The following is a 281,404-nucleotide window of genomic DNA, read 5'->3' as shown; positions in this document are numbered from 1 at the left end:
TCGCAGCGGCTTCGTCGTCATCATCGATCGAGATTGTTGGGTGTGAGCAGACGGAGAACATAGATGATAATGACGACTTCATGCAATGGATTGAAGCCCTTGTGAAGTCCGATGACACCCCTACTGATTCGACTATGACCTGGTGGTTGGATCTGTAGCTTGCTTGTATGAAAGCTTATACGGAAAATGATGTTTGTTCATATATATCATAACAATGGAAGGGAAAGAAAATTTTATGTTCTTGTAAATATTGGCCATAACAAAGTTCAATTTTCATCTCATGTTTTGTTTGTTGTTTCCTTAATATGATGGCATCTATAAGAAATGGTATCAATGTTGTTTCGTCAAGTTCGAAGAGAAAGAGTGATCATATGATATCAACAGGTTCTCTCAACCTCAGACTTTGTTGGTTTGGACGACTGGTATCAGACCAATCATCTTTTGGAAACATGTTCCAACTTTTTTGTTTCCGAGTGAAGTCCACAACAACAACAGAAACAAATAACAAAGCTGCAAGTCAATCCATCGATAAAAACCTTTAATCACTGAATCGATAAAAAAATTCCATGGTTTTAAGCAATTGATAATGGCCAAAAAAATTCAACTGATGTGCAAAAGATTAAACACACATATCATGGAAGGAAATGCATTCTCTCCAGAAATCTTGTTGATATGATATCAACAACTAGTCCTGATAAGCCACCGTTAAGAAATACAAGACAATTGAGATAGAAGAACATACCATTCATCTTACGACTCGAAAAAATAGTCAAATTACATCTAAATTACATATTCAGAATTTTGAATGAATTTAAACAACCAATCTGAGTCTACTATTCCAGCTTTGGAAGTTACATATGAATTCAAATAATTAATATCAAGTCTACAAAACAGTAAAAATTTGTGGGAGTAACCACGTCGGTTTTCAAAACAAATGATAAGAACAAATAACACTCCTGAGAAGATTGGAAAAAACTAAGATATGGGCCTAAGGACTCCCAAATCCCAATCTTCCTTCATGTTAATCTATGACTAGTTCAAGCGCATAAATCAGAAGAACTTTGTCTTGTTACATGCCGGAAGCTTATGAAGAAGAAATGTAATCCTAATTCCTTTTGCAAAGGTTGTAGCATTCAAATTCTTCTGGAGTGTAACTCCTCTTCCTCCTTTGGGGCATGAATTGTAACATGATCTGGCAAAGGAGTCATGGTGCCCTGCTTTCTTTTAGGATCCTAGTCCAGCATGATCTTTACTTCGATATCGAGGACATCCTGACATGTTTAAAAGCAAAAGGTCAGTTAAAATGGATCATTAAGCACCTGAATATATATATATATATATATATATCTGTGTTTTTATTACTGTTTAGAAAGTCAATATATTCATCCATCTAAATTTCAGCACAAACAAGGTTAGTACAATAAAAAATTCGAAGCATTTAGGTACAGCCTACTAGACAAGCATTTCTAGTTGAAGTTGTCAATAGGCAAGTATCTATATGAGCATTGCGAGGAAACCAAGTTCTATTAAAGCAATCATGCCGCACTAGAGATGTAGAAAGAATTCAGGGGCAGAAGTATCAAATAGGAAGAATAAAAAGTCATCTCCTTTATCATGTGGCACTAGAGATGTAGAAATAAAGCAAAATAGAAGAAAAATAAAGATATTTTAAGTTTTTCCCTCTCCTCAAGCATTTAAACTTAGCCAAGCCAAATTATTCTTATTGCAGAGTTTAAGCTCATCAGCATCCATAGAGGTGATCAAGAAGGCAAGATACTTGAAAAGGAGAGTTTGGATTCAAACAATAAAAAAAGTTAAGAATACAGTTTGACTAAAATTGTTCTTGATGCTTTCAACATGTGTATGAGACAAATTCCTACTGCAGTCAACCATGCAGCAGTAACAAAATCATAATGCTTGAAGTTGCAGCAAAAACACACAGGCATTGGCGACCATTATAAATGAAGAAAAAACCAAGAATCCAATTGCAATGACTTAATGACTTCATCAAAATTTTGACTGTAACAATCATTTTGCTGCCGTCATCAGAATAGTTTCATTGAAAAATTTTCTACCATATACTACTTATCCCAGTTACCATCAGAAATTATCTTTGTTTGCTGTTCTTCCAAGATCAGTTATGCATGTCATTTCAAGCTTGAGTTGAACAGAATCAATCCATGATCTAAGAACTAGCATTTACTGGAATCTCTATGCATGTTACACACACAATAATCCACCTCATTCACAGAGTATGCCACGAATTCAAACTTGAGTTCAATAGAGAGTTGATGAAATTACAAATTTGAGAACCCAAAATTCATTGCGTTCCTGTAGTTGATATGGAAGAAAAGGAAGGCAAAAGGCTTGAGTTGCAAATAGGAAAACAGAATTGTAAGCTACATTATTTGGAGGTAGCAAACGAGAATCTAATGGAAAGAGGAAAAAGAAAATCTTGTTAGTTGGAATCAGAATGATCATTTTCTTCTAAAAGAGAATGTCTTGCCTAATTAACTCCATAAAGCAAAGTTCCTTTTGAGCAATCGAGTCTATTAGAGAAAACTATCACAGTTCTGAGGCCAACGTGATCAAAACCAATACTATGCTTGACACAGATATTTAAGAGACCATAAGCAAAGAAATGTCAGATGACATACTGAAAGATAAAACACTCGATCAATGTCTGCATTACAACTATCCATACCTTTCATAAAACACATTCTATACAAATTTGGATGTAGAAAGAAGCCCAAAAGTCATAGCAGAAGATCGGATAAAATATACAGGATTTTTCTACCAGGACTGTTAGACTAAATAATCAGACTATAGGAAGACAACTATAAAAAGCCTCCTTTTCATTTCAAGGTTATATACACTCATTACTATTAAATTTCCAATAAAATTTTATCACAGATCGCCTAGGTTTTAAGGGGAAGAAACTGAACAAAGATAAAATATCTCTAGCATGTAGGACCGAAGAGAAAAATGAACAGAACCTAACAGACAATTTACAGTCTTACTGGGAATCAATGAAGCGTCACTAAATATATGGGCTGCAGCTAATGCTCATTCAACATGCCCATACTTAGCTTTGTTGACCTAAAAACTTGACATCCGCATGCATCTTAACTCGAATGAAACACTAATGAAATGATAAGATACTGCATTAGATTTCAGATAGTGTCAATTGTTAAGACACAAAGGAGATGAAATCCATAACTAATACATCCACTAGATGATTCAAGTTCAAGATAGAAGGTAACAGCTTACATGGTACTACATAGAGCAAGATATGACAAAGTAGCATAAGCAGCAGTAGCAGCTGCCTCGAGCAGCTGTTTAACCTTGGTGAGGTAGTCACTCATAGCCTCCTCCTTTGGCTTCCTCCCTTGTCAATTTTACTAATATTAAATAAGAAATAAATTTTGTCCAACAAGTTATATATATTTATTTATATTTATATATATATATAAGATTTGTCAAGTGGATTTTGTAAACCTTCAACAGCCTTCCAAGCTTCCCAGGCTCTATCCCTCATATTGAATATACCAGGTCAGCTTACAAAGAGACAAAAGAAAAAAGTGTCAAAATTTTATTTGGCAAAAAATGAAAATCACGAATTAGAAGATATTAAGAAGCACATACTAGTATTTACTGGTCCAACAGTTGCTTGCTAGTAAAGCCCATACAGGATCAATTTGCTCTTGTTAGTAGTATTTACATGTAAAGTTTTAGCTTTTGCAGCATATTCTTCAAAATCGACCTGCAAAAGATTAGATATCATCATCTAGTTAAGTTTTCGCAGATAAAAGAAATATATTGACTCGGAATGTACTATGAGGCACAATAACCAATACTATCAAGACAGATTCTTAGAAGCAAACACGTATAAACATAAATCAGAAACTAGGAAGCAAATAAAGAAACAATCTTAATACTTATAGACTTCTTATAACAAAGGCCTTTCGCCAAGTAAAACTGAAAAAAAATGAATGACGGAACAGCCGCAATGACATAAATAAGAAGAAATGATAATTAATAATAATATCACAAAACATAAGCCCATCTTTTCAATTCAACTATTTGGAAGAAATGGGGAGCAGAAGATCAAGACTTCTTTTATTTTTTTTCTTTTCCTTTTCTGAGAAATGTATTTTCTTTCCCGTCCAAAAAATAAGTGTGCAATAGAGTATCATTTAGGAAAAGTTGTTTCTTCTCATGTGTGCACACATGCACACATAACATGAACATCAACCGAGGGAAATTGATAGCAGATTCTAGCAATTCTATTTATTACTTTAGGGCCACTAATTTCAGGCGTTATGGTTTTTCTTTCTCATTGTAGCAATTATTCGCAAACATTTGAAGAGTTTAAGCCTCGTTGTATCTGAAAAAAATTAAGATACCAATAAATATAACAAAAATGAAATTATGTCTCTATTTTTCATTGGATACCAAAGTTTAAAATTGAATGATGATGGATGCTGTTGCAAAGATGCTCCAACTATAATTATGATCCCAATGAAATATAAATTAATGAAAAGAATCTAAATTCGAGTTTCTCTTATGCATAAAGTTATGCAACTTCGAATTGGACCAATAAATGTTAGTAGAGTGCATTAGAAATTGTATTACTTACAAGAACCAAAACTAGATTAGGAGCGCATGAGATCTACCAATAGGTACAAAAGTAGAAGAACTGATAATAGACATTGAATGTATATCTTTGAGGGCGAGGCAAAGAGTTATACAGATCCATACAAGTTTGTTTTCCAAGCATCTAGAGTGTTGGAAGATTGTCTCTGAAGCTCACTAGATTTTTAATCATGTCTTTGATCCATCATATGTATAGATTTTCAAAACATGCATCTCTAGTGTATTGCACGATTTTAAACAGACGCATGCTTCCTCTGGTCTTTGTGAAATCAATCTCGTTCACCAGACTGAACACTAAAACTCCATCCTTCACGATATGGCTTCTTCAAGCTTTTGCAAGGATATATATATAATTTACCATCTAAAAAGATCACCTCTACTTATAAGAAAATGTCAAAGCAACCCCGATCTAATTATAAAATACAAATCATTTCCATTCACAAATACAAATCAAAGACTACTAATCACCCAAAATTAAAAACAAAAGTCCCCGATGCTTCAAATTTCACAAAGCTAAAATTTCAGCTACACATTCCAAAATGTGATAGAATTTAAGAGTGAGATCTATAGTTATGGTCAACAAAATACTCAATATCAGACGTCTCTTGGCCCATCAAAAGTCAAGCGGATCATTTCTTATGCAGTTCTGCATCATGTAATATGATCCATGCTTCTTACCTATCCTTCCATCACTATGTTCTTGCCTTCGTTATGAGGAGGCTTAGGCCATGGAAGAGTTCAAAAGGACTCAACCAACAATATCGACAAAAAATAATAATAGGGGTGACACATAAAGATTCTTTCGAGTCTCAAGAAGCTAATCAGTGTACAAATCGATCAGACAATAACCACTAAATCAACCCTTCACCAAATGATCAAGGAAGCCTCTGATCTTAATAGAAAAACGGGACTCATGCATGTATGCTCTCCACCTGAATGAATGATTAAGGACACAAATTTGCACAATTTGGCACTTTAAGATTTTAAAAGTCAACACAGTTCCGATTTCAGCAATCAATCGAACCACTACGACACCAATATATTGGATGGCACACTGGTCTATACCATCTAATACCACAGAAAATGTAATTAAAATTAAATATATACTAATTGGTACTAATTTATATAGTTCGATGTCAGATCGATATCAAACCGTGGTTGTGCAGTTGCAGGAATAAGTTTTTTCAAATTTAAATGCTGTATTTTGTAACTGCAAATCATGGAGTTTTATCAAATTTGTAACTCCAACACATATAGTTCAGCACAAATCAATGTAATTTGTGGAAATCATGTTTTTGTTGATGTAGGATACTACCATGGGCTTCCTATAATGGCACCACCTCAATATGCTGCTCCACCACCCAGGAGCAGTGGCTTTTTGGAAGGATGCTTAGAGTGTTCATGGCTTCTATTTTTTATGCTCTTAAAGTTTTGTTCTAATACTCTGTTCCTAAAAAAACTTCTGAATCACCCCTTCCTTCTGTTTCTGTGTTTGTCAGAACAAAATGAAAAATTGGAGTCTTTCTCTGTTTTTTGTGTGATTAAAGTATACAGCAGTAGAGGAATATGATATTTCACTGATGAACAAAGATTAAATAGAAATGTGAAAATTAAATAGCATATGCAATCATGATTTGATGCATTGTATGGCGTACCATTCAAAATAATATGAAACGAGCTGTACGTACTGGTCTGCCCACTGATTGGAAAGTGATAAGTCCGTTTCAGATGGTATACAAGAATCAGGTGAGGTATCAGCCAAGCATAGACGATATGTCGCTCGGTACCTTCAAAACTCATGTTGTATCGGTCAAAATTTGATTGATACCAATCCAAATCGGCTCAAGCGAAACCTGAATACTTAAATTAACCATTAAGGCCTCTTTTGGAACTTTAAATCTTCATGTGTCCCCCTTTTCACTCGGTATTACTCTCATTCTCATCCGCTTTCTCACTCTTTCTCACACTTTTCTTTGTGAAAGTTCATGATCGGTGATTAGTGGTAATCAAGATATTGATTTAAATAAAGGAGGGATTCGAACTCAACATATGATGGAATTTCACTCTAATTTGAGAGAGCATTTAGCTTTTATCTATGTTTTATCGTCATTTTGTACAAAGATTAAACGTGATTAAGGTCATTCTCTTATGTTTAGTCTCAACTAGGTTCTTTCTCTTACATTTAGACCTAAATTAGGGATACTTAGGGTCAAATTGGTGGTTATAAAAAGATAAATTCACTTTCTCATCTTTATAACCTGTTATTCCTATTCTTTCATGCCTCATAGACACTATATTCTTATTTAAATATAACAAGTTATCATTAATTAGGATTAAATACGTAAAAATTATCTTTTGTGAATTCCAATCATCATTGGCTTAAAAAAAAAAAAAATTGGGATGTACTAATATTCAGACATATGCTACATCAATACCGACTATACCAGACTGTTCATGGGCCAATACCACCGATCAACATGATACTGTGATTCATGATTGGATCATCCATTCTACATATTATTCTATATCTTAGCATGTATCCTATTTGTTCTTTTCTTATATTGAGCTTTTATGTGGAAGAGGAACTTGGATTTGTGAAACGTATTTGGAGAGGTTCCATGAAATGAAGTTGTAAAACAAACTTCAAATCACCTTCATTTTTCTTCAACAATAAGTTTTGAAAATTATGAGAAATTATTTTAATGTTGTTGCTGCTAAGATAAACTCATTTCTAGAGCTTCTTGCATTCTTTGCAAGTTTTCATTACTATGAATATTAGCTAAACACCAATTGCTGTTATTTTTCACATGCTCAGAATAGTGGACTCCTTGATGTTTATGTCATGGTATATGGTGTTCATATGCTTGCAAAATATTACAGATGACTTCAGAGATTTGGGGAAAAAAATAAATATTATTTTCTAATTATTTGTTAAGGTATAGCAAAAAATATATATATTTTTTCCATCACCGATCTTGCCATCACCAAAATTGATCTTACCAACAAAAGTTTTTATTGCCAAAACCCTTCAGCAAGAATTTGTTAAACATTTCAGTGAAAATTTTTATCCTCAATCAAAAAGTTTAATATAACGTGGAGGTAATTAAATTCTCATACTTGTTTAACAGGAAATAAAAAAAATATCAATTCACCTAAGGAGTATACTTTGGAAGAAAAACTCAATCCTCTCAAGAAATTAAAAGTAAAAAAATTTTCACTTTTTTTTTTTTTTTTGTTATCAGGGAGGAAAGGAAAAATACACCCACTGGTCTTGAAAAGGACAATCATTTCCCAGAATAGGTTCTTAAACAAGGCAAATTAAAATGAAATAAGATAAGATTCATCAATAATCCGCATGAAAAAGATGAGATCACAAAATGAATCAGCTACATTTATTTGATTTGTGAAATGAAGATCACTCGCTATTGTCTTGTGCTACTTTATCCTCTCACTAGATTGTTGTCCTATGCTGCTGCTATCTTATTGGTGAGTGTTGCTGTGGTCCATCCATCCTATGTTTTCTGCTGATAACTCTACTCAGTCTTGAAGTATTTGCTGCTTTCGAAAACCCTTGAGGTGTATGCTAAAAGGCTGTAATCAAAATTTCAAGCTTGTCACTGTGTTTCAGCACATAATCTTTATTGTAGAGAAACTTGTCCAAAATTTTGTTTCGCTGTGGTTGACACTCGGCGGTGGGAGTCCCAACCGAGAACATTGATAAGATGTTTCATGGATGTCAAGTAACCATTGTCAAAGATCATTCAGCTTCAATCCAGTCTGCTAGTTCATAGGATCTGATTACTTCTACTTATCATTTTTGCTACTCATATGTTGCTACACCAAATACGAACCTAAATGACAAACTATGAGTAAAGCCCAAAGCGACAATGTGGCAAGAATGGAAAGGAAATCAACATGCGACGGACCTTGTTGGCATACAGGGGCAAATGATCACCCTCCTCGTCCCTCTGATTGGTTCCGTCAGCTCCCACCCTCAAACCACAAGGCAATACTGGAGGAAGCAGCTCACATACCTCCTCCGTCTTCGCGATCATCGAACCGACCTGAAATCGATCGAAGAAAACTCAAAATCAGCCCTAAAATCCATGCATTACGCTGAAAAATGAGGTGTTTCGGACAAAATGCTCACCTCCGTTCCCGAGCAGAGATAGATCGAACGGGGCGAAGGGCTCGGTGGATTTGGAGATACAAAGAAGATGAGCACGTGCGAAAGTTAATTTCAAATTAAATATATAATACGACGCTAAAATCTTATAAATATAATTAATTTGGGGATTCGGAATCCAGAACAGGAAACACGCTTACATGGATTCGATTCAAGAATCACTCTGCGCGCCCATTGCCTACATATATATATCGCACGCCTCTCCCACTCTCACTCCGTCTTCTCGCCCCTGCGCCTCTCGCCTCTCCTCTGCTCCATTCTCCTCCACGTTGATTTCCTCTCCTCTCCTAGTCAAGAAACCGTCTTTGGTCGTCCATCCATGGAGCCCATCGATCTCGTACCGAGCGGCTACAGGTTCTTTCCCACGGCGGAGGAACTCTTGGTTGACTACCTCGCCAACTGGGTCGCCAGCGCACCCCTCCCTGGCCGCGCTGTCGCCTTCGCGGACGTCTACGGCACCGAGCCGTGGAATCTTCTAGGCAGCGATCGCCAGGAGGGCTATTTCTTTGCGGAGCGCAAGCCCAAGAACAGCGGCGGCTTGCGCGTCGATCGAAAGGCCGGCAGCGGTTCTTGGACTCTGTACAAAAAGCAAGAAACCGTTAAGTCCATGGTCGGCGGGCGCGAGATGGTGGTCGGGCGAAAGAGCTGCCTTTCTTTCAACGATGGTCGGCGGAAGAACTCCGGGTGGACGATGTACGAGTTCGAGATGTGTTCGTCCGGCGGCTTCGAGAGGCGAGTTCTCTGTCACGTCAAGAGAAGCTCGCATTGTGCCTACTCCGGCGGCACCACCATCAAAACGGTTGAGACCACCTTAACGGAGGCCGCGACAGACACGGTCACCGGCGACAGCTTCGTTGGGCTAAAGAGAAATAGAGACGAATCTTCTACTCTCTCGGCAAAAGCATCGACTCTCTCAAAGAAGCCATGCTGGGGGTTGGTTGCACATCCCGGCAGAGCATTGCAGTCGGACGTCTCACCGCATCCAACCGCGGTGGTGCAATCCGACGTCTCACCACCTCCAACCACGGTGGTGCAATCCGACGTCTCACCACCTCCAACCGCGGTGGTGCAACATCCCTCATTGGCTCCTGCTGTGACACCCCCACCCCCGGAGAGTCATCTTTCCTCTGTCGACTCCGTTGCACCGAACGAAGCCGGAGTCGCAGCCGCCTCTCCATCATCAATGGACGTTGGTGGAGGTGAGCTCCCGATAACTACGGAAGAACTGGAAGCATTCTTGGCTTCATCTTCGTCGTCGGTCGATCTTGGCGGTGAGCAGAACTGCACCGACGATGCGTTCTTCGCCGGAGAGCTTGAAGCCTTGCCGATGTCGGATGACACCGACACAGCCACGACTACCAACCCGAAGGCCTCACCGCCAGCCCTTGTAGATCTTCTCTCGATGTCCGATGACACTCGGATTGATTCGACCACGGTCGCAGATGTTTCCTCCTCATCGTCGTTGATAGACTTGGTTGCGTGTGAGCAGATGTACACTGATTCAACCACGGTCGCAGCGGCTTCGTCGTCATCATCGATCGACATTGTTGGGTGTGAGCAGACGGAGAACATAGATGATAATGACGACTTCATGCAATGGATTGATGCCCTTGTGAAGTCCGATGACACCCCTATTGATTCGACTATGACCTGGTGGTTGGATCTGTAGCTTGCTTGTATGAAAGCTTATACGGAAAATGATGTTTGTTCATGTATATCATAACAATGGAAGGGAAAGAAAATTTTATGTTCTTGTAAATATTGGCCATAACAAAGTTCAATTTTCATCTCATGTTTTGTTTGTTGTTTCCTTAATATGATGGCATCTATAAGAAATGGGATCAATGTTGTTTCGTCAAGTTCGAAGAGAAAGAGTGATCATATGATATCAACAGGTTCTCTCAACCTCAGACTTTGACGACTGGTATCAGAGGCAAGGCAGCAAATTTGATCAATCATCTTTTGGAAACATGTTCCAACTTTTTTTGTTTCCGAGTGAAGTCCACAACAACAACAACAGAAACAAATAACAAAGCTGCAAGTCAATCCATCGTTAAAAACCTTTAATCACTGAATCGATACTATCGAAAACAAAACCTTTAATCACTGAATCGATAAAAAAATTCCAAGGTTTGAAGCAATTGACAATGGCCAAAAAAATTCTAACTGATATGCAAAAGATTAAACACACACATCATAGTAGGAAATGCATTCTCTCCAGAAATGTGATTTCAATAGTGAGCGAGAACAACGTCTGCATCATGTTAAATTCATCTAGTATCAACAACTAGTCCTGATAAGCCACCGTTAAGAAATACAAGACAATTGAGATAGAAGACCATACCATTCATCTTACGACTCCAAAAAATTGTCAAATTACATCTAAATTACATATTCAGAATTTTGAATGAATTTAAACAACCAATCTGAGTCTACTATTCCAGCTTTGGAAGTTACATACGAATTCAAATAATTAATATCAAGTCTACAAAACAGTAAAAATTTGTGGGAGTAACCACGTCGGTTTTCAAAACAAATGATAAGAACAAATAACACTCCTGAGAAGATTGGAACAAACTAAGATATGGGCCCAAGGACTCCCAATCTTCCTTCATGTTAATCTATGACTAGTTCAAGCGCATAAATCAGAAGAACTTTGTCTTGTTACATGCCGAAAGCTTATGAAGAAGAAATGTAATCCTAATTCCTTTTGCAAAGGTTGTAGCATTCAAATTCTTCTGGAGTGTAACTCCTCTTCCTCCTTCGGGGCATGAATTGTAACATGATCTGGCAAAGGGGTCATGGTGCCCTGCTTTCTTTTAGGATCCTAGTCCAGCATGATCTTTACTTCGATATCGAGGACACCCTGACATGTTTTAAAGCAAAAGGTCAGTTAAAATTGATCATTAAGCACTTGAATATATATATATATTTCTCCAGGTATATCTGTGTTTTTATTACTGTTTAGAAAGTCAATAAATTTATCCATCTAAATTTCAGCACAAACAAGGTTAGTACAATAAAAAATTCGAAGCATTTAGGTACAACCGACCAGACAAGCATTTCTAGTTGAAGTTGTCAATAGGCAAGTATCTATATGAGCATTGCGAGGAAACCAAGCTCTATTAAAGTAATCATGCCGCACTATAGATGTAGAAAGAATTCAGGGACAGAAGTATCAAATAGGAAGAACAAAAAGTCATCTCCTTCATCATGTGGCACTAGTGATGTAGAAATAAAGCAAAATAGAAGAAAAAGAAAGATATTTTGAGTTTTTCCCTCTCCTCAAGCATTTAAACTTAGCCAAGACAAATTATTCTTATTGCAGAGTTTAAGCTCATCAGCATCCAGAGAGGTGATCAAGAAGGCAAGATACTTGAAAAAGAGAGTTTGGATTCAAACAAATAAAAAAGGTAAGAACACAGTTTGACTAAATTTGTTCTTGATGCTTTCAACATGTGTATGAGACAAATTCCTACTGCAGTCAACCAAGCAGCAGCAACAAAATCATAATGCTTGAAGTTGCAGCAAAAATACACAGGCATTGGCAATGGTTATAAATGAAGAAAAAACCAAGTATCCAATTGCAATGACTTAATGACTTCATCAAAATTTTGCTGCCGTCATCAGAATAGTTTCATTGAAAAATTTTCTACCATATACTACTCACCCCAGTTACCATCAGAAATTATGTTTGGTTGCTGTTCTTCCAAGATCAGTTATGCATGTCATTTCAAGCTTGAGTTGAACAGAATCATGCCATGATCCAAGAACTGACATTTACTGGAGTCTCTATGCATGTTACACACAAAATAATCCACCTCATTCAGAGAGTATGCCACGAATTCAAACTTGAGTCCAATAGAGAGTTGATGAAATTACAAATTTGAGAACCCAAAATTCATTGCGTTCCTGTAGTTGATATGGAAGAAAAGGAAGGCAAAAGGCTTGAGTTGCAAATAGGAAAACAGAATTGTAAGCTACATTATTTGGAGGTAGCAAACGAGAATCTAATGGAAAAAGGAAAAAGAAAATCTTGTTTGTTGGAATCTGACCATTTTCTTCTAAAAAAGAATGTCTTGCCTAATTAACTCCATAAAGCAAAGTTCCTTTTGAGCAATCGAGTGTATTAGAGAAAATTATCACAGTTCTGAGGCCAACGTGATCAAAACCAATACTATGCTTGACACAGATTTTTAAGAGACCATAAGCAAATAAATGTCGGATGGCATACTGAAAGATAAAACACTCGATCAATGTCTGCATTACAACTATCCATGCCTTTCACAAAACACATTCTATACAAATTTGGATGTAGAAAGAAGCCCAAAAGTCATAGCAGAATATCGGATAAAATTGACAGGATTTTTCTACCAGGACTGTTAGACTAAATAATCATACTATAGGAAGACAACTATAAAAAGCCTCCTTTTCAAAGATCAGCTAAGTTTCAAGGTTATATACACTCATTACTATTAAATTTTTATAAAATTTTATCACAGATTGCCTAGGTTTGAAGGGGAAGAAACTGAACAAAGATAAAAGATCTCTAGCCTGTAGTACCGAAGAGAAAAGTGAACAAAACCTAACAGACAATTTACAGTCTTACTGGGAATCAATAAAGCTTCACTAAATATATGGGCTGCAGGTAATGCTTATTCAACATGCCCACACTTAGCATTCCTGACCTAAAAACTCGACATCCGCATGCATCTTAATTCGAATGAAACACTAATGAAATAATAAGACACTACATTAGATTTAAGATACTGTCAATTGTTGAGACACAAAAGGAGATGAAATCCATAACAAAAACATCCACTGGATTCGAGTTGAAGATAGAAGGTAACAGCTTACATGGTACTACAAAGAGCAAGATGTGCAGCTGCCTTGAGCAGCTATTTAACCTTTGTGATGTAGTCACTCATAGCCACCTCCTTTGACTTCCTTCCCTGTCAATTTTACTAATATTAAATAAGAAATAAATTTTGTCCAACAAGTTTTATATATATATATATATAAGATTTGTCAAGTGGATTTTGTAAACCTTCAACAACCTTCCAAGCATCCCACTTGGCTCTGTCCCTCATATCGAATATACCAGGTCAGCCTACAAAGAGACAAAAGAAAAAAGTGTTATAATTTTGTTTGGCAAAGAATGAAAATCACAAATAAGAATATATTAAGGAGCACATACTAGTTTTCACTGGTCCAACATTTGCTTTTTTGCAAAGCCCATAGAGGATCAATTTGTTCCCGTTAGTAGTATTTTCAAGTAAAGTTTTAGCTTTTGCAGCATATTCTTCAAAATCTTCCTGCAAAAGATTAGATTATCATCATCCAGTTAAGTTTTCGAAGATAAAGAAACATATTGACTCAGAATGTACTATGAGGCACAATAACCAATAGCATCAAGACAGATTCTTAGAAGGAAACTCTTATAAACATAAATCAGAACCTAGGAAGCAGATAAAGATACAATCTTAAAACTTATATACTACTTATAACAAAGGCCATATGCTAAGTAAAACTGAAAAAAATGATTGACGGAACAGTCTCAATGATATAAATAAGAAAAAATGATAATTAATAACAAGAACACAAAAAAAAGCCATCTTTTCAATTCAACAATTTGGCAGAAATGGGGAGCAGAAGACCAAGTCTTTTTTGTTTTTACTTTTAACTCTTAAGAGACTTAAGTGTTTTTCCAAACTTAAGTGGGCAATAGAGTATCATTTAGGAAAAGTTGTTTCTTCTCCTATGTGGACACATGCACACATAACATGAACATCAAATGAGGGAAATAGATAGCAGATTCTAGCAATTATATTTATCACTTTTGGGCCACTAATTCCAGGCATTATGGTTTTTCTTGCTCATTGTACCAATTATTCACAAACATTTGACGAGTTTATGCCTCGCTGTAGCTGAAAAAATTAAGATACCAACTTCATATTTTTTTTCATAGATATAACATAAATGAAATTATGTCTCTATTTTTCATTGGATACCAAAATTTAAAATTGAATGATGATAGACGATGCTCTTGCAAAGATGCTCCAACTATTATTATGAATCCAATGAAATATAAATTGATGAAAAGGATCTACATTCCAGTTACTCTTATGCATCCAGATATGCAACTTGGAATTGGACCATTGAATGTTATCAGAGTTCTTTTAGAGTACATCAGAAATGGTATTACCTACAGGAACCAAAACTAGATTAGGAGTGCATGAGATCTACCAACGGGTACACAAGTAGAAGAACTGATAATAGACACATGAAACAGTCTCAAATAGATTTTTGAAGCAGGTTCAAAATAAGCTTTCCATGTTAAAGGTAATGTATATCTTTGAGGGTGAGGCAAAGAGTTATACAGATCCATACAAGTTTGTTTTCCAGGCATCAAGAGTGTTGGAAGATTGTCTCTGAAGCTCACTAGATTTTTAACCATGTCTGTGATCCATCATATTTATAGATTTTCAAAACATGCATCTCTAGTGTATCGCACGATTTTAAACAGGCACATGCTTCCTATGGTCTTTGTGAAATCAATCTCGTTCACTAGACTGAACACTAAAACTCCATCCTTTACGATATGGCTTCTTCAAGCTTTTGCAAGGATATATAATTTACCATGTAAAAAGATCAACTCTACTTATAAGAAATTGTCAAAGCAACCCCGATCTAATTATAAAATACAAATTATTTCCATTCACAAATACAAATCAAAGACTACTATTCACCCAAAATTAAAAACAAAAGTCCCTGATGCTTCAAATTTCACATAGATACAATTTTAGCTACACTTTCCAAATTGTGATAGAATTTAAGAGTGAGATCTATATTTATGGTTAACAAAATACTCAATATCAAGCGTATCTTGGCCCATCAATAGTCAAGCGGATCATTTCGGATGCAGTTCTACATCATGTAATATGATCAATGCTTCTTACCTATCCTTCCATCACCATGTTCTTGCCTTCATTATGAGGCTTAGGCCATGGAAGAGTTCAAAAGGAGTCAACCAACAATATCGACAAAGAAAATAAAGGGGCTGACACATAAAGATTCTTTCTAGTCTCAAGAAGCTAATCACTGTACAAATCGTTCAGACACTAACCACTAAATCAACCCTTCACCAAATGATCAAGGAAGCCTCTGATCTTAATAGAAAAAGGGGCCTCATGCATGCATGCTCTCCACCTGAATGAACGATTACGGACACAAATTTGTGCAATTTGACACTTTAAGATTTTAAAAGTCAACACAGTTCCGATTTCAGCAATCAATCGAACCACTACGGAACCAATATATTAGATGGCACACTGGTCTATACCATCTAATACCACGGAAAATGTAATAAAAATTAAATATATACTAATTGATACTAATTTATATAGTTCGATGTCAGATCGATATCAAACCGTGGTTGTGCAGTTGCAGGAATAAGTTTTATCAAACTTAAATGCTGTATTTTGTAACTCCAAATCACGGAGTTTTATCAAATTTGTAACTCCAACACATATAGTTCAGCACAAATCAATGTAATTTGTGGAAATCATGTTTTTGTTGATGTAGGATACTACCATGGGCTTCCTGTAATGGCACCACCTCAATATGCTGCTCCACCACCCAGGAGCAGTGGCTTTTTGGAAGGATGCTTAGAGTGTTCATGGCTTCTATTTTTTATGCTCTTAAAGTTCAATTTTTTATGCTCCACCACTTCAATATGCTGCTCCACCTCCCAAAAAACCTTCTGAATCACCCCTTCCTTCTGTTTCTGTGTTTGTCAGAGCAAAAGGAAAAATTGGAGTCTTTCTTTGTTTTTTGTGTGATTAAAGTATACAGCAGTAGAGGTATATGATACTTGATGAACAAAGATTAAATGGAAAAGTGAAAATTAAACAGTATATGCAATCATGATTTGATGCATTGTATGGCATACCATCCAAAATAATATGAAACGAGCTGTACATACTGGTCTGCCCACTGAATGGAAAGTGATAAGCTCGTTTCAGATGGTATGCAAGAATCAGGCGAGGTGTCGGACAAGTATGGATAATATGTTGCTCGGTACCTTCGAAACTCATTTTGTATCGATCGAAATTTGATCGATACCAATCCAAATCGGCTCAAGTGGAACCCGAATACTCAAATTAACCATTGAGGCCTCTTTTGGAACTTTAAATCCTCATGTGTCCCCCTTTTAACTCAGTATTACTCTCATTCGCTTTCTTACTCTTTCTCACACTTTTCTTTGTGAAAGTTCATGATCGGTGATTAGTAGTAATCAAGATATTGATTTAAATAAAGAAGGGATGCAAACTCAGGATATGATGGAATTTCACTCCAATTTGAGATAGCATTTACCTTTTTTCTATGTTATATCATCATTTTGTACAAAGATTAAACGTGATTACGGTCATTCTCTTATGTTTAGTCTCAACTAGGTTCTTTCTCTTACATTTAGAACTAAATTAGGGATACTTAGGGTCAAATTGGTGGTAATAAAAAGATAAATTCACTTTCTCGTCCTTAGAACCTGTTATTCCTATTCTTTCATGCCTCATATACACTATATTCTTATTTAAATATAATAAGTTATCATTAATTAAGATTAAATACTTAAAAATTATCTTTTGTGAATTCCAATCATCTTTTGGCTTTAAAAAAAAAAATTGGGATGTACTTCAGACATATGGTACATCGATACCGACTATACCGGACTGTTCATGGGCCAATACCACCGATCAACATGATACTGTGATCCATGATTGGATCATCCATTCTACATATTGTTCTATATCTTAGCATGTATCCTATTTGTTCTTTTCTTATATTGAGCTTTTATGTGGAAGAGGAACTTGGATTTGTGAAACGTATTTGGAGAGTTTCCATGAAATGAAGTTGTAAAACAAACTTCAAATCACCTTCATTTTTCTTCAACAATAAGTTTTGAAAATTGTGAGAAATTATTTTAATGTTGTTGCTGCTAAGATAAACTCATTTCTAGAGCTTCTTGCATTCTTTGCAAGTTTTCATTACTATGAATATAAGCTAAACACCAATTGCTGTTATTTTTCACATGCTCAGAATAGTGGACTCCTTGATGTTTATGCCATGGTATATGGTGTTCATATGCTTGCAAAATATTACCAAATGACTTCAGAGATTTGGGGAAAAAAATAAATATTATTTTCTGATTATTTGTTAAGATATAGCAAAAAATATATATATTTTTTCCATCACCGATCTTGCCATCACCAAAATTGATCTTACCAACAAAAGTTTTTAATGCCAAAACCCTTCAGCAAGAATTTGTTAAACATTTCAGTGAAAATTATTATCCTCAATCAAAAAGTTTAATATAGCGTGGAGGTAATTAAATTCTCATACTTGTTTAACAGGAAAAAAAAAAATACCAATTCACCTAAGGAGTATACTTTGGAAGAAAAACTCAATCCTCTCAAGAAATTAAAAGTAAAAAATTTTCCGCTTTTTTTTTTTTGTTATCAGGGAGGAAAGGGAAAATACACCCACTGGTCTTGAAAAGGACAATCATTTCCCAGAATAGGTTCTTAAACAAGGCAAATTAAAATAAAAGAAGATAAGATTAATCAATAGATCCGCATGAAAAAGATGAGATCACAAAATGAATCAGCTACATTTGTTTGATTTGTGAAATGGAGATCACTAGCTATTGTTTTGTGCTACTTTATCCTCTCACTAGATTGTTGTCCTATGCTGCTGCTATCTTATTGGTGAGTGTTGCTGTGGTCCATCCATCCTATGTTTTCTGCTGATAACTCTACTCAGTCTTGAAGTATTTGCTGCTTTTAAAAACCCTTGAGGTGTATGCTAAAAGGCTGTAATCAAAATTTCAAGCTTGTCACTGTGTTTCAGCATATAATCTTTATTGTAGAGAAACTTGTCCAAAATTTTGTTTCGCTGTGGTTGACACTCGGCGGTGGGAGTCCCAACCGAGAACGTTGATAAGATGTTTCATGGATGTCAAGTAACCATTGTCAAAGATCATTCTGCTTCAATCCAGTCTGCTAGTTCATAGGATCTGATTACTTCTACTTATCATTTTTGCTACTCATATGTTGCTACACCAAATACGAACCTAAATGACAAACTATGAGTAAAACCCAAAGCGACAATGTGGCAAGAATTGAAAGGAAATCAACATGCGACGGACCTCGTTGGCATACAGGGGCAAATGATCACCCTCCTCGTCCCTCTGATTGGTTCCGTCAGCTCCCACCCTCAAACCACAAGGCAATACTGGAGGAAGCAGCGCACATACCTCCTCCGTCTTCGCGATCATCGAACCAACCTGAAATCGATCGAAGAAAACTCAAAATCAGCCCTAAAATCCATGCATTACGCTGAAAAATGAGGTGTTTCGGACACAATGCTCACCTCCGTTCCCGAGCAGAGACAGATCGAACGGGGCGAAGGGCTCGGTGGATTTGGAGACACAAAGAAGATGAGCACGTGCGGAAGTTAATTTCAAATTAAATATATAATACGACACTAAAATCTTATTAATATAATTAATTTGGGGATTCGGAATCCAGAACAGGAAACACGCTTCAAGAATCACTCTGCGCGCCCGTTGCATACATATATATATCGCACGGTCTCCCACTCTCACTCCGTCTTCTCGCCCCTGCGCCTCTCGCCTCTCCTCTGCTCCATTCTCCTCCTCGTTGATTTCCTCTCCTCTCCTAGTCAAGAAACCATCTTTAGTCGTCCATCAATGGAGCCCATCGACCTCGTACCGAGCGGCTACAGGTTCCTTCCCACGGCGGAGGAACTCTTGGTTGACTACCTCGCCAACTGGGTCGCCGGCGCACCCCTCCCTGGCCGCGCTGTCGCCTTCGCGGACGTCTACGGCACCGAGCCGTGGAATCTTCTCGGCAGCGATCGGCAGGAGGGCTATTTCTTTGCGGAGCGCAAGCCCAAGAACAGCGGCGGCTCGCGCGTCGATCGAAAGGCCGGCAGCGGTTCTTGGACTCTGTACAAAAAGCAAGAAACCGTTAAGTCCATGGTCGGCGGGCGCGAGATGGTGGTCGGGCGAAAGAGCTGCCTTTCTTTCAACGATGGTCGGCGGAAGAACTCCGGGTGGACGATGTACGAGTTCGAGATGTGTTCGTCCGGCGGCTTCGAGAGGCGAGTTCTCTGTCACGTCAAGAGAAGCTCGCATTGTGCCTACTCCGGCAGCAAAACCATCAAAACGGTTGAGACCACCTCGGAGGCCGCGACAGACACGGTCACCGGCGACAGCTTCGTTGGGCTAAAGAGAAATAGAGACGAATCTTCTACTCTCTCGGCAAAAGCATCGACTCTCTCAAAGAAGCCATGCTGGGGGTTGGTTGCACATCCCGGCAGAGCATTGCAGTCGGACGTCTCACCACATCCAACCGCGGTGGTGCAATCCGACGTCTCACCACCTCCAACCACGGTGGTGCAATCCGACGTCTCACCACCTCCAACCGCGGTGGTGCAACATCCCTCGTTGGCTCCTGCTGTGACACCCCCGGAGACTCATCTTTCCTCGGTCGACTCCGTTGCACCGAACGAAGCCGGAGTCGCAGCCGCCTCTCCATCATCAACGGACGTTGGTGGAGGTGAGCTCCCGATAACTACGGAAGAACTGGAAGCATTCTGGGCTTCGTCTTCGTCGTCGGTCGATCTTGGCGGTGAGCAGAACTGCACCGACGATGCGTTCTTCGCCAGAGAGGTTGAAGCCTTCCTGATGTCGGATGACACCGACACAGCCACGACTACCATCCCGAAGGCCTCACCGCCGGGCCTTGTCGATCTTCTCTCGATGCCCGATGACACTCGGTTTGATTCGACCACGGTCGCAGAGGTTTCCTCCTCATCGTCGTCGATAGACTTGGTTGCGTGTGAGCAGATGTACAGCACCGACGATGACTTCTTCGCAGGCCTGGAACAGGTCCATGCCTTGTTGATGTCCGATGACATGATTCCAGCCTCGCTGATGTTTGGCACCAACACTGATTCAACCACGGTCGCAGCGGCTTCGTCGTCATCATCGATCGACATTGTTGGGTGTGAGCAGACGGAGAACATAGATGATAATGCCGACTTCATGCAATGGATTGAAGCCCTTGTGAAGTCCGATGACACCCCTATTGATTCGACTATGACCTGGTGGTTGGATCTGTAGCTTGCTTGTATGAAAGCTTATACGGAAAATGATGTTTGTTCATGTATATCATAACAATGGAAGGGAAAGAAAATTTTATGTTCTTGTAAATATTGGCCATAACAAAGTTCAATTTTCATACATTGATCATATGATATCAACAGGTTCTCTCAACCTCAGACTTTGCTGGTTTGGACGACAGGTATCAGAGGCAAGGCAGCAAATTTGATCAATCATCTTTTGGAAACATTTTCCAACTTTTTTGTTTCCGAGTGAAGTCCACAACAACAACAGAAACAAATAACAAAGCTGCTGTAAATCAATCCATCGTTAAAAACCTTTAATCACTGAATCGATACTATCGAAAACAAAACCTTTAATCACTGAATCGATAAAAAAATTCAATGGTTTGAAGCAATTGACAATGGCCAAAAAAATTCTTACTGATATGCAAAAGATTAAACACACATATCACAGTAGAGAATGAATATCATAGTATCAACAACTAGTCCTGATAAGCCATCGTTAAGAAATACAAGACAATTGAGATAGAAGAACATACCATTCATCTTACGACTCGAAAAAATGGTCAAATTACATATAAATTACATATTCAGAATTTTGAATGAATTTAAACAACCAATCTGAGTCTACTATTCCACCTTTGGAAGTTACATACGAATTCAAATAACTAATATCAAGTCTTCAAAACAATAAAAATTTGTGGGAGTAACCACGTCGGTTTTCAAAACAAATGATAAGAACAAATAACACTCCTGAGAAGATTGGAACAAACTAAGATATGGGCCTAAGGACTCCCAATCTTCCTTCATGTTAATCTACGACTAGTTCAAGCGAATAAATCAGAAGAACTTTGTCTTGTTACATGCCGAAAGCTTATGAAGAAGAAATGTAATCCTAATTCCTTTTGCAAAGGTTGTAGCATTCAAATTCTTCTGGAGTGTAACTCCTCTTCCTCCTTTGAGGCATGAATTGTAACATGATCTGGCAAAGGAGTCATGATGCCCTGCTTTCTTCTAGGATCCTAGTCCAGCATGATCTTTACTTCGATATCGAGGACACCCTGACATGTTTAAAAGCAAAAGGTCCGTTAAAATAGATCATTAAGCACTTGAATATATATATATATATATATATATATATATATATATATATATATATATTTCTCCAGGTATATCTGTGTTTTTATTACTGTTTAGAAAGTCAATATATTCAACCATCTAAATTTCAGCACAAACAAGGTTAGTACAATAAAAAATTCGAAGCATTTAGGTACAGCCTACCAGACAAGCATTTCTAGTTGAAGTTGTCAATAGGCAAGTATCTCTATGAGCATTGCGAGGAAACCAAGCTCTATTAAAGCAATCATGCCGCACTAGAGATGTAGAAAGAATTCAGGGACAGAAGTATCAAATAGGAAGAACAAAAAGTCATCTCCTTTATCATGTGGCACTAGAGATGTAGAAATAAAACAAAATAGAAGAAAAAGAAAGATATTTTGAGTTTTTCCATCTCCTCAAGCATTTAAACTTAGCCAAGCCAAATTATTCTTATTGCAGAGTTTAAGCTCATCAGCATCCAGAGAGGTGATCAAGAAGGCAAGATACTTGAAAAGGAGAGTTTGGATTCAAACAATAAAAAAAGTTAAGAACACAGTTTGACTAAAATTGTTCTTGATGCTTTCAACATATGTATGAGACAAATTCCTACTGCAGTCAACCATGCAGCAGCAACAAAATCATAATGCTTCAAGTTGCAGCAAAAAAACACAAGCATTGGCAAAGGTTATAAATGAAGACAAAACCAAGAATCCAATTGCAATTACTTAATGACTTCATCAAAATTTTGACTGTAACAATCATTTTGCTGCTGTCATCAGAATAGTTTCATTGAAAAATTTTCTACCATCTACTACTTATCCCAGTTACCATCAGAAATGATCTTTGTTTGCTGTTCTTCCAAGATCAGTTATGCATGTCATTTCAAGCTTGAGTTCAACAGAATCATGCCATGATCTAAGAACTGGCATTTACTGGAGTCTCTATGCATGTTACACACAAAATAATCCACCTCATTCAGAGAGTATGCCACGAATTCAAACTTGAGTTCAATAGAGAGTTGATGAAATTACAAATTTGAGAACCCAAAATTCATTGCGTTCCTGTAGTTGATATGGAAGAAAAGGATGGCAAAAGGCTTGAGTTGCAAATAAGAAAACAGAATTGTAAGCTACATTATTTGGAGTTAGCAAACGAGAATCTAATGGAAAGAGGAAAAAGAAAATCTTGTTAGTTGGAATCAGAATGATCATTTTCTTCTAAAAGAGAATGTCTTGCCTAATTAACTCCATAAAGCAAAGTTCCTTTTGAGCAATCGAGTCTATTAGAGAAAACTATCACAGTTTTGAGGCCAACGTGATCAAAACCAATACTATGCTTGACAGAGATATTTAAGAGACCATAAGCAAATAAATGTCAGATGGCATACCGAAAGATAAAACACTCGATCAATGTCTGCATTACAACTATCCAAGCCTTTCACAAAACACATTCTATACAAATTTGGATGTAGAAAGAAGCCCAAAAGTCATAGCAAAAGATCGGATAAAATATACAGGATTTTTCTACCACGACTGTTAGACTAAATAATCAAACTATAGGAAGACAACTATAAAAAGCCTCCTTTTCATTTCAAGGTAATATACACTCATCACTATTAAATTTCCAATAAAATTTTATCACAGATCGCCTAGGTTTTAAGGGGAAGAAACTGAACAAAGATAAAAGATCTCTAGCATGTAGTGCTGAAGAGAAAAATGAACAGAACCTAACAGACAATTTATAGTCTTACCGGGAATCAATAAAGCTTCACTAAATATATGGGCTGCAGGTAATGCTCATTCAACATGCCCACACTTAGCTTTGCTGACCTAAAAACTTGACATCCGCATGCATCTTAACTCGAATGAAACACTAATGAAATGATAAGATACTGCATTAGATTTCAGATAGTGTCAATTGTTAGACACAAAGGAGATGAAATCCATAACTAACACATCCACTAGAAGATTCAAGTTCAAGATAGAAGGTAACAGCTTACATGGTACTACATTGAGCAAGGCGTGACAAAGTAGCATAAGCAGCAGTAGCAGCTGCCTCGAGCAGCTGTTTAACCTTGGTGAGGTAGTCACTCATAGCCTCCTCCTTTGGCTTCCTCCCCTGTCAATTTTACTAATATTAAATAAGAAATAAATTTTGTCCAACAAGTTATATATATTTATTTATATTTATATATATAAGATTTGTCAAGTGGATTTTGTAAACCTTCAACAGCCTTCCAAGCTTCTCATTTGGCTCTATCCCTCGTATTGAATATACCAGGTCAACCTGCAAAGAGACAAAAGATAAAAGTGTCAAAATTTTGTTTGGCAAAGATTGAAAATCACAAATCAGAATATATTAAGGAGCACATTCTAGTATTCACTGGTCCGACAGTCGCTTGGTAGTAAAGCCCATACAGGAACAATTTGCTCTTCTTAGTAGTATTTACAGGTAACGTTTTAGCTTTTGCAGCATATTCTTCAAAATCTACCTGCAAAAGATTAGATATCATCATCTAGTTAAGTTTTCGCAGATAAAAGAAATATATTGACTCGAAATGTACTATGTGGCACAATAACCAATACTATCAAGACAGATTCTTAGAAGCAAACACTTATAAAAATAAATCAGAAACTAGGAAACAGATAAAGAAACAATCTTAATACTTATGGACTACATATAACAAAGGTCATATGCTAAGTAAAAATGGAAAAAAAAAAAGAATGACCGAACAGCCTCAATGACATAAATAAGAAGAAATGATAATTAATAACAATAACACAAAAATAAGCCCATCTTTTCAATTCAACTATTTGGAAGAAATGGGGAGCAGAAGACCAAGACTTCTTTTATTTGTTTTCTTTTCCTCTTCTGAGAAATGTTTTTTCTTTCGCGTCCAAAAATAAGTGTGCAATAGAGTATGATTTAGGAAAAGTTGTTTCTTCTCATGTGTGCACACATGCACACATAACAAGAACATCAACTGGGGAAAATTGATAGCAGATTCTAGCAATTATATTTATTACTTTAGGGCCACTAATTTCAGGCGTTATGGTTTTTCTTGCTCATTGTAGCAATTATTCACAAACATTTGAAGAGTTTAATCCTCGCTGTATCTGAAAAAGTTAAGATACCAATAAATATAACAAAAATGAAATTATGTCTCTATTTTTCATTGGATACCAAAGTTTAAAATTGAATGATAATGGATGCTCTTGCAAAGATGCTCCAACTATAATTATGATCCCAATGAAATATAAATTGATGAAAAGAAACTAAATTCGAGTTTCTCTTATGCATACAGATATGCAACTTCGAATTGGACTAATAAATGTTATTAGAGTTCTTGTAGAGTACATCAGAAATTGTATTACTTACAAGAACCAAAACTAGATTAGGAGCGCATGAGATCTACCAACAGGTACAAAAGTAGAAGAACTGATAATAGACATTGAATGTATATCTTTGAGGGTGAGGCAAAGAGTTATACAGATCCATACAAGTTTGTTTTCCAAGCATCTAGAGTGTTGGAAGATTGTCTCTGAAGCACACTAGATTTTTAACCATGTCTTTGATCCATCATATGTATAGATTTTCAAAACATGCATCTCTAGCGTATTGCACGATTTTAAACAGACGCATGCTTCCTCTGGTCTTTGTGAAATCTATCTCGTTCACCAGACTGAACACGAAAACTCCATCCTTTATGATATGGCTTCTTCAAGCTTTTGCAAGGATATATAATTTATCATCTAAAATGATCAACTCTACTTATAAGAAATTGTCAAAGCAACCCCGATCTAATTATAAAATACAAATCATTTCCATTCACAAATACAAATCAAAGACTACTAATCACCCAAAATTAAAAACAAAAGTCCCTGATGCTTCAAATTTCACATAGCTAAAATTTTAGCTACACATTCCAAATCGTGATAGAATTTAAGAGTGAGATCTATAGTTATGGTCAACAAAATAGGCAATATCAAACGTATCTTGGCCCGTCAAAAGTCAAGCGGATCATTTATGATGCAGTTCTGCATCATGTAATATGATCAACGCTTCTTACCTATCCTTCCATCACCATGTTCTTGCCTTCATTATGAGGCTTAGGCCATGGAAGAGTTCGAAAGGACTCAACCAACAATATCGACAGAGAAAATAAAGGGGGTGACACATAAAGATTCTTTCTAGTCTCAAGAAGCTAATCACTGTACAAATCGATCAGACACTAACTAATAAATCAACCCTTCACCAAATGATCAAGGAAGCATCTGATCTCAACTGAGAAAGGGGCCTCATGCATGCATGCTCTCCAGATCCATGAAACTACATGAATGTCAGCATATGGCTTCAAACAACAGCGTGAAAGGTTCAAATCCAAGAAAAACCAGCCAAAGAAGTGCAGATGTTCTAAGCAAAATCAGATCTTTACGACAAACATACACCCACGATCGGAACTCTAAGATTCGGTCACCATATCCCAAAAAAAAAAAAAAAAAAAAATCCGAAAAATTAGCAAAATAGAACACAACAACAGGAAAAGAGGGTCAGAAATCAAGTGGCGATGTTGTTCTCATCACCTGCAAACCCATCGCGCTCTGTATTCCTCCTCTTTCACCTCCGCTTCTTCGGATTCCCGTTCGGGTCGCCGGATCGCAGAGGACGGAGATATTATAATGAACGCGCACGTCATTATAGGCCTCGAAATTCAAAACAATTACAACAAACAACGCCTATGCAGTTGGACTTGCGATGGATCAAAGCGTTAGAGATCGAAATAAACGGACGTGATTCAACGTTGTGAGGAATACAACGGACGGCCAATTTACTAGGAAACAGCAAATCGGACCAATAATTAGCCGAATCGGTTAACTTCACAGTCAACGATCGAAGTGAACCGGCGTGATTGGACCAGCGGTCGATCAGGCTGTTGTCGCATAGACAATTGCGAAGAAAGACCGCCCTGCTGCCTTTCGTTTGGTTTACGTGTACACGCCGAGCAGCAAATTGGATGAAGCGTCTTTTGGCACGTGTCCACGTGAAGCGAAAAAGACAGGTACACAACTGCACAACATTGCCTGGTAGGAATAGAGAATCTCGGAGACACGGCGGATGGATACGGAGAGAGAGAGGGAATCTTGAGTTCGAAATAAATAAATATATATATCAAAGTAAACATATAAACCTTATTAATTAATTAATCTCGAGGATCTCAATCCAATATGAATTTTCTTTTGTGTCGAGGATAAGATATTTAAAAGCAATAGTTAAGTTAAAACGGATCATTAAGAACTTTTTAATTATTATTTAGGAAGTAAATAAATTTATCGATCCAAATTTCAGCACAAGCAAGATTACTGTGGTGAAAATTTTGAAGCATTTAGGCATAGTCTGTCAGATAAGCATTTTCTAGTTTGAAGTTGAGAAAACCAAATTCTATTAAAACAATCATGCCATATTCGACAGTAAATGCCAAGACAAAAGGATAAATGAATACTGATTAATATTACATGTTATAGTGTTATTGTGTGCAGTTATGTATAGTAACTTGTTGTTCGGATGACAGTATTCCATCTAAACCCCATGCATTGGACATATAGTGAGTGCTACTTTGGAAACTGGATGACAATTGTTAGTTCTTCTCTTAAAAGAAATCGTCTTTAGTCATCCGATCACCTTTCCCACCCTCGGTAGGCGTTCTCCGCTATTTTACAACTTCAATCCCACTCCAATGGGGACACTCTTTCGAAACTTAAAAATAACAAAAAGTAGTCCATCATGCTTAATGGTAATGCCCAGATTGGGAAGATGTCTCGACTAGTATATCCGGTCGGGTTGACCAGACTATTTTCTGTAACTTATGGACGTTATTATCATCACCTCATTGTCAAAGATATCTATCGGACTCACCTCTCCCACCCGGTAGGAGAATTAATATATATACGGAGAAAAATAAGTCAGAAAAAGAGAGAGATAGGGAATCTTGATTTCGAAATAAATAAATATATATATATATATATATATATATATATCAAATTAAACATATAAACATAATTAATTAATTAATTAATCTTGGGGCTTTAGGAAACACAGGATTTAGAATTGGATTCTGTTCAAGAAACGATCCAACAACTGTATCTATCATTACCTACATGTAAGTTCTTCACTCTCGCTCTGCTCTCCTCTCCTTTGCTCCCTTCTTTCTCTTCTCGTTCTCGTTCACCGTCACTCCTCTCTTTTCTCCATTCCATGTTGAGAAGGAATGACACTCAAATTCTTTAATTTATCAAGAAGAAATGTAATCTCAGTTCTTTTTTTGTAAAGGTGATAGATAGCATTCAAATTCTTCTGAACGGAAGGAAGGCTGGATTAACTCTTGTTTCTCCTTTGGGGCATGAATTGTGACATGATCATTAAGTCAGTTAAAACGAGATCATTAAGAACTAGAATATACATTCTGTGTTTTCATTACTGTTTAGGAAGTAAATAAATTGAAAAATTTTGAAGCATTTAGGTAGAGTCTGCCGGACAAGTGTTCCTAGTTTAAAGTAGCCAATAGGCAAGTTGCTATATGACCACACTGCGGAAACCTTAAAAACATGGCATACACTAGAATAAAAAATGTAAAATCATCACCTTCACACATCATTCTCATATGGCACTGGCTGATCTCACCTACTCTCGATAGGCGTTCGCCACGCTTTATCAAGGCTCCTCTGCCCTTCTTCCTCTAGCCAAGAAATCGTACTCCTCTGCTCCCTTCTTCCTCTAGCCAAGAAATCGTCTTTAGTCGTCCATGGAACCCATCGACGACGTTCCGAGAGGCTATAGGTTCCTTCCCACGGCGAAGGAATTGGTTGACTACCTCGTCAACCATGTCGCCGGCACACCCATCCCTTGCCGCGCTCTCGAATTCGCCGACGTCTATGGCACCGAGCCGTGGAATCTTCTCGGCAGCGATCGGCAGGAGGGCTATTTCTTTACGGAGCGCAAGCCCATGAACAGCCGTGACTGGCGCGTGAAACGAAAGGCTGGCAATGGTTATTGGCATGGGAATAAGAATGAAACACTCGGCGAGTTCATCGTCAACGGGCGCATAGCGAGTGTGCAAAAGAACTACCTTTCTTTCAGGAAAGTGGAAGGCCAGCGGAAGAAGAACTCCGGGTGGACGATGTGCGAATATGCGATGTGTTATTTCGACGGCGGCTTCGAGAGACGAGTTCTCTGTCACGTCAAGAAGAGCTCACAGAACTCGAATCAGGCCTCCGTACTGGCGGCTTCTGACGGTGGAGGTGACCTTGGGATAACCACGGAAATGATCGAAGCCGCAAGGATCTCGTCGTCGTCGGTCGATCATGGCGGTGAGCAGATGCACTGCCCCCTCGATCACTCGTTCAAGAAGAGCCTGGAAGAGCTCGAAACCTTCTTGATGTCCGATGACACCATCGCCCCCACCTCCTCAACCGAGGTCACGTGGGTGGCAGAGTACGAAGCCTCCTTGAGGTCCGTCTTGACTACGACTCCAAGGGCTGCGCTGTAATCGTCAAGCGGCCATGGTGCGGTGCAATGGAGTGCATGGACGACGCCGGCTTGATGTCTGATGGCACCGGCATCGAAAGACCACAGAAAAAATTTGCAAAAAATATGGGAATAGAGAGTATCCATATCGGGTATCAAAATAAATGATAAGAATAAATAAGAAATATGTGCCTAAAAACTCCCGATACTTCTTCTTGCTAAGAAATATAATCCCATTTCTTTTTTGAAAGGTTGTGGCGTTTAAATATGTAGAGACAAAACAGGAGGTTGGATTAACTCTTCTTCTTTCTTTGGGGCTAATCTGATCTGACAAAAGAGTCATGGTCTCTGCTTTCCTTTGGGATCCCAAACCAGTATGATCTTTACTTTGATGTCGAAAACACCCTGTAATATTTAAAAGCAAAAAGGTCAGTTAAAACGGATCATTAAACACTTGAATATACATGTCTTAATCGATATCTGTGTTTTCATTACTGTTTAGAAAGTAAACAAATCCAGCCATCTAAATTTCAACATAAACAAGATTAGTGTAACAAAAAATTTGAAGCATTTAGGTACAGCATACCAGACAAGCATTTCTAGTTTAAGTTGTCAATGGGCAAAGTATCTATATGAGCACTACAAAACAACCAAGCTCTATTGAATCAATCTTGTCGTACCCTCATAATATATACAAAAAAAAAAAAAAAAAGATAAATTAATACTGATTAATACATGTGCCATAGTGAAGTCGCACGACTTTATGATACCATGATTGCAGATCCCAAACTTTTCCTCTAATGTTGTGCTGCTAGGCATTGTAACTGCTCGTTAACATTACAGTTTTACAAACTAAATATATTTTACTAGAAGGAAAGCATCCCACTCCAGTGGTTACACTTTCAGCCAGCCAATGAGATAGCCTTTTCCATTTCGGATTTGCCAGTAAACAAACATGCACGATACTATGAGAAGTTCTTTATTAGAAAAGACAATAAGTAATCCAATGAAATGCTATGTTGACCTATCTGAGGAGAGCATGACTCACAGAAGGACCTATGTATTCATCGACAGGCTTTCCATTGATTTGACATGTTCTCCTCAGACAGGTTAACAACCTATTTGGTACTTTAAGATCGTAAAAGTCAACACAGTTCCAATTTCAGCAATCAATCGACAATACGACACCAATATATTGGATAGCACACTGGCATATGCCATTTAGTATCACAGAAAATGTAATGAAAATTAAATATATGCTGATTGGTACTAACTTATATAGTTCGATACCAACTCATGGTTGGACTAGTACATACTATTTGGCAATGATTTAAAAAGTTACTCGGGCTCTCGTGCGCCTCGCCTCGCCTGAATGCCTCATTTAACGATCAAGCAGCATGCTTCAATGAGGCACCGCTTGGGCGCTCGCCCGAGGGCAAGTGTCAGACGCTTCGAGTGACATTAGTACAATGTGATGGAATCCACTTATGTTGCAAGAAATGAATAATTATTGGCAACAAGTCACCTAATAAATGTATCAAATACCTAGAGAACAGACTATTAAACAGTCACAGGATTAGGGTCATGAGTCATGATGTCAGTGTGAGCAGCATGCAGAAATGAGAAACCTATTAGTAATTCAAATACATATGGTCAACCTTACTGCAGATGCGAACAAGATAAGCTAAAGAAGACTTTAATACTATAGGTGGGTATTAAGTCATGCAATCCACTATATTTTCCATGAAAATAACATCATATTAAAGCGTAAGAGTATAGCCCAAGCACCTTTAACACATAGTACAACACAATTATAAAAGAGGTGTACAATTGTATGTGAGTTGGTATCAGTGGACAAACCGAAACTGTAGTCAGTCATTTGTGGATCCATCCCTGTGGTTGTCTTACCACCGCTGACTGAATGGCTTTCATTTTATGCATTGTTACGAAAGACCCCACAATTAGAAGAGCAGAGGCCAAAAGAATACAACAAATGCAGAATAGGAATGGAAAGCTTACTTAATGTAAGTAATCACTTTACAACCAATTGCACGCAAATCATCTAGTTTCCGAAACCCATATTTAAACAAAGGCTATGCAAGGAAGAACCAGAATGTCCTCGTAGTTGTCAAACTGATTCCAGTGAAAAACTGCATAAATGTGGCACACTCACTTGTCAGTTCTTCCAAGCACCTCAGACAAACAATTCCAATGAAAAACCTCAATTTTTTCAAGCAAGATAGACAAAATCTAAATTAAACTGTCGCAGACAAAATGTCTAACGATGAGCTCACCTCCGAGAAGCTTGTTCCGGAAAGACAGCCTGAGCAATCGCACAAAGCCCTCTGTTGTTGACCTTCTCGGCGTAGAGCTCCACAGTATTTTCCAAAAAGTTGAATCTTTACTGGACCACAGAAGTCAACTCCAGCATCCTTCTCCCCTTCTCACCATACACAATTATGATACGAAGTCCAAATCAGGTGTACCACCGAGGCTTAACATAGATTGGAGATCGGTATCAAGTACGTTCAGGGTCCTGGCTCTAATAATGATCACCGATGCTGACTTCAACACTGGAGTACCCATCCACAGCTCAGTCGTAATTCTTATTCATTTGTCGATGAGAATCGAATTCTAAATCCCCAAGATGAATTAATTAATTAGGTTTATATATTTAATTTGATATACATATATATATATATATATATATATATATATATCAAATTCTAAATCCTCAGAGTTATCATTAATTAGGATTTAAATATATTTAAATATATTTTTTATTTAAATATAATAAGTTATCATTAATTAGGATTTAAAAAAAACTTAAGAAATATAATAATCTTTGGCCTAATTTAAATATAATAAGTCCTAACCATTCTAGAACGTTAATAAGAAGTGTCATGGTTGTCAGACATTTTAGAAGAGAATGACATCTGGTGAATCCTTTCGACCTTGTTCCGAAACCTCCGACTCGCTTGCTCTCCTCTCCCACTCGCGATGGGCGATCTCCGCTCTCAACTCCTCTGCTCCACTGGTTCGAACTGGTTGACTACCTCGCCCACTGGATCGCCGAAACACGGCACCGAGTTGGCTCTCTCCTCTCCCACTCTTTATCACGCCCATTGCCTATATATATCGCTGTCCTCTCCCACTCTCACTCATCTTCTCGCCCTCGCATCTCCTCTGCTCCATTCTCCTCCTCCTGATTTCCTCTCCTCTCCTAGTCAAGAAAGTCCAGTCCATCCATGGAGCCCGTCGACGACGTTCCGAGAGGCTACAGGTTCCTTCCCACGGCGGAGGAACTGGTTGACTACCTCGCCGACTGGGTCGCCGGCACACGCCTCACTGGCCGCGCTGTCGAATTCGCCGACGTCTACGGCACAGAGCCGTGGAATCTTCTCGTCGGCGATCGGCAGGAGGGCTATTTCTTTACGGAGCGCAAGCCCAAGAACAGCAGTGGCTCGCGCGTGGATCGAAAGGCCGGCAGCGGTTCTTGGATTCTGTACAAAAAGCAAGAACTCAAGTCCATCGTCGACGGGCGCAAGATGGTGGTGGGGCGAAGGAGCTGCCTTTGTTTCAAGAAAGGCCAAGGCCAGCGGAAGAACTCCGGGTGGACGATGTATGAGTATGCGATGTGTTCTTCCGACTTCCAGAAACAAGTTCTCTGTCACATAAAGAAGAGCTCACAGAGCTCGCATCAGGCCTCCGGCGGCACCTCCATCGAAACAGTCGGAGATGAGTCCACGTTACCACCTCCAACCGCGGTAGTGCAAAATCCCTTACTGGCTTCTGGTGTGGCATCCCCGAATAGGAATCTTTCCTTCGTCGACTCTCCTGCATCTAATGAAGCCCCCTCTGCAAAAATCCCAGCCTCATCGTCGTCGGTCGATCATGGCGATGAGCAGATGTTCTCTCCCATCCATCACTTAATCAAGAGCCTGCGAGAGTCCATGACGGACGATGACAACCCCGAAAGTACTGCAAGCCTCATTGATGTCTTATCGCACCGGCATTGATTGACCACAGGTAAAAATTCACAACTAATATCAATTCTGTAAAACAGTTAAAAATGTCAGAATAGAGAGTATCCCTGTTGGGTATCAAAACAAATTATAAGAACAAATAACACACCCTAAGCTTATCAATAAAAAATATAATCCCATTTCTTTTTCAGACAAAACAGGAGATTGGATTAACTCCTTTCTTCCTTTGGGGCATGAAATGTAATCTGATCTGACAAAGGAGTCATGGGGCCATGCTTTCCTTTAGGATCTCAATCCAGCATGATCTTTACTTTGATGCCGAGAACACCCTGTGATATTTAAAAGCAAAAGGTCAGTTAAAACGGATCATTAAGCACTTGAATATACATGTCTTAATGGATATCTGTGTTTTCATTACTGTTTAGAAAGTAAACAAATCCATCCATCTAGATTTCAACACAAACAAGGTTAGTGTAACAAAAAATTTGAAGCATTTAGGTACAGCATACCAGACAAGCATTTCTAGTTGAAGTTGTCAATAGGCAAAGTATCTATATGAGCACTACAAGATAACCAAGCTCTGTTAAAGCAATCATGCCATACCCTCATAATATGCACAAAAAAAAAAAAAATTAATACTGATTAATACATATACCATAGTGAAGTCGCACGACTTTATGATACCATGATTGCAGATCCCAAACTTTTCCTCTAATGTTGTGTTGCTAGGCATTGTAACTGCTCGTTCACATTACAGTTTTCCATCTAACTCCCATGCATTGAACATAGGGCTATGTTAGACAATAGATGGATTTACTAATGCTTCTAGCAGCAAAATCCAAAACAAAGATAAATTTCATGACATACAGCAAATTCTTGTCCCCGACAAGTGCATCACTCCACAGACATAATTAGGTGTAGAACTAACAATGCCAAGCTTCATGCAAGAATTAAAAAAAAAAAATTTAAAATATGTCTATAAGAATAAAAAAAACTAGAGACTTTAACTTCCTACAGCAAGGTTTCCCTGTTCCAAGTAAATTTACAAACTAAATATATTTTACTAGAAGGAAAGCATCCCACCCCAGTGGTTACACTTTCAGCCAATGAGACAACCTTTTCCAGTTCAGATTTGCCAGAAAACAAACATCCACGATACTATGAAAAGTTCTTTATTAGAAAAGAAAATAAGTAATCCAATGTACTCAATGAAATGCTATGTTGACCTATCTGAGGAGAGCATGCCTCACAGAAGAACCTATGTATTCATCGACAGGCTTTCCATTGATTTGGCATGTTCTCCTCAGACAGGTTAACAACCTATTTGGTACTTTAAGATCGTAAAAGTCAACACAGTTCCAATTTCAGCAATCAATCGACAATACAGCACCAATATATTGGATAGCACACTGGCATATGCCATTTAGTATCACAGAAAATGTAATGAAAATTAAATATATGCTGATTGGTACTAACTTATATAGTTCGATACCAACCCATGGTTGGACTAGTACATACTATTTGGCAGTGATTTAAAAAGCCACTCGGGCGCTCGCCTAAGCGCTCGGGCCTCGCCTCGCCCGAGTGCCTCATTTAACGGTCAGGTGGCATGCTTCAATGAGGCACCGCTTGGGCGCTTGCCCGAGGCCAAGTGTCAGGCGCTTCGAGTGACATCAGTACAATGTGATGGAATCCACTTATGTTGCAAGAAATGAATAATTATTGGTAACAAGTAACCTAATAAATGTATCAAATACCTAGAGAACAGGCTATTAAACAGTCACAGGATTAGGGTCATGAGTCATGATGTCAGTGTGAGCAGCATGCAGAAACCTATTAGTAATTCAAATACATATGGTCAACCTTACTGCAGATGCGAACAAGATAAGCTAAAGAAGACTTTAATACTATAGGTGGGTATTAAGTCATGCAATCCACTATATTTTCCATGAAAATAACATCATATTAAAGCGTAAGAGTATAGCCCAAGCACCTTTAACACATAGTACAACACAATTATAAAAGAGGTGTACAATTGTATGTGAGTTGGTATCAGTGGACAAACTGAAAAAACTGTAGTCAGTCATTTGTGGATCCATCCCTGTGGTTGTCTGACCATTGCCGACTGAATGGCTTTCATTTTATGCATTATTGTGAAAGACCCCACAATTAGAACAGTGGAGGCCAAAAGAATACAACAAATGCAGAATAAGAATGGAAAGCTTACTTAATGTAAGTAACCACTTTACAACCAATTGCACGCAAATCATCTAGTCTCCGAAACTCATATTTAAACAAAGGTTATGCAAGGAAGAACCAGAATGTCCTCGTAGTTGTCAAACTGATTCCAGTGAAAAACTACATAAATGTGGCACACTCACTTGTAAGTTCTTCCAAGCATCTCAGACAAACAATTCCAATGAAAAACCTCAATTTTTTCAAGCAAGATAGACAAAATCTAAATTAAACTGTCGCAGACAAAATGTCTAACGATGAGCTCACCTCCGAGAAGATTGTTCCAGAAAGACAACCTGAGCAATTGCACAAAGCCCTCTGTTGTTGACCTTCTCAGCGTAAAGCTCCACACTATTTTCCAAAAAGTTGAATCTTTACTGGACCACAGAAGTCAACTCCAGTATCCTTCTCCCCTTCTCACCATACACAATTCTTATACGAAGTCCAAATCGGGTATACCACCGAGGCTTAACATAGATTGGAGATCAATATCAAGTACGTTCAGGGTCCTGGTGGCTCTAATAATGATCACCGATGCTGACCTCAACATTGGAGTACCCATCCACAGCTCAGTGGTTCTTGTGAGGACCTCACTAAGCTCCGCAAAGAACACACCATCAGCAACAAACTAGAACATGGGAAAATAAAATCCACTAAGAAACAATCTAGGGAGATACTTAACGTTAGGGTTCGTGAAACTTTGTGTGAGTGAAGATTGGAGATCGCTTCGATGGCCATCTCAACGGTCGAGCATCGGAAAACGACATTAAAAAAAGGCACATCAAACTTTGACATATTAAATAAAAGATATTATTTAAAAATAAAAATATTATTATATAAATGGATCTTAGTTTATTATTTTATAATGTTTAAATCAATTTTTAACTAGTTATTTTGAAAATGTATAATTTTAATTATATATTAATAATGCTAATCTTTTTGTAATGTATAAAATTAAAATAATGAACAATTTAAGGGTTTCCACAAAATAAAAACCAAATAAAAAAAATTCAATTTCCGTCAATTAACCATTTAATGATAGTTTTCTCATTTATGAAAAATAAACAGAACTGCAAAAAAAAAAAAAATTTGAGATGCTCAATGCAAAAATATATAACATTGAGGATTATTCTAGGGAAATCTTACAATAAAATAAACATCTTTAGAGAAAAAGGGACTCACAAATTTTATTAATTTGACTTCGTAAAAAATATTTTTTAAAAACTAAAAAAAAATTATTTGAATATGATAAGGCATTTGATTTTAACCTTTAAAAATTATTTTTTTCTCATCTTTTTTAATAATATATATAAGCCCTCAATAATTTCATTCTATATCATGATAAAAATTTATCCAAAAATTAATCTGACTTAAATAAAACCAACTAAATCCATGATAATTAATAACTAAGTCAACTTCGATTTATATTTGTGTTGAAAAACACGTTAACCAACAATCTCTTTTTTTCCTCAAAGAATTCAGAGATAGAAGTATCAAATAGGAAGAACAAAAAGTCATCTCCTTTATCATGTGGCACTAGAGATGTAGAAATAAAGCAAAATAGAAGAAAAAGAAAGATATTTTGAGTTTTTCCCTCTCCTCAAGCATTTAAACTTAGCCAAGCCAAATTATTCTTATTGCAGAGATTAAGCTCATCAGCATCCAGAGATGTGATCAAGAAGGCAAGATACTTGAAAAGGAAAGTTTGGATTCAAACAATAAAAAAAGTTAAGAACACAGTTTGACTAAAATTGTTCTTGATGCTTTCAACATGTGTATGAGACAAATTCCTACTGCAGTCAACCATGCAGCAGCAACAAAATCATAATGCTTGAAGTTGCAGCAAAAACACACAGGCATTGGCAACCGTTATAAATGAAGAAAAAACCAAGAATCCAATTGCAATGACTTAATGACTTCATCAAAATTTTGACTGTAACAATCATTTTGCTGCCGTCATCAGAATAGTTTCATTGAAAAATTTTCTACCATAAACTACTTATCCCAGTTACCATCAGAAATTATCTTTGTTTGCTGTTCTTCCAAGATCAGTTATGCATGTCATTTCAAGCTTGAGTCGAACAGAATCATGCCATGATCTAAGAACTGGCATTTACTGGAGTCTCTATGCATGTTACACACAAAATAATCCACCTCATTCAGAGAGTATGCCACGAATTCAAACTTGAGTTCAATAGAGAGTTAGGAATAGAGAATCTCGGAGACACTATGGATGGAAGGATAGAGAAAAATAAGACAGGAGAGAAATAGGGAAACTTGATTTCGAAATAAATATATATATCAAATTAAACATATAAACCTAATTAATTAATTAATTAATTAATCTTGGGGCTTTAGGAAACACAGGATTTAGATTTAGATTCTGTTCAAGAAACGATCCAACAGCCGTATCTATCATTACCAACATATAAGCGCTTCACTCTCACTTTGCTCTCCTCTCCTATGCTCCCTTCTCCTCCATGTTAAGAAGGAATGACACTCCTGAGAACAAATAACAAATGATAAGGAACAAATAATAATACTTCTGGAAAGATTGGACTCCCAATCTTCAATCTACGACGAGTAGAAACATATAAATTAGAAAAACTTTGGCTTATCAAGAAGAAATGTAATCTCAATTCTTTTTTTTTTACAAAGGTTATAGCATTCAAATTCTTCTCGTCACTCTAAAATTTAAATCTCTAAAAGTAATAGGTCAGTTAAAATGGGATCATTAAGAACTTGAATATATATTTCTCCAGGGATATCTATGTTTTCATTGCTATTTAGGAAGTAAATAAATTCATCCATCTAAATTTCAGCACAAGCAATGTTACTGTAGTAAAAAATTTGAAGCATTTAGACACAGCAGACAAGTATTTCTAGTTTGAAGTTATCAATAGGCAAGTCGTTATATGAGCAATGCTAGAAAACCAAGTTCTATTAAAGCATTGTAAGGTGTACAACTATATCTGAGATGGTATTAATGAACAAACTGAAACTGTAGTCAAGTCATTTGTGGATCCATCCATGGTTGTCTGACCACTATCATCGACTGAATAGTTTTCATTTTATGCATTGTTGCTAAAGACCCCAAAAATAGAACAGCAGAGGCCAAAAGATTACAACCAACAAATGCATAATAAGAATGGAAAGCTTACTTAATGCAAGGAATCACTTTACAACCAATTGCACACAAATCATCTAGTCTCAAACCCATATTTAAACAAAGGCCATGCAAGGAAGAACCAGAATGTCCTCATAATTGTTAAACTGATTCCAATGAAAAACTGCATGAATGTGGCACACTCACTTGTAAGTTCTTTCAAGCATCTTAGACAAACAATTCCAATGAAAAACCTTAATTTTTTCAAGCAAGATAGACAAAATCTAAATTAAATTGCCACAGACAAAATGTCTAACGATGAGCTCACCTCCGAGAAGCTTGTACCAGAAAGATAGCCCAAGCAATTGCACAAAGCCCTTTGTCGTTGACCTTCGGTGTAGAGCTCCACACCATTTTCCAAAAAGTTTAATCTTTACTGGACCACAGAAGTCAACTCCAATATCCTTCTCCCCTTCTCACCATACACAATTATGATACGAAGTCCAAATCGGGTGTACCACCAAGGCTTAACATAGATTGGAGATCGATATCAAGTACGTTCAGGGTCCTGGCGGCTCTAATAATGATCACCGATGCTGACCTCAACACTGGAGTACCCGTCCACAGCTCAGTGGTTCTTGTGAGGACGTCACTAAGCTCCGCAAAGAACACACCATCACCAACAAACTAGAACATAGGAAAATAAAATCCACAAAGTGTTACAATAAGAAACAATCTAGGGAGATACTTAACGTTAGGGTTCGTGAAACTTTGTGTGAGTGAAGATTGGAGATCGCTTCGATTGCCATCTCAATGGTCGAGCATCGGATGACGACATTAAAAAAAGACACATCAAACTTTGACATATTAAATAAAAGATATTATTTAAAAATAAAAATATAATCATATAAATGGATCTTAGTTTATTATTTTATAATGTTTAAATCAATTTTTAACTAGTTATTTTGAAAATTTATAATTTTAATTATATATTAATAATGCTAATCATTTTGTAATGTATAAAATTAAAATAATGAACAATTTAAGGGTTTCAACTAAATAAAAACCAAATAAAAAAGAATTCAATTTCCATCAATTAATCATTTAATGATAGTTTTATCATTTATGAAAAATAAACTGAACTGCAAAAAAAAAAAAAAATGAGATGCTCAATGCAAAAATATATAACATTGAGGATTATTCTAGGGAAATCTTACAATAAAATAAACATCTTTAGAGAAAAAGGGGCTCAAAAATCTTATTAATTTAACTTCGTAAAAAATATTTTTTTTAAAACTAAAAAAAATAATTGAATATGATAAGGCATTTGATTTTAACCTTTAAAAATTATTTTTTTCTCATTTTTTTAATAATATATATGCATGACAAAGATTTTTAAGAGACCATAAGCAAATAAATGTCAGATGGCATACCGAAAGATAAAACACTCGATCAATGTCTGCATTACAACTATCCATGCCTTTCACAAAACACATTCTATACAAATTTGGATGTAGAAAGAAGCCCAAAAGCCATAGCAAAAGATCGGATAAAATATACAGGATTTTTCTACCACGACTGTTAGACTAAATAATCAAACTATAGGAAGACAACTATAAAAAGCCTCCTTTTCATTTCAAGGTAATATACACTCATCACTATTAAATTTCCAATAAAATTTTATCACAGATCGCCTAGGTTTTAAGGGGAAGAAACTGAACAAAGATAAAAGATCTCTAGCATGTAGTGCTGAAGAGAAAAATGAACAGAACCTAACAGACAATTTACAGTCTTACCGGGAATCAATAAAGCTTCACTAAATATATGGGCTGCAGGTAATGCTCATTCAACATGCCCACACTTAGCTTTGCTGACCTAAAAACTTGACATCCGCATGCATCTTAACTCGAATGAAACACTAATGAAATGATAAGATACTGCATTAGATTTCAGATAGTGTCAATTGTTAGACACAAAGGAGATGAAATCCATAACTAACACATCCACTAGAAGATTCAAGTTCAAGATAGAAGGTAACAGCTTACATGGTACTACATAGAGCAAGGTGTGACAAAGTAGCATAAGCAACAGTAGCAGCTGCCTCGAGCAGCTGTTTAACCTTGGTGAGGTAGTCACTCATAGCCTCCTCCTTTGGCTTCCTCCCCTGTCAATTTTACTAATATTAAATAAGAAATGAATTTTGTCCAACAAGTTATATTTATTTATTTATATTTATATATATAAGATTTGTCAAGTGGATTTTGTAAACCTTCAACAGCCTTCCAAGCTTCCCATTTGGCTCTATCCCTCATATTGAATATACCAGGTCAGCCTGCAAAGAGACAAAAGATAAAAGTGTCAAAATTTTGTTTGGCAAAGAGTGAAAATCACGAATCAGAATATATTAAGAAGCACATACTAGTATTCACAGGTCCGACAGTTGCTTGCTAGTAAAGCCCATACAGGATCAATTTGCTCTTGTTAGTAGTATTTACAGGTAAAGTTTTAGCTTTTGCAGGATATTCTTCAAAATCGACCTGCAAAAGATTAGATATCATCATCTAGTTAAGTTTTCGTAGATAAAAGAAATATATTGACTCGGAATGTACTATGAGGCACAATAACCAATACTATCAAGACAGATTCTTAGAAGCAAACACTTATAAACATAAATCAGAAACTAGGAAGCAGATAAAGAAACAATCTTAATACTTATAGACTACTTATAACAAATGTCATCTGCTAAGTAAAACTGAAAAAAATAAAAAGAATGACCGAACAGCCTCAATGACATAAATAAGAAGAAATGATAATTAATAACAATAACACAAAACATAAGCCCATCTTTTCAATTCAACTATTTGGAAGAAATGGTGAGCAGAAGACCAAGACTTCTTTTTTTTTTTTTTTCATTTCCTCTTCTGAGAAATGTTTTTTCTTTCCCGTCCAAAAATAAGTGTGCAATAGAGTATCATTTAGGAAAAGTTATTTCTTCTCATGTGTGCACACATGCACACATAACATGAACATCAACTGAGGAAAATTGATGGCAGATTCTAGCAATTATATTTATTACTTTAGGGCCACTAATTTCAGTCGTTATGGTTTTTCTTCCTCATTGTAGCAATTATTCACAAACATGTGAAGAGTTTAAGCCTCGCTGTATCTGATAAAATTAAGATACCGATAAATATAACAAAAATGAAATTATGTCTCTATTTTTCATTGGATATCAAAGTTTAAAATTGAATGATGATGGATGCTCTTGCAAAGATGCTCCAACTATAATTATGATCCCAATGAAATATAAATTGATGAAAAGAATCTAAATTCGAGTTTCTCTTATGCATACAGATATGCAACTTCGAATCGGACCAATAAATGTTATTAGAGTTCTTGTAGAGTACATCAGAAATTGTATTACTTACAAGAACCAAAACTAGATTAGGAGCGCATGAGATCTACCAACAGGTACACAAGTAGAAGAACTGATAATAGACATTGAAACATTATCAAATAGATTTTTGAAGCAGCTTCAAAATAAGCTCTCCATGTTAAAGGTAATGAATGTATATCTTTGAGGGTGTGGCAAAGAGTTATACAGATCCATACAAGTTTGTTTACCAAGCATCTAGAGTGTTGGAAGATCGTCTCTGAAGCTCACTAGATTTTTAACCATGTCTTTGATCCATCATATGTATAGATTTTCAAAACATGCATCTCTAGTGTATTGCACGATTTTAAACAGACGCAAGCTTCCTCTGGTCTTTGTGAAATCAATCTCGTTCACCAGACTGAACACTAAAACTCCATCCTTCACGATATGGCTTCTTCAAGCTTTTGCAAGGATATATAAGTTACCATCTAAAAAGATCAACTCTACTTATAAGAAATTGTCAAAGCAACCCCGATCTAATTATAAAATACAAATCATTTCCATTCACAAATACAAATCAAAGACTACTATTCACCCAAAATTAAAAACAAAAGTCCCTGATGCTTCAAATTTCACATAGCTACAATTTTAGCTACACTTTCCAAATTGTGATAGAATTTAAGAGTGAGATCTATAGTTATGGTCAACAAAATACTCAATATCAGACGTCTCTTGGCCCATCAAAAGTCAAACGGATCATTTCTGACGCACTTCTGCATCATGTAATATGATCAATGCATCTTACCTATCCTTCCATCGCCATGTTCTTGCCTTCATTATGAGGCTTAGGCCATGGAAGAGTTCAAAAGGACTCAACCAACAATATCGACAAAGAAAATAAAGGGGGTGACATAAAGATTCTTTCTAGTCTCAAGAAGCTAATCACTGTACAAATCGATCAGACACTAACTACTAAATCAACCCTTCACCAAATGATCAAGGAAGCCTCTGATCTTAACTGAGAAAGGGGCCTCATGCATTCATGCTCTCCAGATCCATGAAACTACATGAATGTCAGCATATGGCTCCATACAACAGCTTGAAAGGTTCAAATCGAAGAATAACCAGCCAAAGAACTGCAGATGTTCTAGGCAAAATAAGATCATTATGACTAACATACACGCACAGTCAGAGCTCTAAGATTAGGTCACCACATCCCCAAAAAAAAGGGAAAAATTAGCAAAATAGAACACAACAACAGGAAAAGAGGATCAGAAATCAAGTGCCGATGTTGTTCTCATCACCTGCAGACCCATCGCGCTCTCTATTCCTCCTCCTCCGCGTCTTTGGATTCCCGGTTGCGTCGCCGGGTCGCGAAGGACCGAGAGATTATTATGTACGCGCACGTCATTATAGGCCTCGGATTCAAAACAATATGCATTTGGATTTTCGATGGATCAATGCGTTCCAGATCGAAATCAACATGCGAAGGACCTCGTTGGCATACAGGGGCAAATGATCACCCTCCTCGTCCCTCTGATTGGTTCCGTCAGCTCCCACCCTCAAACCACAAGGCGCAATACTGGAGGAAGCAGCTCACATACCTCCTCCGTCTTCGCGATCATCGAACCAACCTGAAATCGATCGAAGAAAACTCAAAATCAGCCCTAAAATCCATGCATTACGCTGAAAAATGAGGTGTTTCGGACAAAATGCTCACCTCCGTTCCCGAGCAGAGACAGATCGAACGGGGCGAAGGGCTCGGTGGATTTGGAGCCACAAAGAAGATGAGCACGTGCGAAAGTTAATTTCAAATTAAATATATAATACGACACTAAAATCTTATAAATATAATTAATTTGGGGATTCGGAATCCAGAACAGGAAACACGCTTCAAGAATCACTCTGCGCGCCCGTTGCCTACATATATATATCGCACGCCTCTCCCACTCTCACTCCGTCTTCTCGCCCCTGCGCCTCTCGCCTCTCCTCTGCTCCATTCTCCTCCTCGTTGATTTCCTCTCCTCCCCTAGTCAAGAAACCGTCTTTGGTCGTCCATCCATGGAGCCCATCGACCTCGTACCGAGCGGCTACAGGTTCCTTCCCACGGCGGAGGAACTCTTGGTTGACTACCTCGCCAACTGGGTCGCCGGCGCACCGCTCCCTGGCCGCGCTGTCGCCTTCGCGGACGTCTACGGCACCGAGCCGTGGAATCTTCTCGGCAGCGATCGGCAGGAGGGCTATTTCTTTGCGGAGCGCAAGCCCAAGAACAGCGGCGGCTCGCGCGTCGATCGAAAGGCCGGCAGCGGTTCTTGGACTCTGTACAAAAAGCAAGAAACCGTTAAGTCCATGGTCGGCGGGCGCGAGATGGTAGTCGGGCGAAAGAGCTGCCTTTCTTTCAACGATGGTCGGCAGAAGAACTCCGGGTGGACGATGTACGAGTTCGAGATGTGTTCGTCCGGCGGCTTCGAGAGGCGAGTTCTCTGTCACGTCAAGAGAAGCTCGCATTGTGCCTACTCAGGCGGCAAAACAACCAAAACGGTTGAGACCACCTCGGAGGCCGCGACAGACACGGTCACCGGCGACAGCTTCGTTGGGCTAAAGAGAAATAGAGACGAATCTTCTACTCTCTCGGCAAAAGCATCGACTCTCTCAAAGAAGCCATGCTGGGGGTTGGTTGCACATCCCGGCAGAGCATTGCAGTCGGACGTCTCACCACATCCAACCGCGGTGGTGCAATCCGACGTCTCACCACCTCCAACCACGGTGGTGCAATCCGACGTCTCACCACCTCCAACCGCGGTGGTGCAACATCCCTCATTGGCTCCTGCTGTGACACCCCCACCCCCGGAGAGTCATCTTTCCTCTGTCGACTCCGTTGCACCGAACGAAGCCGGAGTCGCAGCCGCCTCTCCATCATCAACGGACGTTGGTGGAGGTGAGCTCCCGATAACTACGGAAGAACTGGAAGCATTCTTGGCTTCATCTTCGTCGTCGGTCGATCTTGGCGGTGTGCAGAACTGCACCGACGATGCGTTCTTCGCCGGAGAGCTTGAAGCCTTGCCGATGTCGGATGACACCGACACAGCCACGACTACCATCCCGAAGGCCTCACCGCCAGCCCTTGTCGATCTTCTCTCGATGTCCGATGACACTCGGATTGATTCGACCACGGTCGCAGATGTTTCCTCCTCATCGTCGTTGATAGACTTGGTTGCGGTTGAGCAGATGTACAGCACCGACGATGACTTCTTCGCGAGCCTGGAACAGGTCCATGCCTTGTTGATGTCCGATGACACGATTCCAGCCTCGGCGATGTTTGGCACCAACACTGATTCAACCACGGTCGCAGCGGCTTCGTCGTCGTCATCGATCGACATTGTTGGGTGTGAGCAGACGGAGATCATAGATGATAATGACGACTTCCCTATTGATTCGACTATGACCTGGTGGTTGGATATGTAGCTGCTTGTATGAAAACTTATACGGAAAATGATGTTTGTTCATGTATATCATAACATTGGAAGGGAAAGAAAATTTTATGTTCTTGTAAATATTGGCCATAACAAAGTTCAATTTTCATCTCATGTTTTGTTTGTTGTTTCCTTAATATGATGGCATCTATAAGAAATGGTATCAATGTTGTTTCGTCAAGTTCGAAGAGAAAGAGTGATCATATGATATCAACAGGTTCTCTCAACCTCAGACTTTGCTGGTTTGGACGACTGGTATCAGAGGCAAGGCAGCAAATTTGATCAATCATCTTTTGGAAACATGTTCCAACTTTTTTTGTTTCCGAGTGAAGTCCACAACAACAACAACAGAAACAAATAACAAAGCTGCAAGTCAATCCATCGTTAAAAACCTTTAATCACTGAATCGATACTATCGAAAACAAAACCTTTAATCACTGAATCGATAAAAAAATTCCAAGGTTTGAAGCAATTGACAATGGCCAAAAAAATTCTAACTGATATGCAAAAGATTAAACACACATATCATAGTAGGAAATGCATTCTCTCCAGAAATGTGATTTCAATAGTGAGCGAGAACAACGTCTGCATCATGTTAAATTCATCTAGTATCAACAACTAGTCCTGATAAGCCACCGTTAAGAAATACAAGACAATTGAGATAGAAGAACATACCATTCATCTTACGACTCCAAAAAATTGTCAAATTACATCTAAATTATATATTCAGAATTTTGAATGAATTTAAACAACCAATCTGAGTCTACTATTCCAGCTTTGGAAGTTACATACGAATTCAAATAACTAATATCAAGTCTACAAAATAGTAAAACTTTGTGGGAGTAACCACGTCGGTTTTCCAAACAAATGATAAGAACAAATAACACTCCTGAGAAGATTGGAACAAATTAAGATATGGGCCCAAGGACTCCCAATCTTCCTTCATGTTAATCTATGACTAGTTCAAGCGCATAAATCAGAAGAACTTTGTCTTGTTACATGCCGAAAGCTTATGAAGAAGAAATGTAATCCTAATACCTTTTGCAAAGGTTGTAGCATTCAAATTCTTCTGGAGTGTAACTCCTCTTCCTCCTTTGGGGCATGAATTGTAACATGATCTGGCAAAGGGGTCATGGTGCCCTGCTTTCTTTTAGGATCCTAGTCCAGCATGATCTTTACTTCGATATCGAGGACACCCTGACATGTTTAAAAGCAAAAGGTCAGTTAAAATGGATCATTAAGCCCTTGAATATATATATATCTCCAGGTATATCTGTGTTTTTATTACTGTTTAGAAAGTCAATATATTCATCCATCTAAATTTCAGCACAAACAAGGTTAGTACAATAAAAAATTCGAAGCATTTAGGTACAGCCTACCAGACAAGCATTTCTAGTTGAAGTTGTCAATAGGCAAGTATCTATATGAGCATTGCGAGGAAACCAAGCTCTATTAAAGCAATCATGCCGCACTAGAGATGTAGAAAGAATTAAGGACAAAAGTATCAAATAGGAAGAACAAAAAGTCATCTCCTTTATCATGTGGCACTAGAGATGTAGAAATAAAGCAAAATAGAAGAAAAAGAAAGATATTTTGAGTTTTTCCCTCTCCTCAAGCATTTAAACTTAGCCAAGCCAAATTATTCTTATTGCAGAGTTTAAGCTCATCAGCATCCAGAGAGGTGATCAAGAAGGCAAGATACTTGAAAAGGAGAGTTTGGATTCAAACAATAAAAAAAGTTAAGAACACAGTTTGACTAAAATTGTTCTTGATGCTTTCAACATGTGTATGAGACAAATTCCTACTGCAGTCAACCATGCAGCAGCAACAAAATCATAATGCTTGAAGTTGCAGCAAAAACACACAGGCATTGGCAACCGTTATAAATGAAGAAAAAACCAAGAATCCAATTGCAATGACTTAATGACTTCATCAAAATTTTGACTGTAACAATCATTTTGCTGCCGTCATCAGAATAGTTTCATTGAAAAATTTTCTACCATATACTACTTATCCCTGTTACCAAGATACTTAAAAAAGGAGTTTGGATTCAAACAAAAAGAAGGTAAGAACACAGTTTGACTAAAATTGTTATTGATGATTTAACCATGTGTATGAGACAAATTCTGGCTGCAGTCAGCCATGCAGCAGCCACAAAACCAAAATACTTGAAGTTGCAGCAAAAATAGAGAGGCATTGGCAGAGGATATAAATGAAGACAAAACCAAGAATCCAATTCAAATGACTTATGACCTCATCAAATTTTTGGCGTGACAATCATTTAGCTGCTGTCATCAGAATATTTTCATTGCAAAATTTTCTACTATCTACTACTTATCCCAGTTACCATAAGAAATTATCTTCGTTTGCAGTTCTTCCCAGATCAGTTATGCATGTCATTTCAAGCTTGAGTTGAACAGAAATCATGCCATGATCTAAGAACTAGCATTTACTGGAATCTCTATGCATGTTACACACACAATAATCCACCTCATTCAGAGAGTAGGCCACGAATTCAAACTTGAGTTCAATAGAGAGTTGATGAAATTACAAATTTGAGAACCCAAAATTCATTGCGTTCCTGTAGTTGATAAGGAAGAAAAGGAAGGCAAAAGGCTTGAGTAGCAAATAGGAAAACAGAATTGTAAGCTACATTATTTGGAGGTAGCGAACGAGAATCTAATGGAAAATGGAAAAATAAAATCTTGTTTGTTGGAATCAGAATGATCATTTTCTTCTAAAAAAGAATGTCTTGCCTAATTAACTCCATAAAGCAAAGTTCCTTTTGAGCAATCGAGTCTATTAGAGAAAACTATCACAGTTCTGAGGCCAACGTGATCAAAACCAATACTATGCATGACAAAGATTTTTATGAGACCATAAGCAAATAAATGTCGGATGGCATACCGAAAGATAAAACACTCGATCAATGTCTGCATTACAACTATCCATGCCTTTCACAAAACACATTCTATACAAATTTGGATGTTGAAAGAAGCCCAAAAGTCATAGCAAAAGATCGGATAAAATATACAGGATTTTTCTACCACGACTGTTAGACTAAATAATCAGACTATAGGAAGACAACTATGAAAAGCCTCCTTTTCATTTCAAGGTTATATACACTCATTACTATTAAATTTCCAATAAAATTTTATCACAGATCGCCTAGGTTTTAAGGGGAAGAAACTGAAATAAGATAAAAGATCTCTAGCATGTAGTACTGAAGAGAAAAATGAACAGAACCTAACAGACAATTTACAGTCTTACTGGGAATCAATGAAGCTTCACTAAATATATGGGCTGCAGGTAATGCTCATTCAACATGCCCACACTTAGCTTTCTTGACCTAAAAACTTGACATCTGCATGCATCTAAACTCGAATGAAACACTAATGAAATGATAAGATACTGCATTAGATTTCAGATAGTGTCAATTGTTAGACACAAAGGAGATGAAATCCATAACTAACACATCCACTAGAAGATTCAAGTTCAAGATAGAAGGTAACAGCTTACATGGTACTACATAGAGCAAGGTGTGACAAAGTAGCATAAGCAGCAGTAGCAGCTGCCTCGAGCAGCTGTTTAACCTTGGTGAGGTAGTCACTCATAGCCTCCTCCTTTGGCTTCCTCCGCTGTCAATTTTACTAATATTAAATAAGAAATGAATTTTGTCCAACAAGTTATATATATTTATTTTTATTTATATATATAAGATTTGTCAAGTGGATTTTGTAAACCTTCAACAGCCTTCCAAGCTTCCCATCTGGCTCTATCCCTCATATTGAATATAGCAGGTCAGCCTGTAAAGAGACAAAAGATAAAAGTGTCAAAATTTTGTTTGGCAAAGAATGAAAATCATGAATCAGAATATATTAAGGAGCACATACTAGTATTCACTGGTCCGACAGTTGCTTACTAGTAAAGCCCATACAGGATCAATTTGCTCTTGTTAGTAGTATTTACAGGCAAAGTTTTAGCTTTTGCAGCATATTCTTCAAAATCTACCTGCAAAAGATTAGATATCATCATCTAGTTAAGTTTTCGTAGATAAAAGAAATATATTGACTCGGAATGTACTGTGAGGCACAATAACCAATACTATTAAGATAGATTCTTAGAAGCAAACACTTATAAACATAAATCAGAAACTAGGAAGCAGATAAAGAAACAATCTTAATACTTATAGACTACTTATAACAAAGGTCATCTGCCAAGCAAAACTGAAAAAAAAAATGAATGACCGAACAACCTTAATGACATAAATAAGAAGAAATGATAATTAATAACAATAACACAAAACATAAGCCCATCTTTTCAATTCAACTATTTGGAAGAAATGGGGAGCAGAAGACCAAGACTTCTTTTATTTTTTTTCTTTTCCTCTTCTGAGAAATGTTTTTTCTTTCGCGTCCAAAAATAAATGTGCAATAGAGTATGATTTAGGAAAAGTTGTTTCTTCTCATGTGTGCACACACGCACACATAACATGGACATCAACCGAGGAAAATTGATAACAGATTCTAACAATTATATTTATTACCTTAGGGCCACTAATTTCAGGCGTTATGGTTTTCATTGCTCATTGTAGCAAATTATTCACAAACATTTGAAGAGTTTAAGCCTCGCTGTATCTGAAAAAACTAAGATACCAATAAATATAACAAAAATGAAATTATGTCTCTAATTTTCATTGAATACCAAAGTTTAAAATTGAATGATGATGGATGCTCTTGCAAAGATGCTCCAACTATAATTATGATCCCAATGAAATATAAATTGATGAAAAGAATCTAAATTCGAGTTTCTCTTATGCATACAGATATGCAACTTCGAATCGGACCAATAAATGTTATTAGAGTTCTTGTAGGGTACATCAGAAATTGTATTACTTACAAGAACCAAAACTAGATTAGGAGCGCATGAGATCTACCAACAGGTACACAAGTAGAAGAACTGATAATAGACATTGAAACATTATCAAATGGATTTTTGAAGCAGGTTCAAAATAAGCTCTCCATGTTAAAGGTAATGAATGTATATCTTTGAGGGTGAGGCAAAGAGTTATACAGATCCATAAAAGTTTGTTTTCCAGGCATCTAGAGTGTTGGAAGATTGTCTCTGAAGCTCACTAGATTTTTAACCATGTCTTTGATCCATCATATGTATAGATTTTCAAAACATGCATCTCTAGTGTATTGCACGATTTTAAACAGACGCATGCTTCCTCTGGTCTTTGTGAAAACATTCTCGTTCACCAAACAGAACACTAAAACTCCATCGTTCACGATATAGCTTCTTCAAGCTTTTGCAAGGATAGATGTATGATTTACCATCTAAAAAGATCAACTCTACTTATAAGAAAATGTCAAAGCAACCCCGATCTAATTATAAAATACAAATCATTTCCATTCACAAATACAAATCAAAGACTACTAATCTCCCAAAATTAAAAACAAAAGTCTCTGATGCTTCAAATTTCACATAGCTAAAATTTTAGCTACACATTCCAAACTGTGATAGAATTTAAGAGTGAGATCTATAGTTATGGTCAACAAAATACTCAATATCAGACGTCTCTTGGCCCATCAAAAGTCAAGCAGATCATTTCTTATGCAGTTCTGCATCATGTAATATGATCCATGCTTCTTGCCTTCATTATGAGGAGGCTTAGGCCATGGAAGAGTTCAAAAGGACTCAACCAACAATATCTGACAAAGAAAATAAAGGGGGTGACATAAAGATTCTTTCTAGTCTCAAGAAGCTAATCACTGTACAAATCGATCAGACACTAACTACTAAATCAACCCTTCACCAAATGATCAAGGAAGCCTCTGATCTTAACTGAGAAAGGGGCCTCATGCATTCATGCTCTCCAGATCCATGAAACTACATGAATGTCAGCATATGGCTCCATACAACAGCTTGAAAGGTTCAAATCGAAGAATAACCAGCCAAAGAACTGCAGATGTTCTAGGCAAAATAAGATCATTATGACTAACATACACGCACAGTCAGAGCTCTAAGATTAGGTCACCACATCCCCAAAAAAAAGGGAAAAATTAGCAAAATAGAACACAACAACAGGAAAAGAGGATCAGAAATCAAGTGGCGATGTTGTTCTCATCACCTGCAGACCCATCGCGCTCTCTATTCCTCCTCCTCCGCGTCTTTGGATTCCCGGTTGCGTCGCCGGGTCGCGAAGGACCGAGAGATTATTATGTACGCGCACGTCATTATAGGCCTCGGATTCAAAACAATATGCATTTGGATTTTCGATGGATCAATGCGTTCCAGATCGAAATCAACATGCGACGGACCTCGTTGGCATACAGGGGCAAATGATCACCCTCCTCGTCCCTCTGATTGGTTCCGTCAGCTCCCACCCTCAAACCACAAGGCAATACTGGAGGAAGCAGCGCACATACCTCCTCCGTCTTCGCGATCATCGAACCAACCTGAAATCGATCGAAGAAAACTCAAAATCAGCCCTAAAATCCATGCATTACGCTGAAAAATGAGGTGTTTCGGACAAAATGCTCACCTCCGTTCCCGAGCAGAGACAGATCGAACGGGGCGAAGGGCTCGGTGGATTTGGAGCCACAAAGAAGATGAGCACGTGCGAAAGTTAATTTCAAATTAAATATATAATACGACGCTAAAAACTTATAAATATAATTAATTTGGGGATTCGGAATCCAGAACAGGAAACACGCTTCAAGAATCACTCTGCGCGCCCGTTGCCTACATATATATATCGCACGGTCTCCCACTCTCACTCCGTCTTCTCGCCCCTGCGCCTCTCGCCTCTCCTCTGCTCCATTCTCCTCCTCGTTGATTTCCTCGCCTCTCCTATTCAAGAAACCATCTTTGGTCGTCCATCAATGGAGCCCATCGACCTCGTACCGAGCGGCTACAGGTTCCTTCCCACGGCGGAGGAACTCTTGGTTGACTACCTCGCCAACTGGGTCGCCGGCGCACCCCTCCCTGGCCGCGCTGTCGCCTTCGCGGACGTCTACGGCACCGAGCCGTGGAATCTTCTCGGCAGCGATCGGCAGGAGGGCTATTTCTTTGCGGAGCGCAAGCCCAAGAACAGCGGCGGCTCGCGCGTCGATCGAAAGGCCGGCAGCGGTTCTTGGACTCTGTACAAAAAGCAAGAAACCGTTAAGTCCATGGTCGGCGGGCGCGAGATGGTGGTCGGGCGAAAGAGCTGCCTTTCTTTCAACGATGGTCGGCGGAAAAACTCCGGGTGGACGATGTACGAGTTCGAGATGTGTTCGTCCGGCGGCTTCGAGAGACGAGTTCTCTGTCACGTCAAGAGAAGCTCGCATTGTGCCTACTCCGGCGGCACCACCATCAAAACGGTTGAGACCACCTTAACGGAGGCCGCGACAGACACGGTCACCGGCGACAGCTTCGTCGGGCGGAAGAGAAATAGAGACGAATCTTCTACTCTCTCGGCAAAAGCATCGACTCTCTCAAAGAAGCCATGCTGGGAGTTGGTTGCACATCCCAGCAGAGCATTGCAGTCCGACGTCTCACCAAATCCAACCGCGGTGGTGCAACATCCCTCGTTGGCTCCTGCTGTGACACCCCCGGAGACTCATCTTTCCTCGGTCGACTCCGTTGCACCGAACGAAGCCGGAGTCGCAGCCGCCTCTCCATCATCAACGGACGTTGGTGGAGGTGAGCTCCCGATAACTACGGAAGAACTGGAAGCATTCTGGGCTTCGTCTTCGTCGTCGGTCGATCTTGGCGGTGAGCAGAACTGCACCGACGATGCGTTCTTCGCCAGAGAGGTTGAAGCCTTCCTGATGTCGGATGACACCGACACAGCCACGACTACCATCCCGAAGGCCTCACCGCCGGGCCTTGTCGATCTTCTCTCGATGCCCGATGACACTCGGTTTGATTCGACCACGGTCGCAGAGGTTTCCTCCTCATCGTCGTCGATAGACTTGGTTGCGTGCGAGCAGATGCACAGCACCGACGATGACTTCTTCGCGAGCCTGGAACAGGTCCATGCCTCCTTGATGTCCGATGACACGATTCCAGCCTCGGTGATGTATGGCACCAGCACTGATTCAACCACGGTCGCAGCGGCTTCGTCGTCATCATCGATCGAGATTATTGGGTGTCAGCAGACGGAGAACATAGATGATAATGACGACTTCAAGCAATGGATTGAAGCCCTTGTGAAGTCCGATGACACCCCTATTGATTCGACTATGACCTGGTGGTTGGATCTGTAGCTTGCTTGTATGAAAGCTTATACGGAAAATGATGTTTGTTCATGTATATCATAACAATGGAAGGGAAAGAAAATTTCATGTTCTTGTAAATATTGGCCATAACAAAGTTCAATTTTCATCTCATGTTTTGTTTGTTGTTTCCTTAATATGATGGCATCTATAAGAAATGGTATCAATGTTGTTTCGTCAAGTTCGAAGAGAAAGAGTGATCATATGATATCAACAGGTTCTCTCAACCTCAGACTTTGACGACTGGTATCAGAGGCAAGGATGCAAATTTGACCAATCATCTTTTGGAAACATGTTCCAACTTTTTTGTTTCCAAGTGAAGTCCACAACAACAACAACAAAAACAAATAACAATACTGCAAGTCAATCCATCAATAAAAACCTTTAATCACTGAATCGATACTATAGAAAAACAACAGGTGTGTACTGATACTATAGAAAACTAAACCTTTAATCACTGAATCGATAAAACAATTTCATGGTTTGAAGCAATTGACAATGACAAAAAAAAATTCAACTGATATGCAAAAGATTAAACACACATATCATAGTAGGAAATGCATTCTCTCCATGATATGATCGGATTTCAATAGTGAGCGAGAACAACGTCTGCATCATGTTAAATTCATTAGATGAATATCATAGTATCAACAACTAGTCCTGATAAGCCACCGTTAAGAAATACAAGACAATTGAGATAGAAGAACATACCATTCATCTTACGACTCGAAAAAAGGGTCAAATTACATATAAATTACATATTCAGAATTTTGAATGAATTTAAACAACCAATCTGAGTCTACTATTCCAGCTTTGGAAGTTACATACGAATTCAAATAATTAATATCAAGTCTACAAAATAGTAAAAATTTGTGGGAGTAACCACGTCGGTTTTCAAAACAAATGATAAGAACAAATAACACTCCTGAGAAGATTGGAACAAACTAAGATATGGGCCCAAGGACTCCCAATCTTCCTTCATGTTAATCTATGACTAGTTCAAGCGCATAAATCAGAAGAACTTTGTCTTGTTACATGCCGAAAGCTTATGAAGAAGAAATGTAATCCTAATTCCTTTTGCAAAGGTTGTAGCATTCAAATTCTTCTGGAGTGTAACTCCTCTTCCTCCTTTGGGGCATGAATTGTAACATGATCTGGCAAAGGGGTCATGGTGCCCTGCTTTCTTTTAGGATCCTAGTCCAGCATGATCTTTACTTCGATATCGAGGACACCCTGACATGTTTTAAAGCAAAAGGTCAGTTAAAATTGATCATTAAGCACTTGAATATATATATATATATTTCTCCAGGTATATCTATGTTTTTATTACTGTTTAGAAAGTCAATAAATTTATCCATCTAAATTTCAGCACAAACAAGGTTAGTACAATAAAAAATTCGAAGCATTTAGGTACAACCGACCAGACAAGCATTTCTAGTTGAAGTTGTCAATAGGCAAGTATCTATATGAGCATTGCGAGGAAACCAAGCTCTATTAAAGTAATCATGCCGCACTAGAGATGTAGAAAGAATTCAGGGACAGAAGTATCAAATAGGAAGAACAAAAAGTCATCTCCTTCATCATGTGGCACTAGTGATGTAGAAATAAAGCAAAATAGAAGAAAAAGAAAGATATTTTGAGTTTTTCCCTCTCCTCAAGCATTTAAACTTAGCCAAGCCAAATTATTCTTATTGCAGAGTTTAAGCTCATCAGCATCCAGAGAGGTGATCAAGAAGGCAAGATACTTGAAAAAGAGAGTTTGGATTCAAACAAATAAAAAAGGTAACACAGTTTGACTAAATTTGTTCTTGATGCTTTCAACATGTGTATGAGACAAATTCCTACTGCAGTCAACCATGCAGCAGCAACAAAATCATAATGCTTGAAGTTGCAGCAAAAATACACAGGCATTGGCAAAGGTTATAAATGAAGAAAAAACCAAGTATCCAATTGCAATGACTTAATGACTTCATCAAAATTTTGCTGCTGTCATCAGAATAGTTTCATTGAAAAATTTTCTACCATATACTACTCACCCCAGTTACCATCAGAAATTATGTTTGGTTGCTGTTCTTCCAAGATCAGTTATGCATGTCATTTCAAGCTTGAGTTGAACAGAATCATGCCATGATCCAAGAACTGACATTTACTGGAGTCTCTATGCATGTTACACACAAAATAATCCACCTCATTCAGAGAGTATGCCACGAATTCAAACTTGAGTCCAATAGAGAGTTGATGAAATTACAAATTTGAGAACCCAAAATTCATTGCGTTCCTGTAGTTGATATGGAAGAAAAGGAAGGCAAAAGGCTTGAGTTGCAAATAGGAAAACAGAATTGTAAGCTACATTATTTGGAGGTAGCAAACGAGAATCTAATGGAAAAAGGAAAAAGAAAATCTTGTTTGTTGGAATCTGACCATTTTCTTCTAAAAAAGAATGTCTTGCCTAATTAACTCCATAAAGCAAAGTTCCTTTTGAGCAATCGAGTGTATTAGAGAAAATTATCACAGTTCTGAGGCCAACGTGATCAAAACCAATACTATGCTTGACACAGATTTTTAAGAGACCATAAGCAAATAAATGTCGGATGGCATACTGAAAGATAAAACACTCGATCAATGTCTGCATTACAACTATCCATGCCTTTCACAAAACACATTCTATACAAATTTGGATGTAGAAAGAAGCCCAAAAGTCATAGCAGAATATCGGATAAAATTGACAGGATTTTTCTACCAGGACTGTTAGACTAAATAATCATACTATAGGAAGACAACTATAAAAAGCCTCCTTTTCAAAGATCAGCTAAGTTTCAAGGTTATATACACTCATTACTATTAAATTTCTTATAAAATTTTATCACAGATTGCCTAGGTTTGAAGGGGAAGAAACTGAACAAAGATAAAAGATCTCTAGCCTGTAGTACCGAAGAGAAAAATGAACAAAACCTAACAGACAATTTACAGTCTTACTGGGAATCAATAAAGCTTCACTAAATATATGGGCTGCAGGTAATGCTTATTCAACATGCCCACACTTAGCATTCCTGACCTAAAAACTCGACATCCGCATGCATCTTAATTCGAATGAAACACTAATGAAATAATAAGACACTACATTAGATTTCAGATACTGTCAATTGTTAAGACACAAAAGGAGATGAAATCCATAACAAAAACATCCACTGGATGATTCGAGTTGAAGATAGAAGGTAACAGCTTACATGGTACTACAAAGAGCAAGATGTGCAGCTGCCTTGAGCAGCTATTTAACCTTTGTGATGTAGTCACTCATAGCCACCTCCTTTGACTTCCTTCCCTGTCAATTTTACTAATATTAAATAAGAAATAAATTTTGTCCAACAAGTTATATATATATATATATATATATATATATATATAAGATTTGTCAAGTGGATTTTGTAAACCTTCAACAACCTTCCAAGCATCCCACTTGGCTCTGTCCCTCATATCGAATATACCAGGTCAGCCTACAAAGAGACAAAAGAAAAAAGTGTTATAATTTTGTTTGGCAAAGAATGAAAATCACAAATAAGAATATATTAAGGAGCACATACTAGTTTTCACTGGTCCAACATTTGCTTTTTTGCAAAGCCCATAGAGGATCAATTTGTTCCCGTTAGTAGTATTTTCAAGTAAAGTTTTAGCTTTTGCAGCATATTCTTCAAAATCTTCCTGCAAAAGATTAGATTATCATCATCCAGTTAAGTTTTCAAAGATAAAGAAACATATTGACTCAGAATGTACTATGAGGCACAATAACCAATAGCATCAAGACAGATTCTTAGAAGGAAACTCTTATAAACATAAATCAGAACCTAGGAAGCAGATAAAGATACAATCTTAAAACTTATATACTACTTATAACAAAGGCCATATGCTAAGTAAAACTGAAAAAAATGATTGACGGAACAGTCTCAATGATATAAATAAGAAAAAATGATAATTAATAACAAGAACACAAAAAAAAGCCATCTTTTCAATTCAACAATTTGGCAGAAATGGGGAGCAGAAGACCAAGTCTTTTTTGTTTTTACTTTTAACTCTTAAGAGACTTAAGTGTTTTTCCAAACTTAAGTGGGCAATAGAGTATCATTTAGGAAAAGTTGTTTCTTCTCCTATGTGGACACATGCACACATAACATGAACATCAAATGAGGGAAATAGATAGCAGATTCTAGCAATTATATTTATCACTTTTGGGCCACTAATTCCAGGCATTATGGTTTTTCTTGCTCATTGTACCAATTATTCACAAACATTTGACGAGTTTATGCCTCGCTGTAGCTGAAAAAATTAAGATACCAACTTCATATTTTTTTTCATAGATATAACATAAATGAAATTATGTCTCTATTTTTCATTGGATACCAAAATTTAAAATTGAATGATGATAGACGATGCTCTTGCAAAGATGCTCCAACTATTATTATGAATCCAATGAAATATAAATTGATGAAAAGGATCTACATTCCAGTTACTCTTATGCATCCAGATATGCAACTTGGAATTGGACCATTGAATGTTATCAGAGTTCTTTTAGAGTACATCAGAAATGGTATTACCTACAAGAACCAAAACTAGATTAGGAGTGCATGAGATCTACCAACGGGTACACAAGTAGAAGAACTGATAATAGACACATGAAACAGTCTCAAATAGATTTTTGAAGCAGGTTCAAAATAAGCTTTCCATGTTAAAGGTAATGTATATCTTTGAGGGTGAGGCAAAGAGTTACACAGATCCATACAAGTTTGTTTTCCAGGCATCAAGAGTGTTGGAAGATTGTCTCTGAAGCTCACTAGATTTTTAACCATGTCTGTGATCCATCATATTTATAGATTTTCAAAACATGCATCTCTAGTGTATCGCACGATTTTAAACAGGCACATGCTTCCTATGGTCTTTGTGAAATCAATCTCGTTCACTAGACTGAACACTAAAACTCCATCCTTTACAATATGGCTTCTTCAAGCTTTTGCAAGGATATATAATTTACCATCTAAAAAGATCAACTCTACTTATAAGAAATTGTCAAAGCAACCCCGATCTAATTATAAAATACAAATTATTTCCATTCACAAATACAAATCAAAGACTACTATTCACCCAAAATTAAAAACAAAAGTCCCTGATGCTTCAAATTTCACATAGATACAATTTTAGCTACACTTTCCAAATTGTGATAGAATTTAAGAGTGAGATCTATATTTATGGTTAACAAAATACTCAATATCAAGCGTATCTTGGCCCATCAATAGTCAAGCGGATCATTTCGGATGCAGTTCTACATCATGTAATATGATCAATGCTTCTTACCTATCCTTCCATCACCATGTTCTTGCCTTCATTATGAGGCTTAGGCCATGGAAGAGTTCAAAAGGAGTCAACCAACAATATCGACAAAGAAAATAAAGGGGCTGACACATAAAGATTCTTTCTAGTCTCAAGAAGCTAATCACTGTACAAATCGTTCAGACACTAACCACTAAATCAACCCTTCACCAAATGATCAAGGAAGCCTCTGATCTTAATAGAAAAAGGGGCCTCATGCATGCATGCTCTCCACCTGAATGAACGATTACAGACACAAATTTGTGCAATTTGACACTTTTAAGATTTTAAAAGTCAACACAGTTCCGATTTCAGCAATCAATCGAACCACTACGGAACCAATATATTAGATGGCACACTGGTCTATACCATCTAATACCACGGAAAATGTAATAAAAATTAAATATATACTAATTGATACTAATTTATATAGTTCAATGTCAGATCGATATCAAACCGTGGTTGTGCAGTTGCAGGAATAAGTTTTATCAAACTTAAATGCTGTATTTTGTAACTCCAAATCACGGAGTTTTATCAAATTTGTAACTCCAACACATATAGTTCAGCACAAATCAATGTAATTTGTGGAAATCATGTTTTTGTTGATGTAGGATACTACCATGGGCTTCCTGTAATGGCACCACCTCAATATGCTGCTCCACCACCCAGGAGCAGTGGCTTTTTGGAAGGATGCTTAGAGTGTTCATGGCTTCTATTTTTTATGCTCTTAAAGTTCAATTTTTTATGCTCCACCACTTCAATATGCTGCTCCACCTCCCAAAAAACCTTCTGAATCACCCCTTCCTTCTGTTTCTGTGTTTGTCAGAGCAAAAGGAAAAATTGGAGTCTTTCTTTGTTTTTTGTGTGATTAAAGTATACAGCAGTAGAGGTATATGATACTTGATGAACAAAGATTAAATGGAAAAGTGAAAATTAAACAGTATATGCAATCATGATTTGATGCATTGTATGGCATACCATCCAAAATAATATGAAACGAGCTGTACATACTGGTCTGCCCACTGAATGGAAAGTGATAAGCTCGTTTCAGATGGTATGCAAGAATCAGGCGAGGTGTCGGACAAGTATGGATAATATGTTGCTCGGTACCTTCGAAACTCATGTTGTGTCGATCGAAATTTGATCGATACCAATCCAAATCGGCTCAAGTGGAACCCGAATACTCAAATTAACCATTGAGGCATCTTTTGGAACTTTAAATCCTCATGTGTCCCCCTTTTAACTCAGTATTACTCTCATTCGCTTTCTTACTCTTTCTCACACTTTTCTTTGTGAAAGTTCATGATCGGTGATTAGTAGTAATCAAGATATTGATTTAAATAAAGGAGGGATGCAAACTCAGGATATGATGGAATTTCACTCTAATTTGAGATAGCATTTACCTTTTTTCTATGTTATATCATCATTTTGTACAAAGATTAAACGTGATTACGGTCATTCTCTTATGTTTAGTCTCAACTAGGTTCTTTCTCTTACATTTAGAACTAAATTAGGGATACTTAGGGTCAAATTGGTGGTAATAAAAAGATAAATTCACTTTCACGTCCTTAGAACTTGTTATTCCTATTCTTTCATGCCTCATATACACTATATTCTTATTTAAATATAATAAGTTATCATTAATTAAGATTAAATACTTAAAAATTATCTTTTGTGAATTCCAATCATCTTTTGGCTTTAAAAAAAAAAATTGGGATGTACTTCAGACATATGGTACATCGATACCGACTATACCGGACTGTTCATGGGCCAATACCACCGATCAACATGATACTGTGATCCATGATTGGATCATCCATTCTACATATTGTTCTATATCTTAGCATGTATCCTATTTGTTCTTTTCTTATATTGAGCTTTTATGTGGAAGAGGAACTAGGATTTGTGAAACGTATTTGGAGAGTTTCCATGAAATGAAGTTGTAAAACAAACTTCAAATCACCTTCATTTTTCTTCAACAATAAGTTTTGAAAATTGTGAGAAATTATTTTAATGTTGTTGCTGCTAAGATAAACTCATTTCTAGAGCTTCTTGCATTCTTTGCAAGTTTTCATTACTATGAATATTAGCTAAACACCAATTGCTGTTATTTTTCACATGCTCAGAATAGTGGACTCCTTGATGTTTATGTCATGGTATATGGTGTTCATATGCTTGCAAAATATTACCAGATGACTTCAGAGATTTGGGGAAAAAAATAAATATTATTTTCTGATTATTTGTTAAGATATAGCAAAAAATATATATATTTTTTCCATCACCGATCTTGCCATCACCAAAATTGATCTTACCAACAAAAGTTTTTATTGCCAAAACCCTTCAGCAAGAATTTGTTAAACATTTCAGTGAAAATTATTATCCTCAATCAAAAAGTTTAATATAGCGTGGAGGTAATTAAATTCTCATACTTGTTTAACAGGAAATAAAAAAATACCAATTCACCTAAGGAGTATACTTTGGAAGAAAAACTCAATCCTCTCAAGAAATTAAAAAGTAAAAAGTTTTCCCGCTTTTTTTTTTTTTTGTTATCAGGGAGAAAAGGGAAAATACACCCACTGGTCTTGAAAAGGACAATCATTTCCCAGAATAGGTTCTTAAACAAGGCAAATTAAAATGAAAGAAGATAAGATTAATCAATAGATCCGCATGAAAAAGATGAGATCACAAAATGAATCAGCTACATTTATTTGATTTGTGAAATGGAGATCACTTGCTATTGTTTTGTGCTACTTTATCCTCTCACTAGATTGTTGTCCTATGCTGCTGCTATCTTATTGGTGAGTGTTGCTGTGGTCCATCCATCCTATGTTTTCTGCTGATAACTCTACTCAGTCTTGAAGTATTTGTTGCTTTTAAAAACCCTTGAGGTGTAGGCTAAAAGGCTGTAATCAAAATTTCAAGCTTGTCACTGTGTTTCAGCATCTTATCTTTTATCGTAGAGAAACTTGTCCAAAATTTTGTTTCGCTGTGGTTGATACTCGGCGGTGGGAGTCCCAACCGAGAACGTTGATAAGATGCTCCATGGATGTCAAGTAACCATTGTCAAAGATCATTCTGCTTCAATCCAGTCTGCTAGTTCATAGGATCTGATTACTTCTACTTATCATTTTTGCTACTCATATGTTGCTACACCAAATACGAACCTAAATGACAAACTATGAGTAAAGCCCAAAGCGACAATGTGGCAAGAATGGAAAGGAAATCAACATGCGACGGACCTCGTTGGCATACAGGGGCAAATGATCACCCTCCTCGTCCCTCTGATTGGTTCCGTCAGCTCCCACCCTCAAACCACAAGGCAATACTGGAGGAAGCAGCGCACATACCTCCTCCGTCTTCGCGATCATCGAACCAACCTGAAATCGATCGAAGAAAACTCAAAATCAGCCCTAAAATCCATGCATTACGTTGAAAAATGAGGTGTTTCGGACAAAATGTTCACCTCCGTTCCCGAGCAGAGACAGATCGAACGGGGCGAAGGGCTCGGTGGATTTGGAGACACAAAGAAGATGAGCACGTGCGAAAATTAATTTCAAATTAAATATATAATACGACGCTAAAATCTTATAAATATAATTAATTTGGGGTTCGGAATCCAGAACAGGAAACACGCTTCAAGAATCACTCTGCGCGCCCGTTGCATACATATATATATCGCACGGTCTCCCACTCTCACTCCGTCTTCTCGCCCCTGCGCCTCTCGCCTCTCCTCTGCTCCATTCTCCTCCTCGTTGATTTCCTCTCCTCTCCTAGTCAAGAAACCGTCTTTGGTCGTCCATCAATGGAGCCCATCGACCTCGTACCGAGCGGCTACAGGTTCCTTCCCACGGCGGAGGAACTCTTGGTTGACTACCTCGCCAACTGGGTCGCCGGCGCACCGCTCCCTGGCCGCGCTGTCGCCTTCGCGGACGTCTACGGCACCGAGCCGTGGAATCTTCTCGGCAGCGATCGGCAGGAGGGCTATTTCTTTGCGGAGCGCAAGCCCAAGAACAGCGGCGGCACGCGCGTCGATCGAAAGGCCGGAAGCGGTTCTTGGACTCTGTACAAAAAGCAAGAAACCGTTAAGTCCATGGTCGGCGGGCGCGAGATGGTGGTCGGGCGAAAGAGCTGCCTTTCTTTCAACGATGGTCGGCGGAAGAACTCCGGGTGGACGATGTACGAGTTCGAGATGTGTTCGTCCGGCGGCTTCGAGACACGAGTTCTCTGTCACGTCAAGAGAAGCTCGCATTGTGCCTACTCCGGCGGCACCACCATCAAAACGGTTGAGACCACCTTAACGGAGGCCGCGACAGACACGGTCACCGGCGACAGCTTCGTTGGGCGGAAGAGAAATAGAGACGAATCTTCTACTCTCTCGGCAAAAGCATCGACTCTCTCAAAGAAGCCATGCTGGGGGTTGGTTGCACATCCCGGCAGAGCATTGCAGTCGGACGTCTCACCACATCCAACCGCGGTGGTGCAACATCCCTCGTTGGCTCCTGCTGTGACACCCCCGGAGTCTCATCATTCCTCGGTCGACTCCGTTGCACCGAACGAAGCCGGAGTCGCAGCCGCCTCTCCATCATCAATGGACGTTGGTGGAGGTGAGATCCCGATAACTACGGAAGAACTGGAAGCATTCTTGGCTTCATCTTCGTCGTCGGTCGATCTTGGCGGTGAGCAGAACTGCACCGACGATGCGTTCTTCGCCGGAGAGCTTGAAGCCTTGCCGATGTCGGATGACACCGACACAGCCACGACTACCAACCCGAAGGCCTCACCGCCAGCCCTTGTAGATCTTCTCTCGATGTCCGATGACACTCGGATTGATTCGACCACGGTCGCAGATGTTTCCTCCTCATCGTCGTTGATAGACTTGGTTGCGTGTGAGCAGATGTACAGCACCGACGATGACTTCTTTGCGAGCCTGGAACAGGTCCATGCCTTGTTGATGTCCGATGACACGATTCCAGCCTCGGTGATGTTTGGCACCAACACTGATTCAACCACGGTCGCAGCGGCTTCGTCGTCGTCATCGATCGACATTGTTGGGTGTGAGCAGACGGAGATCATAGATGATAATGACGACTTCCCTATTGATTCGACTATGACCTGGTGGTTGGATATGTAGCTGCTTGTATGAAAACTTATACGGAAAATGATGTTTGTTCATGTATATCATAACAATGGAAGGGAAAGAAAATTTCATGTTCTTGTAAATATTGGCCATAACAAAGTTCAATTTTCATCTCATGTTTTGTTTGTTGTTTCCTTAATATGATGGCATATATAAGAAATGGTATCAATGTTGTTTCATCATGTTCGAAGAGAAAGAGTGATCATATGATATCAACAGGTTCTCTCAACCTCAGACTTTGACGACTGGTATCAGAGGCAAGGATGCAAATTTGACCAATCATCTTTTGGAAACATGTTCCAACTTTTTTGTTTCCAAGTGAAGTCCACAACAACAACAACAAAAACAAATAACAATACTGCAAGTCAATCCATCGATAAAAACCTTTAATCACTGAATCGATACTATAGAAAAACAACAGGTGTGTACTGATACTATAGAAAACCAAACCTTTAATCACTGAATCGATAAAACAATTTCATGGTTTGAAGCAATTGACAATGGCAAAAAAAAATTCAACTGATATGCAAAAGATTAAACACACAGATCATAGTAGGAAATGCATTCTCTCCAGAAATCTTGTTGATATGATATGATCGGATTTCAATAGTGAGCGAGAACAACGTCTGCATCATGTTAAATTCATTAGATGAATATCATAGTATCATGTTAAATTCATTAGATGAATATCATAGTATCAACAACTAGTCCTGATAAGCCACCGTTAAGAAATACAAGACAATTGAGATAGAAGAACATACCATTCATCTTACGACTCGAAAAAATTGTCAAATTACATCTAAATTATATTCAGAATTTTGAATGAATTTAAACAACCAATCTGAGTCTACTATTCCAACTTTGGAAGTGTTACATACAAATTCAAATAACTAACATCAAGTCTACAAAACAGTAAAAATTTGTGGGAGTAACCACGTCGGTTTTCAAAACAAATGATAAGAACAAATAACACTCCTGAGAAGATTGTAACAGACTAAGATACGGGCCTAAGGACTCCTAGTATTCCTTCGTGTTAATCTAGAACTAGTTCAAGCACATAAATCAGAAGAACTTTGTCTCATTACATGCCGGAAGGAAGCTTATGAAGAAGAAATGTAATCCTAATTTCTTTTGCAAAGGTTGTAGCATTCAAATTCTTCTGGAGTGTAACTCCTCTTCCTCCTTTGGGGCATGAATTGTAACATGATCTGGCAAAGGAGTCATGGTGCCCTGCTTTCTTTTAGGATCCTAGTCCAGCATGATCTTTACTTCGATATCGAGGACACCCTGACATGTTTAAAAGCAAAAGGTCAGTTAAAATGGATCATTAAGCACTTGAATATATATATCTATATATATTTCTCCAGGTATATCTGTGTTTTTATTACTGTTTAGAAAGTCAATATATTCATCCATCTAAATTTCAGCACAAACAAGGTTAGTACAATAAAAAATTCGAAGCATTTAGGTACAACCTACCAGATAAGCATTTCTAGTTGAAGTTGTCAATAGGCAAATATCTATATGAGCATCACAAGGAAATCAAGATCTATTAAAGCAATCATGCTGCACTAGAGATGTAGAAAGAATTAAGGACAAAAGTATCAAATAGGAAGAACAAAAAGTCATCTCCTTTATCATGTGACACTAGAGATGTAGAAATAAAGCAAAATAGAAGAGAATGAAAGATATTTTGAGTTTTTCCCTCTCCTCAAGCATTTAAACTTAGCCAAGCCAAATTATTCTTATTGCAGAGTTTAAGCTCATCAGCATCCAGAGAGGTGATCAAGAAGGCAAGATACTTGAAAAGGAGAGTTTGGATTCAAACAATAAAAAAAGTTAAGAACACAGTTTGACTAAAATTGTTCTTGATGCTTTCAATATGTGTATGAGACAAATTCCTACTGCAGTCAACCATGCAGCAGCAACAAAATCATAATGCTTGAAGTTGCAGCAAAAACACACAGGCATTGGCAACCGTTATAAATGAAGAAAAAACCAAGAATCCAATTGCAATGACTTAATGACTTCATCAAAATTTTGACTGTAACAATCATTTTGCTGCCGTCGTCAGAATAGTTTCATTGAAAAATTTTCTACCATAAACTACTTATCCCAGTTACCATCAGAAATTATCTTTGTTTGCTGTTCTTCCAAGATCAGTTATGCATGTCATTTCAAGCTTGAGTTGAACAGAATCATGCCATGATCTAAGAACTGGCATTTACTGGAGTCTCTATGCATGTTACACACAAAATAATCCACCTCATTCAGAGAGTATGCCACGAATTCAAACTTGAGTTCAATAGAGAGTTAGGAATAGAGAATCTCGGAGACACTATGGATGGAAGGATAGAGAAAAATAAGACAGGAGAGAAATAGGGAAACTTGATTTCGAAATAAATATATATATCAAATTAAACATATAAACCTAATTAATTAATTAATTAATTAATTAATTAATTAATCTTGGGGCTTTAGGAAACACAGGATTTAGATTTGGATTCTGTTCAAGAAACGATCCAACAGCCGTATCTATCATTACCTACATATAAGCGCTTCACTCTCACTTTGCTCTCCTCTCCTATGCTCCCTTCTCCTCCATGTTAAGAAGGAATGACACTCCTGAGAACAAATAACAAATGATAAGGAACAAATAATAATACTTCTGGAAAGATTGAACTCCCAATCTTCAATCTACGATGAGTAGAAACATATAAATTAGAAAAACTTTGGCTTATCAAGAAGAAATGTAATCTCAATTCTTTTTTTTTTACAAAGGTTATAGCATTCAAATTCTTCTCGTCACTCTAAAATTTAAATCTCTAAAAGTAATAGGTCAGTTAAAATGGGATCATTAAGAACTTGAATATATATTTCTCTAGGGATATCTATGTTTTCATTGCTATTTAGGAAGTAAATAAATTCATCCATCTAAATTTCAGCACAAGCAATGTTACTGTAGTAAAAAATTTGAAGCATTTAGACACAGCAGACAAGTATTTCTAGTTTGAAGTTATCAATAGGCAAGTCGTTATATGAGCAATGCTAGAAAACCAAGTTCTATTAAAGCATTGTAAGGTGTACAACTATATATGAGATGGTATTAATGAACAAACTGAAACTATAGTCAAGTCATTTGTGGATCCATCCATGGTTGTCTGACCACTATCATCGACTGAATAGTTTTCATTTTATGCATTGTTGCTAAAGACCCCAAAATTAGAACAGCAGAGGCCAAAAGATTACAACCAACAAATGCATAATAAGAATGGAAAGCTTACTTAATGCAAGGAATCACTTTACAACCAATTGCACACAAATCATCTAGTCTCAAACCCATATTTAAACAAAGGCCATGCAAAGAAGAACCAGAATGTCCTCATAATTGTTAAACTGATTCCAATGAAAAACTGCATGAATGTGGCACACTCGTAAGTTCTTTCAAGCATCTTAGACAAACAATTCCAATGAAAAACCTTAATTTTTTCAAGCAAGATAGACAAAATCTAAATTAAATTGCCACAGACAAAATGTCTAACGATGAGCTCACCTCCGAGAAGCTTGTACCAGAAAGATAGCCCAAGCAATTGCACAAAGCCCTCTGTTGTTGACCTTCGGTGTAGAGCTCCACACCATTTTCCAAAAAGTTGAATCTTTACTGGACCACAGAAGTCAACTCCAATATCCTTCTCCCCTTCTCACCATACACAATTATGATACGAAGTCCAAATCGGGTGTACCACCAAGGCTTAACATAGATTGGAGATCGATATCAAGTACGTTCAAGGTCCTGGCGGCTCTAATAATGATCACCGATGCTGACCTCAACACTGGAGTACCCGTCCACAGCTCAGTGGTTCTTGTGAGGACGTCACTAAGAAAGAACACACCATCACCAACAAACTAGAACATAGGAAAATAAAATCCACAAAGTGTTACAATAAGAAACAATCTAGGGAGATACTTAACGTTAGGGTTCGTGAAACTTTGTGTGAGTGAAGATTGGAGATCGCTTCGATTGCCATCTCAATGGTCGAGCATCGGATGACGACATTAAAAAAAGACACATCAAACTTTGACATATTAAATAAAAGATATTATTTAAAAATAAAAATATTATCATATAAATGGATCTTAGTTTATTAATTTATAATGTGTAAATCAATTTTTAACTAGTTATTTTGAAAATGTATAATTTTAATTATATATTAATAATGCTAATCTTTTTGTAATGTATAAAATTAAAATAATGAACAATTTAAGGGTTTTCACTAAATAAAAACCAAATAAAAAAGAATTCAATTTCCATCAATTAATCATTTAATGATAGTTTTATCATTTATGAAAAATAAACTGAACTGCAAAAAAAAAAAAAAATTGAGATGCTCAATGCAAAAATATATAACATTGAGGATTATTCTAGGGAAATCTTACAATAAAATAAACATCTTTAGAGAAAAAGGGGCTCACAAATCTTATTAATTTAACTTCGTAAAAAATATTTTGTTTAAACTAAAAAAAATATTTGAATATGATAAGGCATTTGATTTTAACCTTTAAAATTTATTTTTTTTCTCATTTTTTTAATAATATATATAAGCCCTTAATAATTTCATTTAATATCATGATAAAAATTTATCCAAAATTTAATCCGACATAAATAAAACCAACTAAATCCATGATAATTAATAATTAAATCAACTTCGATTCACATTTGTGTAGAAAAACACGTTAATCAAAAATCTCTTCTCTTCTCTGTCTTAAAAGAATTCAGAGACAGAGGTATCAAATAGGAAGAACAAAGAGTCATCTCCTTCATCATGTGACACTAGAGATGTAGAAATAAAGCAAAATAGACAAAAAAAAGAAAGATATTTTGAGTTTTTCCCTCTCCTCAAGCATTTGAACTTAGCCAAGCCAAATTATTTTTATTGCAGAGTTTAAGTTAATCGGCATCCAGAGGAGTGATAAAGAAACAAAGAAACTTAAAAAAAGAGTTTGGATTCAAACAAAAAGAAGGTAAGAACACAGTTTGACTAAAATTGTTCTTGATGATTTAAACAAGTGTATGAGACAAATTCCTACTGCAGTCAGCCATGCAGCAGCCACAAAACCAAAATACTTGAAGTTGCAGCAAAAATAGAGAGGCATTGGCAGAGGATATAAATGAAGACAAAACCAAGAATCCAATTCAAATGACTTATGACCTCATCAAATCTTTGGCCGTAACAATCATTTTGCTGCAGTCATCAGAATATTTTTATTGCAAAATTTTCTACTATCTACAACTTATCCCAGTTACCATCAGAAATTATCTTTGTGTGCTGTTCTTCCCAGATCAGTTATGCATGTCATTACAAGCTTGAGTTGAACAGAAATCATGCCATGATATAAGAACTAGCATTTACTGGAATCTCTATGCATGTTACACACACAATAATCCACCTCATTCAGAGAGTATGCCACAAATTCAAACTTGAGTTCAATAGAGAGTTGATGAAATTACAAATTTGAGAACCCAAAATTCATTACGTTCCTGTAGTTGATATGGAAGAAAAGGAAGGCAAAAGACTTGAGTTGCAAATAGGAAAACAGAATTGTAAGCTACATTATTTGGAGGTAGCAAACGAGAATCTAATGGAAAAAGGAAAAAAGAAAATCTTGTTTGTTGGAATCAGAATGATCATTTTCTTCTTCTAAAAAAGAATGTCTTGCCTAATTAACTCCATAAATAAAAGTTCCTTTGGATCAATCGAGTCTATTAGAGAAAACTATCAAAGTTCTGAGGCCAACGTGATCAAAACCAATACTATGCTTGACACAGATTTCTAAGAGACCAAAAGCAAATAAATGTCGGATGACATACTGAAAGATAAAACACTCGATCAATGTCTGCATTACAACTATCCATGCCTTTCACAAAACACATTCTATACAAATTTGGATGTAGAAAGAAGCCCAAAAGTCATAGCAAAAGATCGGATAAAATATACAAGATTTTTCTACCAGGACTGTTACACTAAATAATCAGACTATAGGAAGACAACTATAAAAAGCCTCCTTTTCATTTCAAGGTTATATACACTCATCACTATTAAATTTCTAATAAAATTTTATCACAGATCGCCTAGGTTTTAAGGGGAAGAAACTGAACAAAGATAAAAGATCTCTAGCATGTAGTACTGAAGAGAAAAATGAACAGAATCTAACAGACAATTTCAGATAGGGTCAATTGTTAAGACACAAAGGAGATGAAATCCATAACTAACACATCCACTAGAAGATTCAAGTTCAAGATAGAAGGTAACAGCTTACATGGTACTACATAGAGCAAGGTGTGACAAAGTAGCATAAGCAGCAGTAGCAGCTGCCTCGAGCAGCTGTTTAACCTTGGTGAGGTAGTCACTCGTTTCTAGAGCTTCTTGCATTCTTTGCAAGTTTTCATTACTATGAATATTAGCTAAACACCAATTGCTGTTATTTTTTACATGCTCAGAATAGTGGACTCCTTAATGCTTATGTCATGGTATATGGTGTTCTTAAGCTCGCAAAATATTACTAGATTACTTCAAAGATTTGGGGAAAAAAATAAATATTATTTTCTGATTATTTGTCAAGATATAGCAACAAAAAAATTAAATTTTTTCCAACACTGGTCTTGCCATCACCAAAATTGATCTTACCAACAAAAGTTTTTATTGCCAAAACTCTTCAGCAAGAATTTGTTAAACATTTCAGTGAAATTATTATCCTCAATCAAAAATTTTAATATAGCGAGGAGGTAATTAAATTCTCATACTTGTTTAACAGGAAATAAAAAAATACTGATTCACTTAAGGAGTATACTTTGGACGAAAAACTCAATCCTCTGAAGAAATTAAAAGTAAAAAATTTTCTCTCTCTCTCTCTCTCTCTTTTTTTTTTTGTTATCAGGAGGAGAGGGAAAATACACCCACTAGACTTAAATTCTCATTCTTCTAAAAAAGAATGTCTTGCCTAATTAACTCCATAAAGCAAAGTTCCTTTTGAGCAATCGAGTCTATTAGAGAAAACTATCACATTTCTGAGGCCAACGTGATCAAAACCAATACTATGCTTGACACAGATTTCTAAGAGACCACAAGCAAATAAATATATTGACTCGGAATGTACTATGAGGCACAATAACCAATACCATCAAGACAGATTCTTAGAGAAAACTATCACATTTCTGAGGCCAAAGTGATCAAAACAAATACTATGCTTGACAAAGATTTTTAAGAGACCATAAGCAAATAAATGTCGGATGACATACTGAAAGATAAAACACTCGATCAATGTCTGCATTACAACTATCCATGCCTTTCACAAAACACATTCTATACAAATTTGGATGTAGAAAGAAGCCCAAAAGTCATAGCAAAAGATCGGATAAAATATGCAGGATTTTTCTACCATGACTGTTACACTAAATAATCAGACTATAGGAAGACAACTATAAAAAGCCACCTTTTCATTTCAAGGTTATATACACTCATCACTATTAAATTTTCAATAAAATTTTATCACAGATCGCCTAGGTTTTAAGGGGAAGAAACTGAACAAAGATAAAAGATCTCTAGCATGTAGTACTGAAGAGAAAACTGAACAGAACCTAACAGACAATTTACAGTCTTACTGGGAATCAATGAAGCTTCACTAAATATATGGGCTACAGGTAATGCTCATTCAACATGCCCACACTTAGCTTTGCTGACCTAAAAAATTGACATACGCATTGCATCTTAACTCGAATGAAACACTAATGAAATGATAAGATACTGCATTAGATTTCAGATAGTGTCAATTGTTAGACACAAAGGAGATGAAATCCATAACTAACACATCCACTAGAAGATTCAAGTTCAAGATAGAAGGTAACAACTTACATGGTACTACATAGAGGAAGGTGTGACAAAGTAGCATAAGCAACAGTAGCAGCTGCCTCGAGCAGCTGTTTAACCTTGGTGAGGTAGTCACTCATAGCCTCCTCCTTTGGCTTCCTCCCTTGTCAATTTTACTAATATTAAATAAGAAATGAATTTTGTCCAACAAGTTATATTTATTTATTTATATTTATATATATAAGATTTGTCAAGTGGATTTTGTAAACCTTCAACAGCCTTCCAAGCTTCCCATTTGGCTCTATCCCTCATATTGAATATACCAGGTCAGCCTGCAAAGAGACAAAAGATAAAAGTGTCAAAATTTTGTTTGGCAAAGAGTGAAAATCACGAATCAGAATATATTAAGAAGCACATACTAGTATTCACAGGTCCGACAGTTGCTTGCTAGTAAAGCCCATACAGGATCAATTTGCTCTTGTTAGTAGTATTTACAGGTAAAGTTTTAGCTTTTGCAGCATATTCTTCAAAATCGACCTGCAAAAGATTAGATATCATCATCTAGTTAAGTTTTCGTAGATAAAAGAAATATATTGACTCGGAATGTACTATGAGGCACAATAACCAATACTATCAAGACAGATTCTTAGAAGCAAACACTTATAAACATAAATCAGAAACTAGGAAGCAGATAAAGAAACAATCTTAATACTTATAGACTACTTATAACAAATGTCATCTGCTAAGTAAAACTGAAAAAAATAAAAAGAATGACCGAACAGCCTCAATGACATAAATAAGAAGAAATGATAATTAATAACAATAACACAAAACATAAGCCCATCTTTTCAATTCAACTATTTGGAAGAAATGGTGAGCAGAAGACCAAGACTTCTTTTTCTTTTTTTTTTTCATTTCCTCTTCTGAGAAATGTTTTTTCTTTCCCGTCGAAAAATAAGTGTGCAATAGAGTATCATTTAGGAAAAGTTATTTCTTCTCATGTGTGCACACATGCACACATAACATGAACATCAACTGAGGGAAATTGATGGCAGATTCTAGCAATTATATTTATTACTTTAGGGCCACTAATTTCAGGCATTATGGTTTTTCTTCCTCATTGTAGCAATTATTCACAAACATTTGAAGAGTTTAAGCCTCGCTGTATCAGATAAAATTAAGATACCAATAAATATAACAAAAATGAAATTATGTCTCTATTTTTCATCGGAAGAAAAACCATATTCTTCCGTCACCATGTTCTTGCCTTCATTATGAGGCTTAGGCCATGGAAGAGTTCAAAAGGACTCAACCAACAATATCTACAAAGAAAATAAAGGGGGTGACATAAAGATTCTTTCTAGTCTCAAGAAGCTAATCACTGTACAAATCGATCAGACACTAACTACTAAATCAACCCTTCACCAAATGATCAAGGAAGCCTCTGATCTTAACTGAGAAAGGGGCCTCATGCATTCATGCTCTCCAGATCCATGAAACTACATGAATGTCAGCATATGGCTCCATACAACAGCTTGAGAGGTTCAAATCGAAGAATAACCAGCCAAAGAACTGCAGATGTTCTAGGCAAAATAAGATCATTATGACTAACATACACGCACAGTCAGAGCTCTAAGATTAGGTCACCACATCCCCAAAAAAAAGGGAAAAATTAGCAAAATAGAACACAACAACAGGAAAAGAGGATCAGAAATCAAGTGGCGATGTTGTTCTCATCACCTGCAGACCCATCGCGCTCTCTATTCCTCCTCCTCCGCGTCTTTGGATTCCCGGTTGCGTCGCCGGGTCGCGAAGGACTGAGAGATTATTATGTACGCGCACGTCATTATAGGCCTCGGATTCAAAACAATATGCATTTGGATTTTCGATGGATCAATGCGTTCCATATCGAAATCAACATGCGACGGACCTCGTTGGCATACAGGGGCAAATGATCACCCTCCTCGTCCCTCTGATTGGTTCCGTCAGCTCCCACCCTCAAACCACAAGGCAATACTGGAGGAAGCAGCGCACACACCTCCTCCGTCTTCGCGATCATCGAACCAACCTGAAATCGATCGAAGAAAACTCAAAATCAGCCCTAAAATCCATGCATTACGCTGAAAAATGAGGTGTTTCGGACAAAATGCTCACCTCCGTTCCCGAGCAGAGACAGATCGAACGGGGCGAAGGGCTCGGTGGATTAGGAGACACAAAGAAGATGAGCACGTGCGGAAGTTAATTTCAAATTAAATATATAATACGACACTAAAATCTTATTAATATAATTAATTTGGGGATTCGGAATCCAGAACAGGAAACACGCTTCAAGAATCACTCTGCGCGCCCGTTGCATACATATATATATCGCACGGTCTCCCACTCTCACTCCGTCTTCTCGCCCCTGCGCCTCTCGCCTCTCCTCTGCTCCATTCTCCTCCTCGTTGATTTCCTCTCCTCTCCTAGTCAAGAAACCGTCTTTGGTCGTCCATCAATGGAGCCCATCGACCTCGTACCGAGCGGCTACAGGTTCCTTCCCACGGCGGAGGAACTCTTGGTTGACTACCTCGCCAACTGGGTCGCCGGCGCACCCCTCCCTGGCCGCGCTGTCGCCTTCGCGGACGTCTACGGCACCGAGCCGTGGAATCTTCTCGGCAGCGATCGGCAGGAGGGCTATTTCTTTGCGGAGCGCAAGCCCAAGAACAGCGGCGGCTCGCGCGTCGATCGAAAGGCCGGCAGCGGTTCTTGGACTCTGTACAAAAAGCAAGAAACCGTTAAGTCCATGGTCGGCGGGCGCGAGATGGTGGTCGGGCGAAAGAGCTGCCTTTCTTTCAACGATGGTCGGCGGAAGAACTCCGGGTGGACGATGTACGAGTTCGAGATGTGTTCGTCCGGCGGCTTCGAGAGGCGAGTTCTTTGTCACGTCAAGAGAAGCTCGCATTGTGCCTACTCCGGCAGCAAAACCATCAAAACGGTTGAGACCACCTCGGAGGCCGCGACAGACACGGTCACCGGCGACAGCTTCGTTGGGCTAAAGAGAAATAGAGACGAATCTTCTACTCTCTCGGCAAAAGCATCGACTCTCTCAAAGAAGCCATGCTGGGGGTTGGTTGCACATCCCGGCAGAGCATTGCAGTCGGACGTCTCACCACATCCAACCGCGGTGGTGCAATCCGACGTCTCACCACCTCCAACCACGGTGGTGCAATCCGACGTCTCACCACCTCCAACCGCGGTGGTGCAACATCCCTCGTTGGCTCCTGCTGTGACACCCCCGGAGACTCATCTTTCCTTGGTCGACTCCGTTGCACCGAACGAAGCCGGAGTCGCAGCCGCCTCTCCATCATCAACGGACGTTGGTGGAGGTGAGCTCCCGATAACTACGGAAGAACTGGAAGCATTCTGGGCTTCGTCTTCGTCGTCGGTCGATCTTGGCGGTGAGCAGAACTGCACCGACGATGCGTTCTTCGCCAGAGAGGTTGAAGCCTTCCTGATGTCGGATGACACCGACACAGCCACGACTACCATCCCGAAGGCCTCACCGCCTGGCCTTGTCGATCGTCTCTCGATGCCCGATGAAACTCGGATTGATTCGACCACGGTCGCAGATGTTTCCTTCTCATCGTCGTCGATAGACTTGGTTGCGTGTGAGCAGATGTACAGCACCGACGATGACTTCTTCGCGAGCCTGGAACAGGTCCATGCCTTGTTGATGTCCGATGACACGATTCCAGCCTCGGCGATGTTTGGCACCAACACCGATTCAACCACGGTCGCAGCGGCTTCGTCGTCGTCATCGATCGACATTGTTGGGTGTGAGCAGACGGAGATCATAGATGATAATGACGACTTCCCTATTGATTCCACTATGACCTGGTGGTTGGATATGTAGCTTGCTTGTATGAAAACTTATACGGAAAATGATGTTTGTTCATGTATATCATAACAATGGAAGGGAAAGAAAATTTTATGTTCTTGTAAATATTGGCCATAACAAAGTTCAATTTTCATCTCATGTTTTGTTTGTTGTTTCCTTAATATGATGGCATCTATAAGAAATGGTATCAAAGTTGTTTCGTCAAGTTCGAAGAGAAACAGTGATCATATGATATCAACAGGTTCTCTCAACCTCAGACTTTGACGACTGATATCAGAGGCAAGGCAGCAAATTTGACCAATCATCTTTTGGAAACATGTTCCAACTTTTTTGTTTCCGAGTGAAGTCCACAACAACAACAACAAAAACAAATAACAAAGCTGCAAGTCAATCCATCATTAAAAACCTTTAATCACTGAATCGATACTATAGAAAAACAACAGGTGTGCACTGATACTATAGAAAACCAAACCTTTAATCACTGAATCGATAAAAAAATTCCATGGTTTGAAGCAATTGACAATGGCCAAAAAAATTCTAACTGATATGCAAAAGATTAAACACACATATCATAGTAGAGAATGAATATCATAGTATCAACAACTAGTACTGATAAGCCACCGTTAAGAAATACAAGACAATTGAGATAGAAGAACATGTCATTCGACTCGAAAAAATTGTCAAATTACATCTAAATTACATATTCAAAATTTTGAATGAATTTAAACAACCAATCTGAGTCTACTATTCCTTGGAAGTGTTACATACGAATTCAAATAACTAACATCAAGTCTACAAAACAGTAAAAATTTGTGGGAGTAACCACGTCGATTTTCAAAACAAATGATAAGAACAAATAACACTCCTTAGAAGATTGAAACAAACTAAGATACGGGCCTAAGGACTCCCAGTATTCCTTCGTGTTAATCTAGAACTAGTTCAAGCACATAAATCAGAAGAACTTTGTCTCATTACATGCCGGAAGGAAGCTTATGAAGAAGAAATGTAATCCTAATTTCTTTTGCAAAGGTTGTAGCATTCAAATTCTTCTGGAGTGTAACTCCTCTTCCTCCTTTGGGGCATGAATTGTAACATGATCTGGCAAAGGAGTCATGGTGCCCTGCTTTCTTTTAGGATCCTAGTCCAGCATGATCTTTACTTCGATATCGAGGACACCCTGACATGTTTAAAAGCAAAAGGTCAGTTAAAATGGATCATTAAGCACTTGAATATATATATCTATATATATTTCTCCAGGTATATCTGTGTTTTTATTACCGTTTAGAAAGTCAATATATTCATCCATCTAAATTTCAGCACAAACAAGGTTAGTACAATAAAAAATTCGAAGCATTTAGGTACAGCCTACCAGATAAGCATTTCTAGTTGAAGTTGTCAATAGGCAAATATCTATATGAGCATCACAAGGAAACCAAGATCTATTAAAGCAATCATGCAGCACTAGAGATGTAGAAAGAATTAAGGACAAAAGTATCAAATAGGAAGAACAAAAAGTCATCTCCTTTATCATGTGGCACTAGAGATGTAGAAATAAAGTAAAATAGAAGAAAATGAAAGATATTTTGAGTTTTTCCCTCTCCTCAAGCATTTAAACTTAGCCAAGCCAAATTATTCTTATTGCAGAGTTTAAGCTCATCAGCATCCAGAGAGGTGATCAAGAAGGCAAGATACTTGAAAAGGAGAGTTTGGATTCAAACAATAAAAAAAGTTAAGAACACAGTTTGACTAAAATTGTTCTTGATGCTTTCAACATGTGTATGAGACAAATTCCTACTGCAGTCAACCATGCAGCAGCAACAAAATCATAATGCTTGAAGTTGCAGCAAAAACACACAGGCATTGGCAACCGTTATAAATGAAGAAAAAACCAAGAATCCAATTGCAATGACTTCATGACTTCATCAAAATTTTGACTGTGACAATCATTTTGCTGCCGTCATCAGAATAGTTTCATTGAAAAATTTTCTACCATAAACTACTTATCCCAGTTACCATCAAAATTATCTTTGTTTCATTGATCATATGATATCAACAGGTTCTCTCAACCTCAGACTTTGCTGGTTTGGACGACAGGTATCAGAGGCAAGGCAGCAAATTTGATCAATCATCTTTTGGAAACATTTTCCAACTTTTTTGTTTCCGAGTGAAGTCCACAACAACAACAGAAACAAATAACAAAGCTGCTGTAAATCAATCCATCGTTAAAAACCTTTAATCACTGAATCGATACTATCGAAAACAAAACCTTTAATCACTGAATCGATAAAAAAATTCAATGGTTTGAAGCAATTGACAATGGCCAAAAAAATTCTTACTGATATGCAAAAGATTAAACACACATATCACAGTAGAGAATGAATATCATAGTATCAACAACTAGTCCTGATAAGCCATCGTTAAGAAATACAAGACAATTGAGATAGAAGAACATACCATTCATCTTACGACTCGAAAAAATTGTCAAATTACATCTAAATTACATATTCAGAATTTTTAATGAATTTAAACAACCAATCTGAGTCTACTATTCCAGCTTTGGAAGTTACATACGAATTCAAATAATTAATATCAAGTCTACAAAACAGTAAAAATTTGTGGGAGTAACCACGTCGGTTTTCAAAACAAATGATAAGAACAAATAACACTCCTGAGAAGATTGGAACAAACTAAGATATGGGCCCAAGGACTCCCAATCTTCCTTCATGTTAATCTATGACTAGTTCAAGCGCATAAATCAGAAGAACTTTGTCTTGTTACATGCCGAAAGCTTATGAAGAAGAAATGTAATCCTAATTCCTTTTGCAAAGGTTGTAGCATTCAAATTCTTCTGGAGTGCAACTCCTCTTCCTCCTTTGGGGCATGAATTGTAACATGATTTGGCAAAGGGGTCATGGTGCCCTGCTTTCTTTTAGGATCCTAGTCCAGCATGATCTTTACTTCGATATCGAGGACACCCTGACATGTTTTAAAGCAAAAGGTCAGTTAAAATTGATCATTAAGCACTTGAATATATATATATATATATATATATATATCCAGGTATATCTGTCTTTTTATTACTGTTTAGAAAGTCAATAAATTCATCCATCTAAATTTCAGCACAAACAAGGTTAGTACAATAAAAAATTCGAAGCATTTAGGTACAGCCTACCAGACAAGCATTTATAGTTGAAGTTGTCAATAGGCAAGTATCTCTATGAGCATTGCGAGGAAACCAAGCTCTATTAAAGCAATCATGCCGCACTAGAGATGTAGAAAGAATTCAGCGACAGAAGTATCAAATAGGAAGAACAAAAAGTCATCTCCTTTATCATGTGACACTAGAGACGTAGAAATAAAACAAAATAGAAGAAAAAGAAAGATATTTTGAGTTTTTCCCTCTCCTCAAGCATTTAAACTTAGCCAAGCCAAATTATTCTTATTGCAGAGTTTAAGCTCATCAGCATCCAGAGAGGTGATCAAGAAGGCAAGATACTTGAAAAAGAGAGTTTGGATTCAAACAAATAAAAAAGGTAAGAACACAGTTTGACTAAATTTGTTCTTGATGCTTTCAACATGTGTATGAGACAAATTCCTACTGCAGTCAACCATGCAGCAGCAACAAAATCATAATGCTTGAAGTTGCAGCAAAAATACACAGGCATTGGCAAAGGTTATAAATGAAGACAACCAAGAATCCAATTGCAATGACTTCATGACTTCATCAAAATTTTGACTGTAACAATCATTTTGCTGCCGTCATCAGAATAGTTTCATTGAAAAATTTTCTACCATATACTACTTATCCCAGTTACCAAGATACTTAAAAAAGGAGTTTGGATTCAAACAAAAAGAAGGTAAGAACACAGTTTGACTAAAAATGTTCTTGATGATTTAACCATGTGTATGAGACAAATTCCTACTGCAGTCAACCATGCAGCAGCAACAAAATCATAATGCTTGAAGTTGCAGCAAAAATACACAGGCATTGGCAAAGGTTATAAATGAAGACAACCATGAATCCAATTGCAATGACTTCATTACTTCATCAAAATTTTGACTGTAACAATCATTTTGCTGCCGTCATCAGAATAGTTTCATTGAAAAATTTTCTACCATATACTACTTATCCCAGTTACCAAGATACTTAAAAAAGGAGTTTGGATTCAAACAAAAAGAAGGTAAGAACACAGTTTGACTAAAAATGTTCTTGATGATTTAACCATGTGTATGAGACAAATTCCTACTGCAGTCAACCATGCAGCAGCAACAAAATCATAATGCTTGAAGTTGCAGCAAAAATACACAGGCATTGGCAAAGGTTATAAATGAAGACAACCAAGAATCCAATTGCAATGACTTCATGACTTCATCAAAATTTTGACTGTAACAATCATTTTGCTGCCGTCATCAGAATAGTTTCATTGAAAAATTTTCTACCATATACTACTTATCCCAGTTACCAAGATACTTAAAAAAGGAGTTTGGATTCAAACAAAAAGAAGGTAAGAACACAGTTTGACTAAAATTGTTCTTGATGATTTAACCATGTGTATGAGACAAATTCCGGCTGCAGTCAGCCATGCAGCAGCCACAAAACCAAAATACTTGAAGTTGCAGCAAAAAAAGAGAGGCATTGGCAGAGGATATAAATGAAGACAAAACCAAGAATCCAATTCAAATGACTTATGACCTCATCAAATTTTTGGCGTGACAATCATTTTGCTGCTGTCATCAGAATAGTTTCATTGAAAAATTTTCTACTATCTACTACTTATCCCAGTTACCATCAGAAATTATCTTTGTTTGCGGTTCTTCCCAGATCAGTTATGCATGTCATTTCAAGCTTGAGTTGAACAGAAATCATGCCATGATCTAAGAACTAGCATTTACTGGAATCTCTATGCATGTTACACACAAAATAATCCACCTCATTCAGAGAGTATGCCACGAATTCAAACTTGAGTTCAATAGAGAGTTGATGAAATTACAAATTTGAGAACCCAAAATTCATTGCGTTCCTGTAGTTGATATGGAAGAAAAGGAAGGCAAAAGGCTTGAGTTGCAAATAAGAAAACAGAATTGTAAGCTACATTATTTGGAGGTAGCAAACGAGAATCTAATGGAAAAAGCAAAAAGAAAATCTTGTTTGTTGGAATCAGACTGACCATTTTCTTCTAAAAAAGAATGTCTTGCCTAATTAACTCCATAAAGCAAAGTTCCTTTTGAGCAATCGAGTCTATTAGAGAAAACAATCACAGTTTTGAGGCCAACGTGATCAAAACCAATACTATGCTTGACACAGATTTTTAAGAGACCATAAGCAAATAAATGTCGGATGGCATACTAAAACATAAAACACTCGATCAATGTCTGCATTACAACTATCCATGCCTTTCACAAAACACATTCTATACAAATTTGGATGTAGAAAGAAGCCCAAAAGTCATAGCAAAAGATCGGATAAAATATACAGGATTTTTCTACCATGACTGTTACACTAAATAATCAGAATATTGGAAGACAACTATAAAAAGCCTCCTTTTCATTTCAAGGTTATATACACTCATCACTATTAAATTTCCAATAAAATTTTATCACAGATCGCCTAGGTTTTACGGGGAAGAAACTGAACAAAGATAAAAGATCTCTAGCATGTAGTATTGAAGAGAAAAATGAACAAAACCTAACAGACAATTTATAGTCTTACTGGCAATCAATGAAGCTTTACTAAATATATGGGCTACAGGTAATGCTCATTCAACATGCCCACACTTAGCTTTGCTGACCTAAAAACTTGACATCCGCATTGCATCTTAACTCGAATGAAACACTAATGAAATGATAAGATACTGCATTAGATTTCAGATAGTGTCAATTGTTAGACACAAAGGAGATGAAATCCATAACTAACACATCCACTAGAAGATTCAAGTTCAAAATAGAAGGTAACAACTTACATGGTACTACATAGAGCAAGGTGTGACAAAGTAGCATAAGCAACAGTAGCAGCTGCCTCGAGCAGCTGTTTAACCTTGGTGAGGTAGTCACTCATAGCCTCCTCCTTTGGCTTCCTCCCCTGTCAATTTTACTAATATTAAATAAGAAATGAATTTTGTCCAACAAGTTATATTTATTTATTTATATTTATATATATAAGATTTGTCAAGTGGATTTTGTAAACCTTCAACAGCCTTCCAAGCTTCCCATTTGGCTCTATCCCTCATATTGAATATACCAGGTCAGCCTGCAAAGAGACAAAAGATAAAAGTGTCAAAATTTTGTTTGGCAAAGAGTGAAAATCACGAATCAGAATATATTAAGAAGCACATACTAGTATTCACAGGTCCGACAGTTGCTTGCTAGTAAAGCCCATACAGGATCAATTTGCTCTTGTTAGTAGTATTTACAGGTAAAGTTTTAGCTTTTGCAGCATATTCTTCAAAATCGACCTGCAAAAGATTAGATATCATCATCTAGTTAAGTTTTCGTAGATAAAAGAAATATATTGACTCGGAATGTACTATGAGGCACAATAACCAATACTATCAAGACAGATTCTTAGAAGCAAACACTTATAAACATAAATCAGAAACTAGGAAGCAGATAAAGAAACAATCTTAATACTTATAGACTACTTATAACAAATGTCATCTGCTAAGTAAAACTGAAAAAAAAAAAAGAATGACCGAACAGCCTCAATGACATAAATAAGAAGAAATGATAATTAATAACAATAACACAAAACATAAGCCCATCTTTTCAATTCAACAATTTGGAAGAAATGGGGAGCAGAAGACCAAGACTTCTTTTTTTTTTTTTTCATTTCCTCTTCTGAGAAATGTTTTTTCTTTCCCGTCCCAAAATAAGTGTGCAATAGAGTATCATTTAGGAAAAGTTATTTCTTCTCATGTGTGCACACATGCACACATAACATGAACATCAACTGAGGAAAATTGATGGCAGATTCTAGCAATTATATTTATTACTTTAGGGCCACTAATTTCAGTCGTTATGGTTTTTCTTCCTCATTGTAGCAATTATTCACAAACATGTGAAGAGTTTAAGCCTCGCTGTATCTGATAAAATTAAGATACCGATAAATATAACAAAAATGAAATTATGTCTCTATTTTTCATTGGATAACAAAGTTTAAAATTGAATGATGATGGATGCTCTTGCAAAGATGCTCCAACTATAATTATGATCCCAATGAAATATAAATTGATGAAAAGAATCTAAATTCGAGTTTCTCTTATGCATACAGATATGCAACTTCGAATCGGACCAATAAATGTTATTAGAGTTCTTGTAGAGTACATCAGAAATTGTATTACTTACAAGAACCAAAACTAGATTAGGAGCGCATGAGATCTACCAACAGGTACACAAGTAGAAGAACTGATAATAGACATTGAAACATTATCAAATGGATTTTTGAAGCAGGTTCAAAATAAGCTCTCCATGTTAAAGGTAATGAATGTATATCTTTGAGGGTGAGGCAAAGAGTTATACAGATCCATACAAGTTGGTTTTCCAGGCATCTAGAGTGTTGGAAGATTGTCTCTGAAGCTCACTAGATTTTTAACCATGTCTTTGATCCATCATATGTATAGATTTTCAAAACATGCATCTCTAGTGTATTGCACGATTTTAAACAGACGCATGCTTCCTCTGGTCTTTGTGAGAACATTCTCGTTCACCAGACTGAACACTAAAACTCCATCCTTCACGATATGGCTTCTTCAAGCTTTTGCGAGGATAGATATATAATTTACCATCTAAAAAGATCAACTCTACTTATAAGAAATTGTCAAAGCAACCTCGATCTAATTATAAAATACAAATCAAAGACTACTGTTCACCCAAAATTAAAAACAAAAGTCCCTGATGCTTCAAATTTCACATAGCTAAAATTTTAGTTACACATTCCAAATTGTGATAGAATTTAAGAGTGAGATCTATAGTTATGGTCAACAAAATACTCAATATCAGACGTCTCTTGGCCCATCAAAAGTCAAGCGGATCATTTCTGATGCAGTTCTGCATCATGTAATATGATCCATGCTTCTTACCTATCCTTCCATCACTATGTTCCCGCCTTCATTATGAGGCTTAGGCCATGGAAGAGTTCAAAAGGACTCAACCAACAATATCGACAAAGAAAATAAAGGGGGTGACATAAAGATTCTTTCTATTCTCAAGAAGCTAATCACTGTACAAATCGATCAGACACTAAGTACTAAATCAACCCTTCGCCAAATGATCAAGGAAGCCTCTGATCTTAACTGAGAAAGGGGCCTCGTGCATGCATGCTCTCCAGATCCATGAAACTACATAAATGTCAGCCATAGAACCGCAGATGTTCTAAGCAAAATAAGATCATTATGACAAACATACACGCACAATCAGAGCTCAAAGATTAGGTCACCATATCCCCCAAAAAAAATGGGTAAAATTAGCAAAATAGAACACAACAACAGGAAAAGAGGATCAGAAATCACGTAGCGATGTTGTTCTCATCACCTGCAGACCCATCGCGCTCTCTATTCCTCCTCCTCCTCCGCGTCTTTGGATTCCCGGTTGCGTCGCCGGGTCGCGAAGGACGGAGAGGTTATTATGTACGCGCACGTCATTATAGGCCTCGGATTCAAAACAATACGCATTTGGATTTTCGATGGATCAATGCGTTCCAGATCGAAATAAACGGACACGATTCAATGATCGGGACTAGCGGTCGATCACGATGTCGTCTAATTAGTTTGGGGGCTTCGGAATCCACAATAAGAAACAGCTTACATTAACCAATAGGATTTGATTCAAGAACCCATCCGTGCGCCCAATATATGTATATATATATATATATACATATATATATATCTCTCTCTCCTCTCCCACTCTCGCTCTGACTTCTCTCCTCTCCCACTCGCGCCCATTATACGTGTATATATATATATACATATATATATACATATATATATATATATGTATGTATATATATATATGTTTCTCTCTCTCTCTCTCTTCTCCCACTCTCACTCTGACTTCTCTCCGCGCCTCACTCTGAATTCTCTCCCCGCGCCCTGCGCCTCTCGCCTCTCCTCTGCTCCATTCTCCTCCTCGTTGATTTCCTCTCCTCTCCTGGTCAAGAAATCGTCTTTAGTCGTCCATCCATGGAGCCCATCGACCTCGTACCGAGCGGCTACAGGTTCCTTCCCACGGCGGAGGAACTCTTGGTTGACTACCTCGCCAACTGGGTCGCCGGCGCACCCCTCCCTGGCCGCGCTGTCGCCTTCGAGGACGTCTACGGCACCGAGCCGTGGAATCTTCTCGGCAGCGATCGGCAGGAGGGCTATTTCTTTGCGGAGCGCAAGCCCAAGAACAGCGGCGGCTCGCGCGTCGATCGAAAGGCCGGCAGCGGTTCTTGGACTCTGTACAAAAAGCAAGAACCCGTCAAGTCCATGGTCGGCGGGCGCGAGATGGTGGTCGGAAGAAAGAGCTGCCTTTCTTTCAACGATGGCCGGCGGAAGAACTCCGGGTGGACGATGTACGAGTTCGAGATGTGTTCGTCCGGCGGCTTCGAGAGACGAGTTCTCTGTCACGTCAAGAGAAGCTCGCATTGTGCCTACTCCGGCGGCACCACCATCAAAACGGCTGAGACCACCTTAACGGAAGCCGCGACAGACACGGTCACCGGCGACAGCTTCGTTGGGCGGAAGAGAAATAGAGACGAATCTTCTACTCTCTCGGAAAAAGCATCGACTCTCTCAAAGAAGCCATGCTGGGAGTTGGTTGCACATCCCAGCAGAGCATTGCAGTCCGACGTCTCACCACATCCAACCGCGGCGGTGCAACATTCCTCGTTGGCTCCTGCTGTGACAGCCCCGGAGACTCATCTTTCCTCGGTCGACTCCGTTGCACCGAACGAAGCCGGAGTCGCAGCCGCCTCTCCATCATCAACGGACGTTGGTGGAGGTGAGCTCCCGATAACTACGGAAGAACTGGAAGCATTCTTGGCTTCGTCTTCGTCGTCGGTCGATCTTGGCGGTGAGCAGAACTGCACCGACGATGCGTTCTTCGCTAGAGAGGTTGAAGCCTTCCTGATGTCGGATGACACCGACACAGCCTTCACTACCATCCCGAAGGCCTCCCCGCCAGGCCTTGTCGATCTTCTCTCGATGCCCGATGACACTCGGATTGATTCGACCACGGTCGCAGATGTTTCCTCCTCATCGTCGTCGATAGACTTGGTTGCGTGCGAGCAGATGCACAGCACCGACGATGACTTCTTCGTGAGCCGGGAACGGGTCCATGCCTCCTTGATGTCCGATGACACGATTCCAGCCTCGGTGATGTATGGCACCAGCATTGATTCAACCACGGTCGCAGCGGCTTCGTCGTCATCATCGATCGAGATTGTTGGGTGTGAGCAGACGAAGAACATAGATGATAATGACGACTTCCTGCAATGGATTGAAGCCCTCGTGAAGTCCGATGACACCCCTATTGATTCGACTATGACCTGGTGGTTGGATCTGTTGCTTGCTTGTATGAAAGCTTATACGGAAAATGATGTTTGTTCATGTATATCATAACAATGGAAGGGAAAGAAAATTTTATGTTCTTGTAAATAATATGATGGCCATAACAAAGTTCAATTTTCATCTCATGTTTTGTTTGTTGTTTCCTTAATATGATGGCATCTATAAGAAATGGTATCAATGTTGTTACATCAAGTTCAAGGAGAAAGAGTGATCATATGATATCAACATCTTCTCTCACCATTTTTGTTTCTGAGTGAAGTCCACAACAACAATTACAACAAATAACAAAGTCATAAATCCCAACAAAGCTGCAAGTCAATCCATCACTGAATCCCAACCACAAGTGTGCACTGATACCATAGAAAACCTTTGATCAGAACCACCACTTAAATTATCACTGAATCGATAAAGAATTGCATGGTTTGAAGCATTTGACAATGGTCAAAAAAATTCTGAATTGTCAACTGATTTGTAAAATATTAAACACACATATCATGGAAGTAAATGTATTCTCTCCGAAAGAAGAACGCTTGCCTGCATCATGTTAAATTAAACACACATACGAATCTAGAGTATTAGCAACTAGTCCTGATAAGTCACCGTTAAAAAATACAAGACAATCGAGATAGAAGAGCATACTATTCATCTTAGGACTCGGAAAAATGGTCAAATTTCATCTAAATTACATATTCAAAATTTTGAATGAATTTAAACAATCTGAGTCTACTATTCCAGTTTTGGAAGTTACAAAAGATTGGAACAAACTAAAATATGGGCCTAAAGACTCCCGATCTTCATTCGTGTTAATCTAGGACTAGTATAAGCACATAAATCAGAAGAACTTTGGTTTTCTACCTTTGATCCTTCTAACACTCAAGTTAGTCTAAGAATTATTTTAGCTTTTATACCTAGTCTATATAAGGGGATAACTTATAATTGTTTTGACGTAGATAATAGGAGGCAGACCCAATGATACCTCTTGAACTATTGACCATAAGTAGACAGGTGAAGAGTGATTAAGATATTCTCTTTTAACACTAATCGGTAATAAATATCAAATAGTGTTTAGACACCAAAATATTTTTTATCAAGTGTATATAATGATTTAAATAAAATAAAATACTCATATATATATATATATATATATATATATATATAAAGAATGGTTAAATATATACTCCAAAATTTCATATGTAGTTTCCTAAAAGAGTATAAACTTAGGATTCAAAGAAATGGAAAAACCAAAATTGGGGGAAACCAGCGGGATTTATCACAAAATCCCACCTTTTATCAAATTGATTAGCGATAATTTGGTTATTTTTTGTCAAACGAATTCTTGATTTGATCATATATAATCACCTAAAGATTTCCACCAACACACTTAATTTTTTTCCATTTTTTTAACCATGAATTTAGTTTAGTTTAATTTTCGAATAAACATCTGTCATTAAGTATCTAAATATAAATATTTGTAGTTAGTAACGCCTTTTTTTCTTTAATTTTTCTCTTAATATGAATGTAAAAAAGAAAAAAAAAAAAGGGTATCAAGTTCTTGACGTTTCTGTTGATACCGCGGAGTAGTCTATGTTGGGAAACCAATCAGCACATAGGCGAAACGTGTGACGTTTTCTTTCACAGGTTACCGTCAGTTAAATGAGTCCCGCGGGGCAGATTAACACTCGTCATATCAATCAAAGATTTCGGATCACGTGTCATGGCTCAGAAACACATTAGGTAAATAACGTCGTCTAGTTGGTGATTAGTAGGATTCCATGAATGAAACTATGGGTCCCGAGAATTTGGACCAGTTAGAATTCGTCTTTCCATGTTCTGGCTTCAGTTGATCCGGACCGCTGATTGGATTCCCAGCTGCCTTTGATCAACTCACTCATTTGCCGTTCAATTCATCACTCAATGGCTCAGATCGAATAGGGTGGATTTCCATCGACGACACACGATTTACTACACGACACGACCGACGTGGCCCTTAAAGGTGGTGTCGCGACGTTGCGCGCTAGACCTCCTTTCGTACCCAAAGTCGTACTAGTAAGTCGTCAAGTGAAGTATTTCCGATCTCTATCCCCACCGCGACGTCTTTCGACTCCGCCCCTCTCTCTCTCTCTCTCTTTCTCTCTCTCCTCGTACTCCGAGTTCCAAAGGTACGTTCCCGACTCGATTCGCTCGATTCGCTCCGTTCGATCATATGTGCGGTTCTTAGATCTCGAACCCGCGCGGTGATTTTTAACAGAATCTGGGAATTTTTTCGCTCTTTATATCCGATCGATAGTATTTGGCTTCTTTTCTTGAATTGCTATTCATGGTCTTGTTTAATTCTTCACGTAGAAGATTTCGCACCGTAACAGATTTCTCTTTTTTTCCCTTCTCGGGGCTATTGGCATCTGCGTCAGATCGTGAGGCCGGAGGTTATTTTGAGGGGTTTTGTTTGGGTTTCTGCTGATGTTGTCTGGAAATCTGGGGTTTTTGGTCCTAAATCTGAACAATTTTTGTTGTCTGTTGGCTTTTGCATGTTGGTTTGTCTGTGGATCTGGTCTTGATTTTGATTGGGGGAATTCGGATCCATGTTTCAGATTGGTGGTCAGTAATTAGTTTGTTATTACAAATAATTTATGCGTATCTGTTTTGTTGATTTCTTCAAGAAACATGCTAAATATTTGATTTTGCTTCTGTATGCTTGAGTTTTTTATGCTTCAACCTCTCTTGCTTTCAAGAGAGATTCATCAACTATGCTGGCTTCCCTTTTTGTCATTGACCTAATTGTGCTATCCTTTGTTGCTAATTATATCGTGTGAATTAACTCACTGATGCAGTTTCTCTATTTTACATATTTGGATGCTATTTTTCTACTCAATTTAGGGATGTTATTGTATTCAATCACAATTTATTTCTGGTGTCGGTGATCTTACTTTTATTTCTTCAACTGAACTATGGGGTGCTTTCATTGTTTTGGTTTATAACTCAAAAAAAAAAAGTATGTTCAGATGGTTACCAATGGTAGTATATTAAGGTGATAAACGATATGTGTAATGGAGTTGTTACCAGTGTTAGGATAACTTACTAGATGTATTCAAGAGAAGTTCCTTTGGTGCTGTTTTGTGTTGAAATATTTTTATTCGATGAGAGTCTGGTTATGACTAATTCTAACTTGGACAAGAGATAAAGCTATAGAAACTTAGGTTTTTGTACTAAGTAGAATTATAATCAAACATATAAACTACAACTTTAGCAATACCAATAATGGAAGTGAGGCTATAGTTGGAATAGATGATTGAAAAATTCTCACAAGTAAAAGTTATGGATGTTTTTGATCTATTTTCAACTAGAGGGAAATATTAATGCACAAACTGGCTATAGAGTTAAAACAGGATAGTCAAGGCAGCTAGGGGCATGAAAAGTATTATATGATTATCTTGTGCCCCTAAGATTAAAAGAAATTTTTTGTAAGATTTGTGTATTATTAGTATATGGAAACCCTTTTGATTTTCTTTTGTGTTGCCAAAGAAATACCACTAGGGCAATAATGTTTCTTCCTAGCCACATCAACTTGAGACCTAAAGTTTCAATATTCTTGGATATTTTACCAAGGCTGCATTTCTCCAATTTTGCTGATACATGTCCATGAAATGTCGGATATTATGAGATGTATTAATAGGAGGTAAAATCTTGATATAATTTGTCTTACTATGCATGCTAATATGTAATGAGAGATTGAGTCAAGAGAAAGTTGTATATTCTAGCTACATCTTGGAAACTTGGCCATTTAATTTATGCTTTGCTGTACGATGGTGTAGCTTGCTTTACTTTTAACAATGGCCCAACAATCTTATATTCGAACATCCTCGAGGATAGACCACATATGGTAAAATGGACCTTGAAGATATGACCAACCAAAGTGGTCTTCTGAGGAGATGTAATCATGCAGTTTATTGTTGATTTTAAGGACCATTGCGATTGGATTAAAGTTGAAGATCCTTTGACTTGATGTTCCGGTAACGGTTCCTTGAGAATTTGAGTAATTAACAGCATGCGAAGAGAATCTAGATGTGGTTAAATTGTGTTAAATTATGTGTTGTTGATTAATTTTCATTAATCATACTTATTATCTCATTTTTTTGCAATGTGAATTAGCAGGTCAGTCACAAAATAAACTGAAAACAATCAGGTAAATATGCAACCCAGGGGGAAGGAACAAGCAAATTTTCCAGGAAGACCTACCTCACCATTTCTAGCAGCTCCACAATCTTCAACACCTTTCAGATCTCCAGGACCTGTTGGTGGCATTGAAGCATCTGGTCCTTCTCGAGCTACCACCCCCTTTGTAACTTCGGGTCCCATGACTGGCTTGGGGGCATCAGGTTCTCCACAAAATATGTCTCCATTCTTATCCTCCGGACCTGCTATTGGCACACAACCTTCTAGCTACAGAGCACCACCACCATCTATGAGGTCTAATGGCCCTTCGAGTCCTCCTACTTCATCTTTTTCAGCACAAGATGCCAGCACTTATCAGCAATCACAGGCCCTAGGATTTCCTCCAGCTCCCATGCATCCTCCTCCTATTGGTCAGCCACATATGCCTCCAAGTGGAACTTTTCGTCCTCAGTCCCAAATTCCGGTGGTGCCAATGGGTCCTCCTCCTCAAAGTTCATCCCAGTTGACATCAAGAAGCAATATGCCACCGTCATCAGGGTCTGTATTTTCTTCACCCAGAACACCACTTCAGCCATTGTTGCAGGGGTATTCCAATGTTCCCCAAAGGGCTAATGTTCCCCCATTTCAACCAGATTCACAGTTTCAAGCTTCTAGACCAGTTTCCCAACCACTAATGCAGGTCTATCCAGCTGCCCATGTTCCTCCCACACACACTTCTCAATATCATGCTCACCAAAGTCTTGTACCACCACCACCTCCAGTTGGAGGTCCTATGGGTTTTAGTTCAAGGGAACAACTGCAGCATCCTTTGACAGGACCTCCTATAGGAGGTGTTCAAGGTCTGGTTGAAGAGTTTCAATCATTAACTGTTGGATCGGTTCCTGGGGCTCTTGATCCTGGAGTTGACACCAAGTCACTTCCAAGGCCACTAAATGGAGCTGAAGAGCCAACTAAAATTCTTGAGGTGTACCCTTTCAATTGCCACCCACGATTCATGTGTCTGACAACTCATGCAATACCAAATTCTCAGTCATTACTTTCTAGGTGGCATTTGCCTCTTGGAGCAGTGGTTCATCCTCTAGCTGAAGCTCCTGATGGGGTAAAAATACCGTGTTCTGTTTATTTTTTGAACATGCACCGGCTCTTATCTATCTGAATGTCCTGTCAACTATCTTCTTTCAGGAAGAGGTACCAATTGTGAATTTTGGGCCAGCAGGCATCATTCGGTGCCGAAGATGCCGAACATATGTAAATCCATATGTGACATTCACGGATGCTGGAAGGAAGTGGAGGTGCAACCTTTGTTCTTTGCTCAATGATGGTATGCAAATCCTTCTGCTGTCTGATATCTTACTAATCAGTTTTGTGTTTATGCACATCTTTGCTCTTTTTGCAGTGATATTGATACTTCAGTTTCCAGTATATACTTCTATATGTTTTACACTCATACTTCACAAGATGATCACTGGCTTATCTAGAAAATAGCTGATCTAGTGATATGACAGCATAAAACTTACATCCCTTACATCTGATCTTCCCTTGAAATTGATACGTTTTATTCATGTATCATATGATACCTGAAATTAAATGGGTTATCTACTTAAATACGACTGAAGAACTTAAGGATTTTAGTTTTCTGATCTTTTTTGTTAACCATGATATAATTATAGTGCACTTAGATATTTTATTAATTAGCAGCTTCAATCTTTCTTGAAGGTGCAATTGAACTAGCGTTGCATTTGTGACTTCACCAAAGAACTATCTTAACAGTTAGCATTTGTGAATTCAAAGTGGGATAAGGCTATTTGTCTTAATAAAAGATTGACCCCTAAGATGTTGAAAGTCATGTCTAGGTAAATAAAAACCAATAGAGATGGAGGTTATTCCAAGTTTAATTACTCTTGCACATAGGACAACTTCATCCATTAGAGGTCTCACCCATAACTGGTGTACTACAAAGAGTAAACAGTTGTCTTCCGATCTGGCTGCAGTTTTAGTTGCATGCTATGTTGGACAAAATTTTTAATACTTCAAATTCTGTAGGTAATTCAGTGACAACATTGCAACTAGACAATCATTCTTATTGTCATGATCTGGAGGTTCTAGGAAAATCTTTATTATTATTACTTAGGTCACTAGAGTTCACTGATCTGATATTTCTTTGAACCTGCAAATTTCTATTTGGTCAAGTTAGTATTTGTGATAACTTAAATAAAGATCAGAACATTTGATTATCCTGACCATGAGATTACTGCATATAACAAAATCGGTGTACATTGAGATGGTGTATATAATAAGAGCAAGAAAGATGTTCATGTCTATCAGCAAAAACTAACTGCAAATTAGTAGGCAGTGTTGGTTAGAAAGACTGTCATGTCTGTATAATTGAACTGTAGAGTATGGAATTGTGAGAAACTAGATGTGTGAAATCTGAAAGCTCAATGCACTTAAGCTTCAGGTATCTGCTTCTGTTACTTGTCTTGGATGCTGGAGCATGTATTTCTTTGTCGGAAATGGGTATTGATCCTTATCTTGCATAAGCTGCATCTTTTCTTTCTGTTATAGTGGGTGACACCCGTCCGTGGACTTTGTTGAGTTTATTATCTTGAATAAATACTATAACCTACTCTTGGTGAAGGGTGAATTGAGAACTATGACAATCTGCTGCCGGAACTGATATCCTTTTTGAGAAAAATAAGTATCAGATATTTGTTGGTGTAAAATAAAGGAACAAATATCCTATATTTTGCTATCATGTTACTGACATAATTTGGGTATTGTGATGATGTAGCCATAAGGACATGAAGAGCTACTTAAGAGCTCCTGTGAATCAACATATCTACAAAATAAACAAATATGCCTGCTGTCCAGAATATTGAGCAAGCTATTCTAAGTGAAAAACTAGCGAATCTGTTAAAACTCGAAGCTGATCAACTTCCAGTTAATATAGATGCAAGATGAGACCAACATCTTGTGTTTTAATGTCAAAATGCTGAAAAATTAGCAGTTGTCACTATGAATAGAAAAAGAAAACACTAGTAGAGATGAAGAAAGAATGCCTAGAGGAACCAAGAAGCCTTTAAACTTGTATATGAAAAACTAGGGACATATGCCTTTTCACCCAACGTTTGTTGTTTTGCCCAGATTGGTACAAAACGGCTGGCACATACTTGTTCGAGCGTTGATCGGTACGTGGACCCACCTCGGTCCAACCCATCGTATAAGTTTCCCACTTCTCACGCGAGCGCCGCCTCCGCAGCGCTTGCAAGAATTGCCTCTAATGCTGCTATCGATGGTGACCTTCGCTTGCTGTGACCTCACTGCATCGCCACATCTTAGGTAAGGTCTCGTGTCCTCTTCCTCTTCATCCTTCTTCCTCAGTTGCTGCTTCCTCTTCTTCCCTCATTCATCCTCCTTCCTCCGTCCTCCCTTCCTCTTCTCCCTTTTCTCTTTCTCTCCAAAATACTGGTACTTACTGGTGTATCGTGTGTCAGTACACTGGTACAAATCGGTACGTGCCCTGCTGTTGGCTCAGACTGATAAGGCGAACCTTGTTTTCACCTTTTGTAAACCTAAATTAAATCGTAAACGAAGGAAAGGGGAGAACTGCTGGGGGAGGATTTTCATCCTTAGAGGTCTGAGTTCATCAGCCAAGAGATATTTTCTCTAGCCGACTATTTATGCTAGGTGGAATTTTCACCTGTGTGTCTCCTAGACAACTTATTTACTCCTAAATGGATTTAGATCTTCTAATCTTTGGCCATAGTATGTTCTAGACATAAGTGAACACCTAAGTATAAAAGCTGAAGAAACTGTACCTGAGCTTATTTGGAGTTTCTGAATTCAGATATGCTACCCGACCGAGCATCATGGAGTCATCTTGATGCATCATGTTATCACAATGCTTTTACTGTAACAGGGTGAATTTCATTGAAGGGAACTGCAAATCTGTAAATCAAGAGCAACATATGTGCTACAATGCCCAAGGACATGCTGACTGAAAAAATGAATTATTGTCAATGGAAACGGAATGCACAAAAATTGACTTTTCAGTTCATTCAACAGGCATGTGATCCTGCACTTTTAAGTATCAGAATTTGGAATAGTCTACATGGATTGTCCAAGTTTCATATTCTGTAATGAAGATATACCATGGATGTCTCATGATATTTGAAAGTGGGGTTGGTGAAGCCAACGTAAACTAATTCTACGGAGGTAGTACATCAAGAAGCACTGAATTAGCTTAGAGCTTCCTGCAAGGACATGGGTAGGAGATGCTCTGTTTGTTGACTGTTTCTGTAAATATTGGCTTATCTATCAGCAGACATAACATATTAGTAAAAATTGACGGTAAAATCTTTCAATGTGGTCACTTTTCTTTGTTTATGAAAAATTGTAAAGTATAGCTTGATGATTCAGACAGGCACACATTCAAAGCTTCAGACACTAGATTTGGCATAAGCTTGGTGATATAATCCAATCATCTAGATATTTTATTGTGATTGACTAAATTTTAATAATAATTGAGACTGCTATGAGCTAGCTAGCCAGTACTTGTCAAATATTTATGCTCCATGTTTCATGAATTTTGTATTTTCATAACCTATAAAGCATTTTTATAATGTAGATGTCTTTACTAGTTGATGTTTAATGATATCTCATCCTTAGGTCTCTTATACCTGGCATATCATCTAATTAAATATAATTTTCCGTTATCAGAATTACACTATAACTAGGAGTCACGACCATGTATATGCTAGGTTTTTGGGGTGGGATCTAAAGTGTCTCCCTTATAGTTTGGTTTTAAGAAAACATGTCTTCTTTCTTGTGCGCCCAAGTCGTTGCTTCTGGAATAACCCTTTGTTTATGAATATCTTCATCGTTCAGTGCCTGGAGAGTATTATTGTGCTTTGGATGCCACTGGCAGAAGATGTGATTTAGACCAAAGACCTGAGCTGTCCAAGGGTAGTGTAGAATTTGTTGCTTCAACAGAATATATGGTTCGACCGCCAATGCCACCTCTATATTTTTTCCTTATTGATGTATCAGTATCTGCCGTTTGTTCTGGTTTGCTTGAGGTAATGTCCAATTTGTAAGATTGTCCTCATTTCCTGAATTCTTTTCAAGTTCTGATTTATGATAATTTACTTTATGTTTAACATTTACCAAATGTTTTGCAGATTGTCGCAAAGACCATCAAGTCCTGTCTTGATGATTTACCGGGCTTTCCTCGGACACAAATTGGTTTTATTACTTTTGACAGCACATTGCATTTCCACAACCTGAAGGCAAGTGACGTTAAATTTGAAAGTTGTGTCATAGCTAGTTGTTACAAAGGAACATGTGCTCCTGGTGCTGTTTATTATTGGATGCCTATATTTTCCTTAAAAGATAATTGCTTAGGATGATTAGACTTGTTATTGGTTAACTTTTTGTCTTTGGCCAGTCTTCTCTGACACAGCCTCAAATGTTGGTGGTAGCTGATCTGGACGATGTATTTCTGCCCTTGCCTGATGATCTTCTTGTCAACTTGTCTGATTCTAGGCATGTAGTGGATGCATTTCTAGATAGCTTGCCCGTTATGTTCCAGGGCACTTCCAATGTGGAATCTGCCTTTGGTCCTGCTCTTAAAGCAGCATTCATGGTTATGGTAAGATGTTCTTCACATTATTTTTATTCATTTTTGTCTTCCCAGTAAGGGTTATGTTTAATGCTTCATTTACTAGTTTATGTTTTACCCTTTCTGACAGAGTCAACTTGGAGGGAAGTTGCTGATATTTCAGAGTACATTGCCTTCTCTTGGTGTGGGCCGCTTAAGACTTCGTGGAGATGATCTTCGAATGTATGGGACTGATAAAGAGCATACTTTAAGATTACCTGAAGATCCATTTTATAAGCAGATGGCTGCTGAGTTTACGAAGAATCAGATAGCAGTGGACATATATGCTTTCAGTGAAAAGTATTCAGATATTGCTTCTTTAGGTGACAACACTCAAAATTGTTTGCCCAATGGTTATGTAGAAAATTATCATTTCATTTTTATTTATTTGTTCTTCTTGTTTCTGCAGGATCTCTGGCCAAGTATACTGGTGGCCAGGTATATCATTATCCATCTTTCCAGACTGCTGTTCACCAGGAGAAACTTAGGTATGAGTTGGCCAGGAATCTCACAAGGGAGACTGCCTGGGAAGCTGTAATGCGCATAAGATGTGGGAAAGGTCATTTGATAGAACACCTCTATTTTCAATACTTTCTTTATGCAATTTCTTCTGTAAGCATGATTTTCTGAGAAGTCCCATTTTGTATTTCAGGGGTCCGCTTTACAACTTATCATGGACATTTTATGCTAAGGTCAACTGATTTATTAGCTCTTCCTGCTGTGGATTGTGACAAAGCCTTTGCAATGCAGTTATCTTTAGAAGAAACCCTGATGACAACTCAGACTGTATACTTTCAAGTTGCCCTTTTGTATCCTTTGTTTTCTTGGTGCATCTAGGACACTTTGCCAAGCATGATTACCGAATGTTTTAATTCTCTTTTTTAACCCTTATAAGATGCAAATTAATTACAATTAAGAAACAAAGTTAAGCATAGTCACCCTTACTTTTTACTTCTTTTTGAACTCTTGTAATGTACAAATTAATTGTAATTAAGAGATAAAGTAATGGGTGAAAACTATGGACATAAACTTGAACTCAGACAAAAAGACACTAGAAAAGTCATAATGATGTTTTTTTTTCTATTCCCCCTTAAACATTTCTATCTCTGTGCAAAAATATTGTCACCATCATCCTGAGGCTTATGAAGAATGAGGCTGCTTCCTTCCCAATAGCTCCAAGTTTGATCATTTGCCTCTCATCGTACTATCCATGTTAATGATTGAATTCTTTCATCTTATCATAAGAATGGAGGATTGTTGTGTTTGAGTCTTTGTAGTCTTCTATGTCCTTCACACTCAAGTTGTGTTTCTAAATGCAGTATTGCATTTAAGGATTTTCATTTCATTCATCAAGCTTTAAGTAGACTGTGTATAAGTTTGACTTGCTAAAACAATTATTATTAGGCTTGCGAGTTACTAATGTTAAGTTGTCTGTGATATCTTTTCTTGCTGTACAATTTGCCTTCATCATCAGCGTGTTTCTTGCATGCCTTGTATTCAGTTTCCCATACCTTAGCAGTAGGTCAGTTCATGGAAATGGAGCTTCTAGGTTCATTGAACTTTCTTGATCATCTTGAACTATGCTCAAAAGTTCCTCTGATGTGAAAGAAATTTTCTGTGGATCCTTAGCTATCAAAGATATACTTCCTCATCAGGCGAGAGACGCATCAGAGTCCATACAGCAGCTGCTCCAGTAGTAGCTGATCTTAGTGAGATGTACCGCCAGGCGGATACCGGAGCCATTGTTTCTTTGTTGGGAAGGCTTGGTAAGTAAAAAATATTACATATGGATCTCTTGAAATATGCATTTCAAAAATCAACTTCTATGTAAGTTCTTATGCTAAAAAATCCTGCAGCAATTGAGAATTCACTGTCACAAAAACTGGAAGATGCTAGACAGTCATTGCAGCTGAAGCTTGTGAAAAGTCTTAAAGAATATCGGAATCTCTATGTTGTCCAGCATCGGTTGGGCGGGAGATTGATATTTCCAGAGTCTTTGAAATTCTTGCCATTGTATGTGTTGTCTCTTTGTAAGTCTGTAGCTCTTCGTGGAGGGTATGCTGATGCTCTTCTAGATGAACGTTGCGCAGCTGGTTACAATATGATGATATTACCTATAAGCGGGATGCTTAAACTTATCTATCCTGGCTTATTTAGGATAGATGATAACCTTCTGAAGGTATTTGTTTCCATATGTTCTTTTCTTATTGTCGATTATGTTTCTTTAAAAAGATCTTAGCCTGAACTGCTTGTAACATGTTGAATTCTAATAAATCTTAATATGCTAAATTGAAAAGCAGATGTTCGATAATTACTGATTTGAAGAGATGAAGTTTTTGAAATATTCAGAACTGATGTATTATCATGTTGCTCTCATTTCAGGCATGCTTATTCAATTGTTTTTCTTAAGAACTTCTTACACACAGTGTCATGGCAAGTGGTTTGAAGCTTCCAAAGCACAAGGCATCTATTATGATAACTAACCGTTTATTTTTCCTCCTTGCAGGACTTTAAGGATGGTCAGGAACCACTGAGACAGTTACCACTATCTGCCCAAAGTTTAGATCCTAAAGGTGTTTACGTTTTGGATGATGGATTCAACTTCATTATTTGGTTGGGCAGGATGCTCTCATCTGATTTATTAAATAACATAGTTGGAGTTGAGTTAGCCAGCTTCCCCGACCTATCTAGGGTACATTGCTAAACTTTATTAGGCTTTTGGTTATGCTGTTTAAATTAATAATGCAATTGTATGCTCGATGTGAACTAAAATTCCTTAAAGAATATTTTATGAAATATATGTCACTATATGTTATTAGCATATTTAATTAGTGAAGAACTGTTTAAACTGTTATTAGCATATATGTCCACGATATAGCTCCTGCACATGACGGCTTACAAGTTTTTGAGTCAAAATGAAACTAGAGTAAGCAGATATCTGTTGGGTTGAGATGCAAACAACTAACATGCAGATAATAACCTCATTAGTATATAATTGTGGACTTTGGCTTTTGGAACTTGAGATCTTGCTGATCTGGATTGACCACTTCAGTAGGTGGACATGAATTTACATCACCACACATTAACAGAGTTTCAATAGTTTGCAGACCAAGTATGATTTATTTTTTTAAGAAATGATGCCTGTTATAAACCCACCAAAGGCGAGGATTGTAGGGATATTTTGTGTTGGTCATATGACATGCTATTCTTTCTGTAGCCTGACATCTTTTTGTGCTGCAGGTTGTGTTGTGCCAACATGACAATGAGATCTCAAAAAGACTAATGAGGATATTGAAAGAATTGAGAGCAAGGGATCCTTCCTCTTATCAGTCATGCCGTCTGGTAAGGCAGGGTGAACAGCCAAGAGAACTGTCCTTGTTTCTCACAAATCTTGTGGAGGACCAGACTGCCGGATCCAGTGGCTATGTTGATTGGATTCTTCAAGTATTCAGGCAATCACAAGGCTCGTGAAGATGGTATAACGACAGTAATCGTCCCTTTTTTTCCTTGCCATGTTGGCCTCAGCATCATCCAATTCATGTTTGCAGGTGTCGAGCTCACTGAGTTCTGAAGCATTTTTCTGTTATCTGTGAATGCATAAGTAACCTTGAATCAAGACAATTAAAGATCGAGTCAGATTCGGTTTAAAGTCCCTTTTGTAATGGTTTCTTGTTTTGCTAAATACCCTCCTGTTTCTTTCAAAGTATCGAGTAGAAATTTCTTTCTTTGTATCACAATAACTTTTGACTGTTTGTTGCCTTTGTGGTTTGATTACACTTAACCATTGAAATTAGAAATATTTATTGTGATGATTGGTAAAAAAGGGTTTTATGAAACAGCTGTTGAACCATAACTCTTTGAAGGACCAATGTTATGCACAGAGGTAAAACTGACAGGTCTGACACTTGACCTTTTTATACCTTTGCACTTTGTTAAACAAATAGCATTTTCTTTGTAAGTTGAACTCATTAGATAGATTTTTTTTTTATTAATTTTTAAATTTATTATAAAGAGTAAATGGATTTTGATTCATCGCAGGATTTTCAATTCATCTGTCTGTCTTTACTACTGGAGAGTTGGAGCTGATCTGATTCTTCTTCTTTTTCATTGCAAGCAGCATGTTGGGAGAGATTAAGCAAACTTAATATAGTTAGTTAATTAGATCCATCGAGGTGATCTTTGCACCTCCTGAGCTGCCCAAGTTAGAACACCGGAGTTGTTGATAATCTAACATGTGACATGTGAATTTATGATGACTATTTTTAAGTCAACAACAAGAACTATGGCTAGATTAGCTTTGAACTCACCAACCATATTGCAATCTCTCCAACAATAAACCTCATGCTACACAACAAGTTAAGAACGATGCAAGAGAGAAACAGAATGGTCTTTGAAGAAGAAACACCAACGTCCAAAGTAGGAAGAAGAAATCACAATCCAACTAAGCAGACGATTTACAATATGTTGGGAACATGGGAATCCAGTTTTAGCTGCAACTCCTTGATCTTTGAGCTCAGCTCCACCTTCTGTTCCTTATAGCTCTGAAGCAAGAAATCCTTGCCTTCGATCACTTCCTTCAGCTCCCCAACTTGCCTCTTCAACATTTCGATCTTCTCAAAGTCTCCTTCATCAATACCGTTAGCGTATCCATTCATTGTTCCATTTGCACCTTCGGGACACCAATGCCTTGCAGGCTTCTCGGGAGAGACCGCCTTCACAGCACAATAATCAGCAATGATCTTTCTCAACTGTTGGATCTCTCTTTCAGACTCGAACAAATCCCTATTAGCGGCATCAATCTGAGCCTGCAGATCAGCCGATTGTGTCGCCTGAATGCTTAGAGAGTTCTGAAGGTCAATCACCTGAGCCTGCATCTCCATTATCATGTCATCCCTTCGCTTGAGCTGTTGACGTAGTTTTTGTATCACCTCTCTTTTACTGTAGATATCAGACCCAGATTCCGACATGCATGGAGAGTCTGAGCTGCTCGAGTGGTGAAATGGTTTTTGGGGAAGCTCGAGACGGTCAGGTGATGATGCCCAAATCACACTTCCGCTCTCTTTGTTTCGTTCTGTATCCGAGAATTTCACTAGTTGGAGGGAGAGATCCATTTCTGTTGACATTGAATTTTTAGATTGCTTGATGTCTGTTCCATCTCCTGATATCCCTGTATCAGACGAAGATAATTTATTGAAGTATTTCTCTCATGCATGTGTAAAAAATTTTAACAGAAAAAATTAAAAGAACATTTTGGCGATAATTCTGACAATTGAAAAGCAAGGTTCCTAGGGAACGCGATAATCCTGGCGCATTTTTTATAACAGCACCTACTTCATAAAGTAAAACAATTAAAAGAACATAATCATATACCATCAAGCTCCAGGACTTGCATCAGCCAAACAGAAGTTTGGCCTATCAAGGATCCAGTTAGGAAAGCCAGCTTCATCTGATGTCAGAAGACTTTTTGCAACTAGAGTAATCACAAAAAAAATGGCTTTTAATCCAGGAACAACATTTTGTAGCAGTAACTTGTCTATTAACCTCTTCCTTATAGAGAGATGTCTTATGAGTGAGGCTGGAACTTAGAGGTATTCCTACTCACCCAGCTACACAGGGCTACTTGTACTTAAAGACCACATTTTTGCTTCCTAAAATAGCAGTCATTAACTAAAATATTATTACAAGCATATTTTTATCCATCACAGCAGGATGTCTGTAAACTTTAATACAAAGCATGCATATCTGATCATCGGAGCCTGCAAAGTCTGTTCTTCTGATTCTTCAACACAATGCTTATAGTTAGAAGGTTAGTCGAGGGGAGCGCACCTGAAAGACAGTGGCAGTGGGTATCCTCATTTTGATGAAATTGATATAAATTTGAATTCATCTGGCATGCGGCTGACCTTATCTTGGGTGTGAATTTTCTATTCCCTGGAAAATTTGTTGATGTTGGATGTAAAAGAAACAAATAATGAGTCCAATTAACAATAGACAAGTGATGAACCTGTATTGACATTATCTTGCAGCTTTGTTTCAAAGACTTGTTTAAGCTTGCATCCCAACCTAATCGAAAGTGTACTGAGCAAGGCACCTCCTGCAATAAGAACCCAATTCGGTCCATTCCCTTTATAATGATTCAGCTTTTGACCTCTCTGTAGGGTTCCATTTGTTTTTGGTCTCATTTTAATAGTGGATCTGAAGCAAAACAAGTCTGCGATATGAACTTGACCTGTGTAAATGAAAACTAGGAGGATAAGAAACCAGTATGGAAGTCAGATTAAAGGCAGGATATGTTCTTTAGGAAGCTCCAATCAAGGTAAATGGTGATTTCTTAGAAACCAGACTAAGAGTTTCATAGAAAAAGAACAACGCATAATTTAACAAAGAAATTAACATTTTACATGAAAACATTTCTCCATTATTTTTGCATAAAAAAACTTATAACTGAAAAAGATAAATGTGATGCAGAAATGAGAACTTTCAACTAACCATCAATGGAACATTATGCACAATGCCATCACTGTTTGCTGATTAAGCTTCATGGCACTCGTATGATGCATAACTGGGGTCAGGTAAAACCATGCAGATATAACCCAACTACAAGTTTAACACAGAAAAATATGACTACTTCCATGGTTAGTGCCTTTGCCTCATACTTAGTCGATCGATGTGCTCAAATAATAGAACACACATGATCTATATGGTATGTCCAGCCCTTGGCTAAGTGAAGAACTTAATTTGCATTAGTACAGCATCATAGGCATGCAAACAAATAAATATGGAATCCAAGAATTGCCTATTCATTTATTCACGTTGCGGTTCTCAAGAAATTGCAAGAAAAAAATATATAAATGGTTCAGCAACAACAAGGTACAAACTTGCAAGGCTTGCAAAAATGGGATTGGAATTGTCTTGGGGAATGGGACTGGAACCAAAGTGGTTTTGGAGTTCGATATAGAGATCAAAAGTGGATCACTGTATTGGGACCAGCAGAAAATATAATTGTAAACTAAAAATAATAGAGAAAGAATAATATTAATTAATGAAAATAGTGATTAAATATGTAATGTATAGAAGTGATTAAAATTTTAAAATCTGTTTAGAAAAGGACACCCAAGAGTGGTGGGTTTGAGAGATGCCTATCCCTCTCTAATCCTTCCCACTCTCCCTATCTCTCACTACTGTTTTCTCCTCCTAACTCTGTCTCTCACTGAATGTTTGAGATGCAACAATGCAAGTGGGAAATTTAGTAAGTCTCTTAAACTCTCCTCTCCACTTCTTCTTCCTCTTCTCTTCTACTTGCTCTTGCTGTCTCATCCATCTTATGCAAAAAAATTGATCAACCACTGTATTTAGCTGCAATTAGCCGAATCCCAGCAACCGGTCAACCTATTAATTTCTCAATGGATTTGCAATTAAAAACTGATCCCAATTTAAATTAGCCATCATATCGGAATCGATATATCCTATTTTAACCTCTAATTGTTTTCAGTATTAGATAATTGTCTTTAACTCTAATAGATAGCTGGTCGACCAAATAATAAAGGGCTCATATATCCTATTTTAACCAAAAACCAGAGAACATAGTATTGGTACAGTGTGACATAATTTTCTTCTCTTAACAAAAACATAAATACCATATGTGTTTATGACCTGTATGTACCTTCTGGCTCAACCTTGTGGAACCTAAACTGGAATGGCAACAAAACGTTATCTTAGAAAGGGTGGGATCCTAATTCGAAAGTTAAACATTAGATCTTGTGTTTTTGATACACACTTGAAACCGGAAGTACCCAATTTGGGCGAGTCGTTGTATTGGTCCTTCGCAGTTTCCATCGTTTGCTGCTCATTTCGGGCATATCCAGCAAACCCTAACTAACTAATGCAAAATCCCTAGTCAAGAAAAACAACACTTGCTGGCCAAAACCAGCATCTTTAGGAACTTGAATCTGTTTCGTATAGATTTCACATTCGACTAAAAATCGCTTCTTTTGTTCTTCTCCACCCATTTTGATTCAGATATAAGTCCAACTCAACAAGACAAACGCATCAATCGACGAAACGGGACATCCAATGCGAAAAATAGCGACATTTGCAGCACCAAAGAGGGGGGAGAAGAAAACAACACCAAAAGCACAAGGGAGACATGCACGAAGCGAAACAGATCGAGGAATACCTCATTCAACCGACACCAGCGTCGGCACGAAGGACAATCCCGCTTCGAGGAACGCGTCTCGCGGCCTCCCCACACTCCCAAAGGCTCCCCCTTTTCTCTTTCTCTTCCCTTCCTTTAACTTCCTTCGCCGGGACTCAACTCCCTTTCGTGGATTTCTTTTCCTTTGTTATTTCCACCTCCACCTTTTGCTTTCCGATCCGACGACGAGATCGGTACCTCCGCCTTCGGAGGTCCGGAGCGAGGCGACGGGGGAAATTTTGGCGGCTTCGCCTGCGGAGGGTTTCGTTTCGTTTCGAAGTCCCTCTCGCGCTTCCTGTCGCGGTGCGCGCTTCGTCACCGGGTGAGGGCGAACCACCCGAGCCTGCGACAGGGCACAGGAAACATCAAACACTTACCCCAAGACCTACCCTTCTTGTCGATGAAGAGACTGCCGGATCCACATGTCGGTCCCGCATAAAACGCGGTCCAGAACTCAACCACACGACGTGCGGGTGAGACGAACAGGTCTGCGACGGTACGGGAAACACCAAGAAACGGTACGCTACCCGCAAACTCACCCTTCTCGTCTACGGATAATTTAGTCGGCCCCGCGCAATGATCGTATAACTCTCCAATCATAAGGCAGGTGAGGAGACGGCGAGGTCGCGAGGAAAGAGACCCCCTTGCCTCGTGATTCGTGCAGTCCGTGAAGAAAACGTGCTTCTGGCTGAGTGGCTGACAGGTCTGGGGCCCGCTGTTCTAGGAATCCTAAAGCTTAATGCTTTTTCCCCACCCCCCTAAATTTGTCCAAAAATTGGAAGAAATTAACAATTTCTCTTTATTACAATTTTTTCTTCATATTTTGGATGGTTGTTTATATCAATGTTTGCTCAAAAAGAGGAAGAAATCAACAATTTCTATTGATTATAATTTTTTCTTCAAATTTTAGATGGTTGTTTATAATATCTATGTTATGTTTTTTTTTTCTAAATTAGTTTGAAAATTGGAAGAGATAAAACAATTTCTCCGCAAAAATTCAAAGCAAGTGTGATTTTTATTTAGTTTCTTTTTTATTTAGCTTGATTGCATTATAACCACTAAAATTATTATCTTATGATATAGATTTTTATATAGTTAAAATAATAAAAAATATGCTTATATCTAACAAATTCATCTTTTTAACATGTTATAATTATTATTTTTTCATATCACACACAATTCCAAAAGGACTATTTCAATCTTATAGCATGATGTAGTGGGGAAGTATTTGAAATCATTTTTTTTATTATTTTTCAAATTTATTTATTTTTAATTTCAGTCTAAGCTAAATTCAATGCATGTATTGTCGATTGACAGATACACAAAACAACACATGGGTCAAATGATTATGAACAAATCTTTAAGGGGTTTGAAAGAAGATTGATATGTACTCTTATTATTATACCTTCTGACAGTATTCTCAGTATACCTTCTGAAGACTTCATTATAACTTATATACAGTGATGATGCTTTAATTTTTTATAGAAAGAATATTGGATCCTTACAATACCATTTTATAGTTGAGGCTTTTTTATATATAATGATGCTTTGCATAGTGGAGCCTTAAGACTTCATTATAATTTGATGGATAGTGAAGACTTTATTTTATAACACATGGTCTTAATTGAAACATTGATTTTTCTTTAAAAATAATATTATTTATATGATGATAGATGTGAGATATTTACTAATAAAAAAGTGAAGTGATATGTAATTCACCTTCCACCTTCCAACACTTCTCGATAATAACTCCAGCATTAGTCTTGCGGTTCGATAAGTTCTCCCCTCCTAGGACCTTTGATGATAATTTATATTTATCTTTTCATTAGACTTTTAAATTAACAAAAGGTCACATATTTATGGATGAATCATCCGAGGTGTCTATAATGGATGAATTCTTAGATATACTCTTTTAGTTCAAAAAAATCCTGGGTATTTATGATTATGGTCTTAGTAGAACCAGCAGAATTTGGATTTGTCTTTACTCCCAGGTGATATCTCATTAGACGAGGGTCCCGTAATGTCTACTTCTCCTTAATTTAGAGGAATACCTTTGCAAGCAATATGCTTAGAGGGGTCGGATCGACTCTCGAGATGGTCTTGTTTGGTTGAGGGCTCTCCATCATGGGGATCTTCGAGTCAGAGCGAAAATCAACCAAGATGGATAAGTACCTTCAACACTTTTATAATTCTTCGTGCCTTCAAAGGCCATTGCCTTGACTATAATTTATTGATGATATACTAAAACATCTTGAGAAAACTGATCGATTATTTTTTTATTAAAGATTAAAATAGTCGAGAGCAATCGAGCCCCATTGTATGAGAATTGAGGTGGACATCATAGCTTTGATGGATCAGAATAGTCCATTAGGGCTTTGTTGGTGAACCTGATGATGAAATTTACTAATGGCTCATCCTTTATTTGTCAAATCACTACGAGGGCAACGATTGAGTGCTTGGGGTCATGTTCCTAATAAAATGCTACTCGTACTCACTTACCAACTAGGCGAAGGAAGAGTTACCAAGAGTGGTTTAAAATGGGCATACTACTCTTAGGTTGTGCTCCTTAGTGTTACGTGAGAAGTGTGGCACATCAAGACATTTGAAGTGCCATATAGTATCATCTGGGGACAAAAAACCACCATATACTCCATGGGATTCATGCCCCTATCAAACACTTCCAAAGTTGGAAATCGAAAGTTTGTAAGGATTGACACCTCCTGGATCTTCTAGATAAATAGAGACTCGATCAAGGCAAAGTTAATCAAGCTTTGGATATATATCTTCAAGGCTTTAGTCTATCTATTTCAATTGCACTTGAATAGCATACTAAGTAGAATTTGTAGATTGGCTCTCAAACTCAAGTATTTTCAACTATGGGCAATGTGATTCGCTGAACTCAATCATGGGAGATCGACACATTATAAATTCACCGGGTGACATCTATTGAGTATGGATTTATAGGGTGATTAGTGTCAAAGCTAACATATAGACAAGAGTCAGAGGTGCAATTGGCTTTTATAGGACCGAGGTCGCTACCAATTGAGCCAACTGAGGAGGTAGGAGGATGATGAACTACATCATCTCAATCATCATATAAACATGTTAAGGAGGTTAAGGAAAATCTCAATCAAAATCACCAGATGGGTCGAAGTCCTTATTGGTAGAGAGAGAACAGGATCTTTGAATAACAACTAGTATTACATTACAGTTTACATCAAAGTGAAATTTCCAAAAGCTAGAAACATCAGTGCTATGAGTTAGTGATATGGCACCTTCACCCGAGCTCTCATTAAGTGAGATGACAAGGTGACATTCTTGAGTCATTATCCTTCTTCTAATATCAAAATATTATGATAGATATCAGTGATATTCGAATAATGTTTGACTTGTATGACGAACAAGATCGAACGAAGAACTCGTTGAAGTCGAGTAAGTAGTAACCGACCTATGTAGTAGTGGCTCGATGAGCTTTTATGATGGGCTTGGCCTAGGAAAATATTTCATTCATAAAATATTATTTTAGATTTTTATAATATGATAATGTTTATGTAGTGTGCATTACTAGTCAAGTTCCGGTCTTGACTATGTGTATCAAGTAAATAGTTACGATAAATATTTTTTCCTACGATAATTTAACTCTAGTAAATAGCTGATTTCACAAAGGAGCAAAATATCTGTGTACGAAGCATGTTGTTTTCTTTTCCTTTTCACTAAAATTATGTTTTTCTTGATTAATGAATGGTTTCCTCCCATTTTGATAGGAACTAAAAATAAAAAAATAGAGATCTTAAAACATAGAAAGAGTAGAATGTAAGTCAAAAGTCTTAAGAGTAACCATTGAGATTAAACATGGATTGAACTTTGAATCTGCTATCGAAGTGAGATATTGAAAATGTGGAGTGAAGATTACCACCAACTATCGAAGTGAGACATGGTTCATACAAACCCAGTCAAATATCAATCGTTGAACCTTTGAATCTGCTGAATAGCTTACACGACAGATTATTTACGCAAGCAGAAGAAGAAGAAGAAGAAGAAGAAGATATTAATTTGATATGAATTAATGAGACGTTCGATGGGATTAAACCCTACCATTACTTGTTAGTTTTGTCTTAATCACTTTGGATGCTCTCTCCGATCACCCGATGGACGCCAATAATATTGTAGGTGTGCCGACGGTGATGATCAATGATGGCGTCCTCTTCGATTTAATGCCGGAGGTTGCATTAAAATGGTAAGTACAGATTTCAATTGGAAATTTACTTTAATTTAATGCCGTGGCAGTTTGCGTTGAGAGATTACTTTTTAGGTTATGTAGTCCTGGAAATTACACGAACCGTAGGATTTACGAGTCCCGGTAAGATCCACCGTTGAAAAACATTCTTATTTTAATTTGTTTATCTTTTTATTCATCTGATCCGACGCGAAGTCACGAGGCTTTGTGGGTCCCGCCTTCCCATCCGACCCGAAATGTTCGCTCGATTGCCTGCGCAGACTCGAGCAAGGAACAGGATTCTCCAACCGTATGATCGGGCCCACCTGCAAGTCACGTTGGCCGATGATGGGACCCACTTGATTTTTGTTCCTACTTATTATGTGTAGTTTGCACTGAACGTGCCACCTGCGTCGGTCACTCGCGCATTGTGTTGGTCCTCTGCCGATCTATGGCTTCGCTCTTCTTCCTCTTCCTCCTCCTTCTCCTGCCCCTCGTCGTCGTCCTCCTCCTCCTCCTCGCGGTCATCGTACGGCCCCGCCCGGTGCGGATCCCCCTCAAGGGCCGGCACGTCCTCGTGTCCGGCGGCTCCAGCGGCATCGGCTTCGCCCTCGCGCGCCGCGCCGCCGCCGAGGGCGCCCGCGTCTCCATCCTCGCCCGCGACCCCGACCGCCTCCGCGACGCCTGCGACGCCATCCGCCGAGACACTGGCGTCGACGCGGCCGCCCTCGCCGCCGACGTCCGCGACCCCGCCGCCGTCGCCCGTGCCCTGGAGGCCGTCGGCCCCGTAGACGTCCTCGTCTGCAACCAAGGCGTCTTCGTGCCGCAGGAGCTGGAGCGGCAGAGCCTGGAGGAGGTCCGCTTCATGGTCGAGGTCAACCTCATGGGCACGTTCCACCTCATCAAGGCCGCTCTCCCCGCAATGAAGCAGAGGGGGAAAGAGACAGGCCTCCCGGCCTCCATTGCCATCATGTCCTCCCAGGCCGGCCAGGTACCTTGATGTTCCCAATCGGTCTGTGACAGCCTCGAGTCGATCCAAAGTTTGATCTTTTCTTCGTTTCTGTTCGCTCTCTTCAAAATTCATCCATCCCTTTATTACATGCCAAGTTCGTGTCCTCTGAGAAATGAGTATTGGATTCGTCCACAGGTGGGTGTTTATGGTTATACGGCATACTCAGCAACCAAATTTGGGCTTCGGGGTCTTGCAGAGGCTTTGCAGCACGAGGTTATTATGGATAATATTCATGTAACTCTCATATTTCCTCCTGATACAGATACACCTGGGCTCGCTGAAGGTTTGGAATACTGTCTTATGCTAGTTGTGTGTTCCACTTCCGTTGAGACTTGTAATCTTACTCATACCATATTTATTATAACAAGGCATGCCTGTTTAGGATCTGCACAATCTCCAATGAGTTCTGTATTTAAATTAAAATCTCAAGTCATATCTGGAGGAAATTTAGGTGGGTGCCACTTTGCTTGCAGTATCTTCTCTAGGAAGGATGGTAGAGGGTCATGACTTTGCATTTATATTGTTGGCATTTAAGCTACAACAAGAAAGTGGTGATCCATGTTTGCTCATAAATGTACCAGAGGAGATAGTGTCATAGGTGGGTTCATATTCATCTTAGGTTGTAGATATTCTCACTATTGATTGGTTGATTCAAAAATTTCAAATTGTTCTCCTCCACTCCTTAATCTGATTAATGCCCTCTTGAAGTTTACTTGAATCCTCTTTGTTATTTTATCCTAGTGTATCCTTTTCTACTCGATCAATTATTCATGTCCATAAAAGCATGCCTAATGTAGGTTTATCCATTGGCTGGGGAGGCTTTGCTTTGTGATTTTTCCGGGTATCTAGTAATTAACATGCTTTGAAATTGAATGAAAAGAAAGGAAAAACCTAAGGGGCACCCTAAATTTACCTTTACTAAGTTAGTAACTGTTTAGATCCTCTGTGAAATTTTTATGGTCAAGATTTAAAGATATGAGCTGAAGATTGGCCAAGGAGGCTTTGCTCTGTGGTGATACTAGTTATCTAATAATTAAAAATCTTTGACTAAAAAAAAGCATTCCTCAGAACAGCTTGAGCATACCTCTATTAGAGTTAATAACTGTTTAGGTCCTCTATGAAACCTTGGTTGCCAAGATTTAAAGACATGTCATCTCCATTGGCTAGGAAGGCTTTGCTTTGTGGTGTTACTAGGCATCTAGTTATTAAGAATCTTTGACCATAAAAAGTATTCCTGAGAACACCTTGAGCGTATCTCTACCGGAGTTAGTGACTGTTTAGGTCCTCTTATGAAACTTTGAAGGCCAACATTTGAAGCCATCAGCTGACCTTTGGTTTGGGAGGCTATGCTTTATACTGTTACTAGGTATCTAGTAATCAATGTTAGGATCAAGAGCACTAAGAGGGGGGGGGTGAATTAGTGCAGCGGAAATCTTATAATAATTTAAAAACAAAAAGCTGCGTTCGTTCAAAAACGATTATGATGCAAAAGCAAATTCTCAGTTTGTATCTAAGTGCAGTTTGCGTCTAAGCGCAGATTGCGTCTAAGCGCAGTTTTGCGTCTAAGCGCAGATTGCGTCTAAGCGCAGTTTTGCGTCTAAGCGCAGTTTTGCGTCTAAGCGCAGTTTTGCGTCTAAATGCAGATTTACGTCTAAACGCAGATTTACGTCTAAACGCAGTTTTACGTCTAAACGTAGTTTTACGTCTAAACGCAGATTTACGTCTAAACGCAGTTTTACGTCTAAACGCAGATTTACGTCTAAACGCAGTTTTACGTCTAAACGCAGTTTTACGTCTAGACGCAGATTTACGTCTAAACTTTGAAACTCGTTTGTATATTCGCAGAAGGCAGTATCCAGTTGAAATCAAGACGTAAACGTAAACTGAAATCTGATGATTGAGCGAAGAAAGCCGATTTACGTCCGAATGCAGTTTTACGTCTAAATGTTGAAACTCGTTCGTAAAATCGTAGAGGACAGATTGCAGTTATTAATAGGATTAAAATGTAAGCGTAAACTGCAAGGAAGCTCGTTCGTAAAAGCGCGGAAAACAGTTCTGCAGAATCAAACGTAAACGTAAACTGTAATGTACGAAAATACAAGTTTACGTCTGAATGCAGATTTGGAAGAACAGCACTTAGAACTTGTTCGTGAAAGCGCAGAGAGCAGTAGTGACGAGGGAGGTTTGCAGTAATGATAAAGTGCTCGAAAATAAACGCAAACCAGAGATTTAGAGTGGTTCGGTCAGCCTTGACCTACTCCACTTTTGGCTTCCTCCACCGATGAGGTTGCCGACGTCAACTAGCTGCCTTCCTTCAATGGGCGAAGGCCAAACTTCCCTCTTACAGTTTCTCTCCTTTTGACAGGCTTAGGAGACAACCTTTACAGACCTTTCTCTCCTCACTTTACAGTTGAAAACTTGAAGAACAGAAGGAGGAGACTCAAGGCTTTACAACACTTTTGAGCTCTTTAGAATCACAGAAAAGATCACAATTTCGGTATAGGTCTGTATCTTTTCAGTGCTGAATGGGTGGGGTATTTATAGGCCCCAACCCAATTCAAAATTCGAGCTCAAAACGATCAAATCGATCTAATCCCAGAATTTCTGGGATCAGGCGGTTGCACCTCTCAACTGGAGAGGTGGCACCGCCTGGCAGAGCTCGAAGACTGAGCTCTGCCGATTGCTTCTTCTCTGCCAGAGCTCGAAGACTGAGCTCAATGGTTGCATCACCTGGCAGAGCTCGAAGACTGAGCTTGGTGGTTGCATCACCTGGCAGAGCTCGAAATCTGAGCTTGGTGGTTGCATCACTTGGCAGAGCTCCAAACTGAGCTCAAGCTGATGCACCATTCTGCCATAGCTCGAAGACTGAGCTTGGTGAATTCATCACCTGGCAAAGCTCGAGACTGAGCTCAGGCTGATGCACCACTCTGCCAAAGCTCGAAGACTGAGCTTGGTGGTTGCATCGCCTGGCAGAGCTCGGAACTTGAGCTCTGGCGGTGCAACCTCTTGGCTGGAGCGGTTGCACCTCCCAGCCGTGCAGCCCTGGCGGTTGCACCTCCTGGCTGGGGCGGTTGCACCTCCCAGCCTCACAGCCCAGGCGGTTGCACCTCCTGGCTGGGGCGGTTGCACCTCTCAGCCCCACAGCCCAGGCGGTTGCACCTCCTGGCTGGGGCGGTTGCACCTCCTGGTGCAATCAGGGTCCGAATGGTTCACTCCATTCGACCCACTTTGAATCTTTTCAGGGGCCCAATTGCCCCAAGATTAAGCTAATGGGATCACCTCCCATTTTCATGCTTAATCATCGTGCTAACTACGATTATCTCTAAGACAACTTCTGCAGCTTGCTCCGATGCGTCAATCGCTTCTTCCGGCGAGTTTCCGGCCAACTTCCGTCGATCAACCGATAACCCTCGGTGATCCTTCTGCGGACATCCGGCATACTCCTGGACTTTGCGACGATCCACTTGGCGAGTTCCGACGAGCTTCGCTTGGCAAGCTTCTGGACTTCTCGGATCTGTTCTCTCTGAACCTCCGACGACCGTCCGAACTTCCGTCGAACTCTCGAACTCCCAACGTGATCATGATCTTGACTCCGGCGCAACTCCTGCTGCTTGTCTTAATCTCATCGTAGTTAATCCTGCACACTTATCTCAACACATAGATTAGATAACAAATGACAATTGACTTCATCATCAAAATCCGAGATTCAACAATCTCCCCCTTTTTGATGATGACAATCAATTGATAAAGGAGTTATCCTTAACTCCCCCTATCTATATGCCATAGTTGAGATAAGTCAACCTTGAATTCAAGACCTAAGAATTCAAGTGACGCATTGATAAGTTAGATCAGTTAAACTTATCAATGCTCCCATCATGATGCCTATCATGATGTATCTCTTCAAGAATTATGTCAAGGCATGACATACATCAACAAGTTTGTATGATAGTGTTTGTAACTAATCATCATGTAATCATATAAAGCAACGAAGGACTTCTTACATGATGCTTACATTTGAGATTTTCTAGCAAGTTTGCATTTTCTATAGAATATCAAATCAAGATATGATGCAAACTATTGCACATGTTCACATATCTCTTGGTGATGCAAGGATGGCATAACATTGTTTATGGCATCACTCAAGTATTTGTAACTATGACATAGATATGATTATGGCAGTTCAGCTATGACATAGTGTTTATCAATTCATATTTTTCTCCCCCTTTGTCATCAACAAAAAGCATGATAGCATTATCAAGCATATAAAGGAAGTCATGACACATATATATCACTTTATTGTTTTTGCTTGACGGAGGAAAGTCATTTTCCAAGGAGTTTTCATAAGAGTGTACGGGAACATCCCATTTTTAGCATACAACCCGAAAAATGAACTTCTTACATGCATTTGGTTAAGAATATTTGTCACATAATTTGCAACATGTTATTTGATCAAGCGTTTGTCAAGGCATGTAATAGTAATAACTCAAGTATTTGGACCATAATTTGCAACATGTTATTTGATCAAGCGTTGTCAAGGCATGTAATAGTAATAGCATTCGAATAATTTTGATGTAGTAACACAATTATTTCAAGTGCAGCATTATATCATATTGCATAGCAGGATTTTTATTTCAGCAAGTGTAGCATTGCATCACATGGTAAGATATCAGCTTGTATGATGCAAATTTTTGTTTGATACATGGCATGATAGCAATCATATTAGCAATAGCTACCATATCAATGTCATACTGCTGACTTATCAACTTACATTGGTATGTTGCTTCATATTTTCAAGGCATAGGTTTTTAAACCTTTTTAGTTTCAGTGCAAAAACCGAGATAAACAATAAGAGATGTTTGCAAATATGCTTACGCAGACAAAGATAACCATATCAGGATAACATATGTACAGTATATCAGATAACCATAAAGACAAAGTCCTTCATGAATAACATAAGGAGTTTACAACATGTCATATCAAAAACATCAGATGTTTATACAAGCTTATTCATGAGGTGGAAGATTAAAGTGCCTAAATAAAGAGTCAAATTGTCGATGGATTTGTTGTAGCTCGGTTAGGATTTGATCTTGTCGAAGTTCAAGCCGTTCTTGTCGTTGCTCAAATCGGTCCATCCGAATCCCGATATCTTCGATGGATGATGTGTGAGTTTGCTCAACCGGATGTGTTTCCTCAAAGGGACAGATTGGAGGAGAGTGGGTACTCATAAAGACTGGGGTTTCCGGCTCTGGTTCAGGTTCAGGTTCAGGGGGATTAGTTCTTCTAGGCATTCTTACCCAGTTACCGTTTCTATAGTGACATCTCAGTCGGTGAAGTAGATTTTTGTTTATTATGCTGTATCTATCTGATTTCATTACTTCTTCTTCTAGTGGTATTTGAATGTCGTAAGCTTTCATTATTCTAGTAATAATTCCACCATATGGGAGCATCATATCTTTTGTAGATAATTCCAACATGTTTTGTTGGATCAGATAGCCAAGACAAATGTCACGTTCTTTCATAATTAGGTACATAATTCCTAATTCCAATTGACTCACTTCATCATGATGATATTGCTTAGGAAGAATTATACTAGTCATGATATGATGAAGTATCTTAGTGTTAAAAGGCATTAGATGTTCACAACTTTTAGAAATAGATTCTATGTTAGGATTGGCAAGGATTGTTCCTAAGGCGTCAACGTAAGATGTTCCAATAGTATTTTCATCCCATGATCCTTTGAAGTAAAGTCCTATGCTTTTCATGGGGATACCTATTATATCACAAATGAATCTATCAGTGATTGAAATGTGTTGTCCTAAGAGATAGGTTGATATCCTTTCTTCATCATCTTTTTGCATGTTGTTGTAAAACAATCGAACTAGTCTAGGATAAATGGGTTCGTTGATCTGCAAAATGGGAAGTAGATTTAGGTTTGCAAACCAATGGATAGTCTCTACATCTCTTAGTTCATTCAGATCTACATATTTTCCCTTATTGATGCTTCTTAGTTCGAAGGAGAGAAATTTTTCAGCATGGTTTTTGGAATCAAAAAGAGTGAGATCAAACTCTTCTACTACTCTCCTCTTTCCCTTGTCCCTTGAGGATCTTCTAGATCCCATTACTACTGCTGTTTTAAAGGGATGATGATGAGCTAAAGAAAATGAAGAACAAAACAGAATTTAAGAGCTTCTTAGAGAATACCTTTGTGAAATCTTCAAGAGAAGGAAGGATTCTTGATGTTTTGCTCCGAAATGGGAGGTATTTGGAAGGCTTAGAGGAGTGAAGTGGGAATGGAGGAGTCTTGGAAGAGTAGAGGAGGGAATGGGGGTGAGTTGGGGTCGGTTCCTTAGCCGGCCCTAGCGTGATTTTAAGGGGGCAGAGCTGCTGGCGGTTGCACCTCTGGCTGGAGCGGTGCAACCTCTGGCAACCCGTGAAGGCTGGAGGTGCAACCGCCAGCTGGAGAGGTGCCACCGCCTGCAGCAGGTGAGCATTTTAGGATGTTTTGATTTAGGGAGCCTTTGCCTTGAGGAGAGTTTCAGAGCAATTGATGTTTGTTACATGATTTCGTATGAATTTTCATTTAAGGAAGAAGCTCTTTGTAAGATAGATCTTTTAAGGTGTATACGAATGTTTGTTTGGTGTCCCTTTTATGACATGTTTAGTTTCTACAAGAATTAATTCGTAGATGAACAGGTTTTGAAGATCAGGGGTATGTGAATTTGGATATCATATGTTTCTAATTGTATCGTATTTGTGATTTCATAGCTTCCACTTGTTACTTAAGCGTTGCGAGTTCCTTTTTGATTTTATGACCATTGAGAGTCAAGGAGCAGAATATTATTTCTTGCTCCGGCCTAGACTTTTAATGTCTTTATAGGAACGGATGATCTTTAGGAACCCATTTGCTTTTGGGTGCCTCATAAACAGATCTATATTTTCTATCATGTTGCATAGAGTTTATCATGGTTCCTTTAGGAACCCAAGTTAATTTGTTTGGACTTATTTTCTTGAATGGACAACAATGTGTCTTGTGTCCAGATTTGCAACAAAAGTTGCACTTGGTTTGGTGTTGAACGTGTAAGATGGGGCCTTTTACAAAGGTAGTTGGATTTCGGTGAGGACTCCTCACAAATCCAATCCCACTTCTTTTGGGAGCATGACCCTTGTTTGTAAGGATCATGTTTAATGACTTGCTACCAACCTCGAATTTCTTCAAGGTGTCCTTAAGCAGCAAGTTTTCTTTTTGTATAGTTTCTAAATCATGACATTTGATACATGAGTTTAAACTATCATGATGTTCGACTTTTAACTTATCAAACTCACAAGTAAGATTATCATGTACCCTTTTTAGCAACTTATATTTTCTATTTATAACTTTGCATTCATCAAATAACTCATGGAAGGCATTTAATAATTCATCGAAAGATAAATCAGCATCTAATAAATCCGTTACCTCCCCTTCGATGGCCATAAAGGCGTAATGAGCAACTTGCTCGGTGTTGGATTCTTCTTCCTCGGATGCGCTCGAATCATCCCATGTTGCTTGGAGCGCCTTCTTCTTTGTTGTTCTTTTCTTGACTTGGGGACAATCACTTTTGTAGTGTCCCGGCTTTTTACATTCATAGCAGATCACTTGGTCCTTCTTAGGTTCAAGTTTATTTTTCACATCGTTTTTAAACTTGTTTCTTTTGAAGAATTTTTTAAACTTTCTTGTCAACAGTGCTAAGTCATCGTCACAATCCTCATCACTTGAGTTTTCTCTCAAGTGGCATTCAGAAGTTTTAAGTGCCATATCCTTCCTGTTCTTTGGAAGGATGTCTTCTTGCTCTTCATGAGCTTTGCAGGTCATTTCGTAGGTCATTAATGACCCGATTAGTTCTTCAAGAGGGAAATTTTGCAGATCTTTTGCCTCTTGAATGGCGGTGACTTTAGGATCCCAACTCTTAGGAAGGGATCTTAGTATCTTATTAACAAGCTCAAAATCCGAAAAGCTCTTTCCGAGACCTTTTAAACCGTTGACGACATCCGTGAAACGGGTAAACATGTCGCCAATGGTTTCACTCGGTTTCATTCGAAAAAGTTCAAAAGAATGCAGCAACAGATTGATTTTTGACTCTTTCACTCTACTTGTGCCCTCGTGGGTCACTTCAAGTGTGTGCCAAATATCAAAAGCAGTTTCGCAAGTTGAAACACGATTAAATTCGTTTTTATCTAGTGCGCAAAATAAGGCATTCATAGCCTTTGCATTAAGAGCGAAAGCCTTCTTTTCCAAATCGTTCCAATCGATCATTGGAAGAGAAGATTTTGAAAATCCATTTTCAACAAGGTTCCATAGTTCAAAATCCATAGAAATAAGAAAGATCCTCATTCGGGTCTTCCAGTAAGTGTAGTCCGTTCCACTGAACATGGGTGGACGTGTAATCGAATGCCCCTCTTGGTTTCCGGCGTATGCCATCTCTCTTGGGTTTTAATCCTTTAGAGAGTTAACCGAGCTCTGATACCAATTGTTAGGATCAAGAGCACTAAGAGGGGGGGGGTGAATTAGTGCAGCGGAAATCTTATAATAATTTAAAAACAAAAAGCTGCGTTCGTTCAAAAACGATTATGATGCAAAAGCAAATTCTCAGTTTGTATCTAAGTGCAGTTTGCGTCTAAGCGCAGATTGCGTCTAAGCGCAGTTTTGCGTCTAAGCGCAGATTGCGTCTAAGCGCAGTTTTGCGTCTAAGCGCAGTTTTGCGTCTAAGCGCAGTTTTGCGTCTAAATGCAGATTTACGTCTAAACGCAGATTTACGTCTAAACGCAGTTTTACGTCTAAACGTAGTTTTACGTCTAAACGCAGATTTACGTCTAAACGCAGTTTTACGTCTAAACGCAGTTTTACGTCTAAACGCAGATTTACGTCTAAACGCAGTTTTACGTCTAAACGCAGTTTTACGTCTAGACGCAGATTTACGTCTAAACTTTGAAACTCGTTTGTATATTCACAGAAGGCAGTATGCAGTTGAAATCAAGACGTAAACGTAAACTGAAATCTGATGATTGAGCGAAGAAAGCCGATTTACGTCCGAATGCAGTTTTACGTCTAAATGTTGAAACTCGTTCGTAAAATCGTAGAGGACAGATTGCAGTTATTAATAGGATTAAAATGTAAGCGTAAACTGCAAGGAAGCTCGTTCGTAAAAGCGCGGAAAACAGTTCTGCAGAATCAAACGTAAACGTAAACTGTAATGTACGAAAATACAAGTTTACGTCTGAATGCAGATTTGGAAGAACAGCACTTAGAACTTGTTCGTGAAAGCGCAGAGAGCAGTAGTGACGAGGGAGGTTTGCAGTAATGATAAAGTGCTCGAAAATAAACGCAAACCAGAGATTTAGAGTGGTTCGGTCAGCCTTGACCTACTCCACTTTTGGCTTCCTCCACCGATGAGGTTGCCGACGTCAACTAGCTGCCTTCCTTCAATGGGCGAAGGCCAAACTTCCCTCTTACAGTTTCTCTCCTTTTGACAGGCTTAGGAGACAACCTTTACAGACCTTTCTCTCCTCACTTTACAGTTGAAAACTTGAAGAACAGAAGGAGGAGACTCAAGGCTTTACAACACTTTTGAGCTCTTTAGAATCACAGAAAAGATCACAATTTCGGTATAGGTCTGTATCTTTTCAGTGCTGAATGGGTGGGGTATTTATAGGCCCCAACCCAATTCAAAATTCGAGCTCAAAACGATCAAATCGATCTAATCCCAGAATTTCTGGGATCAGGCGGTTGCACCTCTCAACTGGAGAGGTGGCACCGCCTGGCAGAGCTCGAAGACTGAGCTCTGCCGATTGCTTCTTCTCTGCCAGAGCTCGAAGACTGAGCTCAATGGTTGCATCACCTGGCAGAGCTCGAAGACTGAGCTTGGTGGTTGCATCACCTGGCAGAGCTCGAAATCTGAGCTTGGTGGTTGCATCACTTGGCAGAGCTCCAAACTGAGCTCAAGCTGATGCACCATTCTGCCATAGCTCGAAGACTGAGCTTGGTGAATTCATCACCTGGCAAAGCTCGAGACTGAGCTCAGGCTGATGCACCACTCTGCCAAAGCTCGAAGACTGAGCTTGGTGGTTGCATCGCCTGGCAGAGCTCGGAACTTGAGCTCTGGCGGTGCAACCTCTTGGCTGGAGCGGTTGCACCTCCCAGCCGTGCAGCCCTGGCGGTTGCACCTCCTGGCTGGGGCGGTTGCACCTCCCAGCCTCACAGCCCAGGCGGTTGCACCTCCTGGCTGGGGCGGTTGCACCTCTCAGCCCCACAGCCCAGGCGGTTGCACCTCCTGGCTGGGGCGGTTGCACCTCCTGGTGCAATCAGGGTCCGAATGGTTCACTCCATTCGACCCACTTTGAATCTTTTCAGGGGCCCAATTGCCCCAAGATTAAGCTAATGGGATCACCTCCCATTTTCATGCTTAATCATCGTGCTAACTACGATTATCTCTAAGACAACTTCTGCAGCTTGCTCCGATGCGTCAATCGCTTCTTCCGGCGAGTTTCCGGCCAACTTCCGTCGATCAACCGATAACCCTCGGTGATCCTTTTGCGGACATCCGGCATACTCCTGGACTTTGCGACGATCCACTTGGCGAGTTCCGACGAGCTTCGCTTGGCAAGCTTCTGGACTTCTCGGATCTGTTCTCTCTGAACCTCCGACGACCGTCCGAACTTCCGTCGAACTCTCGAACTCCCAACGTGATCATGATCTTGACTCCGGCGCAACTCCTGCTGCTTGTCTTAATCTCATCGTAGTTAATCCTGCACACTTATCTCAACACATAGATTAGATAACAAATGACAATTGACTTCATCATCAAAATCCGAGATTCAACAATCAAGACTCTCTGACTAAAGAAATATTCCTGAGATCACCTTAACCTTCCATCTACTGGAGATAGTAACTGATCAGGTCCTCTATGCAATTTTGATGGCCGAGTCGAATATATGAGGTGACCATTGGTTAGGGAGGTTTTGCGTTTTGGTGTCATTAGGTATCTAGTAATCGAGACTCTCTGACTAAAGAAATATTCCTGAGAACACCTTAAGCTTACATCTACTGGAGATAGTCACTGATTAGGTCCTCTATGAAATTTTGATGGCCGAGGTTTGAAGATATGAGCTGATCATTTGCTAGGGAGACTTTGTTTTGCGGTGTTACTAGATATCTAGTAATTAAGAGTCTTTGACTTAAAAGGTATTCCTGAGAACACCGTAAACTTACCTATAGTAGCATTAGCAACTGTTTATATCTGCTATGAAATTTTGATTTGAAGATTTGAGCTGACCATCGTCTAAGGCAACCTTGCTTTGTGGTGCTACTAGGTATCTAGTAATTAAGAACAGCATTCCTTGGAACAACTCGAGCATGCCTCTGCTAGAGTAACTCTTTAGATCCTGTATGAAACTTTAATAGGCAAAATTAGAGGTTTTTACCCGTTCATAGAACCGTTCTTAAGAAGTACCTGTATAGCCAACACGAAGCAGCCTCCATGTACTTCTTGGAGTTTGATTTTGTTATAGTATCACTCTGACTTAAACATTTTTAGCTGCTGCTAATGGCCTAATTTTTGTTAACAATGCTCACTTTGTAATTTTAGCATTTGACTTGGTTATTTGATTTATTTGAAAAGTGTGCAATAGTTATTATAGTTGCTATATCATTAGCTTCTATTGAATCAACAGCGTAAACATACATTCAGGTGAAGGTTGTTGTTGCAAGTTTCTTGAAAATCCATAACCTGGTGTGCAAATTGATTGCAGAGCTGAAGAGAAGACCAGAGATTACAAATGTGATAGCGGCATCGTCAGGTGGTATGAAGGCCGATGATGTTGCCCAGAAGGCCTTGAACGGAATCAAATCTGCGCAATTTGTGGTTCCATGCAACTTTGAAGGGACAATGCTATCCATCGCGACAGCTGGTTTGTCTCCTCAGCGATCGTACCTTATGGCATTCAATGAGGTTCTTGGTGCGAGTCTTATGCGCTTCGTCGGCCTGTGCTTCCAGTGGAATTGGTTTAGTGCCATAGAGAAGTGGCACGCCAAGAAGAAGCGCAAATAATTAAGAATGTCTTCTCTCGATGCCACCTTTTAATGATGTCTAAATAGTTCAGTTGTCTTCAATGTGTCATGATGTACTTTGTTGGAAAATAGATCTGCACATCTTGGTAAGAAAATTCGATACATTAGGTATCGACAATGCTGTATGTTACTCTTGATATGCAGTGTCAAAAGCTTAAATTAATAAAGGAGACAAGTTCTGTTCATCTATGATCTCTGTGATTACTCTAAACCTTTGACTTCCATTCTACTCTTTCTGCATTTTAAGACTTGTATTTTTTTAAATATTTTATGTTACTATCAAAACTGGAGAAAATCATTCATTAATCAAGAAAAAACATAATTTTGTAGAAAAGAAAAAGAAAAAACATAATTTTGCTCTGATACCACTGTAATACTCTTTAACCACACTTTCTAATCATAAGAAGCTAATAAAAGTAGAATAATATTAGAAAAATCTGAAAATGAGAATTCTCGAAAAAAGTCTCGGAAGAGACTTGTTTTTCTAAAATTCGATATAAATAGATATGGAGATAGATAGAGAGAGAGAGAGAGAGAGAGAGAGAGAGGCTGGGAGAGGAGGGAGTGTGTGGCGAGGGAGATAACGTAGGACCGGGTGGTTTGTGAGTAGATGGAGAGCAGCTGTAGCTTTTGTATGGCATCGATGGACTCCGATAAGATTGCGGCGATTGGAGTGTTGTGTATTGGGAGCGGATGTGTGCCACAAGCGCGTGTGAAGTATCTGCTCCACCCAATGGGCGTCCGCCCTCCCATATCCCTTGTTGGTCGCCCACTGTCACCTCGCGCCAATAGCCGCGGAATACTCCAAACCCGCAGCAGAAAAGCAGCTGCTCCCTCCCTCGGTTTTCACCGCCTTTCTAGCTGCGGCCGCCCGACCGCCACGCTCTGGTGCGTCCGCCCCCACTCTCGGATCCCCTTTTGTGGTTCTCTCTTTTGAGATCAGAAGTTAGTTTTTATTTGGCGCGTGCCCATGCTAAAAGAGTCGTCCTTTTTCCCCTTTCTTATCCTTCTTGTTCTTCTGGTTGTTGGTAATTGATCGGAAAAGATGACAAGGATTTGTTCTTGATGTTTGTGGTCATCGCCGTCTTTCTGGTAATTGGTAATTGCGCGTTTCTAGTAATTGCATGGAGAAAAGATTCGTTCTTGGTTTCCCTGTCATCTTTTTCTCCGCCGGTTTGCTGCCTCTGTAACGCTCATTTCGATTCTTAATCTGTCCATTGGGTTTCTTCCATGTTGGTATTGCTTTGGATTCATGTCGTGTAGGAACGCCAATGAGCGATTTTTGGGTTAGAATGCTCAGATCTAGTGGAGTTTGCTTCGTTTGATTGATCGCAGATCAACCTTCGGTGCTGGAATTAGATCGCTTGTCTCAAAGATTCCATCTTGCTCATAACCTCCTTGCATGTGAGAATCCAAGCTATCTCAGGAGGCTCCGACTTTTAGTCTGTTGGCTTTTGTTGTCTATCTCGGCGTCTTTGTGAAATAGCAACTTTTTTGGTTATATCCGGGCAGTGTTTCTTTTTGTTATCCTGTCCAAGTAACATCCCTCTGGATGATTTATCGGAATTGATCAAGAGTGCATAGCAATTTTGACTTTCAGCAGAATTTTCAGTCATGTTTTGCGATCATTAACCCAAGAAAGTGGCACTTGTTAGGCCTGCATAGATTCTTCTCAGTGCCAAGGTTTCTGATTCTTTCAAACTTATTTTAACGTGCCACTTCTTATTCCTTTAAGTCTAAATAACTTTGATATATAATTCACAGCTCATCCCTTTCGTATCATACCTTATGATCGGTTTTATATGCCCAATGCCTCGTTGATAAAAGACTGAGAACATGTCTTTTTCTTAATAGGTGGATCACTCTTTTATTGCAATTTGGAAGACATGGCTTTGGCTCGACAAGGTTATTGACCACGTGTAATGGTGATGCACAGACATTTTAGGCTGGATGATGGCTACAGCAGCAGTTATTGGATTACACACAGGAAAGAGGCTTCTGAGCTCTTCATTCTGTCAAACCGACCTCACTGAGAAGTTATTCTCTGTTCCAGATCATGGATCACTGCCATTTTCGGGTGGCTCCACTAAATGCACCATAGTTGCAAAGAAGTCTTCTCATTTTGGGTCAAATGTTCCACCAACCAGGCACATACCGACTATCAAGGCACTGAGAGAACATGTCAATACTTCAGCTCCTTCAACTAGCGATACATGGTCTGAGAGGCCTGATCTTGAATCTTCTCTAGAGGTCCTCATTTTGCTACAGAAGTCTATGTTGGAAAAGCAATGGGAACTTCCTTTCACACAGATGACAACTGTTGTTGCTCCTGAGAATAGCTGCCGGATGGCAGAAATTACTCGTTCAGGGATATCTGCCCGTGAGAGGAGAACTATTTCCAGTAGGAAATGTTTTAGTCATCAGGCTAATATGGTGCCATCAAGCAGAGTGAAACAGCTTCATCCAAGTGTTAGTCGCGAGTTACTTAAATCTGACATTAGTGGTTATGTGCGGGGCACCGTGAGTGAAAACTTGCTGACACATGCAGAAGTCGCAAATCTGTCAAAGACAATAAAAGCTGGTATACATATACAAGAACAGAGGGCAAAGTGAGTTTTTTGTCTCATGCAATTTGGACTTTTTTACTATTAGCATACTGACAGACAATCTTCATCTCTTTTATTTTTCTTGTTGGAATATCAAGAATCAACTGAGAGATTGGAAATTCAAGTCTTTGTTTATAACTCAGTTCTTTTAATGAAAGTAGAGATGTAGCAACAATTTGTATATCTTGTAAATTGCCAATGTGATTTTGTCAAGAAATAGTAATTAAAGTTATCATGCTTATCTCATCCAGCTCCTCTTTTAGGTGGAAATTTCTAGTGCTTGGGTAATTTGCTTCTGAAAAATCTTAATTTTGTTGTATCATATCTAGAAGCTGCTTCAATTCCTTTTTGCCTATATTTGGGCCATATCTTGCAACAATTATAAAGGTAAACAGTATAGTTCGATCCCTTACTTCATATTGCCCTTGGAGAGCTTGATGATTATAATAAGATTGTTCATTTTTGGTAACTACATAAACCGTTCATTATATGATCTTGAGCGCATGAAGAGCTTTATAATTTTGATAATTTTCAGATTTCATTTCTTTTTTCTTGAAGATAAAGGTGGTTCTCATTTTTTATTTACTTTGCTCGATGTAGTCAAATTTATCTCGTTACATAGAGTTGCGATAAATCTTTAAATCATGAAGATTAACTGCTTTACGGCAAGCAAATCTCATATGAGTTGCTGATTGGAACTAAAAGCTACTTGATGTTGTTATAGTTGCTTGCTGCTGCTACTAGCTTCTGTGGACTATGACCAAACTGTTTATGGTTTCAGACTGCAGGATAAATTGGGATTTGAACCAACTGACAGACAGCTGGCTTCTTCATTGAGGATGTCACGTGCTGAGTTGCACACAAAAATGATCGAATCTTCTTTGGCAAGGGAGAAGCTTGCAATGAGCAATGTTCGTCTAGTCATGTCTATTGCACAAAAGTATGATAACTTGGGAGCAGAAATGACTGACCTTATCCAGGTAAATCTTCTTTTGTTTTTCTTTTAGACTTGCGTTAACTGGCATAGAAAAGTTCATGTTATTATTTTCTGGCATGAATTTCACAGTATAAGCTGCAAGTTTTCGGTGTTAATAAAGTTACTTGTTTCACAGGCTGGTTTGATTGGGCTACTTCGTGGGATAGAAAAGTTTGATTCTTCCAAGGGCTTCAGAATTTCTACTTATGTATATTGGTGGATACGACAGGTGAATCAAATTATGCTTTAGCTGCTTGATATTTTATGCTAGGTAGATCAGCACATATTATGATGGAAAAGTCAGAGATCAAACCCCATATTTCTGTTTTTGTCTGGGTGATCCTTTGCTTTAGTTGTTTGAAAGATTGTGCAGTGGATGATAGACTTGCTTTTTCTGCTTGATATTTCTTATATTTTTTTCAATTGGCAAAGTTATCAGTTAATTGGAGTCTATGTTTGATATTGGATATTATGTGGTTAGAACTACTTTCTTTTATGGACTTCTTGTTGCAGCGGATAAACCTGCTTTGTCTGCTTGGTATTACTACGTGTTTTTCAATTGGAAAAATTATCAGTTAATTGAAGTTTCTGTTTGATATTGGATATTATGTGGTTAGAAATAATTTCTTTTATGGACTACTTGTTAGCCAGCATCATTCACAGTCCTTTGCTTTTGAATTTTTTTGCTTAATATGAAACATCTAATTACCTAGCATGTGCCATAAGAAGATGGATGCCAAAGATGGAAATTTTACCTAGTAATTGGTTGGAAATAGGGAGGAAATTAGTTTGCCTTTTTGTTGGTTGTTCATGCAAAATGTAAGTTCTCCTTTACAGGTAGTTAACTGATTCCTTCACCAAAAAACTTCTATATGTTGTTTCTTATGTTTCTTTCTCATTCAGGAGTCATTTAAGTTCCAAAAGACATTCAAGTGAGATCCTAAAATGGCAAGTTGATATTAATGATCACTGTGGCTTCCTGGGCAGCTTAGACACGAGAGGATAATGTTGATATCCGATCAGTTTTCCTAATCAATTAAATATTTAGTGTCGTCTTACCAAAGTAGATCTAAGTCTGTCCCATTGTTCCTGGTCCATTTAAACCCAAATATCGTAAAATTCTGCCATGACCAGTGAAAGCGGAAATTGTTAGGTCAAACCATAATGAGGCATATATAATTCATAGCTCCTGATTTGGTTCATGTCACAACAATTCTTCATTTGTAAAAGTTTTTTAAATGTTATTTGAATCACACACAGATGATAAGCTATTTTCTCTTTCTTATCTATGATCTAGAATTATGTTTCCAGAAAGTCTTAGCTTGCGGATCTTAAAACTTCAATTCCCACTGGGTTCACATCTGTGCCTCATATAGCTGCTCCTCAATCTTAGCATCTATTTTGATAAATGCTCGATATGGAAGCTTCTATTATAGCATAATGCTACATGCTTATTTGTTTCGATGGTATAGTTTATTATTAAATATGAATTTCATGCATAAAATTTAATAGACACTGTCTTTCTTTCCAGGGTGTCTCGCGAGCATTGTTTAAGAACTCCAGGACATTAAGACTGCCAACTCATTTGCATGAAAGATTAAGTTCAATTAGACATGCAAAGATTAGATTGGAGGAGAAAGGAATTACACCATCAATTGATGTAAGTGAACTTTTATCATACTGTTGGATAGCTCTCCATTTTTCCATGCATGCTTAGTATAGTGCAACATTTTGTTTTTGGGCCTTTCTGCAGTTGACATACAGAAGATGATCTTTATGCTATTCCACTTGCATAATCATTGTTGTTTATAGTTTTCATTATTGTCTTGGTTTAATTGCTAATATATGGAACAGAAGCTGATAAGGCACCTGTCCAGTATCCCTGGTGTTAACCATCTTCTTCATGATCTTGACTATAGGAACACCCTATCCTATTAGTTCTCTGTGACCTTGAAATCCATAAGCACTCCCTTTTGCTTGTTCTATCATATTTGTTTATGCCCCTATGGTAGCTCATAATGTTTTTATTCAGATTTAAGAGCTTGTTTCTTATTGTTTAGGAAATTAAGCTGCACGATTTTCATTTCTTTTCGTTACTCTATAGAAAGGCAATTGTTTAATAGTGAACTTTACTTCTCTGTGAAGTTTGTAATGATTAGATAATTTCTTTTATCCTTTACAGAAACTTGCAGAGACCCTAAATATGTCGCAGAAAAAAATAAGGGATGCCACACAGGTATGGATTCACATTCTTAGTAATTGTATTTGATCTTGTAAGTAGCTGTTTGTTCCTTGCATTTAATGGTCAGAGATGCAGGCAGCGAGCAAAGTACTTTCTCTTGATAGGGAAGCCTTTCCCTCATTAAATGGCCTTCCTGGCGAGACTCTTCACAGTGTAAGTTTAGCAACTCAATTTCTATATAAAAGGTTTATTGATTATAAAAATTCTTTATTTCATAACACCATTTATTTCCTTCAGTATATTGCAGACAGAAACGTTGAAAATAATCCATGGTATGGTTTTGAGGAATGGTCTCTCAAGGTATGCATAGTAAATGTTCTATAACATGGACTTTAATTTTCATTGAAGTTGGCTTGTGATTCTTTGCTCTCTGTTGAATAAATCTAGCAACTTAGGGTTTTCTTCTTGGTTATTGCTCAACCTCATTTGAATAGACAAACTTACTAATATAGGTTTTGGAGGATTCTTAATTCATGCTGCTATTTTGTCTCCATTATGCAACCATGATATTTATATTCCAATCTATCCAGGATGAAGTCAAGAAGCTTTTATATACAACACTTAGCAAGCGGGAGAGAGAGATTATTAGACTTTATCATGGTATTGACAGTGAGTGTCATACATGGGAGGATATCGGCAAACGGTAAGCAGTTTATTCTTATCAATTTCTGATTTAATTCTGATTCAGATTTGTTTTCTTGAGACAACTCTGGGAGATATGAATATTTACTTTCAAGGGAAAAAATGTATTTACTTTCAAGCTATACGATAGAACTTCTCCAGTTGACTCTTTTCCTTCTTTCTCTCAGAAAGAAGTTGTTTGGCATATATATATTTTTTGTTGAGATGTGAAGAAAGGTTCTAGAATAATAGTGTTCTTAAAGTGGTCTTCTTTTTCTGTGGAAAAAAAAATGAAAAAAGTTTTTTATTCCTGATCAAAAGAAGAAAACACCACCACCATATATAGCACTTCAGAGAGCACTCTTAAACTATCTACTTGAGTGTTCGTGACCCCAGTATCAACAGTATTATCTACTGAAACAAAATTTTACAATGCAATCCCAAACAAACAGAATTTGGTAATCTCCAGCCAACTGAAGAAGAAATCTATCCTTAGCACTGCAAACCATTCCAAATCTACATTTCCAAAAATGATTCTCCCTTGAACAATCAACTGAAAATTGGCATTTTACAGTTGTATGATGCATCTCATAATCTTTGATGTACTAGCCTGCTTATTGAACATGTGATATTTCATTCATTCGATGCTAAATACAAAGCAAAGCAACAAACATTCCTCTACTTAACTTCAATAGTAAGCACTTCCCTTGTAATTATCAGTAATCAGCAGTTCTTTCCCATGTCCGCTTGGTGATTTTACTACTACTATAAAAAAAGGAGTTTTCAACTGTAATAACTTTCTTCAAGTGCAGCTGATTGACATGGTGGCCTGACACATTATATGCTTCCATTATCGAGTATGACCTGATGAATGCATTTTGTCCATAGAGATCAGTTCAACAGCAACCACAAATGCCTTAGGATTTCATCTTTCTTCTGTATCACTATTGATTTTGTAATGTCATATAAACATTCTCCTATAGCTACAACTCATCTATGCTTCTTCATTTGATCAACACTACCCTGGTGCAACATCATGCAGACTGCATCTGCAACTTTCTTTTGAATCTTTGGTGTGTTCCATTTTCTGTTTTAACTCGCATGGTTAGTCTTTTACATTTAATCAGAAGTTGAATCCTTCTTACACACGGATACTTTAATTGGAAAAAGGGAAACAAGATAACATGCTTTCCTTGATGCATTTGTTTGTATGTCCTAAAAGTGGTGATGAGTCTTCTACATTACGGAGAACATCTGTATTTGAGTAAAGTTTCTGAAAATATTGAATCTTGGCATGACAATTTCTACACCTATGTGCATAGATAGATATGCATACTTGATGCTTGTTAATAGCCATGTTTTCTTCTTCAGGTTTGGTTTGTCGAGAGAACGTGTTAGACAAGTGGGGCTCATCGCCATGGAGAAGCTCAAGCATGTGGCAAGAAGAAGAAAATTGGAGGCAGTGTTGGTAAAGCATTAAAATGACATGTATCGATCGGCTTGGCACTACATGATGACCATGTATATGAAACAAAAACAAACATGGATCTCTACATTTATTTTTCATCGAGAAGTAATTATACGTGTACATGTTTAATGGTGCAATTGGAAATACTCGCTGGTCAAAGAATTTTGTTTCACAACATTGCTTCCCAAGCTGGATATCGTTTCGTAATTAATGATGTTCTTGTAAGTGAAACATGATGGCCTTTGATTTGCATGGAAAATCTAGAAAAATCAATTCGCCTAACATTCTTCATCTCATAGTACTTGTGGCACATTACAGACAGTCATATATTAAACTTTGGTTGGACATATACTTCAAAGCATTGCATAACTAGTTCTTTACATTCTCTCTCACATGACACACATGTATGATGTTTCTCATGACAGAACTAAACAACTTTTGGCTAGGCTGTGGGTGTTTGGATAATTCAGATCCTCACTTGGAAAACCAGCTTGACTGATAAAATCAAAGTAGATAGCACAAACTAATGGAGGTTGTAAATGAGTATTTGGTTTTGTACATGATGGTATCGCATAATGTCAAAACAATCAATACTTGTAGTAGTTTAGCAGCTCAAGGTTAGATGGAGAAAGTTTAGGATCTCCTGGTGGAGACGAAGGTAAGATAAACTGATGTCCAACTATGCATTACCACCAATGGTTTACCCCCTCCAATTCTCAATGTCAAAACCCCAAGTTCCTCCAAATATCGTTGACAAGATGTTGATAGATAGAAACTGTCATTGTTGAGCTACTGAAGGTACGATATTAGAGGAAACTGAAGTTACTGAACACTGAACCTCCTATAGCGTATATAGAGGCATTGCATTCTGGGCTTCTGTGCTGATCTTTCTCCCAATGAATTCCCAGGTAGATCTTCTCCTTTCCTCCTCCAGTAGTAAAGTAAGAAACGTAAAAAGAAAGAACCTGCCAGAAAATAAAGATTCAATCTCTGAAATTTCTAGATCACAAAGTCACCTTTGAAGGTCTTATTGTCTGATGCTGTTGATATGATTCTGTGAAGCTGCCATTTGTAGGTGATTTCTGACAGCGATAAGTGCATGGTATTCCTCTTTGCCACACATTGCATTGTGCCAAGCATGACTTTGAATGTCTTTTGATTCCCATGAGTTGAAATACTACTCATCGTTAGTGAATGAAGCCAAGGATTCATTGTCAGATGGAAGACAACCCTAGCTCTGAATGAGCAGTTAACCACACCAGGTAATTATTTGATCTCAGTGCAATACCAAAAACAGATTTGGCAACAAAATCACTTGAAAGATGCTTCTCTGGACCCATTTTTATCTGTTAATTAGACAGCTCCTTGTCAGAAACCCTCAAATGGAATATACAAATAAGCAAGATGTAAATCTCTTTTTCATCCCAGATAGTGAAATCTTTTGACAATGAAGACTTGCAAATATATAGAGGGAAAAAAATATATGTATATATATATTTTACCTCGTTTGTGAAGTCACTGGTTTCCAGATCGTAGAAAGGTTTTTGAATTTGTACTAAAACTACCTGAATACCACCAAGAACATTAATAGAAAAGGCATTTGCATGTACAAAACATAGCTATATCTCATGCTACTGTCATTACCTCTCTGTTCACATATAATTGAGGCATTATGCAACATCTCTCTAGCTTTTCTGTCAGGTGTGCAGCCGGCATGTTCCATCTCTTTATATATTATTGGAACCTGAATGACAGGCGAAGAAACTTATGTCCACAACCTTGGAAATAAAAAGAGTTCTAGGAAACGGCTGACATCTTCATCACCAAACAGTATGCAACACAAGAATAAACATCGGTCAAGGAAATCTGGCAAGTCAATCCAAAATATATTGAACAGTAACTAAACTATCTTTTCTTATACCAAGGAGGAAAAAGAAAATTAAATTCCTACATACTCATGTATTTAGATGAAATAGATGAAGTATTGCACTCTACTTCCGGCCAAATGTACTTAGCTTCCCACTTCTGGTTAAGCATTAAACAGAACAAACAGGGAAAAAAAAAGAATAACCTGACCTGTTCATATTTTTTACCCCTCATGAATGCTTTCATTAAAGTACAATAAGTAACCACATCTGGACTGATGCCCTACAGAACCAATAATAGTCCTTTCTAGTCAATTCTGATTGTAAAATCTTTAAAAGATAACAAAAGCAAAGGACAAAAGAGATAGTAGATCATATAATAAATTTGATCTTGTTCAGCTCATAAGTCACTTACACTTTCCTTGATATGTTCAAAAACTGCCATTGCCTCAAAGTGCCTTCCGGCAATACCAAATGCATTCATCAACAGATTTAACATTATAAGGTTTGGTTCAATGCCATCTGCTTCCATTAGCTGAAGCACCCTCAAAGTTTGTTCACACAGCCCCTAACAAAAAGGCAAGAATATAAATAATACAGAAATTATCAGGAAAATCACACACTCAAAAACATACATGTGAGAGAATTCCAGTGCGCTGAAAATTGCAGTGTGAAGTAGGTAACTGCGTAACCAAACTGAGCTAGATAAAGCCTACTCATGCTCAAGCTTTGCTTGATATTAGTAACTGGTATCAAGAATAAGCATCTGAATTTGCTATGTTATAAAATTATGTCCCAGCCAGACCTCCTTTGCAAGCATCACATGTTATAAGTCATCTATAACTCACATTTATGACAGAAACTTAGAAGCAAACAAACAAATGCAATATAACTCTAGTATGTGACAACTGCCTTGACAATCTATTATTAACAGATACTACTCTATTTTGAGAAATATATTGAAATAATATATGTTCAAGCCAGTTTGAAGCCAAGCATAGTTACATCCAACTAAGTTCAAGGTTAGTTTGAAATTGATTTAGAGCCTCATCTATTGTTTGTTTATTCTCAAACTGAACTTAGCAATCTAGAGCTCTTTAGAAATGGGTTGTTTCAGTTACTGGCCTGAAAGTAGGACAACTATAAACAAGAAAATGCTAACAGAATCTAAACATCCCAAAATAAAAACACAGACAAAAATGGAAGAAAAAAAACCTCTTGCACACTATAACTCTCACTGTTACAGTCCTGTCCATTGCAAATGCACACATAAATCTTCCAATTGAGGCTAAAAATAATCACTTTATGTATTTCAATGTTGGTAATTGCTGGTTTAGCTAATTACAACATTTGACTTAGAAGGAATCAATTATGAAAAAGAAGAAACTCCCAAGTCTTTGTCATGAAATAAATGCTTTGACATTGAGGAAAACCTTTCTCCTGCAACTTTTGCTGCCACTAATTAGAAGGAACATAGATGGCAGTCAATCAAGAGTGAGGGGCTCACTGTCTGTGCTGCATGCACCTCTACCCGGCTATTGAAACCAATGGAAGCTAAAAGAAAGCATAGCACAGCATGATTTCTCCATTTCAAAGCAAGAATTGTTTCAAAGATTTCAGATATACAAAAATTCTGGTTAAAATCAACAAATATCAGCAGCATCAAAAGATAAGCAATGTAACAATGCTTCTTATATAACAGTAAATTCAACAGACTGATTAGACAATCTGCGCACCTGCTGAGCATATGCATTTGCCAATACACAGTATATGCTCGCTGAAACCTGCATACCTTCGGCTTTAAGTGCAGCCACACACTCCTCAGCATTGTGGAACGTACCATACTGACCATATATATCCACTAAAATTGAATATATGATGCCACTTTCTCTTAGACCTCTATATTTCATACCCTCGAACAATTTCTTCATCTCATCCCATCTTCCCCGCTCTCCTAACCGATTAATGATATTAACAAAGATCTTGGGATCAGGGTACAATCCTGCTTCCTGCATTTTTGCAAAGAATCCAAGAGCGTGTTTCAGATCTCCAGCCTTGCAATGCCACCGAATCAGTGCATTCCAAGTCATGATGTCCGGTTTCAAGCCTGTACTCTGCATTTTCTCAAATATCTTAACTGCTTCATCCAACTGACCATACTTCCCAAATGTATCAATCATACCATTGTACATCCTCACGTCAGGTTCAATCCCTAGCTCATGCATCTCCACCACAAGGCTCATAGCCTTCTTCCACATGCCATTGTCCCTGTAAAGCCTTATGATTTTGCTATAAACGAAAGAATCCAACCAAAAACCCTTCTCCTTCATCTCTCCAAGAACCCACCAGGTGTCCTCTAACCGCCCGGAATGGACGTACGAATCCAGGAGGAGCAAGTAAGTCTCTCGATTCCGATCGATGCCCTCCTTGCCCATCTCGACCAGCAAGCGATCAGCCATCAAGAGCTGCCCTTTCCTCAAGAACCCGCCGAGGAGTGCGTTGTACTCCCTCGAGGTCAGCCGATGGCCGGACCACTTCATCTCTCGGAAGACGGCGTCAGCCTCGAGCGTCCTCCCGGTGCGCCCCAACGCGTAGACGAGGCGGGCGTAGCACGCCGTGCTTGGGCGCATCCCCGCCGCCTCCATCCGGCTCAAGAGGTGCAAAGACCGGTCAAGGCGGCCCTTTGCGCAGTGGGATTGGATCAAAGCGTTGTAGGATTCCCGCGAAAGCTCTTCCTTCTCGTTTTCTTGACCGACTCCATCATCAAGGTGGTCTTTTGGGACCAAGATCGAATTTTTCGGTGCGACAGCAGCGAGTTTGCGGAGGTCGCGTCGTCCGGGCGGGGAAGAAGTGAAGCCACGAGGGAAGGGATTAAGAAGGGAGGGTTTTAGGGGGAATCCGATAAGCGCAGCTTCCATTTCCACTCGTTCTGGATTCAACTCATATTGGTTTCTACAGAAATGAGAGGCCAATGGAGAGACTGAGAGCGAGATTTATGGAGCGAAGCAGCAGGAGCACGAAGGAGCAGCCACCGGGGACGATATCTTTAACGGCATACGGCCCCGTTCTAGTCGCGAAACATGACGTGGCGAACACTGACGCGGCAAGACAGGGCGGGGCCCATAAGTCCCCTTCACGTGGGCCTATGGTGTCTTGAATCGTGCCATCAGCCGGGTCCAGAATAGCTGCTCTTCTTTGGCTGACTGCTGCTGACGTGACTTGGCGGGAACGTTAACGGATCGTATCATACGACCCGAATCCGACAAAAACCGTGACGGTCCGATTAGTTTATTGTAACGGTTTCGGTAGAGGCCAGTGTGACAATGTAACGGGCCATTTATAACGTTGATTTGGACTTGCAGTGCGCTGTTCGCACATCGTTTTCCCGGCGAGATCAGAAGCCAAACATGTGGCGATGGCTCCGCCGCAACGGGGAGCAAGGCGCCGATTCAATCCACCTCCCTCCTCCCTTTCCCTATCCAAGTCTACTTTCAATGCACCTCGTTTGTTGTCGTCAATTCCTCGTCTTTTTAATCTGCCGCTCGCAAGGACGCGGCTTGCTCTGCCAGCAGGCATCGAGCTTCTCGTGGTCCCCGGTGAGCAGCCATGAAGTCCCATCGCCTCGTACTTCGCCGTTCCGGAGGCCTGATGCCATCCGGAATCCCGAGCAAGCCGAAGCTCGGCCTTAGAGTTCTCGGAATCTTCTCGGCGTGGCCGAGGCTTGCGTCCTTTGCGCCCGTGAAAGCCAGCTCGGGCGTCGGGGACACCTCCGTCTCGCATTCGACCATCGTTCCCGCTTCCGCGGCCGAACCGGGGCATCGAAGGGATCCCGTGCTGGGTTCCTTGGAAGTTGATGACGTGGAAGAGAAGCTCGAAAAGGCGAGATCTTTCTCCGTTTGGCTTGATGTCGCCGCAATGGTTTTGGAAGAAAAGAAAGTGCCTTATCAGTCAAGATTTTTCCTTGCAGGTGATATATAGGTGCCGATTCTTCGCGTTCCTCCCGGTGGCTGGTTCTCTGATGGGTTCCATAATCTGTTTTCTCAAGGTATGGTTGGACTTCATTAGATTGCTTCTTTGTCCGCTGGTCGATCTTTAATTTGCATGACAGGTGTTTGTTATTCGGTCGTCACCGACTCTCGAGTAATTAGAAGTGAAAGATACAGGTGCAGCCATAGGATAGGAGGTGTCAACTGGGCCAGGGGTTCTGAAATAACTAACCATACTCCATCCTACTCCGCGATAAAAGCTAATTTGGATGGATATCCCATAAAATAGACAAACAAAAAGAATTTGGATGATTTACATGTCCAATCTATCACAGGAAAGGTGTCCATATGAGTTGAATTTTTGCAACCATTACTTGAATAACTTTTCCTTTTATTGATCTACTAATTTATATCATGTATTAATCTATATTTTTTCTTTTAGTTGTTCAGGTGACTTTAGTTGTGGGATCAATTGAGCAATACTAGATATGCAATTTTTCATGGTCTTCTATAGTAAACATTGATAAATGTTGCTAATTTCATTTACCAAGATGATGCCAGAGCAAATAGGCAATCTTTGGTTCATCAATAAATTGTCAATATTCTTGCTGTCATGGAAAGCATACGTCTTCTGAGAAGAGCAGCTGAGATTGTGGCCAAGAGATTCAGGGCTACATATCTTTTGATAACTGTAGACTCTTTTTAAATGACTCATATGAGGGTAGTTCAATTTGATTATATGTAACTGAATTCCTTTTCTGCATGTTTGTTGTTCTAGCTGTCCTCAAACTTGTTGTTAATGGAAGGACTACCTAGTCGATGAGGCCCCTTCTGTGAGATGGGAAAGCATGATACCTATGCAGGGTTAAGTTTGCTTGCCAAGAAGAACTACGACTCAGAATTTTAGCACTTAAGTTTCTCTGGTCCAACCTCACCATGGCTCCAAGGCTTACAACATTGAATTTTGTATATTAATATCAAATTGTCTTCACTGAATTATCTTAATGCATTGAGTATTACCACTTTCACAATGTTATGTTAATTATGTTTATAAAGTTTTGAGACAGTAGCGTGCAGTATTATGTGCTTTAATCAAATGATTTGAGTACTTAACATTTAGCTTCCCTGGTTTAAATTCTTTGGACTACTTACAGTCTTTCTATTTGAGTACCTTAACTTCATATTGGTCATGAATCATTTATGTTCTGATATTAATTTGTAAACATGGAAAACAAGTCCCACCTCGATAGCAATGAATGCACAATGAATTTCTAAGACTGGGCATTACATAACCCTTTAAATTTGTTCAGATTCTATGTAGCTAAATTTACTTTCGGTTGCTTGGTACTGTATTTACAGGCAAGATGTCTTGCAGAAGGAAACCTTATCCTTTTTCATCTCTAGGAGTAGTTTCATACCTTCTTGAAACAGTCAGCAATCTTAACAATACCAAGTGCTGTGCAGGGTTGCACATCTGTGATAGATTCATTCGGAGAATATTTTTTGAGTGGTGGGAAAGTGATTCTGATGTTGGTTGGAGCCATTGGTAAGACAATGTATATCCAAAAATGTATACACTTTGAAATAGACATGAATTGTTTCACACGCCACTTACTAGGAAGCTATCAAGTTACAGTTCTTAGTTGATTAATCATAACATACTATGTCATGCAACTATCAATAGGCAATTTTTAGTATTTCAAGTTTTTTGTCAAATGATCTAAATTTTATAGTGGGTGCTAATTTCTGATTCTGTAGTTCTTGAAAAGATAATCTACTGGCATAAATTACACATCAATTTTGTCATTACTCTGAACAAGTTGACCTCTGGACTGCTTATGACTGTATCAGTAACAATTTAATGGGTTTCTTAATTTCTCCTAGAAGGATTGTTTGAATATGATATTGGACATTGACATGCCATTTAACTTGTGCTGAAAACATTGTTATAATTTTCTGGGTGTTATCTTGATCATATACCAGAGCTTACATAGACAGGTTATTACTTGGTAGTTGAAGCATGAAGAAGCACATTCTCATGCTGGTCTGTTCCTCTAGAGAAATGGTGTCATTATAGATAGTTCTTAATCTATCACTAACCTTCATTTTGTTTCACCTTTCAGATGTCTATCTTATTGGAACTGTGATGCTTGTGTTTGGAATGGGTCTCTACGAGCTCTTCATCAGTAATTTTGATATAGCAAAAATGTCCTCCTCTGGATCAAACCTGCTTGGATTATTCAAACTTCTGGTTTGTCCCTTCACTCAATTATAGTTTAGATTTTAGATATCAGAACAAGTTACTAAATATCATAATGTTAATTTCTAAACTATTCTGGCTTTATTATGTTAAGGAACGACCTAGGTGGCTGGAAATAAAGTCAGTCAATGAATTGAAGACTAAGGTGGGGCACGTCATAGTGATGGCTCTATTGGTTGGGATGTTTGAAAATAGCAAGAAGGTCACAATATCTTCTCCAGCAGATTTACTATGCTTCGCAGCTTCTATTCTGCTGTCTTCAAGTTGCCTTTATCTTCTGTCAAAGCTTCATGCCACCAAATGAAGTAAGCACGCCTGAGGTAGCAGCTTAAGATGTATCCCATAATTTCCATTATCGTTTACTGTAAAACTGGTGTATCTTTGACAGTTATCATATTATTCGTCAGACATAACTCAACTGTACATATTGCTTATGATGCACAATCTGTAGAAAAATAATAGATGCTTTTCAACTGAAGGTTTGTGGAAGAATTTGTCAATTTCAACTCTATAGTCTGTAAATGTAGGTTCAGATGAGTTACGCATATTAATAGGAATATACTGAAAAATCAGGAACTGTTTTCTCAGAGTCAGCTATAGTCGTTTCTTATTTAATTTTTTTTCCTTTCGTTCAATATTAGTCTAATCTTCTGTTTTTCCTCAAGGTCTAAATACTTCCTGCTCTATCCCCAAACATGGACATAATAGTGTATGTTATCTAAATACTTCTCTGTCCCCAAACATGGCCATAATAGTATCTAAGCGAGAGAACCTTCAATACTGTTGTATGATACCATGGGCCTCCAATTTATCTTCTTTGTATGAAACAGCAACAAGCACCCAGGATGTATGAGAGAGCTGGGACCCTGCCATGCAATACTACTAGAATACTAGACTTGTTGCCTCATTAAATAGAAAATAAAAAAGGTAGGTAATGGATTTTAAGGTAGACAAATTGTTATACATAGAAAGGGAATTTTATCTTGAGAATTTTTTTAATAGATCTGTCAGAAATCATTAAAAGAATTGTAGTGATTTTCTATCATGAAATATGACAATACATCTTTGCACTAAAATCACTTCAATGGCAAAAACTCTGATCAACGTCCATCCTTAATTATTGTTCCATCTAAATTACTTATCCATCACATTATATCAGATCTCACAAATGGATGCTGAATTCTCAAGAAATCCGAAGGGTTGGCTGTAGAGAAACCAATTTTGAGATGTGAATCATGGATTGCTCAATACTGATCAAAGTTACTCATGTAAGCACTTTGATAGTACGATAGTCCTTATAATGCTTAATAGACACTTTGTATAAGGTGCACTAGAGGGAGTTTCCTTTTCATGCTACTGAGACCATCCAGGAAATTGTTGCCGCTATCACTCAACTGTTCATTTAGAATACCAAAGTATAAGCACCACATTGCAATGCTAATGCATTGAATTGCAAACATCATGGTGTATAGTTGGTGGAACCATGTGCCTGACATCAAAAGAGGTCTCATCGATGATCTTTATATCTCCAAAATCCCTCTTTTTCTTTCAGAGATGAGAGAAAGGAAGAATCTTTTGTCAACTTTTTTTTCTTCTCATCTTCATCCAGCCACAGAAGGAAAAGCAATTTCCTATTTTCTCCTTTCATACTAACTTCGTATTGGTTGAATCAAGGAGAGAGGTGGTCGGAAACAGATAATGTCATTTTCTTTCTGAAAGTTTTTTGTGTTCTTTCTCTACAGAATACACAGGTTTAAAGAGAAATGAAAATTTTGTGTTCTTTCTCCTCATGTTCCAAACAACAGAAGGAAAGTGGTCATCTCTTATCTTCTCATAAACTTTTGTTCTCTTCCACTTTTCTGTTCTGAGTAGTTTCATGCAATGCATCAGTATACTGCAATTGTAGGCAAAAAACTCCTGTTTTGTGTGTTTTATCTGTTGCCTCTTGATATTCTTTCTATCCAAAAAAAGGTGTATACATTTTTCTGGTCCTAAGCTTTCAGCCATGTGAATCATGAGCATGTGGAATGGCACCGTTCCCCTCTTCATCTGCCACTGATGACCAAGCATTGCATCAGTTTAAGGAATTCAGGACTAACAATTTTAGATGGTCGATGCTTGCAATTTTACACACCTGTCATCTTAAATTTTGTGTGGCATTCCTTCTTTGTTCAAACTCACTAGTCCACCAATCAATGAAGGTTAGGATATCCCCAGGTTGTCACTTGCAAAGTATAGCATGGAGGTGACCTCACAAGAAACTGATGGCTAGGAATATATGGGAAGTAAAATAACAGGTGATGCATTTGCACAAGTAACATGATGGGAACCTTTAAACTTCCTGAGTACAAGAAAGTAGTTGGATGTGGGTACTTGGGTAACCAATTATTACTGTGACCAGCAGATATGAGGAACAGGAAATTAGATCTTCTGAGAGGGCATAGAAAAATAATGGGATAAGTATGAGAGGATTTCAGTCAAACATGGCTAAGTGGGAAAGCTAACTTTTGGATGTGATTAGTGAAGAACATGTTCCTATTGATTCAGTGGAAGTTAGAAAACTTATTTTTATAGTTCAACTTGCTCAAAAAAAGATCTGGTTTATAATTTTTGGATTCCCATATCAACATTCCTCCTTAGCAAAAACTGTTCCTTCCATGTCCCATGTTAGATTACCTACATTATTTGGCATCTCAAGTTGGAGCAGCATGGCAAAGCAGATTGAATTGCAAGAAACGGTGGCCAGATTTATGAGTTTCTGCATTCCTACTCTCCTAGAATTCAAAACAAAACCTTCATCTGTACTTTAAAGAGTGGTATCCTGGAAGTCATTTTTGGTTGAGTTCAATCGCTTTTAACATTTGCACAATGGCAATTAAGTCTAAGAATTGATCTCTTACTTTGATCACTTGTGTAAAGTGGGGTAGACAATGAACATGTTAATTGTTAGTGGTGCCACAGAAGCATGCCCACATGCTTGAGATCTGTATTCTCCTGAAGAATTTGGTAACCAAAGCTTAGTGTCCCAAAAACTTCTTAATCACAAAGGGGATGTTGGATTCAACACTATAATCTGGAAAATTGAAGCACTTTAACTAATGTCTAGTTGTTTTGTCATGATGGCCACTTGTTTTCTCAAAAGAACCAGAAACTCCTCTCACTTTGACTTGACTCTATTCCTGGAACCTCTGCTTTCACAAAAGGAAGATGTACCTGTGACACTGACATTAAAAGTATAATGTGACAAAACTTTAGTGTTTCCAGTGCTCAAGAGTACAGTTCACGATCTAATTGTTGGCGGCACAAGTATTCCAAAAACCACCAAGATGTTCTTGACCTCTTTCAACAAATAATAATAAGAATATCTGGATCTCATGAAGATGGAGGCTGGTGTGTTTGTTTGTTGTGTGTGTGTGTGTGTGTGTGTGTGTGTGTGTGAGAGAGAGAGAGAGAGAGAGAGAGAGAGAGAGAGAGAGAGCGGTTACAAATGCATTTTTGATCTGCTTGTTGGCACTTCTCTATGAGAAATTTACTTGGTGTTATCAACTGTGTTCGTGAAAATTAAGTTGTAGGTAAGATAAAGCTTCCTTCATCAAGAAATCCTTTTAGTTTTTTTTAGGACTTCTGTCATTCATAGTGACAATAAGCTCCACAAAATAAGTCTAGTTCAAAAGAGAACTCATTGCTCTGCTTTCTTGTTCCCTTATGATTGTCATAATGTTTGTCCTCAAATTCCTGCAACTTTTTTCTTATATTCCTTTGGTTTCCACAACCTTAGTAATGAAATGATTTCAGTTTCAGTACTGAAAGCACCTACTTCATCTGGAAGACTTGTTTGCCATAAGTTCCTCCATCAAAGCATATCTCTTCAATGAAAAAATCAGATGCTTCAGTGGTACTCACCATTTTGGATCCATTCACAAACTCAGGAAATTGCTTGTCCTCCAATCCAACTGGCCTCAGCTGGATGGTATGTCCTATTCTTTTAGGTCTTTTGAATCAGTAGGCCATGAACGCAACTGTAGCCTTTGGATTTCTAAGCTTAGTGCAGTCTAATCAAGGACAATATTCCCTTTGTCATTTCACTTTGTGGTCTGGTCTCAACACATTGTACTTTGTTCTGGAAGTTCCACCTCAGATGTCTCCTGACACCTGACTATGAATGGAAAAGATACTTGGCTATCTTACTAAGTTTGCCAAACGAATCTATCCTAAGCCTGAAAGGATCTTGCTTGTCCTTTGTTTACTGATACAATTGAGACAGTGGGTCCTGAAACCCTAACAAGCAGGCCATGCTGCATATTTTCTGTTAGTGACTTGGCTTCACTATTTAAAGAAGGGATGTTGCAGCACTCATTCCACCTTGCATCCTTCCTACCTCTACCTTCAGTCTTGTGACTCTCATCAGTTCAGCAGCTGATCCTAACCCTAATCCATGGCTCTTTTGGCCAAACATGTCTCCCCTGTAGCAAAGCTGATCATTGCCATTCTCCTCATGCAGCTCTTCCACTCGGCTGAAGCAGGAACCCTAGAATGCAATGCATGGATGGCCTCCGGCTGCGCTTCGACGGTGGCGAAAAATCCATTCCCCAGAAAGCTCCTCAAGGATATACATGGTAGATACTTGATGCAGTGGCAGGCACCCACCAACCCGGGACATAGCCCCAGTATCGGCCATGGCATCCCTCATAAGATCTGAATCTGATATTATTCTGTTCTGGTTAAAATGTTGCATGAACCGGTGTGCTCCTGTTGTACGCGCATGTGATGTATTGCCATAGAGTCTAACTTGTTTCCTATCATAAAGCTTCATGCAGATCTCCTTCTTGTCATCTGTGTAGCATCTCATGTTCTTACTTCATGTTTCCTCCATTGTGTGTGTGCATCTGTTGTTACATGAGCTTAAATTCTCCTTCTTGTCATCTGTTGTTTCCTCCCGTAAAGGTTCATGCAGATCTCCATGTTGTCATCCATGTAGTAGCTCATGTTCTTACTTCATGTTTCCTCCATTCTTTGTGTGCATCTGCTGTTACATGAGCATAAACTCTCCATTTGTCTGGAGGTTTTCTGCACAGCTTTCTCATCACATGAACTCATGCAGAGATTGCCCCTCACTTTCTAAAGCTTCAATGTTTACTACAACACCTATGTATACAACATGTATGCAACTGCTGAAGGTTAACTTGGATCAACACCTTCTTAGCTGTTTCTAGTGCTAAGTTTATAGGCTATTTTGTATGTGCTTGATGTCTTCATTACAAATGAATTATATCTCTCCTTTTTGTGTGTGTGGATGAATGGATGCTAACTTCCATGCATGCTTAGAAACAAGTGAGAAGACAGAGTATGCATGTTTCCTAGTTTAAGCTCAGGTGTCTTTGCTCCTCCATTTCCTTGTATGTTCATGTGTCATGTGGTTTAAGCTCTTATTTCATCATCACAATTTAAGTTAGTCTCTCTCTTTTTCTCTCAAATTGGACTTACCACCAACATTGACTTGAACATACAGAGCATCTCAAATTTTATCGTATAAATTTTGAAGATATCTAACCAGCCTTAATTGTACTTAGCATCGAAATCCCTTTTCTGTCACTTACCTTTAAAAATTAATATATATATATATATATATATATGTGTGTATGTATGTATGTATATATATACATATATAAATATATATACATATATATACATATATATACATATTGGTGTAAACAAAATGATCACGATTGGACAAGAAAACAAAATCAATATCGTAATTTTTTACGATAGAACAAAAATAAAATTTGATTAATTCCGAAGTGGTGGGGTCAGAGAAACATGCTTGTTTGATCCTCTGCTCTTTTTTTTTAACCTGACTAATTATTTAGATATTTTAAAAATATCAAACGGGTATTCTGATGCGATTTTAACGGGTTGGATAGCGCAGGTTGCTAAAAGAATCCGACCCGCTATCGAATGTATAAAGAGCGGGTGGATTCTTTCCATCGCGTGATAGGTTGGGAACCGCTTGATCTTAATCCGACGGTAAAATAAAAAAGCCCCAACCCGTTGTTACGTTCCCGACCCCTAACCTCACCTCCCGATTACCAGGTTACCGCTGCCGATCCGTCTCCTGCTCTTCTTCCCGTCATCGACGCCCGCCACCTCTTGTCGCCGGCGAGAGGCTTGCCGCCGTCCCACTTCCGCCGCCGCAGTCGACGTTCTTCGAATCGAGGACACGCGGCCGGAGTCGGTGACGTTGTCATCGTTCCACCCTCCAGCCGCTTGGATTTCCAACAAAGACAAGGACTTGCTTGCTCTTCCGACCATCAAGGTGCTTTTTTTTTTTTCTTTCTTTTCTTTCTTTCTTGTGGCCCCAAACGACACGAGTAGTGATGTTTCTTGGAGAAGAAAGAAAACAGATTTGTGGTTATTGGGCAAAGATTTGAAAGCTATTTGATTATAATTGTACGAGTATGATCTGTATCAGGCGATACATCATCTTTGAGCCTTGAATTTTGTCATAATCCAATGAATTCGGGCAGCTGCTCTCTGTGTATATGTCATCGAGTTGCCCTAGGAACTCTGCAATGATTTTATAGTTCATCCATCGAGTTTGACCTCAGAGTCCATCAGAAACTTAATTCAGTAAACAACCCAACTAATGGCCAGATGGTGGGATGGGATTGCAATTCTCAATTGGAGCTCTGGGTGAAGATCGATTAGAGTCCTACGCTTGCAAGCGTAATGAAGTTTATCAAAGATCATGTGATGAGGTTTATTTTATGCGGTGCATTTTAAGTCTTCATATATTAAGCGCATAACAAAAAGGATGAGATAAGATGTAAAAATTACATCCAACTTTTAAACGCTTTACGAGTTAGCAGTAGTGAATCAGTTGTGTTTATGAACACTTGTTTTTAGCCTATTTATTTTTTCTTCTTCTAGGAGTTGAGTTAATTGCTTCAGAGATGGGATAGTTTTTGGTCTGTGATTCTGGAACAATGGAGGGAACATTAAGTGAAGATGATGGATTGATAAGAGACAGTAGTATGGATCTGAATGACAGTACGAGTGACCCTCACATGGCATTAGCACTTGGTGCTCTTGGAATTGAGCTGAACTTAGATGGTCCTGACATTGGGGAACCGTGTATCGGAATGGAGTTTGACTCGGATGAAGCTGCAAAGGAATATTACATATCTTATGCTAACCGTGTGGGTTTTGGGGTCCGCATGAACAAATCGCGTCGCTCGAGGAAGGATGACACTGTGATCATGCGGCGCTTTGTGTGCACAAGGGAGGGGTTCCATTCAAAGAGGGTAATCTATGATGACGGCAAGAAGAAGAGGAAGAGAGGGACTACAAGGGAGGGCTGCATGGCAATGATCGAGGTGATTCGTAAGGATCATGGCAAATGGGTTGTCACGAAGCTCATTACTGAGCACACACATATGGTGGCATTCCCTGGTAAAGTTCAGCCTCGTGTTGACAATTCTATTATCCAAAATAGCTCAGGTTTGTTGCATGCAACATCAAGTGGAGGATTTGGTAATTTGAAGAACTTCAATAGAGGAATCAGAGTCAATCCCTTTGGGGAGGGAGGAGAAGCTGAGGGCCTCTTGGAGTATCTAAAGAAAATGCAAGCTGAGAATCCAGCTTTCTTCTATGCGATTCAAGTTGACAACAACAATTGCATGACCAATGTCTTCTGGGCTGATGCTAAAGCTAGGATGGCTTATCAGTATTTTGGTGATGCTGTGACATTTGATACAACATATAAGAAGACAAAGTACATGATGCCGTTTGCAACATTCAGAGGCGTGAACAATCATCTGCAGAGTGTTACTTTTGGGTGTGCACTACTCATGGATGAAACTAAGGGTTCGTACGTTTGGCTTTTTGAGACATGGCTTTCAGCCATGGGAGGACACCATCCAGATACATTAGTCACCGATCGAGATAAGGCCATGGAAGGAGCTATTACAAGGGTATTTCCAAATGCGCGTCACTGGTTTTGCAACTGGCACATCCTGAGCAGGTGCAAGCAGAGGCTGTCTGATGTTTATCTAAAATATGCTACCTTAAAGAGGGATTTGAAAGAGTGTATTAACCACTCTGAAACAGTTGAAGAGTTTGACACTCGGTGGGAGTTGATTCTCGATAAGTATAACCTTTGGGATAATCCATGGCTGCAGTCGCTGTATGACGTTCGGCAGCGGTGGGCTCCAGCTTACCAGAAGGGTACATTTTTCCCCGAGTTATCTGCATCTCAGCGATCAGAAAGCTTGAACAAGTTTTTCAAGAGAAATTTCAATTCAAAAACATCCCTACTTGTATTTATTGCACGATTCGATCAAGAGATGGCATCTCAGTATGAGAAGGAAGCTCAAGCAGATTTTGCTGCAGCCTATACTAAACCTCTTCTAAGAACTCCATCGCCAATTGAGAAACAAGCTGCCGAGGTTTATACAAAAGAAATATTTGACAAGTTTCAGGAGGAATTTATCGAATCGCTAGGTTATTATGTTGATAAAATAGAGGATGGCCCCAATAACAAGTACAATGTAACCAAGGAGGAGGACAATCGTAGAGCCTACATTGTCATTTTTAGTGAGCCTGAAAAGAAAGCAAGCTGCAGTTGTTACAAGTTTGAGAGTTCTGGCATTTTGTGCAGGCATATATTGAGGGTTTTCTTTATCGTTGGTATACGTGTACTTCCGGAGTATTACATCTTGAAGCGATGGACTAGGGATGCTGCAAGTAGTGTCATACTAGATGAGCGAGCTACTGAGCCTGGACTTAATTTTCAAGATTGTCTAGTTGCTTGGTATAATGATCTTTGTCTTGATGCTGTCAAATATGGAATTGAAGGGGCTATGTCTTCTGAGATATACAAGGTTGCTAAGGCTGCACTTCAGAAAGCCTTAGCTGAAGTAGTTGCTGCAAAAAACACACAAAGAAAGGGGCAACAGAATATGCAGAGGTTTGCACGGCTCCAAAAGATGCAATATAAAATGCCACTCCCAAAGTTACAGACAAAGAAGACTCCTGCAAGATCAACTCAAGATGAAGTTGATAGAAGTAAAAGAAGTGTTAAAGATGATTCTAGGTATTGACTATCACTGCACCACGTATTTAAGCTTGTTCGTTATTAGAAATCAAATTGATTCCTTTTTCTTCATTTTTCTTTGACTCTTAATTGTTTCAGAGATGCAAGTGTTACCAGTATGAATGGCGAAGCACACTGAAGAGTGATGCACTTTTATGGTGATTGTTCTCATTGATATATGATAGATTAGAACACTAGATCTTCTAACTTTGTTTCGAGGTATGGAATGAATTATGCTGTCTTGCTTGATATCTTGTTCTTAAAAGAATAGGTTTGGTCATGATTAATTGGCTAACTATCTGAGTCTATTCATTATGCATGATGTTTTAACATAAAATGTGCTTCAATTAGAAGGTTTCTTTAGCTTTTTATATTCTTTAGCCCATATATGTTAGAATGCTTGTGACAGTCTTATCTTTGCATCAGACTTATTCTTCAAGCTCTTAATTCTAGAATTATATGACACTGTTTTCTGAACAAATTGTCTCATCAAGGGAATTGTAGTTGCCCACACAAGTTGTGTTTTGTTAGAAAGTGCTTTCTTAGAAGTAGTTCTTATGTTAGGTGGACTTGGATTTAGTTCCTGGCTGTGTAAATCTAGTTGTAGTTACTACATGAATCTTTTGGGCTAATTACAGATTGCTCAATGTAGTTAGCTATCTTTAGCATCCCGATTCCTACACTTTAAAAAATTACAATGACATCCCTATAGTTACCAAAGTGAAACATCTTCGTCCATTTACCCTAACGACATCAGTTTTACCAACGGAAACATGAAAATAAAAAGGTAAAAAGATAATTTTAACATTTGGTGGGAACTCGGTGGTGGCGGATGGCGGCGTTGCCCCCAGCTCATGTGCTCCAAATCCCGGACGCCAGCCCCCTCCATCCTCCATCACAGTCGTCGTCATAGCTGGTGGAGTCTCTGCTCTGGTGCCCATTAGTTGGCCGCTAAATCTCTTGTCACGACTAGTGGCTCCCGAGCGTGCCACCGCGCTCGTCCTCGTAGCCGACGGTGAGGGCCTCATCGCCGTAAAAGCCCCCGGCCACGGCGAGGGCCAGCTCATCGAAATTGGTTGCATACGTGGGTGCCAGGGGCTGACGGCTGATGGTTGTCGGTGCGAACTCCACTAGTTGCGACGATCCAGATGCAAAGCGACACCACTCTGGATCTATGTCAACGCCGATGTAGATGCAGAGCGGCGAAAGTGTTGCTCGTCGATAGGTGATGTCGGAATTGATGCAGCAGCAGGGGAGAGGCAGGAGCTCCAGCAACCCTAGCTTCAAGTCAAGGCTAGGATTCGTCCAATGGGTCAGCGACGCCACCCGCCTCCACGAAGAGCGCATTGCTGACCTCATCACCGCCCATCCCGCGTCGCGCGAAATCTGCGTTGGCGCTGATGCAGATGTCGAGCGGCCCTTTTGTCGCTTGGAGACTACGTCGATGTCAATGCAGATGCAAAGGGAGAGGGATCAAGCTCGAGATTCGCCCAACGGGTTGGCTGCGAGGCGGCCACCATCTTCGTTGCAGCATTCGATGGTGGACTTGGTGGTGGTGGATGGCGGCGGCACCCCTAGCTCACGTGCTCAAAATCCCCAATGTATGTCGCTCTCCATTTGTCGTCATAGTCGTCGTCGCAAATAGTGGAGTCTGCGACGTCATCCATCAACCGTCGACCCTCGGCACCCACAGATGCAGTCAATTTTGATGAGTTGGCCCCCATCTTGGCCGGAGGCTTTCAAGACGATGAGGCCCTCACCGTCGACTACGAGGTCGAGCACAGTGGCACAAACAGAGCCACTGGCCATAGCAGGAGATTTGGCAGCCAGCTAACGAGCGCGGACTCCGTCAGCTATGGCGACGAATGGAGGGGGCTGGCGTCAAGGATTTTGAGCATGTGAGCTGGGGGTGGTGCCGCCATCCGCCACCATCGAGTTCTTCATTGAACGTTAAAATTACCTTTTTACCCTTTTGTTTTTGTGTTTCTGTCGGTAAGACAAACGTCGTTATGGTAAATGGACCTAAATGTTTCATTTTCGGAACTATAGGGATGTCAACGTAACTTTTTAAAGTGTAACGATCGGAACGTTAAAGACAGCGTAATCTGTAATTAACCTGAATCTTTCATGTGAGCTTGAAGCATATACTAATATGCCTGCCTGCTAGTTGCTTGCAAACATTATCATGCAATCATTTTCTGATACCTGAAATACTTCTTTATTTCATTTTAAGATGTCTCAAGTTAATTTTACCATCATCGTGCTGTTGGAATAATTTTATCACTGTGCATGTTTAGATTCATCCGACAGTTTTGCATCTAAATTTTGGTCCATTATTTGTTTGATTTACAAGTGTGCTTAGCGGTTTTGTTTTCCCTTGACAGTGCACTATTTTTTTTTTCACTGGATTTTCGTGTAACCAAATTGCTTATAGAGATCCGAGAAAATGCAATAGCACCCAATTTGTCTGATGGAACAACTGATACAAATTCTTGGAAGCTGTTCTGATTCTGTTTCTAATAATTGGATAAAACGTTCTTTTGCACTCAGGCATATATATATATATTCTGATAACTACTCTCGGAGACAGACGGATGTCATGGGGACGATGCAAAGGTTGATAGTTTTCAGAATATTGCTGGTGTTTTATTGTAAAAAGCTAACCCCTTGTGGTATTATCTCATAACTAGTAGTTGTCGGTGAAAGAAAATTTCCACCCAGTGTGTGTCTGCAAAAGATATAATCTTCCCTTTGTTCATGGATGAGTTGATATCTTCTGCCTCTGTTCATTTTACTTTTTTGCTTTTGTTAGAGAGTGTTGTTATGTATAGGCATCTTATCTTGATTGGGGATAAAAGACTGATAATATGATGATTTGGAAGGATCAACAACATACGCATTCAGTCGAATGACTGATAATATGATGAGAAAATATATCTTGACCATTTGCTAAATCATACATAAAAAAAAATTATTATTCTTTTTGCTACTTCTCTGCCAAGAAACAGAATTATATTTTTGTCTAAGCAGAATTATATTTTCTCTCTCTCTCTCTCTCTCTCTCTCTATTACATGAACTTCATCCCGAGGATTTCATTTTCATCACTCACCAACTTAATCGTGCTTGAAACATGTTACCTAGTGACCTACAATAATCTTCCCCTGTTCAAGGAGGAAGCACACACATCCATCTCAACAACACAGAGATCCATCCTTGTCAATCTTGGGGCAATCTCACCTTGACAATTGTGTTGCTGCTGGGCACTCTCACTGTTTGCCAAGATTCGGAACCTGTGCTAACATCACAATTGAAGATGGACTTGGGGACTAACATCACAATTGTTGCAAGTGAGTCTGTGCTTCCCTCCAGTAAATTTGACAACAAAATGCAGATATCCAATGCATCCATAGTTATCACACTAAATGATCGATCGATTACATGTGTCATTCAACCTATCAAAATTTTAAATTCCAACATACCATGCAGTAAAGCCAATTCCTTTTATCTTGACTTTGACCATCCTACTGGTCTACATCATAAACCTACATGCATTATGGGTGTGATTTTACCCTGATTCCAAACTAATAAGATACCGAGTTTCTTGTGGTTTCAGAATATTACAGATCAATCTCCTTGTTCAGCAAAACTTCAAAGCAGCTTCCAGCTCCTTCTCATCATCACAATTGTAACCAAGCAGATATGCGCGTGCTGTCCAAAAGAGTAGAGTCGGCATGGTCAATGAATTTTCCCAGTGTGAAACTAATCTAGCTTCCAAAACCCTAAATCCAATAGAACTGAAGCAACCTAAGAGTCAAGAGAAATAAATAGAAAGAAAGGAAAAGTAGCAGTATCATTTATCACCAAAACGTCCGGATCCCATGAAAGGCTCTGCTTCATCTCCCGCACCATCTTGCTGTTGCTCCTGAAATTTCAAAAAACAAAAGACCACCAGTTGCTCAGTTACATGAGAGGATAACCCCAAACAAGCCAACAAATCTCCTTCAGATTAGGCAGACAGAATCCCACTACCAGTGCCACATCATGTGCTCGACGGCATAATAGGATTAAGTAGTACATTGCACACCCGTAAATCCAACTACTTCCGCTTGCTATTATACTGCTTATTTATATTTGCACCTCAATTCTCATAGTATCTATCTATACCATTGAAACCGACAAGCTTTAAATTATGATGAATAATAGAAATAATATACTGTATGAATGATACAAGTCGCTCCAGCTCAGAAACATCATAAGTGAAAATGTAATAATAATAATACATGGCTAAATTGACGAGCTAAGTTTTCATAGTTAGTCTTATGGAAATTTTGCTTCCCTCGAGCTAGGTTAAAGTAATGGTTTTACCAGGCTTAGATGGCAAAGGGTATAGGAGGTTGTAGGAAGCAGGAAAGTCTTGGATTGGGATTCAGAGAGCACTGATTTGTGATTGAGAATAAAAGAGCAGGTTGAAGAAAACATGTAACGATCAAGAATATTATTGTCATCATGCTTGATAAACACAAATTTCAATCATTTTCCAGGTTATACATTGAGTCTTAGTAGCAAGACTGTTGCTAGATGAACGCGATGATGTCAAAACAAGTCTTAAACTGTGGGTCTGTCACCAAGAAAATTGATTCTCTAAATGAGTTGTTGTTTGAGCAAAATTTGGAAATCACAAGCTTTTCAGGAAAGTCATTTTTAAAAAAGTTTAAAAGTTGCTAGATACCTAGATCGAGTATATAAGTTATAAGGAGATGATATTGGCAGTCTTATTATTTTTAGGGGGAAAAAATTTATAACACTTACATTCTCAGAGGTAACTAATTCCTCTTCAGGAGAGAGCAATCTATCAAAGCAGTGACCAGATATAGTGCATACAAACCCACCAGACTGAAGATCCAAGACAACTTCTCGGCAAGCATCATCACAGACTACAAAGAAATAAACCTCAATCAGGTGGCAGCAGACCTTGAAACAAAGAAAAAGAGGGGGGAGGGGAGGTATTCATACCATGCACACGACCGGTCCTCTCACAGATAAATACATCTCCAATATGGGAGTAGGAGCATGTATTTCCAGAACAGATATGACCAATTGCTGCATCATCAGTTAAGCCTCTGCGGCTTTTCCAAATGGACACTTGATCAGCCACTGTTCTATCAAGCACAACTCGATCATCAACCTTAACAGAGCAAAAGAACAATTAGCTTTTTCGAAATCATATATTCCAAGTGCAGCCCCACAATGACAGGAGGCTATATTATACCACTCAGCCATTTCATGATATGCAGTTGTAGTTCAAAGCAAAATGACCATACAATTTAAGAAGACAAATAGCAGAAGACGGGGTCCTTTTACTTGTGATGGAAGAGGTGCTTGGCTTCGTTTTGCTGCCTGCATTTGAATGTAGTACTCCCTAAACTCCGATGGTGTGTTCCATACAAATTCGTTCATGTCATCTCGATCACGCTAAAAAACAAGGTAGTTGGTTTCAATAATGCTATCAAAACTAAATATTAAATCAAGACCTCATACCATAATTAGTAGCAGACAAACTAGAGCAGAGACTAAATTAGTGAAATGTAAATACATGATGGTACATCTTCTTGACCGTTTTCTTTTGAAGGTCTGAAGCTCCATCTGATGCACCCTCATAAGCATGAATGCGTTTAAAGATGATGGTTAATATTTCAGGCAAAACGCAACCATGCAAGTTCTAAATAGTTGGTTGCCCTCATGAAGATAGCAACATGTCATAGTTTCAGACATAATGAAAATCCACTCAAGTGAATCTGTTATAGACAATTGACAAAACAGACAATTCACTCTCTGTATCTAGTCTGATACTACTTGGAAGACCTGATTTGTTCAAGTGAACAAAGGAATCTCATCGCTTTCTTTATTATTTATGTAACTTTCCATAAAGTTACAACTGCAGGCCAAGGCTAGTTACAATTAGGAAGCATGAAAACAGTTCTTGTGGTTTCAAAACAATGTGAAGTCAATAACTTGAAGGTGATTGTGCCTGAACATATGGATTACAGTTCACCAATTAAAAGATAATTGCATGGCGAAGAAGATAAAATCTGGACCTTGACCTGAATATATAGCTTCTTCCAAGCACATGCACGAAACTTCCCCTTTGAAGAATCCATACCCCATCGCATGCAATACCTGCAAATTATTCCAAAAAAAAAAGAAACTATAAAAAAACATTTTGCTGCAATCCAATATGACAAACTTCAAAAAAGAGGGGAAATGACGAGATTTTGCTCACAGGCGGCGCCAGAGGCTCTCATCTGAGGCCGCAAAACTCATGAACTTACAGACGAGAGCACACGAAGTAAGGTCCTGCCATTGACAACAAACGAATCAATCCAAGAAACCCACTAGAACAAAGCATACGAGGGTTTTCTTTTTGGAAGAAAATTGAGAATTTCCACAAGACCTCGGAAGAGAGGAACTTGAAGATGTGATGGAAGAGCTCAGGCGGTATCTTGCTAAAGATCCCCGTTTCAATCTGCCTAGGACGAAGAGGAGGAGGCGGCGGCAGCCAGGAAGCGTTATTCCTAATCTCCTGCCGCGAGCTCTCCTCCTCGATGCGCGGCCTCTTCGACGCCCTAGCCGCCGACGTCTCCTCCTGAGATCGTTCCAACTATTAAAGCGCGTAAAAGAAGCCCTAAATCGGATCCAATTCGTCCCACCACAGAACCCTAGATATCGCAAAGAAGAAGAGGACCTGGTCACCGGAGAGGATCTCGGACTCGAGGAAGGACGCAAGTACGACGTCGTCGTCGTCGTCTCCGCCAGCGGCCTCCCGATCCGCCATGGCTGACCGGAACCCTAGAAAACAGATAAGAGATGAAGGCGAGAGGTGCGGACGATTCGATGCCGTCGGTAAACGGAGAAAACAGAGGACGGTGCCTGCCCGAATCCGACTTCCTTTACGAGCGTGTGTTACGCATCGTTATATCAGATCCTGGCCGTTGGATGAGGTGCCATCCTGACCGGTGAACGGGAAGGAGACGTTCGATGTCGCCCGCATGATGGCCGCGTAGGAATTGACGGTGCGCGATCGACAGGAAAAGATACAGACCGACAGCCCGGAATGGGCCCGTCATCAAACAAAACTGAGAGGTCAATTTGTAGGTTGGCAGATTGGGTCCTGCAATTGTAATTTGATTAATTTCGCCCAAATCCACTCAATAGAAACCTGATGAGGTCCGTCTGTTATGGCTGGCCGGCCCACCACCCCGCTTGCTCCGGGCATTTGGCGACCGCCTCTAAGCTGCCTTGCCTATTCCATACGCAATATAACCTGCACCAGATAAGGACAGTAACCAAAGAAGAGCATTAGCCATGATTGAATTCAACTCATTGCTTGGAGGAAGTCTCAAGGATCATTCCCTGATCCGGCCATTGGCCATTGTCCATTGCTCCATTCATTAAAACACTCAAATCTCACTTTGAGATTGTCTTGGATCATCCCCCCATGTTCCAAGGCAAATCTACACTAAGAAAAAAAAATACATGCTCACAAGAGTCCTTTGCAACTTTGATAACCATGGGAGTCTTTTCCATAATAGTTTCCTTGAAAAATGCTTATCATTGGGTCTGACTTTGAGGCTTCACCGGACTTTTCCATCCCTTCCATTCCTCATTTATGTCAAAATGTTCTCCTCCAATGAATCGATATAATAAACTTTAGGGTGACTACTTCAGATCCACACTCTATTTCACCATAATAAAGCAATATCTTATTTCCAAGAATCAAAGGCACCCTTCTCTGTCCACCTAGATTCATATTCATGGCCAAGATGAACCATATAGAGGAAATCCATTCATTTGGTTCACTACTTGACACCTCAGTATTATCACCAAGGATTTAACATAAACAAGAACACTTCAGCATGGGAAAGAGTTGAATAATCAGCTGATAAAAACCCTGTCCTGTACATGGAAGAAAAGAATTGGATAAGACTGAACAGTAGGTATGCATCAGAGCAACAAAGGGAGATTAAAGGAATAATGTTTGAACATTCTTGTCAAGGCAAAGACAAAAAGAGCATAGGGAAACAAAAGGGAGAGTGAAGGTTTGCATCAGATATATAACAAAAAAGAGAAAAAAGAAACATCAATATTCTTCTATCTTCAATACTCACCTTTGATTTCCAAATGCCCCTTCCCTCACCCTTCTCTCAAGCACATAAATATAAGTCGAAGACTCCAAGTATACCTTCATCAATGTAAATTAATATCAGTCCAAAAGCCATTACTTTGGCTTGATGGACAATCACATATGAATGCCCTTGGCTCCTGTACCAATACTTGTCACCATGAGAAAGTTTTGACATCTGTAAAATCAGATGTGCTTGTCAAAAAAGTAGTAGAGCAAGGAGTTTCATCAAATCAGAAACATGAAAACAAGATCCTAATAGTCTCCAGTGCAGCACCATGTTGATCCTAGAATTAGCTTGCAAAAAGAGCAGCCATACAGTAAAATCTCATCCCATCGATTTAAATTTTACTACCTTGTGAAAACACATTGGCATCATTATGGTATTCATAAACAAGCTCCCTTCCATTAACATTTGAATATTCACAAAAAAAATTTGTTTAGGACATGGGTGAGATCACAGCTGAATTATCAGCATAGTAACAAGTAAAGCACAGATCTTGTATATATATCTTTCTTTGCTTACTCTCAACCATTGGATAAACATATTGAAACTCAACTGGATATATAAAGAAGATGATTCCCCTAACAATTTTGAACAGCATACTCATATAAACAAAGTCTAATAAAAGAATACAGAGAAACCCAACAAAGTTTTCAACATCACAAACAATATGCTGAAGCAATTATCTGTCCTAGAAGAAACATATGAACTTGCTTACAGCGGGCAGTTCCACTAGCACACACTTCCGTTAACCTAGTAAAATTTGACCTAATTGGCTTCTGTAAACAACAAAGAGAGTTACAATATATATGTATATACATATACATATACATATACCAAAACTGGCGGTTACAGTTCAGCTGCATTTGAAACCGAACCGATTCCGATTCAAGAGCCATCGATACTAGTTCGGTTCCAAACAACAGGAACCACCTATTTTATTTTTCTATTTCAAATCTCTCAAAATGCCCCTCCAACTAGCCGTATATTAATCTATTGGCATGGCATCATTTACAAGAACATTTATTCTTTTTATTTTTTCTGCTCGATTCCGATCGAACCGGAACTGCCGATTCCGATTCCAATCTGGTTCCAGTTCTAGTTCCAGTTCGAAACTGGCAAATCGTTGACCTAGTTCAGTTCCAGTTTGAACCAAAGCTGACCAGGGCTACCCAGGATCCAGATGAGAGAAGCCAACATAATAATCCCTGTCAAACAGCACATACATTGACGCTAAGGACAAGAAAGCAAAAAGGACATGATCAAAATGAAAACTTTATGTTAGTTTGGCAAGTCCCACGTAGTCTCACATCAGGAAAATCAAGTTTGATATCTCCTGTTTAAACTATAAATAAGGGTCTGGACTTTAAAGTCAGATGCACCATAATAAAACATAATTGTTTGCTTTAGGTTTTTCTTGTTTAATAGATTCGATGTTTTATGATCTATGAACATCTTCTTAAGGTATTTGTAATTATCCCTTTTTATAGTAATGATTTACTCTTTCTTCGTCGGTGGATGTAGGTCAATTGACCGAACCACATAAATATGATGTTCTTATCGTTTCTTTTATTTTTCTGCTTTATTATCTTTGTTGGGTTGTCAAAATTAACTTTTGCTAAATTTTCTGACCTAGCTCTAACACTTTATACACCATCCAACTAGCCATTTTCACAAAGCAAGTTGACAGGTTGCTTTTGTCGTAAATTGAACATTTTCAAGTAATAGCAAACTGAGAAACTAAGAGAGTTTAAGTGAAGAAGAAATTTACACTAGTAGATAGAGAGTCAAGTAGATGAAGCAATATCCGGATTATTAGACCGATCATACACGACTAAAAGGAAGAAGGGAGTTGGAAATAGACCTGAAGCTGGCGGACATTGATGTACTCTCAGATCATCTTCACGGCCTCGGCCGCGCGAGATCTCCGGGACACCGAGGAGCCTCCTCATAGCCGGAAGATATGGAGCGGCTTGGTGAAGCCGCCGCCGCCGACTACGATTCCACCGAGGGTCCTGCAGCCCCGGAAAACCCTAGACATGGCTCTTCCCCTTCCCCTTCTCTCGCTTTGGATGTGATCGAGGGGGCAATATAGACGGTGGCGGGACGAAGCCTCCGACTCGCGTTCTCAGGGATGGACGAAATCGGACGGTCAGGATCGTCTTGGCCCCTGTCGAACTTCACCATTACGGTTCCCTCGCCCAGTAGGTAGTTTATGCTGGGACCCACATAAGATGCAAATTGGAGGTCCGATATGTGAGGATCCCAACCCAGATCCGATCATTGCAATAAACGTTTGTTTCTTTACTAGAATGTCTTAAATCGAACCGGGTCCCATCTCTTCAACCCGCATGTATAACTCCGACCCGCTCCCTTTCTCCATCCCATAACTAGAACCAGAGGCGGGCGAAGCGTGCCCGAAGCAGAAGCAGAGGCAGCGCTCCTCCCGTTCTCCGTTGCCTCGTCTTCTTCCTCCCCCCTCCGACCCTTTCGCGCCCTCTTGCGAAACGGAAAACGCAAGAATATAAAGAAAATAACTCCATCGGCCACTCGCATTCTTTCAAGCGCAACACATAGCTCCCGCCCATGACGTGCTTGGCGCCGCAGTTCAAGTCCCCACCCTCTTCTTATGCGATGCACAATTCAGGCCCCCTCTCTTCATTCCTTTCACCGTAAGTGGATCCCCTAATGTAGCTTCTTTGCTTCCTTTGAAACTAATGTATTTTGCCCCTTAAAGACGTCTTCTGCTTTTACTTGGATTACCTACCTCTTGCTTTTCTAGCGTCAAATCTTCGGCAACTTCAGTGTACGCGTTGCGGCTTCGGTGCTTGTTGAATTGCCTGAATGACATGTGGTGGTGAAATTCTGGCTTGCTTGTTGTCAATTCAAGTATTGCCGCTTGTAGTTAATTCTTTGATCTCTTGATTTTCCCGAGTGATCGAGGCTCTTTGTTTTGCTTATTTTCTCAGCAATGTATTAATCTAAAGTAAAAGACTCAGATTTTGAAAGGTGTAATTCAATCTTTAACGTGGCTTTCTTGATTTTAAGTCATGCTCTATAGGTGATCTCTTATCAGCGGACTAATTACATATTACCCCTTATAGTTAGACCTCCTTAACATTCTGGTACCTGAACTTATTATATTGGAATCTTTATAAATATAAAAGTGAAACATTTAGGTCTATTTATCTTAATGTCGTCGATTTTATCGATGGAAACACAAAAACAGTGGGCAAAAAAATAATTTCAATGTTCCACTTAGTGATGGTGGATGGCGGTGTCACTGGGGGTCACAGGTGGCTGCTATGGATAAGGAGACTGACGGCAAGAGAAGGAGGCCTCTATGCATTTGCATCGATGCTGATGCATTTGTCGAGCGATGCTGCTCGGCATCTGCATCGATGCTAATGTAAATGCCGAGCGACCCTTTTGCCACTCGTCAATTGCATCGATGCTGACGCAAATGCACAGCGGTGAAAGGGTCACTCGGCAACTACGTCGGCATCAACGCAAATGCAGAGCGGCCCTTATCTCTCGCCACTACTCTCCTTATCTATAGTGGCCACTTATGACCCCCAGTGGCGCCATCGTCTCCCACCATCGACGGCATCCGTCACCACCAATTGGAACGTTGAAAATACTTTTTTGCCCATTATTTTTGTGTTTCCGTCAATAAAACCAATAGCATTAGGGTAAATTGACCTAGATGTTTTAGTTTCATAACTGTAGGGATTCCAATGTAAATTTGTTAAATCCAGAGACCACGATGTTAAGGAGGTCTAACTACAAGGGGTAATATGTAATTAGCCCCTTATTAGTTGAGCAGAAGTGAATGATACCTAGGAGATAAATGAGAAATCTTGGCTCTTCTTTTGTTGCTTGGCATTGATGAAAAGAGTTGTCTTTGATGCAAGTGATGATAATGATATTTTTTAGAGACCTAATAACTGCTGTTGGCAAAGTAGTGACCACCTGTATAACCAATTGCAAAAAGCTCTAGCATGTTTATGCAACATGATCAATTCTAGAAGCAACATCTTGGAATCTACTGGAACTTGCCAGTAACTGAGATAACTGATTGGTAATGAATATTCTTGTAGTTGCAAAATTCATAGTCCTCATCCTATGAATCTGGATGTGCTTCATAGTTCATATACTCTACACAAGCTCTGAAAAATCATGTTTCCTTCCATGGAAAAAATTGTTGGTCTTCCCAGTTTTCTTTGCACCCTCTTAAATTTCAACCAGACAAATTATTATTAATAAAATTCTGATGCATAAAGCACCTTCCATCAGCGTAGTTGTTTACATCTGATCTTTTTGTGCGTAAAAGTTCATGCAATATGCCCTCTTTATATGCTGATTTCCATATCAATGTTGTGATCTTGCTCATATTTGCCATTGTGACTAATTGCAACCTAAACTTGTATCCTCCACCACAGAAACTGCAGGTGGCATCAAATTTTCACTACAAGTGGCTAATGAACATATAGTTTGGAACTTCTATCATTTTTGAAGATACTAAAAACCTATATTTTTTTAAATTTCATAAGATAGAAATAAATTAGTGGGCTTTGGCTCCCTTTCCAGCAGCTTTTGTATAATGTTGGGCGGATATTCTGGCGCATTTATATGCAATGGAATATTGGAATTCCTTTTAGCTTGTTGAGAACCTCAAGGAACTCCTTAGGTGTTTGTTTAATTACAAAAGCCTTATTATCTTCCAAGTGAAGTGCAATGTCTATTAGCAGTTGCTTTTGGTAATTGGATGTAAGCAGGACATAGTGAAGTTGGAAAGACTCCAAGAGGAGCTTGTTGAATGAAATGGTGGTCAACCAACAGTTGCTCGACAGGCAGCTTCTACTGTAGTTTTAGAAGACTCTAAGGAAACTATTATGGCACATATTGCAAGGATGAATCGATAAAGAGTAATGTACGGTTTGTTACTTTTATTGCAAAAAACTATCAGAATGCAGGGGCCTTCAGGATCTTGTTCGGGTGCCTGGTTCTGCTATCCAGGAACTAGTTTTCTTTATTGTTGGTCATAGGTTCAGCATGTTGATCATGAGTCTAATCCACAGGAATTATGTAGAGGCCTGGTAAAGGGTGCTAAAGAGCTTGATGCATCAAAGGGGTTTAAGTTTTCAACATAGGCACATTGGTGGATCATACAATCTGTTTACAGATCTCTTTCAGAACATTTTATTTCAAACAACACATTCACACGGAAACTATCTTAGGATTATTATTTATTTTTCTAACATTAGGATGAACTTAAATTTTGTGTTGATTCTGCATGTGTTTCATTAGAACATAAACAGATAGATAACATACAGCCTGGAGAACGAGTGACGGATTGACTACTGCTTTTTACTTCATATGTTTTTTTATGTTTGCTTGATGAGTCAAACACCAACTGCAAATTTGAACTTATGAGAAACATAACTTGAACTCTCATCTGCTGTATACACACTGATTTTTTTTCCCCTCTGCCTCCTAGCATACTTAGGAAGATGTTGTCTTCCCATTTGCATTGAAACAGCAGATTATGAAGTTGCAGTGATAACAGGGTTGTCCGTTAAGAGACTTTAAACAATATTGCTTACGCCAAAGGCTCCAAGATCTCTGGACCAGAAGATTGGAATCAATATTGCTTACCTACTACAGCATGTCTATATTTTGGTTCTGTTCCCAAATCCTGCGCCATCGAAAGTCTTTCGGTTTGTTGGATCTGGTTGTGCTCCGTTATGTGGGAAGTCATTGCTGATTCTGAAGCTGTGACATCGGAGGACATTCTCAACAAGCAATTCACGGAGGATCTGAATCAGGTGCTAGACATTGAATCCTAGAGAGAAGCTGATTGTGAGATTTGAGGTTTGGCCTGGAAAATGGAAGAATGATGACACTACAAGAAACAGGGGAGTTGATGGCTGTGCGCAGGGAGAGGATTCAACAGATTGAATCCTGTGCTTTTAGATAAATTTGAAAGCAAGAAGAGAATGAAGAGTCTGCGATGGTATCTTTCCTCGTAAGGTTTGTGAGTTTTATATCGTTCAATCTCATTTTATATACAAGTTTAATGCATCACAAATCTTTAACTTCCATTTTCTTCTTATGAATTTAGAGTACCGATTTCAAGCATGAAAATGTTGACTTAGCGTTTGGCAGATAAAATCGAAGACATTTGCTCGGTGGTAAACAATTGTTGTGCATATTCATTGACATTTTTATTCGGTTTTCGGATTGCTTCAGTAGAATTTCTTGTCATTCATAGAATACTACTATCAAAATTTGATCAGTAGTTCTGCGCATGTTTACCTACAAGAGTGCCATTCGCATACCTTCACTAACAAAGCAATTCTCACAGGATGAGAAAGCGGGGAAGCTTGAAGTCATCGATGGATTATTATTTGTATTGTCCGGGGAGCTCGAATCAGTGGTTATTCTGCACTTGGAAAAAGAGAATAATCTTTTGCTCATCGCTCATTGTATCTTCCTCTTGAGTATGATCAGCTGCAGAAGACCCTATCTTCTTCCTCATCCGCTTTGCAGGTGGTGCAGTGCGAGGTAGGCGACGAGCCGATAGCCGACCAGCATAAGCCCCATGATGCACACGTCGATCCAGATATGGCCGAGTCCGACCGACTTTATTGCCGGGTAGTCGATCACCGGGCACATCACTCCGCTCGAGCATTCGTAGGCGTCGTGTTCGGAGAATTGCACCCCCAGCAGAAGCTTGTAGCAGTAGAAGCTGTAGCTCAAGTACTTGAGCCAGACGACGAAGGGCGGTATCTGCTGGACGTAGTAGCCGCCGGCCATGAGAAAGACCAAGGTGGTGACGGAGGCGAGGGTGGTGGCCTGCTTGACATCCATCAGGATGGCGCCGACTGCGAGGCCGAGGCTCTGCGCCACCAGGACGCTGAACAGGACGACGAGGAGGGAGAGCAGGAAGGCGACGGGGTCGGACCTGAGGCCTCCCATCCAGTATATGATGAAGGTGAAGGCGGTGGGGAGGGCGAGCTCCATGGGCAGGTCGCCGGCGGTGCGCGCCAGGAAGTAGGACGAGAGGCGATACATGCCGGAGGCCTGCTCTTTCCTCAGCATTGGCCGCTCCTGGGGGAACGTGAACACCGCATTGTAGAGCGGGAAGAAGCCCCAGAACACCGAGAAGAAGAAGATGAGTGCTGTCTGCAAGACAAAGACGCATGCAAGGATCAGAGAAGAGACCGAATCGGAGGGCAAGAGGAAGTGGTTCGTCCTCAAACGCTTTCTCACCCGGTCTTGGATGTGGGACGTCGGCGTGTGCCACCACAGGAGGCCTCCGAGCGTGGCGACACTGAGCACCTGGAAGATCCTTAGCTTGTTGAAAGCTTCGTGCCTCCTCTCCTTCAACCCTCTGCTGAGCAGCACCGTGAACTGCTCCCACCAGCTCGTGCACCATTGTTCCCGCTTCACTGCATCGATCAAACACCAAGCGGTTCGACATCATTCCCCTGCCCGAGAGGGGCTTGCAGGCAAGTAAACTCTTCGAAGTTGTTCGGAATAGCTTACTGGCATTAGCCATCTCTCTGGTGTATCCATAATTGTTCAGGTCCACGGCGCAGAGCTCCGCCTTCAGCCGGGTGGCGATGTTGCGGTCGTACGCGCCGATCAGAGCCTCCTTCACCGCCTTCTTCTCCTGCTGCAAGCCGCCGCTGCCGTCGCCGTTCTCGCTTGCGTAATTCGACTCCGGTGCGATTCCTGCTCCATGCTAGAAATCATTAGCAGCTATTATAGACCTCCAAAGTAGCGTTAATCTATGCCGATGCAGCATTGCCTCCTCGCATGGGATCTTAATTCTCCCATACCATTTGGCAAAGTCACAACAGTGTGGCAGATAAAAGCATCAAAGTGTTTGGATCACACGAAGCCAAGCACGTGTCTCAGCGATCCTGGGGCCCCGCCATGCGATCGGCCAATGGGAGGGTGCCCTTCCTAGCTTGGTGTCTCGGCCGAGGCACCTCGATCTGGAAGATCTGGCCTCACTCATTACTTCACCCATCGCTTGCATGTGGTCGGAGTCACGTGTCATGCAAGTGACATAAAAGTTCAGGCCTCTTTCTTTTTTTATCCCATCCATCGGCGGATGCATGTCATATCGCCATGCACAGGTACATACACTCTCTATGATTTGCTGTGCATAGGTAGGTAGATAGAGATAAAAATGACTGAAGTAGAAAAGACATACATGGACTGCCAAACATGTGAAACAAATCGTCAACGAGCGTTTCAGAGACCGATCAAAGTGTGGTGGGGGACTACTGACCCGGAAGGAAGAGAGAGAGAGAGGACATGGATTGCAACCAAGCCCACTTGGGTAGAAGACATGCGGAAGTGATGGGCATGGGCCTCTGTGTGTGAGAGAGAGAGAGAGAGAGTGAAAGGATCAATCATCAAACAGATCACTGTCCTTACCCAGTCCACCGAGCACTTTTCTCTAGTGGCAAGCTTGGTGTGCCCTTGTGGCCCCCTTCACGTGGTGTCTCCACGTCCCCACCGTAAAATGATGTCCACCATGCGAGGCATATGCCCCGTTACGTGGGCTCTTATGTGGGCCTGAAACCGAGCCCATAAGAAGTGTTTTGACGGAACGTACATACGTACCGTTGGCTAGATCCAGTAGGAGGTCGGCCGGGTTGACGCCGTCGATCGGCGACGCGAAGCCGACCATGGCGAAGTAGTCGACGGCGGCGGCCGCCCGGCCGTAGTATATCGCACTGCCCTCCGACAGCAGCACCAGCTTGTCGAACATGCGGTAGAGCCGGCTCGACGGCTGGTGGATCGTGGTGACCACGGTGCGGCCCTTCTCGGCGGCGAGCCGCTTGAGCGTGCCGACGATCCGGGCTGCGGTGGTCGAGTCCAGACCTGACGTCGGCTCGTCCAGCAACAGCAGGCTCGGATCCACCAGCAGCTCCAGCCCGATGCTCACTCGCTTCCTCTCACCGCCGGAGACTCCCCGGACCCCGCGGGCCCCGCCGATCATGCTGTGGGCCACCCGGCTTAGGCCCAGCTCGGAAATGACCTGTTGGGCCTGGTAGGCCTTCTCGGCTCGGGTCAGGGTCCCCGGGAGCCGCAGCAGCGCGGTGAAGGTAAGCGTCTCGGTCACCGTGAGGTGCGGGTAGAGCACGTCGTCCTGGGCCACGAACCCGGTGCGGCGCTTGATGGCGCCGGAGAAGGGGTGGCCGTTGTAGGTGATCTTGCCGGAGAGCTTCCCGCCGAGGCGGCCGCCGAGGGCGGTGAGAAGGGTGGTCTTGCCGCTCCCGGACGGGCCGAGCATCGCCAGCATCTCCCCCGGGCACACCACTCCGGTGATGCCATTCAGTATGGTCTTCTCCGCCGGGCTGCTCGACCTCCGCCACCACCCTCCGCCGCCTACTTTCACCTTGTACACCACCTCCTCGAACTGCAAACCCGCAAGAACAGCTCCGTAACCCAATCCTAGATATAGGAGGAAGAAGACACGATTCATGACCGACGCAAGATTACCTTAAGAGTGATGGGAAACACTGCGGCGGCCTGAGGCGGCCGAGGGCCAGGATGAGCGGTCCCCGTGGGGTATGGGACGACAGTCGAGTTGACTGTCGTCTGGTCCATGTTGTGACCTCCGCCGGTCTGTGGCTCAGCCTGGTGTGGCATCATGATAGGTAAAGCGGTGGTGGTGGAAAGCAGCAGTAGCAGGAGGAGGGGGGGAAGGGGGGGGTGGGAGGAGGCGGGGGCGTTTGTGGTGATGGTGGAGGCGGTGGTTTGGATGGTCAGGGAGAAAGCACGCACAAAGGCATACTTATAAGAGAGAGAGGCCCACCAATATGCCTTGTTGCACTCACTTTGACACAAGAGGGACTCGAATGCTTTGTTAACACTTGGGAATGGAGATGGTGGGATGGAGTTATATGCAGATGTGTTGTGCAACCTTTGGAAGATGGGTCAGCAGCACTTTAATGGCGCTGCATCCGTAGCAGAGGAGCAGCAGCACACGCACGTTATGATGCGAGGAGGGGGTTAATGGCGAAGCATGCATGCAGGCATGACATGCATCATGCGATCGATTAGGCTTCCCGCATGGGGGGGGCGGTCACCGCCGTGCCCAAACGCCTTTGCTCCGTCTAAACGGAGACTGGGACGCAACCATGGCGAAGACCTCACCTTTATGTGATTGTTTATGGGACTAATGGAGTCCATGTGGGATGGAGACGGGTGTCCCAACTGCTTCCTGCAGTCCTACTGGAGAAGAAGAAGAATAATAATCTTCTTCTTCCTCCTCCTGCCTGCCTGCCTGCCTGCCTACCTGACTTTAATGTCATATTAGTTGCCGGTTCGTTTGTTCTCAGTTTCCATGGGCACAGTGCTTGTCTGGAACTTTTGCGTAGAGCTCACATGGTGAGCTTCCTGCTCTCGCTCTCGCTCTCCCCAGAGGGGAATATAGTGGTGTGCATGCACCGAAAAGAGGAAGGAAGCGATGCGAGCAGGACATGGCGAGGAGGAGACTTCCTCTGTACAGCACTCTTGTCTCACAACGAGCACATGCCACCCACTCGACCCATCCCCAGGAATCGCACACGGTCGGTAGGATGTGTGTGTGTGTGTGTGTGTGCAGGATGAATTGTTCCTTTGCTTTGGAAAGGGAAACGGATGGAAGAAGGAGAGCAAATGTGAAGGAACAAGGGAAAGGGAAAGGGAAAGGGAAAGATAGATAGATAGCTTGCTTGCTTGCTGCTCTTCCCTTTCCCACCTCAAGATGATGAGGCTGAGGCTGAGGCTGAGGCAGCAGCAACAGCAGCATCGCAGTTCCCTTTCTTCTTCTCTTCTTCTTGCTTTCCCACGAAACAAGCAAGGAATAATAATCTGGAGGAGGAAGATATGGTCACCATAACCATATAAAACTCCCACAATATCTCGATGCGGGGATTCAGAAATGATTTAATTGGAGCACGAATCCTGACTGCAGCGACCACTATGGATTCGGTCGCAGCTGCCATTAGTACTATATAAAATTGGGCAGCACTTTGCATGCCCAACATGGGGCCTATGTGTAGGCTCCCATGTTGCCTTCTCCTTCTTCTTCTTCTTCTTCTTCTTCTTCTTCTTTCTTCATGTGCTACAATCACATCTGATGCCCTAATCCCAACAGCTCTAGATCGAATCAGGTGATCACGAATCTCAAGGACTCTCGGATATATGTTTTAACATTTGGCTCTCACAAAGTGCTCCTCCGAGATAGATGCCTTTGCTTATTCCATTTGGTTTAGTTTACGAGACACAACACGTGGCAGCACAGTGAGATTGTGATCAGCCGCCCCCAATGGCAAATTCCCATCTCCCACTAATCATCCTTCCATCTTTCTTTCTACATCCAACTTTTAGTCTTCATCATCCTCGCAAGCCAATACAAGTAATGTATAATTGTGTTGTTGCATGGTTGCTGTTCTTTCTTTTGTGCTTGTTCATATACTACTATAGCTAAAAGAGGTTTGCAGGCATCTGCTAGATTCTCTTGCTCTTGTTTTTTATCTAATCACAAAATATGACCAATTGTTTACCCCAAAGTGAGAATTATCTGTCACGGACGGACGAAGCTCACTAATAAATCTCGAGGAATGTTGTCAGGGTGGTCCAAAGTCCAAACTATGATGTGAAGGGATGAGGAGGCATGTGCTTAGGAGGCAAAAGGCCTCCCCTCCCCTCCCCTCCTATAGGAGAATTTTAAGTCGAGGCTGTCTCATGTGGATCATTAGACAGGGCTTGTTGTTGGTTTAATCGAGTAGGATTGTGGAACGCCAGCATGAACTGCAAGCAAATTGACTTTAATCAAAAGTGGTTGGGTCTTAAACCATTGCTTGCTGTGACGGCTAACTTTGTTTATGCATGAAAAAAGATACTGAGATCAGTTTCATGTGAGAGAGTATCTCAACTCCACCACCGATCGTACACCGCCCTGATTAAATTGAGGCTTTTTTTGTTGTTGTTCTTCTTCTTCTTTTTCTTTGAAGGCAAGCCATAATTCTTTCTGGAATTTGATGCTCATTCAGGAACACAGGCCGACGTTTACCCGACAAGGTACAAGTTGATGGAGTTGCTTAGCATCATCATCGAACACAAAGGGCAACGATTAGATGATGGTGATTTCAATGCTGAGAGAAGATTAGCAAACCAGCTCTTCACGGAAAGGTAAGCTTATTATTATTATTATTATTTGTTGGAACCAATCTCGATATGCTTCGAGCAGTTGTTTATCCTGCAATTCGATTCACCAAGACATGTTGCATACATAATACAGGAGGAGGGTTATGAGAAGATGAAAGCAACCGGTTCAGGATTCATTCCCTGTGCATGGATTACTGACTGCTAAAGCTTTGTTTTCTGCAACAAAAAGGTACACAGATTCTCTTAACTAGAGAGCTCCAATCATTATTTCAAAAGACTTACATGGAACAAAAAAAAAAAAAAAAAAACAAATTTAGAGGTAATAAGATACTACTGCTGGTTTCTATCAAAAGACTCACATGAAACAAAAAATAAAATCAATCTAGAGATAATAATATGCTGATTTTCATCTGCTTCAACCGGGTGATTTCTTCACCATTAAGGAAGAGTATTTTGTTAAAAAATCCACCACTAGATTGAGCAATTTCAATAAATAAATACTTTTTTGTCGAACAAAGAAACCAGATGCAGATGAGATGTATGTTAGTAAGGCAGGCAGGATAAATGCATGCTGTGAATGTACAGTGCATAGATTAGTTTAAAGTTATGGAAGGTGATGGTATCAATAAGACAATTGTTTATCCCAAGCCAAGTGCTTAATCACACATTTGCAATGCTGCACTGGCCAGATTCACAGCCATGCACCTCTTTGCAGATAAACTCCCAGGGCCAAGTCACCCCAATGTCAAAAAGTTTTGGCATGATGTTATGGATTTGTAGCTAGCATAGTCTTCTTTGAAGCAATCAAAGAAGAACCACCAAGCATCATCTTTCTTGCAGAGAGAGTGTTGGCAGTACCATGAACAAGATCTGGTTTGCTTAAGAGTACCACCTATATACATTAAGTTATCTTTGAAGGATGGCCACTAGCATGAACCACTTTGTTAGATGGAGATGGTCTTGGGGGAACTATGCTCGCTCTTAGTTTGATGCCTAAACTAAGTTATCTTTGGGAAAGTGGAAAAGGTTAATGGAATCCCACTATAATGATGCTGATGATGATCCTATTAAAAATTCTACTTGGAACAACTAGCCTTTAGCCTTTGGCAAAAGGTCTGAGAAAAGGGTGCCTATTTTTATTCCAGGGAATGAATGCATCACTCATCATGCACAGGTGCTCTGGTTTTTGCTGCAAGTAAAAAGTTTTGGTGGGGAAGATGCAACATGATTTCTGTGTCTGCATTTATCTTTTGCAAAGCTGTTTATGAACATAGCAGTTGGTGATCTGGTTTCATGATTAATTGGTGGCCTGGTAATCATTAGTCTCAAAGAACTTTGCTGTCAGGAAATGGCTCGATGTTACATTTGATTGATCTCCATCTAAAGCAACTCTTTCATTATTTGCTTGCTCATGCATTGTGGTAAACTTGGATCCATCCACCATTTGGTGTAAAGCTTGAAGAAACATGGCTGTTCAGTTGCCCAACTTGCATGACAAGGTAAACAAATTCATCATCTCAATCAATATGCAAGTTGACACATTTCCACACTCCTTTGTACTTGACATGGCTATGCCCAAGATGGTTAATATTCCTTTTCTCAGCTAGCCAATCCATTGTGGTATCACTTTCTCCTGTGCCTTGGACAGTCCAGTGCCTTTAGGACATTGTCCATCTGACATGATGTCTCATGGATTCTGTATCATGGAAACTGGTTATGTTGCCTTCCTACATGTGATGCAATTCTACTCATTCCAATATTCAGAGCATCTGCTTTATAAAGGTCATATCTTTGGTTGGATGATCTCTTGCTGTCCCTACTGGTTGAGCTAAAACAATGTGAGAATGATGCAAAGCTAACACTATGACCAATCATGTGAACAAACTGAACAGACTTGGCATCCACTCAAAGAAAGAAAAGAATTCTAGATGATAACATCAGCTGTAAGAACAACAATGTTTGTTCTGCTATGCCCAAATTCAGATCAGTTAATATTTTCCAGATTGACTAGCGGGAAATCCTTCATCAACTTGAGCCTGGTGGTGGAATGACATCAGATTGCTGGAAAAGCTGACAGAAAGATCTCAAGTTTCGCCCCTCTGCCTTTATTGGAGATGTCTCATTCCATATCCCTCATGGTGTACTTCACTATCTTAGTGGATGTGGCTATTCATGCCTCAATGAGTGGACCTCAATAATGTCAAGTGTGCATCTCCTTCGCATCACTAAAACATTTACTAGGTTTAAGATTGGAAAGATCTGGTAGCTCTCTATGGGAGAGTTGAACTATGGAGTGCGCAGGCAGTGAGCTGTGGGTGTGTTCAGATACTGTTCCATTTTAGATGACACTTTTCGTCTCTGACCAGAGTGCAAACTTAGGTTGTTGATAGGTACTTTGATGTAGATAGTTGAAGAATTAACCCAGAATAATCACATGACTCTGGCAAATCAAACCAGCTTCTCTCCAAGAACTTGTTAGGCTCCTTGGCAATCCCATGTATGGAGAGATAAGGATCAATTTGTTCTGCAATCATGCACCCATCTGTCGGCAGGAACTCACCTGGTAAGTGCTCAAGAAGGTCTCATAAGTCGTTAGTCATGCACAAAAAAAGGAACTATAATCTGTAGCTTTGAATGATATTATTGGGTTGAACTAGTTTTGACAAATAGTTTAGAATGATATAAAAATGTGATCGCAACGACATCCACAAGACCCTGCCTCTTGATGCACAAGTCAACTGGATGCTGATTCTTCCACTCATTTCTAAAACCAAGTTATCTAGCAAAGATAGATGATCAGTGAGCTAGCTTCTTGGTCAGATTCCTACGGATAAGTGTGAGTTTGAACACTTCAAACAAAGAGAGAGAAAAGCATATGTACCTAAAGAGGTTTGTAAGCCATCAAGTCGCTTTCTTTCTTTCTTTGAATTATCTGCAGCTAACTTTATGGAATTGAGTTCATAGAATTGATCCACTTTGACCTCCGAAAACCACATTTTTTCTATGTTTCACACATTCAAGCCTAATAGGGCACTCTGATCATGCATATCCGTGCTGATGTTCAAATTGACAGTGGAAAAATATGCATCAATTGAGAAGGATTGGTTGATTTGCATAGACCGGCAATGCCAGCCATGTATTCCTTACGCGTCTTTGGTTTTTCTCCCTTTAAAACCAAAGATAAAATTGGAATATTTTCATCAGCAATATTCTCGGCATGCTCTTTAACAAAAGCCAAAGTATCATCCATCTTTCCCCTTACTCTACTACATGACTAAGTTCCTTGGTGGCTTAAACTTGTGGTCCTGCCTTTTGATCGGTCCTTAAGTTGCTGCAAGAGAGCAGGAAAAAAAGCTAGTGCTCTTTGATGTGTTATGTTCTTCGCTGGCCCAAGGAATTTGGCAGTGTCTTCTACGATTCGACAATCATGCAACATACTTAGAGCATTGAGTGATCATTTGTATGTTGAGCTGACAACTCTTGAGGATCAAATTTCACATCATCTTCGACCAACAAGGAAAAGAATACTAGTGCTTGGGAGATCATTACAATTCTTTGTGCATTGCTATCTCATGCAACATTAATGCTTTCTTGTTCTATCTTATCTTGTCTTAGCCCAGAACCTTTGCATAGAATTGATAGTTTGGACTGTGGATAATGCTGAATGATTCCTCTTGTTGAAGGGGTTGTGCCAAGTGATCTCCAAGAGAACTGTCAGCCACAAGTGATGCCATATGATCCACGGCTGATGCTCCAATTGTTCATTAAAGCTCAGTAGTCACTACCATGCCCCATATCAAGGATCATTGTCAGCTCCAAAAGATCAGAATCGAATCTTTTGCCTTTTGTCATGGATAAAAGTTTGTGGTTAATGAGAAGAGATGTTATACTTCAGTGGCACACATGGGCTGATGGATTCTTCCCTAGAATCCACACCTGCTGGGTCTGATAAAAACCCATTTCTGATGCCTCTTATGGTCTTTCCCAATCATCAATTTGCCAATGTTGGCAAATCAATCTTTGTAATCATAATTACTACGACTCGCATGATCTCAGAAGTGACTGAGCAAGATGCAGAATACAGCTACCGCTCATGCATTAACCTAGTAGTGTGGTACTTGTTGACCTTTTCTGAATCAAACTGCAGATGTTCCAGTTCTGTTGGAGCTGGTTCAGGAGGAACTGCCCCTTACAAACTGAATCCAAGATCAAGTTAAATAGGCTCGTTAATCTATCTGATCTCTCCATGAATCAGCCCATTATGAAAACCACAAAGCCCGTTCCAGATCATGATTGCCTCTGAGTGAGAAAAATAATGATTCTGGAGTGTTGAGGGTTTGCAGAAACACTGCTGCTGTGCTTCATACGTGCCGATATAAAGCCTTTATGAAGTACACAAATCTTTTCATATGTTCCCTGCCTGAGGTGTAGATATATGCAAATGGAGTTCTGCAAAGCATAAAGATCAAATTTAGACTTTAGAATTCTGTCACACACTCATAGTAACCAGTTCTTCAAGAAAAAGCAGAGAGTGAGAGAGCAAGAGAGAGAGGGATAGAGAAAAGAAAGAGACAGATGAACACTATCAAATTGATGCCACTACTACACACCCTTTGAAGGTAGTGAGCCACTTTAACCTTTATTGAAGCACTACTGCTTACATGTTTCCCTGGATAGCACTTACCCTGGTGATCAATGTCGTTCTGACTGTCTGATACTGCAGCCAGCAGCATGCAACAAGGTTGAAGTCTCCACCAGGTTGAGCAGATTACAATGGCATGAAAAGAGGCTATCCTGTTTCAAATGGAAGCCTGATCAAGGTTGGGAGTTGACAAGTCATTCACACAGCCCAAGCAATTGAAGCTATTGCGGTAGGTCGCATGGGTAAAAGCCACTGTGAACAGGAGTAACAGAGAGCATCTCAGGTGTGAGAAAGCAGAATCAAACAAGAAGCTTGAGAAGAAGCAGAGTGGCAGGTGGGTCAGCCGGAACAGAGAGCGAGAGACAACATCATAATGTGAGAAGATGACCACAAGGCATGCATTCTTACTTGTGGCTGTTCTTGTGACTTCATCTTCCATCTGTCATGCAAGTGCTTTCAGGTTCCAACCCAGTGTTTCCGACCTCCCTCAAAGAACTGTCAATCTACAGAGATATCAGCATCATTATGTTGGAAATTAAAGTAAACTTTGTATTTAGATAAAGGGTTGGTTTAAGATTTTCAGTAAAATTATTCACATCAAATCAAGTTAGACTGTAGTCCTTATAATATAGATACCTAGTCTTATCAAGAAAGGCACTGAGAGATTTAGGATTTGAGAGACTAGAATAATTGAGAATATTAGTTCAGGATTCTAAACTCGATCCGATAACGAATGTGCTAAGTAGCTTGGCTGGTAAAAAAATAATTGTTTGGCAATATGGTTTAAGAAAAAGCAGATCAGAATGAAGGGATATATTTACAATAAACTTTGTAGAATTGTCAACTAAAAGCCCATCTGCATTTTTTTTTGGGTTCCATTCACAAGGTACATATATTCCTTGCAGTGGGTTTATGATATATTCCTTTATGATTTATTCCTTTGGTCATCTTTACTGGCTTTATTCCATGCAGTGCCATCTCAGGAAAGGGAGAAGAAAAAAATACATATATTCCTTGCAGTGGGTGAAGAACAGGATTCATGATGGGAGCTGCAGCTTTCAACTATTGGCATCTCATGAAAAGAGAAAAAGCTACTGCACCTTTGGAACTCAATCAAAACTTTTGGCACTAAATATCTAGATTTTTATTGGAAGTTCAGTCAAGTCAATGATATCCATTAGCAACTGCTAAGATTTACATCACCACATTTGGCAGTGTGATTCCTTGCAAATGCAAACTATTAATACCAAAAGAACAATCAATCAGAAGAATCAACGATAAGATACAGACTTAGAAAACAGTAAATAGAAAATTCACAAGGCTTATGAAAAAAAAAATCTAATTTTTCATTATATATTAATCACAAGGTTTTTGACCTACCATTTAACTAGATATAATATCTTGTAAAGAACTTAACAGCGGAAAATTATAGAGATATTATGATTTGTTGTTGTCATCGCTGAGAATTCTAATTATAAGAGCTCTTTAAGGATCAAATTAAACCCAATTTTTAACCCACCAATACAGAGATTTTTTTTTTTACCTTAAATTAATTCCTCGGATCAGAAGATGCTTAATGAGAGCAGCGGTGACGTGCAGGAGAAAGAAGAGAGGAGGAGGAGGAGGAGGAGGAGAATGTAAAACCGCCCTTTTTTTAGGGTTTCCACTCTTCTTCTTGGGTCGCAGGCGAAGTGAATATGGGGGTCGGAGACCCCTTTTTTTAGGGTTTCCTCTCTTCTTCTTGGGTCGCAGGCAAAGAGAAGACGGAGGGCGGAGACGGGCAACAGCTGGGGGGAGGATCCACTCCTGCGTCGATATCATCGAAGCAGCCCTTTCCCATCTCCGCCATAGGAACCAGCCTTTTCCCATCCCGCCGCCGCAGTAGCGAGGGCACGGCGGTCCGTACGGTTAAGAACGGGCTAATTAAAATGTATTATTACCCCTTAGTAACATCCGAATTTAAAATTTTTATATTAAAATTTTATAATTATAAAAATAAAATATTTGAGTCTATTTATCGAATCATCATCGATTTACCTATAAAAATAATAAATAAAAAATAATTTTAACATTTCGATTATATTTTTTTGTAGTGATAGATGACGATTGGGACGCGGGTGACTATTGTGAATGAGTAGGAAAAACGATAACGAGAGATAAGACAGAAAGAGGATGACATAGATGTCGATATTCAATATTTATGTCGACATCGATATAAATGTCGAGCGAACCTTTCGTCGCTTTGTATCTATGTTGGCACTAACGTAGTTGTCAAATGATGCCAACGCAAATACAGAGCGATATCATCTTCCTCACATCGTTGTCAACATCGATGTAGAGCAATATCGCTCTGTATCGACATCGATGTCAATAAAAATGTTGAGTGACCCTTTCGTTGTTCTGCATTTGTGTTGCTGTCGACACAAATGTCGAGTGATCCTTTCGTCACTCTACATCTACATCACAACCGACACAATTATCGAGCGACACTGACATAGAATATCAATATCTACATCGTCCTCTCGTCATCGCTCTCCCTCTTCATCTACAACAATCACTTGTGACTCTTAATGACATCATCGTCCACCACCACCAAAAAATCATAATTAAAATATTAAAATTATATTTTTATCTATCGTTTTAGTACCTTCGTCAATAAAATGACGATGTTAGGATAAATAGAACTAAATATCTCACTTTTATTATTATAAAAATTTTAATAAAAAAAATTTAAATCTAGAGATCGAGATACCAAAGAGTTATAATTATAATTAGATCTATCGATGGCGTATCATAAAAAAACAAATGGAACATTAACTACCCTTAAAAAGAAGTCGTTTTTACGAATGGCAATCGTAGAAACATTTAGAGGTTACCGAAACCCTCAACTAATAATCCCAAGCCATATCCGATCAAGAGATTCCACCGTGCTGACAAGAATTGCAGCAGCATCGTTATCGTCTAATAACGATCAACAGTAGAAATGACTTGTTCTTCCATCATATTACTTGTTCTTCGTAGTAAACGAAAGAACTCGACCTAGAATAATAGATTGTTTCTTTTAACTGCTTCAAGTCCCAGGCTCATTAACTTTGTCGAATAATATACAAGCAAATGCTAAATACTCACTAGCGATCCCCATCCATTGAAGGAACATTGCATGCTCGATGCATCTGCAGATACTGTATGTGCAAGTAATGTAAACAGGAGGAGACTAACCTGATTCCATTTATTGGCCTACCCATCTCTCTCCATTGAACTCAAAAACTTTGGAGTCTTCTTCTACGGACTCACAGGGCTTCAACTTCTCATCCCCGCAAAGGGGTGTCTTCAACTCAACATCTCGAACTCCAATTCGTACAAGATGAGATGTAGAGTTATACTCGAACAATGATGAAAGCATAAGTGGCCCTCCAAAGGAGCAACGAGAACATGCATCATTTGTTCTTCCTGGGCCAAACAACTGGAAAACTAGGAGCTTGCTTTCAGGCACTAAAACTTGCATTAGTCATACAAATAGGACCATTGACACCAGAGATGCAGAATATACACTTGATTGCATTTTTGATGAAAACATATCCATGTAGCAAGTCTTTAATCATCAAGCTAAATCAGAGGAAGCATTAGAAGGTTGTAACAAAGAGGCAAGTTAGTTCTTCAGTGGCCTATATAAGTTGTTAACTGTCAAACAGGCTACTCTAAACTCAGTGAAGGCAGCCAGTAAAATATGTGAACAAAGATCAGACCAAGGCACAGACATCTCAGTTCTAGTTGAATGTAAAACCGAGGGAGATTCAAAACATTCATCAAGTGACATGAGAAAATGTTTAGAATGCAGAGTGAGAATTGTAGGCACAGACATCTCGATATACGAAAAATAACTTGTGCATAAAAGGTGCAGATGATGCTTTTGTTTTCTTCTCACTGATAGGGTTACCGAAAATATAACAAAACATATAATACGATCTGCCTGAGAATAGTATGCATGCATACGTTTCTGACAAATACATGCAACAATTAACAATAACTCGTAACATTGTGCTCGTCATGAACAAAAAGGCACAATAAGTTGTGATCATAAAAACAAAATCCCCTCAAACAGAAACAACGGAACACCACCACATTTGTTCCTGATGTGTTGCCGGAGATGATCAAGAAAATTCCAAACTGCAATCTGCCATCTGATTTACCCGGAAAAATAAACTCCAGGAGTGCACATCAACCATCTAACTGTGCGTGAACCTCAATTCACATTTTCATCTACGTAAGGATCGAGCTATGACTAAATCTGAGATCATAGAGTTCATAAGTGTAGCCTAACGACAATTAATGAGACAACCATGGAAGACCTGAATCATATAACAGACCCATCTACCAGGGAAAAAAGAACGCTTGAGTTAGATGGACATATTATTAGATAAACACCTAGCAAGTCAAGCAAGACAAAAAAGTAGAAGCCAATTACCAGATAGTACTATAAAAAAGAACTAAAAATAGAAAATAACAATTATAACTTGCATCACATATTTCTCACTTCAAATCCATTTTAGTTGAGATTTTGGAAGTGGGTGGTTCTGGGCAAAGAAAAAGCTCATAAAATCAACTGCAAAACTGCAACCATGTTGAAAGCATGGGGCATTTGCTGCAAACTTTTAAAAGAAAAAGGAACTGGACCCCAGGCTGATCCAGTTTTGTTTTTCAGATTGGACTCACAATTACACTGGCTGAAAACCCTGTAGAATAATCAGGCTTTTCAAGCAAAAAAAGAACCTATCAGTTGCAATAAATATATTAGTCTTCTACGTTTCTGGCAAAATAACAAGTTTCAAATTTCATGACACGTCAATCTAATTATTCCTCCTATGTTATCAGTCTGCCACACAAACAAATGCCAGTATGCCACTTAGTTGCTGACATCGTCAAACCACTGTCTCTTCATCTTTTATATCCCTGCAGTCTAATTCTTCCTTGGGCTAGAAGCAACTGCATCAAAAGCATCAATTATTCCGACACACTGCAAACCAGAAAGGAAGTGAAGAAAGTAAAGTCCATGGGCGAATGGCGAGGCAAGGGGTCTTTTAGGGTGCTCTCCAAAATCTTGATCCCTTACCAATGATCAGTTCATGTTTTTGCCCAGGAGATGGCACTCCAGATGGTGGTAAATAATTTTGAGAAGATTGCTGACTACATCCTTTCAGGATTTTCTCAATCCAGAAATTGGATCCCTGTTATCCATCCATCTGTCCTGTTTAATTATAATCCATAACAAAGCAATAAGCTTTACCTGGAAAAGATGTGATATTGAGATTTCATCCCTCTTACTTTGCATGAACCTTTCCACAAAATTAAATTCTATAACAAACTTATAGTTTCATAATCCCCAAAGTCTGTTCTTTTAGTGATTTTCATTATACATTCTCTGTTAAACCTTATAATTTTTAAAATTAGCAGAGCATCTTAATGTCAGGGATCAAAATTTAATTTCTGTGATTCCTTTGACATCAAATTCAATTTTTTTCATGAGTTGTGGTTTGTTAATTGTAAGCAATATTGATGTTGTTTGCAAAGAGGATCAGACTAAATGTTGTTTGTGAAGACATGACTAAGTACACTTCAAACCATTGCAGAATTTTGTTTCTTTGATCATTATACAACCATAAATATACCACAAATGATTTCGTACGTGATATTATATACTTACTGTTTTTAACTACTACTTATGCAATCTGAACAGTCGAACCACCAATCCGACCAGCAACCCAAGCCTTAGCCAGGTCAATAATTATTATACCATTATTATCATAATTATGATACCAGTAAGTAAGCTAGTAAGGAGCTCCCAAAATGTGCAAAACCAAACTCCTAAGCTGCATTAAAAGACAAATTCTAAATTGTAAGGTATCTGGAAAAGAAACAAGGTAAAGCATGCCAGCAGAAATTATGTCTATAAGAGTAATATTTAGCTAATATTTAACTTTTGCACCTAGGTCAAAAAATGACAACTCTTCATACCACTTGCTACTAGCACTACACCATGGTCCTAATAATTCTGAAATAATTCACCAAAATTCAGCATCTGATATAGATGTGAAAGGAACAAAAAAATGAGCTACTGATAAATAAAAACCAAATTGCTTCAGTATCTGAACCAAATGAACTTAAGTTGTGACAAGAACCAACAAGAGAAAATTGGTCAAAAGGCTATATATAAGGCCAATGATATTTTGGAAATTGGTATGCAACAAGTTTCAATTAATTTTGGCCAAAACCAAGTACAACCAAATCAATTTCAGTCAACCACTCAAAAATGGAGTACAGCAAAACTGTCTAAAACTAGCCAAAGCTCATACCAAGTTGGTTTTGCCCATAACAAATCATCACTCAACATGACACCAAGCTGATTTTTCACTGAAAATGAATCACTTCTAGATAAATTCAATACGATCCATTCCAAATTCAAAATTACAGGATGCTTATGCACCAACAACATCTGAGAGTCACAAGCACCACCATCTAACTATCAGCATATATTTACAAAGCAATTCCACTCATCATTGTTCAGAACTCAATGAATAGAGCAGTCAACAGATACTTCACTCCAAAACCAGATTATCTCCTCCATTACTCTCTTCACGGCATTCTTCTCTATCACTATCTAGTTGTAATCAATTTTCCCAATCTAAATTATAAGTTTTTGGTCCCAAGAGACTAATGAATCATATACTTTTCCATCATTAAGAGCTCATAAGTGAAATATCACTAATTAAATCAATAATATCAAATTATTTTTATGTTTCTAATCAAATCTTTTTGGATCCCCTCCTCCACCTCTCCTAGTAGCAACAATTTGAATTAACTTACCTCACCACCAAAATGGTGCATTGTATGTTCTCTTTGGAAAAGTTCAAGTCATCTTAAATGGTTTTCACTCAAGTTGTCAACCAAAGAAATTATCCCTATTCAAGGATTTTAATCTTGGTTCATTTCTAGTTTCGACAACCAGTAAGACTGGTATACCGGGTGGTACACAGACCTGCACTACTTGGTCTCATCGAAAAATAATAAATTATAAGAAATCCTGATAGCTACCAATATTATCCATTATTGATGGCTGGACCAGTATATACCAATATGTACTTCCAATGTCCCTAATTGCTCTCAAATGCAAAACTTCTAAGTCTATCTTCAAGAAACCATGCATATACTATAAACTGGAATAAGCATTCGCTCCGATTCTTACATCAACATGTCCACCAAGACATTTTATTTTGTCAAAATTATCCTTGGTATTATCTTCAACTTGCATAAGCTTCACAGATTTACAATTTTTTCTCGAGTTATACTATCATTTCTCATTTTGGAAAGTGTTACAGCTTTAAGTCCATGACAAACCAAAGTTTAGGTCCATGAAAATGACTTCTCATTTTCTTTTCATTTATAATAGGCATGTTAGATCTTCCTCCACCTTTCCTCAAACCAAACCTAAATTGCACAAACCAACCTTATCAGTGCATTTACAAGTCTCATTTAGATATGTTATAACCACCTCATGTATTTTTTCCTTATTTCAAATGTTGAAAATGCCTTATATAATTTTTCCTCATTTTGTCCTCGGTTGAGATTCGAGACTAATGCTAATTGTTTGAAAAATGCAAACATTGCGAATTCTACATCCATCTCAACAGCACTATATTCTTTTCATATATGTTGTACCCAACATTGAAATCCATAGATTATGGCAAGCCATAGAAGTCAAAACTACCTTTTCAAAATTTCAGATTTGTCTAAGATGTACAGGATGATTACACTACATTCTCAATGCCCCTATTCACTGTAATGAACCCACTCTAACTCTATCAGTGATAATTTCTTCAATCATCCTCTCATGTTGAATAATAAATACAAGATAAATGAAAACTTTTGCTGTTACGAACTTCTTGGTCCATTCATATTCTTTTCTTGGTTCATACTGAAGTCATTCTTCAAATTAGGTCCTGCTTGGTCTAAAACCCTTTATTGCCAAGGTTTGTCTCCCAGGCTAAAGTAACTTCTTGATAGCTGCCGAAGTGTTCAATGCCTAGAAGCTAAAGTTTATCCCAGACACTTTCTTTCCGCTTTTTAAGAGAGACGCATTTCTTGTTTTTTTGGAAATCTGCCCCAATTTTGGAGCAACTTCATGAAATCACTTTCCATACAGCACTCCCCTTGGCCATTTCCTCACTATCACAAACAAAATTAGACAAATTGCAGGGAATTTTTTATGCAAAAATTTGCATATCCCAGAACTTATCAGAACTGGAAACTAATCCTAGGGTTGTAGAACAACCCTAGAGATTTTCCACAGCTATGTTTTGATATTTTTTTTTAAAACTTGCTCAATCAAACCTAGAGATCTTTACATGTATAACAGCCATCATGAATATGTAAATAAGCTAAAGTTGCAAGCAAATGAAAAGCATCACAATTATATGGACCAAGCAAAAAATAGTCATGACCCTTGCCTTACGGCAATGTTAAAACCAAAACAACCAACTTGAGAATGTAAATTGCAAACAAAGAAACGAAGCAAAAGAAAAAAGGAGCGAACATAGACAAAATGTCAAGAAATCGTTGGCTTTTCTAGTATGGCCAAGAAGCATTAACAATTACCACCATACAGCCACAATCAACTATCATTATTAGACAAACTAACAGTGCAAACTAGAAAAATTTTATTGAATACTATGCACAATGCTTGAACTCTGGATGCTCCAGCCTACAACTAACAAATTGTCTATCAGTTGTCAGGTACTTGAGCCTGGTCAGGCTGGTTTGTGCATCAACAGCTGGGCATAAAGCCACAGTAGCAATCCTCCCACCAAATATATGGACTACGGAGTCATATAACAAAGAAATTGTACACAAAGGCCCACATGGTAACATGCACTTACATATGCAAGTGGGGCCAAGGACAGGAAGATCTTAAACATGATGAATTTAACTGCTTGGTTATCCTATGCAACTTTTTGCCTTTCCAGATTAGTATAAGAGAGACATATTTTCTTACCGGTAAGTACTTAAAAAAACAACTTAGCCTGTTACCTTATTCACATCAAAAATTGTAGCATTAACAAACCAAGGTCCCAAATTCAATTGGAGCAGTTAAAGATAGGGTAGACGAGCTAAAAACCAGTAACTTTGGTGGTTTGAAACAAGGACTGCAATTTTGTGCCGACCAGCTGTGCTGGTAGTTGGCTGATCCAGTATGTACCGATCTGTATTAGTGTACCAACACATGGTACGTCAGAACATGTTGACAGTTACAAAAAATGCTCAGAAAATCTTTGAAAATACATGAAAATTAGGAAAAACCATAAATTAGGGCATTTTAATTAGAACTAAATGCAAATTTAGTTATATTTCAATAAAAATATCCAAATAGGGAATAGTGGTTTTATCTTTTCTGGACGTTTATGAGTAGCTTTGTGGCACGTTTTGAACAGTTCTTCCGTTGATATTGAATAAGATTGAGAATTTCTGAAAAAGAGAGAATGATTGAGTGAGAAAGAGTGTTAGAAAATATGAGATTGAAATAGGGTGAAAGAAGGGAGGAATGGGGTTAAATGGGCCTTGGAACCAATTCAATCTAGCATCTTGATTGATTTCATTCTAAATCCGACCAGCACCAATCGGTACAGGCCAGTGACGATCAAATTTCGATGAAGGATGTAGCATTCGATACGCCCCCAAAATTGCAATACCGCCCAATATATGGTGGTTCGCATTCCAATCAGCTATCGGATCGATACATACCGCCCGTACAATACCATTTCAGGTGGTATGTTAAACCAAGGTTTGAAAAGCTTCATGCCTAACTTTGGGACAAAATAACAATATAGCAAACAAAAGCAATATAAATCTCAAATAAAAAGTGATAAATATGAAAACAATATTCAAAGAATTATAAAACCTGAAAAAATGGAAATCAAAATTAATGTAGAACACTTCATTTTATAAAAAAATATTGAGGAACAAGTTTCTGAAATTGCAGCATCTCATTCAGATTGTTCTGTTGAAGCAAGGTCTTGCATACTCCTCTCAGACTTCAAAACTCAGATGCAAACTATTTATATGCATACACATGAATTCTGTTCTATTGGTGCTATTAGCACCTTATAACCCTCAAACCATGACCATCATGTGGAACATTAAGGTGATCCTACCATCGGTCAAACAGAGCAACATAATATGCTTATAGGATTGCATTAGTAGCCAACAATGATTGGTAAGGTCAGATACTGGTAACAAATATTATCTAAAGAAAAAAGAAAATAATTGATACACTTTCAATTTTAGGAAGATAGTTGTCCAAGTTATGGAGCTTGCAAAACCTTTTAACTTGCATCAACCCATGCACTTTTCTTTCAGTTATGACTGACTACATAACAGCAATAATGATCTTGAGAGAAACTTAAGCAGGCAACCATGTATGACATGTTTAATAAAAGTTCATGCATCTCACGATTTTGTCTGCGCAAAGTGCAAACCAAACAGGCACTAAGTGGCATGCATAAACATGGAGCAATTAAACATCCAATCCCTGAAATACTAGATAACCAACACAATAAAACAGAAAATGCACCTTTGTCTTTGCAACATTGTTGTTATTATCGTCAAACTTATCTTGATATGAACAAAAAAAGAACAATATGGCAAAACAACAATGAACAACTCATACATCTGAGCAGTGAAGTCAATACAAAGGCATCACTATACTTTCAGCAATTTCTGGAAATCATTTCAGTTTTGGCAAAAGGAGACACTTTTTAACAGGATAGAATAATGAAACTACAGAAATAGTTTTCATACAACATTAGACACTTAACAGCAGCAATGTATTAGCAAAATTTAGCTGTTGATAACATCTATCAACAAAAAGTTAAAAAAGCTACAACCTAAAAATTCCCAGTAAGAGAAAGGATAAGACCATGACAAATCACTAAAAGAGCAGAAAGTTAAAAGGAACTAACGGATTTCCCCATCTTCGCCAAGTTCTCCATCTTCAAGTTCTTCATAACCATCATTACTCCGAGATCCATCTCTATCTTTCTTATGCCTCTTGTGCCGATTTTCAGTATCAGAATCAGAAGCATAAGCATGCTGCAAAATCACCAGGTTTGGATTTCCACTGGTCTTATTAATTTTACTTTTGCAGCAAAAATTTTCAGAATAAATGAAAAAAGATAAATAAAAAAATAAATTATACTTTTCTGGTACCTTTCGGGATTTCTTTCGGTCACTACTATGTCTCCTGGACTTCTTAGACTCCTCTTTCTGATCCTTGTCAGAGCTTATATCATCTGCTTTGGTGTGATGATGTTTACGGTGTTTCCTTTCTTTGTCTTTGTCCCGTTTCTTATCCTTCGAATTATGGCTATCCATCACATCAATGATATCACTCTCTATTTCATCATTTCTAGCCCGATCCTTTCCTTTTTCTTTTTCACGTTCTCTCTCTTTTTCCTTTTTCTCTTTCTCCTTCCTTTTTTCTTTCTCTTCTCTTTCCTTCTCTTTTTTTGCCTGAAACGCAATATTTAGATGTGAGCAAACCCTTATTTCTGATGTCAATTGAAATAAGCATAGCACTTGCAAGTACAATTGAAAATAGCAAAATTGATGATTCATTTTTTTAGAACAAGTAAATCACCAATTTTTAAAGCATAAACATCTTAAACCCTGACCACTAACCATTGTTTCAACCATGGTTTTTAATTTCAATATGTACCGCCCAATATTGGCGGTACATACCGGTCTGAGTCTCTAAGCACATGGACCACCTGCCACCGAGTGGTACCAAATTTTTGGCCCCATATTGGGCGATACGGGGCTGAATCGGGTGGTAACGGTTGAAACTTTGACCGTTCATGACCTGTACCAAACGATACCAATCGATTTCGACCGTTACCAACCTATACCGGCGGTATCGATCAATTTCAACCGTTACCGACCTTTTAGCTATTTTAGGCATACTACTCGGTGCACCTTGATACGTACCATACCGAGCAAGGCTCGGTATGCCGATACGGACCGAAATTGCATACCTTGGTTTCAACATCCACGATTGACAAGTTATTAAATGGAGCTTCAATGATGAATGCAGATACAAAATTACAGAATAAGGATATGAAGGGCCTAGACCTACCTGGGTAAGATGTGTTGCTCAATCTATTTTGTTTTTTCTATTGGCCAATTAGAGTTATCATAAATAAAATATGTTGCCAGTTTCAAACTTTGCGAGGAAAGTCCTAAATCCTAATTAAAAATAAATGAAGTTTAATGACATCTTTGCCCTAATAATCTCCCATCAACAGTACATTAAACTTGAAATAGTAGCAAGGAGATATCAAACACTAAATTCCTAAGCAACTGCATGAAAAAAAATTTACTGCAGCAGCCCCTCATACAAAAAATCAATATCCATGAATAAAAGGCTCATTTTGATTAAGGTGCTAACTGCTTCAACAGGACATCCTGATGAGCACTTGCTTCGAACCATTGATAATATATATACATGTAAATCAACAACACATTCACATAGGCAAACAAAATATATATAGTAATCAATTTAACCAGGCATTAAAGTGCAGCTTCATAAAGATAACTATTGCGTTCTGTTATCACCCTCTATGAAAGTACTATAAAAAAAAGCATTTAAATTAGTGCATCACAAAATTTTAATTGGTTTTGCCAATATGAAATAACTGCCATCCAGTATCTACGAGTCTACCGGTAGGAGAATGAGAGGAACCGACCACCTACAGCAACTAAAACAAGTTAAGAACTACCATTCCACACAGGGATGAACTCAAAAACTACCAACTGAAATAAGCCTCTAGTACTTTTGCAACCAAAAAGTGACATCCATTAAGTAAAGAAGTCTCAAGTATAGTTTAGCGACAAAGTTTAACACAACAATCATGAACCCAAAAAATACTTATTACCTTTTCGTCTTCCCTCTTGCGTTCTTTCTCTTTCAATTTTTCTTGCAAGTGAGCAACATACCCGTCAAAAACCTCTCTTCCAAAATTGTCGTCACCAATTGACCTTATAACAAGTGGTACCAAATAGCTATGATAACAGAAACTCAACCATATTTGACATGAATAATAAAGAGACTTATCAGCACTGAATACCTATATTCCTGACTGTCTTCAAAAAGTGATCTGCATTGCTCCCAATTTGAAAATGCAGTTATTTCCTTCAAAAAAACAAGGAAGTCAAGATAAACTAGATCTCAAAAATCAAAAAACTGTTCAGAACATGGTGCGAGAGTACCTTGATCGAGTATAACAGATCAGAGAAATTATCTGCAAGACGTTGGCGCTTTTTAGCATCTTTATCCTCCTTTTCCCGAACTCTTTCCAGTAACTCATCAAATACCAGCTACAAAAATTTGAAAAGCATCAAATCAAGTCTTATACCATACGTAAGGCATCCAAAGTAGCTAAATAAGACACACCAAGGCTAACATCAATTTGACGCGAAGATAAAGCATAAAAAAGGGGGTTTGAGGTGAAATAGTGCTTTCTTGTAAGCACAGCATTGCAAGCAGCTGATGGTGCTGAGGAATTGGCGAATGGCAATAAAAGAATAGTGCTAATAGTCAATGTTAATCAATCTGGGACATAAGCAGAAGCGAAAAAACGCAATTCTGAAGGGACAAATGATAGAAACCAGATGAGAAACTTTTAGTAAAAGTAAAACCCATACTTTATTTTTCAAGAGTTCCAGCTATTATTCTTTCCTAAGGTGATCAAATGCTTGCTTGATAGGAACAAACACCTTGATTAATTAACTATCACTCACAAAAAACATGAAAACAAATAAATAACAAAAGCAGAAGATGAGAAAATTACCTTCAAGTTTATCTCAGATATTCCTCTCAAACTATCAATACCTGCAACAGCAGTCTTTAAGTCCTCAAATGTCCATGATGAAGCCAATGTAATCTGGAAGAAGATATTCATATCATCAGGAAACTCTTTTGAATCAAAGCATGAAGGAACAAAATAGTAACAGATTACTTTTCCGATCTTCATTGCATCTTTAATTTGAGCCTTGTCCTCGTGATACTGCAAAATAGAACAACATACAAAAATAGTCTCAAGATACACGTTCTTTTAGAAATTATAATGCTATGATCATTAGCATCAACAGAAAAAGGTCCTCCACTGGATATCAATCACAGCATTATTCCTGACATTAAAGTAAACGGTTGGCTAATAGGATAAAACAAGGATTCAAACATATTAGTTTGCTAACTGGAGCTAAGAAGTTTGCTAGCATAATCGAACCACACTTTCAATTTTTTTCTATGTTAATTTTTTATTCGTAATTTAATTTTAACCATGACATGTAACATAGGGCAAAGACAAAAATAATTGATTAGCCTTAGCAGTAAACGAAAATTGGACTGAGACAAACATTGAATGAGGTCTACCCAATACGAGATACAGCACATAATAGATTAATGTGAACATCAGCAGCTGTCCCACAAGGAGAGGTTTGCAGCTGACACCTACCCATTTCCTCTTCCATAGCAGAGCTATAAAAGGAAAAGGCAACAGGGCACCATGAACAATGAGATCAGAAGTACACAACAGACTGACTGAAAAGAAAAAAACGAATTATTCCATTTGGTACACATGTACTACGTATAAGAAAAGATCCAAATTACTTCGAAGCAATTTCTTGATTATTAAGCATTAATTTTGAATTCTTCCTATTTATGTAGAAACTATTTAAGTTAAACAAAAGATAAATAAGCTGAAGCTTGATGACTTGGGAGCCATGCCATGGTAAAAAGGTATATGCCCTTGTAACATTTTATGGCAACCCCTATTTTATACTGTTTTAGTAGCAGATACAAGTTCAGGTAGTGGTGCATCGATTCAATTAGTCGTAGTAACAATGAAACTAACCTAAAAGGCAAGATTAACTTTCGGTTCATTGTTTCTGTTAGTGATTACCGTGATCAGTAATCCTCTTTAAGATTTCCCAAAAGAAAATTGAACATTAGATCAAACAAATAATGGTATTAAGAGCAGTAATGCCACATGAAAGACAAAGAAATATGGATCCAGCAGAAACGACGAAAAACAAATAACACTACAAGAAAGAGGAGAGTTCAATTAATTCCCCTTCCAAACAATTTTGAAACAGTATAGACCTCATAAGATCTCTCTGTTTTAGCGTATTTAGTATTATTTTTGAAGTTATTACACCAAGGATTACTAGTGATGGAATTCAGAAATATTAGGCACAACCCTGTCTGAAAGTGGTAGTAATATTTTTTATCAACATTCTTTCCTTCTAACCATGTATTAAGAATTTAAGATAATAAATGCAAACAGATTTTCGGTGTCGCATGAAGCTTATTATCAATTACAACATAAGTTTCCACTTCGTCTTAAATGTATGATTACTGATATTACTTAGGTAGCTGAAACCAAATTCAGCCAAAGAACTATTTTGTCTCGAGCAGACAAGTTAAATTTTCTGTTGTTTATCCATTCCCAGACTATACTGTTTAACATATCATAACTTTTTGAAAAATACTATGGTTCAGGGTAAAAAAAGATACAAATGGTATATTTTGACTATCATTCATTTTGTACAATATTTTCTGACTAATTTGTCAAGCTCTACCATCAACAAGAAACAAGAACATGGCTTCGTTACGATAAAACATACCCATCATCCATCACATTTCTTATGTGCCTTCAAAGTTAAAACTAACTTTATCATGACAGTCCAAATATATCATTATTTAGAAAAGCATAGCCTCACAAAGAAGTTAACTGGAGGAGAAAAAAAAGAAACCTGCTTCTCAAGTTCCTCAGTAACATCTTCAAACAGATCTTTGGGTGTTGCACCTGATGTATTTGATGATATTGCCAAGTAAGGAGACAAATCTTTGACCTGCAAGGAGCAAATGAAATGTAAATCAAATGATGAGGATCGGCATATTAATGATGAAATCTCATATTGTGAGGGCAAAACACAATCACCAAGTACCTGTGTGAAATAATCACGCCAGTGAGTTTTAGCTGTAAGAACTCCAGCAGCAACATGTTCTTCCATCAACTTACGAAACTCATCACGGTTTTTGCGCTCTACACGTCGTAAATGTTCCTGTATGTTCATAAAACCAAGTGTAAATATAATGTAGAACACAAAAATTACAAATATACTAAGAATCTGATGCACCTTTTGCATCTTCCTCTGTTCCTCCTCCTCTCTCTCCAGATCACGAACATATTCCTGCAATACATAAAAGTGAGCAAAAGAGCTTCCCATCGCAAAGAATAAGTTGGAACTAACCTGAAAATTCTCCAATCGAACAATCTTTTCAAGTCGAGAACATCTTTCGTCACTCTCCAGACGATCTTGGACTTTTCTCCATTGACTGTTTGCCTAAACCAATAAAGAAGGAAAACAGAAATTAACATATCATTACAATATTATTTTTTCAAATATGAATGAGAAAATTAGAGTAATACCTTGACGAAGTCACAAGATTCAAGAAAAGCTCTATATTCCATAATGTTTCTTTTATGCGTCTCAGCAGCCTTTGCTCTCTCCTGCACCAAGATCGATATGACACCAAAGCAATTAATTCTATGTCCTGTTACTTTTACATAAGTTGTTCAAATTTGAAACATTGAGCTAGTAAGAATGACAAAGAAAAAACATGGCCATCAAAAGAGTCATGAGATCAATATTCTGATCTACTAAAGACAAGACCTAGTACTACAAGAAAACAGTTACAAATTTAGGATAAACCTATCTTATTGAGACCATGGTTGCAGTTTCGAGTGGCACAGTACGGTAAGGGTGGTACACAGCAATCTGACCAGCTGCAGAGACTCGGACAAGGTGATTTCAGCCAGTTCAGGTCCGGTACAGGTGTACCGGTCAAAATCTGATGTGTAACAAGCAATCCGACCATTCAGATTTGGGCCACATCATCCAATCTAACCATTGAGGGCTGATTGGGCTGTGTTTAAACCAAGGTTCTGAATACCATACCATACCGGTGTACCAATTAGTCGTCAATACGATAAGTACCGAGTTGTACCAAGCATACCGACATATGGTACACTAAGGTGTATCGATGTACCGCCCATACCGGTCCTCTATCGGCCTGATATGTACCGCCCATACCGAGCAGTACGGTACGGTATTGCAAGGTTTAAACACCCCCTCACTCATTTCTCCGCTCTCACTATCGATTATTCTCTTTCTCAAACACATTCCTAACCAAATCTCTTTATTTCATGGGTAAAAGGCTTAGCTCTTCTCTAATTGCAAACAATTAAGGAATATTGGCAATTGAGAAGGGTTAAATCTCAAAATCCAATTGTAATCGTCTTTAAATCAAGGTAATCTGACACCTAATCTGTGTGCTAAGTTCATGTAATTAGGGCTAATATCTTTTTTCTTCCATTTAGACCCAGGCATAACTTAGGGCTAATTATAGCATGCTTATTCATGCTTATCCTTGTAGCTTAGATTTCCTATAGATTTATAGATTAGATTTACTTTTTTCTTATTTAATTTGATTTTATAAACCAAGAAAATAGGACAAAAAATCTTGAAACATACCGTTGTAGTGTAGCATGTGTCAGTACGAGGATACCGGCACTTGCCAAAGTGTTGACTCAAACCTGTGGCCATGTATTAATGGGATGCACCGTGACCAGAAGCAGCCACACCACAGCACATGCAAATCAATTACAGCATGCTGTAACAGTAACATTTTTTACCACAACAACCACAAATGTAATCAACTCTGTATCTAATAAATTGTCATGCCCAGAGGGAATAAGATTATCAGTTAAAACACAAGGCATCAACATGCCTAACAAAAACAGGGTTTCAATCAAAAAAAAGCCAGCAGCTTAATGGAAAGAAAAAAAATCCTTTTTTAAGTGAAAAGATGACCTATAAACAAATGACTAACCATCACAATCAAGTAGAATCACTTATTAAAAAAAGTCTATCTTCAATAACATTGCTGGCATACTTCAATCAAAGCAACAAGAGAAGAAAAGATGTGTGATATCAGCAAAACCATTGATTCTCAGCTAACAAAGCATTTTGCAAAGGAATACAATTTCCGCAATGCATTACACCCTAGTGAAAGATATAGGAGACAGAGATGACATATGTGCACAATCTAAATGATAGCATGAGATAGAAATCAGTAACTCAATTTAAAAAGGAGCTATACACCTGACCAATCGGCAAGATCCGCTCAAGCAATAGTTTAGAAAAAATAATAGCAATGATTTTATATAAGTATATAAAGTTGTACTATTTTCCTCATGCACTAGGTTTGTCTCTTTTTTATATCTAGTTGCACTATTATAAAAATATTTTATTGTTCATATGTGTACAATGAGCTTTTTGGATTGTGGAACACAAACAAGTGGTTCTCAGCAACAAATTGAAGATAAAAAGAAAAATGCAACTTCCATTTGAAAGAAAAGTGCTTGCACCTTGTAACCTGCAATAAACAGTCACCAATATCAACCATAGAATCAATACCAAAAGTATGGAGATCGCAACTAGGCACTATAAGGTATCAAAGATTGCCAGCAAACCAAGGCTGTCAACCTCACTTTCCTACCTACAACCTAGGATCCTTAAGGGGTTGCAAACTCGGATCATAGAAATGGATTGTAGGATCATAAGATCCTACAAATTATAAAAACAAATAAGAATAAATAATTTAAGATAAATACATTTAAAAAATTATATATAATTTTCTTGTTACAAAGTAAAAAAAACTACTGTCCTACACCAGTTTAATAGTCCTACTGTCCTAACAGTCCTACTGTCCTAAACTGTCTAGTAAAGTAAATAAAAAAACACCTACTATCCTACTGTCTTCCTGATCAAGTGAGTGAATATGCAGGAGGTGTCAAATAGACAAGATATTAGTATACTGGAGCAAAAACAGTATGTACTCAATCTATGTTGTACAATGTAAACCCAAGATTTGAATTTACAAGTAAAAGAAAAGCAGGAAGGAAAAGGAGAGAAAAGAGAGGAGATGGGAGGATAGGGGGAGAAGAGAGAAGGAGAAAAAGAAAATATAGGAGACAGGAAGAGAGATTAGGAGAGGGGAGGAGAGCAGAAGAGATGGAAGAAGATGGGAGGAGAAGAAAGAAAAGAAGACAAGAAGAGAGGGTCGGAGAAGGGAGGAGAGAAGAGATGGGAGAAAAAGAGAGTAGAAGAAAGGAGAGGAAAGGAGAGGAGATGGGAAGAGAGGTAGGAGAGAGGAGGAGAAACAGTACCTACGGCGATCAGCGAATGTTGAACAGCCAGCAAGATTGGCAGGTCACAGCACCCTTTCATCATGCGTGGCAGCAACGGTTAGGGCTCATCACCACATACCTCCTGCAGGTTGCAGGAGAGAAGTGGAGACCAGCAACATTGAACGGCCACCGGCGAGGTTGGCAGCACCCTCTCATCATGAGCAACAGCAATTATTAGGGTGATTAGGGCCCGTTACACATTGCTTCATCTTCGAGGTGAGTTTTTTCTTCTTTTTTTTTCTTTTATATACAGCCAACTGAATTGACTTGGTAAACTCCATCGACTCGAACACCGAGTCGACTCACAAGTCAGGCTGATTCCACCTTTTTTTTATATTATAGCATTTGGCTCAACTCATCAATCTTGATCTGGGCCATAAGATTGCTCGACCCTAAGGCCCAGGCCCAGATCACGAGTTGAACAACCTTGCTCCATATTAATTGGACTAAATGCAATCACATTAGTTATATTGTTCTATATGAGATACAATGATGCAGAATGGGACCAGGAGCTATTAAGTTGTCAAAGATAGGACTCCAAGTACTTGAACTAAATGCAAACACATTGGTTATATTGGTCTCCACCATGGTGAAACTGATACCTGATCGATTTTGATGATTATATTTGTAAACCAACATTAAACTTCCTTAAAAGGTAAGAAAAAAATCAGCAGCTCGAGCAGAATAAAAGCATGAAGGATCCAAAAATAGGCTTGACATGGCAGATTTACTCAACATAGAGTAAGAAGAGAATTAAATAGATCTCTTAAAAAAATCACTAGTTGGTAAACATAAGAATACACATTTTTTAGAATTCCAACCTTCTTCTGGAGCTCCGCTATATAGCCCTCGAAAAGATCCTCACGCTCTCTTGACCGCTCGACTGCAGTAAATCGTTCATCATCTTCAAACATGGTTATCGCTTTACTGCATAGATAGAATTGAAATTGTGTTTAATTAACAAAAAAATACTCAAAAACATAACAGAAGTTTTACAAGAGCAAGAAAACAAGAGTCCTAATACAAAAACCCTTTAACCTAAGAACTATTTAATTCCACTAATACAACATGAACAGTCAAGAGCAAACCTCCATCTAGTCATTGATGAAAGTTCCTTGCATTCCTGCACAAGACCAATAGAAATCATATCATAAGAAGCAAGTGGATTACCAACCTTATATTAGAAGAATTGAACTTACTTCTAGCATTCTAGTGAAGTCTTCTTTTGCTTTCTTCTGCTTGATGCGCCTCTCCTCAGCCTCCTGTTTTTTCCTTTGGCCCAGGTACTGTAATAAGAGTAAAAAATTTGATGAACAATCAAATCAATAACATAGGTGATTTCAATAGGTACTTGGGAACTAAATGGCCCAATTGTCATAGCATTTAGAAACGTGCTTATAATGTGAATTTTATATCTGAAGTTAACTCATAAGCTGACCTCATTAAATGCTTGTTTCCTTTCTCCAAGTGTTTTCAAAGCACCATATCTTTTATCATTGATGATAACCCTCATTGCCTAGGAAGTTTCAATAAGAAATCATACATATATACAACTATCGAAAAAAAACATTAACCACGTGCAAATAATCAGACTAATTGGCTAATGCCTATGCCATTCCAAATAAAAAGGAGATGAAATTGCACACCTGTTCCCAAGTCCAATCAGACTCCACATTAGCAGATTCCAGTAAAGCCCTGAAAGCATTTTTTGCCTCCTAAAGAGAAGTATTAGTTACAAGCTTACACACATAAAAGAAGATGTCAACTAACATGTGAAACATATTATATTACCAGCTTGTTAGCATAAACGAACTGTCCTTCATCAACCATTTTATCTTCTAATTGAGTGAAATTAGTTTTCTCAACAACCGGAATGGTCCTTTTAGCTTCCTGGAGCATTAATGAAGATATATAACAGTTTATCCAATTAAAGAAAAATGCTTAGATGAAAAAGGCATAAGCAAAGTAACTTTAAGGAAGCCAAAGAGCCATCAAACTACAAATTTGGAATTAACAAGGGAAGATTAGGATCATCCAATAGATAAAGATCATGACTAGCTTCAAAGTAATAAAGTACCATGAATGAATATGTACAAAAAGCAAGACAAACTAACAAAAGTTCACTTCAATAGTATGATTGAGACACAACCTTTGTAATAATTACATCCTACATCCTGTGGTAAACATCTATTAACCAACAGAGCACTTTCCCAAATTGCCTCTTTTGATCATTTATATATTTCCTTTCAAGCATAATGACAAAATTGCCCTCATTTTAATAATTATAAATAGGCAATCAAATACAGAGTGACTCTTCCTCCATGTTCATCTCTCCTGCACTCTTCATCCTCCTCTGCCCTCACACTTAAGCATAAAATGTGTTCCACTTTTTGGTGAGTGGCAAATCTTTGTTTTTATCTTCTTGCCTTCACATTTTATGTCAAAAATGAAAAGTGTTTTCTCAAATTAACTCGAGGTAATTTTTATCAGTTCATCACTTGGTTTATATTCCATATTTTCATCTTTAAGCATCAAGTTCATACTGGTTGATGCAAGCATAATCAACAAACTAACTTTCATGTAAGTAAGCAAAAACCCAAAAAAGAGAGTTAAGAGCACAACCACCAAGTGAAGACCCACAGTTAACATTGGGCAAGAGCAAAGGATATCCAACAATCACACAACAAACAAGGCAATCAAATCGAGCATTTCAGAGTATGGGCAGCTTATATTGCTTAAGCAGATAACTAGCCTATCAAAAGTTTTTATTTCTGCTAGTACGAGGTATGTTATTCAAAGCTTTAGGTTTTAGCTGACATAAAAAATCTCATGCCAAAGTCTGTCAAACCATGCAGTGCCTAGACCGGCTATTTTATACAACAAGTAGGCCATGTTTTTGACCATCTGTTGCAAGCTCAAAAAGTGCACCAAACATTCCGACAGCTTCTGTGCCACCAATTAAATTAGGTACCAGTAACATGTCAGCACACAACCAATCCCTACTAAATACCAACACAAACCCTATTACAGAGCAAACAAGAGGCATACCATCCAGCAGAAACCTAAAGTGGCAATTGGCCAAAAGGACATAAAAGTTCTAGCACCAACCTAACATAAGCATCTTGTTTTTTTTCCATACCCTGTATCTAATTTGAAAGATCAAATGCAATAGTAAACATCATAAGTAACAAGCCGGGCAAGGCTTTTATATCACTGTACTTACAGAACATAAGCAATAATCATGTTTATGCAATATGCTATCTAGATCTTGAATATAAAATGAGATGTGCTACTATTAAGACAATTTTCAGTGGATAGATTTATGTATAAAACAATGACAAAGAAAAACAGACTCAACAATGAATATCGAGAGCATCAACCACACATTTCTCCTCTACAAAAATCATCACATATAGTTGATCACACCAAATTACAGCTTTACCAAGTTCTTAAGACTCGTACATATAATACCTCAAATATTTTCTTCAAGTTTGCAAAGCACAGAAGTCCAACAACACATCTTGAAACATACAGATAGACATGGTAAAAATTTATTATCGTTCAAAGCCTAATCTAATCAAGCATCACTAGTTATCCCAAATAGATACAATCTTCTGAAAAAAATTAAGCTTCAATCATTTAAAATACTACATTCTGAAATTAAAATGAAATAGCAAATGATTTCTTTGCTCTTTAAATTAGTGATTTCAAAATGCGCTCGAGCGCTCGCCAAGGCGATCGAGCGAGGCGAGGCGAGGCCCGCGCACCTCGTTTAATGTCCAGGCAACGCGCTTCAAAGAGGCACCGCCTGGGTGCTTGCCCGAGCCCAGGCGCGAGTGCTTCAAGCGAGTGCCCGATTTAAACCAAGCAACCAAACCAGGTTTTTAGGTTTGGTTCAGTCGCATCTGCGTCAGCCTCCCCCTCACGACTTCCCCCAACCCTACTCGTGATTCCGCCGTCGACATTTCCTCTGTTGTCGCTGCTCTTCGCTACCGCCCACTGTCACTGCTCTCATACAGCAACCTCTTGTTCGCGTCTCAGTTCTTACCGTGACTCAGCATCCCACCTCAGTCTCCTTCTCACACTTACTCTTCTCTACTGCTACTAATAGTAGAGAATATGTTTAAAATATTAAAATATTTTTATATTTTAATTATTTTTAATATTTAAAATATTAAAATATATCTTTATTTTAATATTTTAGAGCCTCTCGCATCACTCGGGTGAGTGCCTAAAGCCTCATGCGTTTTTGGACCTTGACGCCTAGCGTTTTTTAAATTATTGCTCCAAAATTAGCATATAAATCCACATAAGTGCATGTTATTACTACAATAAGAAATGAACACTATCTGCGATAAGTTTAGTAAAGCTACTAACTTGACATACCTCAAGATCCTGAGCAGAAATTTCATCAGGCACACTTGCAGAATTTGTAAGGGATGAACTGTCTTGATTACTGCTGAAAAGAGTCAGTTTAGAAGTCAAGATTTCGCTACAACACTTAAGAAAGGCAATAAAAACACCAAAGCAACCCAGATCCATACTTAATTGCAGCGGTTGGAGCATCCACAGAAAGAGAAGGAAATTCACAACTCGCAGAAGCAGGAGTGATTACTGGAGTTAAAGGTGCATGATGATTTGACACACCAACTGTGTTTTCTGCTCCTACAGAAGAACTAGAATTGATGCCAGCAGATGTTACAACAGCAATGGATGATGGTGCCACAGAGGTCGCCGGGGGTTGGGTACCAGAATCAACTGGCAACTGCATGGCGTTAGATACTGCTGCTGGTCCATTAAGAGCCAAAGCACTTGCAGAAGGTGTCTCAACAGAAGGAACACTTGAAGCAACTGATACAACAGTGGTCCCTGTTTCTTTTGGTGCTGGCTGAGTTGCAGCCTTCTCTGCTTGTTCTCGAGCTAGCTAAAATCAGCACAAACAGAATTCTGAGGGCCAAACTGACGCAGGATGGAAAGAGAATGTTAGAAACAACAAAAGCAAGATCAAACCTTGAGCTCGTCAGGCATTGTCCATTTGGATTGCTTTGTGACTTTGTTATAGTAGTATCTGAAACATATAAAGATCAAAATATATCACAGTTCATCATGGCAATATATAGTGCTGCTCAAGAAAATAACAGCATAAGCAGAATATCATCATAAACTAAAAGAATGACACAGTGACATACTTTCGACCATCTGCAGCAGTGAATTCCTTCCAGTCAGTTGATGCATCTGCCCTCTGCCATAGATGAAAATGTTAAAAAAACTTCAAATGATTAGTGCAAAACTTCGAATATGCAAAAGACCAAGCAAAAAAGACCAGTCAAAAGAAGAAATATGCATGCATTCACATAAACTATAACCAGTCAGAAAAAATGTGTGCATTTATAACCTGAACAATTTTGTATGAAGGGCATTAGTATAAGATATGTCATAATCATGCAGAAAATTAAAGGAATAAAATGTCTTGGGTCTCTATGAATACTGCATGATCAGATGACAAACCATCTAAAGAAATATACAAAACTTAACATACAGATCAAGCAGAATAGGATAAAATAAAGACAGAAGGAAGAGAATTTATTCACAGAATGAAGAAACAATTCATTTTCTTATGTTGTATCTGATGAACTCAAAGATTTGTGCAATACAAAATGGAGGGAAATTAAGAGATGCAAGGAAGCTAGGGCAATATTTGATATATAACACAAAATAAAAAACAACATATACAAAAGAAATACAAATTCCAAAGTGACAGTAGATCTTTTCAAGCAAACATTGGAATTACTGCAAAGGGGAAACCAGTTTTTAAGTTCAAAAACCATTGATAGATGTGCCAGTGAAAAAATAAATACCAAGATCAAAACTAAGAAAAGAAAAAAATGGCATGCCAGTAATAATTGTAAAAGTTCAACAAAAAAAAAAAAAAGCAACATCGAAAACTACAACAAAGAAGGCTTTAAAGCATGGATAACATATCCCTGGAACATGGTCCAAACAAGTGGCTGATAGACCAAACATGACCACTTGTAAGAAAATCTCAAGTTGAGATTAGTCTGGAATGTAAAAGAAGAATAGCATAATCATGAGAAACTGGACAAAAATAAGAAACTAAAAAGCATGGGCACAACTAGAAACGAAGATATAAAGCAAAATCCCTGAACTCAACTTGAAAGACAAAGTCCCTGATTTAGTATGCTTATGCCAGTGGTTAGAGTTTAAATAATTTATCAAAACATAACATGTTTTCTAGCTTGCTTATGAAAGTCCTTTGCTATGAAATTTAAGGTTATTGAACTTATGCCTAATTTATGTGAAAATTTTCACATTCTAATGCTAAGTACAAAGTGTTTGCCACAGAGATAAAATGAGGGTTGTTGCTTTCTACAAGAAGATGCATGACCAAGCTGGTACATGCTCATGGCACGCACTGTACCCATGCATGAGAAAAGGCCCCGATGATAGGAAGTGCCTGTCAAAGTGAGCCGATGTGTCGTGCATATTACAACACGCTACAGCATGGCACATCGGCAATCTTTATTCAGAATGCTAACTTGGTGTGAACTTCCAACCTATAGTTAGAACTAGAGCAGACAGACAAATAAGTGTAATATTCAGAAAGTCAGGAACTCTCTGTTGTACTTGCAATGGAAATTAATACATCATGGAGTTGGTATGTTACTTTCACAAGTTTGAATCTGATATTCGGTGAATGGTATTGCTTAGTATCATTATCAACAGTTTTATAAAGAGACTAAATCACATGGCAACAGTTAGTCCATATGCATCTCGAAGCAAGCACCTTCATTTAGCTCCTTAAAATGGTTTTCTGGAGCAAGCAAAGCTTGAACCAAATTATCATTCAAGAATTTCAAGGCTGCTCCGGAGTATATAAGAACATTGATAGATGTGCTATATGCCCAGCTAGCACAAAGTGTCATAATAATATGGAAGTCTGCAAATATGTACTGAATTGTATAATGCATCTATGAACTCAATGCTGTGATTAAAAAATGACCAAAATTTGATGAAGCTAGCAGAAATATGCAGCCCCATGTATCACATGCATCAAGATGTTGGAGTCCATGTCTGTTTGTCAAGATGGTCCACGTGTCCTGATGTCCTAGCTGAGTCAGCATTGTTAAATATCAATGTGGAAAGATATGGCTCCATAGGCATGATGCATAAGCATATCATGCTAGTTTCAACATGGTACACACCCAAGCATAAAATATCAAGATCTCCAATCATGTGCCCATAAGCATGTATTGGCACCAAGCCTTGCATGCACATGTTGAGTCACATGTATGGCATAAAAAAGGGCTTCCACCTGCTAATGCAGGATCTAGGGAGGTCCAATCACATGTATGCCAAGTATACATAAAATTGATGGATGCCAATTAGATTATCTGCCACAAAGAACCTTTCGCAGATACATGTGTATGCCTGAAAATCTTTTTCCTAGCCAATAGCTACCAGAAGAGCAAAGAAGAATATGATAGTTGAACCTACAAAGTTTTGTACAACTTCACAAGTTAAGTAATTAATGGGACAAGGCCAGCTTCATGATCATAAACAGAAATAAGAGCTCACAATAGAAAAGAATAAGGTTCCAATCAAAATAAAGAAATAACTAATCAGATTTCAGAACAAACCTTGTAAATATTAACTGCTAACAGAAATAAGACAAATCATGATAGATAAAAAAGAAAACTCAAACTAAGCTACCAATTGATCGGACATCAAAATAAACATTCCAAATATTAACCACGAAATAATTCTAACAAAAGATATTAAAACAAGAGCTTTGAGTTAAATATTGTCAACAAACCAAACAGACAAGCACATGAATCTTCTCATTAACCAATGGCGTCTAGGGAGGTATGTAAACATAAGTTGCTGGCGAGTTGAGAACTACTAATTACAACTTCTGAAAAAATATTGTATAATGAGCATAATAAAATCTCTCCAATAGAAAAAAAAAAAAAACTTCCTGGACAACGCAGCCAGGTAACACAGAGCACACCTAGACAGTAATTGCATAACCACACATCTGAGTAACAACGAAACATTTTACCAAAGAGTACAAGAATTATAAAAAACATTTCAGTGAAAAGTCATATAATGCTTTACTACTGTTAGACATCAGACATTGTGATCTCAAGAAATAAAGACAAACAGTATGATTATGATAGAATGTCCAACAGCACTACTAAAGATAGCATCAGCGAATGATTCTCATGTAAACTCACCGAAAAGATTCTAGTTGGTTACAGTACATTCTACAATTTCCACAAATGTGGGATGACAGATAGTCTAAGAAGCACATTGCAAGAAAAACATTCCCCCAATAAACCATACCTCCTGAGTGAGAAATTAAATCATGTACCTGTGAACAAACTTAAAACTAATTAAGTCATATAAATCAGCATTAGCATACTAGATTTTCAATGATCAAATACACCAAGGCATGCATGAAGTTATGATCTGATGGAAGGAAATTAATTCTCTCTTGATGAAATAGGAAGAAAATAAGGTGTTGTCCTTCACACAGTAAAACGGAAGATAATTAGTTCACATATAGTCATATACCACGGGAAAGAAGATATTTCAGCATCTTGTGTTTGATATACTGTAATTTCAAAAATCCAACTCAACAAAAGAGAATTTTAACAGTAAGCGAACGTTCAAAGTTTGCAGCTGATCAGAGAGAACTTGGCAGTTAGGTTGAACATTGTTTACAACTTTACATTAACTTAAAAACTCGTGCATCATAGCAAGTATATTTTGGTACTATCAAGATTCAATACAGAAGTTTCAACATACCATTGAGAAGAGGACTAATTAAAAACAGATCAACTATCAGAATTTGTAGTATAAAATTCTGAAAAAAACTAGCAATTATCACAGTGACAGTTGTTGGCATCTTGCTCAGGAAATACCACCCACCAAATGATCCCCAGTTGGTAGTAATAAATATTATACACTGAATTGTGAAATAAGTAAAACATACTGGCTTGAATATTATATACAATATATGATTTAAAATAACAAACAGACATTTAGTACGCATATACACAAATGACCTCAAAGAACCCTAATGATGATTTGATAATTTGATCTGTCCAAAAGTTACATCATCTCAGCACATAAGCAGAAGCATGTACTAACATATCAGAGACCATAATGTAACTGCAAAACTCCGCCCAACTTCTACAGCACAAGAAGCATCTAATGCAGTCCTCAGATCAATAGTCAAGATTGTATCAAGATGAACTATTTAGCCCCAAACTATCAGATTCTGCACTAGCTAAAAATAAAAGAGAACAGCCAAAATCTCATGTCAACATATCAAGAGTGGCCAAGGAAATGCATCAGGCCTTGCTAGTTCTTGTGTACTAGATATTAGACCTACCACAAGCATTACAAGGAAAAGAAGCCCCTTAATGAAATAAAAATAAATAGCAAAATTGCCTGCCTTGAGTAAAGTGAAACCTCGCCTTTATAATGACCATATAGAGCAGTTGTTTTTTGCTCCAGACGTGCCAAAAGACATCTACAAACCAGTAGAACATGCAAAGAAACAGATGATACAAATAAAAATTCCTTTTATCGACACAGTAGCTACAACAGTCACGATTTATGAAAGGTACAATAATGAGATTCAGTCACTGGCATGATCAACTCAAGGTTTTATTGCAAGTAATATGGAAATACTTGTTTACAAAAATGACTCACCTCAGTAGGTGTCATTAACTCAAGTGGCTTCTCCCAGACAGATTGCCTGGTCTTCTTATTATAATAATACCTGAAGAACCATCATAAGAATTAGAACCAAAAAATGAATAATGTATCAAGACTATACAAACGAAGTAAGAATCACATGGATTAATAAGTAATGAAGTAAACACTACAAGCATAGTTCTCCAGTGTTGAATTAAACAATTTTAATTTAACAGCAGTAAATGTACAGAAAAAAGTTTCTCGACCAAGAGAAGACAGCAAGCAAGTAGCATAATTATCCAGCACAGACCTTTTACCATCTGCAGATGTGTGTTCTTGCCAATCAGAAGACATCTGTTCAGTAGAGCTAGGCTGGACAGTTTGTGCCTACGTTTTTTAGAGAAGAAAAAAGGAGGCTAAGGCAGAGAGCTACACAATTAACATTTATTGGACTAAAAATGTAATTTTTTCCTACAGAGAAGATGAAGAGTGGGGAGCAAAAAGTGGGGGAGATTCTCACTGGAGCCATCACAGCAGCAGCTGCAGGTAGCTGTGCAGTTTGGATCAAAGGGGTAACAAGAGGCATGCTTTGAGTTCCAGGCATAGACCAGGGTTGTGCTACTAAAGGGGCAGGAGTCTGCATCATTGATGCTGGTTGAAACTGGGATGGAGCATTTATACTATTTGGTGCCTGACCATAAGATGTCATGAACTGCAATAGTCCAATATCAGAATATCAAACAACAGACAACAGAAACCAAACCAAAATTGAAGATAAAAACTTTTGTTCATAGCTTGAAGAAATTACCGTATAAGATGAAGAAAGAGGCATTCCTAAACTGGGAAAATTAGGCACATTGCTTGTCACCTGAGCATTCTGTTGAGGTGGCAATGACCCAGATATAATAGGTCTACTTGCTTGAACATACGCCAATGGAATTGCTTGTGATGATGGCAGCACTTGACCTGGTTGGCCTGATATTGGAGGCAAATGCTGTGATTGAGGAAAATGGGGCATTTGTGTTTGACCAGTAGGCATGGCAACATTTGGTCCAGGCATTCCTTGTGCAACAGGCCGGAATGGCTGACAGGCTGCTGGGACAAACTGATGCGTTGGTGGAACCAATGTTCGAAACTGAAATATCCATAATTACATGATTTTAAGAAATAATAAAGGAATTCAAATAAAGCAAGAAAACCAAACGCAAGCAAGAAGCAAGGTTACCTGCATAGGCATAGGGGGGACAAAATTTTGAGGTGGGCCAGCAGGCCCCACTACTGCAGGCCTAAAAGGCTTTGGAATGGAATAAAAATATTAATTTTCACGGCACGCAAACAATAACAAAATGAAAAAAAAATAACTCAAACTGATGGTAAATCACACAACAAGTACCAGGCAGGTGAAAGAGGAAATGGAGAGAGCATTTTAGGGTGACATGCTACCTGTGTCCCAGAGGACTGTGGATTGCTGGCCATTCTCCACAGTAATTTGGGTGGAAATAGACAACGAAATAACAGCTGTAAACCAAAATGAACAGTGACGATGAATTTCCAAGTTGGATCAAATAGAAAAGATTAAAAAAAACAGAAAAAAATCCTACTAAAACAACTATACTGCATAACAAAATTGCTAATTTCTCATATCAACACACTTAAAAGGGCAGCCAGTGTGCAAGGCTCTCGCAATCTGGGGTTTGGGACTGTATGCAACTAAACCCTTGCAAGGAAAAGTAGCTTCCATGTCTCAAACATTTGTCAACTCAGTTGCAAAGGAGTAACCATACCGTGGCACCAAAGTATTCCCTCTTAAATAAACACACTACATCACACAATAGACAAAAAGAACCAGAAAGTATATCATCGATTATTACCATAAGAAACAAATTTAGAATAACTTAAATATCACATTAAATTGACTTATGTATGACATGTATCTGCTAAAATTTCATGATGTCAATTTGAATATACACCAATCAAAGATCAGCCACTAAAAGTAAAGTAGAGCCAACGAAGTTTCAGAAATCAAAAGGCCAATGAAAGACTCAATAGACAATCAAACCACTTTGAGTCATCATTCAGATGCTACAGATGTCATCCTAAAGGTTAGTCCGTAGAAACATTAATCAAATAAGATCCCCCGATGCAAAATGAACATATGAACAGAAAGCAATCAAGTTCACTTCCTCACCCATCTGCAGGAGATATCATCTCTAATGAGATGGATAATAAAGGGTCCATATTCGGTGGTCCAAGAAGCTTAACTTGTTGACTTGTCTTCGAGCAAATTGTAGCTGATTTATGACAGACAGGTTCATGTTAAGATTTATGTTATTCTCCAGTTCAGCTTCATGTTAAAGAGAGCTAAATTTTTAGTCGCTTGAACAGCAGCCCCCTTCTTTGTCATTTCTTCATCTTTACTCCATAAAAACCAAAAGAACTTTTCTCAGTAAATAAAATTATATGTTGGAAATTGAAGTGTACAAAGGGATGCTTATTTGCTTTAACATTCTTGGTCCCTGGTTTTCCTTGAAAAGCAAAAAAATTGATAAACCCTGTCTACTCATTGTTAATTGGACATTTATATATCTACTGAATTCAACTAGTTCAAGTATTAAAAAATTGGCTACACTGCAGAACCTATTGTCCAAAGAAGTACCAACACAACATAGAGAAGTATAACCATGATTCACACACACCAATTTTAAATGAATGATCCCGGACAATCTCAGTTAAAAATGACTTGGTCCAGCATATCTGGTACCATGACAACACATCATTAGCAAAATCTAGCACAGAAGGCATTAATCCTCGATTTACCAAAACCCATACCACTTATTTATATTCTCAAATAGTGCCATTATAAATGTAATTATACTGCAATTTGATAATTAGCAGCACACTCTTCTACTCAGTACTTTTTTTTTTCCTCTTCCTGCAATGAAATATGTAACTAAAAAAACCTAAATTAGTTATTCTAATGTTCATTATGCATTTAACTTCTTTTGTTAAAGATGTGTGCTTCTAAATCTTTGTACAAAAGTGAATGCCAACATAAGAGCACAAAGTATAGCTCTTGGAAATATCACAAACACCTAAGCATGGCAATCATAACGTTAGAGAATTTATGTAGCAAAGTCACTGAAACCAAACTGGCAGTAAATATGGACAAGACTAAGATCATCAGGACACCAGTGAATTTACTGATGGGTCACTAAGGAGAATTTTTCTTTAGACCTTTATGGACTAACCAGTTCTAGACATTGCTAAAGAAACCAATCAAATTAGCTGGTTTATCATGATTCAAGGGTAATCCAATCCTAAGTTCTTAGAGCAAAGTTGGATTAGAAAATTGGTTCCTGTTTTTCTCAGGTTGAATCACCCAATCTGATTATGATAACATGTTGAACGATGATCAAAATACAAATTCAAGTAACTAACCACTGTCTTCCCTGTAAATTGAGCACTAGTATACAATGTGTTCTTGAATCTTGAAATTCGTCAAGACACTAAGAACTAAAAACAAAATGTATCTGCCACACATTCATTGACACAGAAAATAATAATAAAAAATCTGTCTTAAAATGGTTACGAAAACAGAATTCAACAACATTGCCCTAATTTTATCACGCATGAGCAAACCGGCGTTTGCTTCCAGGAATTTTGATCTTTTTTACTTGCAGATCATATAAACAAAACGGAAGAAAAAGAGAAATGCAAATCAACTGAGAAAAGGGGCGAGAAAAAAAAGGCTTTTTACGCTCCATGGCAGCCCCATGATTTGAAGGATCAACGTTTAAGAGACAGGACAAAACCTAAAATTGACTGCTAAGGGCTAAAAAGACGAAAGAAGAAAGAACGTGGGAAAAGAAATTAAGAAAGCGAAAAAGGTCTTGATATCGAAAACAGAGGCACCGCCTCTCGCCTCGGTGATTTGGTAATTGAAAAGGTGGTCGAGAGGGAGGGAGCAAGGAGCGGTCGAGGAAATGAGAGCGAGCAGGTTCCAATTAAATCTCCTTTCAAGAAATCGTCGTAGAAGACTCCGCAAGACGTTGCGAGGTTCTCGAGAAAACAACGATTAGACGGGGAAAGGTGAGGGATCGAGAAAATACCTGATGCTGTCGAATCGAAGGAGCAACAGCGGTGGAGATCGAGCGCTTCTCGTGGTGTTCTCCCTTCCTCTCGTCCGCAGCGGAGACGAACGACGACGAAGAAGAAAGGAGGAGGTTCGAGGGCTTAGGTTTGAACAGCAGGGGCAAAGAGCGAGGATTCTACAAGTGGCCCGGCTCTGAGCGCCGTCCGATCATAATCCAACGGGCCAACTGTCGCGTTGGTCGACCCGATATAAACACCCATCAAAAATTAGTGGCTTTGTGTCAGATGGTGGCAAAAATCTGATTTTTTTTTTTGCATTTATAATTACAAAATTATGTTTAGCATATATAAACTCAAAAACTCATTTACTTATTATTCTTTGGTGATCGTTAGTCTAATGATGTTGAAATTTTGATTGATATTAATCTCCATCTTATTGAATTGTCCTTTAATTGTTAAATTACATGTGTTTAGACTTTTCTAGTTGTTTCTTTGATTGATTTGATTTATAAGATTGATGTCAAATTATTCACTTCAATCTTCTCATCATATTTTTTTAAAATAATATTATATTTTTTATTAATAAAAATATTATTATATAATATAAAAATATTATAATTAAACTGATTCACCTTATATATCGAGTTAAAAATATATATTTCAAATATTAGAGAAAAAAAAAAGAGCATTATTTGGTGATTATAAAAATGAGTGGCATTTCTCGAAAAAAAACCTTAAAAAATATCTTTTGAAACCCATATTTTGTTGTGAAAAAAATAAAAATAAATAAATAACAAGGTAATATATGATGATAGTAAGGACATTCTTAATTTTTTTTCCAATTAGACATTTATTGTGTTATTTATGAGTCTCAGAATCATGCAACATTACATTATCAATGGCTTCTGATTGTATAAGTGGATCAAAACTCTTTATAAAATATAAATAATTATTAAATTAAATAACAATTTCTTTATATACAATCAAATTATTAAGTTTCAATTTTGTTAAAATATTGAAACTTAATTATTGATTAAACGAGTCGAGCCCTAAACTTATTTATTGATTATTGATTAAGTTTCAATCTTATTCTATAAATTATATCGAATATAATAGTTTTAAATCATCCGATTCATAATGGTATGATGGGCTTTTTATATTTAAAATTTAAATTATTTGTACTAATATTTTGATTTAATATCATAAATAGTTACACATAATAATACTACATCGAGTTCAAGTGATACGAGTGTGGCCCTAATGTTCGAAAATGTAAATTCGTGTCAATCACGTAATAATAGATTATTAACTCGAGAAGTTAGTAATTGAGATACTAATCATGTGATGCTAAGATATTGACGAAATTTCTCGTGTAATTATTTTCATAGAAATTTAGAAACACTATTTCTTTGCAAAAAGAAATATAACCTTTTCTTCCCTTTTTAGATAACACAGGGCAAGTCAGAAGTCAACAAAGGGAGATAAAGTCAGAACATTAGGCAGGTTTTTCTGAATCAAGAAGCTACACCTCTAATCATGCTTGATAGATGAGAGACTTTTGAGAGTAGACAAACAAACATTAACCTAGCAAATGGCTAAACCATCTGCATTGAAATCGAAGAACTACACAAGTAAAGTAACCTCCCAAGCACTTCATTTGTAGCTGCTCATCCTCGTCGCATGCTTTTGTGTTGAAAGTGTGAATACTGTTCGACACAAGATTATACCCAGATTTATGATCCCAGGAGCTACTCGCCAAGAGCAAAGCTGTCATCATTGACTGCCTTTACTTCGAGAACTGGTTACTTCGAGTTGTATTTTCCAAAGCATTTTTCTGTGCTCAGATCGGAGAAGAGAAATGAAACAACCGAGTTGATTACTTGATTTATACCGTCTGTTGTTGGTCTTGCTCACTGATGCATCATCTTTCTCCATGAATCTGCTCGCAGGCACAGCTCTCCTCCATCAGCAGATTCATGGTCGAACAGAGAAGCAACGGAAGAACCTGCTCCACCATCCAGTAGCTACTGTAGCTACTTGCTTGGCAACACGCTTCCCGGTCGACTTGGTCATGGTCTTTGTGTTCATCCAAAAACCATTGGGATTGCATAGTTGGATTGACTTGTTGGATCATCTCGTGACTCAAATCAATGCGAATCTTCCGCAGCCTTTGAATCGGTCTAATCCTCTCTTCTGAAGTTGCTGGTTTTACGATGTCGAAATGATAACGCGTTTCGGTAGTCAAAAAGATCAACGATCCTTTCTGCCAATTAAAGGCCGTGACTTAAGCAGCAAGAAATTAAAAGGTAGAAAGAAATTATAATTACGTATACAAAAAATATATATATATATATATATATATATATATATATATATATATATACCTATTAATTAATATTTTTAATATATAGATAATACTTAATTAAGTTTGAAAAATAAATAAATATAAAAAATCATTTAATTTTAGGCACCAAAAGGATATATCTAATATGACTGGAAGACACAAATTAACATCCGTATTTCTCCATCTAAATGTAGATTTTTTATACGTATGCATACGTATATACTGTATTAACACTAATATATATTTTAATTGCATGGATAAATACGTATAACAAAGAGTGAGGAAACATCCAAACAGATGTCGCACGTAACGAAGCAGAACACGACTCGAAGTAAATGAATTCGTGAGACCGCCCACAATTTGTGTTGGTTGTCGTCGTCGTCGATCGACAGCAAAGAGGCGGCAAAGAATACGAGTCTTGTCATTGTTGTTGTTATTTAGGGTTGTTGGATTGGAAGGCTTGCCAACATCCTCCTCATCGACTGCTTCGACTGACCCGTGGATTCGCCTCGCTTCCTTCCATTGCTATATCCTCGACTCGATTCGCGGTTGTTCGTTCGCGCTCTTCGCTCCTGCCGCTATGAAGTCGGAACTCCTCAGCATCATCAGGGTCGGTGTACTTCTCTCTCTCTCTTGTCGTCTCTTGTTCGTTGAATCGTTTAGACGTGGAAGCAGCTGATTGTTTCCACTCTTCGAGGCTCGAATTTTGATAAAATAGGAAGAGATTTAGGGTTGTGGTTGGTACATGTACGAGGGGTTTTTCTCGTGAGAGGAAATGGATCGGAGGCACGCGTGATTCTGGTGATGGCTTCGTGCTTCGATTATGATGATGTAGGGTATGTTAAAAGACTCTCTTTTCGGTTGAAGCAAAGCTTTAGTAGCTCAATCGGCATGAACCTCCTCAGGTGGATTTAAAATTGTTTTGGTGTCATGTCAACAGAAGAATCAAGATGCTGTAAGCACAAGAATCGTGGTCATTCAACTCGTAATTGGATGGTTAATGGGTAACTTAGCTACAATACTTTGTATTACTGGATCAAAAGTATTTACTGTGCCAAGAGGAATTACTTGTCCTGTGAACGTTTTTTATTGCAAATTTTAATTCCTTTTGTATCCTTCTTGTTCCAAAAAGCTGGAGTTGAAGTCCAGCTTTCATCTTTCCTCTAAAAAGTATGAACAGCTGAAGTTGTTGATTCTAAGCAATCGCTAAGTTGTAGTACCATTTTGTTTTTAATCGGCCATTCTAAAATAAATTATAGTAAATTTATTTATCCACAACACCCAAAAGTTTTCTTCTTTCAGCATATCAGCGGCTGAATTTTTTGATTTTTAATCTCTTGATTTTTTTTCTAGTTTTGTTCATGCACATTCTCAAGTTTCTTCTTTGAAGGAGTTAATTTCGAGAGTCGTCGGGTTAAAAAAAATTGTGTATGGTACACTCGATCATTTTATAAAACCATCTCTTTGCTGCTTGGATGTTACTGATTTGGATATCAGTTCCTGTCATATATTTTCAAAGGTCGTGGAACAAACGCCAATTGACTATTTATCAAATGGAATTTCACCTTGAGTGGATGACAAAAGTAGTTTATTTACCAATGTATGCTGATGGAGCTTAAAAAAACATAGGTTAAACAGAGTCAAATCAAACAAATCAAGCTTTCATTGTCGATCTCAGTGTCTTTGATGATTGCATATGAAATCCCGATAAATGTATCAAAAGGGGAAATTTGGCACGAAGAACCAACTCTATCGAGTACCAATTTGTTTATAACAGCTTACAAAATTCTTTACCAGACAATCGAAGCTGTTTTTTTTTTAAGAATGCATTCACCCTATATGATGCATTTATCTCCATGCGATCTTGGTGAGAAAGTTTTCTGTAAGCCTGTTGTTGAACCATGCAGTGATGTAGTTGTGCCTTCTTAGCCAGGAAAGAAAAGAGGTACTTAGCTCTTCAGGTTGTAGGCTAGCCATTTCTTTACAAGTTAAAGGAGATAGAAGTCCTTTTATGAGCACCTCGACGTTAGCTTGTTTTTTGAACTTGAATTTATCTGTATCTAGCAAACAAAAATGTGTATGGCATCAGAGATTCTAAAGTGTTATTGACAACTGATGTAAAACTGATTTTGATAGCATCAAGTTCTAGCCATGAAATCTTAGATCCAATGCTGGTTGCATGGCTTCAAATGCTTGTGCAGGTGTTTCTTTATCATCCCTTTTTCTCAGCATTGTTATTGCAGACTTACTAGCCGTTCAAAATGACTTGTGAAATATTTTTTTAACATTATTCAGCTGAATTGGTTTCTTCTCTGTTCTGCATGTCTATACCATTATCCCTTTGAAAAGCATGAAAAAAAAGGTTGTCATTGGGAGTACTATTTAATTTTTGTTTCAAGCTTTCAATCGAATGTTTACTTGAATAAGGTTTACTAATGCTTGTCTTGCCCATGTTTTTCATATCTTATCTGCTGAAGACTGCGGCATGTCTTGATACGTCATCTGCGGATGCTGGGAAAGGGCGGAGTAAGTTGTCAAGTAATCAAGTATCACATGGATTCCACTTGGTGGAAGGGAAAACAGGCCATGACATGGAAGACTACCATGTGGCTGAATATAGAAATGAAAACAATCACGAGCTTGGTCTGTTTGCTATTTTTGATGGTCATATGGGGGAAAGTGTACCAAGTTACCTGAAAGCCAATCTTTTCAACAATATACTAAAAGAGGTACCTTTTCACTGTCTGTGTTTCTCTAAACCTTAGTTTTATCTACCAGTAGGTACACAGCATATTGGTGCAATTTATAATCTGAGATATAACAGATGTACATGAAGCCCACTCAAGTAGCAATTGCAGATGACCCCCTTATACATAGTACATTTAAATCAACCAAGTTTTCTTTTATTTGCAGTGTGTCTATTTCCATTTAGATATATACCTTTTGTTTTTATATCTGAAATTGAGTATTCCTTCTTGGTTTCATGTCAAATTCTTCAAAATTATGTTAATGATTTCATTCATTGCTACTGTAGCCTTTGTTCTGGAGAGATCCTCAGTCAGCAATGAAAAATGCTTACTCCTCCACGAATAAATATATTCTTGAAAATTCAAAGCAGCTGGGGCATGGAGGTTCAACAGCAGTTACAGCAATTGTGATTGATGGCAAAGACTTGTGGATAGCAAACGTAGGTGACTCCAGAGCTGTTGTGTGTGAAAGAGGTACAGCAAATCAACTAACCATTGACCACGAGCCCCATGCTGAGCGAAGTAGGATTGAGAAACAAGGCGGTTTTGTAACGACTTTTCCTGGTATGTGCTCCTTTTATGATCTAATCATCATTTGACAGGATTGACTTACTTCTAGCACCAGACTATTGGGTGGTCTGAAGCTTGTTGTGATCAGGTGACGTTCCCCGTGTTAATGGCCAACTTGCGGTTGCAAGGGCTTTTGGTGATAAAAGCCTCAGGGCACATTTAAGTTCAGAACCTGATGTAAGACACGTCCCAATAGATTCGACAATCAAGTTTGTTATACTTGCAAGTGATGGATTGTGGAAGGTTAGTGATCTGAATCCTTTTAATTGCTGCCATTTTAATATCAAATGTTTTATTTAGAAATATTATTCTCTGGCTTTTTATACTTTACTAAAGATATATGAACAAAAATAAACAGTACAGGCAGTATAGAAGAAAGTCTCCTTGCAAGTTTTTTTTTTTTTTGGTTTGAACAAAATACTTCATTGTATTACTGATAGAAACCAGTATCCCAAAACAACCTGTGATTAAACTCAGAACCCCAAGAAAAATCCCTTTCTTGGGTTCTGCCAAAATATGCAACGTTATGCGTAACAACATTCACATTTCTGCTAATGTGGCAAAAATTAACTTGACAAAATTCCAATGCAGCCCTCGAAATATCTTTGAGGATGGACTGTAAGGGCCAGGGTGGTTGGGTAACTCTGTTGATGAACTCCTTCGTGTTCGACTGAATGAGCACCTTCAGCCAGCCAGCCTTCCTGCATTGCCCTGTGCAGTGCAACCAGTATCACATCGAATAGTGATCATAAGCTATCCTGCTAAGATGAATCACATCAGTGTCTAAAAACATCAAACCAATAGTCATTGACAAAGACCCGGTCCAATATAGCGGAGATACGAGGTGGGCCAAACATATTGTTACACCAGGTAAATCTAGGTCCTTGAAAACCCAATTCTAATATACCAATGTTGGAAATAAAATTTCTAATATCCATCACAGAAGGGAGTAAGCGAATGGTTTTCCACCAACCTTATCCTTCGGATCAGTGATCACATTCATATCACCACAAATAATCCACAGTCTATTATCAAATTCACAGGAACCAAGTAAATTCCACAAATTCCTACGCTGTAAGATGGAAGTACTTGTATAAATTATTGTAAGTATCCAAGAGCACTGACCTGAGTCGCTGAATACCACACTAATGAATTGCCTGTGTTTCCTCACCATCGTTGCTTGCAACCGCTCCTCGTCCCATCCCACCAGAATAGCTCTTGATCACCCCTCTACCTCAACAAAATCTCCCCTCCATCTTCAACTAACCTTCTTCAAGAACCGCAAGCTCTTTTCCTCGCTGATATGCGTCTCTAACAAAGCAAAAATAGCAAGACTATATTCTTTTATAAGAAATTTGAGGTGAGCCAAGCAATCCCTCTTGGCTACACCCTTGCAATCCCATGATAAAACATTCATGAATCTATATTTAAATTTTTGGTTTCCTAAGTGTCAAGCTTAGGCCCCATGGATTCTGTGGCTTTAGGTTTCAAGCCTCTTTTTCTTTGACTGATGTTTGAGCGAAATTAAAATGGGGTTTATACTTCACCGAGGGGGTTTTTTTTGGGCCTTCTTCCTTGGCTGCATACTACTCTTGACCATTTGGGATTGTCTTCTTCCAGAACAAACCCGACCTCTGTCTCCTTAGCTTCATCTATGGCTTAACGGAAGACTTCTAGGCATATGCTTGAATCCGGATTCCACCATCTTCTCCTTTGTCTTTGAGGCTTGGAATTGGAAATTGTCGACGTTAGGGTTTCCTTCCCCCATAATTAAGTCGGGGTGTGCAAGGGTAGAGAACAGATTAGAGAGTATCACGTCATCCCCTTGAACAACTTCCTTCCCCTTTTCCTTAGGTCTGATAATGTTAACATTATCTCTACGTCTTTGTGTGGAACCGCCTTTCCCAATATGCTGTTGCATCCGATTGCGGCCACTAAATGCTTGTTACGGGTTAGGTACAGGGGCAGAGAGTCCCAACCCATCTCTATCCTTTCCTGTCACAATTACCTCCTCTACCGGATGGATTGTTGAATCAGTCCTAGTTTCTGATCTCTTGTCATTTGTGTTACCTCAAAAATCCCTTTACTTGAGCCCCGCTTGTTCAAGCCATTCCAATGAGGTTTGGTGCCACCTTGCCCCGAGTCACCCTCTGCGGTGTGATCTAGCCCACTAACAATCCGATTTGGCTTAGCCACCCTGCGCCTTGTCTTACGCTGGACCAAAACCCAAGGTCCATACAGTTGGTCATCTTCAACCTCCCGCCCAGCTTTCAAAACCCTAACATCTTCCTTTTGCATTGGTATCACTTTAGCCCCTATTTGCTATATGCCCCACTCTTCCGCATGCAAAGCACAAGTTAGGTATATTTTCATACGCAATCGTTTTAAAAGACTTGGTAAAACCAATCTTTATCCACACTCCCTATGGAAGTGGCTTGGACACATTCATAAGAACATGGATGTTTGCATATTTGGCTCGGGTTCCCGACAAAGTGATATTATCAAGTTTCAGTGGTCTGCCCACCAGTTCAACTAACTTGTAGAGGATACTTGGGCGTAGGAGCTCCACCAAAATGCCCGATAGTTGTAGCCAAATAGGAGCCTCCACCATAGTCTTGCACAATAGCCTGAAATTTTCCCTCCAAGGGGTCAGCATTAGAGCTTGTTCGCGCACAAACCAAGGACCCTTTGTTAACACCCTCGCCATTTCCTCCTCATCGAAGAATTTGAAGCAAAAGAATTCAGCCGGCAAATCTAGAGAGATTTTCCATATCTTCAGAAGAACACATCGTAAGTATTCGAGGGATGGGTGTTTCCCCAGGAATTTGCCATACAAACAGTTCTTCCATTCTTGCTTAATGCCCATCATCTCTTGAGGATCGAGTTCCAGGGTAAGCTATGAGCCATCCTGCATTCTTTAGATTTTCCCCTCCCATTTGTCATAGGCTTTCCAGAACCCTATGCCTTGGCTTTTCTAAACAAGCTCGCCCATGACGGTGGTTGGGATACCTACACAGGTCGGCTTCCTTCCTGTTCATTCGTAGCAGCGTCCTCTCTTTCTGTAGACGATGCCATCTTCGACTGAACGATTTGTCTCTCTCCAGGAGGAGTATCCATTGGAAAAAAGCAAAAAACTATTAGGATCCCTTGCGGAGTGGCGATAGAGGTACCGACGGAAGAAGGGGCCATCGCCCCTTCAACGCCTTCGCAATCACCCCACAGAACCTTCACAATCACCTCACATCTGAGAGAGGAGTTGGAGAACACCTAACATAGTCATTTTCTCTCATTATCACCAAGTTTCTCTCTCTTCGTCTTTGTTCGTTCCTTAAAGATAAGTCTCATTGCTAGCTGATACATGAAATCTTTTGATGGAGAAATCCGTATCTGTAGTTTTTTCATTTTTATGAAAGTTTTCTACCCCTGCAAGGTTTATGTCCAAATATTGCTATCGAGCCATTTCTCCTGAAATAATGTCGGTGTCTGTGCATCTGGAGTGTTCCTAGTTATCATCTTCTGTATTTCATCTCTCATGATGTTGCAACCTGCAGAAACCATTAGCTGAATTTGGGAAACGTCTGGTAAATTTCACATTGTTTTCCTTTTCTGTCTCCAGGTGATGAAGAATAAGGAAGCTGTTGATCTCATAAAATCTATAAAGGATCCCCAGGCTGCAGCAAAGCGTTTGACAACGGAGGCATTGGCAAGGAAGAGCAAAGATGATATTTCATGCATTGTGATTCGTTTCAGATGCTGAAGCCTACAGCACAATCTTTGTGGAAATATAATTTAGTTGGGATTGGTTTTGGCCAGAAACCCGCACGCTTGCATGAAATACATAGATTGTTAGGGTTAGGGTTTCAATCTGTCGCCTTTGTGTATATATTAGATTTCTTTTTCATACAATACATAGATTGTATTTGTCATCATAGTTAGAGTTCCTTTTCGTTTTTCCTTTTGCATGTGGATAGATTGTAATAATCATAATAGTATTGCAATGGATTTTGAAGGAAGCTGGACTTGCTCGATCTATCTATATTAGAAACAGCAGATGTGCTGCTGTTGTTTGACTTGTGTTGGTCTCTTTACCAGTTGGCTCAATTTATCTAAACCTTGCAGCCTCCCAGACAAGTACTGCAGCTTTCTTTGACCCCAAATATGGCGACCAAACCACGGCATTCCGTGGACATGGTCGAGTGGTTTATTTCAACAGATTGTCTCAAAACATTGCAGGATTTAGTATTACTTTCGACATGAGAGGATTAATGTGGTTATACAGACTATAGAGTATGATTTAAGTTGATTTAGGCTTTGGATTCGAGTATACTAATAATTATTATTATTTATAAGCTCGATTAAGTTATTTGGTGGTAAATAATGTATTTAATTAGAGGTTGGTGTAGAAAAAAAAGAACCCTAGAATTTGGGCTCGATTTAGGCCCGAATGAGTCAAACACGGACCCCACAAACACGGGCGCGATGCGTACTCTATCCCTTGCGGTTTGACTTTGCCGACAAAGATAAGACGTCGGAGGAGGCCGAACAAACAAACGCACACCCTCCCTGATTTGACCTGTTGTTGCCTCTCTCATCCTCATCACCCTCGGCGCTCTTTGGATGTCCCCTTCGATGATTTCTTCCCCTCTCTAACAGATAGATTTACTCCGGACCATCTCCTGACAAGTAACGCGGATAGACAGGAAGAGAAAGCAGGATCCAGTCGCCGGCTTGGTTCGATCCGTCTTCCCCGAGAACCAATGGTCCGTCTCCAAGATCTCGTCTTGTTCTTAGTTTTCCTAGCGCTCTTGTTTGTGCAAACTCCAGTATTCATGATTTCTTTGATTCGTTGTTGTCGTAACTCCTAATGCTCAGCCATGTAACAATGCGAAGATACTATCTGGTTTCTGAAGAAAACAGGAATTCGGCAGTATTCATGAGATCGGAAGCAAGAAAAAATATTATAAGCAAGACACGGATGAGTCGTCGTGGTTTTCCTCATCGTAATAATTAGAACATATGGAGCCTTCTAATGACAGGATCCGTTCATAATCAATCATTCGTGATTTGGATCTTTGAACAAGCAGTTTGCCCTTTTGTCATAATATTGACATGTCAGAGCAAAATATTGCCTTTTTTTTTGTCAATTGTGTTGATAAATGCGTCAATAATGATCAACAAATGTTATCCGTCCCACACCTGGTTCGATTTTGCAGATTGAAGATGGAGTATTATCGTTTACTGTGGATGAGGCACTCTTGTCCATTGAATTTGGGAAATTCCAGACCTTTGTGCTTTGCTATGCCGGAATGGGCTGGATCTCGGAAGCAATGGAGATGATGCTCCTTTCATTTGTGGGACCAGCTGTTCAGTTGGAATGGGAGCTTTCATCTCAGCAGGAGAGCTTGATTACCAGTGTAGTTTTCGTAGGCATGCTCCTGGGTGCTTACTCTTGGGGCATAGTTTCAGACATCTATGGCAGGAGGCAGGTCCTTTTTTTGACCTTTCATTATCTTGTCTAGTGTTATACACAACATATCTATGCCTCTGCCTCAAGTTTCTGCTTCTTTGTTTTTTCTTTTTTCCTTTTCCTCTAAAATAAACAGAATGTTATTGTCTTTTGTCTGTGACCAAGCTGACTACTATGACAAGATTTAATCGAGACAGTCATCAGTGGTCCTCGGATCATACAATGTGCATGAGCTAATCCTTTTTTTTCTCTGTTGATTAAAATGAACCTAAAGCCTCAAGTATAGATTCATACTCCAGTTTTGTTATCCAAATTGTCTCCACTTCTCATGGATGCTACTTCTAAAAAAGAGCCATGTGGAAGCATGCTCTTTTTGTTGGTGAAGGTAAACTTAATACTTCTTGTCTTTTAGGTACTGAAACAGTGATTTTTGATGGAAGCCTGGTACATAAACCTTAATTTTCCTACAGTAACCAATGTGCTTAATTTACCACTCTTCTATCACTCTTTAATATTTTTCTCTAACTTGACATCCATGTTAAATATATAGTTTAGTCGCTTTTTGCCTGACTCATTTGTAGAGCCATTTTAGAGGTAGGGGTCGGTACTGAACTCTTTGTCGGTTGCCAGAATACCTGAGAATTTGATATTTCTCACCAAATGCTACAATTTTGTTAAGCACCAACTTATCAATCTTGTTTCTCCGTTGCTGGAACGAACAATGATTTAGCAACAGTATTTACATGAATAAGTATATTATGTGGAAAACATTAGGGGCGAGATTGTAGTAAAGATTTTGAAGTATAGCCATGCCCAAGAACTATCCATAACTAGTTTATGGTACTCCGCATATGGCACTTTCACTCTTTTAACTTTTTACTTCTTTTTTCCCCAGTGAGAAAATAGTTCCTTACTGTTGGTAATTCCATTGAACTTTGTGATTCTTCGTAATAATTAGCTTTTGTACTATATATCCACATGTGGCAGCAAATTGAAACAATCCTTTTCTACAACTATAGTACTTGGAAGTTATCCAGAATTTCAGATGGAATAATTAATTATCTCACATGAATGTGCTTCTTCTGAATTTAGTATGCATCCATTTATTGCATATTGGAAGCTGACCTTTTTTTTTTTTTTCTGTGGTCATTACTCATTAAATGTCCAATTGTGATTATTTCCAACATTTCATGTTGTCACTTTGTAGGTGCATACTTTAATCTGATTATGCCTCAGACACGTAATTCATACCGAGGAAAATAGTTGACGGAAGTTTGAAGGTTTTAGGAAAATGGAATTTCCGAATAACTATTAAAATTCTTCTCTAGCAAGACAACCATAACTGCCTTAGCAACATTGAAACCGACACTTGAGATGTTCACTTATATTGAATTGTGCCAAATTTTATTTAAAAACAAATCAAATAAAATATCATTGTTTTATCATGGAATATTGATTTTCTACCTTCTTTGTATAAATTATTTCAAAGACTACACTTTTTCTTTGGGTTTCAGGCAGTAACTCTTCTGCTTGATTTGCTTTCACATCACAGTAGATGTTGTTTTGACAAATTATTGACGAGATGGGAACTAAGTTGGCATATAGAAATTGGAAAGGCATGCTATTCAGATACGTCCAGAGCAATCCTATCAACATCATTCGATATAAAAGTTGATTTATGTCCTATTGCTTTATTGTGGAAAGAATTGGACACTGCTTGCAGTAAATATATGCTCTATCAGTTTTAGTGGATTGGAATTTGAATATCCTTTTGCATGCCTCATACATTTTGTTCATTTCAGGATGGGTTTCCTTTTTACGGCCCTAATAACAAGTGTAGCTGGTTTTCTCAGTTCTTTTGCTCCCAATTATTGGTCTCTAATTTTTCTACGGTTTATCGTTGGTATTGGCTTGGGAGGTGGGCCTGTGCTTGCTTCTTGGTTTCTGGAGTTCATTCCTTCTCCACACAGAGGTAAATGGATGGTTATCTTTTCGGCCTTTTGGACCATCGGCACAATTTTTGAGGCTTCGCTTGCATGGGTAGGGCCAAAATCCAAAATTATTCTGTATTTTCTCGAGTATATGCATTAGTTTAGATACTCATCAAATCGACTTACTAAATTCGCATCTTGAACTGAGTTTTTCTTCATTTTTCTATTCAAGGATGAGAATATTGCCACCTTCTTTTAACTGTATTTTAAAAGAGTTGCTGGAAAAAATGATAATTCTTTGGGCTTATACGGCTTTTCAGAGAATTGATTGATTTTGATTGTCAATCTCCTTTTTTTCCCTAGGTGATTTTTTGAAATGTCCACAACTTCTTAAACACAATAAAAGTGAAGAAGTACCATACTTCTGCTCAAAATCATGCAACATGGTTTTCCCAGCAATGTAACATAGTGCATTTACTTTTTGGGTACTTAGACATATGAAGATATAGGACTTGCAAACAATCAATATGGTGCGAAGGTGAACATGATCAGATATTAATTTTTTCTTATTGCTGTAGAGTATATTGCTATTTCGAGTTAGAAGGGTCATATTATTTTTGTTAACACATGTATTTGCAGGCTATTATGCCCAGATTCGGCTGGAGATGGTTGCTAGCTTCCTCATCCTTGCCATCATTTCTGTTGCTCCTATTTTATGCTGCTACACCTGAGTCACCAAGATATCTCTGCATGAGAGGCCGAATAACTGATGCTATGCAGATTTTAGAACAGATGGCCAGAGCAAACCATAAGGCACTGCCTTCTGGCATACTTGTTTCGGAAAGCCAACTTGAGCTCGATGAGAAATCCGATCATTCTGAAGCTGCACATTTAGTTGGAAACGGGTGGATCAAGAGCTCTGACGAGGATATGAATATGAAAGCAAGCTGCGTTAGTACTCTAAGAAGGCTTCTATCACCAAAATTAATCAGATCAACTCTTCTTCTATGGATGGTGTTCTTTGGTAATGCATTTTCCTATTATGGCATTGTGCTGCTGACATCTGAATTAAGTAACGGAAAGAGGGCATGCACAGTAAAAAGTTCACAACCAAGTCAATCGAATGATGACAGCCTCTATAAAGATGTGTTTGTCACTAGCTTTGCAGGTATTGTTTATACTTGTGCCTGTCTACAGTGTCAATTATCTGAAGTTATACTCTTCGTCACAGGATTTGTTTTTCTTTTGTCCAGAGGTTCCTGGGCTCATTATATCAGCCGCAATCGTGGATAGGATTGGTCGCAAGCTCTCTATGTCATCTATGCTTTTCATAAGCTGTGTGTTCTTAATTCCACTGGTATTTCCTCGGACAGGAGAAGTAACAACAGGCCTTCTATTTTGTGCACGGATTAGTATCTCAGCAAGTTTCACAATTATCTACATCTATGCTCCAGAGGTTAGTGCGATCGAATGGGTTCTGCCACAGAATCATGTAGACTTATTCATCAAACAGAAACATAATCTAAAACCTCCCTGATCCAACTGATGATCATGTGTACTCTTTGTTACTAGATATATCCAACCTCGGTCAGGGCCTCTGGCATCGGCATCGCTAGTTCGGTGGGAAGAATAGGCGGGATAACTTGCCCGCTCGTGGCCGTTGGCCTGGTGCATGGCTGCCATCAATCTGCAGCGGTTCTTCTATTTGAACTTGTAATTTTCCTTTCAGGAATTGCGGTGTGTTTATTTCCTCTCGAAACCAGCGGCCGCGACCTGACTGATTCTGTATAGGATTAGGAAGAGAAATGAATGTTCATCACATTGATTCTTAGATGACAATATCATACGTATTATATGACAATTTCATAGTACGATTTGTGAATCAGTAACTGATTCTTTACCTGATTGGGAGAATGTTTGTCCATCCTCATCATGCATGTTCATTACAACAACAATATACTTGGAACCACAAGCTGTTGATTTGGAGAATGCTATCCATCTTTATTATTGTAGCACATACACTAAAATGAATTGTATGGTTATTTCATGCTCATGGAGTCGATGCTTTGCACCACAAGCTGTTCCTCGGGTAATCTTTAAGAAAACCTCCCATCTGATCTCATGCAAGGAAACAAAAATTATGTAGAAGTAAATTTTAGAAGTACAGACAGAATTTATATTTGCTCGAATGTGAAGTTTATAAGATAATATGATTGGAAACCCCAAAAGAAACTGCACCCGACATATTTAATAATTTTCGTGTCTTTATTCGATTATTTGGTAAAAAAATATTATCCCATATTCGTTTATTTGATAAGCATTCATGTCTCTATGAATAAAGACCATTTTTTTATCCCATATTTAATAATGTTCATCTCTTTATTTGATTATTTGGTAAAAATATATATATTTTTAATCAAAAAACATATTTGAATAATGATACAAAACCCTAAATAGGCTTAAACTCGACCCTAAATACATGCTTAGGCTTGGCATGATCTCAATTAGCAGGATATTTCTCGACACTCACAAATTGATCAACCAAATGTTGAAAGATAACTTACATTTCAAAAGCAGATAAAAGTATTGAAAAATAAGAGTACTAACATTATTACTAAGTTAGGACGATACTACCACCTAATGTCAGAAACATGGTATCATTGCTTGGCCTAGGTGATGTTACCACCAAATTCAACTATTTTTAATCCACATGCAACCCAACTTAATCGTGAACTAAGATAATTCAATTTTAGTATAAATGCAACCTAATTTGACTTTGATCGAGACTTCAACGTAATTGTTAGTCGCATCTCCTACGTAATATTGTAGGAGGATCTCTCAACTCAGGAAAGATGTACTATCGACGAGGGTAACTGACGAGCTCAAACACTCGTAGATGATCTCCTTTATGTCGGACGTGACGTATTTCAGATAATCGAGTTAAGCTTGGAAAAATTCTAACATTGGCAGATTAGCATTAGAATGAGAAATCCAAACAAATTTATTGCGATATAATCAAAATCAAGATGTCACCGAGAACAAGCCACTACGGATTCTATGAAATATTCCTCCTTACCTCATATGCCTTCGACACTAACTGCTTACCTCATATGCCTATTCAATTGATGATCGATGTAATATCTCATTAGTCCCACATCGGAAATGGGGAATATGTGCGATTAGTTTATAAGGGCCTGATGAGTGTACTACATAACCTCCCGCTTAAACATTTTGGTCCGTTGTGTGATTAGCTTATAAGGGCCTGATGAGTGTACTACGTAATCTCCCGCTTAAGCATTTTTGGACCAAAATGGAGTTATTGGTCAGTTAACTCATCCAATCGATTACTTAGAGATTTCTTTCTGAGAGTCAATCTTAGATTGACCTACTCATTGTCCTATGCAAATTCTCTATATCTCTACGAATACTATAGTACCAAGTCAACCGTGGTCAAGTTGCCTGCCATGTTGGCTACTTCATCATCAAGTCGGTCGTCCTCCAAAGGAATGCTTTGTTAAGTTGGTCACCTGACTAATTTGCCACATTGACAAAGCCTCCTAAGTTAGATCTTTAGGCTAATTTGATCTCACTCCATTCCACCCCGCTGAGCCCAATAGGGAACATTCGAACAAAACCCCACAAAAGCAATATACAATTAATGGTGACATTTAATTATGACTCAGATTCCCTACTTTACACACCGATCGAACGCCACCTTACGTCACTCATGCGATGACTTCCTCCCCAAGTCTTACATCTCCTCTTCCAATGTTTCACACACACACACACACATACAATAATACAATATAAAATGACGATAATAATAATTGTAGAGGAAGAATACCAACAATACCCCTCTCTCTCTCTCTCTCTCTCTCTCTCCGGCCCTCTTGACTCTTCCCACTATAAATAGGCGTGACGGGCGGAGGCTGCACTCGCCGTTTCGTTGCGTTTCATTGCTCCTCTGCCAAGTCGCTTCTACGGTTCTCTACGGCGGCAGAGGGACTCCTTCGAACGCCTTCTCCCGACGATTGCAGAAGAGAAGGACTCGAAGAAGAGGGTTCTGTATTTGTTTGGGAGGCCAAGCGCTTCCAGATATCCGTTGGAATGGCGACGACTCAGCCAGCACCGAGCCTAATCGGTGCTTCCCACCTCCTCCTCATCTATCACCTTCTTGCCTAAGTTTTAACATTTTTTATTCGGAAGTATGTGATTTTTAGGGCTCTTTTTATGCTGAATTAGGAAAGATGTTATTTTTGTTGGGGTTCGATTCGAGTTCTTGCGGTTCGATAAGCAGTCTACGAGAGCATTAGCAGTCTGGTATTCGATATCTTCTTGAATATATTTGCCGCTTCTTATCTTTGCAATTTCACCTAATCATTTGCGAGATACAGTGCTCTGAGTACAATTTTGGCTGTATTTGTGATTAGCAAGTATTACTCCTTCTCACCTTTTACCCCCGCAGTATCCCCTTTCCGAAATCTATGATTCGCATGATTTATCATCTTCCTGAGACTTTCATACATGATGGCCTGATTCCAAAGGGGCAAAATTCTGAGGAGAGTTAATCGTGACAACTAGAAAAGACATATTCTTCTTTTCGTTACTAAGTTTAGCATGGCAAACTTTTCCTTGTGAGCTATATTGCTTGACCTCATGCTTGTTAAAAAATTGTTGACGCACCACCTGCGAAATATAGTGCTGGTGGATTACAAGTGTATACATCTAGATATTGGCATCTATACGTCAATGCATATGTTAGAGATGCATGCACACATTTTTTTGGTTTATTTACATACTAATGACCTTTTCCTTTGACCATTCGTTAAGATTCTAGGGAGCCGCTGGAACCTTCAATTATTGATGCTGAACAGAAACCTGTCAGCACGGAGAACTTGAATGAGCAGGTACTCACTCCAACTTGTCTTTCTCATGGTGCCGTCAGAATAATTCTTGGTGATGCTATTGTAAATGTTCTATCAGCCATCTTCAGCTGAAGTCGAGAAAAATGTTTCACCTGATTCAAGTGCCATTGATCATTCGAGAGATGCTCTGGGTCAGTTGGTTTCTCCAAATTCAGTCGGAGACCTCAGTGCTTCATTTCCTGCCTACATTATGTATAGCCCTCAGACACAAATGTACTATTATGGAGGTTTGTATGTATAAATATTTTCCTAGTAATGTGTTTCCACCAATTTTTGCAGAGCTTTTCCGTTTTTGTAAAATATGGTGAAACTAAAATGCCTGATTAGCATATCATTAGCTGATGTTTTGCATCGTTATGTTGGAGATTGGGAATTGAACATACTCCGCATCGTGCAAGGAATTTTGTTGTACTTTTCACCCTGCATTATGAGATACTATAAGTTCATGCATGTTATGATCACAAAGTGGCACAATGTAAATTTTAAAGTTTGTGGTCTGTATGATATCGATTTGATTCTGCATATGTGCACAGAATGGTATATCCTTCTCACAATTGGTCCGATTCCTAGAGAGAAGTGTAGTGTTGTTTTGTGTACGGGAAGCATGATCACAAATATAAATGTTGATACCATCATGATACATGTTGTACTATTACTATTCTGAGGATATTGCCCTAAACAAACTTGAAGGACCAGAAGAAATCCATGTAACTGAATTCATATAATTGGGTACATTGCTTTAGCGCTGCATCTACTTCATTGTTCTAGTCCTTTTCTCCTACTACCTAAGACCTCTCTCTCTCATGCTCCCTAAATATATGTTTATTCTTGTGCTACTATTTTTTGAAATAAAAAAATGAAGACACTATACGTCGTTTGCCTTGTTCTTCTTACCTGCTTAATGTCTTAGATTGTTGATTTTATTCTGAGATTGGGAAATCATTTTTTCCTTCATAGGGTATGAGAATCCAACAGGTGAGTTCGAAGAATACACTCATCACTTTAACACTGAAGGCATGGAAGTTGGATCAGCTGTATGTGTGGATGTGTGGATGTCTGCTATTCAGTTTCTTGTTTCAACATTTTACTTCTCCTCAGTTTTATAATATTCTACTATGTGGTTTCTGAAGGTTGCCTACAGTGAGAACCATCCACTGGCATACTATACTAAACATGGATGCAGTCCACATATACCTTATGGACCCTGTTATCCAGTTACAATGCCTCTTTATTCTAATGGTGGAGACGTTCTGTATTACGCCCCTCATCATTTCTCATTCCCGGGCATTCAATGCCAGCAGACAGCTCATCCTAGCATGCCACATCTATTGTCTTCAGCTCCAACATCACAAATTGATTTTACAGCACCAGTTGATCAAGAAGGAGCTCTTCTTGCTGATACTGCTAATTCAAAGAGCACTTGTTTTGGACCAAGACCTGGCTATCACTTATCATATGGCTCCTATGGTAGAGGTAGTCTTGGTGGGAATTTTGGTACTCATGGTTTCTATAATTTTCAAGAAGGGTTGGATGATTTTGATTCTGCTTGGTTTTGGTCAGATTGGAGGATTTTTCCAGATGGAACATTTTCTGTGTCACCTTTGCCATCATCAGCTGTCTCCATCAGACTGGTAAATGCTCTGAAGTCATTTGGGCAAAGCACCATACCTTTAACTCTGGGATTGATAATGTCGTATCCTCATTTTTCTTTTTGTCATATTACAAGCATCTAAACTGGTGTGAAATATGACCATTGATAAAATTTTCAAATTGATAGTCATATTTGTTGTAGGGTTAACTGCACTGGGAATAATTAACATATCATACAAACACATTGCACCAGTTACTGCTCTCTACTGGTCTTAACGCATTTTGATTTTGTGCACTAGAAAGGAAGATGACATATTAGAGAGATATCATGGTTTCTGAAGTGTTGGTTCATTGATTTTTTGCTATGATTTTGTGTTGCAACTTGTTATGATTCATTAATATGTGGTCAACAAGTTGCAAATGGTATTGTGAGGCCATGATCTAAAGTTTTGCAGATAAAACATCGAAAAATATTCATATTCATGGGGTGAAGCTAAGATTTTACATGAAGATTAGAACAAGCATCTTCCTGAGGTCTCTTCTGTGGCACAGATCTGCTTCCTATTTGATGTTCTTCCTCACTGAAAAATATTTGGCTAGATTCATTAGTTGCCAACTTCAACTAAAAACCTATTTTCATTCTTCTGGATGCCAAGGTCCTCGTAATACAATTTTTTTTACTATAGATTGTGGTCTCATTAACACAAGCTTTTATTCTGAAAGAGTAGCATGAAAGATGAATCTATTAGTGGTAACATATTCAAATAACATATACAACTAGCTTATTGGTTTCTTTGATTCCTTTCACTTGCTTTAGGATGGTTTTTGCTTTGGCAACTCATGCTAGATTTATACAAAATACTGATCAACAGTTTCATGTGATATATTTTGTGAGCATAATTTAATTTTTAAAAGATGCACCCACACCCACTGTGAATCTGAGTTAGTGCCTTTCCTCTGCGATTTGTTTTAGGAATTCTTTTTTAGGTAATTATAACTCATGACTTGTTTTTACCAGTGATTGATTCTATCTAATCACATTCAGGGACGACAAATACCATCGTATGGCTTTGGATCATTGGTCAACTCGTACAACAGATGGTACCACAATAGTGGCCTTCATCATGATAGTACTTTTGGAGTGTCCTATCCCAGGGTAGGGAGTAATGGCCGGAGCTTGATAGCTGCCGGCAAAATCACTAAGCAAGAAAGGGGAAATGCTCCATTTGGTCGTTCTAATGGCACTCTCGAGTTTCTCAGTGAGCAAAACCGAGGGCCACGGGCCGATGGATCAAAGAATCGAGCAAACCAACAGCTTTCAGTAAATGAGAGTGATGGTGTCAGTTGCTCTCGAGGAGTTGATCGTAAACTGTACAATACCCTGGACTTTGGTACAGACTACAAGGATGCCAGGTTTTTCATAATCAAATCTTACAGCGAGGACAATGTTCACAAGAGCATTAAATATGGTGTTTGGGCCAGCACATCCAATGGGAACAGAAAGTTAAATTCTGCTTATGTAGAAATGAGGGAGCAAGAACATTCCTACCCTATTTTCTTATTTTTCTCGGTAATCGTTATTTTTAAGCAAGCATGCTTTTAGAAGTTTTGGATATTTAAATATCTATGATGTTGGAAGGAACAATATATTTGGGTTCTACTGCTACTGTTATTAGTGGGGCATATTCTCATGGATTATCTATAAATCACTGCCAATCATGTGCAGGTGAATGCAAGTGGACATTTTTGTGGTGTGGCTGAGATGATTGGGCCTGTTGATTTTGAAAAAAGTGTGGATTATTGGAACGAGGACAAGTGGCCCGGTCAATGCCCAGTCAAGTGGCATATTGTGAAAGATGTTCCCAACACTATGTTTCGGCATATTATTCTTGAGAAAAATGACAATAAGCCTGTAACCAACAGCAGGGACACCCAGGAGGTAGCATGTCCTTATGACTACAATTTCTTCATCATCTGTCTTGTGGAAACTAATTTTTTCCTTGCCAAATAAGATGCTTCTTTAACCTATTAAATGGGCTAGGAAAAAAATATTGAATCTGATCTTTTATTACTTCAGTGAATGTTATATGCACGTTCATAATTATGTATTTATTTATTTTTTTATGAAAATGCTCAACAGTTTTCCTTTCATTTCTTTTGTTTTTGAATGTACACTCCTTTCCTGTCTTTCTTCGATGATCCTTATTTAATTTTGATCCAGTTTGTTTGGCTCATCATTTATTTCTTTATTTGTTTGCTCGAGTGACAACCTAAATTTAGTAATTTTATCCTTGCTCTCAATTACTATTGAAGTTGGTCTGCATTTGTTAATGTGATTTTGACATCCAAGGTTCTCGGAACTAGTATTCCCGAGCAGCTGATTCCGTCGGATGTTGATTTGTCATTCTGTTCAATAACCTGCAGGTTAAACTGGAGCAGGGTCTGGAGATGCTAGGCATTTTCAACAAGCATGAGTACGAGGAATCAATCCTTGACGACTTTGAGTTCTACGAGGAGCGGGAAACTGCCCTTAGACAAAGGAAGGCTTGTGAGCATCCGACCCGACCAACTCCATCAGCCAGATCTCAAATAGCTTTGCTCAGGCTGTCCGGTTTTGAAGAAGAAACATGCAATGTCGGAAAGCCAGGACAGTATTTCTGACAAAAAGGATGAAGATGAAGATCTATCGTTGGATCGTTGCATCACCTGTTGTTGGCAGGATGTAACTATGGTTTTGCTGGAGCAGTTGTGCAGTGTGGCAGTCTTTTAGTAATTTCAGGCTTTATCGACCTTAGGCCTCTGATTATTTGTCTCAACCCCAACTTTCTATGTTCTCGGTGCTTGCTTTAGTTTCCTGTATTCAGTCCTAAGCAGAACTACAGTTTTGTAGAAGATTCTGTGAAGTTTCTTGGTTGAGCCCTATATAAATCTCTGATCCCATCTACCTGCCTTCTGTGTCTATGTTATGGTTAAATCTCTGATCCCAAGCTGCCAACCTTCGGCATCATTTGGTACATCATGTTTTCTTGATCACCAACAGTAATCTGATTTCCTTTTTTTTATTCTCGAGGATTAATTTGCATGAAGTTTGTTCTTTTTTCTGAAGTTTGTTATTAAAAGAAGTCTTTGGTAGAGTTGTGGTGCTTGCAAAATCTTCCAACACAAATGTCCATAAGATATATGATAGAATTGTTGAGGAGAGGAGAGGTGGAAGAAGATCCAAATAAAAATTATAGATAATGATTTTGAGTATATTTAATTTAATTAAATATATAATTATTTTATGGATCTCATGCTACTATCTTATTCTCCTTATTCCTTTTGCTACCCATTTTTTTTTTCTCTTTATCTTTTTCTTGCTTTTGGGTGGACGACAATAACAAATATGATGAAATAAGAGATTGCGGGGAAGAAAAAAAATGAATAATACTGAAATTATAAATAATAAAAAAGGTATTATTATTTATAGCGTCTATTTACTATTTATAGTTTCATCTCTATTTTTTTATATATTTTTTAAAATAATTATTTTTATAAATAAACATAAATACCTTTCTTCATCTTTGGAGGTAATGTGAGGAGCATAGCTTGAGGGTGGTGATTGATGACTAGGGGTTAATGATCAACGACGAGAATAAGCCAAGGGGTGACAATTGATGAGGAGTGGGGGTGACGATCACCATTGGAGCAGAGGTGTAACCATCGATGATAAGAGAGTACGTAGGTGAATCACGAGGATGTGGGGATGGAAAAAAAAATATAATTAGTGGGATAATAAATAATAAAAAAATTATTATATTTAAGGAGATTATGATTAGTATAAAAAAAATCTAAAATGGTAAGCTCATAATAAAAAAAAATACTTTTATTATTTTTAAAGGAAATTTCAATAGCAAAATGAGGATACCGACGTCGTTGGTGGTGTTAAATCTTTCTTTAAACATTTGAAATTATTTTATCTTGCTTTTATCAGTGAGGTGTTTGTGCTCTGTCGTCGACAAAAGGTTTGCGTTGTAAGTTGATCGAAACGGATCGGGTTGCAGCGTGTTTGCAAGGGATCAAATCTACATTCACATAGACTCGTACGAACATCGACCTCAAATGGTTCGTTGAGAAAAGAGAAGAAGACGCACCGCGGGTGGGGAAGAAGACGCACTACGATGGTGCACGACCCCAAATGGTTCGTTGAGAAAAGAGAAGAAGACGCACTGCGATGAAGAAAAGAGAAGAAGACGCACTGCGATGGTGCACGAACCGCGCCAGGCGCTGAGGCTTCACGGCCCCGACGAGGTTAACTTCCTCGTCCACCTCTTCTGGCCTGAGCTCCACCAGCGTCGCCGCCATGTGAGCTCTCCTGCCCCCGTACTTCCCCTCCCAGTTTCCTGTTTCTTCCTGATTTCTTGTCCTTTTGCCTCTTTGGTTTCGGGTTGGGGCTTTGGGAGGGGTTTCCGCCAGGATTTCTGCTTTTTACGCTGAATTTTGTTTCTGGGATATAGTGAACCATCAGAAGATTTGTGGGTGTGGGGGTCGGGGTCGACGATCTTGGGATCGTTGCAAAACTTGATCATTGTGCTATCACAGTGGTCCGATAATAGAACTAGGTTTTGTGTGGTATTGGCGACGTTTTGGCAGCTGATTTCAGGTTCGACTGCGTGTTTGAATATTTCCATTTTTAGATCGTGGCGTTCTATATGAGACTTCGGAAAATTAGGGCAACTTAATTGAGATCGTTCTGTTGTAGATCTGATAAAAGATACCTTACTCAGCTTTACCGAGTTAATCCTGTGGTTTGTTTGCAGTGAAAGGTCATATGAAGCTGAGAGGTAACTTGCTGCATTGGTGGCATCCAATGCTTCAGCTCCTCTGTCTTTAAGTTGATCGTTTGATGTGCTTCTTGACTTTTAGCACTTGTCGACGGAGTTTGTCTCCCATTTCTTGAAATGAGATGGTATTGCTTGTTTTTTCTGGGCAAATGTTCTACTATCTTGGAGAGCTTAATGACTCACCGTCTTATGCCCTTCGTGCTGGACCCCTTAGGTATAAAATTCTACTACTAACTTGGAGAGCTTGATTGTCAGAAGATGGATTATGCTCATACCCTCTTAGGTATAAGATTGTGTTCACAGTGATTTGCATTTCTTTTCCAAGTTTTATCAGCTCTAATGTATATATTTGTATTTGTTTTAGCCAATGCACTAGATGAATATGCCAGCCTCACGTCTAAAGCAGTCAAAGTGAGGAGGAGTCAGATGGATCCTAGGTTGGAAGTTACAGTGGAAAGGATGCTAGACAAGTACGTAAGGATACTTTATTAATTTGAAAATCAATTATGTAGAGCTATACATTTTTCCCATAATTTCGCAAATATTTTAGATATTTATTGCAACAAATTAGCAACTACCTAACTCTATCTCCACATCAGATGTTCGTCCATTGGTTGCTCCATCTAAATAACTGATTGTGTCATCCTGTCCATCGCAGATCATTTCATTTTGCCACTCAAGCAAGCAATTCATGTCCAATTATATTAGTGAATTATGCTTTGTGATTGATATAGGGGACTCAATCCAATGAATGGTACTCAATCCATCATGGGCCCTTATCTCGTCACGTGGAGCACAACCACCGCGTCATGGACAACAAAATTTGCACAAGTCGTGTGGCACCCTTACAATAACCGTCCACAAAGGGTTAGTCTAAATTCGACCTTGCACAAGTCCCAAAGGACCTATACAAGAGAAAATTGATTAGTTTCAAAACTGAGGGGCGAACAAGTTTTGATGTCTCGAACAAAAGCCCAACACTCTGAGCAATTTAGCAAATAGTTTGACAACAAAGGAGAATAGGACTTTTGAACAGTAAAAAGATAGCCAGAAGCTTGGAAGTTCCAAACTGATCACCAACACTGTCCCAAAGCCCCATCCAACCCTATTCCATCGGGGTTCTAGGGATCCAACCATGTTCCATGGTGTTCTAGGGTGCCAAGATGATTGATGTTGTGTGTTACTCGACTGCCTCAAAGAAACCAGCATGTGGCATACGAAAACAGGGTTGTTTTGGCCCATTTTGACTTTGTTCATCAAGTGGTTATTGTGCAATCTTACAAACAATCTTAGCTTGCTAAAACTAAGGGAAAACACAAAAACCAAGCAAAACCTAAGGCCAAAGAGCTGTACAATAAATCAAATCGAAAAACAATAAACGTTTGTTGACAAAAGTGTTGCTGGTGTGTGGTGTCTATCTATGACAACATTGAGATCTTGCAACCTTACCAACACTAGCATATCCCGTTTCAACTTATTCCCATACATTATACTAATAGGATGAGTCAATCATTTTAAGCTAAATGGCTATAAACATAATAAAATAAACTACACTTTGTATATGATACAAAAGACTCAATTTAAAGATGGCTTCACATCGTGATAAGCCTATAGCTTCTCTTATGGAGAGCATTTTCGACTTGGATGAGTCACCTTAACCATATATCACCATGACAACGAAACTTACTAGAAAAACATATTTCAAAGTGAATAAAATTTATATCTTATATCAATGTTCTTAATCTCGTACCATACCGGTGTACCAAGCTTTGCTCGGTATGGTACGGTACGGTGTATCAAGCGGTATACCAGGGCGTACCGAGTGATACGACTTAGATAGGCATAAAATCCTTCGAAAATACCTGAAAAATAGAAAAAAAATTAGGATAGAGTTTTTAAGTTAGAAATAAATATACATTTAGCAAGACTAATGTAAATTAGGTAAGAATAGTGTTACATATTTTTTTTGAGTTTTGAGGAGTAGCCTAGTGCAAGGTTCACAATTTCGGTTCGTTTCGGATTGTCATTCCATTAATATTGAATTATCTATAGAAAAATTATTTGAATTGTTAGATTATTTTGTATACAATTTAACTTTTAAGATTCAAATGAATTAAGTAAACACATATGTAGATATATCTGATTTTATCACTAAAACAAACAACGGGTCTCCACGTGTGGTGGATGAGGTCCTCGATCCTATATATCTGTATATCAACATGATATGTTTGTCGGACCCAATCCTAAAATTGATCCCACGACATAATGTATTGATACACTATATGCCATCGGTGCATCAGTCCACAAATCATTGCTTTGTTGAGTTTAGGAGAGTGAAAATATGAGAAAAAATGAGTTTGAGGGAGTTTAAGAGAGTGTGAGAGTGAAATGGATTGAAATAGCGAGGAGGAATGGGTTTAAAAACCCCTAAGGAGGCACTGTTACCATTTGATAACGGTTGGTTTCGACTGTTACCACCTGGTATAGCCCTGTATCCCCCAATATAAGGCCAATTGCCTAATACCGCCCAGTAGCGAGCGGTCCGCGTGTCGATCTATTGGCGGACCGTTATGTACTACCTGTACTGGGCGGTACGTTATGGTATTGCAAACATTGTCTTATATTTGATCCAACTCTAAATAAACTTAATACTTTAACACTATAGTTGGATCCATGTTAAATAATGGAAGTAACTAACTCCAAAATAAGTTGTATCCATTGCTTGAGTGTGAAACCAAACCCACTAGACCACATATTGAGCTGGATTCAACTCTGTTCGATCACGGGTAGGGTTACAAAAACTAAAGTTCATACAATATCAACGAGGCTGGACGAGGTAACTCAAGTGACTTGCCTGGACACAAGAGATGACCCTTGCATGTGTTCATCGTAATCTAGCTTGTGTGTCGAAGATTAGCTTATGTGTCAAGGATTTGTGCTTGGACTAGCCTATCAACTTCGAGTGGCTTGAGCCTAAAATGACCTAGCCTACTCTAGATGCCTAAACTTGGATTAGCTTGTCTAATGCACTAAAAACCCATATTGAGGTTTATCTGGTTAGTATGCTTATTCAACCTAATACTACTTCAACCTATCTTGGGTAGGCTGCTGAAGCCTTCACATTGGCTCACACACTAAGTCCAAAGTAGGATGTGACCCAAAAATTTGCTGCTCAAGTGTCGACATCAGGTGTTAAGTGAGTCGATGATCCATCCTTAGACATATAACCAAATCTCCATTTAGCCTGGTGTGACTCGGGTGTTCCAGGGTGGAGAGACAATTGAGATTTTTACCATGAGGTTGTCAACTAGAAATCAAGCTGTGCCATGTGAAAACATAGCTGTTTTGAGCATTTTTCCCTACACGTGTCGCTCAACCTACAATGCTTATGTATTTTACAAAATATAAAACAAAAAATAGAGATGCTGCTTCGAGCAAAATAGGATTGCCAACTGCTGAACAACTTGTACAAGATGCTTAGGGGAAAGCAACTGAAAATATCGAAAGCCATCAACAAAATATGGGGTTCACATCACCTCTTTTTTCGAAGATGATGGGAGCAAACTACCTTAGATAGAAACGAACACCATTGGTAGCTACTATCTACAGAAAAAGAGAAATTGACATTTGGTTTCGCCCATTTTTTCAAAAGTTGAGAATACTAAGGTTACTTGACTTCGGTTGCCTTCTCGAGAGTTGTACTCTATGCATCAAGTTGATTATCAATTTTCACTTATGCTTTGCTCACACTTTCGGCATTTTTTTGGAACAGTAGAAGTTTTGCACTTCTTTTATATAATTGGTTATTGGACTTCACATTTTTTTTGCTATCGTACTTCTGGAATACAAGAAGTATCACCTTGGAAAAAGCAAAGTTTTGCCCTAATTGGAGCAATTTCTTAATAGATCTATCATCTATAGACCTCTACGGTTGTACAACCTTCTTCATATGCTATTTCATTCCTTTATCGGTCGCTATCGCTTTGACTCGAAGTCCCCTACTTTTGGTAATCTTGATAAGAACTTCGACATAGACTTTATGAAGTTGTTAGGCCATTGCCCATTTGTCTTATCATTGGTATGTGGAGTCTGTCACTGCAATTTGCATTCTCCAACGCTTTAGCCCCCTTTGCGATGAACACATTCTCCCTTCATGGGAGTAAGTTGCTACCCTAAAGTCCCACCTCTATGGTACCCACCTCTATGGTACCTGTATGGTCTAGTCATCAATGCCGATGCCAGAGGGCTGGTGTTCCCCTTTAGTTGATAGTTACTATTCTTTATGTGCTGAGCGGTGAGAACTGAGAAAATCATTTCATTTTAAGATTTGACAAGATGGCAATGGAATAATACAATCTTGGTTGGAGAACATTGATGACTAGACCATACAGGTTTCTCAAACTATTTCCCGACTGTTTATCAACATGCAGCATATGTTAGTGATCTTTTAGAGTAAAGCCTATTTTATGAGGGACTCAGAATTGTTATGGCAGAGTTTTGTGTTTTTTCGTACTTCTACTGGAATCTTATAGGGTTGAAAGGATCTTTTCTAGGAAATTAATATATTGTGTCAAACTTCTTTGCTTAATTTGTAGTTCAGGATATTTTCCTATTAAATTGCATTTAGATGTAGATTTGGCCATTTAATAAATAAACTGGAGATGTAAATGCTATGGTTGGAATGGGAAATGCAAAATGCTGATTTGTTTGAGTTGCCATAGTCTATGATGACGTAAAGCTTTGTAAATTGATCCGTCTTAGGCCAGACAGAGTTTGGTTAGACCTTATGTGATCAAATGAACTAATACTCAAATATCTTGTTGCTTATAAAAAATATTGAAATAGGTGTAACACTGATCCAATGGGCAAGGGTTGATAGAACTAAGGTCCCGGTAGTATCTTTTGTATACCTACCATGTTCACCATGGTCCAACTAAAATTGACGGTAAAAGGGGCAGTGTGTTTGATTCAAATAAAAAAACTGGCCCAATTACTTTCTTTAGCAACTCGCTAGATCAGTATGGTATCAAGATACCAAATGTATACTGACCTGTACGGCTGTACCACTTGAAATCACTGGAAAAATAATAAGAAAGCAGTATAGTGTACTATGCTATATGGTCGTGTTAGTTCATGGTCAGACTATGAAATATTGACTGATACATATCAATCCAACTTGTACTCTAAACCGAGTTCAAAGATTTTTTCATGAAATCCATAGTGGATAGGACATTTGTTAACTAAAATTACATAAATATGGATTTCTGCTTTATAATCAATTAGAGGAGATGAAAGGAGAAGAGAAAAACTTGAAAATATTTGTCCTCCTTATCATTCACAGGTGGGGATGAGTCTGTTAGATAACCTCGTAACACTATAATCGACCCTAGAGGGCCTAGGAAAGGAAATTGTGATCATTTTTTTAAGGAGGGTGGTGGTGGTGACATGTGGTGTGTTCATTGTGATTATGATAGTAGCGATGACAATGATACCTTGTGGTGGTGGCAGTGGTATTTGCAGTTTTGGTGGGTGTCTCAGTCGGAAAGGGTTTTATTGTGACTTCTTTTGTAAGGCATAAAACCATTTACTTCTGTCAGACCAGTTTGGCATGAAGTATGTTGAAATTCTTAGTGGAATCTCATAAGCTGCATTTCAGCTTGTGCATTCATGTGCATTTTGTTATAAATATATATGCTTATACAAACACTTGTGCGGACATAGATAAAACTAAAAGTCTAAAACTCTGTTTTGGATGTCATGATTGGTGTTGCCTGAACACAAAAACTTTGATGCATTGAATAATTAGTCTTCACATCTGGTTTAAGTTTGCATGATAATATAGTTGTCAAAGTAATCTGTGATGAATGACCTGTTCTTTTTATTTTGTTATTACAGGTTCTTCGCCTGGTTGTTAAAACATATCAAAGACTGCCTTCTTCTGATTATCTAAGCATTTGCCAATATCTCATGTTTTTTGACTAAACCCTAAACTGTTGCAACCATTTTTGAGAAGCTACTATCAGGGGGGAAGGTACTTAGCTTTGTCATTTTCTTTGAGCTTTTCGCCAATGCTGACAATAGCTTTGTTTTTTGTTTGTAGGGTGATGCACTTCTTGCATATCAGATTGCCTTTGTTCTTATGGAAAACAAAGATCAAGCCTTTCTATTAAATCTGATAGGCTTGAAATCCCAAGCTATAGATCATATGAACCATGATCAGGGATCTACTGCACCAACTTCAATGAAAGGGAATGCACTGCAGACAGTGAAGTTGCTGCGTTTAAGGATGTTCACATGACAGAAGAATCTCATACTGCCAATGGGATTGCACAAGATATCAATCAAATTGACGCCACATATAATGAGAGTTTTGCAAATATAAAAGGAATTTTGTCAGGAGAGACAACAATTCATTTGACTTCACAATTTTTATATAGTCACAATAGGTGAGTCAGAAGAGCTTTCATCATTCACAAGGCTTATGTGTACCCTTGTTGCTTAGCATTCATGCATGACATATTTGATACTACTGTCTTGCAATTTTAGGTTAGTCCTTTTGATTCTTAAGATGATAAAGCAATTGATGGAAATGTGAGATACTGTCTGCCATAGTGCAACAATATGCGCCAATGCAATAACATGCTGGAATATCTGTTGATACCTCTTTTTGGATAAAATCTGATATGAATACAATTTAAGGTATGCCAATGAAGTTTTCATTCTTCTGTGTGATCTATATTTACTGATACAATTTTATTGTTTCTTACAAAACCAGTGTGATTGTAAATCATTGTTGGCCAGTTACTTTTCCTTTTTTTTTGTGCATATTGCTTTATGCTTTCAACTCTCCCAATTCTTTTTGTTACTCCACAGGAATGGCTTAGTAGGGTGACAAACTGGGCTAAGTTCAGTGCTACCACCGGACTAGGAGTCATCGACAGAGGCCATCTGCAGCCAGGCAGGCCTTTGAGGGCACCTACCCATGTGCCCACCTTAAAGTGGTTCTGTTGGCGATAGCAATCCTTACTTGGAAGCTGATGGCCTTTATGCTCTAGCCAACCATGGAGAAGGCATCAACCAAATGATTCGTGAAAGCTGGTGGGAATACTAATGCTTAGCTGCTCTTTCTATTTTGATAAAACTTTGCGAAGGAGAAGGGAACTAGAATTTTAGGTTGGGAATCATGTCTTCTTGAAGATATCTTTGACAAAAGGTGTTATGAGAGGGCAGAATGGTAATTTAGTCCTAGAAATATAGGTCCTCTTGGAATCTTACAAATGTTTGGATTAGTGGCTTATAGAGTGGCCTTGCCCCAACACTTTCAATGGATGGTTTCGAAGTATATTGTAGATCCATTAAATGTCCTCTCACGCTAAACAGTCGTAAGAAGATGTCGCCTTTTTGGAACAATCAATGGTGATTTTGGAAAGAAAGGAGTGTGTTGTATGAAATAAAGTAAATACCTTTAGTGAAAGTATACTAAAACAACATACAGAGAATGAAGACACTTGTTAAAGAGAAGAGGATGTTGAAAAAGTATCCAAATCTTTTTTGTTAAGGTAAATTGAATTAGATGATCAAATTCCAAAGTGTGGGGATGTAATTGCCTTAATTTTTTTTTCTAAATTAAAAAATAAAAATGGTACCCACTTTAGAATTATCATTTATTTCCTAACATTTCATATCCTTATAAGGAACATGTTTCAACATTTAATATCTATTTTCTACTTTTAAATACCCTAATAAAGGAAAATATATTTGATTTTTATTTTAAAATAAAAGAAATTGGTATGGAAATAAACCTCCTCGTATCAAGGGAGATCCTCTCTCATATCCTATATAAACCTAAGCAGGCTCCTCCCTTTTCACCATAACATTAGCTGAAGAGGAGCTCGATTGCGAGGGAGGTTAGGTGGACGTCATAACTCTTTAAATGGTTGTTGGTTCTTCAGTTTTTTTTGTTTGAAGTTTTCGAATAATCAATGTTATAGTTGTTTAACATTTTATAAAATTATGATGTTTATTAATTTTAGAATAGAAATAGTCCATTAAATCCATGTTTATTAAGATGATTGTTGTATCGCCTGAAACGATATGAAATTGGCTCTACGTACACGTCCGATGACTGATTGAGATGCAAAACAACCAACTCGTTTCGGTCGATACACAAGAAATGTGGGGCGTAATGGTTGGTTCACCTCACATTTCATTTGATACAATCGAAATCCGATCATTAACGGTCGGAACCGGTTGGTGAGGGTTATATTTCGATCGTACTGTGCTGAATTTGATTCACACTGGCTCCCAACGATCAAATTGATCATTGGGGGTTGTTTTAGGCTTATAAAAAGCCCTTCCTTTCCCTTCTTTCGCTCACTCTCATTCTCACTCTTTCATACTCTCGTTAGGTTTGTTTAATCTCCTTAATCGATAGTTATCTGAAAAAAAGAGGCATTGGGACTTGAGATCTAGTGGAATTTGTCTATCATTGATGGTATTTAGCTTCTCTCTATGTTTTGTTTATCATTTCATGTCATTAATATCAATAATATTGACAAATCTTGATTCATTAGAGATTAATGATTAATTAAGACCTATTTAGAGGTATTTAAGAAAATTTAGTTTAGATTGACAGTAGTAACTCTCTTTGACGGAGGATCATGCAATAAAGTTTGTTGTTGATGTATTCTGAAAGATAAGAATTTTAATTTTTTATCCTTACAGCCTATAATTCTTATTCATTTATGGCTTAGATATACTTTAATTTTATTTTAATTTAGTTTATATGTGAAAAAATTAGGACTAAAATCCTGAAATAGTTTTTTTTTTTTTTAAATTTTGGCTGATTTTTCAGTCATTTTGTTAGGTTATGTGTACAGACTAATGTACCAACATGGTACACTGGTAGCCACCACTATATATGTCTGGTGGATCGATACTAGTCAGCAGTACAAGACAATGGTTCATGCATATATCTAGATTCTAGTGTTGCTAATGTTAATTTAATTAGTTTGAAATTTTATATCGTGATGTAGAAAAAATGTACATACCTTAGTTGTTGCCTATGTCTTCAAACAATATTTGATTATGTTACATGATAAATTATATTATTTGTTGATGTTAATTTAATTGTTTTAAGATTTTATATCACGATGTAAGGATTAGGAAATCATGTTTGATGATTTTCTTGTCTTCAAACTATATGTAATAATGTTCATTTCTTCATTGGATTATCTTGACAAGAAAAAGTATGAATTTTTTATATAAAAAAATCAGATGTAGATGGTTTCTCCTAATGCAGTTGGAGACGTTGGTGCTTCTTTTCCCACCAGCATGTATAACTCTCAAGCACAACCAGACTATTATGGAGGTTAGTATGTATTTCAAGATTTTTCTAACAAAAACATGTTTCATGAGTAACATATTTCGGCCAAGGTTTGCAGAGCTTTCTTCTTTTTGTAAAACATCGTCAAACTAAAATGCCTGATTAGGATAATCATTAGCTGACTTTTGTGTCTTTCTGTTGGAGACTATGAGTTGAACACACTCCACATTGTGCACTGAAATTTTGCTTTTTAAATCTAAATTTTGTCCATTGTTGTTTCGTTCTACTTTTTACCCTACATAAAGGGATAGTATAAGTGCAACTATTGAGAAGATATGTTTGTCTTGAGGACCTAGTTGTGTTAAATATTTGAAGAGAGCATATAGAAAACTTTCATGCATGTTATGATCACAAAGTGGCACATGTACATTTTGCATTTGTAGTCTCTACTCTAGACTGATTTGATTTTGTATATGTGCGCCTAATGTATATTCTTCTCACTGTTGGTCCTATGCCCTGAGAGAAGTATTGTGTTATGTACGTCATGCATAATTGCAAATGTAAGCACCAATACCATCATAAATACATGTTGTAGCATCACTATTATGAGGATATTGCCCTAGACAAGCCTGAAGGACACAAAGAAATGAATGTAACTGAATTCGTATAGGTGGAAACATTGCTTTATCACTCTGTCTACTTTATTGTTCTTGTCCTTATTGTCCTACTACCTAAGACGTATCTCTCTTTCTCTCTCTCTCTCGTGCTCCTTAAATACATATGCATGTTATTGTGCTACTATTTATCTAATCTAAAATGAAAACACAATAACTAATCAAGAGGATAAGCAGTATCATCTTTTTCTATTATGTCATTTCCCTTAATTCTTTTTATCTAATTAATGTCATTGGTTGTTGATTTTGACTCTAAGATTGGAAATTCATTTCTTTCCTCATAGGATATGAGAACTACACTCAACAAATTGACACTGAAGTTGCCAATGTAGTTGGAGACGTGGGTGCTTCTTTTCCCACTAGCATGTATAACCCACAGGCACAAACATACTATTATGGAGGTTAGTATGTCTTTCAAGATTTTCCTAACAAAAACATGTTACATGAGAGCTTTCTTCTTTTTTGAAAACATCGTCAAACTAAAATGCCTGATTAGGATAGTCATTAGCTGATTATTTGGATCCTTATGTTGGAGACTGTTAGTTGAACATACTCCATATTGTGTACTGAACTGTTTTGCTTTTGAAATCTAAATTTTGTTTGTTGATGTTTCGTTGTACTTTTTATCCTGCATAAAGGGATGGTATAACTGCTACTCTTGAGAAGATGTGTTTGTCTTGCGGACCTTAGTCTATAGTGCTATATCTTTATAGGGAGCATATAAAAAACTTTCCTGCATGTTCAAACTTGCACAATGTACATTTTAAATTTGTAGTCTGTATGACACTGATTTGATTCTGCATATTGTGCATTTAATGTTATATCCTTCTGACAATTGGTCCTATGCCAAGAGAGAAGTATTGTGTAATATATGATTGTATGTGGCACATAGTCACAAATATAAACACCGATGCCACCATCAAACATGTTGTAGCATCCTATTATGAGGATATTGCCCTAAACAAGCCTGAAGAACATGAAGAAAAGCATATAACTGAATTGGAATATTGCTTTATCACTCCGTCTACTTTATTGTTCTTCTCCTTATTTTTCTACCACCTAAGACCTACCTCTCTCTGCTGCTCCTTTACTACATATGCATGTTATTGCACTACTATTTTTCTAATATAAAATGAAAACACAATAACTAATAATTAAGCAATATTATCCTTTTCTATTATTTCATTTCTCTTGTTCTTCTTGCAATGAAGGCCCTGAAGGTGCTGATGCAGTTGGAAATGTGGGTGCTTCATTTCCCGCCAACATGTATAACCCTCAGGCACAACCGTACCATTATGGAGGTTAGTATATATTTCAAGATTTTCCTAACAAAAACATGTTACATGCAAGCTTTCTTCTTTTTGGAAAACATGGTCAAACTACAATGCCTTATTAGGATAATCATTAGCTGATTACTTGTATCTTTATGTTGGAGACTGTGAGTTGAACATACTCTACATTGTGCATTTTTTCTTTTTAAAGCTAAATTTTGTTTGTTGATTTTGTTTGTTGTACTTTTTACCCTCAGGCACATACTATAACCCTCAGGCACAACCACACTATCATGGAGGTTAGTATGTATTTCAAGATTTTCCTAACAAAAACATGTTACACGAGATCTTTCTTTTTTTTTGGAAAACATCGTCTAACTACAATGCCTTAATTAGGATAATCATTAGCTGATTACATTTATCTTTATGTTGGAGACTGTGAGTTGAACATACTCCACATTCTGCATTGAACTTTTTATATCTAAATTTTGTTCGTTGATATGTCATTGTACTTTTTACCCTTAGGCACATACAATAACCTTCATGCGCAACCATACTATGACGCTCAGGCACAACCGTACTATTATGGAGGTTAGTATGTATTTCAAGATTTTCTTAACAAAAACATGTTACATGAGAGCTTTCTTCATTTTGGAAAACATCGTCAAACTACGATGCCTGATTAAGATAATCATTAGCTGATTACCTGTATCTTTATGTTGGATACTGTGAGTTGAACATACTCCATATTGTGCATTGAACTCATGCTTTTTAAATCTAAATTTTGTTCATTGATGTTTCGTGGTACTTTTTACCCTGCAAAATGGAATGATACAAGTGCAACTCTTGAGAAGATGCGTTTGTCTTGAGGACCTTAGTCTATAGTGTTAAGTCTTTGTAGAAAGCATATAAAAAACTATTCTGCATGTTTGAAGTGGCACAAAGTATATTTTAAATATGTTGTTTGTATGACACTGATTTGATTCTGCATATATGCACATAATGTTATATTTTTCTATCAGTTGGTCCTATGCCTAGAGAGAAGTATTGTGTTATGTATGTGAACCATAATCACAAATATAAACACCAATACCATCATCATACATGTTGTAGCATCACTATTCTGAGGATTTTGTCCTAAACAAACCTGAAGGACACAGAAAAACATCTAACTGAATTGGAATATTGCTTTATCACTACGTTTACTTTATTGTTCTCCTTATTTTCCTACTACCTAAGACCTATCTCTCTCTTTTTCTTGCTCCCTGAATGCATGTGCATGTTATTGCACTACTATTTTTCTAATCTAAAATGAAAACACAATAATTAATAATTAGGCTATGCCATTTTTACTATTATTTCATTTCTCTTCTTCTTGGAATGAAGGCACTGAAGGTGCTGATGCAGTTGGAAACGTGGGTGCTTCTTTTCCTGCCAACATGGATAACTCTCAGGCACAATCGTTCTATTATGGAGGTATGTATTTTAATATTTTCCTAACAAAAACTTGTTCCATGAGTAACATATTTCAGCTGAGGTTTGCGGAGCTTTCTTCTTTTTGTAAAACATAGTCAAACTAAAATGCCTGATTAGCATAATCATTAGATGATTATTTGTTTCTTTATGTTGGAGACTACAAGTTGAACATACTCCACATTGTGCACTGAACTTTTTCTTTTTAAATCTAAATTCTGTTAGTTGATGTTTCGTTGTACTTTTTAGTTTTTACCCTACATAATGCGATGGTATATGCGCACCTCTTGAGAAGATGTGCTTGTCTTGAGAACCTTAGTCTATAGTGTTAAATCTTTGTAGGGAGAAGTATTGTGTTATGTGTGTGACACATAATCACAAATATGAACACCGATACCATCATATTACATGTTTTAGCATCACTATTCTGAGGATATTGCCCTAAACAAACCTGAAGGACACAAAGAAAAGCATGGAACTGAATTCATATAGTTTGGAACATTGCTTTATAATTGCTTCTACTTTATTGTTCTTGTCCTTTTAGTCCTACTACCAAAGATCTCTCTCTCTCTCTCTCTCTCGCTCTCTCTCTCTCGCTCTCTCTCTCTCTTTCTTCCTTCCCAAATAGATATGCATGCTTTTGTACTACTATTTTTCTAATTTAAAATGAAAACACAATAATTAGTCAAGAGGATAAACAGTATCGACTATTTTATTATGTCAGTTTCCTTGTTGTGCTTTACTATTTAATATCATAGTTTGTTGATTTTGATTCTGAGATTGGGTAATTATATCTTCCTCCGTAGGATATGGGAATCCATCAGGTACGTTTGTAACATACACTCAACATGTTGGCATTGAAGGTGCCAATGCAGTCGGAAATGTGAGTGGAACTGACACTCAACACGTTGGCATTGAAGGTGCCATTGCAGTTGGAAACGTGGGTGCTTCGTATCCGATCAGCATGTATAACCCTCAGGCACAAATGTCTGGATCCGCTGTATGTGTGAATATCTGCTATTCAGTTTCCTGTTTGAATGTTTTACTTCTCCGTTTCAGTTTTATAGTATTCAACTACTTGGTTTTTTAAGGCTGCCTACAGTGAGGAACGCCCACTGATATTCAACGCTGGAAATGGGTATGGTCCATATATGCCTAATGGACCCTATTATCCCAGTGCAATGCCTGCTTATGTTGGTGGAAATGTTCAGGTTTACTCCTCACTATCACCTCTCATTCTCAGGCCATCAGTTTTTTCCCCTCGTCATTGTTAAACATCACCAGCTGCTTCTGCACAGGGAGTGTCCTATCCCAGCACAGGGAACAACAACACAATTCGAGAAAGGGGAAATGCTTCATTCGGTCGTTCTAATGGCACTCGTGGGTTTCTTAGGAGGCAAAGCCGACGGCCATGGACCAACAGATCAAATAATCGAGCGATCCAACAGCATTCAGTAGCTGAGAGTGGTAGTGCCAACTGCTCCCTAGGGGTTGATCGTAAATTATACAATAGCCCGGAGTTTGTTACGGAGTACAATGATGGCAAAATTTTCATAATAAAATCTTACAGTGAGGCCAATGTTCATAAGAGCATCAAATATGGTGTTTGGTCCAGCACATCTGCTGGGAACAAAAAGTTAAATTCTGCTTATATAGAAGCACAAGAGAAAGGACATTCCTCCCCCATTTTCTTATTTTTCTCGGTAACTCATTATTTTTAAGCATGCTTTTAAAAGTTTTGGGTATTGAATTATACAATGTTGGAAGTTTAACACTGTTTTTGTGTTTTATTGTTACTCTTCTTACTGGGGCATATTCACATAGATTTTCTATAAATTGCTGACAATCATGTGCAGGTGAATGCAAGTGGACGTTTTTGTGGTGTAGCTGAGATGATTGGGCCTGTTGATTTTGAAAAGAGTGTGGATTATTGGAACAAGGACAAATGGACTGGTCAATTCCCAGTCAAGTGGCATATTGTGAAAGATGTTCCCAGTTTTAGGTTTCGTCATATTATTCTCGAGAACAATGATAACAAGCCTGTAACCAACAGCAGGGACACCCAGGAGGTATATCATGACTACTCGCCTCTCATCATCGATCTTATCGAAACTAATATTTTCCTTGCCAAACTAAGATGCCTTCTTAACTTGTTAAGAGGGGCTAAGACAAAAAGTAGTTTATGTGATCTATTATTACTTCAGTGAATGGTCTATATGCATGTTCATAGATGTGTGTTTCAAATTTCTCCATGAAGACACACTTGGATGCTTTCTTTTCGTCTTTTCTTTATTATTGCACTGCATGTACTCGCCTTTGCTTGCTTTCTTGGATTTTTTTTCCTTCTACAACTTTCATCCAGTTTGTTTGTCTTATCATTTAATTCTTTATTTGTTTGCTTGGGACCAACCCAAATTTAGCAACTTTATTCTTTATTCTGGAGATAAAATTTCCAACTATAATTTCAACTGTTTTATTCAGCATTACTTTCTATATAATCCTTGCTCTCAATCACTTGTGAAGCATTAATTCCACTGGATGCGGTTGATCTGCTTTTGTTAACGTAGTTTATTGATCATCCAAGAGTTATTGCAACTAGTATACTCGAGCATATGACTTACCTGGGACGTTGATTTGTCATTCTGTGCAATAACCTGCAGGTGAAGTTGGAGCAGGGTTTGGAGATGCTAAGCATTTTCAAAACGCACGAGTACAAGGAATCAATCCTTGATGCTTTTGAGTTCTACGACAAGCGGGAGGCTGCCTTAAGGCGAAGGAAGGCTCGCCAGCAGGAGACGCGGACCACCACCCGAAACAAGATCTCGAAGCGCTTTGTTCAGGTTGTCAAGTTCAAAGGAGAAACAAGTAATGTAGGCATATCAACAGATAAAACTAGCAGCAGCAACGGCGTTGGTTCATCACCAACGCCTAAAGATGTCTGAAAGCCAGCCATGGTATCTGTGATAAAAAGTAGCTAGCAATGTCTTCCAGTAGTGTAGCATCTTCCTCCATATTACTCACTAGATCTGGAATCTGTGACGAGGATGAAGATGAACAAGAGTCTTTTTGTTCCAATTTTCCTGCCTCACCTCTTCATTTGGTATATTGATCAAACACATGTTATCAATAAAGTGCTCTGTTATCTTTGTTCACCAACAGCCATCTTTTATTTGTTTTGTTTTCCCTTTGCTCGATGAAATTGCATCACATCATCTTTCAGATCCATCAACCTGGATGCCTGTCTTTGATGATTTACTTCAGATGCTTGCGGAGGGCGTACTTTTGAGTGTGCTGCTGAGTTATTGAGCAGTAAAAAGTGTGACAGGCATGCCTGAAGCTATTCATACATACAGTAGGATCAACCATCCATTTCTGATGTCACTTCTGACAAAAGGTATAGCAATAAAGTATATGATAGTGTGGTATAAAAATTTTGATATGTCTTGTAATTTAAGATGATATTTCATAATTATAAAAATAAAAAAATATTTACATATAATGATAGTATAATAAGACTAAAATCAAACATATGCATTTTTCTTAATATGTCATTATGAAAATGATAATAAATTATTGATATGGTTTGACATCTTTTAAACATAATAATGATAATGTAGATGATGGCGGAATATAAAAATCTCCATATGTCTCGTGATATATAATTATATTCCATAAGACAATAGACGAAAGGTATAATCTCCATATATATGGTAATATAATAAAGTGAAAAATCAACCATCAATATTCTTCTTAATATACCAATGTAGTAGAATATAAAATTTAGACATAATGTAGTAGATGAATAACAAAAGGTATAGCGATAAAAAGTATTTGATATCAATATGTCTTGTAATTTATGATGATCTTTCATAATTATAAAAATAAAAAATATTTACATTTAATGATAGTATAATAAAATGAAATCAAACATATGTATTTTTCTTAATATGTCATTATCCCTCCCAGGACTATGTCGCGTGACATCTCTATTGCATTTTGATCCTTATGAGATAGAACTCGAATTGTGAACCCTCCATGTGTGGCCTCTGCCAATACATCGCAGAGTCTCTTCCATCTTTGATTTTGTTCGCTCCTTTGGCAATCGACATTCATCCACCCACTCTTGGATCACACCTAGATGAAGCACTACTCTAGGATAGTCCGTTGCCTAGTAGCTCCCGAAGTCTACCGACTTCACTGTAATTTGTACACCATTGTCTGGATAAATGATAATGAATTATCGATATGGTCATCTTTTGAACATAATAATGCTAAATGATAATGGAATATAAAAAATCTCCATATTTCTTGTGATATATAATTATATTCCAAAAGACAAAAGAGGAAAAGTATAATCTCCATATATATGGTAATATAATAAAGTGAAAAATCAACCATCCGTATATACCAATGTAAAAATTGTAATAAATTATTGATATGATCATTCTTGGCATCTTCTAAAAATATTAGTGAATAATTAGAATTATATATATTTTTTTTTTCTTGACATTTTTTTCAAAGTAGTAAATGACTGAATTTGATGCAGTCCAAAAGAAATTGGGATCGATCACCACAACAACATCCTCATATTCGGCAACCCATTTCATTAGGGGTCCGAGAGAACCGAAATCACGTAGAAATCGTAGAAAACCCTCAAAATCAAAGAAAAACCTCATCTTGTCGACCGGAAATAAGAAAATGGGAACACAAAGATCAATACGAGAGACAAACGAGATCAGTCGAGGCTAAAAGATCAACGAATATGAAAGAAATAGAGGACGGGGGAAGGGATGCGAAAGATGCTTACCGTTCGGCACCGCGGTCGGGCGACGACGAGAGCCAGTCGTCGTCTCGTTCTCTTTGGGGGAAGACCGACGGAGATCCAGTCGTCGTCTCGTTGGGGGAAGACCGACGGAGATCGGGGTAGGGATCAGTTAAGTTCGCGGGTCGGATCAGCAAAGCGGTTTTGGTTAAATCGGGTCGGGTTCGGACCCGTTTAAACATGAATTGACGTATCGAATCCGTATATACATATATATAATCACCACCGCTCCTCCTTTTTATTAGGTTGCAGAGTCTCCAAGTAAGAGGAGAGAAGGCGCACTCATCTCTCTCTCTCTCCCCCTCCCCCTCCCAATCCTTTCTCTTGGGGCGGCGATCGTAGAAGCAACGGGCGTTGAGCGGCGGAAGAAGCCTGAGATGGCGGTGGTAAGCTCGGCGAGTGGCCTTATTGCGATGCTCCACGAGCCGCACCCGGCGCTGAAGCTTCACGCCCTCGACAAGCTTAACTCCCTCGTCCACCTCTTCTGGCCCGAGATCTCCACTAGCGTCCCGACCATGTGAGCCCTCCAGCGCCCCCATATTTTTCCCTCCCCGTTCCCCGTTTCTTCCTGGTTTCTTGTCCTTTTGCCTCCTAGGTTTTGGGGTTAGGGCTTTGCGATGAGTTCATGATTTGGGGGGTTTCATGCCAGGATTTCTGCTTTTCCGTCGAATTTTGTTTCTTAGGTATGGTGAACCTTAAGAATATTTGCGGGTTTGGGGGTTAGGATCGACGATCTTGGGATCGTTGGAAAACTTGATCACTTGCTATCACATGGTCCTATTATAGAATTAGGGTTTGTGTGGTATTGGCAACGTTTTGGCATCTGATTTCAGGTATGATTGCATGGTTCACCCCTTCACTTGTCAGATCACGGCGTTCTATGTCAGACCAGGGAAATTTTGGGCAAACCTACTTGATATTGTTCTGTTGTAGACCTGATAAAGATTATTTTTGCACTTGAGTATGTACTCAGCTTTACCGAGTTAAATCTGTCGGTTGCAGTGAAAGTTTATATGAAGATGAGGAGTTTGATCAGAGGCAACTTGCTGCATTGGTGGTGTCCAAGGTTATGCTTCTTTCCCTCTTTCTCTAATTTGATCGTTTGATGTGCGCCTTGATTTGTGGCACTTATCAATGGAGTGTTTGCCTCACGCTCTTGCTTGTGTTTTCTATGCAGGTGTTCTACTACCTTGGAGAACTTAATGACTCATTATCTTATGCTCTTGGTGCTGGACCCCTGTTTGATGTATCAGAAGACACAGATTATGCTCATACTCTCTTAGGTAAAAAATTCAGCCCGCAGTGATTCACGTTTCTTTTGCATGTTTGTGAGCTCTAATGTATATTTTTTATGCTTGTTTTAGCCAAAGCGCTAGACGAATATGCCAGCCTCAGGTCTAAAGCAGCAAAATCAAGTGAAGAGGAGTCAAAGATGGATCCTAGGTTGGAAGCTATAGTGGAAAGGATGCTAGACAAGTATGCAAGGATACTTTGTGTACCTTATTTGCATCTTTTTGCTATTTAATGGGACATGTAAATGTGGTTTCTTCTTGATGCAGGTGCATTTTGGATGGAAAATATCAGCAAGCCATGGGAATGGCCATTGAGTGTAGGAGACTGGATAAGCTTGAGGAAGCTATTACTCATAGCGATAATGTTCACGGTGCACTTTCGTACTGCATCACTCTTTCACATTCTTTCGTTAATCACAGAGAATATCGTTGTGAGGTAAAATTAATTTTGTAAATATAGTCTTTTCTTAATTTTATGTGTGCTAACTTGTCTTGGTGCTTCATTCATACCCATCGTTAAAATGATGCTATAGTAACTGACAAATATGTTGATAGAACAAGAAGAAATTGTAACTAGGTGTTAATTGTACATGATCATGAATGACAATTTCAACCCAGAGTGTTCCCCATTAGTTGAGATGGTGTTCATTTATTAGATAGTCACTATGCTTTATATGCTGAGAGGTGAGAAAATTGTTTCATTTTATGATTGGATAAGATGGCAATGGAATAATATAATCTTGGTTGGAGAACATTGATGACTAGGCCATACAGGTCTCTAGAGCTAAGTAACTTATTTCACTTGTCAATGTGCAGCAGATGTTAGTGATCTTTTAGAGTAAAGCATATTTTATAAGGGGCTCAGAATTGTTATGGCAGAGTTTTGTGTTTTTTCTTACTGTTATGGGTATCTTATAGGTTTGGAAGGATATTTGCTTAGGACATTAATATATTGTGTCAAACTTCTATTCTTCAGTTTTAGTTCTGAATCCTTTCGTGTTAAGCTGCATTTAGATGTAGATTTGGCCATTTAAGTAATAAACTAGAGACATAAAAGCTATGGATGGAATGGGAAATGCAAAATGCTGATTTGTATGAGTCTCCATAATTTTTGGTGGTGTAAAGTGATGCACATTGATCCATCATTCATGCAAAATGGTGTAAATGCAATGGGAAAGGGTTGATAAAACTAAGGTCAAGGTATTATCTTTTGTATACCTACCACTCACCTTCGTCCACTAACTAAAATTGATGGTAAAAAAGACAAGTGTGTACAATTCAAACAATGGTTTTAAAAACTGGCCCAATAGTTTCTTTGGCAACTGGTTGGACCAACATGGTAATGGTATCAAGATACCAAAGGTTTACTGACCCGTACCACATGAAATCACTAGATAAAAAAAGCAGTATAGTGAATAATACTAAGCCATATGGTCCATTGCTAGTTCTTGACCAGACTACTAAAATACATATCAGTCTAACTTGTACTTTGAACCGACTGATATTGAACCATTATTTAAATATTTTAGAGGTTTTTACATGAAATCAATATTGGATAGAACATTGTTAACTTCAATTATATAAATATGGATTCCAGCTATGTAATGATTTAGAGGAAATGAAAGAGGAGAGAAAAAATTTCAAATATTTGTGGTCCTCATCATTCACATAGGTGGGCTGAGGCTGTTAGATATCCTCATAATGCTATAATTGAACCTAGAAGGCATAGGAAGGGGATTCATGATTGTGGGTGGGGGTGTGTGGTGTGTTCATGGTGATTACTATAGTAATGATGACGATGATAGCTTGGTGGTGGTAGTGGCATTTGCAGTTGTGGCGGGTGTCTCTGTCAGGTTGGATTTTGTTGAGGCTTTTTTATATGGTTAACAGCCATTTAATTTTGTTAGACCTGTTTGGCATGAAGGACGTTGACATTCTTAGTGTAATCTCATAAGCTGCATTTCACCTTGTGCATTCATGTGCATATTGTTGTAAATATTTGTGCTTATACGAACACTTGTGTTGACATAGATAAAGCTGAAACTCCAGTTTGTAGCTCATGATTGGTTTTTCCTGAACACAATCTTTGATGTATTGGGTATTTAGTCTCCACATCTGGTTTAAAGTTTGCATGATAATGCACTGCTCAAAGTAATGTGTGATGGATCCCTGATTGATTTTGTGTTGTTGTCGCAGGTTCTCCGTCTGCTTGTTAAAATATATCAAAGGTTGCCTTCTCCTGATTATCTAAGCATTTGCCAATGTCTCATGTTTTTGAATGAACCTGACACTGTTGCGACCATTTTGGAGAAGCTACTATCTGGGAGCAAGGTACTTAGCTTTGTCATTTTGTTTGAGCTTTGTTCCAATGCTGATGTATTGCTATGTTTTGTTGTTTGTAGGATGATGCACTTCTTGCATTTCAGATTGCTTTTGATCTTGAGGAAAATGAACACCAAGCCTTTCTATTAAATCTGAAAAGTCGTTTGGTTGGCTCGAAATCCCAAGCTGTAGATCATGTGAACCCTGAACAAGGGTCTAGTGCACCAACTTCAGAGAACGGGAATGCCACTGCTGACAATGCAGTTGCTGCATCTGAGGATGTTCACATGACAGAAGAATCTCATACTGCCAATGGGACTTCACAAGATATCAATCAAACTGATGCTGCATATAATGAGAGACTTGCAAAGATAAAAGGAATTTTATCAGGAGAGACTTCAATACAATTGACTCTACAATTTTTATATAGTCACAATAGGTGAGGCATAAGAACTTCCATCGTTCACAAGGCTTGATGTGTACTCTTGTTTCTTAGCATTCATGCATGACATCTTTGATACTATTGTCTCACAATTTTAGGTCGGACCTTTTGATTCTTAAGACGATAAAGCAGTCTGTGGAAATGAGAAATAGTGTCTGCCACAGTGCAACAATATGCGCCAACGCAATAATGCATGCTGGAACAACTGTGGATACCTTTCTTAGAGAAAACCTGGTATGATTACAATTTTATGTTTACCAATGAAGTTCCTATTCTTCTGCAAACTGATCTATGTTTACTGATACCATCTTATTGTTTCTTACAAATTCAGTAGGATTGTAAATCATTGTTGGCCAGTTACTTTTCCTTTTTTTTTTGGTGCATATTGTTTTACCATTTTTTGTTACTTGACAGGAATGGCTTAGTAGGGCAACGAACTGGGCTAAGTTCAGTGCTACAGCCGGACTGGGGGTCATCCATGGAGGCCATCTGCAGCAAGGCAGGTCTCTGATGGCACCTTATCTCCCTCAAACTGGTGCTGTTGGTGGAGGCAGCCCTTACTCAGAAGGTGGTGCCCTTTATGCTCTTGGGTTAATTCATGCCAACCATGGAGAAGGCATAAAACAATTTCTCCGTGAAAGCCTGCGGAATACTAATGCTGAGGTGCTCTTTCTTTTCCGATAAGACTCTTGGGACCACCTCAATTTTGAGGTTCACCAATATAGGTCTCAAATTTTTTAACCCTGTTGTATTTGATATGTCGATATATATTTACAGGTCATCCAGCATGGTGCATGCTTGGGACTGGGGTTGGCAGCCTTGGGAACAGCAGATGAAGTAATATTTGAAGATGTCAAAAATGTACTTTATACAGATAGTGCTGTGGCTGGTGAAGCTGCTGGCATTAGCATGGGACTTCTTATGGTTGGGACTGCAAGTGAGAAGGCAACTGAGATGCTTGCATATGCACATGATACACAACATGAAAAGATCATAAGGTAAGTGTGGTTTTGCATAATTGGCATCAAGCATGGGATATGTAGCATAAACTATATCTCTCTGTTTTTACTTTGGAGAATGATAATCTTCAATTTGGCTTAGTATGTAATTCTCGGTGCTTTTTAGTCACAATTTTGGCACATCTGCAATTTCTATTATATTGCACAATATTTACTGGTTGCAGTTTGTATATGTGTTTTTTTTTTTCAGGGGCTTAGCTCTTGGAATTGCATTGACAGTATATGGAAGGGAAGAACAGGCTGATACATTGATTGAGCAAATGACTAGAGATCAAGATCCTATTATCCGTTATGGTGGCATGTATGCTTTGGCTTTAGGTTATAGGGGGACATCAAACAACAAGGCCATCCATCAGTTGCTTCATTTTGCTGTGTCGGATGTAAGTGATGATGTTCGCAGGACAGCTGTTCTAGCCCTTGGATTTGTCCTATATTCTGAACCTGAACAGGTTAGTTTCTATTACTTGTTTTTACTGATATCTTGTTTATTTAATATATTCCTAAGATATGAAATAGAAGTTATTATGCACTAGCCACATGAATTTAATTTCGTGAAGGTTTCTTGAAAATTGAAATCTTATACTTTGATAGCAGAGAGGAATATCCATTAGTTCAAGTTCTTTTACGTACCTATGATTTAAAAATACCCTCTGTTGTCCCCCTTCTCATTACCAAAGTATTTTTTGTAGGGCATTATAGTTGTATTGATTAGTAGCCAGTTCTGCAATGTCAATAACGATTTACTCATAGTTGACAACTCGACACCTATGAAATATTTCTAGTTTTCTTGGTTATAATCTAGTCATTAAAATTGGCTATCATTACATCCCTGCAGACCCCAAGAATTGTTTCCCTGCTATCAGAGTCTTACAACCCACATGTCCGATATGGTGCAGCTCTAGCAGTTGGCATTTCCTGTGCTGGTACTGGTTTAAGCGATGCCATTTCTTTGCTAGAGCCTTTGACGTCTGATGTCGTGGATTTTGTTCGCCAAGGAGCCCTCATAGCTATGGCTATGGTTATGATTCAGACTAATGAATCCTGTGACTCTCGTGTTGGGACTTTCAGGTATATATATATACTCCAGTCTAATGTCGGTACGAAGTAGATAATAGCTGCTTTGCTGTACTTAATCTGCTTGATTTATGTAGGCGGCAATTAGAGAAGATAATTCTTGATAAGCATGAAGATACGATGAGCAAGATGGGTGCTATATTGGCTTCTGGAATTCTTGACGCCGGTGGAAGGAATGTAACTATTAAACTGCTTTCTAAAACTAAGCATGATAAAATCACAGCTGTTGTTGGGCTTGCAGTTTTCAGCCAGTTCTGGTATTGGTATCCCCTTCTCTATTTTATAAGCCTCGCGTTCTCCCCAACTGCCTTTATTGGACTTAACTATGATCTGAAAGTTCCAAAATTTGAGTTCTTATCAAATGCAAAGCCTTCCCTATTTGAATACCCCCGCCCAACCGCACCTCCCACTTCGACTTCAGCTATCAAGATGCCCACCGCTGTTTTGTCAACAGCAGCAAAAGCAAAGTCTAAAGCTAAAAAGGATGCTGAACATAAAGCTGCTTTGGAGAAGCCATCGAGTGATGATACATCTAGTGGTTCAACTTCTGGAAAGACGAATAAATCTTCTGAGAAGGATACTGATGCAATGCAGGTGAATTTTCATGATTGCTTGTCGAGTTATATTATGTTTACAGACAATTAAATATTGTTGTCTTTTCATATCCTGTTGAGATAGTGTATAGATGTCACATTCTCTTGGAGTCTTGTAAACTTCAACTGCCAACTTAGGGTCTCTTGAAAGGAGACAACAGAAGGCTTTTTTTTTGGGTCTTGGGACTTTTTTAAACTTGGGTCTTTAAACTTTTTGGGTCTTGGGACTTCTTTGACTTCTAAAATGGGTACATCCCTTTGGTGCATATTTGAACAACTTACAACAAAGTCTCAAAAAGTAGGCTACTGTTAGAATACGCTATTGTTAAATGTTTGACTTTTATTTGGAGATCTTTTTGAGAATTCATGTGAGGCCATGGGAATACAAATTATCTCATTCCTTGCTCAGTAGAGGTCCGAAATATTTGCTGATCTTAAACTTCTCATCCGCAATTTATTTGAGTTTTAAAAACTTCACATCATGATTTTGTTTTTCTTCAGGTGGATAGTGCTTCGGAAAAGAAGGTGGAGCCTGAACCGTCTTATGAAGTTCTGACGAATCCAGCCAGGGTTGTCCCTGCACAAGAAAAGTACATCAGATTTTTGGAGGAAAGTAGATATGTTCCCGTTAAGTTAGCACCCTCTGGTTTTGTGCTTCTCAAGGATCTACAGCCAACCGAAGTTGAGGTACTCACACTTTCTGATGCACCAACGACCTTGCCATCCAACGTTGGGGGTGCTGCAACGGCCACAACCGGTCAGCAGGGATCAGGGTCTTCAGCAATGGCAGTAGATGAGGAGCCTCAGCCCCCACAACCTTTCGAGTATTCTGGATGATGACTGACTTACCCCATGCAAGAAGGAACGCCAGTGGGGTGGCTCATTGCTGGGAGGCAAATCAAACTTTTCCGTTCCGTTTCGTGTCGTGTCATCTTAAATTTTTTTTCCCCTCATGTTGTGAGATTTGTTAATGCAAGGAATCAAGGTTACAATTATCAGTCATCGGGGCAATGCCGGACAACATTTTAAACTTAATTCCGTTTTAAACTTAAATTCTGCTATCATGACACACTTGGAATCGATTCCTGCTCGTTTAATTGGTATCGATCCAATGGGTTGTAGTCCTATGCCTTGTTTGCATGATTGAATTGTTGTTCTTGTTGCATCTGTAGTCCACAGGCAGTTTGGCTACGGTAATGAGGTTATACTGCTGGGCCTGTCTTTTAATGATCCAACTTAACTACATATGATCTATTCTTCTGCAACTTTGTATGCAGCTTTATCTTTAAACGAGGAGTCCCTATTATCAATCTTACTCTTCGTTCTCGCTCACTTCACTCTTTCATGGTTCAAACTCGTCCATTCATTGACAAGTCACCAAAATCACACGAGTATATCATGACAAATAGAATTAACGAGACGAGACGAGACCGTTTCTACTGGCTGTACAGCCTCCTAGTCGCTCCGCATACAGTGCAACTTAGCATCAGCTGGGTAAACTGGTCCTTCCTCAAAAGAATCCTGCTGTCTCCAATCGAGAACAAGAAGGAAAAAAAAATAAGCGACCAACGATCTGGAAGCAATTACGGACGGAGAAACCATGTTCGTTCCTTACAACCTGACCATATGACGGGATCTGTTCTTCCCGGTCGCTGAAGAAGACCCTCTTGTTCTTCGACTTCCATCGGTTCCTCAGCTCCAGTCTCTTCTCTTTCATGGTTCTCTATGGGGTCAAGGGAGGAAGCAATCGTAGCTGTGGCTACCTCACCATCAATTGCCATTTCGTCCACCGGTAATGTCATCACCAGGTTTCGATTCTCTGTCAGAAAACTCGACCATGTTAGTACAGGAGTCGGACGCAAATGAAAACACAGGCAGGAATCAGAAATAGAACTGCGGACACTTGGCAGCACACCCTGTGGCAGTCCATCCACCTGCAGCTGCGCCTCGAACGCCGGAGAACTCATCGCCACTTCTTCTTCGAGGATTAGCGGCGGCTTGCCGTCCTTGCAAGCAGTAGTAACACGAGTGAGAAACATGAACGCTCGAGTCTTCTATGCAAACCGCAAGAAATCATTGCGGAAACAAGAAAAGGAATTCTCAGCCGAGAAGGATATGAGGAGGAAGAATCTTGTGATTACCAGACTTATTTTGATCCTTTTAGTCTCAGAAAAGAGCGACAAATCGGGTTGGCAGTCGTTGACGACCTCCAAGTCTTTCCTCTTCGTGCTTGCAGGCACAAACATGGCCATCCAAGTAGGACAAGAGCACCAAATCCAACCAAGCTAATACCTCAATCTACCTGCCTGCTCCAAATCTCTCTCCATTCACGCTTCTTATCTTCTAACTAACTTGATGAGCCTACCTCGTCGTCTTCCCAATGGTTGAATCTCCGACCTTCCATGAAGCTGTGTAACCATGTCACATGCTGCAGGGAAGTCAAAGGGTTGACTTTTGATTGAGATTGCCAAAGTTCTCATCCTTTGCAAAATCCATCCTACTTAGCAACCGTGGTGGACTTGGTATAAGATAATTTGCCTCAATTTTAGATGATGGTGATGCGATCTCTAGGTCGGTCTGACCTTAATATGTGCATTGGATCTTTCTGCGACATCAAATGATTGTTCTCGGCCAAGTTCTTTTCAAGTATGTATGTAGCAACTTGGTGAAGTACTATATTCACTTGAACAAACACACAAAATGTATATGATTTATTAGAGTTTTAGATTCACAAGAAGTTGGAATTTATCCTCATCCAGATTAGGTACGCTGACATAGTCTTCGAAGCACAAGTACGGGGAGAATGTGGGACATACTTGACCTAAGCCTCTTGTAAGTCAACAGCTTATTTGGCTGAGGTTTTCGAGTAGGTTACATGTTCCCGACTTGAATGTCACGGTATCTTTCTGCTAATCTTCTACCACGTTGACTTGGATCTTATTCAAAGTAGATTCACAGGAAACTACTAGTATTGCTATTATGAATGAAGGATTATAGTGGGTTAATTACATATTACCTCATATATAAGTACAGTAGATGTTCATGGTATCGTAAATTTTAGACTTAAAAAATTTATATTATAATCTCTATAGTTATGAAAGTGAAATACCTAACTTCATTTATCGTAATGTCATTAGTTTTACTAATGAAAATAATAAGTAAAAAAATAATTTTAATGTTCTAGTTAATGGTAACAGATGACATCGATGGAAGTAGACGATAGTGTCGCTAGGGGTCGTGGGGATCCACGAGTGACTATTATAGATGAAGAGAGCGACGACGAGAGCTGAGGGCCACTCTACATCTGCGTCGACGCTAATGTAGTTATCGACTGGCCCTTTTGTCGTTTTGTATCTATGTCAACGTTGATATAGTTGCCGAATGACTGTTTCGTTGCTCTACATTTGCGTCAAAGGACGTAGTTGCTGAGCAACGAAAAGGGCCATTGATGTAAATGTCGAGCAACCTTTTTGTCATTCGACAACTATGTTGATGTCGACGCAAATATAGAGTGGCGAAAGGACTGCTTAGCAACTATGTCGGTGTCGACGTAAATGCAGAATAACCCTCACCTCTCGCCAACTCTCTCCTCATCTACAATAGCCACGTGAGCGACCCTTTCGTCACTTTGCATTTGCGTCAGCATTGATGAATTTATCGAACGATGAAAGGGACACTCAACTGCGTCGACATCGACGTAAATACAAAGAGGTCCTCACCTCTCGTCGTTGCTAACCTCATTCATAACAACTACTCGAGTGGCCCTTTCGTTACTCTATATTTACGTCAGCGTCGATACAGTTGCCGAGCGACGAAAAGATCATTGATGCAAATGCCGAGTGGCGAAAGGGCCACTCTGTCACAGACAAAGTTCTAAACAGGATATTTAATATAATACTTATGTGTGTCCGTGTCTTTCTATTTGTTTATACTTTGCATAATATGTAGAGGAACGATCGAAGGCTTAACAACCCCATTTTAGTTAGGTTTAGTGGTCTTCTTACGCTTGTAAATAAATGTTGTGTCTTGTGGACACTTATGAGAGATATTCGGTCTATACTGGACCATTTTGATCCTTTGTTGTGCAACCGTTCAGAGCTTGTAAAGTCTGTTTGTAATTTACAGTGTCTATGAAGTGTTTTCTAAAATGTTTGCTTGTGTATCCCGAGTGAAGCATTTTCTCTAACCCGTTTTCTCTTTTATAGGTCCTAAGGGACCATGAGAGGTTTCGGGGAGGCTGACCTTTGCGGATGGACACGTAAGGGTGCTGCACAACTTAGGCAAAACCAGCTAAGTCCGTGACAACTCGGCAATTACGTTAACATCGACGCAGATGCAAAGTAATCCTCACCTCTCGTTGTCACTCTCCTCATCCACAATAGCTATTCGAGCGATCATTTTGTCACTCTACATCTACATCAACGTCGATGTACTTGCTAAATAGTGAAAGGTTGATGATGAAGATGTCAAGCGGCTCTTTTGTCGCATGGTAACTGTATTGACACTAACACAGATGCATAGCGGCCCTCTGATCGTTGCTCCCCTATAGCGACTCATGGCCCCCAACAACATCGTCCGTCATCATCAATTAAAATGTTAAAATTATCTTTTTGCCCAATATTTTTATGTTTTTTTCGGTAAAACCGATAATATTAGGGTAAATGGAGCTAAATGTTTCACTTTTATACTTGAGATTCTAATATAAATTTTTTAAGTTTAAGAATTGGGATGCTAGGTCTAACTACATAGGATAATATATAATTAGTCCGATTATAATTATAGTGTCACGATTGAGATGAGATAATTGACATGTTAACTTTGTTGAACCGAAATTATTATCTCAAAATATTTAAACAAAAATTTATAATATTATACTAATCAAACATTTATAAGTCAATCTTAATATTATCTATTTTCAACGTGAAACTAATTAGAGTGTTAACTATGATAATATTTTTTTAACGTGGGCGATGACAAACCAAGTCTTACAAGATCGCACCTGAAAAGATTCATGGGTGATGTGGTCTAGCACGGAGTTAATGCACGTGGGCCCCACTCGACCTCTTAGGGTTTGCAGGGGTGACGCACTCCACCTACATCGCATTGCAGGTAGGCTGCTGCTCACTACGGCAGACCGCTGGACCTCTTAGGGTTTTCAGGGGTGACTCACTCCACCTACACTGAATTGTAGGTGGTCTGCTCCTGTTTCCTCTCACTACAGCAGACCGCTGGACCTCTCAGGGTTTTCAGGGGGTGACTCACTCTACCTACATTGCATCGGAGGTCGGCTGCTGCTGCTGCTGTTTCCTTCTCACTACATCAGGCCGCCATGGACTCTGTTCTTCTTCTGCAGGAATCCAGTTTCACATCATTCACTCTCAGCTATTTCAGACACCGTTGGCAATGTGGCAACACTAAGATCATTGGATGCAGATACCGTATCGGTATGGCAGCGTCAAACCATGATTTGACGTGATCATGCTATCATAAAGCAGGAATTCAGGTTTGATCCTCAGCAAGAGTGAACTTTGAGAGGTGAAGCAATCAGTTAACATGCAGACATTTGATCTTCGATGATAGATTAATGCAGTAGACATCTCTCCAAACTGTTGTTCTCTCCTACACATGCAGATCTTCACATGAATAAGAAGACGAGGAAGATTAGAAGCATTAGTTGAGGAGATTATCCTCACTACTTGTTCTTGTTCTGCATCCTGTGATTGTTGAATGAAAGAGAAACATTAAGGTGAAGCAGCCAAGTTTCATTAATCATCAAACAGGCCTACAGTCTCCTACAGCTAATTTGCAAGTTGACACAGTAGCTTGACCCAACCCAGCATTTGATCCTCACATGAACATGGAAAGGAAAGATAAGAACATAGATTGTGGGGGGGAGAAGTGTCATCCCACGCCTGCAGCTACATGCTTATCTCCGCACACTGGCTCGGATCAACAGTAGTTGGTCTCCACCGTCTGCAGTATGCTCTCGAACACAGAAACCTCGCAGGGAATCCTCAGCACACCTTCCTGCTCGAACCCGAACTCCTCTTCTGCTTCCCTCAGCAGAATGGCAAAGGCCCTGTGGCTCAAGTACTCCGTCGGGATCACAAATCTCTGCATCTCCTCTCCCACGCACACCGCCAAGCATCCCTTGGGAATGTCGCCCGAGTGCGCCGCAGACGTGTCGGAGACGGAGAGAGTCCTCTTCAGGAACTTGATGCTCTTGCTGTTACTCTTCGGTGCAGCTGCGAGCTTCTTCCACTTCTTCAGCATCTGTTGCAGCCTGACGACTTCTGTGATCTTGTTGGTCTTGTTGGATGAATCCATGGATGGCTTCTGGTGGCTTGGGAAATCTTCCAAGTGCACGAGTGGTATGGATGGCTTGGTGATTGACGATTTGGAGTAGGATGGTGGTGATCACAATTTATAGGAGTTGGGACTCATTGTTTATGAGTCCTCTTCTCTTATTTTATGCACAATGTTCTTCTTCTTAGTGACTACATTAATATGGTTTCTAGATCAGCTTCCTGTGTGATCAAGCTCATTGGATTCCTAGAAACGAATTAACTTCTCAACTATTTGTTGATACTGATCCTTCTTGATTCATATGGTACCCAAATCTATATTCACCTAATATACATATGATTTGTATCCTTTATCAATTCAAACAGATATGGTTATATGACTTAGTGCCTTTGTATTTCCTTGTCCACATTAGTATCTGATTCAAATCCATAGTTGTCTGATTTTTATCCATGGTATCAGTATCATGATGAATTGGTGTTTGTGAAAAATGGAAAACATCTGCCTTGCTATGCAACATGAAGTGGAGAAGGCTAGTCCTGGGAATCCATTTCATCATTGCCAGAATCATAGATTTGTCGCAGCATCATGTTTGGGGTTTACAGATTTGATTCCTGACTGATGAGCAAAGAGCAGGTGCATGCAATCTTCAATAGCAGATGCCAACTCCTGGCATTTGCTGTCCTCTCATGTGATTCATGTACCATCTCAAGCATATAATATCACACTGTCCCAACTGCCTATTTCTATTGAATGCTATTTTTCTTAGCTCCATAATGCACTGATCATAGTTTTTTTAACTTGCAGTTTTATTTTGGTTGGATTTGGGTGCTCAACAGAACATGGCAGGTGACAGATTGCAGAAGTGCATGTGAAGGCCTCTAATGTCATGCATTGTATAATGAGATGTTCTTTATTTCTTACTACAATTGTCAGTCCATCAAATCATTTGGCAGTTGATATGGTCAATCTCATTAATTTTTTTTCTTCTTTTCTTAAGGTGTGGCTAAATTTGAGGATCCAAAATACCCTCTTTCTTTTTGAGGAATCAAAATACTCTATTCAGTCTGTTCCCAGTCAATCCAACCACCATATCTTTTTTCTTTCATTTTGTAAACAGAATGGCTGTTGAAGCTCCAAAATTTCATTGTTAGATTTGAATACAATATATGGATGAAGCTCATCCAGCTACCAAAATTGTAGAAGCTTTAAAAGAAATTTTGTGAGTAGAATAATCACATTATCAAAACCGAAAAAGGCGAGTTTCAACCACCACAGTTTCTTGAATTTTTGGGCATTCTTGCTTCAAGTTGTGTTCTACCTTGATGTTTGAATGTAGGAAGAGTTGGGACTCTTGATCAAGAAATTCACAAAGCTAGTGTGAATATATTACTTGCAGGAATTTCTCAAAAGAAAAAAAAATCAGAGGAATGTTTCTTCACCCAATTTTTTATTTTTCAATTCGAGAAAAAGTAATGATCGCGGCACTTCAACATTGCGATAGAAATTAATCTCTTTCAAAATTAATGATCGAATCTCGGATAAAAATCATTTATTCAGTTCCCATCTGCATTTTCTTTTGTCACGTTCTTTTGAAATCAAGCAGAATTCAGAGAAATGGAATGATGCCAAGGGGACACCATCTTTAAGTTCAAAAAACATGATGTTCTAACAGCACAAGGATTTCTGTACATTCTGGAAGCACATATGCTTGATCAATTGTTCATTGATGAGGCAATGCCTTATACCTCTTCTCATCTTCCAGTTATAACAGGTTATTGTATCTAAATCACCACATAGCCAAATTCATGAAAAGTGCATCCAAATAATTTGCAGCTCCTAATCATGCATAGGCTACAGTGAGAGATGGTTTTGGTCATTTCAGGATGTTAGTGGGATTCTGAACTCAGCATTTGGCTCCTGGAGCTGAATGAATTAACTGAATGATCAAGGGGCCATTTTTGGTCAAATCTTGAACTGGTGGTGGTGCATTCTCCAAGCTGACACAGAGCTTTAAGAACTAGTTTTAGATAGGACTAGCATTGAAGACCAGTACTAAAATACAAGTTCAAATTAGATAATAAGGGTTCAGTCTCATCAGTTTAATACTTCCATGTGGTAGATTTAGCAGAGTCATGTGAAGTCTGTGGTCTGAATGATTGAGTTTGTTAAGGTCTGAATGAATGATTTAGCAGAAGATTCTCACACTAAAAAAAAAAAACAGAAAACAAATCTGAGCTTCAAGTACTTATTAATCCTTTGTTAAATTGATAAAAACTTGTTCTTTTGACACCTCAGTGATCTCATTTATCTTTAATTCAGTTCCTAATCATACTTGCATTCTATGAATGCATAGAAAACATTGGTTTGGTGTCAATCTACAAAAGGAGCTATTTGCTTTCTGCATCACACTTTGTAATGATAGGAAGCAAGGGAATGTATCACTTTGAAGTGTTAGAATAGCTGAACTTTTAAGCTCAAATGATTGCCCATGTGCTGTCTACCTGCAACTGCAGATTGCTCACAACTTTCCAACATGATTAATGTCATACATGCTTTTTCCACATCAGAATCAAAACAAAGGACCATTAGCCATCTTCTGAAGCTTCTCCTTTTCTACTCTCCAATGCAGTCTCAGCTTGACTATTTCCTTTCTGACTCTTAAGGCACTTCAATGTCAGACAGCAGCAGTTGATTTAGTTTGAGACAGTTACTCTAAAGCCCCAAATTGACTAATAATTGAAGCAGATGGGACTAATTCACAGATTTTGTATATTTGTTCCTCTTACATAAAGCACATGCCTTGAGCAGCCATTTCTTGAGTTGGAGCCAAGTTGGGAAGATGCTTGTTCAGAGCTCAGATGATTGCATGTGACTGGACAAGTTGGGCAAGCAGTCATATACAGACCCAAGTTCTGATGCATCTTAACATTATATATATATATATATATATATATATATATTTTTTTTTTTTTCAGTCATATGACATTTTCCTTAGACTAAGTTGAACTCACTCTTACTTTCATGTTTGTCACATGTTACAACTTATCCAATTTTTGGATTATTTTTGGCTAATCAAAACTTGACATAGAAAGTGCTTACTTTTTCCTAATTAAGATACCAAATTTTCAATGACTGTCAATAATTATAGAATGGGTACTATAAATGGGACTTGTATAGTAGGTTCTAAATATTAATGGATCAAACTTACTAGGAATGTGTTTGAGAATATATTTGAAATATGTAGTGGGGCCAATGTAAATTTCAAATGGGAAGTAGTCTAAGTATACAAAATTCTTATTGATTTTTTTTTACCTAAAGGAAAGTTTACGGATTTAATTGTTGGAGTATTGTCAAGCCTAATATGCTAAAATCTTGTAGGAACAAACTAAAATAATTTACAAGTATTTTTATCTTTTTCCCTTCAAAATATATATCTCCCTTGTCCAATTTGTTACACTCAAACTGTATTCCTTCAAGAAAATATTTTTCTCTCTTCCAACAACCTTCTAAAACTATTATTTTATGTAAGGAACCTTATAACTAGAAAGGAATCGAATATGAATCCACTCGATGAAACTCCATAATATGAAGCTAATCCTAACTGTTAAATAAAGATTATTCATCAAGAGATTTATGTTAAAAAATATTCATGTGTGTGAGATGAAGAGAAATATCCTGAGAGGATAATCTCATAATAATAATGATTAAGGAAGTCGCATTACAAATATTAAGTTTGTATCGGACTCGTTATTATAAAATTTCTGAGAGTTGATGCACCAAATAAAATGCTTCATTTATCCTATAAAATTTGCTTGCAAGTGATTACAACAATTGTTTCCATTTGAGGATAAATTATTGTGTGGAATCAACCCATATTTTTTCCTTTACATCGTTATAATCTCAACTTTAGAAGAAACAAATCCCAAGTGACTCATCAATGCATTTTTAAGATCATAAAATTTGGTGCATAGAAAAACATATTATTATGGACTAAACATGCGTATAAGCAAAACAATAATTCCTTAATTTTCTGATACAGGCAAAACACAGGTTTGACCAGTAAAGCCCAACCCATTAGGCTACAACAATGGGCCTAAAAGCCCATAAATCTATTTTCTCTCTCTAGCAGAACATTCTCTTTGCTTGTGTGTAGATTGTGAGTTGTATCATATTGATGTTCATCATTCTTAATCTCCTCCTTGTACACTGGGAGCTCATGAAATGAAACTGAAACATTGCTCTCTCTCTCTCTCTCTTTCTCTCTTGTTGTTGTGTAGCTTATATTCATCTACTGAGTCCCTCAGCATAAGCAGAAGGCAGATAGGTTCGATGGTAACAATCTTAAAGTGCCGAGAAAATTATTCTCTGTAGCGGAGGGAGTACTGTTTTCCACGCATCTAACTTACATTTAAGTAACAATTGAATTGGGCCTACAAACTATCAGCCAATCACAAGGCAGGTATACCGATTCGTCGTTTCTCCGTAGTAAAGGGGTACTGTTTCTACTACTCACAATTTAGCCATTTGGTTAAACCAATACGGGACCCACACCAAACTCGGACCGGCTACATCGTTATCTCCAATCACGAGGCAGGTAGAGCACTGGTTATAGTGAAGCTGTCTTACTCACTCTTTTCGTTACACAGTTTTCGCGTGCCCCAAAGCTGTGTTTATCTGTTGCACGTCCATTGCCCTCGTCGTCGTCTTCTTCCCCTTATCTCTCTTCCATCGCGATCTCCAGATCTCGCCGCTCTCTCCCTCTCGTCCCCTCGTCTTAGATCGATCGTCCATCGACCTCCAGATTCTTCCAGGTTCTTCCCGATCCGGCATCCTCTTCCTCGGACTCCGGATCTTGATCCGCCGAGATGGCCTACGGCGATCGCCTGACCACCTTCGAGGATTCCGAGAAGGAGAGCGAATATGGATACGTCCGCAAGGTAATTGTCCCTGCGATCGCTTGCCTCACCTTGTATGTATCCTGCGTAATGGGTTCGATCGAGTCCGTCATGGCCATTTTGATCTCTTGTTCTGCGAGTTTTAGGGTTTCTTTCTTGTTCTTTGCCTTATCGAATGGGTTTGACTTGATTTCTTGGGGTTCTTGCGCCGATTGATCTGGCAGCAAGATATTGACTTGTGATTTGAAGTGAACAGGGGTCACGCAGTTAGTCCTAATTGGAATATGTTCACCATAAAGCTGAAATCTAATTGAAGGCGCTAGATGTATTGAACTAGTAATGATCTTGAACGTTGAGAGCAACATCCTGGGATCAAATCCCGCCTTCGTCTTAAGAACACTCGCGGTTTACTATGGATTTTTGACTTTGAGATCTAAAAATGCTGTCTGAGCACTTGCATCCAACTCTAGGGGACACAATTTCCCATCTAGAGGATATGCAAATCGTCTAGTCACGGAGATGCGCATAGATGTAATGAAGTCCCTTTTGTCAAGAAGAATAACGTGTCCGGTACATGTGGGTCACTGTAGAGTGTATATGAGGACTGTTGATGTTCTATTTAGCCCCTTTATATTGCAAGATTTATACTTCTTTCCACACCGTTCTAGTGCTCAAATAAGAAAACAGCACAAAATTAACCAGTCACTACTGATGTAGTTCATGTTAATTATTGTGCTCGGAGATGGAGGTAGAGTACTTAGACCGACTCAAATGCAAGATTTTGCTATTGACCACTTAACAAGTTATGATTTATTTAATTTCGATAGTATTGTAGAAAGAATGGCTCAAATGGCTTTAAAGTGCAAGACAGGTTGAATTTTCCAAATGTTTATCAAAGAAATTATCATCTCTTAAGATAACTTAAGAAACATCTAACTTTAGAGATCTATACTAAGAATGATGTTAGCACAAATGCCAAAGTCGGTGGGCTTTATCAGGTTTTGCAGTTTGCAACAGACCAAATCAGATTAGGAAAGTAAATATGAGTCTCCCTCATTTGCTTTCTGTTCTCTTCTGGCTTATGCTTGATGGACCAGGAACTGATAATGGTGTTGGGTATTGTTATAAATCAACATTATACTTGTCTGTTGCTAGACTGAACTATCGTTCTCATTTCAGCCTGACCTAAAAAATTGTTGATTTGACTGGATGGTCTAGTCTGACAATTTAGACCAAGCTTGTTCATTGTTCAGGTTTTTGTTAGAGGCATATACCAGGGCTTAAGCTAAGCCTGACCTTTGAATTTAATCAGGTGTTATGGCCTATCTGTCCAAGCTGGCTGTTGACACCATTAATTCTATCTATGTTAAATTTTAACTGAAGATTATCCTCACGAAGTCTTATCTTTGTTCATGATGAAGTTCCAAACCATCATCTTGCTTCCTTTTTCTATATGCCTTGTTGTCTTTCAAGTCTGGGCTTCTTTATAAAGATGCTTTTTAATGGTTCTTCTGCAACAAGTTACTCGTGGATAATTGTGGCTAGATTTGTTATACAGCCTTATTCAATCTTACAACTTTCTAGGTTTCTGGGCCAGTCGTGGTTGCCGATGGCATGGGAGGTGCTGCCATGTATGAACTTGTTCGTGTTGGTTATGATAAGCTTATTGGTGAGATTATTCGTTTGGAGGGTGATTCCGCTACAATCCAGGGTAATTGACTTTAGAAGCTGTTACTATTGTTCTAAGCATGCATTTAAATCTCTTCTATTGTAATCAACTTTTAATTTCTTTGTTATTTATTGTCTTTTTAGGTTGTTTATTGGAAAGCATAAATGATATAACACTTGTTGGTTTTGAATCTCAGTTTATGAAGAAACTGCTGGTTTGATGGTCAATGACCCTGTTTTGCGAACTCGCAAGGTGATCAAGATTCTGTATGGTTTTAAGTTTTAACTCTTGTTATCAGTACATGTATTTATGAACTGGGCTAAATAGTGTGTTGCTATTTTATGACAGCCTCTCTCAGTCGAGTTGGGACCTGGAATTTTGGGCAACATTTTTGATGGAATTCAGGTTTTGTTCAAATTTTGACCTGAAATTACTAGTTGCTTGCATGTATTTTACCAGAGCATTTAGTGACTCTTGTTGGTTAGCTTTGGTCACTTGCTTAGCTTGTGGCTCATATGTCATTAATTATATGATTAATTTAATTAAATCTTTTTGCTGGTACCATTGAGGTTTATTTGTAGCAGTCCACCATTAACCTCACTTATCTTTGAATATCAAAAATATCTGCATGAGTTTTCCATTTATATGCTCATGCTTGTTTCTCATTAGGTGCAAACATACATTGTTTGAAATTGATGTTATCAACCGCCTTACTGACTATCCTGTTAATCTAAATGTTTTTCCTAATATTTATTCTTCTTCCTAATTACAGCGGCCTCTGAAAACTATTGCTATAAAATCTGGTGATGTCTACATCCCTCGTGGTGTTTCTGTCCCTGCACTTGACAAGGATGCATTGTGGGAATTTGAGCCCAGTAAATTAGGTATCTAGACCGACTTACCTATAACACAAATCATAACTTGTTTTCATCATCTTTTTCAGGTTTTTGGACTGTTGCTGGTTTGTAGCATGCTTAATCTGTTTTTGCACTTGTTACAGGTGTCGGAGATCTTCTGACTGGTGGTGATTTATATGCAGTAAGTAGCATGAAACTGAGCAGATTCTGGAATAGCAAGTGATGTTGTTTTATTATCTTTATTCAATAATTTAATATTGTCATGTTCATTATTTAATTTGCAGACTGTCTTTGAGAACACATTGATGAAGCACCTTGTTGCTCTTCCTCCTGGTTCCATGGGGAAAATAAGTTATATTGCTCCTGCTGGTCAATACAACCTGAATGTTAGTGAACATTTTCTTTGTTTTTATATGTTTTTTTCGTTTTCATCAGCATGTTCATCATGTTGGTTATGCTCATGATTTTTTCCTGTCTCGTATTACCATTATACTTGCAGGATACAGTCCTGGAGCTGGAGTTTCAAGGTGTTAAAAAGCAGTTCAGTATGCTTCAGGTTTATATCCTTGTCCTTTGTCATTTTATAGTTTAATTAATATCGATTTCTCCCGATGAACAGAGTGACTTCAATGTTTCATGACTTATCTGCAGACATGGCCAGTACGTACTCCAAGGCCAGTTGCAGCAAAGCTTGCTGCTGATACACCTCTATTAACAGGACAGGTAAAGATGAAGAACCTTTCCTGCCAGTAGGGATTATGTTGTGCTTTTATATACTGTGAATTTTATTTCTCAAGGTTCATATGATGGCATTCTTGTCTTCTGGCATTTAACATATTGAGTTGTGTATCCTTATTTAGCGTGTGCTAGATGCTCTCTTTCCTTCTGTTCTTGGAGGCACTTGTGCTATACCTGGAGCTTTTGGTTGTGGAAAAACAGTCATCAGCCAGGCACTCTCAAAGGTTATTATGTTTGTAATTGTAGTTTTTCTCCTTGTCTTTAGTTGTGAATTTTCACTTACACTCATCAACTTCTCCAGTACTCTAATTCTGACACGGTGGTGTATGTTGGCTGTGGAGAAAGAGGAAATGAAATGGCTGAGGTTCATGTCCCCTTCTTTGCTTTGTACTTTGTCGTTTTTATATTTATCAATAATATCATAAAACAATATGCAGGTGCTTATGGATTTCCCGCAATTGACAATGACATTACCTGATGGCCGTGAAGAATCTGTCATGAAGAGAACAACACTTGTGGCAAACACTTCCAACATGCCTGTGGCTGCTCGTGAAGCTTCCATATATACAGGTATGAGCTAAGTAGTTAAAATGAAATGAGAATAAGGTAAACTAGTTTAGAGAATGCCAGACAATATTATGCTTTCCTTAACAGAAGCAGTTCCTCTGGACATATCACTTATGTTTCCCTAAGCTAACCTAGGTGCATAAATATGCTGGCATTGATATCTCTTTGGTCTATAAATTTTGTGGTTATATGGCAAACAAGGTAGGCTATGCAAGGCCTAGGACTCATATACTAACTATTAAGAAGTTTCTTTTTGAATATTACTGTTTGTGGGTGATGAGAGTTCTAAGATGGAAATTTGCTGTTCAGTAGTTGCTTATAGAATAATAATAACCAAGTCTACCAAGCAATGGTGAGGAGAATTTTTAGATGTCTCATCACATGGTTGAATATTCCATACTTTTGAGTATCTTGAGTTGACATATTGCCAGAAGTTTAGCCAGGATATTACTTGACAAAATGTGATAAATTAGTTAGGTTGATTTTATGCCCATCAAATCCAGATATTGCCTTGAACAGAACTAACTTTTCCAGAAAGGGCAGCCACCATGCACTAGGTATCTACCAATGTGGTGAAGGGAAAGTCAATGGATGCAACCTTGCATCTTCTAGTAAACAGGCTGTCCTCATAACTTGAACTCAAATCTTGCAAAGGAGCAATTTTATCATTTCACCAAGTCTTGTCTTTCAAATAACAAGAATTGTTGTGCTTGTCGTAATTGATAATTTATTACAAAAGATGAGAAATCTGTGAAACCTTATCTGCAAAAGCCATCTAGATTGGTACTGCCTTCATTTTGAAGATTCATCTAAAGATAGAACTGCATGCCTGACATGCAGCATGGTCCAATAACTCATTACTCCTTTCTTGCAAGCATCCTAAGCCTTGTGCAACAGAATACTTGCACGTTGTGTTATTTGGAGATCCAGGCAGTAATTTCTATTAGAGAGCTTTTTTGACAGGCCCTGATCTTCTCTTGTTCTCCCATGTTTTCAATATGTGTTCAATATGAAGTACCCAACTTTGTCTTTATGTATAATATATAAATATACACTCTCTATACGTGCCTTGTGTATATATTTTTATATAATATGTATTTTGGGTTATTTCCTTTTTTCCATGTATTTGCACCTAAGGCCCCAGTTTTTGTTCCTTTTCCTACGTGAAGCCTCCTTCATACACTTTTTCCCTATGTTATGTAAAGGAAACCTTAAGTGGGAAAAGTCCAAAAAGGAGGGTTTGAGTAGGGGAAAAGGGTCTGCCTCTTCAGGAAAAGTGCCCATATGTTTGTTCATACCTTTTTGGTATCTTAGCATTTACAGCGTACATTCTGCACTACTATAGATACTTCTATCTTATTCTGTAAAAACATAGTTGCTCATGTTCAGTTACATTGAATTCCTCAGGCATCACAATAGCAGAATATTTCCGAGATATGGGATACAATGTCAGCATGATGGCTGATTCTACGTCCCGATGGGCAGAAGCCTTGCGTGAGATCTCAGGCCGACTGGTAATTGTCTTTATTTCTTCTAAACAATTGTTGAAGCATTCAGCACTTAGCATTGGTTGTAACCTGTTCACTGAAAGTTCACCCACCACTTTTATTTGTGCTGTCTTGTTTTGTTTTGTTATCTGTTAAGTTAATTTCTCTACTTCATTCTAATCTCTTTTGTACTGTGTTAAATTATCTATTGTTTCTCAGGCTGAAATGCCAGCAGATAGTGGTTATCCTGCATATCTTGCAGCACGTTTAGCTTCCTTCTATGAACGTGCTGGTAAAGTGAAGTGTCTGGGTGGGCCAGACCGAACCGGGAGTGTCACAATCGTTGGTGCTGTTTCCCCTCCGGGGGGTGATTTTTCAGACCCTGTTACTTCTGCAACTCTTGGTATTGTTCAGGTAAATGAAATGTCATCTTTCTTATGGTTTCTTCTAATGTTGAGGCTTTCTCATGGAGAATTATCAAGCCCTTGTTCTGTAAAATGCTGTGCAGGTCTTTTGGGGACTAGATAAGAAGCTGGCTCAGAGAAAGCATTTTCCATCTGTGAATTGGCTTATTTCATATTCCAAGTACTCAAAGGTTTGCTGTTGTACCATTTTATTATCTAAAGTTGCTTGAACTTGCAGTTATCTCACAAATGTCGTGCACTTTGTTGGATAAAGAGGATACAGTGTAATAATTGCTGTTTTAAGATACATGACATAAAAATTATAGTGAAAAAACAAGGCAGTGCATTTTGGGATCTTCAGTCTGGATAGTCTTAACTTTTGTTCCACTTGCATTTCATTGAGTACAACAATTACCATAATGATGGCTGGCAAATTGGCTGTATGTTCCATCTTAATTACTTGTTGCTTTCTGAAGATATGCTTCAGTACTTTTCATGACAAAAGCAAGTTTTTCATCCAATTCTAATTTTAATTAGTTCACTCTTTTGTGTTTTACAGGCATTGGAATCTTTCTATGAGAAATTTGATTCAGATTTCATTGACATCCGGACAAAGGCTCGTGAGGTACTACAGAGAGAAGATGATCTGAATGAAATTGTGCAGGTAATCTTGCTTTAGCCTATCTTATCACCATAATAATATCTATTGACATGTGAAACTCTTTATCTTTTCTTATAGTTGTTGGAATCCGGTTGAACTTGAATGTGTTAGGAGCATAACCTTTCTTACAATGTTTTGAGAGCTTACTTTGATTTGCATAACTTTTTATCTATGAATTCTACTATTCTGAGTTTATAGTATGTTGTCTGACTTGATACCCACTGTAACTTTCTCTTTCCTCTTTTGTTATCACTTGATTTGTTCTATAACTTTCAACAACCTTCTGTGATGCTAGGTTTTTATATGATTTTCCTAGTTCTCATATCTTGAAACCTGAAAAAGACTTGAATCACATGTTTTTTTAATCACTTCTTTGTAACTACTGCCTCTGATTCTGCAGCTTGTTGGTAAAGATGCATTAGCTGAGACGGACAAGATCACACTAGAGACTGCAAAACTTTTACGGGAAGATTATCTGGCACAAAATGCATTCACTCCGTAAGCTGCATCTTTGTCCCAATGACTTTTGTATCTGGCCTTATTGGCTTGCTTTTCTCCTTTATATAAGGTGACTCAATTGACAACTTGTATGGTTGAAACAGCTATGATAAATTCTGCCCATTCTACAAATCAGTTTGGATGATGCGGAACATTATTCATTTCAATACTTTGGCAAATCAGGTATTCTCCTAGCTGCTGTGAATATCTGTTTAAAAAAAATTCTGAGTTTTATATGTAGAAGATTGTGCTTCTTGCTTCTGGTTCATCTTCAACCTTGAATCTCACTTAGCAACTCATAGTGCACCAGAAACAGACTTTATTTTTTCTATTAGGCCCAGTCTGTAAATATTAGTCCACGGTTAACATTGAGGCCTTGACCCATTTCCAGCTCTTAGTGTGATCCTTAACAAAGTTATATTTCAGTCATATTTCTGGTTACTTGTCAGCTGCTGCTCACTTGATGATGGTTCATTCATGCATTTTTTGTTATATCTATGGATTTTTAGAAAGCTGAAGTATTTGTCAATTGGTAGTATAAGAGCTTTGATGGAACTTTGTAGTTTTTAGATTCTATGACTTCACTCTTGCTTTGTTATCAATTTCATTATCAGGCAGTGGAGCGAGCAGCAGGTTCTGATGGCCAAAAGATCACTTACAGTGTTATCAAACATCGGTTGGGTGACCTTTTCTACCGTCTAGTGTAAGTAGTGCATGACGTTCTAGAGTTAACTAATAATTTATCCATACTCATTGTGTGCATTTTCTTTTTTTTCCCTCACTGGATTCTCTCAGAATGCTTTCGGAGTTGACAATTTGAGTCTGTTATTGGTTTTCATAGGTCTCAAAAATTTGAAGATCCTGCAGAAGGTGAGGAAGCTCTTGTTGCAAAATTCAAGAAATTGAATGATGACCTCACTGTTGGATTCCGCAACCTTGAAGATGACGCACGATGATCTTCGTACCCTTAAGTCATTAATCGGAATCACTATCACCATTACGATGTTACTAGAATTTTGGAAGATCTGCAGCATCATGGAGGCCCCATGCTGCTGATGTTTCCCTTTTGAGTTATGCATGTTCTTGAACATGCTGTTTTGTTATTATATTCCAACTTGCTGCTGTTATTAGCAGATCAAACGATTGTTTTTCTGAACTATTGTAATAAAGGGTGAATCAATAACTCAATTACGGTTTTGATTCAGCCTGAGCTGCAACGGTGATGTTTTCTTGATGAGAGACAACCACGTTTTCTTACCAACATTCTGAGACTACAAATCGGACTCTCTTAGGCGTCGGTGAGTTTGGCTTTTGCTCGGGTATCACTATGATACTAAAGAACCGTTTTTTCTTTTTGGGGGGTTAAAGGTTAAATGATAAAAATGCGTTAAAAGTTTTTATCAGCTAACTTAGATGACTTATTTAAATTATATCGAATGAGATTTTGAATCTTAAAAAAACCATTCTTCTCACTTTTGGGCATTATTTTTGCTAAAAAATATTTTATATATTAATGTCATCACACATTTATTCCTTTGACGTCCATCGATATCATCAAACCTGTAAAAGGAGGCAGTTCTACGTTCCACAGAGAAAAGATTGGCACGAAACAGTTGTCTACCATGTCCTAAATGTGGACCCAATCAGAACACGTAGTGGTAGAGCGCTTGCACGGTCTTTCCTGTTTTGTCACTTGCAGCCAATCTGCGTCATTCGACCTGCTTCAAATACTAGGCTCCTATTGGTCCACGGCCCAACCCAGAGAAACTTCTATAGGCCGAAGTTGCGCCACGTGATCACCTTCCGAGAGACCCACGTGCCGCGACGCCGACGCTTCCCTTCCTTTCCCTCCGCATCTCTCTCGCGCTGTCCAAACCCAAATCAACGACAAAAGAAAACGAAAGCCATGACTTGCATCATCCGCGCTTCCTCATCCTCCCCATCCTTCTTCCCCTCCAAACTCCCTTCCTTCCATTCAAAACCCGCCCCTAATCCTCCCCTCTTCGATCTCCGCCTCCTCATGAGCATCGTCGCTGACCCTTCTCCCCGCGGCACCGACGATCGCCGGCTCGCGGCCCGATGCCACGCGGTCCCCGGACTAAGCGCCGACGAGGTCATCGCTGCTTCCGATGAGGCCTTTGGGAGGCATTCTTCTCCCAGTCTGAAGCGCAGCGGCAGTGGCGTCGCGATAATGTGGTTCAGGAACGACCTCCGGTTGATGGATAATGAGGCTCTGGTGCGGGCTTGGGCGGCATCGGAATCGGTGCTGCCGGTGTATTGTGTCGATCCTCGCAACTTTGGGGCCACCCATTACTTCGGCTTCCCGAAAACCGGAGGTATAAGCACACCAAATAAAATCTTCTATGTTCTATGTTACTGAATGCTCGAGTGTTCCGTGTTTCCCCCTTTTCGAAGCCTTGAGGGCACAATTTCTCATTGAATGCCTGGAAGATCTGAAGAAGAATTTGATGAAACGAGGGCTAAACTTGCTAGTACGATTCGGGAAGCCAGAGGACATCCTTCCTTCAATTGCAAGAGTTTTCAGTGCCCATACAGTTAAGTGGTTTTAGATGTGTTATTAAGAAGCAACTAATTCTGTTCTATTACGAATTATTTTTATTAGGCTGCAAGCTTAGCGTAATCTGGATCAACAGTAGCTTCGCTTTGTGCAGCATCTCTTTGCCATGATCTACTGTTTCCAGTAGAGTGTGTTTCAAGTGTAGGTTTGGATCAACTTATGGATCGTCTTGTTACATTGTACATGCATATGCAATTTACATCAAAGATAATAAAAATATAGTGTATGCTTTTGGCAGCTTTAATGTTTTATAGGTCAGGTGTCATATTCAATTTGGGGCTTGCATCTGAACCTTTTTTCTTTTAAAGACATTTTTGTTATATCAAAATGACGTACATGACGCTCACATGTGGGTCGTCTAGTATGGTATAATGCTATAGACTTTCTTGCGCTTCGTAAAGGGCTCAGTTTTTATTGTGCACTATTTGAAGTCTTATGTATCAGTAGAATTAATTCACTAGTCTCAAGAAACGAAGCAACTTTTCCATATTTTGTTATATGATTAAACCAATATAGAGCTTATAGGGTGCCTTCTCCTTTCCACTTATGCATCAAACTCCAACAAATCAGCTTTATGTTGTGAGATATGCCAATATCAATGAACCTATTTTACAAAGTTTTCTTTGATCCTCCCTGTCATTCTTTTTGACATCCTGTGAACCAATTAATTACTGGAAGGAATTGTCAAGAGAACCGTTTACGAAAATTTTGCTTTTCTGCATTCTCTACATCAAATCACAAGGGTAGGTCCCCCTTCTAGTTATTCTTAAATCATATCCAAGGAAAATAAGTGACAGTGCTGAAAGGTCCTATATGATTTTAAATGACTGTCGCTTAAGTTGCTGAATGCTTTCTTAGATTGGCAGTTATGTGCCCAGATACACTAGTTCAATATCTGGATGAGTTGCTGATCCTATCATTTCAGGTTTATGCGCAGAAGGAAACATGCAGTGAGGAGCTTCTGGTTGAAAAGCTTGTTCTAAAGGGTTTGCAACAAGTGGTGCTACCTCAAGGTGGAACTTCGAACCAAAAGTCTGTCGGTCCAAAATTAGTTCTTGTCTGGGGAAGTTCTATGTACCACATTGATGATATTCCATTCAGCACAAAAAACTTACCAGATGTATATACACAGTTCCGCAAGGTGAGTTCATCTCTCATATCCAAAATTGTTACGTACAAAGGATTTTAAAGGTAGATACATGTCTTTTGATAATAAATCATTTCGCAGGCTGTTGAATCAAAGTGTTCAATCAGGGGTTGTTTCAAGTTGCCGGTGTCACTTGGGCCACCTCCAAACACTGGTTTGGATCAAATCGATGGATGGGGAACCATTCCAACTCTTGAGCAACTTGGGCTAAAGGAGTCAAAGGCAAGCCAGATGATTCATTCTGTTTCTCAAGCCATGCCAAGTCTTTTTTTCTTTTAAGTCAACTATTAAGCCAATGATACATCTTATTCCAAAGTATGGAGCTACCATTAGCACTTCCAATTGTGAGAATGCTCAGTGGTTCAAGAAACATTGATAATTGCCATAGAGTCTCCTTGCTGTATCAAAATCCAATCTCCCATCTTCTCACTGTTTGGATTTGCTCGTCCATATAAAATTTTCCGCTTCGATTTTTATTTTATAATTTAGACATTGTCCAACTCTTTTTCATCAGATTTACCTGATCCACTTAATCCATAAAATATTTTGCACATGAAGCAAACGCTGGCAGTAAGCAAACCGGTTGCTTTCAAGATGATAATTGCAAATTAATATTGTGCAATGTTAAAATTTGTGATAGTTGCCGAATTTCCATTGTTTATCTTGTGAAGTATTGATTTTTGGAATATAACATATTGGATGAAGGTTGATTAAGTGTTTTTTCTTCTCAAAATGCAGCATGAACAGGGAATTCATTTTCTCGGAGGTGAAAATGCAGCTCTAGGAAGGATTTCCGAGTACTTCTGGAAGAAGGCACGTAACTTACTGATTGTTATTGTCTTCTAAGAATACAATATCTAACTTTTTTCTTGTCAACTATCTCTTTTCAAGTCTGATCAGCATTGCAATTTTGGGTAGTTTGTCCAGACATTTCTATTCTATCTATTTGTAGTACTTCCTAGTTCCTACTTGAATAAAAATTATTGCAGTAACTTTCATCAAGCTGCCTTTTGTGGTTGCTAGAAGTATTTTATAGAACAATCTTAGCTGTAAACTGAGTTTTCATGAATCATTTTGTCTGCGTAGGTCTTTGGACGACACTATGCAGTGTGCACTTCATAATATATTCTCCATGGAAGTTAAAAAAACAGTGACAATGTAATTCTCATTTTCTTTGTCCTCGTACAGGATTTGTTAAGGGTTTACAAAGAAACAAGGAATGGCATGATGGGGCCAGACTATTCCACAAAGTTCTCACCATGGCTTGCTTCAGGGAGCCTCTCTCCCCGTTATATATATGAGGAGGTGCAGAGTCCCTCCATTTGATTGATTGAATCACCTGGTATTGTTCAATTGTGCAAGTTCTAAATATGTTGTTTTCCTGATTTCATTAGGTCCGCAGATATGAGAAGCAGAGAGTAGCAAATGACTCCACATACTGGTATTTTGTCATTTATAACTCTATTAGATACATGAAGCAGCTCCGACATATCCATATTGCATAACGCAATTCTTCAGTTGACCATGATATCACCTGACCGACAAGATGATTATAATTCAGGGTTTTATTTGAACTGATATGGAGGGACTACTTCAAGTTTATATCTATGAAACATGGGAATTCTATTTTTCATCTAGGTAGGTAAAATTTCTGAGTTCTTCCTTATTGCAAATAATTTTCCCTCAAATTACATTGCCCTCTTTGGTTAGTATTTGGTCAAACATGTCACTCTAGGTTGATCAGTGTCTCATTTGAGGTGCAAAATCATATTTTTCTTCATCAAGCTATTGGGGCATCTACAAGACCAGGAACATGCAAGAAAAGCAATACTGAAGTCCTTTGAAGTTTGAACTATCCAAATCCTTTCTTATATTCACTAAGAATGCCTTCAAATTTGCCTTGGTGCATGGCATCAAGCAAACAAAGTAGCATCCCTTCTTTCTACTGGAATATAAATCTGAACTCACAACACAATATATGCTTCTAGTTTCAATTATGTTTCATTGATCAAACCTGCTATTTCTGGTAGTAACTCTTCCTACTTTAATTTTCCCTTTTCTCTAGGAGGTAGAAAATTAGTGTATTATGTTCTTCAAAATTAAGGTATACCCAGAGTGCTTTGACTTTAGAAAAAATTTATGGTCCAGGAAATAGATGCATTAAAAGCTATCCTTTACCTATCAGAGAATAAAAAATTCTATCCTTAGCAATACTTAAAAAGTTTTATCAGATTCAACAAATCAGAATATTTGTAATTTATTTTGACAACTCTGTAAGGTATGCATTAGACAAGGGAAAGTAAATATTTGTATTTCTAAACTCCGGTTAGATATTTCTTGCACAGTTGCATGTTATCAATTTCCCAACAATTCAGCTATATGTTTTTGTTTTATTAAAAGAAAAGCCATTATTAATTATTTTTTTTTCTTTTTCCCAGTGGTCACACCTGACTGAAACATCTTTCTTCTTCCTTCGTTTCTTTTTCTTTGTTTTGTTTATCCAGGGGGTCCAAGAAATGTGGTGTCAAAGTGGAGCCAAGACAGATCATTGTTTGAATCTTGGAGAGATGGTCGCACTGGGTATTTTGGCTCAATTCATTTTGTTTAAGTTTTCACTGTTGTTGATCAATTAAATAATAGTCTCATGATACAGTGAATTGCAGTCTTGATCTGTTCTCTTCTGCTAACTCGTAGCTACCCCCTCATCGATGCAAACATGAAAGAATTATCCACCACAGGCTTCATGTCGAACCGAGGGCGCCAGGTAAAGCTTCTCATGATTACCATCTCAATGTAGGTACCGCGGAATCACTTGTGCTTCTATGTAATCCAAAGATGAGTCAAGAAGATGTTCACAAACATCTGCGTCATCTGGAATCATGCTTCAGATCGGAGTTTTCAGATTTGTTCATAATTCAAATGAATCCAATACAGATGATGTATATATACTGACTAATTTATGTGCCTTGCAGATCGTCTGCTCATTTCTTGTTCGAGACATGGGCATAGACTGGCGCATGGGGGCTGAATGGTTTGAGACATGCCTACTAGATTACGATCCAGCTTCAAATTATGGAAACTGGACTTATGGAGCTGGTTAGCATCAACAATCCATTCCATATCAAAACACTATAGCTTATGTCAAAATCAATTTTCCTTCTTTATCTACTGCTAACTCTGAAACTCTGGTACGTAGGAGTTGGTAATGATCCAAGGGAAGATCGGTATTTTAGCATCCCAAAGCAAGTAAGTAATCCTAAGATTATCGCACGACATATCGACTTATCTCTTAAGGTTAAGAATTCAGTCATGCCAATTCAAATTTATGTTGCAGGGTGTTCACATGATCAAACTTAATGCCTCTGTTCCTGTGCAGGCCAAAACCTATGATCCTGAAGGCGACTATGTTGCTTACTGGTTGCCGGAGCTACGACAACTCCCCAAGGAGAGAAGAAATTTTCCAGGGCAGTCATATATTAAGCAAATCGTGCCTCTAAAATTTGGGAACACACATCAGAGTACTCATGCCAGCAACGGGAGAAGTGAGAACACACATCATAGTCATGTCAGAAAAGGGAGAAGACAGAACAAAATGTAATGAAGATAAGAGGTTCATGTTTTGATTGTGCTATTAGATGAAAGCATGTATTTATCTTTGATTCATATCTAGAATAAATTGCTTGATGGTAATGTAAACTGTTACAATTTCGTGGAACTGAATTGAATCAAAACTTATATAGGTGATTCATCTTTATGATATCCACCATGATAAGAAGCAAGGATTATAATACCGGCTTATCGTACCAAAGTATTACGAACTTATCTAGTTTTAACTAAGTCGTGCGGTACCCTTGCGTACTCGTCCGTGCGGGTCAACCTTCCCGAAACATCTTATGATCCCTTAAGGATTTGCAAAGGAAAAGATGGGCCAGAGGAAGTGTTTAACTCGGGTTTCACAAGTAGTCATTTCGACAAACACTTGATAGATAATGTAAATTACAAACATAGACTTTACAAGCTCTGAACAATTACGCGACAAAGGGTTCAAGTGATCCGTCGCGATCAAATTTCCCCATAAGTGCCCAACCACAAAGGCCCATTCAGCCATGTAACACTTGGGTAGCTCATGGGCGTTGTGTTGGCTAACACTTTGTACCACTATGCGGAGTTAAAAACCCTAAAAAATAGTTGTCTGGATGGCTTATTTCTGGATAGGTTTGCCTCGATGTGATGACTACACACAACCTACGATTACAAGTCTAAAACGACCACAAAAGTGAATCAAAATGAGGTTGCCAAGCCTAATGTAAGCCCTCTACATGTTGTGCAAAGCATGAATAAAACCGAAAGACACATACATACACGAGCATTACATCGAACACACCGGTTACAACTTTGTTCGTGACATTCTCTCCCACTTATTCCTTTGATGTCCTCATCGAAGCCTTTACGAATGCTACATCTCCTCGCCTTTCTTGAATCTTTAATCTTCTACTCTAGTTGCTACGTACCTCTTGGTTCCCAACTATTCTCCGTCGCTGTTATTGAGCTGTCAAACTTTGATCTGCTATGCTACTTTAACTCGCTAATGACTCTAGTGTGGGGTCAGTCGAGTTGTGTTGATTCTTAGTTCATGTGGATCCTTCAGATGAAGGAAAAAACTTTCCTTGTTATACGTCAATCTCTCAAATGTCTCACACTGCAAACTTTGAAGTTTTTAAGATCTTTTCTCCACAAAATTTGTCCATCGATTCCTCTTCTACTTAGTTGTTGCCTCCAAATAGGTTTGCTATCACTTTCACTTTTAATTGACATTCTATTGAGAAATGAAGCGAACAATCTACTCTCGGAAGCACCGATCACCATTGGTGAGGATTTGGCAACTGTTGTCTTTCACTTTTTTCGAAGGACCTTTGAACATGCACAAAGCTTCTCTACTAGATAAATAAGAGAACTAGGGTACTCGGTTTTACCCATTCTCTTAAGAGTTGAGAAGACAAATATTACTTGACTTTGCTCGCCTACTCGAGAGTTGTATTCTATATATCGAGCTAGTTACTAGCTTTCGCCTACTCTTTGTTCACACTTCCAAAGCACCCGAAGTGTTTGCACTCCTTGCGTTGAGTTAGCTACTACGATTCACCTTCTTATTGTCATCGAACTTCTGGGATGCATGAAGTTTTGCCTGAAAAGAGTAAAATTTTATCCCGACTTAGAGCAAACTCCAATAGTTTTTTGTCACCTTTGGGATTGTACCATCTTCTCCATCATTTCTGTTGCCTACTCTACTAAGTAGAAAAGTTACAACACCGCATATTGTCTACTTCGTTCTTGGTCGAGCACTCCT

General features: G+C 38.5%; 20 protein-coding genes, 7 long non-coding RNA genes, 1 other non-coding gene and 2 pseudogenes across 59 annotated transcripts; 14 read left to right on the top strand and 16 right to left on the bottom strand.

Annotated features, from left to right (window-relative positions):
• The first annotated feature begins 28,949 nt into the window (after positions 1-28,949).
• Positions 28,950-29,693, top strand: LOC135587749 (NAC domain-containing protein 41-like). The gene has a single exon (XM_065079491.1). The coding sequence runs from the start codon at positions 28,950-28,952 to the stop codon at positions 29,691-29,693; it is 744 nt and encodes a 247-aa protein (XP_064935563.1).
• A 2,804-nt stretch (positions 29,694-32,497) lies between these two features.
• LOC135679910 (uncharacterized) lies at positions 32,498-44,022 on the bottom strand. Its single transcript, XR_010515370.1, has 8 exons — positions 43,679-44,022; positions 41,418-41,535; positions 41,044-41,330; positions 40,795-40,916; positions 39,327-39,685; positions 38,315-38,394; positions 36,160-36,520; positions 32,498-33,986 (listed from the first exon to the last, which is right to left on the bottom strand). It is a non-coding gene; the product is annotated as an uncharacterized LOC135679910 (long non-coding RNA).
• LOC135592748 (small nucleolar RNA snoR143) lies at positions 35,695-35,855 on the bottom strand. Its single transcript, XR_010479221.1, has one exon. It is a non-coding gene; the product is annotated as a small nucleolar RNA snoR143 (small nucleolar RNA).
• Positions 44,023-46,552: 2,530 nt separating the features above from the next.
• Positions 46,553-52,302, bottom strand: LOC135679803 (uncharacterized). The gene is made up of 5 exons (XR_010515336.1): positions 51,981-52,302; positions 49,741-49,858; positions 49,591-49,653; positions 49,367-49,485; positions 46,553-47,044 (listed from the first exon to the last, which is right to left on the bottom strand). It is a non-coding gene; the product is annotated as an uncharacterized LOC135679803 (long non-coding RNA).
• Positions 52,303-54,965: 2,663 nt separating this feature from the next.
• LOC135679795 (uncharacterized) lies at positions 54,966-62,841 on the bottom strand. Of its 2 annotated transcripts, none has more exons than XR_010515333.1 (5): positions 62,709-62,841; positions 57,693-57,810; positions 57,543-57,605; positions 57,339-57,433; positions 54,966-55,344 (listed from the first exon to the last, which is right to left on the bottom strand). It is a non-coding gene; the product is annotated as an uncharacterized LOC135679795 (long non-coding RNA). The 2 variants fall into 2 exon arrangements; XR_010515335.1 differs by lacking the exon at positions 62,709-62,841 and adding an exon at positions 60,089-60,275.
• Positions 62,842-65,354: 2,513 nt separating this feature from the next.
• On the bottom strand, positions 65,355-74,223 carry LOC135679761 (acyl-CoA-binding protein-like; annotated as a pseudogene).
• Positions 67,698-67,899, bottom strand: LOC135592752 (small nucleolar RNA snoR143; annotated as a pseudogene).
• Positions 74,224-82,079: 7,856 nt separating the features above from the next.
• LOC135679787 (uncharacterized) lies at positions 82,080-84,913 on the bottom strand. The gene is made up of 3 exons (XR_010515332.1): positions 84,875-84,913; positions 82,683-82,800; positions 82,080-82,595 (listed from the first exon to the last, which is right to left on the bottom strand). It is a non-coding gene; the product is annotated as an uncharacterized LOC135679787 (long non-coding RNA).
• Positions 84,914-88,925: 4,012 nt separating this feature from the next.
• On the top strand, positions 88,926-100,452 carry LOC135582937 (protein transport protein SEC24 A-like). 2 transcript variants are annotated; one of them, XM_065193566.1, is made up of 13 exons: positions 88,926-89,051; positions 91,042-92,161; positions 92,245-92,383; positions 95,950-96,140; positions 96,243-96,350; positions 96,509-96,712; positions 96,813-97,044; positions 97,131-97,280; positions 97,374-97,530; positions 98,360-98,487; positions 98,578-98,900; positions 99,228-99,413; positions 99,962-100,452. In XM_065193566.1, the coding sequence occupies exons 2-13, from the start codon at positions 91,079-91,081 to the stop codon at positions 100,190-100,192; spliced, it is 3,132 nt and encodes a 1,043-aa protein (XP_065049638.1). In that variant the 5' UTR covers positions 88,926-89,051; positions 91,042-91,078; the 3' UTR covers positions 100,193-100,452. The 2 variants fall into 2 exon arrangements, with proteins under 2 accessions (XP_065049638.1, XP_018684466.2); XM_018828921.2 differs by having other exon boundaries at positions 88,930-89,051; positions 91,039-92,161.
• A 639-nt stretch (positions 100,453-101,091) lies between these two features.
• On the bottom strand, positions 101,092-105,279 carry LOC103982372 (uncharacterized). Its single transcript, XM_009399293.3, has 4 exons — positions 104,898-105,279; positions 102,726-102,950; positions 102,548-102,652; positions 101,092-101,888 (listed from the first exon to the last, which is right to left on the bottom strand). The coding sequence occupies exons 2-4, from the start codon at positions 102,901-102,903 to the stop codon at positions 101,176-101,178; spliced, it is 996 nt and encodes a 331-aa protein (XP_009397568.2). The 5' UTR covers positions 102,904-102,950; positions 104,898-105,279; the 3' UTR covers positions 101,092-101,175.
• A 4,264-nt stretch (positions 105,280-109,543) lies between these two features.
• LOC103982361 (3-dehydrosphinganine reductase TSC10A) lies at positions 109,544-122,428 on the top strand. Its single transcript, XM_009399281.3, has 3 exons — positions 109,544-110,122; positions 110,279-110,426; positions 121,925-122,428. The coding sequence occupies exons 1-3, from the start codon at positions 109,583-109,585 to the stop codon at positions 122,221-122,223; spliced, it is 987 nt and encodes a 328-aa protein (XP_009397556.2). The 5' UTR covers positions 109,544-109,582; the 3' UTR covers positions 122,224-122,428.
• Positions 122,429-122,894: 466 nt separating this feature from the next.
• Positions 122,895-130,331, top strand: LOC103982338 (RNA polymerase sigma factor sigA). 4 transcript variants are annotated; one of them, XM_009399245.3, is made up of 10 exons: positions 122,895-123,131; positions 124,098-124,852; positions 125,631-125,829; positions 125,962-126,054; positions 127,357-127,485; positions 128,008-128,061; positions 128,143-128,220; positions 128,305-128,367; positions 128,598-128,710; positions 130,060-130,331. In XM_009399245.3, the coding sequence occupies exons 2-10, from the start codon at positions 124,194-124,196 to the stop codon at positions 130,166-130,168; spliced, it is 1,497 nt and encodes a 498-aa protein (XP_009397520.2). In that variant the 5' UTR covers positions 122,895-123,131; positions 124,098-124,193; the 3' UTR covers positions 130,169-130,331. The 4 variants fall into 4 exon arrangements, with proteins under 4 accessions (XP_009397520.2, XP_009397527.2, XP_009397536.2 ...); XM_009399252.3 differs by lacking the exon at positions 122,895-123,131 and adding an exon at positions 123,138-123,335; XM_009399261.3 differs by lacking the exon at positions 122,895-123,131 and adding an exon at positions 123,415-123,647.
• A 152-nt stretch (positions 130,332-130,483) lies between these two features.
• Positions 130,484-135,032, bottom strand: LOC103982321 (pentatricopeptide repeat-containing protein At5g42310, chloroplastic). Of its 2 annotated transcripts, XM_018830177.2 has the most exons (6): positions 133,758-135,031; positions 132,437-132,589; positions 132,233-132,304; positions 131,801-131,900; positions 131,659-131,721; positions 130,484-131,502 (listed from the first exon to the last, which is right to left on the bottom strand). In XM_018830177.2, the coding sequence occupies exons 1-5, from the start codon at positions 134,937-134,939 to the stop codon at positions 131,672-131,674; spliced, it is 1,557 nt and encodes a 518-aa protein (XP_018685722.2). In that variant the 5' UTR covers positions 134,940-135,031; the 3' UTR covers positions 130,484-131,502; positions 131,659-131,671. The 2 variants fall into 2 exon arrangements, with proteins under 2 accessions (XP_018685722.2, XP_018685725.2); XM_018830180.2 differs by lacking the exon at positions 132,233-132,304 and having other exon boundaries at positions 133,758-135,032.
• A 394-nt stretch (positions 135,033-135,426) lies between these two features.
• Positions 135,427-143,099, top strand: LOC135582920 (uncharacterized). 3 transcript variants are annotated; one of them, XR_010515216.1, is made up of 7 exons: positions 135,427-135,900; positions 135,989-136,066; positions 137,472-137,553; positions 138,131-138,258; positions 138,362-138,572; positions 142,063-142,237; positions 142,769-143,099. XR_010515216.1 is itself a non-coding variant. In XM_065192898.1 (6 exons), the coding sequence occupies exons 1-5, from the start codon at positions 135,628-135,630 to the stop codon at positions 138,569-138,571; spliced, it is 771 nt and encodes a 256-aa protein (XP_065048970.1). In that variant the 5' UTR covers positions 135,427-135,627; the 3' UTR covers position 138,572; positions 142,769-143,099. The 3 variants fall into 3 exon arrangements, 2 of the variants coding, with proteins under 2 accessions (XP_065048970.1, XP_065048898.1); XM_065192898.1 differs by lacking the exon at positions 142,063-142,237; XM_065192826.1 differs by lacking the exons at positions 142,063-142,237; positions 142,769-143,099 and having other exon boundaries at positions 138,362-138,745.
• A 1,167-nt stretch (positions 143,100-144,266) lies between these two features.
• LOC135679180 (protein FAR1-RELATED SEQUENCE 5-like) lies at positions 144,267-150,120 on the top strand. Of its 3 annotated transcripts, none has more exons than XR_010515179.1 (4): positions 144,267-144,580; positions 145,195-147,358; positions 147,458-147,577; positions 149,909-150,120. XR_010515179.1 is itself a non-coding variant. In XM_065192710.1 (3 exons), exons 2-3 carry the CDS (start codon positions 145,251-145,253, stop codon positions 147,495-147,497), a joined length of 2,148 nt encoding a protein of 715 aa, XP_065048782.1. In that variant the 5' UTR covers positions 144,267-144,580; positions 145,195-145,250; the 3' UTR covers positions 147,498-147,607. The 3 variants fall into 3 exon arrangements, 1 of the variants encoding a protein (XP_065048782.1); XR_010515189.1 differs by having other exon boundaries at positions 149,743-150,120; XM_065192710.1 differs by lacking the exon at positions 149,909-150,120 and having other exon boundaries at positions 147,458-147,607.
• A 631-nt stretch (positions 150,121-150,751) lies between these two features.
• Positions 150,752-154,317, bottom strand: LOC103982279 (F-box protein SKIP31). The gene is made up of 9 exons (XM_009399171.3): positions 154,102-154,317; positions 153,811-154,002; positions 153,640-153,713; positions 153,461-153,536; positions 152,721-152,831; positions 152,373-152,544; positions 152,169-152,293; positions 151,221-151,281; positions 150,752-151,067 (listed from the first exon to the last, which is right to left on the bottom strand). The coding sequence occupies exons 1-9, from the start codon at positions 154,189-154,191 to the stop codon at positions 150,997-150,999; spliced, it is 972 nt and encodes a 323-aa protein (XP_009397446.2). The 5' UTR covers positions 154,192-154,317; the 3' UTR covers positions 150,752-150,996.
• Positions 154,318-161,923: 7,606 nt separating this feature from the next.
• Positions 161,924-165,741, bottom strand: LOC135678917 (ABC transporter G family member 14-like). Its single transcript, XM_065192202.1, has 5 exons — positions 165,068-165,741; positions 164,186-164,984; positions 163,094-163,282; positions 162,818-162,996; positions 161,924-162,730 (listed from the first exon to the last, which is right to left on the bottom strand). The coding sequence occupies exons 1-5, from the start codon at positions 165,218-165,220 to the stop codon at positions 162,080-162,082; spliced, it is 1,971 nt and encodes a 656-aa protein (XP_065048274.1). The 5' UTR covers positions 165,221-165,741; the 3' UTR covers positions 161,924-162,079.
• Positions 165,742-166,219: 478 nt separating this feature from the next.
• Positions 166,220-173,892, top strand: LOC135679049 (uncharacterized). Of its 3 annotated transcripts, none has more exons than XR_010515162.1 (4): positions 166,220-167,746; positions 167,856-167,951; positions 168,868-172,341; positions 172,446-172,558. It is a non-coding gene; the product is annotated as an uncharacterized LOC135679049 (long non-coding RNA). The 3 variants fall into 3 exon arrangements; XR_010515158.1 differs by having other exon boundaries at positions 168,438-172,341; XR_010515167.1 differs by lacking the exons at positions 168,868-172,341; positions 172,446-172,558 and adding an exon at positions 173,337-173,892.
• LOC103982263 (uncharacterized) lies at positions 169,628-174,277 on the bottom strand. Of its 4 annotated transcripts, none has more exons than XR_010515138.1 (5): positions 173,908-174,277; positions 172,773-172,867; positions 172,407-172,616; positions 170,604-172,171; positions 169,628-170,282 (listed from the first exon to the last, which is right to left on the bottom strand). It is a non-coding gene; the product is annotated as an uncharacterized LOC103982263 (long non-coding RNA). The 4 variants fall into 4 exon arrangements; XR_010515144.1 differs by having other exon boundaries at positions 169,628-170,264; XR_010515132.1 differs by lacking the exon at positions 169,628-170,282 and having other exon boundaries at positions 170,346-172,171.
• Positions 174,278-183,096: 8,819 nt separating this feature from the next.
• LOC103982252 (pre-mRNA-processing protein 40A) lies at positions 183,097-205,716 on the bottom strand. 2 transcript variants are annotated; one of them, XM_009399132.3, is made up of 29 exons: positions 205,564-205,716; positions 202,898-202,972; positions 202,680-202,748; positions 202,263-202,589; positions 201,975-202,166; positions 201,765-201,841; positions 201,470-201,539; positions 196,918-196,970; positions 196,739-196,796; positions 196,273-196,652; positions 196,115-196,187; positions 193,520-193,618; positions 193,375-193,443; positions 193,167-193,244; positions 192,928-193,014; positions 192,817-192,851; positions 192,550-192,655; positions 188,906-188,986; positions 188,727-188,819; positions 188,613-188,666; positions 188,421-188,537; positions 188,226-188,324; positions 186,428-186,475; positions 186,260-186,352; positions 185,679-185,786; positions 185,537-185,601; positions 185,345-185,447; positions 183,621-183,923; positions 183,097-183,503 (listed from the first exon to the last, which is right to left on the bottom strand). In XM_009399132.3, exons 2-29 carry the CDS (start codon positions 202,928-202,930, stop codon positions 183,369-183,371), a joined length of 3,105 nt encoding a protein of 1,034 aa, XP_009397407.2. In that variant the 5' UTR covers positions 202,931-202,972; positions 205,564-205,716; the 3' UTR covers positions 183,097-183,368. The 2 variants fall into 2 exon arrangements, with proteins under 2 accessions (XP_009397407.2, XP_009397415.2); XM_009399140.3 differs by having other exon boundaries at positions 196,115-196,184.
• A 2,540-nt stretch (positions 205,717-208,256) lies between these two features.
• LOC135678761 (probable protein phosphatase 2C 44) lies at positions 208,257-215,279 on the top strand. The gene is made up of 5 exons (XM_065191932.1): positions 208,257-208,500; positions 210,368-210,619; positions 210,925-211,201; positions 211,296-211,450; positions 214,824-215,279. Exons 1-5 carry the CDS (start codon positions 208,471-208,473, stop codon positions 214,962-214,964), a joined length of 855 nt encoding a protein of 284 aa, XP_065048004.1. The 5' UTR covers positions 208,257-208,470; the 3' UTR covers positions 214,965-215,279.
• Positions 215,280-215,701: 422 nt separating this feature from the next.
• On the top strand, positions 215,702-220,505 carry LOC135678679 (organic cation/carnitine transporter 7-like). Of its 2 annotated transcripts, XM_065191787.1 has the most exons (6): positions 215,702-215,967; positions 216,421-216,689; positions 218,477-218,714; positions 219,245-219,773; positions 219,859-220,061; positions 220,178-220,505. In XM_065191787.1, exons 1-6 carry the CDS (start codon positions 215,965-215,967, stop codon positions 220,394-220,396), a joined length of 1,461 nt encoding a protein of 486 aa, XP_065047859.1. In that variant the 5' UTR covers positions 215,702-215,964; the 3' UTR covers positions 220,397-220,505. The 2 variants fall into 2 exon arrangements, with proteins under 2 accessions (XP_065047859.1, XP_065047917.1); XM_065191845.1 differs by lacking the exon at positions 215,702-215,967 and having other exon boundaries at positions 216,547-216,693.
• A 2,027-nt stretch (positions 220,506-222,532) lies between these two features.
• LOC135678109 (YTH domain-containing protein ECT1-like) lies at positions 222,533-228,064 on the top strand. 4 transcript variants are annotated; one of them, XM_065190608.1, is made up of 9 exons: positions 222,533-222,746; positions 223,436-223,512; positions 223,589-223,757; positions 224,488-224,564; positions 224,661-225,003; positions 225,091-225,161; positions 226,166-226,690; positions 226,847-227,059; positions 227,545-228,064. In XM_065190608.1, the coding sequence occupies exons 1-9, from the start codon at positions 222,713-222,715 to the stop codon at positions 227,779-227,781; spliced, it is 1,746 nt and encodes a 581-aa protein (XP_065046680.1). In that variant the 5' UTR covers positions 222,533-222,712; the 3' UTR covers positions 227,782-228,064. The 4 variants fall into 4 exon arrangements, with proteins under 4 accessions (XP_065046680.1, XP_065046616.1, XP_065046744.1 ...); XM_065190544.1 differs by having other exon boundaries at positions 224,661-225,012; XM_065190672.1 differs by having other exon boundaries at positions 224,488-224,505; positions 224,661-225,161.
• A 1,117-nt stretch (positions 228,065-229,181) lies between these two features.
• Positions 229,182-245,842, top strand: LOC103982196 (YTH domain-containing protein ECT3). Of its 12 annotated transcripts, XM_009399058.3 has the most exons (20): positions 229,182-229,464; positions 229,920-230,068; positions 230,158-230,226; positions 230,308-230,413; positions 235,839-235,974; positions 236,044-236,389; positions 236,490-236,642; positions 236,817-237,041; positions 239,245-239,313; positions 240,227-240,343; positions 241,154-241,243; positions 241,471-241,512; positions 241,739-241,804; positions 242,600-242,689; positions 243,493-243,510; positions 243,607-243,686; positions 243,778-243,897; positions 243,985-244,389; positions 244,543-244,755; positions 245,347-245,842. In XM_009399058.3, the coding sequence occupies exons 9-20, from the start codon at positions 239,277-239,279 to the stop codon at positions 245,626-245,628; spliced, it is 1,560 nt and encodes a 519-aa protein (XP_009397333.2). In that variant the 5' UTR covers positions 229,182-229,464; positions 229,920-230,068; positions 230,158-230,226; positions 230,308-230,413; positions 235,839-235,974; positions 236,044-236,389; positions 236,490-236,642; positions 236,817-237,041; positions 239,245-239,276; the 3' UTR covers positions 245,629-245,842. The 12 variants fall into 12 exon arrangements, with proteins under 12 accessions (XP_009397333.2, XP_065047364.1, XP_065047230.1 ...); XM_065191292.1 differs by having other exon boundaries at positions 229,920-229,943; positions 230,333-230,413; positions 243,493-243,686; XM_065191158.1 differs by having other exon boundaries at positions 229,920-229,943; positions 243,493-243,686.
• A 674-nt stretch (positions 245,843-246,516) lies between these two features.
• On the bottom strand, positions 246,517-247,658 carry LOC135678647 (uncharacterized). Its single transcript, XR_010515042.1, has 2 exons — positions 247,494-247,658; positions 246,517-246,904 (listed from the first exon to the last, which is right to left on the bottom strand). It is a non-coding gene; the product is annotated as an uncharacterized LOC135678647 (long non-coding RNA).
• Positions 247,659-247,757: 99 nt separating this feature from the next.
• LOC135678071 (26S proteasome non-ATPase regulatory subunit 1 homolog A-like) lies at positions 247,758-255,415 on the top strand. The gene is made up of 14 exons (XM_065190443.1): positions 247,758-248,025; positions 248,511-248,574; positions 248,686-248,791; positions 248,873-248,984; positions 249,068-249,236; positions 250,997-251,131; positions 251,203-251,561; positions 251,663-251,798; positions 251,979-252,227; positions 252,342-252,562; positions 252,774-253,032; positions 253,419-253,651; positions 253,735-254,251; positions 254,752-255,415. Exons 1-14 carry the CDS (start codon positions 247,886-247,888, stop codon positions 255,085-255,087), a joined length of 3,036 nt encoding a protein of 1,011 aa, XP_065046515.1. The 5' UTR covers positions 247,758-247,885; the 3' UTR covers positions 255,088-255,415.
• Positions 255,416-255,543: 128 nt separating this feature from the next.
• LOC103982179 (uncharacterized) lies at positions 255,544-256,724 on the bottom strand. Its single transcript, XM_065191630.1, has 4 exons — positions 256,392-256,724; positions 256,166-256,256; positions 255,869-256,069; positions 255,544-255,771 (listed from the first exon to the last, which is right to left on the bottom strand). Exons 1-4 carry the CDS (start codon positions 256,500-256,502, stop codon positions 255,761-255,763), a joined length of 414 nt encoding a protein of 137 aa, XP_065047702.1. The 5' UTR covers positions 256,503-256,724; the 3' UTR covers positions 255,544-255,760.
• A 3,280-nt stretch (positions 256,725-260,004) lies between these two features.
• Positions 260,005-260,626, bottom strand: LOC135679778 (auxin-induced protein 15A-like). Its single transcript, XM_065193764.1, has one exon. It carries the CDS (start codon positions 260,575-260,577, stop codon positions 260,200-260,202), a length of 378 nt encoding a protein of 125 aa, XP_065049836.1. The 5' UTR covers positions 260,578-260,626; the 3' UTR covers positions 260,005-260,199.
• A 4,591-nt stretch (positions 260,627-265,217) lies between these two features.
• On the top strand, positions 265,218-273,536 carry LOC135678001 (V-type proton ATPase catalytic subunit A). The gene is made up of 20 exons (XM_065190358.1): positions 265,218-265,493; positions 267,036-267,162; positions 267,317-267,372; positions 267,469-267,525; positions 267,893-268,004; positions 268,121-268,158; positions 268,262-268,363; positions 268,477-268,533; positions 268,629-268,700; positions 268,838-268,939; positions 269,017-269,079; positions 269,153-269,285; positions 270,690-270,796; positions 270,989-271,183; positions 271,278-271,364; positions 271,733-271,837; positions 272,235-272,332; positions 272,437-272,515; positions 272,947-273,035; positions 273,174-273,536. Exons 1-20 carry the CDS (start codon positions 265,422-265,424, stop codon positions 273,286-273,288), a joined length of 1,866 nt encoding a protein of 621 aa, XP_065046430.1. The 5' UTR covers positions 265,218-265,421; the 3' UTR covers positions 273,289-273,536.
• Positions 273,537-274,206: 670 nt separating this feature from the next.
• On the top strand, positions 274,207-279,811 carry LOC135677833 (cryptochrome DASH, chloroplastic/mitochondrial-like). The gene is made up of 13 exons (XM_065190269.1): positions 274,207-274,668; positions 274,748-274,887; positions 275,836-276,051; positions 276,139-276,279; positions 276,796-276,870; positions 277,246-277,362; positions 277,452-277,498; positions 277,619-277,695; positions 278,562-278,637; positions 278,752-278,821; positions 279,030-279,153; positions 279,254-279,303; positions 279,434-279,811. Exons 1-13 carry the CDS (start codon positions 274,239-274,241, stop codon positions 279,653-279,655), a joined length of 1,785 nt encoding a protein of 594 aa, XP_065046341.1. The 5' UTR covers positions 274,207-274,238; the 3' UTR covers positions 279,656-279,811.
• Positions 279,812-281,404: the final 1,593 nt, after the last annotated feature.

Source organism: Musa acuminata, chromosome BXJ1-1 (genome assembly GCF_036884655.1).
Source record: "Musa acuminata AAA Group cultivar baxijiao chromosome BXJ1-1, Cavendish_Baxijiao_AAA, whole genome shotgun sequence".
NCBI lineage: Eukaryota > Viridiplantae > Streptophyta > Magnoliopsida > Zingiberales > Musaceae > Musa > Musa acuminata.
This window is presented reverse-complemented; position numbering and strand designations above follow the sequence as displayed.

What these genes read in the sequence shown, in the direction of transcription:
- LOC103982252 (XM_009399132.3), bottom strand. Translation starts at nt 202,930, where the DNA reads ATGGCCAGCAATCCACAGTCCTCTGGGACACAG. An exon ending in ACTTCACTAGAATGCTAGAA is followed by an intron (nt 192,852 to 192,927) that starts GTAAGTTCAATT and finishes GGTCTTGTGCAG; the next exon opens with GAATGCAAGGAACTTTCATC. An exon ending in ATGCAATGAAGATCGGAAAA is followed by an intron (nt 186,353 to 186,427) that starts GTAATCTGTTAC and finishes ATCTTCTTCCAG; the next exon opens with ATTACATTGGCTTCATCATG.
- LOC135678917 (XM_065192202.1), bottom strand. Translation starts at nt 165,220, where the DNA reads ATGATGCCACACCAGGCTGAGCCACAGACCGGCGGAGGTCACAACATG. An exon ending in TGTTTCCCATCACTCTTAAG is followed by an intron (nt 164,985 to 165,067) that starts GTAATCTTGCGT and finishes GCGGGTTTGCAG; the next exon opens with TTCGAGGAGGTGGTGTACAA. An exon ending in CGTCCCACATCCAAGACCGG is followed by an intron (nt 162,731 to 162,817) that starts GTGAGAAAGCGT and finishes TTTGTCTTGCAG; the next exon opens with ACAGCACTCATCTTCTTCTT.
- LOC103982321 (XM_018830177.2), bottom strand. Translation starts at nt 134,939, where the DNA reads ATGGAAGCTGCGCTTATCGGATTCCCCCTAAAACCCTCCCTTCTTAAT. An exon ending in TTGAACATATCAAGGAAAGT is followed by an intron (nt 132,305 to 132,436) that starts GTAAGTGACTTA and finishes TTGGTTCTGTAG; the next exon opens with GGCATCAGTCCAGATGTGGT. An exon ending in AATTATATGTGAACAGAGAG is followed by an intron (nt 131,722 to 131,800) that starts GTAATGACAGTA and finishes GGTGGTATTCAG; the next exon opens with GTAGTTTTAGTACAAATTCA.
- LOC135677833 (XM_065190269.1), top strand. Translation starts at nt 274,239, where the DNA reads ATGACTTGCATCATCCGCGCTTCCTCATCCTCCCCATCCTTCTTCCCC. An exon ending in TTGGGCTAAAGGAGTCAAAG is followed by an intron (nt 276,280 to 276,795) that starts GCAAGCCAGATG and finishes CTCAAAATGCAG; the next exon opens with CATGAACAGGGAATTCATTT. An exon ending in TGGAGAGATGGTCGCACTGG is followed by an intron (nt 278,638 to 278,751) that starts GTATTTTGGCTC and finishes GCTAACTCGTAG; the next exon opens with CTACCCCCTCATCGATGCAA.
- LOC135678679 (XM_065191787.1), top strand. An exon ending in TCAGACATCTATGGCAGGAG is followed by an intron (nt 216,690 to 218,476) that starts GCAGGTCCTTTT and finishes TGTTCATTTCAG; the next exon opens with GATGGGTTTCCTTTTTACGG. An exon ending in GTTTGTCACTAGCTTTGCAG is followed by an intron (nt 219,774 to 219,858) that starts GTATTGTTTATA and finishes TCTTTTGTCCAG; the next exon opens with AGGTTCCTGGGCTCATTATA.
- LOC103982338 (XM_009399245.3), top strand. Translation starts at nt 124,194, where the DNA reads ATGATGGCTACAGCAGCAGTTATTGGATTACACACAGGAAAGAGGCTT. An exon ending in ATACAAGAACAGAGGGCAAA is followed by an intron (nt 124,853 to 125,630) that starts GTGAGTTTTTTG and finishes TTATGGTTTCAG; the next exon opens with ACTGCAGGATAAATTGGGAT. An exon ending in TGGGAGGATATCGGCAAACG is followed by an intron (nt 128,711 to 130,059) that starts GTAAGCAGTTTA and finishes TTTCTTCTTCAG; the next exon opens with GTTTGGTTTGTCGAGAGAAC.
- LOC135678761 (XM_065191932.1), top strand. Translation starts at nt 208,471, where the DNA reads ATGAAGTCGGAACTCCTCAGCATCATCAGG. An exon ending in AACTCCTCAGCATCATCAGG is followed by an intron (nt 208,501 to 210,367) that starts GTCGGTGTACTT and finishes TATCTGCTGAAG; the next exon opens with ACTGCGGCATGTCTTGATAC. An exon ending in TTTTGTAACGACTTTTCCTG is followed by an intron (nt 211,202 to 211,295) that starts GTATGTGCTCCT and finishes TGTTGTGATCAG; the next exon opens with GTGACGTTCCCCGTGTTAAT.
- LOC103982361 (XM_009399281.3), top strand. Translation starts at nt 109,583, where the DNA reads ATGGCTTCGCTCTTCTTCCTCTTCCTCCTCCTTCTCCTGCCCCTCGTC. An exon ending in TGTCCTCCCAGGCCGGCCAG is followed by an intron (nt 110,123 to 110,278) that starts GTACCTTGATGT and finishes ATTCGTCCACAG; the next exon opens with GTGGGTGTTTATGGTTATAC. An exon ending in TACACCTGGGCTCGCTGAAG is followed by an intron (nt 110,427 to 121,924) that starts GTTTGGAATACT and finishes AATTGATTGCAG; the next exon opens with AGCTGAAGAGAAGACCAGAG.
- LOC135679778 (XM_065193764.1), bottom strand. Translation starts at nt 260,577, where the DNA reads ATGGATTCATCCAACAAGACCAACAAGATCACAGAAGTCGTCAGGCTG.
- LOC103982196 (XM_065191477.1), top strand. Translation starts at nt 239,277, where the DNA reads ATGTATAACTCTCAAGCACAACCAGACTATTATGGAG. An exon ending in ATGTTGGTGGAAATGTTCAG is followed by an intron (nt 243,898 to 243,984) that starts GTTTACTCCTCA and finishes GCTTCTGCACAG; the next exon opens with GGAGTGTCCTATCCCAGCAC. An exon ending in CCATTTTCTTATTTTTCTCG is followed by an intron (nt 244,390 to 244,542) that starts GTAACTCATTAT and finishes AATCATGTGCAG; the next exon opens with GTGAATGCAAGTGGACGTTT.
- LOC135678071 (XM_065190443.1), top strand. Translation starts at nt 247,886, where the DNA reads ATGGCGGTGGTAAGCTCGGCGAGTGGCCTTATTGCGATGCTCCACGAG. An exon ending in ACAGAGAATATCGTTGTGAG is followed by an intron (nt 249,237 to 250,996) that starts GTAAAATTAATT and finishes TTGTTGTCGCAG; the next exon opens with GTTCTCCGTCTGCTTGTTAA. An exon ending in AGCTACTATCTGGGAGCAAG is followed by an intron (nt 251,132 to 251,202) that starts GTACTTAGCTTT and finishes TGTTGTTTGTAG; the next exon opens with GATGATGCACTTCTTGCATT.
- LOC135587749 (XM_065079491.1), top strand. Translation starts at nt 28,950, where the DNA reads ATGGAACCCATCGACGACGTTCCGAGAGGCTATAGGTTCCTTCCCACG.
- LOC103982372 (XM_009399293.3), bottom strand. Translation starts at nt 102,903, where the DNA reads ATGAGACCAAAAACAAATGGAACCCTACAGAGAGGTCAAAAGCTGAAT. An exon ending in GCAAGATAATGTCAATACAG is followed by an intron (nt 102,653 to 102,725) that starts GTTCATCACTTG and finishes CAAATTTTCCAG; the next exon opens with GGAATAGAAAATTCACACCC. An exon ending in CCACTGCCACTGTCTTTCAG is followed by an intron (nt 101,889 to 102,547) that starts GTGCGCTCCCCT and finishes CGTCTGATACAG; the next exon opens with GGATATCAGGAGATGGAACA.
- LOC103982179 (XM_065191630.1), bottom strand. Translation starts at nt 256,502, where the DNA reads ATGGCCATGTTTGTGCCTGCAAGCACGAAGAGGAAAGACTTGGAGGTC. An exon ending in AAAGGATCAAAATAAGTCTG is followed by an intron (nt 256,257 to 256,391) that starts GTAATCACAAGA and finishes ACTGCTTGCAAG; the next exon opens with GACGGCAAGCCGCCGCTAAT. An exon ending in GGTGGATGGACTGCCACAGG is followed by an intron (nt 256,070 to 256,165) that starts GTGTGCTGCCAA and finishes GTTTTCTGACAG; the next exon opens with AGAATCGAAACCTGGTGATG.
- LOC135582937 (XM_065193566.1), top strand. Translation starts at nt 91,079, where the DNA reads ATGCAACCCAGGGGGAAGGAACAAGCAAATTTTCCAGGAAGACCTACC. An exon ending in TTCTTTGTTGGGAAGGCTTG is followed by an intron (nt 98,488 to 98,577) that starts GTAAGTAAAAAA and finishes AAAATCCTGCAG; the next exon opens with CAATTGAGAATTCACTGTCA. An exon ending in TAGATGATAACCTTCTGAAG is followed by an intron (nt 98,901 to 99,227) that starts GTATTTGTTTCC and finishes TCCTCCTTGCAG; the next exon opens with GACTTTAAGGATGGTCAGGA.
- LOC135582920 (XM_065192898.1), top strand. Translation starts at nt 135,628, where the DNA reads ATGAAGTCCCATCGCCTCGTACTTCGCCGTTCCGGAGGCCTGATGCCA. An exon ending in TGGAAGAGAAGCTCGAAAAG is followed by an intron (nt 135,901 to 135,988) that starts GCGAGATCTTTC and finishes TTTTCCTTGCAG; the next exon opens with GTGATATATAGGTGCCGATT. An exon ending in CCATAATCTGTTTTCTCAAG is followed by an intron (nt 136,067 to 137,471) that starts GTATGGTTGGAC and finishes AGTGCTGTGCAG; the next exon opens with GGTTGCACATCTGTGATAGA.
- LOC103982279 (XM_009399171.3), bottom strand. Translation starts at nt 154,191, where the DNA reads ATGGCGGATCGGGAGGCCGCTGGCGGAGACGACGACGACGACGTCGTA. An exon ending in AGATCCTCTCCGGTGACCAG is followed by an intron (nt 154,003 to 154,101) that starts GTCCTCTTCTTC and finishes GAACGATCTCAG; the next exon opens with GAGGAGACGTCGGCGGCTAG. An exon ending in TCAAGTTCCTCTCTTCCGAG is followed by an intron (nt 153,714 to 153,810) that starts GTCTTGTGGAAA and finishes TGTCAATGGCAG; the next exon opens with GACCTTACTTCGTGTGCTCT.
- LOC135678001 (XM_065190358.1), top strand. Translation starts at nt 265,422, where the DNA reads ATGGCCTACGGCGATCGCCTGACCACCTTCGAGGATTCCGAGAAGGAG. An exon ending in TGATTCCGCTACAATCCAGG is followed by an intron (nt 267,163 to 267,316) that starts GTAATTGACTTT and finishes TTTGAATCTCAG; the next exon opens with TTTATGAAGAAACTGCTGGT. An exon ending in ATCTGAATGAAATTGTGCAG is followed by an intron (nt 271,838 to 272,234) that starts GTAATCTTGCTT and finishes CTGATTCTGCAG; the next exon opens with CTTGTTGGTAAAGATGCATT.
- LOC135678109 (XM_065190726.1), top strand. Translation starts at nt 222,713, where the DNA reads ATGGCGACGACTCAGCCAGCACCGAGCCTAATCG. An exon ending in ACAAATGTACTATTATGGAG is followed by an intron (nt 223,758 to 224,487) that starts GTTTGTATGTAT and finishes TTTCCTTCATAG; the next exon opens with GGTATGAGAATCCAACAGGT. An exon ending in CAGCTGTCTCCATCAGACTG is followed by an intron (nt 225,162 to 226,165) that starts GTAAATGCTCTG and finishes AATCACATTCAG; the next exon opens with GGACGACAAATACCATCGTA.
- LOC135679180 (XM_065192710.1), top strand. Translation starts at nt 145,251, where the DNA reads ATGGAGGGAACATTAAGTGAAGATGATGGATTGATAAGAGACAGTAGT. An exon ending in AGTGTTAAAGATGATTCTAG is followed by an intron (nt 147,359 to 147,457) that starts GTATTGACTATC and finishes TAATTGTTTCAG; the next exon opens with AGATGCAAGTGTTACCAGTA.